The sequence below is a fragment of the Mastigoproctus giganteus genome, chromosome 14 (genome assembly GCF_048544385.1).
Source record: "Mastigoproctus giganteus isolate SK-2022 chromosome 14, ASM4854438v1, whole genome shotgun sequence".
NCBI classification, from domain to species: domain Eukaryota; kingdom Metazoa; phylum Arthropoda; class Arachnida; order Uropygi; family Thelyphonidae; genus Mastigoproctus; species Mastigoproctus giganteus.
The window spans coordinates 64,812,148-65,059,302 of record NC_143588.1 but is presented as its reverse complement, the minus strand read 5'-3'; the positions used below and the strand labels follow the sequence as shown (position 1 = coordinate 65,059,302).

Genomic DNA, 247,155 nt, shown 5'->3' with positions numbered 1-247,155 from the left:
GTATATTGAATTTCTTTTCCATATGATCCGAAGTGCATACATCGTATATCAGGGGATTACTGTGGTGCACAATCGGCTCAATACGCCTCCGCAAAAAAATGCAAACCCCCCATTTTGAACTAGCCACGAGAAACCCATACATCGTATATCAGGGGATTATTGTGGTGCACAATCGGCTCAATACGCCTCCGCAAAAAAAATGCAAACCCCCCATTGTTAACTAGCCACGAGAAACCCAGAAATAGAATACAGTATACGTAATTTACAGATACAAAGATTAGTTTAATCTTTGGTCGATTATCTGAACTAGAAATTTCACACTAAAGTGGCGTATCATTACCAGTGTGGACACTGGTGCAATTTATTTATTATTATTTTTTTTTATGTAGCTTTCTCATTTTTCTCTTTTCGTTTTGGCTTCCCTAGGCTGAAATCTCCTGGTGCAGCATCTTTGCATCAAGAGACCATCCCTGCACCATAGGATGATACACCGCTGGTTATTAAAGATTAAAGTTTGGTAAAATTTTAGTACCCGTTGTACTAACCGATTTTTGCTTGAATCCCTCCGGAAATCGCGTAAAAACCTAACTTTTTTTCACTAAACAAAACTCAAAGTCGATTAAAAACATGACCCCCTCTAATAAGTGTTTTTTTTTTTTTCCTTCTAATTACAACTATTTTTTTCAGTCCACGTCCTCCTGTAACCTTCTGCTCGTCACGTAGCGTAACACGAGGGGTACTAGATACTAAAATTCAGCCTAAAGTTTAATCAAAAAGATAATTTTAAATCAAGAGCCTACTCGTGGCTTGGTTCTTGATTTTGTGCGCTACCAATTGACAAATGAAGTATCTTGAACTTTTGTTAACTATTATGTAATGCTATGAATTAGCTCAAGTAAAATAGGAGTAGAGCTTTTAGCAAAAATAAATTTAGACAAATAGAATATAAATTTTATTTGTGAGATTCAGTGCACCCGTGCCAGTTGCACATGCCAATATTGGCTGTGGTCACATCCTCATTGCAAAAATGTTCAAAGTTATAAAAAGCTTTTGTATTCAATAGTTTGTGTGTCCATTTTTGAAAACCTATTTTTCTGAATAATAATTTTATCCAGAAAGGTCGAACTTCTGACAACTCATATACACTGAGTAGCCATTTTATTAGATACTCCTACATAATAGCGAGTGGGCCCCCTCTCAAGCCTTCAGAATAGTGTGGATTCATCGTGGCATACACCCAACGGTGTTGAAAGCTTGAGCCACAGCGATGTTCGTCCATGCTAATTCAGTTGCATCGTACACTTGTTGCAAATTAGATAGTTGAGTAGCTCTACTCCAAAGGGCTCGTTCCACCTCATCCCACAGGTGCTCACTTTGAATTCAGATGTGGTGGCTGGGGAGTTCATCGCAGTAAGCTGAATCCGCTCTCATGTTCCTGGAACCAGCTCTGTACAGTTCTGGCCTTGTCACATACCACAACGTCCTCTTGGAACTGAAACCGGGAAAGTTGCGTTTTTGTGGTGTACAGTTTCCAAAATGTACACCACAAAAATACTTCCCTGCCGCCACCACCACCAGCCTGCATTGTTGAGACCTGATAGGATGAATTCATGGACTCCTGCTGTTTACGCCATGTTCTGGTTCTTCCATCGGCTTAAAATAGGAGCGTTAAAATGGTAGCATTACGCAAAATGCCCAGCGTTAGTGTTCCTAAGCCCACCTTAACTTTCTTGGTTTTTTTTTTTTTTTTTTTTTGTTGTTGACAGGAGTGATTCCGATTCGATCTTTGGCTGCGATATCCCATCCGTGACCAGATTCAACGAATTGGGCGTTCTGAAATGCCTCTTTAGTTACCACTTTGGTACTGGGTTGTTAATTGATTTATACTGAGTAGCCATTTTATTTAAAAAAAAACCTTGCTGTTATCGTGCACAATATCAGCCTCCCGTTGAACTCTTACATCAACGAGCTGTTTCCGACCACAGGATTGATGGCTGGATGTTATTTAATTATTGGACCAATACCGATACAGCCATATGTGAATGCCCTAGTAAGGTAGTTTCTAGGATACTCATAGCGGTACGTCTGGTGCCGACTACCATGCCATGTTTAAAGTCACTTAACTCTTTCTTAAATATTTCATCTGAGTCTGTAGTTAGCCGATTTAAGGAGGAGAGAGTAGGTCATCCCTCGTAAGTTATTCGGTTTTTCAGTCCCCATAATGATATGAGCCCTCCATTTCATGATATGGAGGGCCCATAATGATATGAGCCCTCCATATCATGAAAAGGATAGTTTTACCTAATAATTAGCATTAGCATTAGTAGAGGCATATGATGCAAGAAAGCAAGCTTATTCAGCATCAGCCAAAAAAAAAAAAAAAAAAAAAAAAAAACACACCACTCCCATTTCACCCCTCCGTTCGCTCGAAATACCTGTCCAGCTGAGCCTTAAATTTGTTTAGGCTATCAACTTCAACAACAAGTAATGGAAGTCGGTTCCACCAACCAACCACCCGCTGGCCAAAGGCAAATTTCCGCACATCTATCCGACACCCGTCCTTCCTCAATTTGAATTTATGCCCTCTCAGGTGATTATTTCTAAGCAAGAGGAAGAATCCCATCAGCATTGAGCATGCTTAAACCATTCAAGGCTTTATACACCTCTATCAGATCACCTCGCTGGTGCCTAGTCTCCAGACTGTAATTTGCAAAACTTAAGCCTTTCTTCGTAAGAGCAACCCTTTGTTCCATTCACTAATCTTGTTGCCCTTCTCTGTACCCGTTCCAGCAGCTCTACATCCTTCTTGAAATGAGGCCTCCAGACCTGTATACAGTACTCAAGATGTGGCCTGACCATTGCCTTATAAAGGGAATAATCTCCTTATCCCTGCTAGAAAAATTCCTGCATATCATTGACAAGACACCATGAGCTACTCTTGCAGCTCGTCTGCACTGCTCAGAGAACTTCATATCTGCCTGCACAATTACCCCCAGGTCCTTTTCATTCTCCACCACTGTCAGTGTAGTACCGCAGAGTTGATACGTTGCTCTGGGGTTACTGTTTCCCATATGTAGTACTTTACATTTGTCAATGTTAAACTTTATTTGCCACCTCTCAGCTCATCTGTTCAACCTTTCCAGATCCTGTTGCAGCAGCATAGCGTCAGTGGTGTCCTTAACAACCCTGCCAACCTTTGTATCATCTGCAAACTTGGACATTAAACTTGATATCCCATCATCAATATCATTCATAAACACCGAAAACAACAACGGACCCAACACTGAACCCTGAGAAACTCCACTAATAACATTAGTCCACGATGAGCAGTGTCAATTGATTACCACTCTCTGTCTTCTCCCCTCAACCATCCCTTTATCCCTAGCAGCAATTTGCCTCCAATGCCACACTGCTCCAATTTGTGCAGCAGTCTTCCATGTGCAACAGTATCAAAAGCCTTTCTAAGATCCAAATATATAATGTCAAAGTTATTCCCTGCATCCAGTTCTTTTGTGACTGCATCATAGTATCCAATCAAATTGGTCAGGCAAGACCTGCCCTTAACAAAACCATGCTGCGTCTGAGCTATAACTGAATTCTTGTCTAGATGATCCTGCAGTGCTTCTTTAACCAGTGCCTCCATTAATTTACCTGGAACAGAAGTTAAACTAACAGGTCTATAATTACTTGTGTCAGCCTTTGATCCTCCTTTGTGAATTGGGGTTACATTTGCACATCTCCAGTCTATGAGTACCTCCCCTGAGTCCAAAGAAGCTCTCATAATTATGGCTAGGGGTTTGCTTACTTCCTTTGCTGCCTCCTTTAATATAACTGGATAGATCCCATCCACCCCAGGTGCCTTTTTTATGTTTATCCTCAACAACCTCTCCTCCACTTTCCTCTCAGTTATTACAAAATCATCCAGCTCACTGCCAATGTTTACTTTACATACATCATTCTCCTTCCTGAATAACTCCTCATGCGTGAATGTAGATGCAAAATACTCATTTAGATTGTTAGCCACCTGAGCAGGATCCTCAACTGTTGAACCATCAATATCCAGTGGACCAATCTGATTCATCCCTTTCCTTCTTGAGTTTAAATAGGTAAAGAACTCTTTTCTGTTTTTCTTTGCATCCTTTGCCAAGGATTTTTCGTAGTTTGCCTTTGCCTGCCTAATCTCCTTTGTGACTTGGTTACAGACCAACTTATATCTATCATAGGCTTCCATGTCACCCATTAATTTGTATGTATCCCATGCATTTTTCTTCTCTGCCACATGTCTCATTAGTTCATCTGACAACCATTTAGGCCTAACCCTTGAACAATATTTCTTAGTTGGCTATAATGTGGCTACTCAGTTCATAAATATCGACTGTTGAAAATAGGTTCAGTTTTATTATTTTGAAATCGTAGTTTTTTTGCTACAGTATGCTTTACTTATTATTAAACAATATTGTTTACTAGTCTTTTATTGTTTACTTTAACTATTAATCCTGTTTATTATTGACTTGTTATCGTTTGTTTGAGCTAAAAATAGCGAACATAAATTAATATAAAACTATGATTTCAATGAAACTATGGTTTCAATATACAGTGAAACCCCAAAAGTCTCTAAATTTTGAATAAAATAAATTGCAAAAATCTGTTGCATGCTCATATATAATGTCCATCCGTTATAATAATAATAATCTTTATTGGAATCAGAGTAGAATTCAGCGGTTTCCAACCTTTTTTGACTCGCAAACCCCTTTCAATGTAATATTTTTTATCGCGAACCCCTTTCAACATAATATTTTTAAATCGAACCACTATATTCTCTGAAATGTATAATATTTCTGAATTTTTATTATAAAATATTTCCAGTACTACGTTTTTATAAGCGACATTGCATAATAATAAAAATTATTATTAAGTATTATTTATACTTTGTAAAGCAGTTATTAATAAGTCCAAAGTAGATTTCGAACACGCTAAGAGTAGAAAACTTGCTTTTAGTCCAAATGGTAGCTGAGCATTCTGGTCTCTTGCCAAAGCTGTTGGCCACAAATTTTGCCCATCTCTGTTCCCACCTCTGACAAAACCAGAAGATGGTTACATCAGCAAAGATAAAGCTGACCTTCTAGCATCCTATTTTTCTTCCAACTCATGTATTGATGATCTTGGCAAATCTCCTAAAACCATTCCCATCACACTCCATTCAATGCCCCTCTGACCTCTGACAAAACCAGAAGCTGGTTCTGTTGCCACATCAGCCAAAGATAAAGCTGACCTGCTAGCATCATATTTTTCTTCCAACTCGTATATTGATGAACTTGGTAAATCACCTCAAACCATTCCCAGCACACTCCATTCAATGCCTCCTGTGGGCTTCCGTCAATAGGATGTCAGAAGGATTTTGATAAATCTGATGCTAAGAAAACTCCAGGTCCTGATGGTATTTCTCCACTTGTTCTCTAAACATGAGCCCCTGAGCTTACTCCCGTTTTGTGTCGTCTTTTTTTCACTTTCTTATTCCAAAGGTGTTTTTTCTTCTGCTTGTAAATTTGCTCATATCCAGCCAGTTCCTAAAAAGGGTGACAAATCCCTTCCATTCAATTATCGTCCCATTGCGATTACTTCTACTCTCCAAAGTAATGGAGAAATAAATTAACCGCCAACTCTTAAAACTATGGAAATATTTCATATGATCAAGGATCGCCAGTATGGATTCCTTCAGTGTCGTTCCTCTGGTGATATTCTGGCTTATGTTGCCAATCTATAGACAAATTCAATGGAAAAGTTTGGTGAAACTCAAACCATTTCTCTTGACGTTTTAAAGGCTTTTGGTCGTGTTTGGCATAAAGGTCTTCTAAACAAGCTTCCATCTTATGGTTTTCAACTGTTTTTTATAATTGGTTGTCCAGTTTTCTCTCTGATCGCTCACTGAGGGTGATGGTGGATGGCTCTCTGTCGTCTAACTTGTCCACTAATGCTGGTGCTCCCCAAGGTTCAGTTCTTTCTCCCACTCTTTTCCTCTTAAAAATTAATGACCTTCTTCCATTGACCGGAAATCCTATCCATAGTTTTGCTGACAATAGCACATTGCATTCCACCTTCCAGTTCGAGAAACCTTGCCCTGCTCAAACAGCTCCAACTTCTCGAGTATCTACTGCCAAATCCTTAAATGCTGATCTCCAGTGGAGCAAAGATAACTTAATTTCAATCCTTCCAAAACTCAGTCCTGTCTTATATCTCTCAAAAAGGATTCTTCTGCTCCTATGCTTATCTTCGATGACGCTCCGATTTCTAGGCAAGATCTTGGGGATTAACCTGATTTCTAATCTCTCTTGGCATAAAGCACATTACAAATATTGCTTCCTCTGCATCTAATAAACTGGGTTTTCTCTTTCGCTCTCGGCGTTACTTTTCTTCCAAACAATTGTTGATTCTTTAGAAATCGCAAATCCTCCCTGCCATGGAATATTGTTCCCACATATGGGGTGGTGCCCCCAAAACCTCTCTCAGGCTTCTTGATTCCATTCAGAAGAGGGCAGTTAGGTTAATTGATGTCTCATCTCTAACAGTCTCTCTGTCTCATGGACTTTCTGTTTCTGTTGCATGCTTTTTTTCTATAGATACTTGCGTGGCACTGCTCTTCTGAATTGGCTTCTATAATTCCTGCTCTCTCTCTTTTAAAGCAGTCCGAACACGTGCAGCAAACAGTCAACATCATTTTGCTGTTCAAGTTCAAACGCACAGAACCAACTTGTCTTCTTCCTCATTTATTCATTCAACTTCTGTTTTCTGGAACCACCTTCCTTCATACGTATTTCCTGAAAATTACAATCTACAGAAGTTCAAGTTTAATGCCAACAAGTATTTTCTTTCAACTTTTCAACCCATTCACGATACTAATTACTACAGATTCTAAAAAAAAAAAAAAAAAAAAAAAAAAAAGTACCTATACTTAACAATGATCCTTGAGAATGAAAAAAAATTTAGTATGGAAAACATATTTATTTAACATGATATACTGTAAGATAGTAAACTAATTACTGTATAAGGAATTATGGGAGATATTGTTTCTTTATTTGGCAACTTTTACTTTTTATTTTATTTTATTTTGTTTATTATTAGTTTTATTGTAGTTTACAATAATATATCTATGTGAATCTAAGCAGACGCCATTACAGAATTTTTATTGCGAACCCAACCCCCTGGAACACTTTCGCGAACCCCCAGGAGTTCGCGAACCACCGGTCGGGAACCACTGGAACAGATTAATGAAAATATATACATATATATATATATATATAATAATAATAATAATAATAATAATAATAAGGAATGCAGTTAATGTAGCATGCTTAAATATGAATGTTACATAGTGTACACTAGGGCCCGGCAAACTATGGCCCGAGTGCAAAATTCGGTCCTTTGCCTGTTTTTGTACGGCCAGCGAACTAAGGATGGGTTTTACATTTTTAAATGGCTAGAAAAAAAAATCAAAAGAAGAATAATATTTCGTGACAACTTTATGAAATTCAAATTTCAGTGTCTATGAATAAAGTTTTATTGGCACACAAGCCACGCTCATTCGTTTACGTACTGTCTATGATTGTTTTCGTGCTACAACGGCAAAGTTGAGTAAATAAATAAATTTTCTGTTTATACTCCGGGACGACCAAAAGGTCATAGGAGTTCACAAGAGAGACAGAATACAAGAAACAGCACCGTATTCAACAGTCACGGGCTTGAACCTCGATCACTCAAAGCACGTGTACTTATGCGCGCGCGCATAAGTACACGTGCTTTGAGTACTTATGTACCCGCGCGCCTGACCACTAGGCTACACGGCCTATTTGCTACAGAGACCGTATGTGGCGCTCTCATCGCTTCGCAGTGCTATTGGGCGCACTATTTTTGCAGTGACGCAGTGATAACTTGACAGCGTTTCAAATTGAACATTTGCAATCGATTTTGATGATAGGGAACACTGACTTTAAACCCCAATTAAGCGAAATATTTTCCCCCCAAAAAAAACGAATTCCATCCTTCTCATTAGTAGATCTGTATTCCAAAATATTGTACTCAATTATTATAGTTATATTTTGAATTTCGTCAATAAAAAAATTGTGGAAATTTGTTTTCTCTCTTATTAAGTATCTACATAATATCCTCGATTTTTCCTCTTGGCTCCAAAGCCTAAAATATTTATTATCTGGCACTTTACAGAAAAAGTTTGACGACCCCTGGTCACACTTTTCCGTTTCTTTTCCGTTCCAGTAAGCAATAAAAACGTGCTTTGCACTTGGAAAGCAACTTCCTCAGAATTTAATAAGCGCGGCGTGCGCAGTTATGCAGCAACAAGCATCTGCACTGTTATAACTAATGTTGGTTACTGATCTGAAAAAGTAAAAACAAAAACGCGTCAAATTTCGCTTTATTGACGCACTTCAAACAGTCTCCTAGTCGAGTAAGCTTGTTTCCATTACTCTGAAGAAGGAAAACGTAATTACACCTGTCGAATTGCACAACACGGGTAAAATGATACCTATCAGTTCTTCGACAGAATAGCGAAAACTATGGATATTTGCACTCAAACTGACAAATTATAATTTGGTTTTCAACAAATCATAATCATAATATATTATATTAATGAAATTGATAATTATGTTAATTAAAGTTTATTTATTTACATACTAATTAGATTCCCATATCTAATCTCCGTTTGTGCCGTTTTGATTTTATATGCTCTATCCTATATTCGTTTTATAGTGTAGATTGCCTAATTATAGGATCTTATATTCCTTTGGGCAAAGTTATTTTAAATAATTAACAAAATACATTATTGCTGAAGTTTAAATTACCCTCTGTAGTGAAAAAAAATTATACGCAATAATCAGTTTAATTATGGGTCTACAAAGCTTTAGTAACAAAACAAAAAAAACCTAAATTTTAAAATTAATTCTGTTATGTTCATTGTGAATCTGAATAAATTATTTTTTTCAGCTCATCTCGGTTTTGAGTTAAAAAAACAAAAACAAAAAAAAAACAAAAAAAACCAGGATAATTTATTTCCATAGTAACGTTGGAAAGTAAACATCGTTTACTGAATGTACCGGTATATGAAACAGGAGTAGAAGGGATGACTCCCAATTATGAATCATTGTTATAAAAATCTGGCGAAGTTAGTCTTCATGTGATCTGTGCCCATTTGAGCCCGGTTATATGTTTTTATTATAAAGTGATTTCCAAACAATCGATCCTGAAACTACTCATAGCTGACATGCTGGATACGCGATTATATAATAGGCGATTATTGTACAGATTAAGGCTTTTTTTTTTTTTTTTTTTTTTTGACTAAAGCCTCAAACTATGTGGAAGTTTCACTAGCGGACAGCCTAGTGCCATTGCAACATACACTGTGCTGCCACTTTATTAGGTACACCTACCTAGTAGCGTGCTGAGCCTCCTTTAGCCTTCAAAAGAGCCTGAACTCGTCTAGGCATGGATTGAACAAGATGCTGAAAACGTTGTGCAGGAATGGAGTACCGCACAGACACGAGTGTGTCACGAAATTCCTTGAGATTCGACGGAGATGTAGGCCTCCAGCGAACAGCCCTTTCTAGTTCGTCCAAAAGATGTTAAATAGGATTGAGATCCGTGGACTGAGCGGGCCACTGTAGCAAAGAAAAGTCATTGTCATGTTCCTGGAACCATTCCATAGTGATTCGGGCTTTGTGCACTGGCGCATTATCCTTCTGGAAGTAACCATCTGACATACGACATACCCGATATTCTTCCTGATGAGGTAGAACATGCATTGAAGAAAATGAAGAATCGGAAAGCCCCGGGGGAAGATGAAGTTACTGTAGAGTTGTTAAAATTGGGAGGAAGAGACATAACACAAAAACTGGCAAGGCTCTTCACAAAGTGCATTAGAAAAGGTGTGATGCCTAAGCAGTGGAATAATGCAATCATAGTTTTGCTGCATAAGAAAGGAGATAAATCAGAAATTGGAAATTATAGACCAATTAGCTTGTTATCCCATATCTACAAGTTGTTCACAAGGGTCATTACTAACAGATTAGAAAGAATACTTGATGAGAATCAACCGAAAGAGCAAGCTGGCTTTAGGACAGGATTCTCAACTATGGATCACCTTCACGTAATATCACAGCTAATGGAGAAAGCAAATGAATATAAAACACCATTATGCCTGGCATTTGTGAATTATGAAAAGGCATTTGACTCCATACAGCATAAGGCAATGTTTCGGGCACTGGAAAGACAAGGCATAGATACTCCATATATTATGATTTTGAAGAAAATATATGAGAGTGCTACATCCTTTATTAGACTAGACAAAGACAGTAGCAAATTTAAAATCGAGAAAGGAGTTCGACAAGGAGACACAATATCTCCGAAGCTGTTTACTGCTGCCCTTGAGGAAGCTTTCAGAAGATTAGACTGGTCGCAGAAAGGAGTCAATGTGAACGGAGAGTACCTAAACCATTTACGATTTGCAGATGACATTGTGGTCATAAGCCACGATCCCAAAGAATTAGAGGAAAATCTTAATCAGTTATGCACAGTTAGTAAGGATTTTGGACTAAAGATGAATATGGCTAAAACAAAAGTAATGATGAACAAGTATTCCCACGGAAAGGGAAATAATGATTGAAGGAGCAGTAATTGAAAAGGTGGAGTCATATACTTATCTGGGACAAGTTATTAGCTGTAATAATGATAAATGGCTGGAAGTCAAGAGAAGAATAAATTTTGGATGGATAGCATTCAGGAAATATAGTCACATACTGAAGAGCAATATCCCAGTTTGTCTGAAACGTAAAATAATGAATCAATGTATACTCCCCACCATGACTTATGGAAGTGAAACTTGGGCACTCACCAAAAGAATGGAAGAGACGCTGAGAACTACACAGCGAATAATGGAACGAATCATATTGGGAATCAGACTGTTAGATAAGAAGAGAAACACATGGATTAGGCAGCAAACTCGAGTAAAGGACATTCTTATCAGAACTAAAATGGTCTTGGGCAGGACACATAGCTCGAAGACATGATGACAGATGGACTAAGAAAATAACAGAATGGTACCCAAGAGGAGCTAGAAGAAAACCTGGAAGACAAAGGCGGAGATGGATAGATGAAATTCATGAGTTTTCGAGTAGTAAATGGATGGCCAGTGCTCAAAACAGAAGGAACTGGAAAGTTGCTGGAGTGGCCTTCATCCTGCAGTGGATTGAAAATGGCTGATGATGATGATGATGATGATGAACGGATGTGATCAGCAACGATGCTTAGGTATAATGTGGCATTCAGACATGAATCTGTGGGTACCAATGGACCCAACGTGTGCCAAAAAAACATTCTCCACACCATAACACTGCCCCCACCACCTTGCACAGTAGTCGTCAGACATGGCGGGTCCATGGATTCATGTTGTTTCCGCAAATTCTGAGCCTTCCATCAACATGATGCACCAGGAACTTCAATTCGTCAGACCAAGCAACTGTTTTCCAATCATCGATAATCCAGTGCTGGTGTTTCTGTGCCCACAGGAGGCGTGCTCTCTTGTTCTTCATTGATAACAAAGGTATGCGATGTGGCCGTCGGCTGTTTTAGCCCATTCGCGACAAAGTGCGACTAGTGGTCCGTTGAGATATTTTGTTCTGCGCACCAAGGTTGTATTCTGACGTGATGTGCGACCCATCTGTTTGCTTGCACGATTCTAGCCATCCTCCTCTGACCTCTCTCATCAGCAAGCGATTTGCTTCCACAGGAGTGCCGTTGAGAGGATGTTTTCTGTTCGTTGCACCATTCTCGATACACCCTTGAAACGGTGGTGCTTGAAAAGTTCAGGAGAACTGCCGTTTCAGAGATGCTTTGTCCAGCACGTCTTGCACCTACTACCATGCCACATTCGAAGTCCATTAGATCACTCCTTTTTCCCATTCTTGCTACGGTTTGTACGCTTAACTGATACTAGAAAGGTTGTTCTGCTGCATTTATATCGACAACTGTGGTCATGTGACCTGCAACGTTGTGGGACAAACCATTTGTGTGCACAGCAGGGGTGTACCTAATAAAGTGGCAGCACAGTGTATTTGTAGATAGTAAACTACCGAAGTAGATAAATTGGCATCATTTTAATTATATCTCATATTGTGAAAACCTTTACAACGAATTGCCATGATATATTGCACTATCTCGAATAAGTAACCGTGCAGTGGTTTTCAACCGGGATGCCGTGTGATTTCGGTTTAAGTTTCTTAAAGATAATATTATTATTTTATTGTATTTATTTATTTATATTTTTTAAATTTATACATTTATTTCATTATAAAAAGGTGTATGGTATCCATTGTACCGTATCTTTTTAATTTTTTGGTGATCTATAATTGATCTTTATTTAGCACCTCTATATAAAGAATGAAATTATTATATAGGTATATATTAAAAGGTCGAAAACCACTGTGTTAGGTATTTCTTTTGGCCTAGAAGTGCCGTGAAAAAATTACTGGGACACTAAGGACGCCGTGAACCGAGAAAGTTTGGGAACCTATGAAGTAACGCTTCACCAATGGAGAAGACTAATGTTACATGTTCTCGGCGGATACTACCACTCAGACGGCACCATTTTGAAATATGGTATGGGATAAAGTTCTCTGTTATCCTCATACTATTCCTATTAGACTTAGAAAAGAGATAAAGATGTAGGAAGGTGATAGTAGGAGAGGTAGAGGAAGGAAATGCCGTAGAAGGAAGAAAGGGACAGTTGCTCCTTCAACTCACACTCAAAGCTCATATATTCCTGGAATAGGCAACGCTTCCCCAGTAGAAAAGACTGTTGTTACCTATTCTCAGAAACTCCGTGAATATCAGGCTACCCCCGGCGACCGTTTCAAGGCTATTGGCCTATCATCAGTGGATGGGCAGGTACTCAGACGGCACCGTTTCAAAGCTCGTTGGCCGCTCCTCTCTAGGTACCCTGGAGTTGCAATAGTGACCACCGAGTTATGATGTATACCTCAACAATATGAGAGATGCCTGATGGTGTGCACTAGTACAAATGTATAGACTAAGGCAATTTTTTTGTGTGGTTATTAGTCTGGGTGGTGGTATCCGCCGAGATTAAGTAACAGTAGTCGTCTCCATTAGTGAAGCGTTATTTGTTCGAGGTAGTGCATTATCATGGCAACTCGATGTCAAGGTTTTCACAATATGAAATATAATTAAAATGATGTCAGTTTATCTACTTCGGTAGTTCACTACGTACAAATATAATACAATGGCATTAACCCATCCGCGATTATTGTACTGAAAACGAAGTTGCATGGTGCTGCCATCTCTCAGCCTCAAAATAAAATTTATTTTGAGGCTCAAATTTTATTTTATGTCCGGAAAGAGCCTAAATTGCTTGTTCTTTCCCAATATTCCTTTTATTATGCATTTATTTTTTTCTTGAAAAATGTATTTCCTTTAACGACACGTTCATGTTAATTAAACAATAGCTATTATTTTAGTAGAAACAACCACAGAAACTGCCTGTCTATTCCTCTAAATGCGGAGGCAGTTAGTGGTTTGGGCTGTTTATAATTTTGGCTGATGTAAAGTCGTGAAGCGTTAGTGCATCGATGACAATTGCGTGCACGAATTTCTATAATGGCAGTTAACTCACATTCTTAGATCCAGAGATCTAAGAACACTGCGTTTGAGAAAACAGGCAATGTTCCTTTATTTATAGGAGACATATAGATAGCTGCAGAAATAAAATAAATTTTTAAAATTGTTTTCTACATTTGATTTATTTCAACCTTGCTGAATGGTTAAAATATCCTTCATAGGCCCACATGAGTTTGTATGCGACCCTTCCACAGTATTTGATTCATTTCACATTACCCCACATCTAAGAATTTAGAAAGTGCAAGTGATAAACGGTATCTTCTAGTGTTGCTTGAAGTGGATTGTTGATGACAATATAATTAAATATTCTTTGATTCTTCTAAGTGTTTCACACGACACATACGCATTATAGATATGCTGAATTACTTGACATGCAAATATATGGATGTCCATTTGTGTGGCATTATTTTTTATTAACTTGGGTGACCCTTCCAATATAGTATTACGAATATCAATATTGTACATGCAAGATCACGTCTTAAGTTTCAGAATGAGTATCTAGTCTACTCACTTCCCAAAAAGGGACGTTCTCACCGCACTTGGGTTATCTCATCACGTCCTGAAGAAGTATCAACAAAAGTTGAAACATCAGAGTGGCTTGTGAACTCTCTGATATATATTCTTATAATTTTAAACTGCTATTCGACTTATGCTTTTTATTATCACGTATAATTTTTATTTTATTTTTTATCAATGAAGGTTTTATTTTGTTGGATTTATTTTAGGCAAAGACGTTTAGTAATGAAGTATTATTTAGTTGGAAAATAATTTCACCTACTAATTTCATCTTGTATAGTTGTATTCCATTTTTTAATCAGAGTTTTCAAAGATAGGGCGGTGAAGGAAGAAAAGAAGACAGAACAGAACTGGAGCTTCAAAATATTCATTCAACACATTCAGAATAGCAATGTAAATGTTATTTAAAGTTTATTTTTAGCACTTTACACACACACTTCGTCTTCAGGTTAGAAGTTAAGTTCATGTAGTCTGTTTTACATCATTCAGTAGGTAGTAACAACGCTATTTATCCATTCTAAGAAACTGGAGACTTGTGTATAAACACCAGGACTTCCAGCACGGGCACAACCAGCTCCCCAAGAAACAATGCCAATTAAAACAGCTTGACCATTAATGCGTTGGATCAGTGGTCCTCCAGAGTCACCCTAAAAATAAATAAAAATAAATAAATCTGTATGCTATAAATAAACATAACTCAGTAATTAATATCGAATAATGAAGGATAACTCAGTTGCGTACAAATATTAGTTTTCCTTCCTCGCTCACTTTCCTTTCTGAATTTAAATAAAAACAAAATATAAATAAAAGCTATCAACCTGCGAGAGAAACTAGCACGTGCTTAACGACTTGCGCATGGTTAGAATTCATAGTTTACGGTCAAGTTACATCTGACCCAAAATGTATTTCGCATGCGCTAGCACTGCTAACCTGCTCATGTAATTTATAGAGGAATATGGACTGGATTACAAAGTATGTATTTACATGTTATGCTTCGGCATTATCTGTAAACAGAATACGTAATTTTCCTATGCTGTTACCCTTTCCTTAAAGGCTGGAACCACCTGTTTTCTTATGATGTTCTTCCCCTCCCTCAGAAAAAGAAAAATACATATGCATAAGGCGATCCTCCCTTGGATAATTGACGTTTTAAAATACATTTTTGTCCCTTTCGCAGTTGTCATTCTGTGAGAATGTACATGTATCCCATCCTCGTCACTGATTCTCTTTCAAAAACAGTCTTATATAATTGTAGCATTATACGAATCTTGACAAACCGAGGTCCCCATCCTACTCGAATTATCCCACCCGTGATCTGGCTAGAGGTTGCATTTTGTTTAGCTTCTGCTTGTAACTTGTAAACAGTATTATTTTATTATTACTTTAGTCATAGAATAGATATATTTTACAGTATTTGTTTTACCCACCAACTATTCCTAAAACTCGGATCATAAAGAGGAATTATTTTTGTTATGCTCTTCCACGTGATCTGTTATTACGCTAACTAAATAAGAAAATTAAATAATATAAATTAAATTAAATTAAATCAATTAAATTAAAAGAACAAAAATATTTTGTGCTTTTAATTTTGTCGAGCAGTGTACCACACATCGGCATACATTGCTGTGGTCTATAGGAGGCCTCACGTGCATTCTTGCTAAGAGCGCAAAAATGAAATAAATTTTAGGTTGTAAGGGACGCGATATAAACTGTTTGCCGCAGGCTAAATTTGACAGTACCGCACGGAGCTACAGTAGACATTTTTGCTATCGGAATACTAGTCTTTTAGTATAGTACTGTACACTGCCCTACCATTAATATCCGGACACCCCTCCATGGATGGGGAAATAGATCCTATGCATGCAACACGTCATATAATCTACTATAAATATGCACACTGGGTTTCGAACGGCAATTGCAAAAGTGGGCATGCAAGATGACACGTTCAACAGAATTACCTCAGCAGTTCAACAGAATTGATCACCTCAACAAATGCTAGACGTCGATTAACATGTTGTAAGGAGCAAGAAACCTGGACTGTAGAGGTGCGGGAAACAGTCCCATGGACAGACGAGTCGAGGTTCGCACTCTACCAGTCTGATGGCCGTTCCTGGGTGTGGCGAATGCCAGGGGAACATTTCCTTCCTGATTGTATCCTCCCAACAATGAAGTTTGGTGGAGGCAGTGTCATGGTAGGGAGCTCCTTTCATGGTTGGCTTGGGCCCATTAGTCGTTATCGACAAAACCATTAATGCTGTGCAATACCAGGGCAATCTGGACAATTATGCACTTCCAACATTATGGTAATACTTCGGGGAAGCCCCATACCTGTATCAGCAAGACAATGCCCCATGCCATACTGCTCGGGTCGTAACAGAGTGGTTTGAGGACATGAGTGTGGAAAAGTTGGATTGGCCAGCCCAGAGTGCTGATCTGAACCCTATCGAGCATCTTTGGGATGTATTGGATGGTCGGATACGTGCACGTCGAGATCGCTCAAAGAACAAGGCCGAACTAGTGGCTGCGTTAAATCCCGAGTGGAGGAACATATCACCTGACATTTGTAAAAAGCTGGTTGAGAGTATGCCGCGAAGATTGAAGGCCGTCATAAAAGCAAAAGGTTTCAGCACAAAATATTGAATGACACAATAAAAGCTCTTTTTTTTGTCTAAAAGCAGGTGTCCGGTATTAATGGTAGGGCAGTGTATTTTGGCTATAGTACTGTTATCTAAAAGACTCGATAAAATGCTAATATATTTTGTGTATGCAGTCTGGTGGGGATATATTTAAAAAAGTTCTTTGTCCTTGCTAGGTGATAAAACATGAGAACTGAATGCCAGACTGAGAATACAAGAAGTAACCAGAAAGGTAATTTCAACGAAATTTTAATATTGTGCTTACATGATTTTCGTTAGGTAAATTAAACATAAGCAAATTTATTGAAAATTTACGTCATAACTGGTATCGTAAATTCGAAGTTTCGTTGTATTTGTTTTTATTTTTGTAAAAAAATGATAATGTAATTAAATTAACATGTCAAATATAAACTTTTTTTTAAAATTTCCTTTACCAAATTTTTCAAGCTAATCCTGAAAATGTAGGCAAAGTTATCGTGTGAAGTAAAGCAAGAAGAAGTAAAGCAAACATTTTTAGTTATCCCCGAGCAAGTAACTAATATACCCACGGTATACGCTGCCCTACCGTTAATATCCGGACACCTGCATATCTACAAATAACATTTATTTACAGGAAAACTACTAATCTGTGCTGAAACTTTTTAGGATTTATGACAGCCTCTACTCACCGTGGAACACTCCCCACTAGTTTTTTTTTTTTTTTTTTTTAAGTTGTCCTGTGATATTTTCCGCCATTCGGCCTTCAAAGGGACGACCAGTTCAGCTCTGTATTTTGGGCAGTCTCTCCTCAAACGCACCCGACAACCCAATTCATCCCAGAAGTTTACTATAGAATTGAGGTCAAGGTTCTCAGCGGGCAGCAGTTCAGATTTTCGACACTCATATCCTCAAACAAAGTCCGTCACAATGCGAACAATATGACATTGAGTGTTGTCCTGCTCATAAGGTGTTGGCCTTCTCCGACGTGCTGCCAAAACGTAGGTAACGCGTTATTGCCCAAGACGTCTAGATAGACGTCAGAATTCGTTGTTTCGTCCAAAACAATCAATAGTCCTATGCCGAATCATGATAAGCAGCCACAGACCATCACACCACTTCCGCCAAACTTCATTTTCAGGACGATACAGTCCGGCAGCTAACTTTCTCTGGGCATCCACCACACCCACATACGATTGGACTGGCTGACCATGTACCGTAACACGTCACCTCAAAACCCAGCTTTCCATTGGTTTACGATCCAAGAACGGAGGACCTTATACCAAGCTAGACAGCGTCTGGCAATAGTCGGTGTGATTAGTGGCTTGTGGACGTATGCACGGCCATGGTAACCCATATCATTAAGAGTCCTGCGCACTGTGCTGGTGGCACTGACATGTACAAATTGTCTCACTGAGAGTCGGCATTTAGGCTCTCCTATCACGTTCCGTCAGCACAGAGGTTTTCTCAGTCGTTTCATGACGGTGTTAGCACCAGTTCGCTCTCATTTGCAGATCACATCACCAATAGTTGACTTAGGGATCTTTAGTGCCATTGAAATGTCACGTAGAGAACAATTGCTTATGTGGCACCCTATTATCAGCCCTGGTAGTCTGTTAACTCCGCCAATTGTGGCATCTTGCATGCACAACATATACTGTCTCCTCGAAGGCCTATGAGGATATTTATAGTTGTCTTACACTTGGTACTTGGGTAGGACGTGACCAACTATCAACAGATGGTGTCCGGATATTAATGGTAGGACGGTGTATTATGTTTGTAGATTACGTGTGTTTTCTAGTTAGATTGTCTGTTTGCTGGACTAAATAATCTGAATTTCCGGGAAGAAAGTTTGCAAGTACGAACAGGAAAGGATATTTTTATGAATATATATTACCTGACAGGAATCTTTTCCTCCATTTTGATATCCAGCGCATATTACCGAGTCTGTAATTATCCTCCCATATGATCTTTTACATTCATTTGTAGTAATGATAGGGACATCAACAGCTTGAAGAACAGCAGAATTGCTCCCACCTAGAGAATTTTTAAAGATTTTTATGATTCTGTTCTATACTATAAAAAAGAGAATAACATTTTTCACATTTGTAGTTTACAAGATGAGTACAGACTGGTGATAAATATGAGCTCTTTTTATACACAATAACTTGTAAGAGTTAATAAGATCGCCATGAAAATAAATTTGTGCGTTGGCATATGTTGATGTGATGCATGCTTTTTTTTTTTTTCTTTTTGAACAAGTAGTTTATTTATTTTGCTTAGTTATTTTTTCTTTTTTTTTTTCATAGAAAATTCGGTGTTGAAGCCCACTATTAGTAAATATGTGGCAAGCGAAGACATTAATTAGAATGGCATTAATTGGAATGGGTCCTTAAATATTGCGATTAATCAATTATAACTTGCTCTCAGAAAACGAGGTTCTACTTTTGAGACTCAAATCAACCCAAGGATGGGCTAATGGGCTAAAATTCACATTTATTATGAAAAGAATTTAGATTTTGTTTTTTTCTGTTACTTGATAATTAAAGCTTAATGATTCCCGGAACGCAACTTAAAATCATCCCCTCTTAGAAAATCCTATGATCACCTCTGAATCAACCTATTGATTAATTAATTCTATCCGCGACAGTAGTAAAGTTTATAATTCAGTTTATGACATTATAACGCAAATAAAAAGAAGTTCTATGGATAGTGATATTTGGAAAATAACAATCAGATTCGAGATACGAAATAAAAAGATTAGAAATATGATTGGTAGTCTCACAGTAGAAATTCATGGGTCCGACAGTTTGCAAGTTTAATGGAAAAACATACCTTCTGAAGTTGCTCCCCATCCTGTAACTGTCGCATAACCAGAACTCTGACGATGTCTTTCCGGTAGACAGATGCTATTGATATAACCATTGGAATCTGCCATACTAATGGGCGTTGAGAGTTTTACAAGGGCAATATCGTTTGCTAAAGTGTCCGAATTGAATCCTTTATGGAAAATTATCTTCGAAACCTAGAAACAAACAAAAGTCTTTATAAAATATTTAACTATTTGTTTCATTAAAATTCATTCATTATTTTCAACACTATCGTGAGGAACGTTATTCTGCAAATATTCGGGAAATTGTAAACAAATACATTTACGTTTATTATGATTGAAGACGAAACATACTCTATTTAATCTAATTAGTTTTACTGAAAAAGCACATCCTGGTAACTATACCGCCCTACCAAAAGTCAAAGAACACTCCTCTAATTGCAGAAAATTGCACATGACTACGAAATTTTGGCAAATAAAAGTAATTCTCAGTTAGCCCGAATTCATTTCAAATGTGTATTCCAAACGATGGAAAAAGCTAACCGTTTTATAGAAGAACGATAGTTGGATGCCATGAGGAGAAAATGTGTATGCATCGGATGAACATATTTGGGTATGGAGGATGTGGAGAATGCCAGTTAATCTACTTGGGCGTGTTGTCACAACTATGAGTTGGGAGAAGGAAGTGTGATGGTCTTGGGGAGAAGGAAATGGCGCTGGTGCATAAGTACACGTGCCTTGAGTGACCGGGGTTCAAGCTCGTGACTACTGAATACGGTGCTGTTTCTTGTATTCTATCTATCTTGTGAACTCCTCTGACCGTTTTGTCGTCCCGGAGTATAAACAGAATATTTATTTATTTATTTAAATGTGATAGTCTGGGGGAGAAGGAACATTTCTCATGATATGGACTACATTTACTAGCTGCAGTAAATGAAACCATGAGCGCTGCATCTTGTATATGTCCTCGACAATTCAGTGTGTCCTAAATTTTGGCAATTTTGGGGAAACGCCACTTACACCGTCCAACCTGACACAGCTTCCCACCTGATAGCGCTACACGTTGCAAAGCAAGGATTTTGAACGCCTCGTTTGAAGAGAATAACATCGTAACATTGTAGTAACCAGCACAGAACTCGCCCTCAACCCATTTGGATATCTTTGGGAAGAACTGAAACGCAGGATCAGGACAAGGCGAAGACAGTTCTGTCTTTTAGTGGGGCTCGCAAATGTTTTGGAGAAGAAGTAGTCACGAAACTACTATAATCACCTCCACGAGGTGCTTGAGAAGTGAGGAGACGCGATGGCTGATTCCGTATGATTGTTAAAGATCATGTGGGGGCCGTTCTCAATCTGGCGAGGGCCCAGAATTTATAGTGTCGCTGCTGCGGCTTATGAGTTTCCCCCTTTGTGTCTCCCCCCCCCCTTCTTTTTTCTCTTCCTCTTCCTTGAGGTGGGATTTGCTGGTGCCCGGGGTTGGCGCTCCTGGGCACGAGACTGCCATCCGCTTGTCACACACTCGGCCAATGTTTTTTTTTTTTTTTTTGCTGGCCTCTTTATTTTATTTTACGTTTTCTTTTTTGAGGTTCTGCCTGGCTTTAGGCTCCCTAGGTATGAAATAGCTGGTATCCATTTTATTTATTTTTATTTCTTTTATTTTTTATTTTTTTATCATATTTTAAATTAATTATTTCATTTTATTACTATGTTTTTTTAATGATCCCAAAGTCGCTTTGGGCATTCCGTATATTATTGTTAGGGCTCACAACGATTCACGCTTAGTTGTGTACTGCCTCCTCGTGGTGTAGATGGACGCTGGGCAGGCTTTCCAGGTGATCGCCTTCCTGGTGACAAAGTGGCCAGAAACAACAGAACGACATACATACATACTGCACATATTTCTGGCCTTTTACAGAGATCTGTAATCATCACAATGTACCACTGTGATGATTACAGATCAATGGACGCTGCTCTTCGTGGACTAATGTTATTAGTGGAGTTCCTCAGGGTTCGGTGGTGTTGGGTCCACTGTTGTTTTGTATATTTATCGATATTGATGAAGGTTTATCAGGCTTAGTGTCGAAGTTTGCAGATGATACAAAGGTTGGCAGAGTTATTAATGACAGTAATGGCAGTGTGCTACTGCAACAGGATCTAGAAAATTTGGGCAGATGGGCTGAGAAGTGGCAACTGAAGTTTAACATTGACAAATGCAAAGTACTGCATATAGGTAGAAGTAACCTCAGAGGAACGTACCAACTGTGTTGTACTACACTTAGGGTGGTAGAAAATAAATGAAAAAGACCTGGGAGTAATTGTGCAGTCAGATATGAAGTTCTCTGAGCAATGCAGACAGGCTGCGAGAGCAGGTCATAGGGTTTTGTCAATGATATAGTGGAATTTTGCTAGTAGGGAAAATAAGGTGATTATCCCTTTGTATAAGGCAATGGTCAGGCCACGCCTTGAGTAGGCCTGACCAATTAGGCCTCCAGACCTGCGTACAGGTCTGGAGGCCTAATTTTAGGAAGGATGTATATTTGCTTGAGAGTGTACAGAGAAGGGCAACAAGATTGGTGAGGGGAATGAAGGGATCCTTTTACCAAGAGAGGATTAAATTCTTCAAATTGCAGCGGCTGGAGACTAGGCACCTGCGAGGTGATCTGATTGAGGTGTATAAGGCCTTTAATGGGTTAAGCACGCTGAATTCTGATGGGATTCTTCCGCTTGCTCAGATTACGAACCTAAGGGGGCATAAATTCAAATTGAGGAAAGACAGTTGTAGAATAGATGTGCGGAAATTTGCCTTTAGCCAGCGGGTGGTTAATTGCTGGAACAAACTTCCATCTCGTTGTGGAATTTGATAGTTTAAATAAATTCAAACAGGAACTGGACAAACTTTTAGAGGGAATGGTTTTGTGAATATATATATATATATATATATATATTGGCTGATGCTGCATAAGCTCATACGCTTGCTTTCTTGCATCACATGCCTCTATTACTATTACCAAGGAGGAGTTAAACTGACGTTCTGGTGCCGCCGTACATAAGGTACTATACATGTCTACATGTGGCTTATGGGTTTTTCAAAATATATATCCAAGAATCACCACTTAATTCCCTTCCTAATTATATTAAGTTTTAAATATTCGCCCATACGGTTTTTAAAGCATATTTATGGTTTTAAAAATCAATTAAGACAGTCATTACTTACCCTGTGCTTTGAGGTGCTGGCCGAGTTCTTATTTTGGTTATGTAAACCAAGAACAACTTCATAGTTTGATGCAGAACCTCTGGACACATACAAAAGAAAGATCATTTATTACTTTTTAGAACCTAATCAGTTTACTGATAATAACAATTCATAATTTGAAATGCCCTTTCAATGTAAGTAATTCTTTTTTGATGGTTTGGTCTATTAAATATTGATTTGACTACAGTTTGATGACTGCTTAGAAAAGAACTTGCTCAGTATGAAAGTCACTCATGAGACGATGCCATATCAGAATTTTAAGGATTCTATAGTAATACCACGTGAAGCGTTTCCATATTTGCATGTATACAGAATCCAAAGCAAATATTCTAAGCCAGATTATTCGCACCTACTTGAGCATTTCCTTTTATTTAAGCCACGGCCTCGGGGTTCTTTTCTAAGCTCTCAAGATACCAGAGTAATAAAGTTTACCTATTTAAATTCCAATTAAATAAAACTAAACAGGAATTTAACTGAATGATGAATAATAATTTCGCAGTGACTCGAGTCAGTTTCCTGCGATTACTCGATTGAGTTGACTCTGCCAAATGACTTGTTTTGCCTATCAAAAATACTCTAGTCCATTGTAATATAATAGATTGCACTGCGTCTTATCTGCGTATGCACTGTAAGTAGCTTTCATTTAAACCTCGTTCAAAGTTTTCATAATAAAATGTTTACCAGCCTGTTATACACGTAATTAATAATTTAATATAAGGAGAAAGCAAGAGCGATTGAATTTTTAACGTATTTGGCAAATAAGTTCATGCATAACAAGTTTGAATGAATTTTTTAATGCAGTCTTGTAAGAACAAATGACTACGTAGCTGGCTTTTCTTTACTTTTTTAATTTACGAAGAAATATAGTTCATATGTATTTCTTATATTTGAATATCGATATAACAATATTTTTTTCTTGGAACAGGTTGGTCTACGTAATTGTTCATTATTATGTTAATGAACTGACAGACACTTCACTATTATATCACATGGTAGATTAAGTAATTTAGTATTGAAAAGGCCTGAAGACGGGAAACAGTGGATTCCCGAAACGTAGCCATAAATAGTTTGTGTTTGCATTGAGATAGTTCAATTCCTTAAAAAATTATATCATTTCGATAATAAATTATTTAATCTACCACGGTATAATATAATAGTGTAGTGTCTAAAATTGATTAACATAATATTTTATCCATAAACTTTCCGTGTTTACTCTGATTCATAGTAATTATTTTTTTCACTTACCCCTGAATACAATGAGCTGCTGTAATAACCCACATTTCATTTAGTAGTGAAGCACCACATATATGGCCAAAACTTAGTCCGAAAATTCGTCTGCGAAACGATACCTGTCAAAGAAAATGAAAACAAGAAAGTAATCAGAGCCTGGACTGAATAATTAATTGTAAACAACAGACATATACAGGTTGTGGCTATTAAATAACGAGACTGTTGCAATAAAATAAATGTAATGAAATATTTTGTACCTTACAAAGTTATCCCCATCAAAATAATTGTCTTGGCTTTGCACATAATGTCCGTGCGTTTCTTTCAAGTACGGAAACATTTCTGGAGGTCATCTGTAAGACCTTTTAACACTTCGGTCTTTTTTTTTCTGAATATCTTTAATGGATCTGGCCATTAAGCTGGCGAATAGAGAGTGCGTTGTGTGTTGGAGCATAGTATTGATAAAGCATCTAACCATCCTTCCATAATTCGGATTTCTTCCTTCAATTTTTTCACGCAGCCTTGTCCGAACTTCAATGTAGTATGTTTGACAGTCTGATTTGATGGGACATACTCAGCCATAATAATTTCTTTAATATCGAAGAAAACAGACATGGTTTTCATTTTTGATTTTGACGTTCTTGCTTTTTTGTTCTGTGGGATTGTTTTATCTCCCATTGCATTGACTGCCTTTTTAGTTTCTGGGTCCTATTGGAACTTTCATCCGGATCTTACCGCCAACTTTCATCACAAGTAATTACGGTACTCAGAAAGACTAGATCTTCAGTTTTTTTGTTTTTTTTAACAGCTTTACAAACTTGAAGTCTTCTCATTGTTTGATCTTCATTCAAAATTTTTGGCACCATCTGGGCACACACTTTTCTCATGCCTAAATTTTCAGTTAAATTTCGTCTCTTTCTTTGACCATGTTGAGTTCTGATGCAACCGTTTTAATGCTTAAATGACGATCACTTCCTTAGAAGTTGTCGTCATTTAAGCATCACTTTCATGTCCTTACCCAGTCCACATTTTCCGTCAGTTTTCATGGATACTGAACAGCCTGGATCATTCATCATTTTGCAAATTCTCTCTTCTTTCTAAAAATCTTTTATGCCATCCAAACATGCGAGCTCTTAACATAGTATCTTTCCCATAAGTTTGACGTAACAACTCAAAACTTTCAGTTGGTGTTTTCTTTAGTTTTGTTAAAAATTTGAGGTTGATTTGTTGTTCGATTCTTTTTGTCTGTCCTTTTTTTCTGGTAAACTGCAAAGCGAATGAGCGTGTTGTAATGTGACTTGGCAGACAACTAGGAACGCTGTGCCTTTGTTTCACAGGTGGCGCTTTGTGTGTAATGGCTGCGCGTGCAGTCTCACTATTTAATAGCCACACCTTGTACAAAGGGAAAAAAACAATGCTGATTTATACATCGTCTGTTAATGCGGAACGATAATCAGGGACGGATTTATACTCCAGGCCATCGTCAGGCATATGATCAATCGTCTATTCGAATAATACAGTGATGAGCACGCACATAAATTCCACTCAAAACTAAAAATGTTAACTTAAGAAAATACTATTTCCAAAAAAAATTAAACAACAAAATAACTTTCTGTAAAGAATAACTTCCTTTAATTTGATTATCAGTTTTTTTACGAAACAAAAAATAATAATTTAAAACAGTAATTGGGCAATCTCCCGATCAGTGTGGCCCTCCGGAATCATTGGAAGGCAATTTTAATTTATATGTAGGAATATTTTTCAGAAAATAAAATTGGTAAATATTTGGGATGTATTATATGGAAAAATATTAATGAATCAAATAATATATATAACCAAAAGTGTAAAATTTAAAAATTACAAAAAAAAAAAAAAAAGTAAAACAGGCCGTAACTAAAAAAGAATGCTCTCCACTGTTCGAAAACACGAACAGTATCGGTTTTAGTTCTGGAAGGAAAAGGCCAGTAGATTTAGCAGAAATCTCGAGTACTTTCTTTCTGGCTAAAGCACGTAAGGTACTTTATTAGAAAGATAATACACGTGGAGATTATAGGATTGGCATCGTTCCCTAATAGTTCTCTTGAATATGGGTCGCATTCAATTAAAATAGAGGAAATGCGGCTTCAGAAAGAGACTGAAAATATTTGTCAGGAAAGATAAGTCAACAGAAGGAGGAATAAGTTACTAGTGTCTTCCTAGTGCTGACTTTGTTAATTTAAAATCGATACTATACATGCAATTTGAATTGAACTTATTTAACCTTCATGACTACAAGACATGGCACTTTTAAGGGTAAGTTAAAGGAATTTACAAACAGAAGAGGACCAATGTTTTTGTTAACAAGTTTATTCCGGCATTCACATATTACTACAATGTCCAATTTATAGTTTTCACTCTGTTTGTTTGTTATTTTAGGAGCATTAGCAACTAAGGCCATATTGCTCCGGGATATGCGGTGGTCATTCCCTGACCTTCCCGCATCCTCCGTATTTAGTGGTGACGGGCTCGAACCCAGGTCTAAACAAGAAGCGTGGCTACGGAGGCGCCTAGTTTTCACTCTGTGTGTTATGCTGTTTATATTGCTGATACAGTATTTAACGCAAAATCAAATTCAAACGTGCTTCAAAACGTTTAGCCAACGATAACAGAATTCTTGAGATATGTTGCGTCTTTATAGGATTCTTCAGTCGTTACGGAAACTCTTCGACATAACCAACAATTCATTTTAACACCTTTCCATGGCGTAGATGCATGTATAAATCCATTTTTTTTTTAAATATATGTAACCCTCCATCTCTTCTTGGTTAAGGCCCATCAATTGAGAGCCATTTCTACGAAGAACCAGTGAAGCCTCAGTAAAGAGAACTGAATTGTCATTACCTCAATAAATATGATTTACAGATTCTTGTAAAACTGAATACTTGTATCAAAGTTTTCTAAACCCAATGGCTATCTTGGATTATAAAATGTCTTCTCGTTCATGGTCGGGATGGGTTGATTCGCTAAAGTAGGTCAGGTTGAAGATGCAACTTTCGCTTGTTACAGAAGTGTATAGCTGTAGATTTTTGGTAGGACATTCGGGTATCCGTTCTGCCATCACAGCTGTACATTATTTATTTATTTATTTATTTCAGTATATTATATAGTTTTCTTATTTTAGCAAGTGATAGGTTCGTTACTCGCATAAAGAAAGAAGAAAATCCTGCTGACACTGAAATGCGAAATCTTTTATAGCTACCCATCTAACACGTTTTTATCAACAAGCATAGTCTAAAAAAAAAAAAAAAAAAACACTAAGCTTCTACTAAACAAGTGTGATCTCAATATAGGATAACAATTAATTAATTCAATGTGCCTTACCTGCCAAGGAAACTCTCCGTGCAAAGCGTTCCTTCCACCCACAATTCTGTCTCCTTCATAATAGACTTTGCTACTCCCACAAGTATTTAGGCGTTTCTCCTGAATCTCTGCACCCAGAATGCCTGAAATTTTAAATGTTACAATAAATGTCATACACTCATTGAGTTATTTCGATTTCTAAACCTGCATTTCACTGTCAAATCCCAACCGTTTCTCTACCTCCCCACCATTCCAATGGATATAATAAACTTAATTCCTTTTTCGTTTAAGATATTCAAGATATTGCAGGATATCACATTTTTAAAATTTTTTATGGTACTTCACAATCCCCACGTTGGGAAGTCACAAAACGACTGGTTGAGAACTACTGCTCTATTGGAATGTAATGTAAATTTTTTTTTTTTTACTTGCTGGTTCACCATTTTATTTTCAGAGTTTATCGCCTTACCATGTAATAGGTGAATAAGAGAACATTGATTTAAATTGGAAATGGATAATTGCGGAAGATTTGTCTTTTGCCAAAGAATAACTTAATAAAGAAAATAAGCGAGTGAAGGTGACGTATTAAGTACGTTTTGTTGCCCTATTTTTTTTTTTTTTTTTTGGCTGATCGTCGACTACTTGCTTTCTATGTTGCTTAAAAGACTGAAAAGCGTTAAGATAGTTTTCCTAATATCAACGTAACGTAAGAAATAGGAAGATTGCGGGCGGTGTTTGATTAGTTTGCACTTAGAATTATCAGACGCCAGCTTTAACGAAGGACTTCAGAAGCTCTGCCTAGCCTATGATAATGAAGAATAATGTTACTTTTATTGATAGAGACGCCAGTCCTTTTTCTTGAAGTAGTGGCATGTGATGCAAGAAAGCAAGCTTATGTTGCACCAGCCAAAAAAAAAAAAAAAAAAGTTCACACATCCATTCCATGGACGGGACATAGTTCCTACGATCGACTGCTCAATAAATTGCTACATTAACTGCACTGTATTGAATTGGACTTATTGATCCTACATTTCCAGCATCAAATGGACCTAGACTTGCATCTAGAATACTCAATCTGACCTTCAGACGGAGTATGCACCAAAAACGGCAAGCAGCCCTCTATACATTATCCTATGGACCCTAAAATATGATTTAACTGGGCGGGTCCCAGTTCCAATGAGCGACCTCCAAATTGGTAGCAAAACTTAGCGCACACAGACATCAGAGAAGAGGAGTTAAATCCTAGAAGAGACTCAATCCTACTGGTCTATACCAAATGCCACATGGACAAATCGCAGTCTCTGCACGCAACGCCGTATTGGCGACCTGAGCCAGCTCTCTTGTCTGGCTCACCTTTCCACCCCTCCCCGGCGGGTGGGGAAGTGTGACGGTTCCACCGTCCCCACCATGCGCCACCCCTATTCTTCTCTGGTGGGGCATGGGCATGCCCCACTGTAAACTGGAGCTGTCTTCTCTGTCGACTCCATGTCTCTGCCTTTCCCCCAGTCTTCAATCTACTCCCCCCACTCTACCTGCACGCAAGCGAATGCCCCACACAATCTAAATTAAACTATCTAAAATCACCCTCGTCCACTACTTTCGGCCTCAGATTCCTAGCGCCTCCCTTCCACTCGAGCGCATAGAGTGTATATATATATATATTTTTTTTTTTTTTTATTATTATTATTTTTTTTTTTTAAGGTCCTAGCCACTGAAATCTCAGGAAAGTGGCAGGACCTGCCAGGGTAAATCTTAGTCTACTGGCGTTTCCTGGTCTGCCTCCACGGGGCGAAAGTGGGGCAACGTTGGGCCTCAGTAGGGGTCCAGCGGCTAAATGACCAGATGAACAACGGTACACGACCATACACATGTACAATATCCATATACTGTACTTTTGAATCTCTGGCATTTCCAGTAAACTGGCACACCCATCACAATGCAAGCAACGCGGAGATGGGGGAAACCCCTGGTGCCGCTTGACACTAAACACACTTTACACTTTACATCCATTCCCTCTAAAAGTTTGTCCAGTTCCTCCTTGTAGGTGAAGAGTGTTGAACATTATCCATACGAAGAGCAGCTAAGATATGATCTGTAAAACATAGGAACTAGACATCACTATTTCACTGTTAGTGTACGGCTCAAAACCGGTTGAACTTTCTAACGAAAAAGAAATAATCACAAATCGAACACTTCGCTTCGGTTTCATTCTGTCCTTCAGAAAAACAAGAAGGCTTTGCTTCCATATTATCGGGAAACTTTCACTTTCGCATGTACAGTGAAATTCCAACTATCCGGTTTTACACAACATAACTAATTTTATTCATAGCAAAAGGCTTTAAAAAATATTGTCCCTAAAGATTTATGTTGATGACTAAACACTTATTAATCTCTAAATAAGGTAAAACAACTCACCACTGCTCAGGCTTCCACAGAACAGAATGAAAAATAATAAATAGTTCATCTTGAAGTCGTTTTATTACGAGGCAAGTCTCTTGCTAAAAAAATAACACTTCATGAATGTATCACACAGAACGAGAAACTACCTTTTATAGTCGAACCACATATGATCGTTGACACTTGAGGCCAATTTTTTTTACCTTCATCGGTTGCGAAAATGAACTTCAGTGCCATAAATTGGATTAAGTATTCTTCCTGCTAAGAGTGAACTTATCACTTTTTTTAGTAATTTATGATTTACTTGTATACCGAAGGATTTTAATATTTAACTTTACTGAAGATAAAAATTGTTACTTAAACAGAAAGTCGGAAAATTTTCTGCATCATAAATATTAGAGACTTATTTTTGTCTTTTTTTGAGCAACAACAAATCAAGATTATGCTGTTTGATCGACACGTTCGGTTTAAGATCTTTGTTCTTTGACAATTTCAGTAGTCGAAATAGAAGAAGTGAACAAAACTGTAAATTTTAATACAAATTTTACTAGCTGTAATGTAACAGGAAATATTTAAGATCACAATTTCTTCACCTTCAATTTTTGGCGTGTAAAGAATTTTTCAAAAAAAAAAAAAAAAAAAAAAAGAACAAAGAAAGTAAAGCGTCCCAGTTGTACATGCAATTTTCTACAATAAACCATTGATATACATACATTATTCATCGACAGGCCATAACCATTCGTATAATTTTCATCATAAGTATTTAAGGTTTTTCATTTTCAATGGTTACAGTTACCACAAAGTATCTTTAACTCTCAGCTCTATCTTTTTCGTATTTTTGTCTAATGAAGCACTAGAGAATTAGTCTTGCCTAGTTCCACAATTGGATATGGCATTAAAAGTTCCTTGTATTACATTCAGAACATATTAACTGTTCCAAGAATTTCGAAGCTCTGTTTACCAAAGTGGACGCAAATGTGAATATCAACGAGTTAGGGTCTGGCAACGATCCGGCTTTCAAGATTTGATTGTGAGTGCATGCAGATTTCGAGTTAAGATTTGTGTAGAATAATGAACATTTAGTGGAAAAACAAATGAACCCGTATTATTGTCATTAATCTGCTTAAAGTGGTTGTCATACGTCAGGAGAGTTTTTAAAAGTTTCAGCCGTTGGTTATTAGTTATCATTTTGCGTACTGGGTATTTAATCATTAAAAGCACGCCCAAAGCATACAAAACCATACAAGAGGTGATTGTTTGGTTTATTGTACAGAAGATTTAAAGTAGTGAGTTGCAGAATTTGGTAAGATCCACTTGGAGAATAAAAGATAATGGGCAGAAAGAGAGATTAAATCAACTCCATCCTTGGAGCTGATTTAATTTAATCAACTCCATCCTTGGAACTGATTTAATCCAACAACATCTTTGAGGGAAATTCGGAGGTTCTAACAACAACTGCGCGCCTAATCTCCTCATGGATACCAAGAGCACATTGTCATTGGTAACACTAGCTTGTGTATATGAAGATTGTGCTTATATATATAAAAAGATAAATTTGGCCTGTGTATAAAATTGGATTACTGATCATATAATTAACAAAATACGGAGTGTCAATAAAAGTTCTTATTTTTTCATGGAACTGCTCAAAAACCTTTGTACAGTATTTATGAAAGTGCACGTATTTCAAGCCTCTGAAGCAATAGAACGCACATTGTATCCGTTATACATTCTGTCACTTATTTTATATTATTATTATTTTATTTTTTTTATATCAGCTGTGAGTGCGCTAAATCAGTGACTAAGAGGCCACAGGGTCAAGGTGTAAGTACTGTGCTTCTTGTTTTTTTGTCCAGTAGAAATTTGATGCAAAAGGGTGTGGATTTTCAGATTATGTGTAGAGAAACTAAAATCCTTTGAAGTGGCAGTAAATCGTTCGTGCATTCTGTGATTGGCTATTTTTTTTTTTTTTTTCCTAAAATAAAAAGACAACACTTTAGAAAGAAAAATCATGCAACGCGGTTCCGAGACCGGCTAATATGGCCACAGTACGAACAACGGTGACAAAAGTTTGTCATGTCCCGACGAGAAATACACTGTACCTTCTATAGTCCGAGGCAAAGGGAACAAACCGGGTTCAATGATAATACAGATTATAAGGAATGATAAAATAAATGTGTATTTTTTATTCATTATTAAAATTAGTGAACGCATTGCAGTGCATTTCAGGCACGTCCTATTTAATTAGTAAGTTCTTTGAATTTTTTCATTTTTTTGAATGAGTAATTAAATAATAATTAATTAGCAATATATAAAAAGTAATTTTTTTTATTTCGCTTTCATCAATCTATCATTATAACATAATTAGTTGGAAAAGCGACATTACGTGGCTATTCTGATTAAGGGAATCTACTATGAGAGGATAGTATTAAGCAGGTTTATTGAAAATATAGTTAAAATGAACACACTTCAATAGAAATACTTAAATAGTTTGGCAACGTTTAGTGATGTTACTATCCAGGAGTCTGTCCATCATGCCTGACGACGAAAAACAGTGACTTCTGGAAATATTGCCAAACTGTTCAAGTGTTTCTATTGAGGAGTATTCAATTTAATTGCAACATTTTCATTCAAGCAGCTTTATCTTTCGTGTTTTAAATTAATGTTTTTACCTTAGTCCATTCCCATATTCTATATAGGTTCTGAAATTTTGAAGGGGATCGACGTTGCTGTTCCAAATTTGTAGCTGTTTTTTTTTTTTTTTTTTTTTCTGTGTATGGGTGACGTTGGCTTATGGAATCAGAATTAGGACTAAACTCTCAGAAAATAAAATAAATATAGGCGGAAAATTTCATGTCCATATGAACCGTATTAATGTCCTGACATACTTTCACTTATTCATCGATATATATTTAAAAAAAATGTCAGATTTCTATTTGTCCGATTTTAATGAAATTTGAGATAGCCCAAAAACTTTTCTGAAGGAGTCAAATCTAAAATTTGATGAAAATTATGTTCTTTGAAATCTAGTTGTTATATGTAGAACGGACCGAAGAACACACTGAAGCTATGCAAAATTCCTTTAAACTAATGAAATAAAAGATAATATAATTATGTAATCTTTACTATAAGGCCATTTTTTTTTTTTTTACCGATAGTGGCTTATGCAGCATCCGTTTGGTTTAGGAGGGCAAGTGGGATTAGAATTAGGAATAAAGTTAATTCTGTACAAAGATCCGTGCTGCTAACTATTTTAAGAGTGTGCAAAACAGTATCCACAAATGCGTTGTAAGTCATTGCCGGTACCTTACCTTTAGATTTGTTTATCGTATATAGGGCATTTAGTTATTTTTTAAGAAGAAGTAAACAGATCACATTTATGGGTATAACAAGTAACATTTTGGTTGGTAGAAAACGGAGGAAAAAAATATATTGTTAAAATCACATGAAATATGGCAAGACCGATGGAATACAAATGATACTGGAGCAGTCACCAGGTTGTTCATTCCAGATGTAGGATTTCATGTGGGTAAAAGTAATAAATGGTTTTATCCAACAATGGAAACCTCGTACTTGCTTACGGGTCATGGTTCGTTAAAATCCAAATTGTGTGACTTAAGGCTTGGAAACAGATCCCCTGTGTTCTTGTCGGTCTCCAGAAACTTGGGAGCACGTCTTGTATGACTGCTTGTTTTATGAGGAATACAGGCGTATTTTGAGATCTAATTTGTTTGAATTAAGCAGGGGTGCTGAAACACAATGGCTCTCTAGTTTTGACAATTTTGCTTTATTTCAGGATTATTGTAGGAGAGTATTCCATAAACGGAAATAATTGTCTGTATTAATTCATGTTTAAATTTAGAGTTTCATGATACTGTATATATGTATATATATATATATATATATATTTTTTTTTTTTATATATATATTATTTATTTATTTTTTCTCCCCTCAGACTGATTGGGTGTCTGTCTGGGGGGGGGGGATTTTTTGTGCCCCCGCAGATTGATGACTGACTCTCTGGGAATAGGATAATTTTTGTTGTTTTGTGTTGTGTTTAACGGATTCGCACGAGTCTTTATATTCTTAAGTATCAGGAAGATAATACTGATATGATTTGCACTCTTGCGGGTATGTATGTTCCCCCCCCCCTTACTTGCACGAGTGTTTTTTTTTTTTTTTTTCGCAGGCATCGGGCAGATTTTGCTGATACGGGATATCGATCTTGCGGGTTTGTTAAACACTTTTTTTTTTTTTGCTGGCTCCTTAGGTGTGGGCAGCCTGGGAGCGGGATTGCAGGCACCCATCAGTCTTGCACTACTACTGATGGGTGCGGGATTATGTGCTTACAGCATAGAGAGTTTAGTAAACCCAGTCTCGGCTTCGCATGCCAGGAAGGGGCCCCCACATAGGGGATGCCCTTGTGGCGTCTTCTCCCTGGTGGCTAAGTGGCCTGCCAAAAACATGAACATTACACTACACTTACACTAACACACTTATATGTGGAAGTTCCACTCGAATACACAGGATACAAGGTGGAGATGGGTATTAGCCTGGGTGCCGCCGAAGACAAGTTCACATACGATACGATAAGATATGATACATCACCATATGGAGGTAACCCGGTGTAGAGTGGAGATAAAGTCTCTGGCTAGAACGAACCCGAACGACGCCTGAGCTTGCCAGGGGTCCCCCTAAGAAAGTTGGAAAGCGTGTTCATGTAATACTGTGCACATATTTATCAGATGACTATCTAGATAGTTATTTATTTGGCTGTTACTTAATCTTAAATAATTATTTGAGATAACACTAAGAGAAAATAGAATAATGGCTTATCGGATTTTAATAGTGTAGGGTCCTTTTGGCCTTAAATGCAGTGTATAGCCTTTGGGAACACCAATATGGGATACATATCGATAGAATTATTTTTCTCCATACCAAGGCTACACACATAATTTCAGTAACAGGGACATTAATCTGTTAAAAAGCTCAAGTTCTTGTATCATAAATTTGTATCAGTGTTGAAGGAGATAGCGAAGATTTCATAAAATGTTTTTATCATTACTGTTCAATATTATTTATTATATTAATATTATCATTAATATCATTCCGTGTGCTGTCTTTTTTTTTTTCATTCTATTAAATTTATGCCATTACTTACAGCCGAAAAAAAAGTATGATATATACAAATTCCAGACAGTGAGGGCACTTTTTTTGCTTAACCTAGCTAAACCGAACTAAGATCTCTCTCTCTCTCTTTCTCTCTCCCTACTAGAGTGATTACAGAAAATCGATTACAATAAGGAGCTTTGCCTGTATATCTGTCAGGCTGTAAGCACTAAGGCCGATGACACTAAAATAGATCGAAAAAACTAAAATTTACTTCTGTTGCAACTAAATTGAACAAACTAAACAATACATTTTTATCCTAAAGTAGTTTTATTAGGAAACATTTTAAGCTCTCCTAAAATATATTACATTATATAAGTATTAATTACATCATATGTAAGTATTAAAATGTAAATTTTTCAATAATATGGTACAGGGCGGTTTAAAAACGAATAACTTAAAACTATAGATGATATCGAAAAGCGGTTTTTTGTGCCCACATATATTGTAATCAGTATATGAGATTTTTTTAAACAATAAAAAAATTGTTAAAAATATGGCCACCGGGGACGCAAATAGATAAATTTAGAAAACACACAGGTAAAATTTTCACCAATTTTTATTGATGATCAGTCTCCACATGTCTACCGTTATTTATAAATAACACATTGTGTTCTCCAATGCGTTTGGGTTACCAATCAACATCGGCAAATTAAGAAACAGTAGTAATAATGAAAAAAAAATAATAAATAAAAATAATAATCGAATGACATGCCCCCGAGGCTGCTGGTATATATATCTAAAGATAGTGCATGTAGATGCTGCAATTTTAAGTATAGTATATTAATTATTTGATGTGGAGAAAGGGTTAGCAGGATTGATTCCACGAATGTTAACCAATGACCAGCAAGCTTACTGTACAACGACATCAAAACACCTTTTATATATATTTAGGCAGAATCCTGAGATTTTCACTTCCAGCTGTGATTCTGAGTCATTTTTATCCCAAGTCAGAGCGTGACCTGGAAACACCACGTCCAGCATCAAAGAAATTCCATGTTGCCTGGACAGTAAACAAAGTGATGATATCTATTTATGGATGCTCAGGATTTCTCATTTCAGGTAATTTCTTATTAACTTTGGCATGTTGCCACAATCGCAGGCCAATACTAGCAAAATTAATACTGAAACTGTTTGAAGCCATCAAACTAAAAATCGAGAGGTAAGTGTCATCATAATGTATTTTTCCACTTCTAAAATTCACCACGAACATGCGCATGCACACACATATCCATACAAGACTATTGTTGCAACGTCTTTGGTTATTTTTTCAATGTTTTGTCCCCCATCCCCAACTTTTCTAGAACTACTTTCCTAGTGGTTTCTTCTTTCTAAATCTTATAAAAAATGCTTTCACGGGCAAAGAGTAACAAGGGATGTGTGCTATAAGAGATCAGATTGCAGAGCGCTGGTAAGACTCAAAACGCTTTTCTATTGTTGTTTACACGTCATAGAATGTTTTCACATCACTCATAAACTTCTTTAACACCAAAGGCGAAACTGCAAGGTTGCTGAGTGTTCCTGGACACACCCTGGAAACGGTCGATCACGGTGCATAAATATAAAACCATAACAATTTTCTGGAGACAGTATCCGAAATCTCATTAATTATTTATCTTATTTAGTTTTTTAAATTTACTTCAAATTTTTATGAACCAACGTAAGCTGTTTAAAAAAAAAAAATTTAAACAATTCTATAACCAAGATATTTCATTTAAGAGATACACTTGTCAAAAATTGTGATAAGATGACACTGTGAAAGTTGTTAGTGATATGACTATTTTTAGAAGTTTGAAATATATCAGTCTATGAATCATGGATGTTCGATTATGTGCTGTGCTGCGAAAATGATGTGCTGCATTCATTCTACGCAAAAACTAGTCAGTTACTTAAAGCCAACATATAAGAACAAAACAACAACAACTGATGGGCATTTTGGGATAACCGATACTGCTACTTTAGCAGTTTGAATCAATTCTAACATGTTGCCAATGATAAATTAATACTTTCAGTTTAGGTTGCATGAATCACCCTTTATGGTATTTTATAGGGCAAACACGTAGAAAAATATCGCTTGCTTGCTGACAACCAGCACCAATAACTGCATATATGGAGTTTTAGGCACCTGCGCTGGAACCAAAGTGAACAAAACTTCCTCTGTATTTCTTATATCTTAAAGTTTGCTGTAATCCTTTGTATTAATGTGAAATGGTTCCTTTGATTTTTTATTATTGTTCTATTTTTCGTTTATTCTATGAATGCATTAAAATAAACAAATACATAGTTAAAATATTGATGGCGGCGATTGATATAAGTTGGTGAGTAAAAGACGAAGTTGTCTATATATGTAAAACGTGTATTAAGAGACAGATATTTATTTATTTATTATTATTTATTTATTTTTTTTTGTAGATGGTAGATTTGGAGGTCTTTGGGCTGTGAAGCTAACTGGAATACTAGATGACCGTTTCCTCTCTGCTGATGACTGTTGATGGAATGTATCATGAGGTAAGCGTTCCTGCCATATTATGGAAGATTTTTCTATTAATTAATTAGCATCTTCTTCTGCCAGCTTTTCTTCCACTCTGAGTTATTAGCCTTCACGGGTAGCACAGTTGGTAGAATCGCCGTCCTCCGTACATCGGATGGAAAAGACCTGAGTTCGAATCCTGTCGAGGACGTGAGGAATTTTTATGCACCTTTTTCACGACGTGGCCGAATTAGTCGGTCTCAGGCAAAGGTAGCAATGTTTTATATTCCGGAAACTGGGGTTTTCATCTAGCAAAGCAAATCGAATACAGAACACATGCATGTTAGAGATATAATATATACAACGCAACATGGCCTAAGTCGCTGATGCGCCTACAACAAACATACAAACTGAGTTTTTATGATCCTAATATCTTTAATCCTTTGAAAGGTAAGGTAGGGTATTGCAACCATCTGTTAACATATGAATCTAGAAGAGGTGCCTTTAGCGTACGAGATCACTAATTTATTTATTGAAAAAATTGAAAACAATCCTGTAAAGTAAGAAATGGATTCAAATCAGAAACGATTTCATTAACAGTCCCTAGAAGTTAAGTCACATATGTCGAGCAGGTTTAGTATTTTAGAAATAATAGTTTTCAATTTGCACAACCCATGATATCATATTTAATTATTTCATATTTCCTAATAGAGAACATACTCATCTAACAATGTGTATTATATCCATAAATTGCACGTGCCATCTGGTCGGGTTGCCTTCTTTTTGGTGGACGAAAAATCCAGGATTTCGGGAGAAAAAATCCTTCCTCTCCTTGCTTGAGATCGACTAACACAGCTAAGGCGTAAAAAAGACCAATAAGAGTTCCTTACATTATTGACGAGATTCGAACCCACACCTTTTCGACACGGGGAGGTACAGTGACCATAACCCTTATGCTACCCGCAAAGACGAATTGAACACGATATAAAGAGGAGATACAATGTAGGAGCCATAGAATAATATTCCACTCTCATTTAAAAATGTGGAAAGTATGAATGATAGAACACTGCTCCCCACAAATTCTAAGTAAAAAAAAATCATTGAATGGCAGTTATCGCTATTTCAAATATAGGCAAAATAATAATAGATATTATATACTCAAGAGTAAAAGACTGAAACAGAGTAATTAAAAATAGACTAAGGTAAATAAAAGGGAAAAAATTTGGGTTGCGTGATCACCGTATGTTTCTGCCGAAGTCTTACAGCATCGTAAGCGGAATTTTTTGGGTTTTAGTCTGAAAAAGCGCGTATTTACCCCAAGGAAGCGACTTGATGGCAGCAGCAGCAGCAGCAGCTACAAATATAGAAATAGGAGGAAGATCGTTATTGGCCCGTGCGTTATACCGATTGGCTATGACCTTTCTGTTTTGAATGCGCACTGATCTTCGTTAGGATGATGAGGGATTGAATGTCAATGGACGGAACTTAGTTTGGTTGGCTGGCTGCTAGCTATCTGAAGTATCTTGAATTCTTTGAGACCTCCTGGTGTAGGAAAAAAGTAAGTCTGGACATGCCCTCGTGGGTAGCACAGTTGGTAGGATTGTCGTCCTCTCCACTCCGAGTAAAAACCTGAGTTCGAAACCCGTCTATGACGGGAAGCGTTCTGATGGGCCTTTTTCGCAATGTGGTGAGTTACTCGGTCTCAAGCGATGTTTTTCGACCAGCAAACAGGAAAATCGACCTGAGAACAGGCAATTTACAGACAATATACACGGAGCATTAAGGCCTTAGTCGGTGATGCATCTCATGACCCGGCAACAACAAGTCTGGTCATGAGAGGATATGATGCAATTGGGATATTTGGAGAGTAGGTTGTGAGATTTCTTCTGGAACGGCATATGAAGTTGAGGAAGAGCGCAAACCAGTAGGGGAAACAATGAATTTATCAACGTTTCTGTTGATGTTAACACCTAGACTGTTGGATGGCCCAGGTCAGGTCTTTAGCAACTCTAGGAATTTCTAGAAACAGTTATTACCACAGAAAGTTCCTAACAGGCTTGACCATCCAACATAGTCCAGGTGTCAACGTTAACCGAAACACTGACAGATACACCGAAGATGAGGAACTTAGAATTCCATACAAAACACGAACTTTTACATTTACCATAGCACTAGTATTAGTAGAGGCATATGATGCAAGAAAGCAAGCTTATAGAGCATCAGCAAAAAAAAAAAAAAAAAAACCCTTCCCATTTCACCTATCCATTCGTTTTGTCTAGTTCTGCTTTGAATTTATTTAAGCTATTAACTTCCACCAAGACAAATGGAAGTTTGTTCCAGCAATCAACTACCCACTGGCTAAAAGAAAATTTCGCCACATCTATTCGACAACTGTCTCCCCAATTTCAGTTTATTCTCCCTCAGGTTTGTAATTTGAGCAAGAGGATCAATCCCATCAGCATTGAAGGCATCAACATATACTGACATTCTGGTTATGCGCGATTCAATCTTAATCTAAGAATATAATTTCTTAAATATCTTTTGATTATTGTTGTTACTATTCATGAATTCATAATAAATATTAACTCAGGCTGGCGAATGCGATATTATAGTAAGCCAAAAGGAAGTGATAACATGTGGTGACGGTCCTTTTTTTTTTCTAGTATGCATCATGTCGAAACGGAACAAAGGACCTTTAGGTTGACATGGACCTGAAGCTATTATCATACATTTGTCTGCATCAGAAATATTTTCTGAAAAATTTGCACGGTCTGTTGGATATTGTTGCGAAATAACTGAGGTATCTAATCTTGAACCTTCGTAAACAAATGAGTTTGTTTCTGGACTTACTGCTTCATTTTCCATAATTTGATGGTCTTGATCGTCATTTGTTCTTGCCAGATCCAATGAAGCAGAGCGATCTTAACTCAGTTCAGCTCGTACATTACGTGGATTGGCTTGCGGTTGTCGTTGGAAAAAATGATCAATCTTCTGCATTTTGTTTAATTTTTCGGTGGTTTCCTTTACCTTTTTTCGTTTTTGTGCACCGCTAAGGTGTTTATATACATGGCCAGACATCTGAAATTTATGGGGTAAAGTAAAAAAAAATGAACATTAGATTTTTTAAGTAGGTATATGAAGCTTAATGCTTAAATTGATTAAAATGGCCGGTTGCACCAATGTAACTTAAATTTTAAGTGTTCCTTAAATTGACAATATCGTATCGAAACGAAATGGCAAATAAGTTATTGAGTGTTGCGTCAAAATTTTGATGTGCAGTGTTTTGTTTAAATCTAGCTTAAAATTTAAGTCTCATTAAGTCTCATAAAAATAATAACTTAACCTGTTAAGCGTGAGGTGTTTCGAAAACAGCTTCAAAAGGGTGAATAATAATAATCGAAATCATATAAGATAAGATTCAATAGCGTCACTAAAGTCTATTTGGTTTAAAGTGCAGCGTAGCTTGGTATAGGGTGCAAATTTGACGGCTTGTGATTGATGCAGACGCGAGACACATGCAGACTGTCCAAATGTTTATATTTATGTTAACCATTATTAACACTGATCACTCCGACTTACGTCCTACGCTTACTGCACATGATTTATGGTTATGACGTATTGATCTTCTTTCCTGAATACGAGTATAATGTATCGCCATTTTTAACCTTAAAATGTTCCTGAGTAAATCGGTCTTGCCAAGCACCCCCCCCCACCTTAAGCACTCTTAAACCAAATGGAGTTTAGCTGTCTTTTGTTCACCCAAGGAATACACCAAAGGCCAAAGGTGATCTCATGTCGCATACCAAAGTGATACATAACAAAGTTTCGCTAGGCGATAACATACCCTTTAAATACCTTTCCTATTTGTTTTCCACACACAAACACATAACTAAGGAAGTCACAAATTAATATGAAAACAATTAAATAAAATTAGCCAAAGACGCTGGGCCCCCTAAAGGGCCATTTAGCTACGCCACTGATTTAAACGCTGTTTTGAAGGAGCAAGTGTTGGATAAAACTGGTGTTGTGTATTGGGCGCTAGTGTAAATGATATGAAGAACATTGGGCGGTTTTGGAGTGGTTACAATATAATCCGCTAGTGGCGTGCTGCAGCGTTTTGTGAATGTTTGGTCTGTAACTATAGTCGTATGGGAAAGGTGCTTTGACAGAACGTCACTGTGCGCGGTACGAGACAGGTTTACCTTGAAATTGTATTTTGCAACACGTTGGATGGCGTGGTTGTGTGTGATGTGCTATTATTATTTGAATGTCTGCTTGCTGTACAGACTTTTGTTATCTTAGTATTACAGAACCTATATTTAGTGATGAACTTATCGATAAACGGTAAAAGGCTAAAAGAGTGTCGTTATTTAACGAACTGAATGTTAGCTATACACAATATAAATTGTGCTTTGAGAAGCGAATTAAAATCAAAAATTAACTTATGTAATTTGATTTGATTTTTGTGGATACTTCATCTGTAAACTTGATGTACGTCCCAGCTGAATATAGCCGTGGGCTTCACTAAATATGACATCCATTCTTCCTTTCACGCTACCTGTGGTGAAACGACTTCTCGGCTGGAAGAAGGGTGAAGGTGAGGATAAGTGGAGTGAAAAGGCTGTGAAAAGTTTAGTGAAGAAACTGAAAAAGACCGGTGGGCTGGATGAGTTAGAAACAGCTATCTCTTCTCAAGATTCAAGTACAAAGTGCATTACCATCCCGAGGTAGGTAGGCCCTTCTGGTGCTTTTAATTATAACAACATCCATTCAGTAGTATCCACAAGAAAATATTAAATTATACCTAAGCATGAGCATCAGCGGGAGTAACAAGAGGGGAACTGCACCCTCTTTGAATTTTACACATTGATTCTTACCGTTTAATGAACTGTCGACTAATAGACACTGGACTTGAACATATTACTGATTCCCCATCTCTAGAAAAATACCTGGTGACGTTAATGTATCCAAAGGCATTTTATGCTGAGCATGGTGTAATACTCATATGCCCACACCACTTATTTTGATTTTTAAAGTTAACCATTTATGCAATAACTATTTCGTTTGTCTGTTGCATTAAACCCTGCAGGTCTTTTTTAAATTTATTCGATTTTCCCCCCTGTAAATATCGTGTAACTTTTTCCTTGTTTTGGAAACTGTCTTAATCGTTAGTTTTTATAATAAACCTGCCCCGCTTATTTTACCTGCATATAAAATATTTCTAATCGGCCAGAATTTCGTTAAGGAAACTGTTTGTTTATTTGGTGCTTTCTAGTTTGAAGAGCATTGCCTGATGTAATTTTCTTTAGTGATAATCCGTAGGATGAACCAAGTTGCTCTCTAACTTTATCTACCCTTATCCCAGGTTCTATCTTGTGGTCCGGACTATCTTGTGGTGCAGCGTTGCTAGATAACCATATTATAATCTGTTTTCTTTTTAAAAGTATTTTACATTTTTCAATGGCGTTTGCAGTTTTAATTTTTTTTTTTATAACAAAAGGTAGGAATCAGCCATGTGCCTAGCTCCCCAATACTTTGCACACAGCATCAGGGAACACTGATAGCTGTAGACTGAAATCGTTTTTGTTACTTTATGTAGTCATTTCAGGTGGTAGATGACTTTCATCAACCGGTGAAATACCACCACTTTGCTTATTGGAGGCTTGAAGTGGTGAAACCCATGTTTAGTCTCTAGAGCAAAGTTTCCGGCATCCCCCTCCCCCCATACTTCTCCTTCAACCCATGCACGGTACTAAGTACTATAGGTTTTGATACCTTTCGTGTTTGGGGTTTTCATAAAAAAAAAAAAAAAAAAAAAATGTGTTCTCTTGAGAGCTATTTGTGTATTTAATGAGGTATGCACTGTATACTTTTATTGCTTTAGCCCGTTAAAATTCCTCAGCAGAGTAAATTTGGGACCTTTGCCTGTCATTTTCTTCTTTGAGATGTGTTTTTTTTTTTGTTGTTTTCACATTTTAGTATTTTTAAAATATTTTTTTTAAGGTAAGTAGCACATCCAGGAATTTCATTTTCATTTTTTTGAGTGATGTAGGGAAGGTGGAGCAAGTTTCTTAACTGTAAGGTGTAATGAAAATTTTACTTGTGCATCTTCCTTCTTAATGTATACTTACTGTATATATGGTAATTTTTGGGGGTGAGATAGCTTATGGGGATCCCCCCATCTTCCCTTTGTATACCAGTGTCACTGAGTTAATTCTTAGTGTGTGTGTAAGACGTTTCGCAGTGGTCAAAATGGAAAATTTGACAAACTGAAATGCTTGTTAATAAGATATCTTAATTTTAATAATCAAGTATGTATGTGATGTTACCAGTGTTTGTGATGAACCAGAAACATGTTCTGTTGTGCTTCAGTTTATTATGAACCCTGGTGTTTCTAAACTACACTGATAAAATTATAGGGATTCTACATGCAAAAAAAAAAAAAAAAAAAAAAAAAAAAGGACAAATGTTTGCATAACCATGAGTCCAGTTCTGACAGTTGTGGAGTACTTTTTGAATTAAAAAAAATTGGCTCTGGAGTTTTTAATAGCCAGAAATAAAGAAATAAAAAAAAATATGAAAGAAGTACTAAGTTTATGCTTAATATTTTTATTATTTTTGACCATTCAAAACTCCATAGTAATTTTTTTTTTTTTTTTTTTTTTTTTAAATTCAAATAACCAGAGTTCTGTGACTGTTCAGAATCAGACCCATGTTTAAATTAATATTTTTGTTCTAGTCCATAAAACTGTTCCTATAATTTTGTCTGTATAATTCCTGAGATGTCCACACTTCATTTATTTATTACATTGGTGGTGATTGGTAACAATATCACATTTATTTTAATAAAATTATATCACAGTTCACTTTCTTTGGATCTGCTTTTACCATTTTCATTTGCCAAAAATTTTACCTTTGCTTATCAATTTTTAGGAACATTCACATATATTGCATATATATATAGCCGACCGGGCTAGCCGAGTGGGTAAAGTACCTGCCCGGCAACCCAAAGGTCGCGGGTTCGATTCCCGCCTCGGGCTTGGATCAAAGTACTGCAAAAACCTTGGGAGGTGCAATATGGCCACAGAAGCCGATGCGCCAATAACTACCAAATCAAAAAAAAAAAAAAAAAATATTGCATATATCGCCTCTTACCTTCACTGTCTGTCTGTCTGTCTGCATGTAGTAACCTGAGTTCCATTGGATAGGTTTTCATGAAATTTTATATTTGGTTCTTGTAGAAAGATTAGTAATTATTTCTTTTATTTTTCTCTCTCTCTCTCTCTCTCTTTTTTTTTTTTTTTTTTTTTTATACATAGGTTGTATATAAAAAAAATGTTTGTTGCCATTGGAGAAATTAATGGGCAATGTGGTGAATGTGCGTAAAAGAAATATTCTCTGTCCATGCATGTGAAATGGTTGCTTTTTGATTAGCTAGTTTTTTGTTATCAGTTTACTAAATATATAAATCATAGAATTATTATTAGTTACTCATTAATTGCAATAGAAAGGTGAAATATGCATTAGATGTTAATTGTTGTTAAATCTAGGAGGAAATAAGTAAAGTGCATTACAGAACTGATGACCACTTACTGTGATCTGAGGAATGTGTTGCTGTTTGTTTAATTTATTAAATCACAAGGAGATTCGTGAATTGTCAAATTTTCAATGTTTATTAAAAATAAAGGAAGAAATAAGTAAAGTATTACAAAACAGAGTGAATATTACATTTAAGTGTGTGCATTGAAGTGAAAATAATTAGTTTTATATATTAGTTAATCAATTAGAAATTAATTGGCAACAAGATACTTTTACTTTTCATTTCTATTAATCATAGCAAAAGAAAAAAAATTCAGTTAATTTAAGAATAAAAATTGAAAAATGCCTGAGATGTTATGCACTGTGTGTTGTGTTGTGTTACTTAATTTGTTAAATATTGCTATTTCTAGATTGGTGTTTCTTATACAGACTAAAAGAATTGCATTTGATTTTGTTTTAAAAATCTAATCTGTTTAAATCAGTGATAGACCTACTATTGGGTTCCCTGACTCTTTGAGGCACCTCAGTAGCCAGGTGGGCAGGAGCAGCAGTGCGTAGCACACGCTTCTTGATTAGATCGGGGTTCGAGCCCGTGCCCACCAAATACGGAGGATGCGGAAAGGTCAGGGAATGACCACCGCATATTCCCGGAGCAATATGGCCTTAGTTGCTAATGCTCCTAAAAACCAAATAACAAACAAACCGGCCGACCGGGCTAGCCGAGTGGGTAAAGTACCTGCCCGGCAACCCAGAGGTCGCGGGTTCGATTCCCGCCTCGGGCTTGGATCAAAGTACTGCAAAAACCTTGGGAGGTGCAATATGGCCACAGAAGCCGATGCGCCAACAACTACCAAATCAAAAAAAAAAAAAAAAAAAAAAAAAACAAACAAACCCTGACTCTTTGGGCCTCCGAATACACCAAGTTCTCCTGAGAAATGGCAGACTTGGTGATATGGCAGTTTCGCCACTGGTTTAAGTTTATTAATTGTAGAGTACCAAGTGTTATAGCCTCTCTAGTGATAACCGGATCTTTCTTCAAAAGTACTAATTGCCAATCCCACATAATTATTCTGTACTTGGTCTCAAATTCTAGAGTTTACCTTTATTATAGTATCCTTTCAACCTTTATTATTCATCACAGTGCATTTAATAAAGGTGTTCTAATGATCTTTTCTAGCTATAGAAACTGCTAACAGGTGTTGCACCATGACTCTCATTATAGCTTTTGCAAATTTCACAATTTTGATAATTTTCGAGTTATGTCCATTACTTTCAAAAGTTGTTCCCTTTATGATTCCTTAGTGATTGCTCTTTTGCATCTTAAATGATAAATATGCTAGTATTAGAACAGGGATTCCCAAGTGTGTCCACATAGGGCCATATATTTTCTGATTATTTTTATTGCCTTCAGACCAGTAGATCTTAATCTGTTATAGGTAATATTAAAGCTTATGATTTTTTAAACTAAAATATAATTATGATTTAAAGGAAATTAAAAACTCTGTTATTTACACCACGTGATAGAGTATTAAATGTTTATTTAAGTGAATTGCGTCAACTTGTATTAAGTGTAAGTGTTTCGCAGCATTTTGAGGTTCTACTGAACCCTGTCATCAGGCCTACATTACAAAAATTTATATTTTTTTTATTTTAAATTCTTTTTTTCCTTTATAATTTAGATAAAGTGTTCTAGTGTTACAGTTTATACAAAGTAGAATTTTTAGATGTAGTATGCAACTCTTAAGTAAATATCAAAAAAAGGTAAGCTTGTGATCAGTAGCAAAACTAGAAATCTTCATTAGAGGATAGGATTAATTGGTATGTTGTGCGGAAGCTTAATCCTCCCTTTTGTTTATCATTCACTGCTTGTTATTGTGTGTGTATGTAGGAGGGGAGAGTAAGTATTCATACAAGTAAAGGACAAAGAAAATGTATACTTAAATATTTTACATTAGAAAAATACTGCTTTCTCCTCAATTTATGAAATGAAATCCCCTAAACGAGTTGAAACACTTTAATATTCAACAGAGATTTCTTCAACTTTTAATAGAGAAATTGGGGCAAAAGCTTAAGAGGTATTGTAAATTACAACTAGGTGAACAGAATGGTTTAGAGCAGGAAATCATTATCCCCACATAACTAATAGTTAGTCATGGAGACTATAAATACTTGATTTCCTAAATTGTGCATTGATAATATTCAGAATCAGATCAAAATAAATAATTAAACAAGTAATTCACCTGAATTTTTTTTTTTACTTATCTGTTTTATAAATTGCATGTTTTAATTACTTTTAAATCATATGTTGCTATGACATTATAATGGGTTCTTCAAATCCTGGCAAAAATATCCAAAGTTAACTCTGTTGGCAGGCATGCAAAAATTCATAAATGCATGGGAGTCATTTTGACTGTTCAGTGACTTGCAATTGTTCAGTTGGTAGTGAATGAGAGAGCAAGTTTGTATATTTCCTTGAGGTAACGTTGCTCAAAAAAATTATTTATTTTTAAGTGTGTTAGCATATGCACCTATTGTCTTTACCATGTCCATCCACATTTTATAACTCTACTCCTAGCAGATGGATATTCAAAAATTTTATATTTGGCTCTTTTAGAAAAATTTGTTGAGCCATCCCAAACTTCATTAAAATTGGACCAATAGAAATCTTGCAGGTATTTCTTTGTTCATCTGGAATGTGATAACTTGACTCCTAATGAATGGATTTTTGTGAAATTTTATATTTGACTCTTTTAGAAAGATTTATCAAGTCTTTCCAAATTTCATTAAAATCGTACCAATAGAAATCTGAAATAATAATAATTATTTTTTTTTATACATATCACATAGGCTATCCATTATACCATATCTTTAGCTGAAGCACTGGATATATTTGTTGCTGTGCACTGATTGGAGGACTGAATGGGTAATGTGTCAGATGTGCAGAAATGAAATGTTCTTGGTTTGTGAATAAGTCTTTTTTTTTTTTTTGTTATAAATCGTTAATTATTACTATTTGCTAAAAGTGTTTGGAATGTAATGCACTGCATGCATTAACTAGCTTATTTAAATAGCCCAGTATGTCCTAACCTTTTGTTTCTAAACATTGGTTCAGAAACAAAATGTTAGGACTGATACTAGGAGCAGATGTTGCATAGCAGCAACTGGGGCAGTTGCCCACAATCCTAGACTTCACAGGGCCTGTATTTCACCTGACATTATAATTCAGAAATGTATATAATAAGTTTATCAAAGAACCTTGTGTGCTACTGGCCAGGAGTAAAATTATTGCTTATCTGTATTATATTAAAATTAAAAGAATATTAAAATTTTAATCATTGTACTATTAATGTTTACCAGCACAGTTTCAAAAATATTTTCTTACCAAATTAAAGATGTGTAGTGGCTAGTTTTAGTGTAATGTGATTATTGGCAATACCTTTTGCTGGAATGCATTACTTATAAAAACTTCTTCTTTGTCAATATTTTTGGTGTAGATTTTAATTGGAGGTCTGCTTTGTTTTGTTATATATTTTCATACAAAGTTGACAGTGAGCAAACTCCATTAATTAAACAAATATGTTCCAGTCTAATGGCTGACGCTGATTTCCTGATTGCCATTGCAAATGCTAAATGACTTGTGGGGGAATGGAAGGAGCATGTGCGTGTGTGTTATGGGGGTTTAAGGGATAATAAGCTGCTGAGGCTATAGTGTGCCATGGAAGGAGCCTTTATGGGCTGTCTTCACACCACAGTTTCTGTTCAGTAACAGAGACCATAGAATAAACACAACCTATGAACAAAAATACATTTTCGGGCATTAATAGTGGACCCAATTGTTGCCTGAATGTAGGAATTACTCATCCCCATTGCTCTTCCAGGAGTATAGTGGTTTTGTCACCTTAGACTTCTTTGAAGAGGTCTGGGTTCAAATACAATTAGAAACAGGGGGAATTCTTTAAGGCCTCTTTGTAGTTAGCTGATCTTTAGATTTCTGGCAAAGGGAGCAAGGTTTCCTCCATGTTTTATTTCAGGTTTTTTGCATTGTGCAATATGCCCTTATATGCCAATGTACTATATAAATCATAATAGCAATAATAATAATATCACCCATCCATTATGTGCTCATACAAGGTGTTGCCAATAATCAGATTAAAACTTAAATATATACTCGGTATTGCTAATTATTTCCATGGAAACTAAACATCATTACAGAAATATATTTACTTTGACAAAACTACTTTTGCAGCACATGCAAAAGCCATACCTGCAAACTTAACAGTTCTAAGATCCTCTAGGTCTTGCAGGATCATTCCTGGAAAGTTCCTAGAAGCCCAGACCATCCAACACAGACCATATGTCACCATCAAGAGAAATATTGGCAAATTCACCTCTCCCCATCTCCAGAGTCATTTCTTTCAGCACAAGGAGATTCCCAAGAATCCAAAACAGACTTTCCAGATAGCTAGCAGCCAGCCATCAAAACCAATCTCCATCCATTAATGATTAATACCCTGTCATCCTATGAAGATCATTGTTTGTTTAAAACAGACAAGCCAGAGCCACTCAGCATAATGCATCTTTTTCTCAAGTCATTGATGGTGATCACAGTTGTCTGACTGGAAAATAGTGACTGTTGAGAGTATTCAGTTCCCAGAGACATCTGGCTATTCAGTGATGCTATACAAAACTAAGATCATTGTGAGAATCAGCATACCCAAATTCATAAAGAAACTGAAGAAATGCCAATAAACAGAACCTTTTTGAAAATTTGTTGCATAGTATAGTTTATAATTTTATTAATAAAAAAAAATGCCCACTTTGTCTTAAGTTATTTTCACTCAGGACCCCACAGAAACCCTCATCTGACTTCTCAGTAATGTTACAGTGCAAACAGAAAGGCAGTTAAGTACATTAACTGCTTTACTGTTTGCTTGTATTTTGCTTGGGACAAATCAGAGTTCAAAATATCTAATCAACATTGATTGGTGAAGTATCATTTTTTATGCTAGGTCAGACTTGTAATCAGAAATGTTTGAGACAGCTGTTTGTTCTTCCTCTATCTCCAAAAAAACATCAACCAACCAATTCCCCTATCTCACTATACAGACTAATTTTTACTTTCCTTGTAATACACAGGTGATTTAAGTGTACACATTTACCGACACTGACACACATGATCCTTGAATGGTGTCATGGCAATGCAGGGGCTGTGCAACAGCAAGCACAGAAGTAAAGCACAACATACTTTCAAACCTACATGTTTGGAATCTTCCATACATCCATGTTTGGATGTATGTTGACACCATGTCATCATACATCCAAACATGTATACTAGTCTGAATGTGGATCATTAACTATTAGAGAGAGAGAGAGAGAGAGAGAGAGAGAGTGAGAGAGTGTGTGTGTGTGTGTCACTTCAGCAACTGTCAATCATGGGCATTTTCATATGTACCCAGAATGTAGCAAGCAATGGAGAATTGTGAATTGCATGCCAAGTGGTATGGTACATATTAAAGTATCCCAATCTTGTGTGTTGTTAATTTAATCCAAGAACCTCCTTATCCATTTATGGGTAAATTCCACTGTCTGGCCATTCAAATATTGTCTAAATAAAGTTACAAAGTTTTTTTTTTTTTTTTTTATGATGATATATGTAGCTATTTTTCTCCAGAATAAAAGTGATCTAGTTAAACTACCACTTAGAATGAATGAATTTTTTCCCCCAAATCTTTTTTTCAGCTCTTTCATTCTCTGGTGATGAAAGAGTAGCCATCCCGGAAACAAGAGATTTTTTTTACAACAAATTCTTCCATCTGTAAAAATACTTGGAAGAACAGCCAAGTACTTCCCTGAAAATGTTTGTATGAATTTTTGTAAATTGTGTACAAAGTGAAAGTACCTGAAATTTGATTATCAACTACAAAGTTAACAGTTTTAGTTGGGTTCCATGTGCTGCCCATAGTCTGAATTTGGTTGGATCAGCTACTATGGAATGATGCTTTATAATAGTAAGCTTTTTTGGATTTTTGCAGTCACTTTAAATGCTCTTTTCAGCTTCACTTCAGATGAGGTCTAATTTGAAAGGAATGCAAAGGAAAATGCCTATGTTGTACAAATCATATCAGGTACAGGATCTTCAACAGAAAGTAAAGGATCCTTTATTTGAACTGTTCCGAAGTTTGTTGAACTTTGATTAACATTGCTGAAAGTAATCAACCGCAGCTGTTTGTGAAGTAAAATCACTAATTTAGAAGTGTAATCTAGTTGAGACAGTGTTATCATTTGGAATGGTGTACTCCAAAATATTAATATTGCAAATAAAGTTCTGCAGGAGGGATTACACTGAGTTGTGAATTTGTATGATCTTTCAGTAAACTTCTGTGATACCTGCAGGAAATTTTATGCTTATTAATTTATGGGAAGCTGTTGACCTCTTCTTCACAATTGGTCCAATTCACATTTCTTAGAAAAATGTGAATTCGGAGCAATTTTCAAGAACCAGAGGATGTTTCTGTCCATTGATGAAAACTAATTCAAACATCAATAGATTACAACAGTGGTGTCCTTTTTATATAGACTATATCTGTTTGCTCTGATTGTTTAGGTTCTCACCCCAGGAAGATCGATATGGCAATCTCAGCCCTTTTTTTTTTACTAAAGTAGTTACAATGCATTTCGTTGAGATTTTAATAATTTACATCTCACCTTTTATAGTATCTCTTTTTTATCTTTATTTAATATTATCCATATAATGCAAGGAAGCCACAAGCTTGTTGCTTCACCAGCCAAAACAATAAAAAAAGTAGATAAGAAAATAGACAAATTATGCACTTCCCTCCTTATGTAGGTAACTATCCAGTTGACCTTTGAATTTCTTCAAATTATCAGCCTCATCTACTTGCAGAGGCAACATGTAACAGTAATTAACAACTCTCTAGCTAAAATAAAAATCTTCTGTAATCTAGTCTAAACCACTGTAATTTGAATTTTTGGCCCCTAGTTCTGGAATTTTTTTTATAACAGTGAATTTATTTCATTGTTATAAAAAATTCTTTTTATTTCACTTTCATTCATTTTACTCACCTTAAAGACCCCAACCTTGTCCCTTCTAAGGTGCCAGGTTGTTAAGCTCTGTAGCTCACATAATTGAAGTCTTTCCTTATATGGTTATTATTATTATTAGCCATATGGTACAAGAAGCCTGAGGCTTATGCTGCACCAGCCAAAAAAAAAAAAAAAAAAAAATCCCAAGTTACCCCCTGTGAGAGAGAGAGAGAGAGAGAGAGAAAGAAAGTAGAAAGGCATTAGTAGAGGCATATGATGCAAGAAAGCAAGCTTATTCAGCATCAGCCAAAAAAAAAAAAAAAAAAAATACACACCACTCCCATTTCACCCCTCCATTTGTTCGAAATACCTGTCCAGTTGAGCTTTAAATTTGTTTAGGCTATCAACTTCAACAACAGGTGATGGAAGTCGGTTCCACCAACCAACCACCCGCTGGCCAAAGGCAAATTTCCGCACATCTATCCGACATCCGTCCTTCCTCAATTTGAATTTATGCCCTCTGAGGTGATTATTCTGAGCAAGATGAAGAATCCCACTGGCATTGAGCATGCTCAAACCATTCAAAGCCTTATACACCTCTATCAGATCACCTCGCCGGTGCCTAGTCTCCAGACTCTGTAATTTGCAGAACTTAAGCCTTTCTTCGTAAGAGCAACCCTTCGTTCCGTTCACTAACCTTGTTGCCCTTCTCTGTACACGTTCCAGCAGCTCTACATCCTTCTTGAAATGAGGCCTCCAGACCTGTATACAGTACTCAAGATGTGGCCTAACCATTGCCTTATACAAGGGAATAATCACCTCCTTATCCCTGCTAGAAAAATTCCTGTATATCATTGACAAGACACAATGAGCTACTCTTGCAGCTCGTCTGCACTGCTCCGAGAACTTCATATCTGCCTGCACAATTACCCCCAGGTCCTTTTCATTCTCCACCACTGTCAGTGTAGTACCGCAGAGTTGATACGTTGCTCTGGGGTTACTGTTTCCCATATGTAGTACTTTACATTTGTCAATGTTAAACTTCATTTGCCACCTCTCAGCCCATCTGTTCAACCTTTCCAGATCCTGTTGCAGCAGCATAGCGTCAGTAGTGTCCTTAACAACCCTGCCAACCTTTGTATCATCTGCAAACTTGGACATTAAACGATATCCCATCATCAATATCATTCATAAACACCGAAAACAACAACGGACCCAACACTGAACCCTGAGGAACTCCACTAATAACATTAGTCCACGTTGAGCAGTGTCCATTGATTACCACTCTCTGTCTTCTGCCACTCAACCATCCCCTTATCCATAGCAGCAATTTGCCTCCAATGCCACACTGCTCCAATTTGTGCAGCAGTCTTCCATGTGCAACAGTATCAAAAGCCTTTCTAAGATCCAAATATATAATATCAAAGTTATTCCCTGCATCCAGTTCTTTTGTGACTACATCATAGTATCCAATCAAATTGGTCAGGCAAGACCTGCCCTTAACAAAACCATGCTGCGTCTGAGCTATAACTGAATTCTTGTCTAGATGATCCTGCAGTGCATCTTTAACCAGTGCCTCCATTAATTTACCTGGAACAGAAGTTAAACTAACAGGTCTATAATTACTTGTGTCAGCCTTTGATCCTCCTTTGTGAATTGGGGTTACATTTGCACATCTCCAGTCTATGGGTACCTCCCCTGAGTCCAAAGAAGCTCTCATAATTATGGCTAGGGGTTTGCTTACTTCCTTTGCTGCCTCCTTTAATATAACTGGATAGATCCCATCCACCCCAGGTGCCTTTTTTATGTTTATCCTCAACAATCTCTCCTCCACTTTCCTCTCAGTTATTACAAAATCATCCAGCTCACTGCCAATGTTTACTTTACCTACATCATTCTCCTTCCTGAATAACTCCTCATGCGTGAATGTAGATGCAAAATACTCGTTTAGATTGTTAGCCACCTGAGCAGGATCCTCAACTGTTGAACCATCAATATCCAGTGGACCAATCTGATTCACCCCTTTCCTTCTTGAGTTTAAATATGTAAAGAACTCTTTTCTGTTTTTCTTTGCATCCTTTGCCAAGGATTTTTCGTAGTCTGCCTTTGCCTGCCTAATCTCTTTTGTGACTTGGTTACAGACCAACTTATATCTATCATAGGCTTCCAGGTCACCCATTAATTTGTATGTATCCCATGCATTTTTCTTCTCTGCCACATGTCTCATTAGTTCATCTGACAACCATTTAGGCCTAAACCTTGAACAATATTTCTTAGTTGGTATGTAAAGCCTGGTAGCCTCCAAGATTAGTTCCTTGAATGCTTCCCATTTTGAGTTTGCTGTTGGTAACATCATCAGTTGGTCCCACTGTATAGAATTTAAATACTGTCTCAGACCATCATAGTCGCCTTTACGAAAACAAAACCCCTTCCCTTTACCTCTGATGGTAGTTACCTCCTTGAGTAAATCCCACTTCAACACACTGTGATCACTGCCACCTAGTTGTTCATTTATCTGCAGATTCTTAATGCATGAAGAATCACTACTGATAATCAGATCAAGAGTATTGCTCCCTCTTGTTGCCTCACGAACATGCTGATGTAGAAAACAATCATCCAATAAATCCACAAATATCTTGCTAGTGTGCGAGTGACCAACCCACAAATTCCAGTCAATATCTGGGAAATTAAAATCCCCCATTATAAGACTCTCTGATTTACTGGCCCACTCTATTTCCCTGTACAATATCTTATTATACTCATCAGAGTCATTAGGCCTATAGCACACTCCTACTCTCAATTTTGATTTCCCTATGCTTATGTCACACCAAACTGACTCGACACTGCCCTGTCCATCGATGTCGACTGGCTTCACTTCCTTGGACTTTGTGTTTCTTAACTAATAGCATAACCCCTCCTGTCCTGTCTGTCCTTTCTATACACATTGTATTCCCCAAATTCCAGTTCCGCCTTACTTATATCTGTGTGACACCACGTCTCTGATATCCGAACAATATCCGCCTTTGATGTTTTGAGCAATTCCTCAAATTCATCAAATTTATTTACCAAACTCCTAGCATTGGTGTACATGCAGGTATACATGCACCTGTTTCTATTCTTAGCTACCCTAACACAACCCATGTGTTTACTTGTACCGCAATGACTCCCAGCAGTCTCTGATATATCCTGCATCTTGTTTTTCAGGCTTCTGCTCATTTCAATAGAAGCAGTGCAAGAATCACTTCCACCTCTGCCAGTGGCTACTGTTAATCTATTAGTCCTTGTATCCCCCCCCAACTAGCAGTTTTCCGACCCACCTAACACTGCCTCAATAGCATCAGCAAAAATTCTTGCACCCTTTCTATTTAAGTGTATCCCATCCCTGTAGAAGCAATCTCTCCTGTTAACAAGTACAGTCCAGGCTGAAAAAAATTCTACCCCTTGAGCCTTGCACAATCCCTCCAGGGCCGAATTGATTGACAAGGCTCTCATCATATACTCCCTCCTATCGTGTCTGGGCAGAATTGCAGACACTTTCAAATTCAACCCTAATTCATGGCTTTTTTTCAACAGTGACCTGTACTTGCTAAGTAATTCCGCCGGTCTCCTACTCTTAATATCATTAGTGCCAACGTGTACAACTATATCACCTTTTGTGCCCTTAAAAGATGATATCCGCTCTACAACGTCATCAACCTTTGCCCTTGGCAGACATACCCTGGTCCTATTCCACCTATCCTTTTTACAAAGCATGTTCCCCGTTTCCCTGACAATAGAGTCACCAACAACTACTAGTTCCTGTGGCATCACCAAGAAAGAGAAGAATGATGATATCCAGCTCAGGACCCTGGGTTTGCCAAGCCCATACTCACCAGATGTGAGCCCCCGGGGATCGATTATCCCATTGCCAATCTCCCCATGCAAGTTGCTCATCTTTGGACCCTTTCAAGAAGCTCAGTGTCTTTGTTTAGATGAGATCTCCATACCTGGACACTGTATTCCAAGTGCAGTCTTATAATTGCCCTATGCAGTGGGAGTATGACCTTCCCATTTGTAGAGGCTATTGTAAGATAAATCATCAATAGGATACCATGCACTCTTCAGGTCACCTGTTTACACTGCTCAGAGAACTTCATATCTACCCATATCATAATTCCCAGATTCTTTTCTTCCTCTAGTGTTTTTAATACAACCTCGCAAAGTGTATAAGTTATTTTGGGGTTACTGTTCCCCACATGTAAGATCTTTTATTTAGTATTTTGTATAATATATAGATTGGTATAGATTTTTTTTATTTAGTATCGTATATGCTGATATTATAATTTAATTTAATAATTATTAAATCACTAAACTGTAATTACACCATACTTGCTTAAAAGATTTGATGTTTTAGCAGTCATAAGAAAAGCTATAAACAGCATTTTAGCATTGAATATATTAAGAAAATAAGGCAGCAAATGAGCTCTCTGCTGTTAGACAAGTCTGCAAATTTCCATATTATTATAAGTTTTTAAGAGATAAATATTTTATTTCTTTTTAAGAACTCCATAATAAACTCCATAATAACAAATGCAAAATTGCATTTGTTATTATGGAGTTCTTACTCCTTATTTTCCAATCAGATGCATATTAAAATATCTAATACTTACAATTGCTTTGCATCTGTTGATATGATAATATTCTTCCACACAAAAGGGAAAAGAATGAGAGCAAGGCTTACACAAACAGTGTTGTAAAATATCACATAAGGATATTAGTTAAAATAAATGTAAAATGGGTTTTATCCAACAGCATTTGTATAAGCTTGTCATTTATTCAGATAGAACAATAGGTGTGTAAATTGCACTTGCAAAATATCAAATTAGTAAAGCATTGAAAATAATCTAAGCACTAAAATGATTTCTAATTATTCAGAAAAGTTCAGAGTAATCTTGTCATTACTGGCCAGTTGAATTTTTATGGAAATCAATCTTCTGGAAGGTGTATCATTGCTATTGAACATTGTTGCCATTGTTATTTATTATGTTGATGAACTTGTATCTTGTAATTATAGGTAGATTATTAAAATATTGGTAAAAATGGAGTTCATCTTATTTTTGTACATTCATAATTACAGATTGCCATTCCACTTGTAAGAAAGCTTGCTTCTATTAGCATTATGTAAAAAAAAAAAAAAAGCCTCTTTAGAGTCGTAATAACATATGCAACTCTTGCTAATTCACTTAATTGAATCATCAAGTCTTATAGCTGTGTGTTAAAAATTTCCATGACTAAAATATATTTTAAATTAGAATTTCTTCTCAAGTAGAACCTAGTTATCAGTGGGGTGTTAGTTTTTTAAATTTCACAAAACAACAACAAAAAAAACTAACTTACCACAAACTTAATAATTTGCAATTACCAGATATTGTTAACATTTAAAAGTTTTCTATGATGGTATACCAACTTTGATACTCATCAACCATATGGGAAAAATTGAGATTCAGCCCTCGTTATGGGACAGAGTAATTCTTTATAAAAGACCTTTGACCTTTTATCACTTGCAGCTGTAGCTAACTCTCAGGAGGGGAAGATGGGTTTAGAGCAGTGTTACTCAATTGGGGGCAAAAATTGATTTTTGGGGGGACAAAAAATCATGGGTATTACAATGGTTTGTGGCCCTCCAAAGTTCAACTCTACCCAACGACACCTTGTTCCTTAATTTTAATTTCTCTCATTGGGTTTTCTTTTCCTCTGAGACAACTGATTTATAAAGTATAGGTATATTATATTAGGAGTGAGTGAGAAATTTTGATAAAAGGAAGATAGTGGCATGATTTAATTCAACCACCTTTGCTTTTAATAGGCATTAAATGCCTAAGTGCTTTCAGAGGTAATGTCACCACAATCTTTGGCGTTTATGCCTTTCTGGCAGCTGTGACCTTGGTGGTGGCATGGTGGGCATGGCATGGTTTATTTATTTATTTGTTGGTTTCATTAGTTAATGTATGAGGCATGGATGGGATGAGGAAATGTTTCTGTCTATTGTTTCTATTTTCTAAGAAATTGCTGGCAAAGAGTGGGGATAAGGAATTCTTCACATATATAAATGTATGATCAGATCAGACCCTTATGTAATGGATGTGGGATTGTATTAAATACCCTAGCTGAAGTTGCTGATGAACTCAACAGTTACTTTGCATTGATGTTTACAGAAGAAAAACCCTTTGTGTCAATGAGAAATTATGGGAGTGAAGTTGAAAAAAATGTAATTAATGATGTTGAAATTTCACATGTTTATTTAATGAAAATAACTTTCAAGCCTATAGGCCAGTAAGGCTGCTGGGGTTGATGGTATATACCCTATAATCTTAAGGGAGGTGGCAAGTGAGTGCATTGAACCATTGAGGCTAATTATACGAGCATCACTGGACTCGGGAGTGATTCCGTTGGATTTGAAAAGTGCCACTGTATCTCTCAAGACATAAGGGCGGTTCTACGAGTGAAGTGGGAAATTACCGGCCAGTTAGTCTAAACTTCAGTAGCAGGGAAAATCATGGATACAGTGATTGAGGCTGGAATTCAGGATCATTTAGATAGAAATGGAATTCTGAAGGATACTCAGCATGGTTTTGTAAAGGGAAAATCATGTTTAACTAATCTGGTTAGTTATTTTGAGAGGGTCACTCAAGAGCTGGACTTGGAGAATAATTTTGATATAGTTAATTTGGATTTCTGCAAAGCATTTGACTTGGTCCCATGTGAGCAGTTACTTTATAAGCTGGAACAGATTGGAATCACAGGGAAATTCCTTAGATGGATAGCAGGATGGCTTCATGGCAGGAGGCAGAGGGTTGTGATAAATGGTTATTCCTCAGATTGGGTTGACATAAGAAGTGGGGTTCCCCAAGGATCTGTATTAGGACCACTGTTGTGTTTGATTTTCATAAATGACATTGATGAAGCCATAGAGGGTGTGAAGTCTAAATTTTCAGATGATGTAAAGATAGACTTCAGGGATGGTCAGAAATATGGCAGCTATGCTTTAATCCAGCAAAGTGTAAAGTATTACACCTGGGAAACAGTAACCCCAGAATAACTTATACACTTGGTGGAGTTGAACTAAAGCCGTTAGTGGAGGAAAGGAACTTGGTATTACGATATGGCCAGACATGAAGTTCTCTGAGCATTGTAGACTGGTTGCAAGGAAGGCCCATGGTGTTCTATCAATGATTTATCGAACAATTGCTGTTAGAGATAAGGACATCATAATCCCATTATATAAGGCTATTGTTAGACCACACTTGGAATACTGTGTTCAAGTATGGAGACCATACCTAAAGAAAGACATTGTTCTTCTTGAAAGGGTCCAAAGATGGGTAATTTGCCTGGTGAGATCGGCAAAAGGGCATCTATATGATGAAGACTTTGGATATGTAGGTTGCAGAGCTTGGAAACTAGGCACCTTAGAGGAGACTTGATTGAGGTGTTAAAGGCTCTGAGGGGCATAAGCAAAATGAATGATTTATAAATAATTTATAAAGAATGAGGATGAAATTTTCATGGTTATAAATGATTCTAGAACTAGGGGCCATAACTCAAGTTACAGGGGAGATGATTGGATTGCAGGAAGTTTTATTTTAGCCAGTGAGTTATAAATTATTGGAATAAGTTACCTACATTGGTGGTAGAGGCTGACAATTTGGGGAAATTCAGAAGTCAGATGGATAGTTACCTATGGGAGGAGGGAAATGTATAGGTTGTCTCTTTCCTTTTCTCTTATTAATTTCTTTTAAAAAATTTTCTTATTATTATTTTATTTTTATTCTTATTTATTTTATTTTATTTTATTTTATTTATTGTTTTATTTTGTTTTTTTGGCTGGTGCTGCATAAGCCATAGGCTTTTTTGCACCATGTGGCCATTGCTAATACTAAGTGAAAATTAGTATTAATTTATTGTTTCCTTGTGGAAGTTGTTTATTTTTGACCACAGTGCTTTTGTGAGTGACACGGGCTATGAGAGTTAAATAAAAATAGTTTATATTTTATTATTTAATTCTTTGTACTTATTCAACCTATGATCGATGATCAATCATGTCAAGTGCTGAAAAGAAAGTGTTGACAGTATCTGGATGAATATCTAGCTTATGGTTTTATTAAAAGCCTATTTGACTCAAGACAGCCCATGTGTCTTATGTGTAATAGTTCTTTTTAAATGAGGCTATGAAACCAACAAGACGTTTAGATCACTTAAAACGGAAACATTCTGATAAAGTTGATAAGCATATCGATTATTTTAAAAATTTAAACAGAATTTTGAGCAACGTAACACTGTTACTTCTTTATTTAAGAAGACAATAGAATGATCATACCTTATGAAATTGCAGAAATCATTGCAAAAACTGGTAGTGCTCATACAGTTGCTGAGACATATGACACGCATTAGAGACTGTAATTTCGACAGCGATGCATCAAAATCCTTCCAGTATTTTAAGAGCATTGCTGTTGAGCAACAATTTGAAGATGAATCCATGAGATGTCAGTTAACATTGAAGAGCAGCTAATTGACAACTGAAGAATGAGAAAATTTTCTATTCAGATTGATGAATCCACAGTTACTGACAATAAGGTGCTTCTATTGGCATTTGTTCGTTATTTCAATGATGATTGCAAATTGAAAGAAGAGATGTTTGTAAAATGTATAGAATCTGACTGCACTGTAGCATCCATTTTTGCTGCTGTAAAAACATAGTTTAGCATTAGCATTAGCATTAGTAGAGGCATTTGATGCAAGAAAGCAAGCTTATGCAGCATCAGCCAAAAAAAAAAAAAAAAAAAACCCACTTCCACTTCACCCCTCTGTTCGTTCAAAATACCAGTCCAGCTGAGCCTTAAACTTATTTAGGCTATCAACCTCCACCACAAGGGATGGAAGTCTGTTCCACCAACCAACCACCCGCTGGCTAAAGGCAAATTTCCGCACGTCTATCCTACATCTGTCTTTCCTCAATTTGAATTTATGCCCTCTCAGGTGATTTTTCTGAGCTAGAGGAAGAATTCCATCAGCATTGAGCATGCTTAAACCATTCAAGGCTTTATACACCTCTATCAGATCACCTCGCTGGTGCCTAGTCTCCAGACACTGTAATTTGCAAAACTTAAGCCTTTCTTCGTAAGAGCACCCCTTTGTTCCATCACTAATCTTGTTGCCTTTCTCTGTACTCGTTCCAGCAGCTCTACATCCTTCTTGAAATGAGGCCTCCAGACCTGTATACAGTACTCTAGGTGTGGCCTGACCATCGCCTTATACAATGGAATAATCACCTCCTTATCCCTGCAGGAAAAATTCCTGTATATCATTGACAATACTCCATGAGCTACTCTTGCAGCCCTTCTGCACTGCTCAGAGAACTTCATATCTGCCTGCACAACCACCCCCAAGTCCCTTTCATTCTCTACCACTGTCAGTGTAGTACCACAGAGTTGATACGTTGCTCTGGGGTTGCTGTTTCCCATGTGTAGTACTTTACATTTATCAATGTTAAACTTCATTTGCCACCTCTCAGCCCATCTGCTCAACCTTTCCAGATCCTGTTGCAGCAGCATAGTGTCAGTAGTGTCCTTGACAACTCTGCCAACCTTTGTATCGTCTGCAAACTTGGACATTAGTTTGTTGAAAAACAAGTACCATTGGAAAATTTGATATCTTGTGCCACACTGATGGTGCTACCTTCCATGGTTGGAAGACATAAAGGTTTTATAGCTCACCTAAAAGAAGTATATCCCAAATTTCTTGCAATATACTGCATTGTGCACCGACATCATGTGGTAGCAAAAAATATTAGTCCAGTTCTTTGTCAATTTCTCAGTATAGTTATTAAAATCATCAATAAAATAAAGTCACATAGTAAATATGATTGCCTTAAAAAAATTTTTTTGTTGGTAATGAAGAACAGTATGTGGGGCTTCTTTTACATACAGAAATCAGATGGTTTTCTAAAGAAAACTGTCTAACAAGATTTGTAAACCTTTTTGATACAATAATTAGTTTTTTTAAAAGTGAAGGAGACAGATTTAGCAAAGGCGATAAGCAAACACAAAAACAACATACTATATGGCTTGGATTTTTCGAAAACTTAATGAAGTATCATTTCAAGGGAAATTAATTGCGGTGATAGACTGCAAACATGTATTAAAAGCCTTCAGTGAAAAAACTGGAAATATTTGAAAGAAATTTAATGAGAAAACAATATCATGGCAGGCAAGAGTTAGCTGAAATCAATGAATCTCTCACTGAGAATGATCTTAAGAATTATTCAGATCATTTGTGTTGTTTAATTAAAAGGTGAAATGAAAAATAGATTTTCAGATTTATTTTCTTTTGAAGTGAAGCCATGGATGTTAGATCCAATTGGATGCGATGCCAGGTCTGCTTGTGAAGAAATTCAAGAACTCATTGAATTAAATATAACGAAGAATGCAAATATAAATTCAAAAAACGTGGAATGGCTGAGTTGTGGGGATCAAAAACCAACTAAACTTCTTTATCGAACAATGTGGTCTGAAATGGCCAAAGTACTTTTTTGTTTTCCAGTGTCTTATATGGTTGAAAGTGGTTTCAGTTCAGTAAATTAAATATTAACAAAGGAAAGAAACAGAATTGATATATATGTTCAAGAGGAGACATTAGAATTAAACTTACTAACATCATATTGAACTTTTAGCTAAGAAGCATCGGGCTCAGGGACTCCATTGAATTAAAAGAGTAAATATAGAGTATTTTTTTTGTTTAAAATTTCGTGGGGGGTGATTAGGAAAAAAATTGTCTAAAAAAGCCATTTAGGGAGCGATAATTAAAAAAAAAGTTTAGAAGCACTGGTTTAGAGTGCTTCTAAACCAGTGCTTTGTATTTACTTACAAAAGAATTTGTAAGTAAATAGAAGTGCAGTCATAGTACACATGCTCATTGTAGCAATGTACATAAGTTTGCAAAATAATACTTATCTTAAATATCAGTTGTATTTTTTCCTAAATATCAGTTATATTTTTATGAAAATAAAAATATATTTTGATGTGTGATGTAATTTGTATAATTCAAACTTCTAGTTAAGTTAATTATCACTCTTACGTTGCATCATACAGTAAAAAATTATATTATTAGCTATAAGCATTTTTTTTTTTTTTTTAAACCCCTGGTGGTTGGGGACTTGTATCATGGGAGAAGCAATATATTCCACACAGAGAAGGGGAACAAATTACATTTTTGGGTGGGATACCGAGACTCAAAAAGGTTTGGCATTTATCTTAATCTGACCAATGCAGATCTGAAACTAATTGACCATAAAATATGATAAATTAAAATAATAAAACAAATATTTGTTAATACATAATACAATACCTTGGTGATCACCAATTCTAAGCTGCAAATGCACCATAAAAAACAAAATCAATCAATCAGCCAACCGAGCAAGGTAACTTTTTCCACAGTTTCTCTATTAAAATTCAAGAAATCGTTTATATATAGTCAAAATGTCCCTGAGTTAATATCTTATGATTTCATGTGGCTGCCTATGGGCTAAGAGTTTCAAAAATAGCAGTGAAACTATCATTTGTTCAGTTTTCTTACCAAAAATTTTTTTATATAAAAACACACAAAAAAAAATTATAGCTACAGTAATCTATATATAGTATAGTGACTTTTTAGCAACTGAATTCAAGCTGTTTGCACTGCTTTAGCAGTATGTCATTCTCTTTATACGAGAATTCTTTTGTGCCATTTATCAGATCAAATTTGATTTAATTAAAATAGAGAAGTTTTGCATTTTAGAATTTGAGGATACCTGAATAATATAATTTTACCAAATTTTAAATACTGTATCCAGAATAATTAGCTCTTGTTGTGTTTATTCCATTGTAAAAGCTAACATTTTAGCTTTTGCATAAGGATTCCAGTTACTGGCTTGTATTAAGCCATTTCCATCCATTTTTCCATAGTTAATTCATTGTGCAGTCCAGGTGAATAGAGCACTCTTTTATAGTAAGGTCAGCTAGTCCAAAATGTGTATTTACCAAGCTAGTTATTAGAATCTGAGTTTCCAGATTAAAATTTGAAAATAAGTGGTATATAGAGAAAAAATTAAGAATTATATGGAAGGTAAAAATTAGCTGTTTTCATGTGAGAAAATTTAGAACCTTCAAAATGACTATATTTTAAAATAGATTAGTGTTTTACAAATTTTCTGTACCAAATGAAACTGCAAAGGATGGTTTTTTACTAGCATTTAAAATACAGTACTTTCATTCCTGGGTAAGCATACTTTTAAATGAAAAAATAGTTGTACTTTAAAAATCAGTAATAAGAGTCTAACACCAAGATTTTTATCCAATCCTTTTTTGAAATTGGTGTTCAAACTTTACGTTATAGCTCCATTTTCATAATAACAAATTGGGGCTGCCCAGGTGTAAGCCCACCAGATGGTTATGTGTGGCTAAGGGCAATTCACTGCATTGTATTATATGCATATGTTGTATTATCAGAAGTATTGGAACACTGCAGGATAATTACATAATATGTAAAATATAAACTATGCTAATGATATAGTGGGCTTGTGCATAGGTATAAAATGAAGAATGCTTCTCATTTAGTTTCTACCAAAAAACCACCTGGAGAAAAGCTCAAAGTTTGAATTGAAAAATTGTTGGGGGCCATGTTGTATGACTTGGTATTAGACCAATTTTGAAGGCTCTGAAGCTTTCACAGATACTGTATGGAATGCCATGGAAATGGGTGAAAGATTTGGGAATTGAATGGGGCAGTGGCAGATTGTATTTTGATGGAGTCCTCCGGATGGTCAAATGGGTTGACAAAAAGAAAAAAAAAAAAAAAGGATTGCCAGTAGCAATAGCAGCAAGATCACTCAGAAGGGCTGGGGACATACAGAAGACACTTGTTGTGATTACTATACATAGGGTAATGCAGTAGGATTGTTTCTTGGCTAAGTTGTTTTGCAAAAAACTGATGATTGCAATAGTTTCTGGTTACAATGGTGAGGTGTTTGGTGGTAGTGATTGTCGTTGGCTTTACAGTATGCAGCATTTTAGGCCATATTGTGCTAGTTGTATTATATATGTGCAAGGGTGTGTTCCTGAGTTTATTTTCATGTTGTGGAGGCTACATCAAAGAAGTAGAGATATATTTTCTGGAGTTGTGAACCTTTGTGTATGTTGTTTCAAATTTAATGAACAATCCAGGTCTAGCAACAGCCAGGTAAATGCTTCCATTTGTCCCAATCATTAAATAGTGATGGAAGTGTGATGTTGTGGGGAATACTTTACACGGTGTTTGGTGTTGGACTACTTATTTTTGTAGATGGTATAATGTATAGATTATCCCATCATGATATTTAGATAATGCCATTTGTCTTTAGCTGATAGCTAATTAGAAAGGGCTATGAATGTTTTATTTAACAAAACATACACAACAGCCACCCAATTACAGTATATGTAGAACAAATAATAATAGAAATTTATAATAAATAACAGTGATGAATAAATTAGTATAATTAATTGACTAGGATGGAATTAAAATAATAAATAATAAAATTGAAAAAAAAATTAAACAAATTAGATAAGAGAGAGTATATAGATGCTGGCTAGAGTTCAGAGGGATTCAACTATATTAACAATGCACCTACAGACTTCCTGCATGTCTCTAAAGAAGTCGGTATTATGTTCATTAGCAAGTGAAAATAGTCTGTTTACTGGATTGAATTTGCCAGTTTCACTATTGCAAAGCTTGACATGAAAAGTACTCCTGATTTTCCTGGAAGCAACATGGTAGTTGAAGAATTGTTTTTAGTTAGGAACCTCAGTGCTCAGAAAGCACCTTGTGGAGTAATCTGAGATCTTTGGATGTATAATGGTAAAAATTTAAAGTAGGTACAGAGAAGCTTATAGAATTCAAAGTGATAAAAAAAAAAAAAAAAGAGGATTTCTGGTTGTTAGGTATCTGAAGTTCCATTGTACTGCTTCAAGTTTTTTTGGTAGACCTTGTAGTGCCAAGTTCCAGATAGAGGTGTAGTTAGGTTGGGATAGAACAGTAGCTTTGTAGAGAAGGACAGGATGTTTAAACTCTTTAGAATGATACATATTTGTCCTGCAAATTTCATTTTAATGAAATTTGCTGGAGCCCAAGAAGGCTATACTAAGATACTTTCTTAGTATAGTCTGAGTCCGTGGGGACTCAGGGGAAGTCCCCACGGACTGGAGATGTGCAAACGTATCCCCAATTCATAAAGGGGGATCTAAGGATGACAGAAGTGATTACAGACCAGTTAGTTTAGCTTCTCTTCTGGCGAAAATAATGGAGTCGCTGGTTAAAGATGCATTGCAGGATCATTTAGACAAGACTTCAGTAATAAATCAGACAGCATGGGTTTGTTAAGGGAAAGTCTTGTCTGACAAATTTGATTGGATACTATGATGTGGTTACAAAGAAACTGAATGCAAAAAATAATTTTGATATCATATACTTGGATTTCAGGAAAGATTTTGACACTGTTGTGCATGGAAGACTGCTGTACAAATTGGAGCAGGAATGGTATTAAGGGTAAGTTGCTACAATGAATAAAAGGGTGGTTGAGTGGAAGAAGACAGAGTGGTAATCAATGGATACTGCTCTTTGTGGACTAATGTTATTAGCAGAGTCCCCCGGGGTTCGGTGTTGGAGCCCACTGTTTTGTATATTTATCAATGATATTGATGGAGGTAAAGGGTCAACTGCAGCTATTATCAGCCCACTGCAGGATGGAAGCCTCCTTAACAATTCATGCTGAGGGAAATGGACCATAATCTGCCATGCTGGTCCAGTGCGGGTTGGCAGATCAACTGTATTTAGCAGTCAGGGGCTTGAACCCTGGTCTACTCAAAGAGCGTGTACTACTGCACTCCTGCTCCTGACCACTCAGCTATGGAGGCATCTAGACACTAGAGGTCCCAACATGTGCCAGTTGAACACACCCCAGACCATTACCAACTGTCCACCTGCCTGAATAGTTCCTTGTTGACATGACTGGTGCTTAGCTTTGTGCAGTTTCTGCCAGATATGCACACTGCCATGTCTGCTCAAAATAACTGGAAATGGGACTCATCGGATTAGGATCCAAGGTCCAGTGTCAATGCTCTTTTGCCCAGTTCAGGCATAGAGTTCTGCGTTGTGGTGTTAGCAGTGGGACTCTGGTGGGTCAGTGGCTCCCATAACCTATTGTGGCTAATGATCACCCGATGGTCTTGGTGGAGACATTTCTGGCACCTCCCTTGTTGAAGTTGGCAGTGATTTGTGCCACTGTCGCTCTCCAGTTGGCTGAAACATTACGAGACAGATGTCGATGACCACATTCATCCACCACATTCCTCCATGACGAGATGTTATTCTGGAAATGGCATATTCCCGATATACTCTGGATATTGTCGAACGGGGATAGTGCAATTTCTGGAACACCACGATAGAGTGACCCATGCGTCTGTCACCCACTATCATCCCTCTTTAAAAGTTGTTTAACTCACAACATTTATCCATACTGACATTGAATTACTCTCTATGTGGATGCAGTGTACCTATATACCTGCCAAGCAGTGGGTTCATCCACTGGTGAGAGGGATGACAGCATTTGCGTTGCCTAGGAACCAGGTGTCCCATGAAATCTGTCCAGTCAGTGTAGTCTGTTTGACATGGGTGGAGGCAAGTAGACCAGTGACATGAGGAATTTTTATGGGCCTTTCATGTGGCTTACTTATCTCAGGCGAGGGTAGTCTGGTTTTCCCCCCCGAAACTCTGTTTTTTTTTTGTTTAGAAAAAAGGAAATTGACAACAGAACACAATTTACAGACATATGGCTCAATATGGCCTAAATTGCTGATGCACCTAAAACTGTACTATAACCAAACTTTGGTACTAGAGCTTATTTGAATTTCAGTAAATTGTTGGTACTTGTACAGTTGCAGATGTACAGTAATAGTAGGAGATGATACCCTGTTTATGTTAAGTCAAAGAGATTTCTTTTAGTTGTCATCATGGGTCTTAAATCTGGAAGGTCCCTTTCTGGTCCATTTAACTAACATCAGTTTGAAGTTTTCCTTGTGGCCAGGACTTCTGATCCAAAACAATTCCCTGTTTGTGTTGGGCAAGTTCTGATGAAGGATGTACAAAGCAGGCTACTGGGTTTTGATGGCATGTACTGAAAAACAGTGTTGATTTTCAAAAAGATTTTTTTTTTTTTTTGTATTCTCTGCCTTTGTTATAAGCCCAGTCTAGAGGAAAATTCTAGTCCTGGTGGAAACTGCAGTGATATATTTGGTTTTTAGTAGCTGTGCTTATGAAGAGGTGCAGTTGGTGCATGATTGTGCTTGTGGTGTTAACGAGGAGCATTGCCAGACTGTAGAGTTGAGGAAGATGGATTTCACGGGGCAACTACAACGGTAAGTTGCTACATGGCCGATTAGGTGTGGATTCAAAACAGACCAGTTTCTTGGAGGTGTTTTTGCTAGGATTGGATACTGCTTGTGCATAGGTGAGAACATCTGCTAAAGTTAATGGTGACTCTAGAGTTACAGTTGCCAAGGCAGAGATTAGTTTCATTTACTTTCTATCAGACTGGAATTTCTACAGTGATCTGCTATAGAGAGAGAGTGCAAGCTGTGGCATATCCAGCCTGAATGCAATCAGATTAGAGAGTTCATTCCACCATTTGTGGATTTGAAGGTGCTATGATGGGAAAATTGAGGGAAGTTTCAACAAGTGTTACTCTAGTGCTGGAATTAGAGCTGCTATAGTCTGGATGTTTTCTGGTGGCAGCTGGATTCAGCAATGATAATTGTTACGTGCATACTTTTTAAGAATGTGAGACTATTTTGAGTCCTTTTATGGAAGAGGATCGATGACTAATTGTGTGGGGAACTTTACTTCTAGATGGAGTGTCTGGATGTGGTCCTTTACATCAGAGCTCTGTACTTTAAGATAGATTCCCAGTAGAGAGATATCAGATCTCTAATAGTTGGTCTGGTGTTGAGTTGAGTTGAAATGAGGTGTTGTCTGGATTATACCTGCTTGTAGGCTGCTCATGCTTGTTGTGATTATAATATCAGTTAAATCTTTGACAGAAAGTGAGAAACGAGACCACATATTGTAAATTTCTATTGGTAAATTTCCATTCCTAGTAGAAGCTTTGCTGGTGAGGATTGCTGAAAATGAATTGTTCCCAGTAGGGACCACAGCATCATTGTGGTTCTGCAGTTTGTAGAAGTGGCAATGTATCCAAGAACTAGACTGAGAGAGAGCTTTGTTATGAAGTGTTCAATTTGAGTATGAGAATCATTTGATGGTTGAGGATGACAGGAGGTGCCACGTTGAATTAAAGAAGCAGTGGTAAGATCTGGATGTAGGGAGTTACTTTTTGACATTTTTATTGCTGTTACAAAAATCACAAAACCAAGACTGTTCTCTGCTTAGTTTTGAGGTTTATGCTTATACAAATATTACAGAAATGTTTTGGAACTTAAGGTTTGTGATAATACAAGAATGAGACTTGCAGATACAGCACTGATAGTGCTTTATGTTCACATTTACCATTATCTTCTATATTCATAATGGTGGTGAGAAAGTATATTGTTATCAAGATGCCATTTGAATTGAATAATTTTGGGCACAGATGGTACCATAGTAGTGACTGTTTGAGGAGTAATGACTGTTTGTTTGCCTATAGCTGGATAAGTGGAGTGATGATAGCTGAGAAGGAAGACGGTCACTTGATTTTGTTATATAGATGACTGTAACTATAATATGAGTTAAGGCCTTGCGAGTAACACTGGTTATAATTATCTTACTCCTCACACTGGGTCGAAAAGGCCTGGATTCGAATCCCAGCAATCATGCGAGGAGTTTATGGGTTTCTTCATTCCGTGGTTGAGTTAGTTGATCTCAGGTGAGGATAGCAAGGGTTTTTCGCCCAGAAAGGCAGGCAAACTGCAGTGAACTCACAATTATGGACATAGACTTGAGTGGATGAGTTCTCGGGTAGCCTTAAATATGCCATTTTAAAATGAGTGTTTGGAAACGAGTTACGATTGCAATTAGGGCGGTCTGATTTAAATACAAAGAAAGTATTCAAATGTCAAAGATTTAAAAGTATCTTATTATTTAGCGATTAGCTTAGTCTCTCATTCAATGAAGCAAGTAGAGAGGTGTTTGATATTGATACCTCAAAGAAAATTAAAAAGAGGACAAGACTACAGCTGCATGCAGTCAAGAATTGGCAGTTTTGTTTTGTTTTTGCACCTAAGGCTATGTGGTAAAAATCCTGATGTTTTCTGAGAAGGGTCTGTGCAACTCATCCAAGACCAACCAACTCGGCCGTGGTAAAAAGAAAAAAAAAAAAAAAAAACCCCTGTCATAATGAGAAGTAAACCCAGCCCCTTTTCTACACGTTGTGGAAGAATAGCAATTATAACTAGTCTGCTACTGGTGAGAGTCTGGAGGGATCTGTAAAATCAAACGTCGAGAGAAACTTCACAGGCTGCAACAAAATTTCCTAAGTGAAGAATAACAAAATAATGCTGGTGAATTGTGCAAATTTTCTACTAAATTGCAGAGCTGCTGACAGCCGTTTTGGCTTTAGTCTAGTCTGGCTCTGAGTTGTTCATTCCAACTTTTCAATGTTATTCTCCACAATCTAGTCCTACATGGCATGGAGCATTATCACGCTGATACTGATTATACTCACGATAATGGTCTTCAAGTGTCAATTTTCGAGTAGAAGACCCCCAGTTGTGAGAATGAATGGGTCGAGCCTAAAATCGGCAAGGCAATTAAAATATCTAGGCATTGTTTGACGGATCTTTGACTTTCAACTCACATGTTACTTATCTATCAGAAAAGGTGAGGAAATTTATTGGGATGATTACTCGAATGACTTGAGTTGACTGGGGAATAAAATTTAAGATGCTGAACTTGCTATATGAATGTGTATTTATCCCCATGGTAATGTATGGTGCACCAACTTGGTTGGAGCGTGTAAGTGGAAAAGTATTTACTAGAAAGCTCAGTTCCATTCAAAGAGTAATGCTCCTTAGGATGTGCATGGCATGCAGAACTGTGTCGACCCCAGCTTTGCAGGCCGTGACTGGAAAATTGCATTGATCTGCATTGGTCATGGCATTCCCTGTTCTTTTCAGATTATACAGGTGGACATCTTGGCAGATCCCAGGAAGGAAAGGACAAGAATCTGGGATGTTTTGGAGTGTTTGTGATAAAGGACAGATTATACAAAAAATTTTCCCAGATTTAAGAAATGCAGCCTCGATAAAATTCAGATGGTTTGCTCCAAACTTACAAGCTGTGTTCTTATTGACTGGGCATGGTTCGATTAATGCAAAGTTGCACGATTTAGGAATTACTGAAAGATCTAGTTTACATTGTGGTGAAAGAGAATCATGGGAACATATTTTGTACAACTGCGAGGAGTACAGAGATCTACGAATTGAATTGGTATCTCGAGTTAGTAATCTCGATCTTATGGCAGAAGGCTGCGAGACAATTCTAGTTGATAAACAGGAGAACTTCTTGGCTTTCCAAGCCTTTGCAACTGCAGTATTTCTTATGCGGAAGACTCTTCTGCATCTGGTAGCCTTGGATATGTAATGTGGTATGGTGTATGCCGAATTACCTAAAGTTCTGTGAAATCGTGGAGGCTTGAGTCTGCTATATCCACTGCAACTCCAGCCCCTTGTGCTGGCATTTCTGCTCTCGGCAGCTGCTGGCTTTCCAACAGACTGAACAGATGTAGCTCTTTCCAATGAAGTTTGGAATTTGTCTGAAATTTAATTTGATTTGATTATTTTCAGTTTGTTCATATCAATCTTTTTTGGCCATGGCAGGTTTTTTCCCTCCCTGTACTTGGGCAAACAGGAGAGGGAGTATATAAGAGTACTGCTAAATTATATGTAACTGACAGCGGGGTTGCCATTGGTTGGCTGGGACCGCTTTAAGTAATAAATATCAATGTACTCACGTCTATAGTACTACCACAGTGTAGGTAATGCATAGTTGTCCAAAATGGTTTTGGGCACCATGGTTTGAGGCACTGCCACAAATGGACAAAGTCTGAAGCAGCTGAAACACCCCACACCATCAGAACAATTCCGCGAAACATCATGGTCGATATAATACACTCAGACAGGAAGCATTTACTGGGCAGTTTGCACACTCAAACACCCATAGGAACGGAATACTGTTTAACAAGATTTATCACTCTAGCACCTTCTGCCACTGTTAGTCTATGAACTTCTGGAATGACGCCACTATAGACACCATTTTGCAGGTGACAATGTTATTGAGCCTATTTGCAGCTGCTTTACCTTTTGAACCCAACAGCACCGCCATAGATTGTTGACACGATTGTGCCACTCCTTGGGGTGACCCTTGATGTTTTACACAGATGATGTGAGGTACAAACTATTCTCTTTATGATTCATTAAACATGCCAATAATTTTTGGAGACTGCCCAGACCTTTTTTGTTGAGGTATCTTTTACAGTCTTTCGTCTTTGAATAACATTTGCTAAGTTGGATCTTGAAAAGTTCAGTTAAGTTGTAACCACAGAGAATATACTCCGTGTGCAACTTAACAAGTGGCACGTAACTGTCGTCCCATGTTGTGAAAGTCAGTTCTGATTCACGACCCATACTGGCTTCTAATTTATTGCTGCTACACAATCGCCCTATGAGATATATTTTGGCATGGAAGACTGCTGACACAGTACATAGTATTCCTGGAGTGCTGTGAAAATACTTCTTGTTGTGTGGTGTAACATGTATAAAATAGTGTCGCACATCATGCAACAGAACAGAAAAATATGGGACAAGAATAGACTACCAAAAAATTAAGGGAAAAATTTACTGTGTCATTTTCATCAGGGGATTATATACTCGGACTACACACATGGGGATGCATAAGTTCAAATTGAGAAAGGATGGTTGCAGGATAGATGCATGGAGGTTTGCCTTCAGCCAGCAGGTGTTTGATTGTTGGAACAAATTTCCGTCTACTATGGAAGTGAGTAGTTTGAATAAATTCGCAAGGAATGGACAAGTGATATGGGATTTTCTTTTTCGGCTGATGCTTTACCATTATTGTAAAAAAAAAAAAAAAAAACCAAGACTTTTTAATAAACAAGTTAATAAGGCAAAGGTGATCTTTTGCTCTGGGGACAGCACTGATCCATCCTGAAATGCTTTTAACTGGTTCATTTTATCAGGCAACAGAAATTTGATGCATTGTCACCAGTTTAGCTGTAGAAGGATATATTGACTATTCCCCGATCCAGCATTGCATTTCACTTCAAAGGTATGTAATTTAATGCTGGACTAGCCAGGCGAGTTATTGCAATTTGTTTTTCCTCAAACCAGGCTTTTCCACTGCATGGATTGTATTGTTGTGCTGACACAGAGGGCTTATTTTCGTAAACTTTGGTAGTCATAGAATTGTCCAAGTTATGTGTATAACTTAGCATTAATGGTTTTGGCACTAAAGCCATCAAAGTTTGCTCTACAGTAGATAAAATTCTCTAAGCATTATTCATATCCATATGCAATCATTTAATCTGAAGGCTGTAATGGGGCTTGTTCGTATGTAGGAACTGTTCCTACAGTGGAAAATTAATGCAGGTTTGTGAACAGCAGCTCCACCATGAAAACCATGCCATGCAGCTTCCGACTGACCGGTTTCAATTGCAGTGAATCCTGAGAGCAGCTGGAGCGCCACTGTAACGTACTTTTTTTCAAGCATCAGCGATTCCTATTCCTATCTGTGTTTTTACCACCTACGTGACCATCGCCTTCGTGGGTTTTCTGAAGTTCAGCTATGAGTTAGTGAGATCGCGATCTTTCATGGTTAACTGTCTCAATTACGGTGAAATTACTTGTTCGATAACTTACAGGCACCTTTCACTATTCTGAAGATTGTATAACTGCACTATTGGTCTGCGCGAGTAAGCACAGTGGCATCGTCACTGCCTTTCCCACACCTGGTGGAAAAGGCCCGCGATTCGAATCCCGTCAATGACGCGAAGAACTTTTATGGGCTTTTTTACTCCGTGGCTGAGTTAGTCGGTCTCAGGCGTAGGTAGCAAGGTTCCCTCCCCCGGAAACTGGCGTTTTTTCGTCCAGCAAAACAGGCAAATAGACGAGAGAACACGAGCAATTAACGAACACTTGGGTAGTTGAGTTGATTTTCCAGGTGACCCTAGTGTGACACTTAACTCCACTATTGACTGCCATGAAACTTGGAGATTCACGGGATAGAAAATTCCTAGGAATTCTCCCAGAATTAAACCGACTCGAAAGTAAAGTAAAGCCATTATCAACCCACTGCAGGATGGAAGCCTCCTCAACAATTCATGCTGAGGGAAAATGGACCATAATTTGCCACGCTGGTCCAGTGCGGGTTGGCAGATCGACCGTATTCAGCAGTCATGGGCTTGAACCCCGGTCTACTCAAAGAGCGTGTGTTACTGCACTCCCGCTCCTGCCCACTCGGCTACTCGTATTCCTTACTAATTAGTATAATGCAATCTAATTAGATTGCATTATAGTAAAGAAACACTTTCTTTTCAACGTTTATTTTGTTAACTTGTTGAATCTGGCATCATATTTCTACTATCTGGCATCTTATTCTTGTTAATGAAGAATAAGATCTTTGTCAAGCAGCGAATCACATTAAAATAAATCCAAATCAATCCGGAAAAAAGTAGTTCGTTATTTTTGGATTGTCCAATTTCATTAATTTTACTTGTTCTGAGTACTATGTACTCTTATAAAAATTGTATAAGGGATTACAAATAAACTTATTTTCTCTTGGATTTCAGTACCATTTCGTCTTATCCTTTCATTATTTGCTTGTTCGTAATTTGATTTATTGTTTATTTAATTATTTATTATTTTATTCCTACTATCTATCTTAACCCCTATTGCTATGTTAAGGCGTGATTTGAATGTCAGGTGCATTTAATTTTATGCAAAATGACATCATGATGTGGTTAGCTAATAAGGATTAAAATAAACTGGGCGGATGAACGTGAGGTTGTAGAAAGGAAATGGTAAACGTGGAATATAATTATTAAGAAAATGCCATTTAATACTGCAATTATGCATCAACTTGTCAGATCAGACATCTAGTAAGCAAGAGATGCGATGAAATATAACTGTCTATGTTTATATTTTATATAATAGAAATATTTCTAATATATGTTATAATGCAGTTACAAAATGATAAGACCACTCCCTTTAGTTGTACAGGGAAGATGTCAGTTTGGAAGCACTCCAAAGCGGCCATGGCTGTATACTTTAACAATATAAACTATTGCAACGCCCCAATAATACTACAATACAAGGTTTGGTCGAAAAGTTCGGTGAATATTGAATGATAAATGTTTGCGTTAATATTCTTCAATATAACCTTCTGAAACCATACACTTGCTTCGTCGTCTGCCACTAATCAAACATTTTTGTGTCTTTTACGAATGCTTTTTATGCTCCGTCGTGTTTGCTTGGATTTCCTTGAACTGCTCAAATCATTTTCCCTTCATGTCTGTTTTAATTTTGAGAAAGTCTCATGGTACGAAATCTAATTTGGGTATGGTGGAAATGTTTTTATAGGTCACTGTGTCCATCTTTGTGTCTGATACAAATGTTTTTATAGGTCACTGTGTCCATCTTTGTGTCTGATACAAAGGTGGGCACGGCGGTTAATGACAGTAATCGGGGTATATTTACTCCAACAAACCTGGTTAAATTAGCTATCCGGGTTTATTGGAGCTGGTAAGCAAGTAGTTGATTCTGCTCTTCACAGTGACACGAGGCGGAGTTGAACAGACTTTCTAGGTGTTGCCCTTTACAAAAACACATGCCCACTTATAGGAAAACGGCGAAGCTTGTTGCTGTTTATTGCGATGATGAATTCATTTGATGGAATATACATCACTGTTACACCAGGCACTGTGATTTCTGTAATGGGTTGAGTATTTGAATACAGATATTACTTAGAAACGTTTTTCCTTCCTCAGATAACGATGATTGTGAATGCTACAGAACAGAGAGCTTAATATAGGGTGATGATTCATGTCTCAAACCCGATTTTTTGTTTATTTCCGCTTGGCAAAGCTTTTTTGTAAAAGGCATTTATCAACCCAAATTGAATACAGTGAACACAACGTATACAGAAAGAATAGACAGGACAAGTAAGTGGGGGAAGGAAGTATTGACTAATTCATGCTCGTGTTCGAACTAATTTGGAAGAAAGAACTAATTGGAGATTATAATGTAGAAGAATAGTGCCCGTGTAAATATCTATAGAAAGACATGTAGAAGAAACTGGATGTCTGTGTGACAGAAAGTGGAGATGGGTCATAAATTAACCTGGCTGTTCACTTCTGGATAGAGTAACAGCTCAAAGTTTTGGGAGCATCATCACAGATATGGGAAGGATGTTTTATGGTAGGGTGGATTTGTAATTTGTACCTAGTAGCTGTTTCGAAGCAAACTAACAAAAGAGCGATAGAAGAAATGTAGTTTTATTTATGAAGAGGAACTGATATTTATGATATGCTTATTCCAAGAAAAGTTAGTTATCCAATTAAACATATGGAACTTAGTTCCATCTTACCATATTACATATGGTAAGACGGAATTAAGTTCCATACGACACTAGTCTTGTCTTCCTTAGTCAAGGACTGAGCTCTAGAAAGATTGGAGTTTTCTTCTCCCTCACTGGAGGCATTTAGACATCAGCATTTAAGGTACAAGATGAAAGAACACTGCTTTAGGAAAGTGCAGCATTAGTTGTGAAGACACTACGCCATTTACCATACCCTAAGTTGAGCGATCAGAAAGAAAACTGGCTGGAAAGTTGAATAAAACAGAAGTTATACCATAAGATGGAAGCACCTTTATGCAAAAAAATCAGTTAGTTATCCAAAATTTCTGGGATCACTATATGCCCTTGTTGTTTCTCAAGGTCAGTTTTACATAGCATTCGAAAACACATTATAACCGTTACAACCTGATCCAGGGTTATAGTGGATGGTGTACGCCGTATACCGTCTGAATTTTTTTAGGTGAATAGCGTATACCTTCTGGTTTTCTATTCTATGCGACCGAAGCGAATTCGATTAATAATCCTGATATGCACAGTATACTCTGCTTTTCGTAACATTCATAGAGTATACTTTCTGCCAATTTTACGACTGCAGCACTGGTTGCAACCTTAGTGTCATAAATGGAATTTTATTTGTTTAAAAATTTGGCCATTTAGTTACCGTGCGTGAACGCCAAATTGTCAGTCTAAGTATGCATAGGTTTCTGAAATATTTTTGGCATTGTATTGTATTGTATTTCTACCTAAATTGCATGGTCCAGTCCTTCAGTCAGAATATCCTTCTCATGAATTTAAAACTTTTCCGTCCAGTGTTTTGTGGAAAAGATTTTGGCTGCTGAGAATATAAAAGGAATTGGTAAAGAATGCATTATACATACATTAACACGCCACTGGCGTATCAGCTACCAAAAGACAGTTTACAACTGCGCCTATCATTGGGCAACTGTCTCGCGGCATTCTTGTTATATTTCACCTTTTTTTTTTTTTTTTTGGCCTCAGCGTAATCCAGAGTACGCCGTTCTAAATTTGTCATTTATTGGCACGTAATCTTGGCTTTGCTTCTTTCTAATATTCTTTTTCTTCGCGAGGAGTGTTTCCATTTACAATGGGTTTCCTCAGCTTACAAGTTATTTTTTGGTAGGAATTTTTTCCCGCCATAAAATACGGTTCAAGGTGTCTTGGTCGGTTAAGCCTCGGACTGTCATGTACTCCATCCATCCATGCCCTCCTAGGTCTTCCTCTTCTCCTTCTTCCAGGAGGTATCCATTCCAGGATAGCTTTTGGATATCTGGTTTCTTGCATTCGTTTTACTTGTCCATACCATATTAAACGCTTTTCTTTGATAGTATCAATAATATTTTTTTTCACTTACATTTTCTCTCTTATGTCTTCATTCCGTTTTCTCTCTTCTAGAAATTCTTGCTGAGCGTCTCCAAAAATTCATTTCTGTGGAGAGCAGTTTGTTTTCCACTCGCCTATTCAACGTCCATGTTTCCACTCCATACAATAGAAGACTTTGTACAATCGTTTGAAATATAAGTTTTTGTTTTATTTAGGATATTTTTGCTCCACACAACAGAATTTAACATGCCGATAGCCTTTCTGCCATCTGCAGTTCTCTTATTGATCTCTGCTTGGGATGATCCATCACTTTGTAAGATTGATCCCAAATATTTGAATTTATCGACTTTTTTTGATTTTTAAAACCTGCAATATTTAGAATGTGTCCTGATCCTGAAGACAACATTTCAGCCTTGCTAAAATTGATTTTTAGACCCCATCGTTTATATTCCTTAAACAATTGACGGCGTGTATAGTCTGCATCTTCTAAGTCTTGTACTATCACCACCTGATCGTCTGCAAAAAAGTAAATTGTGAATATAGGTGTTCTTATTAATCGGCAATTCCATTTTATTGCATTTTTTTTTTTTTTTTTTTTTTTTGCCAGGGTCTTAGGCAGATGCCAATATAAATTTTGAAACGTGTTGGTGACATGCAACAGCCTTGTAATAAGCCTTTTGAAGTGTGGAATTCAGGTGACAAAGCTGATCTCACTTTAATTCTGCGTCTATTTTTCCTGTAAATTCCCTTAATAATGTTAATCAGTTGTCCATCAATATTTGCCTCTTTCAGTGCTTCCCATTTTCTTGGAACACTGTCATATGCCTTTTCAAGGTCAATGATAATCATAAAGATTTCTTTTCCTTTTGATTGGCATTTTTAAAGGATCTATCGTACTGTTAAGATATGGTCTATACACGATCTCCCGGCTGAGAAACCACTTTGTTCTTCTGACACTTCGATTCGGGTTTCTAAATGGTTCCTGATCCATTTTTCAAGAATCTTTAACAGCGGGTTCAGGACGCATATTTCTCTGTAATTTGAACAGCTTTTCTGATCGCCCTTCTTATAAATTGATGTAATATATCCTGTTGTCATTTCTTTCGGTATTTCTTCTCCTCTCAGTATACCATTTAACAGTTTTTGTATCTGCACAGCCACTCCTCTTCCTCCGTATTTCAGAAGTTCCATATAAACTCCTCCTGGTCTAGGTGATTTGCCATTCCTTCCTTTAGCAAGAGTTCCATTTCCCTAACAGAGACTTTTAAGCCCGGGTCTTCTACACCAAAATCCTCCACCGTCTTGAACCCTTCTCGGTCTTCTTTTAAGTCTTTCATAGTACTTCATCCTGTCTTTCAAAAGTATTAATTGTAAACCAGCGTTGTGTTTATTCTGTTTTCTGAAGTCTTTAAGGATCTTCCACGATTCCGCTGATCGCTTGAAGCCCAAATTGTTATTAATAGTCACGCATTTCCTTTTCCATTCTTCATTTTTCGCTTCTACTACCAACCGATTGGTTATTTTCTTCTTTTCAACATAAATGTTCCTATATGCATCATTCCTATCACCCAGCCATTTCTGATATGTAAGTTTCTTTTCCTCTACAGCAGCTCTTAATTTCTCTGTAATGCAGGTCTTTTTTGGTCCTTGGTTCTTCTTTTTGCCTAGGATTTCATGGGTTATATTTTTTTTACAATATTTTTTAAATATTCGTAGATTTCTTCAGTATTACCTTTTATCTCTATGTTAATAGCAGCATCCGATCTCTGGGTGAAGTTGTTTCTAATGCTGTCATCCTGAAGTAGTTCAAGGTTAAATTGATACACTTGTAGCATTTCTCTTTCCCTGCATTGTTGGTTGTCCACGCTTATTTTCTTAATCCATTTCCACCTCAGCGTTGTGTTAACAAGAAAATGGTCAGATCCACATTCGGCTCCTCTATAAACTCTGACATCTTTCAATACATATGTACCTGAATGTTTTGAAATAATGTAATCTATAACTGATCTAATTTGTCTTGTCTTCTGTGACCAAGTATATTTATGGATATCCTTGTTTTGGAAAAATGTGTTTATTCTCAAGTCGAACTGTTCACAAAGATTGAATAGTCTATCTCCATTGTTGTTCCTCTCTTTCTCTCCAAATCTTCCAATAACTTTGCTGTTTTGTTCAGTTCCTACTCTTGCATTGAAATCTCCCATTAAAAATATCTCTTTGTTCTTAGGTATTTTTTATATTAGTTCTCTCAGATCCTCTTTCTAATATGTTCAAAAAGTTTTTAGGTGCATGTTCCTTCCACCTTAATTTTTTTTCCACACTTCATCTCGGTTTAACTACCTTCTTCGTTTTATAACTTTTTTTTTTCTTTTCCATCCTGCCTCCCTCCTTTTTTATTTAATAAATAATATATATATATATATATATACTCTCAGGATATACGCAATGATGATTGACAGTTTTATGTACTTATTTTTGAATTACAAAAAAAAGGAGGGGATATTGATAAAATTTATCCAGATGAAAAGCAACAGTTTGATTCACCTGCTTTTAATTTCACTTTTCTGTGTGAAAATTAGAAATGAATAATGCAGAATTCGACGAACTTTCTACTCATTTACATTCTGATCAAACTAGCCATTGCCATTCCACGTTTTCAGCTGTGACAGTAGCAGACGAAGTCAATAAACCGCCCCGACATTCGATCCACGCTGCGTCTAGCCCTCGCTGACATCTCTCCGAGAATAGCTCTTCTTATTCGCAACATGCAAGTTCAGGTGTCCTGCTGTGGGGGAAAAAAAGTATAGGTCTGTGGCTCTGTACGTTAAAATTAAATCATTTATTTGAACGTAGGTTGAAGACATCTGCATGTTTCCAATAATCCATAAGAATTGCTGTTTTTGAAAGGTGATTATAGTCAGGTAGCGAAATATGTAATAACAACAGTAAACATAAGCAACTGTTTACATAAACAAAAAAAAAAAAAAGTCTAATTATAAAATTATTTTACGTCCACAGTATTCGTCGTTTAACCAACAGAATGAAACAAGATGTTACTCCAGAAATACTGCAAATTTTTAGCGCAGTATTGAAATATAAACTGTATTGGGATCTAATAATTCATAGTATGTGGGAACTCTTAACGAAATAATTACAGATTACAGTAGACGATCAAATTTTTCTCAAGGAGTGGAGTTTGCTGGCCAATTTTACGTGAAATTTCACTTCATATTGGGTTCCCGAATGGGCAACCTGAACTTTTAATTGCTAAGGAAATTTTAAACTCGTCTTTCTTCCTGAGGAATTTCTTTCAATTGTCATTGGAGACGAATCTTTGGCTCTTCACCAGAATCCTGAGAGATGTGTGCAATGAATAAATTTTTACTTGAACCCATCAAAGAAACGCGTCAGGAAAGGGTTTTTTTTTTTTTTTTTTTTGTAAACCACACTGCCACCCGATGTCTAGGTTTTGCGAAATTAAACTGCAGTAATGCTGCATCGACGATTGAAGACATGGATTCTCAGATCCTAGTACTCTGGTTATTTCAGTTTGCCCCTCCCTCCCACAGGCTACGTTTCTCAAGAGCGATGCTGATATGAAATTGTTGAGATCAGAAACTTGAAGGCCTAATTTCAAAATTTCGTACTTTAATTTGGTAATTTGGAAAAGATTCTTAACCCTAAAATCAAATCAGAATAAGAGCAGTGCCATACACGTATTATGACATTGAGGTCATTTTTAAAGACACGTCAATTCATTGATCACAGAGACTATAATTCCCGTAATGTTCTTTTTAGAAATTCGAACATGATCTTTCCACTTTGGTATAGGTATATTCTTAGACGATTTTAAGGTGCAGATGATTTCAAAAGATAATTAAAATCGACCGAAAAAAAAAATATATATATATTTGGAGCGCTATAAGCGCTACCCTTTTTTTTCCCCTCCTTCCATTCCCCATAGCTTTGGAATGAATGCATTTTTAGTAGCGGATAAGGAATGGCTGCCAAAATATGAAAGATGTCCATACAGGTTTCTTTCATTCCCATCTGGATTTCTTTCCTGAAAACTTAGCAGATGTCAGTGATGAACAAGGGGAGCGCTTCCACCAGGACATATCTGAAATGGAAAAACGATACCAAGGTCGTGGTATCTCTGCCATGATGGGAGATTACTGTTTGTTCCTTAAACAGCAAAGCAATCTGGAGTATAAAAGGAAATCATTGAGTGGGAAACATGTCTAAGTAACATATATTGTGTGTAATAATTACAACCATGTATGCTGATATTGTATAAAATCAAGGAATTTAACAAATTCGTATATCTTTTGAGGTAGACGTGACAGAAGTAAAAGATTGATATTTTCATAATCAGGTCATTAATCAGGATATTTTCATAATCAGGACATAAAATTTGTCGGGTAGTGCAATAGGAGCAGTCAAGTAAATTGTTTCACTGTGAAAACATTATGGCAGTAATGAGTACACTGTGGAGGGCTTCTGAGAAGGTAAAGATAATGTACACGAGAGCGTCCAATGGGTACTCTTAATTTACATTGTTGCTATGTTTTTTTCCATTGTGAGTAATAGGCTTTTCGTGTAATGATTTTGCATTCTTGAACAGGAACCTTCATGTCAATGACATTTGAAAATATTGGTTGTTTTCTGCCTGATCTGCGTTTTTCATTTAGAGTATTGCAGAATGAGTTTGGATTCATCCAAATACTACTGTGTATTGTTTGTCTTGTAACGGATCAGTTCGAATCAGATTTCTTTCAGCAGGAGATGGTAATTATGTTTAATTCTGCATTCAGTTGATAGAGCTTAAAGAATCAGTTAGATTAGTGATTTTCAACCTTTTTTTAATAACGGCACCCCTAAGTAATTTATTTTATTTTGTGGCGCCTCTACTCAATTTTCTTCCCGTTAGATCCGATTCTCTCTTTGTGTGTATATATGTGTATATATATATATATATATATATATATATATATATATATATATGCATGTTATAATATAAAAATTTACACTGTTTTTAACTCATTCATATTATATTTTATATGATAGTTGTTACAATAATATAGCTATAAACAAAATTACAATTCATAATACAAATTATAGAGGTACTTATTTAACATCAATTATAGATCACCACAAAATTAAAAAGATACCGTACACCTTTTTATAATTAAATAAATATATAAATTAAAAAATTAGTTTAAGTAACTTAAACCCAAATTACGTGGCACCCTTGGAATGTTGTTGCGGCACCCTGGTTGAAATCCACTAAGTTAGATGGTATGCCGTGTAGCTGGTCGGAGAATCTTAGTGCTTAAGAGATAGGTGGATGGCAAAAGTTTATACAGAGAAATTGCTGAACTCTGGGAAGTAGGAACAGTGAAAACAGGTATCAGCGTTTATCTGATTATATTGAGCATAACTTTGGGTATGAATAGCATGAAGTTGTCTTATTTCCAAATAATGTCCACCCACTGATTGAAATAACTATCCCAATTATAGTAAATAGCACAATTAACTATCACCACTGTAGCGGACGGAGGGTTACGGAGGTCCTCATCGTGATAGATTTTTTCGATATGTAAATTCCAATCTGAAGATCTCATGGAATCTGATGCTAGCAGGTTTATTGAAAAGAGATTTATATTGTATATATTGTGCCCGTCCATTGAGACTGGACTAGGTATGGCCAAAAAGTTGGCAGGATCCAAACTTTGAATGCTATAGGTTACTAAAAAAATTTTCTTTCTGAGGTGTAATGGTGGCTCGTGGGTTTCTATATATAAGCTGTATATCAACTGGGGAAATTCTAAAAGGTCCTAATGGGATTCTGAGTGTGTTATGTTGGACAGGTTCAAGCCACGGTAAGACACTGTTCCTGGCAGAGTCATAGACTAGACAGCTGTAGTCCAGACGCGATCTGATTAAAGCTCGATAGAGATTGAGAAAGCTAGCACGATTAGCACTCCAGTTTTTTCCAGATATTGCCCTGAGTGTTCATATTTTCTAAGCAGTTGGTTCGAATTTGCTTTATATGTACTTGGAAGTGTTTTTTTTTTTTATCTAATATTAATCTAGTGAGGCACATGATACATGAAACTCCTGATACGGTCCTGTGAACATAACACTGAATCCGGACGTGCATTTCATTTTCTTAATAGAAAATGTCTTTTGTTTTGAATAGGTAATAGCCATTGTAGTTTGTCCATGCACCAATTCTGTTGATTGTGATTTGCAGTTGGCTTTCTATATATGACGTGTATTGAGAGTAACATGATATTGTTAGATTGTCTGGTTTGCACTGAATTCCGAAATTGATTAATTGGTTGATTAAGTCTGAGGGCAAAAGGATTGGGATTTAGTGTCGATCTCTCTGGTACTCCTACCGCGTATAATGCTTGGAGAGAATATTTTAATAGAGTATTAGGAAGGAATGATTTTCTAGAAAGTTTTTAACAAAGAGGGGAAAATTTGACTGTTAGCTTATGATCCCAAAGGATTCCATAAGCCAAGTAGTATTGAATGTTTTTCTATATCCAAACTCACCATAGCCATATGCACCGATGAGCCAAAACACTATGACCACCTACTTAATATGATGTTGGTCCTCCACGTGCAGCCAACACAGCTCGTACCCGGTGAGGCATGGACGCCTAAATGTGTCTTGTGGTATCTGGTACCAACACGTAACTAGCAGATCCTTTAACTCCCATAAGTTCCGTGGTTGAGACGCCGCAGATCGGAGTTGCTGTTCCAACACAAACCACAGATCATCGATGGGATTGATTTATGGTGAATTTGGAGGCCAGGGCAATAGCTGGAAGTCTTCCTCGTGTTCCGCGAAACGGTCTTGAACAATCCGGGCAGTATGGCATGACGCATTATCCTGCTGAAAGACGGCACAATCAGAGGGGAAGACCGTTGACAAGAAAGGGTGTACCTGGTCAGCAATGATGTTTAGGTAAAGTGTATTTAGGGTCAGACGGCACCAGCGGTTTCCCACATTTCCGCGTAGTTTACATTGTGTGGTGATATAGTTCACTGTAAAGGCCAGAGATTTAAGTGTATGGATTTTGAGGTGTGTGGTGTCATGTACAGTCGTTCTTCTGGCCATTTAGTCCCCAGACCTCTGCTGAGGGCCGCATTGCTCCACTTTAGCCCTGTGGAGATAGACCAGGTTCACCGGTATTTTTAAATAAGTACTATAAGTACTCTGGCAGGTCTTGCCACCTAATTTCCTGAGATTTCAGTGGCTAGGACCTTTAAAAAAAATAATAAATGTATATATCGCACCCGTTGGTATGTTGTGCACTGGCATGCAGATAGAGAGGGGAGAAGACTGAAGACTTGGGGGGAAAAGGTAGGAAGAACTGGGGTCAATAGAGAAGACGACTCAGGTAGATATCAGTGGGGCATACCATGCCCCACTGGAAAAGAGGAGGGCCGCGAGGGGGAGACAGGAAGGCCATTCTCCCCACCCACCAGGTAGGGGAGAATAGTGAGCTCAGTAAGGGAGCCCGCTCAGATCGCCAGTAAGGCTCTGCAGCAGTTTATTTGCTGTTTGTCTCGTCATTGGTGTTGCTGTCCCTGCAGGTTCTGACTCTAAAGTTGTTGTATCCGTGCGTGTGCCATTTGCGGGATGGTGTCTCTCAGTGGTGACTTGCTCGACTGCGTTGCCAGCGGCGTCTAGTTTCCACTCTTTGTCTGGTAGGCGAGCTGTCACACGCAGTTTCTGCAGGTTCGATTTTTACCTAGCAGTACCGTCTTGGGTGGTTTTCACTTCCAGGTCCATATGCAGAGTGCCTCTGTGTGTTGCACTCGATGGATTTGTCTGATCCGAGTGAGAGGCTTCTGCCTCGGAGTTTGAGTAATGAGGTGCAGTTTCTTCCAGGTAGTTAAGTTTTTTTTTTTTTTTTTTTTTGTCTGAAAGTTTATGTAGGCAAGAGCGTTCTTTGGACTGGTGAGTCAGCAGTGTTTCTCTGCTTATGGTTAGAGAAGGTTCTTCTTCGGCCGAAGAGGTCCTGCGCATATTTAGTTAGCACCTTGTAGCTATACTCCTCCTCTAGTACATGATGCTCCTGGTTTTGTAATACGTATTGTGTTTCTGTGATTAGGCAACATCGTAGATTCTCGTATAATTCACAGTGGTGCATAAGATGCTCCCACGTTTCTGTATGTCTGCAATGGCAAAGAGATGCATTACTAAGTCTAAAGGCATTCAATTTTTGTCGAATGGCACCGTGGCCAGTGAGCAGATAGGTGGTTAATAATCCTGGTGATAGCCAGTGTGGGTATTTTGGATAGAGGGCGAGTACCTGAGGTATGAATTTCTGAGTTATTGTGCCCTTCTGAGAGTTTCCTCAGCGTGTTTGCCAGGTTTTCTGTAGGAGTAGGGTAAGCCTCTTCTTCTCTGCTTTGATGTCATTTCTTGGATCCGTTGTAAAATCATGGCAGGTGTGAAATCATGACAGTTTTACCCTTGGAAAGGTGGTGGAGGAGACCACAGCGAACTATTTCCAAGTCCAAGGGGAGGGCACCCACGAGAACTTGGAGTGCATGGGTGCTGACTGTATTGTATGCTCTGGAGATGGGGAGCAGAATGTGGCGCTGTGTTGTGTCGAGCCTTTGTTAGTTGCAGTAATTGCTCTGTGGTACCATACTCAGCCGCATACATGATGGTTGGTAGGAAGACAGCTTTGTGGTAAAGGGCGAGGGTTTTCTTTCTTAGGCCCCAGTCTTTGCGAGTAACTCTGGCAATAAGGGAGGAGTACCTTCTGATTTTGTTGTGTAGGTAACTGATATGAGGACTGAAGGATAATTGTCCGTCCAAGATGATGCCAAGGTGTTTCAGTTCAGTTGTTAGCTTGATTGTGGTCCCATGCACTTTGATTTGGGGAGGTCTCCTAATGTCTAGGGTCCCTTGAAGTAATATTGAGCATATCTTTGTTGATATAAGTTATTTTGGTCGGCTCATTCTTGCAGGGTGGCTAGTGCCCAGTTTCCAGTGGTTTCTAGTTGAGCTCTGGTGTCTTCAGCTAGCATCAGAATCAGGTCATCCGCATATGCTTGGGACTTGGTATGTTCAAGGTTTAGATTCAGGAAGCCGTCCAGGACCACATTCCAGAGAAGTGGGCATAGGACGGAGCCCTGTGGGCATTCTCTGTGTGCAGGTCTGGTTATGGAGCAGTACAGGGCTGTGACTGTGACAGATCTGTTTGTGAGGTAGTTACTGGTGCACTTGTAGAGGTTGGTTGGCAGGTTAGCCTCTCGGAGTCTGCCGAGGACGCTTGGCCACCAGAGGGTGTCAAACGCCCCGGCAAAATTGACTGCAATGACGAGGAAAATACTTCCTATTTGTTGTTGTGGCAGCTCTGGTGATGTTCTCTAGGGCACCTACAGCTAAGCATCCTCCTTCTGAAGCCGAACTGGTTCTTATATTGTAGACCTGAGTTTATGTAGTGTTGCTCGATTCTGTTTTGCAAGAGCTGATCTAGGAGTTTGCTTAGCACTGTTAAGAGTGCTATGGGTCAGTAGGACCACGGGAGGTCCTGTGGCTTATTTCGACAAGTCAGAGCTCTGCCACCCTCCAAGTGAGGGGGAAGTATCCTTCTTTTAGGCATTTATTGTATAGGCCCAGCAATTTGTCTGGGATGGTTTCAACTGTCTTTTTAATGATTTCAGGGTCTAGGATGTCTGCATCTGGGGATTTTTTGTTCTGCAGTCTTGTAGCCACGTTATCCAGCTTGTTTCTTGTAAACAGTTCCTCTTCATGCGTTGTGGTGTAGATACAGTTTTGGTGGCACAGCAGCAGTTGTTCTGGAGTGGTTGGGTCTAGGTGTCCTGGGAAGATAATATCCAAGATATTATTTGTGGATTCTTGCCATGTCTTTGTGTAATCTCCTTGCGGTTTTTTGGTTGCAGGGATGGCTTCACCTCTTGGGAGTTTGTTCGTCATTACACGATAAACCACTCCCCAAGGATTGTCGTTTCTCGATCATGTTTTCGCTCACGGATCTTGGCGGTATATCTGTTTCTGGCTGTGCGATATTGTTGTTCTCGCATCTCTTCCACTTCAGCAGCAGGCCAGTTTTTCCTGGTACACCGGAAATTTTTTTCTTGCGATGTTGGCCTCCCGTCTTAGTTGTTGGAGCTCCGGAGACCACCAAGGGATGGCTCCTGGTGACGGTTTTTTCCGTTTGATTGCTTTGTTGGCTGCTTCGGTGATTAATTTTGTTATTTCCATTTGATGCTGGTCCAAGTTTAATCTTTCTGTGTCAAGTGCGAAGGCAGTTGTCCGCAGTGTTTCTTGGAAGAGGGGCCAGTCCGCCATTCTGTTAGCAGATCTGTTCTGTTTTTGTTGCTTGGGTATTGTTGTTCTGGTTATTGTGCAGTTTAGCTGGAACATGATAGTTCTATGGTCTGAGGTTGTCCAGTTTATAGTATGGTCTGCAATGGATCTAGTCGCTAGGCTAATGTCTATTGTGGCCTCCCACATTGTATTGGAGAAGGTCGGTAGGTTGTTAGGTGGGTTTAGAATTGTATATCAGCTGTTTGCAAGGAACTGTTTGAGCCGTTGTCCATTGTTTACGCCACGTCTCCCTGGAGTTTTGCTGTACCAAACTGGTGAACAGCAGTTAACATCTGCACCTATGATTATTCTTGCAGTTGCGAGGTTAGTGTGTATGCTCTGCAGGTAGATTATGGTTGGTTAGATGTAATTCCCCTGGTCTGCTGTAGAGCGAGATCGCGTAGAATTCCCCCTAGGGCACACACACGGCTCGGGGTAGGCAGTGATTTGTTAGCTTGGTTACAGTGTAGTTGGGGTTTCTGATTAGGATTGCTGCACAGGGAGTTTCCCCCATCTATTTGAAGAACTTTGTAATTCAGTGGATATCCCCTGACCTCTTTACAATGGGTATAGGGCTCCTGTATGAGCATAATATCAAGATTTTCCTCATCAGCTTTCTTTGTAAGCTGTGTGGCGACTGCCTTTGACCTATGAGCATTCAGCTGTGCGAATTGTACCCTATCGTTGTTATATTGCTTATGGCATGCTGCCATAATCTAGTCTGTGTTGATATATCCTCTTTGCCTTGTTGTAGACAGGACATTTGTTATCTCCGATTGAGTGGTCCGCCTGTAGCTGTTGCGACTTGCAGTTCGCACAGGTCGGAAGTTGCTCTTTTTTTGGGACAATCTTTGTATTCATGGCCCTTTTCGCCACAATAGCCACATGTGTGCATACGGTTTGGGCATAGGTATGTGTTATGTGTCCGAAACGGCCACATCTTAAACATTTGGGGGAGGTCACGTGCTGGTTCTAACGGTGATTGCCCCAGTTTATGAATACTCTGTTTTGTTGATTTTGGTTCCCCATGCAGCCGGCGAGAGCTCTGCCACCCAGTTTGTGGCTCTGCCAGGTCTGGACTTCGTCTAGTATCTTGGTGTTATTAGCATCACTGGGTCTGCTCCTGGATGATCTTGTTGTAAGTTTCTTGCATAAAGTTCTTCTTGTAGTGTCTCTGGTGTCAGATCTTTATCTGTGTTGTAGATGATTATGCTGGGTCCTCTCTTTTTTGGGGGTGCAGCTTCCAGTCCAAGGGTTGGTATCTTAGGGTTTTCTATTATCCTTTGAGCGTCTTCTTTGGTTTGGGTTTCTATAATTACGCCCGTGTTCCTTATTTTCCGTATGGATTTGATTCTTGTTGTCTTGAAGTCATCTGCCAGTTTTGTAATTACTGTATTTTTTACAGCTTCACTTGTGGCATGTTCTGCCGCTGATGTTGGTCGAAGAATGACCAAGTGTGGAGTGGGCAGAAGCGTTTTATGCTTGGTAACGGTTGGAGTTGGTATTGCTTTGGTTCCTTTGTGTTTGTCCTCAGCACTTCAGAGTAAGTCGGGGCGCCCTGTGGCATTTGTCTTGCCCCACATTCCATGTGATATTTCTCCCCTCGTTTTTCACATCTGTATCATGAAGAATTGCCTCCATCTTGTGAAAGATGGTGACAACTGCGATCTCAGGGCAGTGGATATCCTTTCGGGATTCTCCTTGAAGATGGTTTCGAGGGCCGTTTACAGAAAGAGGGTTTTCTCATATAAGGAGCCCTGAGGTATGTTATGGGCCAGGGATGGTTCTTGTTGTTTGTTATCATTTTTTTTTTTTTTTTTTTTTTGCGATGCAGTAGCTTCCAGCTGTTCCTTTGTTTCAGCCCCAGATCGTGTTTCCTGTTCCGATTCGGGAACCACTCGCTTGCGGGTTTTCCACTTGGTTAAGGGGGTCTCAGGTCTAGTGTCCTCTATTTCCTCTGGTTGGTCAATAGTGACGGGGTCGTCATTTTGTGTCTCAGTCAGGGGATCTTTATGCTTATCTAATTTCCCCTCCATTTCCGTCGATTCCGGATAACCGGGACTGTTCAGTTAATCGGGTTCACAAAGTTGGGATCAGATAGTTTTCTTAAAATGCTGGTGGGTGATGCCATCCAGAAGTTTGTGGGTGTATCTGGAGGTACACAGTGGGCTCTGGTTTTTTGGTGGGTGTTCCCACTTACAGTAGGGGGGGGGGGATAAGCACCTACACACAAACGTTCTCCTATAGAGATGGAATTACTTTCCCTTTTAGTTTTCAGGGGTGCTGAAAACACTGGTAATGTCGAATTTACTCAAAGTACAATAGTTAATGGGGTCAGCCACATCCATGATTGTCTATGGACACGGGGGAAAGTGCACTGGGCACATGGTAATATAGGTTCTGCATTGTTTTGAAATAACACAAGGTGGTGGGGCACGCTTGCAGCCCAGGGTAACACTATTGCGGGAGTCCTCCCTAGTCAACAACCAAATTTGAACGTGGCAGCCGCGTTATATCAGAGCACTCTCCATTACCTCATTGTGAGCAGCATGATGACCTGTCTCACAACAAAGGAAATAGATCGAGAACGTAAAAATCTGGTTAAATATCCCTAGAAAGTTAAAAAGATCTCACCTAATGAATCCACTGTAGGTTATTTTTTAACTGGAACCAAAAAGTTTTTAACTGAGGTAGAGTTGAAACACATTTTGTGCAGAAATCACAGAGTAATAAACAACACATCAGAGCGGTAAGGCAGCCATATTGGCGATCGTGATGATGTTTAGGTAAAGTGCATTGATGTCTAGTGGCAACAGGGGTTTCCTCCATCTCCGCGTTGCTTTCATTGTAGGTGTAGCAGTTCACTGGGAAGGCCAGAGATTTAAAAGTGTGTGGATTTGTATATGTGTTTTGATGTTTAGGTAGGTGGTAGATGTCCGAGTGCCTGGCACATGGATGACTGGGCATCCCAGCAGAACATTGCTCAAAGCATGACACCATTGCCGACCGGGCTAGCCAAGTGGGTAAAGTGCCTGCCTGGCAACCCAAAGGTCGCGGGTTCGAATCCCACCTCGGGCTTAGATCAGAGTAAAATGCAAAAACTTTGGGAGGTGCATTATGGCCACAGAAGCCGATGCGCCAACAACTAACACTGGCATTGGACCAGACGACCTTCCAATCACTCAAGGTCCAGTTTCGATGCTCGCTTGCCCATTGTAGGTGCTTTCGCCAATGAACCGTGGTTAGCATGGGCATCCGGAGTGGCCTGTGGCTATGCAGCCCCATTTTCAGCAGGGTTCGATGTACTATGTGTTGTGACACTTTACTCCCGTCACCAGCATTCCAATTAATCGGCGAGTTGCGTCACAGTCGCCCTTCTGTTGCCACGTACCAACCGGGAGAGCCTTCACTCACCTCGAGCATCGATGAGCCATGGTCGTCTAACACCTTGCCGGCGGTTCGTGGGTTTCTCCTCCTCGGACCACTTTCGGTAGGTACTAACCACGGCTGACCGTGAGCATCCCACCAGTCGTGCCGTTTCGGATATGCCCTGACCCAGTCGTTTGGCCATTACAATTTGGCCTTTGTCAAACTCACTTAAGTTCGCTGCCTTTCCCATCTGAAGAACAAGAGTAACACATTAACGGAGCTCAGTAGCATATGTTTTTTATACTGTGTCCCCACCCGCGCACGCACCGTAGTTCGCCTGCAGTTGCTTAGATTTGTATAACGACTCGCTGGTCATAATGTTTTGGCTCATCGATATGTGTGTGTGTATGTATATATATATATATATATATATATATATATATATATATATACTATCATTGAATTATATTTATAATGAAATGAAATAATTAAATAAATCCTTAAGCATTCATTAGAGGCAGCAACATGCAATTCCCCCATATGAAGCTGAAATACATCCAATATTTTAAATAAAATAAAATAATTTATATCTATTCTTTTTTTCGTTCGATTGTTTATTTGGGTTATTTTTATGTTAATTTTCGCTCTACAGTTTTTGCCATACTACTGGCTTATGTTTTATTTTATTTAATTTAAAATATTGGATATATATATATATGTGTGTGTGTATATTATTTATTTATTTATTTATTTATTTATAATGTGTGTGTATATCATTTATTTATTTATTTATTTATAATGAATTCATTGTGGATATTACATTCCACTCTGATCATAAAGTCAAGTGAGGATTTGTGCTTGAAAGCCAAATTAACTGGCGTGTAGCAAATTTTGGTTATCTGAAACAAAGTTAAGCGATTATGAATCATCCTTTCAAGAATTTTCCCAAGACAGCTGGAAAGTGATATCGGGTGATAATTTCGGTGATTCGAAGGGTTTTTCTGTGTTTTTAAAAAGGCTACAATTATTGAATGGTTCCAAGAACTCAAACATTTTCTTGGAAAAATAGGGTTGTAGTTTAGTACGCCTTTCAAGTCTGCTTCGTTGAAGTGTCATAGCATTGAGTTGAAATCCCATCCGGACCAGCTGCACAATCACGAGTTTTGGCTATATACTGTTTCAGTTCTGATAACCCAAAGGGCTGGTTATAGAGGAAGAATGTATGGAAATTAATTTTATATTGCTGAGCAAGAGGTTTACTTTTCTTAAACGTTGAGCTGTATGTTACCGCTGCTGCTACCTGAGTAAATATTTTTCGTAGGATGTTCGTAATATCTTGTGGAGAGGAGAAGTCACCCATTCCAATTGATGAGCTGGTGGAAACTTGCCATTGAGCAGTCTGATCTTCCTAATTAGTCTGATGTCAGTGTCTTTGTTGACCGAAGAAGCGGATCTGATCCAAGAATATTTCTTAGCTTTTTTGATAATTTGTTGGGCTTTTGCTGTAAGTTGTTTATAGATTGAGGTTGACAGTGGTAGTAACTTATTTGCGGAATCGGTTCCATGCTTTGTTTTTCTCCTTAGCTTTGTACATTCTTGATTCCAGCAGTAATTAGTCTGATTTTGGCATGCTGATATTTGTGGAATCTGTTATTTTCTCTCTTATGTAATCAGTTACTGCATCACTCGTTTAGGACTGGATAAAATTCTGATTTAATTTCATATGGAAACTAAAGATTGACTAGAGATAAACTTTATGCCACTTCCTGCAAGGTTATCAGTGTTTTGCTATTAGTAATTTTCAGATTTTTGCGAAATGATCACTGTTTGGTGGAGACATAAACTTACCATTCGAAGTTTGTGCATAGCGAGAGAGAGAAGGAGAGAAAATAGAGAAGTCAATTGCTGAGATGACCCACTAGGTAGGTGTAAGTATCTGCTGCTGCCTGTACGAGCAAGGTGAGGTGGTGGACGTCTAATAACGTTTTCCTCGTTCGGATATTTCAGAAGAATCCTACAAAGAGTGGTAAACACTTAAGTCCTCTAATAGGAAAACTGGGAATAGTAATTGTCTCAGAAAAGCATCGAAGACCTTTATGGGCATAGAGGTATTCGGTGGAAGATAAATTGAAACCAATTATAGTTATTCTAACGACAATACGTACTGTAACTGCTTCCATCGAGGTATGTAAAAATTATTTTAGATGGAAAGTTGGCTTGTGTGAATAGCATAGTGGTTATAACCATCATCCCCCTTCATGCTGGGCGGAAACGGCCCGGGTTCGAATCCTGGAATTGACGTGAAGAACTTTGCTGTTTTTTTTTTTTTTTTTTTTCAATTCGTGACTGAGTTAGTCTGTCTGAGGCGTGGCCAGCAAGTTTTTGAAGTGAAACTTCTTTATGTCCGCCTCAAGCAGTTTTTACATGGGAGTAACTTGTGTCTGTGGATTGACAAAAATCGCAACGAAAATGCGACACGTAATGACGCAATCAGAAATGACGTCGCGGCGGCACATGAAAATGGGTACCTATGCAGCACGGCCCCAGTGTAACTCGCACGCGTGTTTACGTTTTAAATCGCTATATCTCAGCTTCTACCAGTCCGATTTTAAAAATTTAAAAACCAAAACATTTCTTTCGTCCTTCTCTACCGTATTTCAAAAAAAATTTCGACGGAAAAAAATTTGTAATTGAACATGCCGAAGACTTCGGCATGTTCAATTACAGCGCCTTACAGTGGAGCGTTGTAAGGCGTATAGAGCACGTATACGTGCAATGCGACCACCGAATCCACCTGCACTTAAGTACAAAGGAGATATCTGTAAAAACTTTGTAATAAACTTGCAAAACAATTGTAAAATATTAAACCATTGAAATAAAGAAATAAATAAAAAAACACGTATGTACCCTGTACGCACGAAAGATGTTTCTTTTTATGTGAAAACGTCTTTGACGAAAATCAGAACCGTTTTGAAATCGAACAGCTAGAACCGAGATTATGAACGATGTAACATTTTATGCTCACGGCCGCTATTTACTCTACCGAATCAATGTTTGGAAGAGGTAAGCGAAATCCAAGACAACAGCCTAATTACTCATTTGATTGTAGCCATTTGGCGACTAGTAGGATTGCAACAATACAAGTATTTGTATTGTTGCAATCCGCATTTTCGTTACATTCCATTGTTAGGTGCTGCTATAGATGTTTGCACATCAATAATTTTCTGATTAATGCCCCACTGCTATAGCTGAGTGTTCAACGATGCCCAAGTCAAATGCAGAGTGTTGTAAAGAGTATCGAGCAAGCCAACATAAGAACGGAGGTAGCAATGAGTGCGCGAGAACGAAAACGACAAACAGAAAATCAAACGTTGGATTTAGCCGTGCCTCAACCAGCAATGTCGCTCCATCTAACAGTGATGTACTAAACTATTATTTTTTGGCCACCCGAATAATTAAATTCATCTGCTGTGCTGTGTGTCTTATGTCTGTTAATTGCGTGTGTTCTTTGTCTGTTTTGCTGGACGAAAAATCCCAGTTTTTTTGGGGGGAAAACCTTGCTATCTATGCCTGAAGCCGATGAACTCAGCCACGGAGTGAAAAAAGCCCATTAAAGTTCCTCGCGTCATTGACGGGATTCAAACCCAGAACTTTTCCACCTGGTGTGGAGAGGATGATGACGATACCATTGTGCTACCGCGCAGACTAACAATGATGCACCAGAAGTGAGTATTATTTACGTACAACGGAACATTTCTCCAATTGTGGAGCAGATGAGGTTAAATGATCAAGCTCCTTTTCCCTACGCCGACTACTGTTTACTTCGAGAGTTTGAAAGGATATATATGAAAAATGATTTCTGTTCTGTATGCTACATTAGCGATCGTCTATGGTTTGAAAACGACACAAAGAAACCAGCTGCTAAAGATACACCATTGATACGCACTACATTTCCCGTTGTTGACGTCGACGGGATCCTTATGTGTAATAGCTATAGGGATCACTTAAGAACAACGATGTTATTGCCCAACGGCCAAGTGATACAACGGTTGACTATATTTCTCCTAACAGTGACATACAAGATATAATTGACTTCATTCATTTCGTTTTGTTGCCGTACTCGTACCGACATACCCATAATCATAAGCTGCATATCCTACCGGCCTACCCATGACCATGAGCGGCAATTTCAACGTTAACTTTGGATTGGAAGAAACTAAACCGTTAAATACTTTCCTGCAAGAAACGTTCGACCTAACTCTCAACCAGGGGCGGCTTGTTGGTAGGCACTGCAGAACTGCAGCATCCCCAGCTTTTAAATCTAAATATACAGTCAACGAAGTTATATGAAATTTTGTGAAGAACAGTGCAATGCAATGAATATTTTTATTAACACGTCCTGCATATAGTATACTCATTCCTGAAACCAAGGCAATTTAATGTAACTTTAAGAAGCAGCACCCCCATACATCGGAGTCAGGAGCCGCCACTACTCTCAACACTGATCCCCCAATTTCAGTTACAAGGTCGGGTACATCAATCGACGCTGTTTTTCCAGAGATATTTAGATACGTTGCAATCGCAAGTATACATCTCTTACTTTAAGATTATTCTAAAATATTCAAAATTTGTAACGTTTTCTATTTTCCGTTTCCTCAACAGCATGGTCTGATGATGGGTATTGGTAAGATACCCGAAACGTCAATTTAATGTAATGTAGGCGAACAGCCTAATAAACTGTATTATTAATTTCACGTGGTATAAGAATGGTATTAATATAATAATAACCTTAATGGGAAAACAACCACGTAAACTTCCTTCCTTAACGATCTTGGATCTCTTACTTTAGTTATCATAAATCCAATGTATCTTGTCTTCCAGCTTAAATTATGGAAATTTGTTAATGATCAAAAAATATTTACAATACAAAAGCTCTTTTATTTCGTAATTAATGTATACAAATCAAAATACCTAAAAGAAACGCGAAGTTTAGTAACCTTTACATAAATGACGTCATTTCCGTGTCGCATTTTCGTGACATTGGTTTTACTTCAGTCCGAAATTTAGTAGGTGTGGGCAAAGATGTTTTCACATCAATAAGCGTTTCAAAAGATTCTATAGAACAGGGGTTGTCAAACTGCGGCTCTTTAAACATGTAAACTGCGGCTCTTTAACTTTTAGCGCATATGAAGCAAAATTTGAAATTGAGTTAAAGGACTTAAAAATCAAGGACATATGGAGTGCAAGATTAAAACGCCTTAAAACCGAAATTTAGGATTTGGAGAGGCAAAAGGCTGCCCTTGCAATTCTACACAAATGGGCGGCGATAGATGAGTTGAAACAGCAAGATCAAATTGTGTTCGATGCGTGGAGTAGCCGGACACGTATATAAATTCGAAAATATTTGAGTTTGGACTTCTCTCGGTGTTTGGTTCGACGTATTTCTGCGGGCAAATATTTTCGAACATGAACTATATTAAAAATAAAGCGAGAAACCGTCTGAACAATGCGAGTCTGTCAGCATGTTTAAAGATGAACATTACGGCATACTTGCCTGATGTTGAGAGACTCGCCCAAGAAGTTCAGCAGCAAAAGTCACATTAATTCGTACCGCATTAGATGTTTGTTACGTTTTTTCAGTATTAATAAATAATATTTCAATATATATATATATATATATATTTTTTTTTTTTTTTTTTTTTTAAATAAAACACCTACCCACTCTTTTCCATTTCTTAAAAACCTCCCCGTCCTCCAAGCTTGAGCGGAGGTGCGGCTCTTCTGATTCTCTTTTTTTTTTTTTTTTTTTAATTAGATCAAAAATGACTCACTCAAAAAAAGGTTGCCGACCCCTGCTATAGAAGTTTCACCTAACTTCCGCTATGCGTTGCTCGGCACACAATTTTTTTTCTCAACCTTCCAGCATTCGCAAGGTTTAGCGTATACTGAATAGTTTTCTTTGCAGTTTGGACATTTCATTATTTCTTTTGGGCATTCTGTTTGATTATGCTCCTTGGATCCACATCTTGGACATTGGTACTACACGGCATGGTTTTTCAGAGACCGTATTTTTGGCATTTGTAGTATCTTAGTAGGTTAGGAAATAGCCGGCTTTCACTGAACTTGGGAGAGTTGAATTGTTGAAAGTAAGGATAACGCATTGTTTGGATACTAGAATGCCATCTTTATCAGAATGAGTTCAACTTGCATTACCTGCTGTTTTCTTAATTCTTGAACAAGTTCTTCCGTGACGTTCAAGCGGTCCCATTCAGTAACGACACCTTAGAGCTATTTAATGTCGCGTTCGGTGTAACTTGTATGTTTAATCTACCAAGAAGGACGAGAGTTTCAGAAATATTGCACCATGTTTCTTATTGAGTGTTTCCACCAAGAGTTCACCGGATTTAGTTGTTATTATTTTTGGTGAGTCTGCAGAATTCTCAAGGTATCGCTGAATAATAAATGGAGAGATTTTACTTAGTGGCTCGTTGGTGAGGGTATGAAATATGAAAAAGTTGGGTAAGTTTGATTGGCTTCCCATACTTTTCTCTCTTTGAACTGGTAGGTGAAAGGTCATTATAATCATTTGGATATATTTCTTTGAATAACAGGACTTAACTCCTGTGGAAAGCTTTGAAAGTCCACGTTTCTCCTTTAGATCTTTTCCTCCGGGTTTCAACTTCGTCACGTAACGTACTGTAATTACATATTTACTCGTTGACTTCATCGCCACTATCGGTCTGGATAATTTTTGCCATAATATGTTTTATTGGAACAGTTTGTAATGTGTTATGTAATAAATAAATAAATATACCCTACTGAGAAGTTGAAAAGTTGAACCAAGATTTGTCATATATCTGAAAGCAAATTACAGAAAGATAAAATAAAAGAAGACGTCGGTGCATTTTATTAAAATGGAGCACGTTGATGTAATTTGTTGAAAGTAAGTTCAAATGAACGAGAATAATAATTGGTCATGGGTCAGTCAGAAAGTTTATACAGATTTGTTCTTTTCAGTGGTGTAACTATATCATAAGATACACATAATACTGGAACCTGCTCAAGTGAACCTGAAAATAATATAATTTAAAATCTTATGAGGGCACAAAATTCGTAATTAGCCGCTGGTTTTCGCTATTTGTAACTTGCGTGCTTTCTGTGGTGGAGTTGCTGTTTACTGGACGAAAAACGTTTTTCCTCCTGGGAAAATCCTTATTTCCCGGAGGGAGAACCATTCTATCCTTGCTTGAGACCTGTGGGGGGTAGGGTATAATAAAGAATTCAATTTTTATTATATTTTATGTATTCCTTTCTTATTATTAATTATAATTTTCTGTAATCAATAAATCTCTTTAATCTTTCAGACCCACCTCTCTTAACTTTGTATTTCCCCGTTTATTTTCCCCCTAATTTACACCCTCCCACATTAACACCTGACTTGTATATTCCACAGAAGATCACAGATTCTGGGGGAATAGAAGTTCGTGCATGTCTCCTCTGGGCTGGCTGAGTATTCAGAATGACTCATACTACACTTGATAAACATATACAATATTGTTTATTCACAGTATATACATTAAAAGAATATATCATACATCATCGTTTGGGGATTATGTTAATTAATAGCATTATATGTGTGCTAAGATGTATAGTTAATCACAATTCATATATCATGTGTCTTTTCTTCTTCTGGTTTAGTTTACATCTTATAACATTCTCTTGTCTTCTAACAATTTAAACTTCCCAACTGGGATTACAGCAGTGACCATAACACCTATATGTGTATTTTCCTACATTTATAAATCCCCTCTATAAACTTTCTATAATTATCCCTTCCAAAATAATTACATGTGCATAGAACATAATCTCAACTTAAAACACACTAGTCTCGAGTACATACATCTAAATCTTCCTTGCTTAATAAACTTATCTTTGTGATGAAGTACATATCTTATGAACTTTTTCCTTCCTTTTATGCTAAACAATACCAAATCTACTATCAACTAAATAAAGACATTTCCTAAAGTCCTTTCCCTCAATTCAAGCTTAAAACTATTATCTGGTACTTACATAACATCTTAGGGGATCACTCTTTACACAACCTTTTCTCAGGTCAGGGGCGGCCATCATCATCAATATAGGGCATCGTCAAACTCCTACTGGAATTAATCATCGGCTAAGGAACTGCTGCTCATCTACAGGAATTTTCCTTCGTTCAGGAACTCACTCTCTCACCATAAATGGGTTGCTCTGGCCCGCTTTGGGCGTCTGATCATCTCGACGATCTGGGGTGCATAATAAAATTATCAGGACTCTCCTTACTACTCTATCGAGAAGCCAGACTGTACAACTCTTCCTTATCTTTCTATACCGAGACTTTTCGATCCTTATCACTCAGCTCCAGCATATGTGTTTCCATCTTTAATTGGGCATCTCCTTCCTATTTCTACGTTGCGGCTGACCTCTCCCAGAACTTGCCTAACGAATTGTCTTTGCGACAAGCTGCTTCAATTTCCACTACCACATTCCAGCGATTCTCCCGGCACTTCTCGGGATTTCTTTCCGGCCGCATATCACTCAGGCACACCCACAGGAACTCTTCAACTTCCAAAAACTCCCAAACTGTCAAAAACTGGCACTCTCACTCCTGTTCCATCTCCTTTTGTTTCAGCCACCCCTTCTATTCTGATCCAATCGCAGTTCTTCTTCATCATCTCTATATTCTCATTTGCTCCCTCCCACTTCCTCCGTTTTGTTGGCCCTTCCCTTTCCTGGGGAAACATCCGAGTTCTGGAAATTTCTAGAAGCTTCGATAAACTTCCGGAAGTCTAGAAATTTCTAGATATTTCCTTGTGATCATTCCTTTTTCACTTACCGCTATTAGTCCACTCTGTTTTTTCTCTACCGCTCCTTGAAATCAGTAAGTGCTCAAGGAGTCGGTTTGTTTTATCCCAGCAGCTAGCCATTTCCATATGGTGTATGCCGCAACCAGGGTCCCTCCACCCGCTTAGTCTTTAAAACTCTTCCTCTCCACAAGGGGGAGTCGGTTCCCTTGTTCTTTTCTTCCAAAGAGCTGCCCACTTTCTGTTTATAGCGACTTGAACTGGCCTTATGGTGCTCCCATTGTACTTTTGTGCCCTGTCCAGCTACCCCCCCCCCCGTTGTTACCCTAATCCTCCCCTACTTAACTGTAGGGTATAGAGCGATCGGAATCTAAGCTGAAAATCATCCTGTGTAAATAATATTATTTAATATATACATATATTTTCTTGTTATGTTATAATATTTATTTCATAACATTCCTTAGGATAAGTGTAAGAATTTGGTTCTTACAGATCTACTAACTCAGCAACGTCGAGTTAGTTGGTCTCAGTAATTACGGTCCTCCTCCTCCTAAGGGAGGACCGTGATTACTGGGTAGAAAAGACCTGGGTTCGAATCCCATCAATGATATGAAGAATTTTTATGGATCCTTTTCCAACCTGGCTAAGTTAGTCAGACTTAGGCGAGGGTAGAATGGTTTTTCGTCCAAGAAACAGCAAGTTGATACAGAACACGCGCAATTTACAGACATAATATATACAGCTCGGTGTGGCTTAGGTTGCTAATACCCCTAAATCCTACAACAAAAAAAAAAAAACATCCTCTAATTTTGTTGCTGTTTTCTATACCCGCTCCAACACTTCCATATCCTTCTTAAAATGATGCTTCCAGACCTTTAATCAGTACTTAAGATGCAACCTAAACCATTGCTTTTATACAAAAGAATAATTACATCCCTGTCGCAGGCAAAGCTCCTGAATATCATTGACAGAATCCTATGATCTGCCCCAGCAACCTGTCTGCACTGTTCAGAGAACTTCATGTCTGACTGTACAAGTACCCCTAGGTCTGTTTCATTCTGCACAATACCCTCGAAAGTTTTACCACCCAGTTGGTATGTTATGCTGCAATTTGTCAACCGTAAACCTCAGTTGTCACTTCTTAATCCATCTGCCTAATTTTTCTAGCTACTTTTTTTTCAATTTTTTTTCCACTAAATATTTCAGGCGCGTTCGATCTTGTTGTAATAGTAGTTTGCTTACTGTCATTAGCCATCCTGTTAGCATTTGTATAATCTGCAGACTTTGACATTAAGCTTGATATGACTTCATGATTATCGTTAATGAATATTGAAAACAGTAAGGTGCCTAACACTGAACCCTAGAGGACTCCACTAATAATACTAAACCAAGAGCAGTATCCATTACCTTCAGTCACTCAGCTGTCCCTTTATCCATATCTGTTACTTGTCCCTAATGCCACACTGCTCAAATTTATACAGCAGTCTTTTATGTGGGACAGTGCTAACAGTTTTACTGAAAACTAAGGATATTGTGTCAAACTTATTTTTGTATTATTTATTTATTAATTTTTTTCCATCCAGTTTCTTTGTTGCGTCTTATTAGTTAATCAGTAATTGCATTCCTTGCATACTTCTATAGTTTTGCAAGGCTGCCTCGTGGACCATAGCGTTTAATATCCCGTAAGATACGATGATGGAGTCTGCTGTAAAATTTTGAAAACTTACCAAGTTTATTGCATTATATAGCAATGTTGGTGCATCCATCCGAGGCGCTTCCGTAGCCAGGTGGGCAGGAGGAGCAGTGCGTATCACACGCTTCTTGATTAGACCGGGGTTCGAGCCCGTGACCACCAAATACGGAGGATGCGGCAAGGTCAGGGAATGACCACCGCATATCCCCGGAGCAATATGACCTTAGTTGCTAATGCTCCTAAAAAACCAAATAACAAACAAACAAGCATCCGTCCGATTTGAGATTTTTATCCAAACCCGACTAACCACGTTTGGAGTTACCGTTGTTATAACTACGATAAATCTTTCTCTGAGATGGAGGTTTTTTTTTTTTTTACTCTTTTCTCACTTGAGATTTCAGGCGCATTTGCAAATGCCCTAATCGCCTGTTATCTACGCAGTGTTTTTCACCAGTGCTCAGCGAGTACGCATCACTTAAATTCTCTGCTGATTAATTTATTTTTACACAAGTGTTGAAATTTTAATAGGAGTGTGATCTTATTTACTTTTTCTTTTTACCCTTTTTACGCTAATGTAATACAGTGTATTTGTATAGAGCAAAATGTCAGAAAATACATTTGTTTTGGTATTCTATCTAAATTAGGTAATACTTTGTAGTGCTCCACGGTTTACTAAACGTTGAGTTGGTCTACACCATGTTCAACCATACCTTAGATAGCAGCTCAACTACTAGGAGATTGATTTTTGCCCTCCCCGATATCACATTTGATGTACATTGTAATTGCCGTCCTCGCACACTGGGTTGAAAAGACAGCAATTCGAATCCCGTCAATGACGCGAGCAATTTTTATGGGCGTTTTTTACAACGTAGCTGAGTTTGTCGTTCTCAGGCGAGGGTAGTGTGGGTTTTTCGTCCAGCAAAACAGCAAATCGACCACAGAACGCACACAATTGCAGACATAATATATTGACAACTTGTAGTCACAGCTTTTTTTTTTTTTTTTTTTATATATATATTTGAGTCTTTTAGAAAGATTTGAGTCATTCTAGATTTTATTAAAATCGGACCAATAAAAATTTTATTTATTTTTTTTTTTTTTTTGTATCTAAATAGAGGCAAGTGGTTTAGATTTGGTCATTGACCGTTAAGGAAAAGGAGACATCAAATTTTCAGATATCTCGATTCCATGCCCTCCCTCACCCAAAACGGTCGGCACCTAAATAACCGCGATAATGCAGAAAGGATCAGAATCGCTGCTTCTCACAAGGTTATGTGTATTAAGCAACAAAGGCTATGACGCAGTAGTATGCTACGTTAGTAAATTGCGTGTATCCCGTGGTCGATTTTCTTGGTTCCCCTCATGAAAAACACGAGTTAATAACTTTAACATTTGGGATACAATCTTGGAATGGGAGCACTGGTAATAAAAATCAGAACGTCTACTATCCTCATCTTCACTTGTAAATTACTCTAGAATCATTAATTTGCATAAAACACAAAAATTAGATAATTATGGGGGAAAACCCATTTTGTCATAATTCTATGGCAAAATTGGTTTTTATGTTAGATACTGTCTTTGTGACGATAGGATGATGGAGGTGATAGGGAAGAGGAAGAGAGGGAGACCTAAGCTGAGATGGAAGGACAAGGTGGCAGAGGATTTAAAAGAGAGAGGAATCCCAGGATAGGGAGGAATGGAGGAAAAGAATTACGGATAGAAACGCCGACCCCATATAAGGTTGGGAAGAAGGCGAAGATAAAGAAGAAGACTGTCTTTGTTATGATATACACAGGGTGTTCTAAAGTGCATTCAAAAAATTCTAGAACATATTCTGGTATCAAAAATAAGAAAAAATAATCATGTACACATGAGTCCGAATTTGAACAGTTACCAAGTTATGGCTGTTTGTTTAACTGGAGAAAATACCATTCAGTCCTCACCTGAGACCGACTGACGCAACCACATTGTGCAAAAAAAGCCCATAAAAATTCTTCACGTTATTGACGGAATTCGAACTCTGGCGGTTTCTACCTAGTGGAGAGGGCGGTGATTATATCCACAGTGTTACCTGCAAGGGCGCTTCTGACAAATTTCGAATATTTAAAGAATTTCTTAACAACAGGCTTTTTATAAACCATCTGGGATCTAACAGAAAATGTGAGTTCGTGACAAGACATTTCTCGTCCTATATCAAGTCGCAGATATCCCGCTGAAAGCTGTTTTTTTCCGACAAGTCAACATTCAGATGCTCAGGACAACAGATGTTGCCAACAACATCGGTTGTTGGCAATAGGCAGGCATGTCGTGCATCCTAATTAACTATGAAAAGAGGAACTACCTCTATGATGTCATGTAGAACACTTCAATGCTAATTCTCTCCGTAGTTGTAATGAGTGTAAAATTAATTTAAATGAATTCTTCCCACCTGAAAACAAAATTAATGATCCAATGCACCCGGAATCAAGGTCCAAGAATCCCAAACCCGACCCCAATGTGGTTTGATGTACATATTTGGGGTCGGGTTTGGTATTCTTGGACCTTGATTCCGGGTGCATTGGATCATTAATTTTGTCTTCGAGTGAGAAGAATTCATTTAAATTAATTTTACGCTCATTATAACTACGAAGAGAATTAGCATTGAAGTGTTCTACAGGACATCATAGAGGTAATTCCTCTTTCCATAGTTAATGAAATATAACGTAGAACTTATTAAGCCGGTGCAGCTCTGCCATATATTAATTACTTGCATACTAATATAATAGTTTCGTTACTTGTCATGGCGGAACTTGTTTTCGAATTCTGTCGTAGGCTGGCGGTAGGTCTCTTCAGTCGAGTCTATAATAATAATAAATAAAAAAAAAAAAAATCGTTTACACTTCGGAACAGCCACAATAGGGCCAGAGGAGTTCACATGATAAGAAAGCATACAAGAACAGCACCGTATTTAGGTCACTTGAGTTGGCGATGGTCGACTGAAAAGTGGGTTACACGCTTAACCCAAACTCGGTTTACGCGTGTAGCCCAAACCGAGTGATCAAACGAACAGCATTTCTGTACCCTCGCGTGTTTTCCTACTTGGTTACAGCCAATCTCAGGCGAAGGGAGTGTGGAACAACTCGTGGGTTTTTTTCCCGTCAGTCGATCTACATTTTTTAGGCTACATTACTTACCCGTGCACACACACTTGTACAGATAATAATATACTGGCTCAATATGCCTTAACATGATACGCCATAAAACCAACAACAAACAAACATACACAGGCCAACTCTTTTACTCAGACTGTTTCTTCTCGGCCCATGATATGTCCCGATGTTTCCATCTTTAAAGCTTTCATCTAACGATGAACCTTTCAAGATTGTATTGTGAGAATCGATTTCCGTTCTTCATCGTTCCAGACAGAAATAATCGACGCGATATAGTGATCTATAATCAATAACATTTATTAAAAAAAAAAAGAAAAGAAAATTGTGATTTCGGTTTATCATATTTCCACCAATAGGAATTGCAAGTTTGCTTGTAACCTTTTGGAGTTTGATTGACCATAAGGTAACGAACTGCAGTAGACCACTGTCACCACAACAACGCGAGAGAGAGAATTACTCCATAAGTGTGTTTTTCTTATCAATAATCGTTTCAGGTCTTCATCAGTATTCTTCGCCATGTGCATGTTTTAGAATCTACATTGGAATGACTTGTCATTCGGTCTTAGTATCCTGTGAAATAACTCCTCGGGACTCAGCACTCTGAGATAGGGCAATGGGATTCTTCCAGAACTGAGATATACAAGTGTCCGTAGATGTCACTGCCGTAGTGAGGTGTTGAACAAAAATTTTGTCTCGGTTTCTTTTGAAGCCGGATACTTCCACCACGTACATTGTACAGATGAATGCCGGTAATACACAAGGAATGTTTGTAAATAATAGATGATGTTGATAAATAAATTTATTTTGAGTGTTTTGTATTATCAAACTAATGCTGTAGTTTCCCACTGCCTTCTGTACCTTCTCTATACGCAGGGCTTCAGCCGCGTGTGTTCATTCTATTTGCAGGGTCTAAACACAACGCGGCTAATCGAACACGCGTGAGTTTTTTTAGATTTTTTTTATATAATAAAACGTAAATAACTCTCGTGAAAAAAAAAACTGCACTTCTGCTTGAGATCGATTATTATTTTAATTTAATTAATTAATTTATTTATTGCTATTAATTTAGCCACTGTTCCAAAATATAAAAATACCGGGTTTATTTCAGTGGATAAATTTAACCATCGTAAATATTCACGCAAATAGTAAACAGCCTGTCAGGACTAATATAAACATTTTAATCGAAATTTATAAATAGCTGTACCCCTCCAAGGTCGAGATTAACTTGAAGGTATTAAATGGGTGAAGTTTTGTTTTCTTTTCACGCGCATTTCGTAGCAATACCGTAGCGTCTATTAGTTTCGCAAAGTCTGTATACATAAACAGCGCCACCCTTATGAGGGGATTTTGATGACGTTTGGCCATAGTTTGAAAAATAACTCTCTAGTATGTGTTTACGAAACGCACCTATTTTTAATACGCAGTTTTCTTTTACATGCTTGTTACAAAGTTTATAAAGAGGTAACTTCCTGAGCTTCAGGGTAATGGAGAAATCCACCAACCGCCACAATTCTTGCATTATCTCGAAACTTTTCATCTGATTAGTGATCGCTTATATGGATTGCACCATTGCCGATTCACTAGTGATATCTTGACTTGCTCATCTGTGAACAAATTTCACGGGAAATTTGGAAAACCGCAAGCAGTTGCTCTCGACATTTCTCTGGTTATTATTATTATTTATTTTTTCTTGATTTCTCACAGTGTGTAATGGTGAATGGTTCTTGGGGTCCTAAGTATCCAACCACTGTTGAGCTACCCAAAGTTCTATCCTTCCAACTACTCTTTTACTACTGTACTTCAGTGATCATAAATTATGACCACCTACGTAATACCGCGGTGGGCAACCGTTCGCACGGATGACAGTCGCTATTCGCCTAGGCATTGACTCCACTAGATGGCTGAATAGTGCATTGTCGTCTTGGAAGATCCTGTTTCTGTCCAGGAAAAAATTCAATATGGTCTCCTAAGAGCTGCCGGTAGACCTCATCAGTGAAACTTTGATCTATACACGCCAGGGGTACTAGTTCTTGCCAGCAAAACATACCCCAATATTAAGCAACCACTGCCACCTGCCTGGATAGTGGTTACCACCCACGATGGGTGGTAACCACTATCCAGGCAACCAAACGAAGACGGTACCCATGGATGGATTCGTGCAGTCTTCGTTTGGTTGCTTGTGCTAATCAAACGAAGGCGTCCTTTGGCGTGTTGCACCAGATATTTGGACTCATTCGACCAGTACACGTTTCCAGGCGTTCAGTGTTAAACCAGCCTGTTGTTGACTCCACAGCATTTTCCATCGGCGATGAGGAGAGGGTGTTTCATAGGTCGTCTGCTGTGGAATTCTATACGTCTGTGTGCGGCACATCATTATTTCGGGATATTGTTCTTGCATTCCCCATTTGAACAGGGATTATTTCCTCACAGAGACAATAGGTGGAGATAGGCACCTAGGGGCCGCCATAAACAGGGAACATACATACATATTGCATTCCCCATATTGTGTTGCGATGTCAACTGTAGCATAGTGATCTGCCGTTGAGCCCGTACAGCGCGCTGCACCTTTCGCTCACATTCGTGGTGAGCGAAACCTTGTGTAATTCTTTACGGTTCTGTCGGCGGAGGTGGTGTGACCCATTCTACACCATTCTTTGTACACCAAAACCACAGTGAGCAACCGACAAGACGTGCCGTTTCCGATATGGATGCACGAGCGCCCACAGTTATGAAACCCGGTGATATCTTTACTACGTCCCATAACTGCTACTTTATCACTTTGATTTGCACGACCAGATGCAAATTATCGCTGCTCTAGTGTATGAAGCTGTTCTCCTTTTTATATTTCAAGCTGTTCGGCTTTTTATATTTCAAGCTGTGCGGCATAGTTCATTACTGATGGAGTGATCATAATTCAGTGATCACTGAATGTGTATTAATCACCTTTTCCTATTAATTGGAAATTCTGTACACAGTTTTGTTGATTATATTTCACTGTTCCCCTTTTCAGTTCGTCTACGCCTTCTCTACTCAATAGCTGCAACCTCTCGAATATCCACAACCAGTTTCGTAAATGTGTATAAAATCACGTAATTCTACAGGGGGTAGGGGGAGAATAAAACGAAGTTAATATCAATCCTTCTAAAACCTAATGATATCTTATTTCTCACAAAAAAAAAAAAAAAAAATCACTATTATTCCTATGCTTATCTTCAACATCAGATCACGAACGGAAGCGATTGAATCATTGGTTTTGAAGTTGTAGGGCGGCCAGAGAAAGGATCCTCTCCGACGGACAAGCAGCCCCATTTGAACTTTACGAACCGCTGAAAAGTCTTCAAACGACACCTAGTACTTCTTTCTCCTAAAGCTGTTTTTAACGTGTCTTGGTTTTCGGTTGCACTTTTCCTAATTTGAAACTAAATCTGATCCAAGTTAGCTATTTAGTTATATATATACATATGTCTGTACAATTATGTGTTTACTTGCCAATTTTATACTTTGTGTGGGTTGCAGTGGTCTAGGTTCTAATCCCGTCAAGGCCATATTCCGAAAGTATAAATGTACTGGCACAATCAATATGACTTAATGATGCTGATTCTCCATATAACAAGCAGCAACCCTCTGATTGAGATTTGCTAACTACAGCCGCGATTGAAGAGGCATCTAAAATTCCTTCAGTCTTTGTTAGTGCCTTACTGCACTGGAGATGAAATGCAACTTAGGTACTTGAGCATTAGTAGAGGCATACTATGCAAGAAAGCAAGCCTATGCAGCATCAGCCGAAAAAAAAACAAAAAAAACCCTCCTATTTTACCCCTCCATTCGTTCCAAATGCCTCTTCAGCTCAGCCTTAAATTTATTTAGGCTATTAGCTTCCACAACAAAAGATGGAAGCCTGTTCCACCAATCAACTACCCGCTGGCTAAAGGCAAAAATTCCGCACATCTATTCTACAACTATATTTCCTCAATTTGAAACTGTGCCCCCTCAGGTTCTTAGTCTGAGCAAGAGGAAGAATCCCATCAGCATTCAGTTCAGCTTTCTCCACTTATTTAATACCCTTTATATAAATAAGCAATTAATTAGGGAATGGTAAGGTTAGTTTTATTCCAGTTATGTTTGAGACACCACTCCTGAAACTAGAGTTCGCAGGGCACGAATGGAGGCGTGGGCACAGAAGTTTCTAAGCCGAATTTATCCACATAAGTTCAGATTTGGGGATTTTGTTAATTGTCCCATGGTTTAAATTTAATACTGTACTTAATTTTGCAACCTACATTTCAAGCAGCCTTTATTACTTAATTATACATATTCTCGAGAGGGAAATATTTTGGCTCCCCTTACGAGGAGGAAACTCTTTAATTGGGTACAAAACTATGATTTGATCTTGAATCGGTTCACTGACCTTATCACTTTGTTCACTCTTTTGAGGTTGACGCACCAACACGTCTGTAATATTTCGATTACCATTAATAGGGCCCTTTAAATGAAACATTTTATCTGTTATAACTTTATAATGTGACCTCGAGTTTGATTTGGGATTCGATTATTCCTTTCTTGGTTCCGTTGTGTCGTCTTATATTTGTAATCAGAACGCCCTAGGGTGATAAGAGGCAACTGTGTTTAAATTTATCACGCAATAAGACGACTAATCTGCTGTAAGGCACGTGGCTTATATGCACACATGACGGCGTTACTTTAAAGGCCAAAAATAATTGGTCCAAGTTCATGCCATTTTATTATTTCGCTTGTGGATTGATTGTCTGTTCATTTGATTGAGTCTTTTGGAGTTATTCATCTTCCCTCTTATCCGTTTGCCCTTGAACTGTAGGGTTCAAGACCTAGAGCGCAAGTGGAACTTAATAATAATCATTTTCGGTAAACATCCTATGAGGAAAAATATTGGAAGTATGCAACTTTTTCTGCTAATCCAAACATTCTACGAGGGTGATGTTTGTACTCTCATCCATTTCTGTTGAGTTATCTTTCTTTTCAAGCGGCTCTCTCCGTAGTACGATTCCCATCAAGGTATGCATTTCTTTTTATAGAAAGTAGTTTGTATTCTCTATGTTATTATTGTGATTATTATTACTATGTCTTGACTAATATTGAGACTTGCAGAATATGTAGTGGCGTAACTATCTTACTGAAAAATCCTGTAGTTCAGGAGACCCACTACTCAGGGTGGAGGGAGTTGCAAAAATCAAAGTTCTGCCTCTTAGGATAAGTACATAATATACATGACATAATAGGTGCACTGATAAAGTTTTGTGCTTGTCATTTGATCTTATGTTATTATTTTGTAACACGGGTAGTCTCGTAATGTACTGAAGTAGGCGTGCGAATACAGTTAAACAACGATTTCGCACATGTCATAGTTCATTCACACGCCTACCACATATCGGTAGCCAGATAATGCAATACTCTTACCAGCTCTCATACAAAAATGAATTTGCTGCCTAATAGTTGCTAATAATAACACAGAACAATCACCTATCCTATAGACGAGGTAAATCCTTGTACGATAGTCGTACGTGGAAAATATATTACGTTATCAAAAGTATTGGAACACTAAGAGAAAAAAACAACGGTATAAATAACAAATTTTAATACTCCATAGAATCTGCTTTGTCTATAACAACATGTAATCTTCCAAGAACCAATATATATATATATATATATATATGTGTGTGTGTAATAGCCATGCCGACGGAGATATTTTTCCCTTCCAGCAGAATGATTATAAATTTGGCAAGTGATGTTGGCCTGCATGTATAATCCCTCACATTCCTTTCTATTTCGTCAAACAGCGATTCTGATGGGATTAGAGACAGATCGCAACTCTGAGCAGGCCATTCCATCAATGGAACTTTTGTTCCATTGATGGATTGGCATTGATGATAGTGATAATTCCATTGATGATAGTGGAACAAAATTCTGTCTGCAGTGGAAGATCATTTGTTAACTGCATCATCTCTCATTCCGTATACCTTTCACTCACTTAATTTCGTGGTGCCAGCTGCTTGCGCAACAGTGTATTTCTTAGACAGACCAATTTTGTTGATGAGAAGTGGAACCGATGCGTGAATGACCTTCCCCCCCTCCCCAATTTCTTTCTGTTATAAATCAGTGTCAGTAACTAGGACCGCTTCAGCGATATCTTGGGTGTGTGGTTGGCTTTTGCTCTCTCCCCGTTCTTTTGTTATAACTGTTATAATCATTCAAGAACGATTTCCTCTACCTTCTGTGTTTATCTCGATTTCCTCCACCTTCTATGTTTATCTCAATTTCCTCCACCTTCTTTGGGCCGGTGATTCCATGCAGTTCCCTTTTGTACCCCTGCCCACAGCTCCAGTGGGTAGTATTTGGCTTATGTTGTCCCTCATTTTCTCCTTCTTCCTCTTGGATTTCTCCGTTGTATCAATGGCTATCCTCCACCTAACCTTTTTTTGATGTGAAAACATCTATAGCAGCACCAGACAATGCAATGTAACAGAAGTGTAACGGAAATGACGTCACATCCTAAATGACTAATGATTCTAGCCCCTTCGAGGGCAGGATTCACTGGTCTCCAGTTTATTAGAGACGGAATTTTCACCTGCTCAGATTCTACCCAGATTTGGGCTTCCTGGGTTCAGGAACTGCTGGCATCCACTGGTATTACACTTTCTCCAGTGGATGTGGATTCTTTATGGTCTTCACCGCTATACATGATTATAAAAGACTGCTGCACCCATACGACTTGCGCTTCTTACTATGAGTGCTGGTAATAATATATAGGCCGCCGTAGCCTAGTGGTCAGGCGCGCGGGTGCATAAGTACACGTGCCTTGAGTGACCGGGGTTCAAGCCCGTGACTACTGAATACGGTGCTGTTTCTTGTATTCTGTCTATCTTGTGAACTCCTCTGACCGTTTAGTCGTCCCGGAGTATAAACAGAAAATTTATTTTATTTATTTAGTTTAGTACGTGTATAGTTGGGCTCGCCTCTTCGTGGCGTGGACGGGTACCGGAAAGGATCTTTCCTGGTTATCGCTACTTCCTGGTAGCTAAGTGGCCAGAAACAACTAAACAACACACAGTACGCAAACATAGCACTGCACTCATTTCTGGGCATTGCACAGAGTTTGTATATCATTGCAGAGAACCATGGCGAAGATGAACTAACGTTTAGGAGTTACCTTACGTACGACACAAATGTCCAATTACGTGAACTCAGTCATTAACGTTGTTGCAGGTAAAGTAAGTAGCGGGCGTAAGCATAAATCGTCACAATCATACTTCCTGCAGTACTAACTGTAGGAAGTATGATTGTGACCTCCATATTGGGGGAAACCCTGGGGTTCTCTTCTCTTCATATGAATATTTGAATACTTGTGACCTCATACTAAGGAAGCATCATTGTGACATCACATTATCATCTACAAGCACACTACTACTGTGCTGCGAGTGCTGAAGCTCATCCTCGCTTTATTGCTCCTGTAGTGGAAAATATTACTCTTTGATCCTTAGCCGCATCCTCCCGTCTTAAAAATCAGATAATAGGAGAGCACGTTACTGCCCCTGCCCCGTGAAGGCGGATCTCTACTATCTAAACTTTCTCTCTTTTTTAAACTTAACTTAAAGCATTTGAATCTCAAAATCATCATGAACTCAATGCATTTACAACTCATTGAGACAATTCGTTTCTAACAAAAAAAACTATAAACTCTATAAAACTCACAATATTTTTGTATATTTTAAAATTTTATAATAATTTTGTATTTTTAAAATTTTACACTTTTTATATATATTTTTGTTTATCATAAAATTGACAACATAAAACTGTAAAGTTTAAAAACTCAAACTTCTAAAATATAAACTCGCGATTTATATACATATTTACAATTACCCTCCCTTCTCAAGTGAACGGCACTAGCGAAGTCCAGGAAGGAAATATATTTCTCTTTAGTTTGAAAAAGCTCATGGCAGCTATATGAGTCCATGCCAAGCCTTCCTACAAATTCTCTTCTTATATCATCATACCTTGGAGAATGTTCTCCATATTCTCGGTGCACCCACATCTACATAATTCATTAGACTCTACTCCAAGCTCTACCAGTCTTTTTCTAAGCCCATGCCCCGTCACCAGCATGGTCACAAACATGCCAAGACTAGGCCAATGTTTTATCTTCATCTTATTAACTGTGCCAACTCCAGAAATAAACTCGTGAGTGACACGGCTCAACTCAGAACTGTCCCCCCTTTGTGCCGTATGCCACATAATTCAACTTGTAACCTCTTTTTCTCCTCTAAATCTAACCTACTATACTGTCTTGTCATATCTGTACAAGACTTCACACCCATAATTTCAATACATAAGTTTTTCTTAGTGACATACTCTAAAGATTTCTTGGTAATTATTAAATCAATAGGTTCTTTGCTTGCAACAACTTTCAAGGCCTCGCTTGAGATGGTTGTACAGGCCTGCCGAGCACGGCAGATCTCTGCGCAGAAAGGAGACTCCTTTGAACATGGCTATTGTTTACTCTGTAACTCCACAAGCATATACCATGATCGGTATACAAACACATTTATATAGAATATTAAGGGATTTTCCCTTGATCCCCCAATCGATTCGCAGTACTTTCTTCAACTTCATATAAACCGATCTCATTTTATCCTTTATATACCGGGAGTGAGGCAAGAATGTCAACATTTCATCTACAATAACCCCCAGGTATCTGACCAAGGGGGCATATGATATGGGGCTTTTAAACAGCTTCACTGTTGAGTGTCTACTTTCACTCAGCTTACCTCTTAACATTACCATATGGGTCTTGCTATGTGCGATTTCCATTTTATGTTTCTCAATCCAGGTCTCCATCATTGACATAGCCATTCTAGATATTTCTTCAAACTGCTTCCTTGACCGCCCATCCACCAACGACATTAAGTCGTCAGCATAGGTGATCGGGTCGCAGCCTGCCCATGGTTTTTCCAATAATTCATCTATCACCATATTCCAACTATATATGGTCCAATGATGGATCCCTGGGGAGCTCCTCTCATCACTTTTTTCTTAATCTTAGTAAACTTTGTCACTATACTCACATATCTCTCCCTAAAATAACTATTCAAGATACCATACATCTGAATGGTACATCTCATCTCTCTTAAGCAAGCAAAGAAACTTTGCCACCGTAATCGATCAAACGCCCGCTTAAAGTCAATAAAGATACCCAGGATATAGTTCTCTAGAGTCCCCTGAACTTTCTGCACAACATCATGCACATCATCTTCAGTGGATCTATCACTCCTAAATCCATATTGCCTGGAGCTGCACATCTTTTTCTCTTCATAAACTTTATTAATTCTCATCATAATTAATCTTTCTAAACCTTTCCCAATACCAGTAACAGAGCAATGGGCCTATACAAAGAGAGATCTTTTACTTTTAGTTTTACTTCTGTGCCGGGTAAAATAATGGAGTCGCTGGTTAAAGATGCATTGCAGGATCATCTAGACAAGACTACAGCAATAATTCAGATACAGCATGGGTTTGTTAAGGGAAAGTCTTGTCTGACAAATTTAATAGGATGTTATGATGTGGTTACAAAGGAACTGGATGCAAAAAATAATTTTGATATCATATATTTGGATTTCAGGAAAGCTTTTGACACTGTTGCGCCTGGAAGACTATTGTACAAATTGGAGCAGAATGGTATTAAGGGTAAGTTGCTGCAATGGATAAAAGGATGGTTAAGTGCGAGAAGACAGAGGGTGGTAATCAATGGGTGCTGCTCTTCTTGGACTAATGTTATTAGTGGAGTCCCACAGGGTTCGGTGTTGGGTTCACTGTTGTTTTGTATATTTATCAATGATATTGATGAAGGTATATCAGGCTTAGTGTCGAAGTTTGCAGATGATACAAAGGTTGGCAAGGTTGTTAATGACAGTAATGGCAGTGTGCTACTGCAACAGGATCTAGATAATTTGGGCAGATGGGCTAAGAAGTGGCAACTGAAGTTTAACCTTGACAAATGCAAAGTACTGCATATGGGTAGAAGTAACCCCAGAGAAACGTACCAACTGTGTGGTACTACACTTAAGGTGGTAGAAAATGAAAAAGACCTGGGAGTAATTGTGCAGGCAGATATGAAGTTTTCTGAGCCATGCAGACAGGCTACCAGGGCAGGTCATGGGGTTTTGTCAATGATATATAGGAATTTTGCTAGCAAAGAAAAGGAGGTGATTATCCCTCTGTATAAGGCAATGGCCAGGCCACGCCTTGAGTACTGCGTACAGGTCTGGAGGCCTCATTTTAGGAAGGATGTAGATTTACTTGAGTGTGTACAGAGAAGGGCAACAAGATTGGTGAGGGGAATGAAGGGATCCTCTTATCAAGAGAGGCTTAAGTTCTGCAAATTGCAGTGGCTGGAGACTAGGCACCTGCGAGGTGATCTGATTGAGGTGTATAAGGCCTTGAATGGGTTGAGCACGCTGAATTCAAATTACGAAAGGACAGATGTAGGGTAGATGTGCGGAAATTTGCCTTTAGCCAGCGGGTGGTTAATTGCTGGAACAAACTTCCATCTGTCGTTGTGGAAGTTGATAGGTTGAATAAATTTAAGGAGGAACTGGACAGGCATTTGGAGGGAATGGTGTGATTTTTTTTTTTTTTTTTTTTTTTTTTTTTTTTGGCTGATGCTGTAAGCTCATACATTTGCTTTCTTGCATCACATGCCACTACTACTACTACATCCTTTTCAGGATTCTTGAGTAGAATCTTTACATACGATTCTTTCCAAAAACTTGGAAATACTCTTATCTTTCAAACATTTATTATATATGTACAGTAGCTCCTGCCCATGTTCTAACCAAATCTCTTTACAACTTCAGGATAAAATACCATCATTACCTGGTGCCTTCTTGTCCTTGGGTTTTTCTAGATCTACCTTTAACTCTTCCATTGTAAAGTTTGACTCATTTCCCTCTCCTTCATATTCAGAATTGAGTCGTCTAATTTTCCTTTGTTCTCCATTCTCAGTTCCTTTGCGATCTTCGAGAAACAAGGAGGAGATCACGCATCCATCGAGGACATCCAATCATAACTTCTAGTTCCACTATTCTGTACAGTATGATGCGATCTATCAACTTTAATTTTATCAAACAACATGTTCTATGGCATACTCCATACATCTTCGTCTTTTCATTCTCATATTGCTGCCAAGATAATTTTTTCTCATTTTGTATCATAACTGTATATTCACGTCTTAATTTTATATAATTTAACCTTACTTCATTTATTTCCTTTTCAATACCATTTTTTCTTAATCTTTGAAGCACCCTCCTAGAACGCATAACCCTCCTCTTCATCTCCGTCAGACGCGAATTCCACTAAGGTACAGAACGCTTGAAGTTCTGGCACTTCTTAGAGCTGGCAGAAGTCTTCATCAAAATATCAGATATGATCTCAGACCCTTCCTCTGCCAGGCTGCTGTCTAAATTTTTACGATTTAATGTCGGTAATCTTTCCACTTCCTCATCAAATCTATTCCAATTTACAGTCTTTACTGACAATCTCTCTCTCTCTCAGTTCAGTTCGTCCTCCACTATCCCAGACCTTTATTTCAAAATAAATGCCTAGACGATCGCTGGTAGTCCAGCCATCCTTAACATTCCAATCACTCACATTTCTCCATATTGACTCTGTAACAACAGTTATATCTATATTCGATTCTCCTTGTATAGTCGAAAAAGTAGAGGGCTGGTTTAGCCTATTTACAACGTTCCATCGCTTAGTCATAAACAACTCTTCTAGCATCTCTCCTCGACTATCAGTCTCGGTGCTACCCCATGAAGTGGAATCAGAATTTGTATCTATCCCAATCACTATTATTTTCCCTACTAGTTCAGAATAACGGCACCTGCCGGGATTCAAGGTGCCGTTATTTCGATTTTTCCGTTATATAGAAAGTTTTATTTTTCAAATATTTAATGCAGAAATAATGAGGCTAAATAAGATATAGAGAGATTAAGAATTCGATTTTATTAACTGCATATGAAAAAACATAAGCACGTTGACGATCAAATGTTATATTCTGCCATTAATACACTCCTGCTTACATCCAGTTTTATTTTCTTTATTATACGAAGCTTAGTCTGCGCTGGTAGTACAGTGGTATCGTCACCGTCCTCCCCACACCGGGTGGAAAAGGCCCAGGTTCGAATCCCGTCAATGACGCGATAATCTTTTATGGGCTTTTTTTCACTCCGTGGCTGAGTTAGTCTGTCTTAGGCGTAGATAGCATGGTTTATTCTTCAGAAACTGGGGATTTTCGTCCAGCAAAACAGGAAAATCGACCAGAGAACACACGCCATTTACAGGCACAATATACATGGGTATATGAATTAACATTCCGGGTGAACCTAATGTAATAGTTTGGATTATATCAAGTTTGTCACTAAGCTTTAATGTTGTTCTTCTCTGTATGAGGTTTATTAACTTTAGGAGCCATAGTGAGGGGTTTTTAATTTAAAATAAATGTAAAATAGCTGTATAATCCGTGATATCAGTACAGAATTCGCTTTCAAAATGGCAAACGTAAACAAATAGTAATCACGTGACTTGCCGTTTTCTTTTTCCGGCACTGCAAGACATCTGCACTGTATGTAAACATTCGATCTCAATGTTCCGTTCGCTCGAATATTCCGTTATTTGGGGAGCTGTTATTTCGACCGCCTACTGCAATTTATATATGGAATTATGTCATCTCTGAACTTACAGTAAAGACTTACAAAATCTATACTCCAATTTCACTATTAATTTCTACAAATACTCCATGGGAGTATGATAACTCATGGTCCCATGTGACTCAATTTGTGGTGACACTAACCTGTGTCACCACAAATTCTCTATTTCGAACAACAACAGCAGCCTAACAGGCGTCACCACTTTTGGCAATCTTATCGGTCACTCGATATCCTTTCACCTCTCCATTCACCACGTATGGCTGCTGCAGAAGGAGCAGGTCACCTCCAATTTCATCTAATAAGATAGTTGTCCATTCAACTGCACTAGCTTAAGCTGTTTTTTATTTCGCCATTCCTTCTATCCATAAGGTTTTGTTTTTATATTGAATATAGAACCTTTAATACTCTAAAAACTCTACTTCTAATTGAATGGTTGTGATCTATTCCCTTGCTGTTATAATTTACGCATATCGGATTTTCATTTCTTTTCCGATCATCTTTATAGATGTGCTCCACAGTGACCACACGTGGTTTTCCCCTTTCATTGATGAGCGACATGTCCGTATGCTAGACATTTAAAACATTTTGGTACGAGGACAGAGTCCTTCACCCTATAGGCGAACACTGACAGTATATTCTACCTCTTTGCATTAACAGATCTCTCACTCTTTTAGCTACTTCAGAAATCCAGTTATTCACATTTCTTGCACTAACTCTTGAAACACTGCATACTATCATACTTGCTTTAACATCTTGTTGTGTAAAACCATATTCCTGAAGATTTCATTCCCACATTTCCTTTAATAATCCTTCTTTCTCAATTTCCTTTTGAATTTCATATACTATACTATACGTTTTGGGTCAGGTTTATTTGGAGTTTCAATCCTCAGACCAACTTCCTTCAATTTCTCATTCTCCTGTAATTCCTTCAAGTTCTAGAAAAACTTCTCTGTGTCTTATTTTCCTTATCTTCTTAACTTTATTTTATTTTACTTTATTCATACGTGGTCTTATTTCTTCCTGTAATTTTTTTCTCAACCTCTTCGCTTGTCTTTATCTCATCCTCATCCTTAAGGCCACAACAGTATCTGTTTCTTGCTTCTTTTCAGTACCTATATGCATTTTCAAAATAGAGGCAAATTGTTGCTCCTGATCTTGAGCCAATGATTGAGGAGTCCTCATTAGTCCCCTAATGAGGACTCTTCAATCTGTAATTCTATATGTCAAAACCTTATTTTCTACATATAACTTAATGGCTTTGTCTTAAAGTGTGTCCCACATGTCCAATATACTATTCATGGCCGAGTGGGTCACCATATCCGCATCACAAAATAAGAATTTATGGAGATTGGTCCGAGTTTTTCTTATCACCATGAGCTCCTCCCACACACATTTTTCAATTCCAGTTCTCTCACTATCTTCTATGACCATTTTCGGTATAATTTCAACTTCAGGTTCATCTTTCCTTGGTCTCTTTTTTGCCCTAGTTCTTTTTCCATCTTTTACTCCTTGATTTTCTTTACCATCTTGTCCTTCTTTACTAACTTGACTTTGACTCTCATCTTTACCTCCTTCTTTACTACTCTGACCTTCACGAATTCTTCAACATGCACCACTACTTCCTTTAACTGGATTTCTTCCTCATATACTTCTTCCATTTCCACCTCTGTCAATGATCTATCTGTCCCTAATGAGGACTGCTCAACCCTTTCATCTGCCAGAGTGACAGACCTGAGATTAATCAAATCTACAAAGGGCACGGAAATTCTCGCTGACACTCCTTTCCAGGAGCTTTTAGTAAAACACTAAATATAATATAAAATTTCAAAACTATAAAACTTTAAAACCCACAAAATCACAAGTCCAGCCGAAGGTAAGTCCACCTTAGCTACTAGAATCACCTATTCACTTCTGTCTCTTGTCGTTTCGGTCACTTGTCGACTCCTCTTCGCCGACCTGGACAACCCATGTCGCTCACCGAAGGCCGCGGGGAGGCAGGAGTCTCGGCAAACTCTTTGACTGTCCCCTCTAAAAGTTCTTAGGGTCTCAAGCGCACACAAAAAAAGTCTAGAATATAAATCTCACTTTAAATAATATCGCTTTATATGTACCGAGTTCAACCAATAAACGATTTTCCCTGGGGCATTTTGACGTCACATTCATACTTCCTTATTATTGTGCCGATGTGGTCCCGATTCACAATCATATTATTCCACAAATGGATTTTGCTAACCTCTTCCAAGCCAAGGATGTTTTCACATAAAAACATCTTTCGTGTGTACAGGGTACACACGCTTTAATTTTTATTTTTTAAAATTTTAATTTTGTTCCTCCACTCTTTTCTGCTCTCCCAGTCCCATTCTTTAATTTCCTCTTTTCTATAGCAGCCCTCACTCCCTCCATCCATGTGTTTCTAGGTCTTCCTCCCTTTTTCTTTCTAGGGGATATCCATTCCATTGCTTTTTTAGGTAGCCTCTCTTCCTCCATTCTCATAACATGTCCATATCATACCATTCTAATAATGTTTTCTGTTCAATTCTGTCTATGATTTTTTTTTAAAGTCTATTGTTTTTCGTATCTCTTTCCAATTTAAATCTTCGGGCTGATCTCCAAAATCCATCTCGACCGCTAGTAATTTCATCTTTTGCCTTTCCTTTATAGTCAAAACCTCAGCTCCATATAGTAGGATATTCTGGAAAAGTGCGTTATATATTAATCGTTTGGTTTTTGGAAGAATATTATTGCTTCATATTACTGGATTCAACATTTCCAAGACCTTTCTTCCCTCATTAATTCTTCTTGCAATCACATCTTCAGATGAGCCGTCCATCTGCACAATAGCTCCTAGATATTTAAACTGCTTCACATTCTTTATCTATGTTCCATTTGTATTCAAAATGGCCCCTTTTGAACTCATATATTCCGTCTTATTGAAGTTTATTGTCAAACTCCGTATTTTATATTGTTCCACGTTTTTAGACACACCTCGTATGTGTAGAAAGCTTTCTACACATACGAGGTGTGTCTAAAAAAGTAATGACTGGTGCTATAAATTTTTTTATTAACAACTGAACTGCAGTCAACATTATCCCCTTCAAAGTAGTTCCCTTGGATGTAGTAGCAGTGGTGGATGTTTTCAACTGAAAGTGCCTTCAGCTGGTCTGTCAAGACCTTTTGGATGTTGGCCGCAGTTCCAAAATGACGACCTTTGAGGTGGAATTTGAGCTTGGGGAAAAGGAAGAAGTGACACAGATCAGGCGAGTATGGGTGGCTGAGGAACCACTGAAATACCCTTTTTGGTCAAAAATTCTGTCACGGAAATGGCAGTGTGACATGGAGCGTTGTCGTGATGCAGCATCCAAGAGTCCGCAATCTCCAGCCGGACACAATTAACCCCTTTTCTGAGTCGTTCAAGGACCTCACGATAGTACTGTTGATTAACTGTTTGTCCTTGAGGCACGAATTCCTTATGAACAACACTTTAACTATCGAAAAGAAAAAAACAAATTAGCATGGATTTGATTTTCGATTTGCTCATTCTTGCTTTTTTTGGGCGCGGTGAGTTGCTCGTGTGCCACTCCGAATATTGTCGTTTGGTTTCGGGATCGTACTCGAAATTCCACGCTTCATCACCTGTTATGACATGTTTGAAAAATTTTTCGTCATTTTCGATACGTTCAAGAAGTTCCAGGCACACATTCCTTCGGTGTTACTTTTGGTTCGTTGGTGAGGTTTTTAGGAACCAGCTTTGCACAAATTTTCCGCATGCCCAATTCCTCGGTCAAAATGTCGTGAACGGTTTGGTGATTCAAATTCAACTCACTACTGATCAATCTGACTGTCAAACGTCGATCAGAACTCACGAGAGCCCTCACTTTGGTCACATTTTCGTCCGTTTTTGACGTGTAAAGTCTTCCAGAACTGGGTTCCTCTTCTCACGGCCATACAAAAATGCTTTGTCACTTAAAACCTGTGCCCTCGATAGAGCATGCTCTCCATAAGCCCGTTTAATTTTTCGTAAGTTTCTGTTGCGTTTTCGTTAAGTTTGACTCAAAATTTGATCGCGCAACACTGCTCGAGATTTCGTTTTCCATTTTCCTAACTCATCACTACTATACACACTACACAACTCGCTGTCAAGTCAGACGTGTTAACGCTATCGAGTTAAAACTTGCACTGAACATCAAGTAAGAATGTATCGTCTCGGTTTCGAGTATCTGAGGCGTGGCTACAGTGTTGCCAGTTTTCGAGTCACGCGTTCAGTCTCATTACTTTTTAGACACACCTCGTATACACACCTGGTAATTTGCAAACAAAAGATTTGAGAGGTGAATGTTTTGATCCACACATAATCCCATTGAATTGCATCTTTGGAACCAAGCCTCCAGAGCCACTTCCAGGTACAACTTGAATAAGGTGGGGGATAACAAGCACCCCTGTAGCAAGCCTTTTGATGTTTTGAATTTCCTTGATATTTCTAACCCAACTTTAATGCAGAAAGTGTTATTTTTGTACATTTTTCTAATTATGTCGATCAGTGGTTGTCGTATTGACATTTTTTTCATGGCATTCTCCAGCATCTTGTGTTAATTTAAACATTAAGCACATATAAAGCTTCCTCGTGGGCAGCACAATTGGTATAATCACCATCCTCTCCACACCAGCTGGAAAAAATCTGAGTTCGAATTCCATCAATAATGCGAGAATTTTTATGGATTTTTTTCACAGCGTGGCTGAGTTAGGCGGTCTCAGGCGAGGGTGGCATGGTTTTTTTCCACCGTGAAACTCGGGTTTTTCGTACAAACAGCAAATTGACTGCAGAACACATGCAATTTACAGACATATTATGCGGCGCAATATGACCTGTTGCTGTGCTCCTAAAACCTACAACAACCAATCAACATATAAAGTTTACTTTTTTCCCCGCACCTGTAGTTAACTTTAAATCGTATTTCACGACACAGTTATGTACTTGAATCCACTGTTATATTTAGTGAAATATTTTATTTAATTTTTCTGACTTACATTAAATGCATTTTTATGTACCTTTTGTATTTAATTTAATAACTTTATGTGAGAATTTGTGTGGTAAAAGACAAATACAAAATTCAAACGTCACTAAGTTTCTATATTTGCATTTAGAAATCCGTCATCAGGTCATACTCGCTGTCAGAGGTTAAATTTTAAATCCTAGCCTACCTCTCCCAGATCGCGGAACCTCTACGTGATCTTGAACAACTGTGCCTAACCAGCTGTCGAGGTAGCAGACCTGACAGTATGGTAGTTTCGCCACTGTTCGCTGTGCAAGAGTGACGCGAGGATTTTTTTTTTTCTTTCACAGCGTGGTTGACTTAGTCGGTTTCAGGCGAGGGGTGCTTGGTTTTATCTCCCGATATCTCAGATTTTTCGTCGGCCAACAGGCAAATCGACCATAGAATACATGCGACACACTGACGCCTCATAGCCTTAGTTGCTTTGGCGCTTAACATTCTTTTTCTTCTTCCAGTCACATAGCTCCCTGAGGAGCTTTTGTGGCCACCAACAAATTCCGCCAAGTGCATCGATCGTGTGCTATACGAGAAGCATCGCAAAGTGTCATGCCTAGAAGTTCACTGATCCCATCCTTCCACCTAGTTGCAGGTTTCCTCTTCCCCTCGGTTTTTCCTTCCATTATATTCTTCAACAGAAAGTTTTCTTCTTAATATATGACCAAAAAACTTGAGTTTTTTTTTTTTTTTGTTGATGCTATAAGAAGAATTTCAGGCCTGCCAATTTTATTCAATACCCACTCATTTGTTCTTCGATCCAAGTAAGAAATATACAGTATTCTCCTGTAACACCACATTTCAAATGCCTCATTCTTCCTGTTAACTCTTTTCAGATTCCATCCTTCACATCCATAAGTGGCAACTGGAAAAATTAACGAATCAATGATTCTCAGTTTCGTCTTTAGGAGCAGATCATGATCTCTCCATAATTTTATCAGATCAACGACCAACGTTTTAGCAATTGCCTGTCGTCTTTTTACATCGTTTGAGCAGTCACTATTTTTATTTATTCTTGACCTTAAGTAATCAACTTCTTCAAATTCATCAACTTCTTCGATATCTTGCCCATTAACCTTCGTTTTACGGGAATCGAGATTATCACCAATCACCATAATTTTAGTTTTACACACATTCAGAAACTCCTTTTTTTCTTACTTGCTTCACATACTCTCCTCAGAGTTTCTTTAAGATGATCCTTAGAATTACAAATTAGCACAGTATCATGTGCATAACGAAGGTTGTTTATCTTCAGTCCTCCAATTTTGATGCCAGTCTCTAAATTTTCCAACGCTTCACGCATGATATCTTCGGCATAAAGATTAAAAAGGTGAGGTGACAAAATACAGCCCTGCCTGACACCGTTACCTATTGTGAGAAAGTCCGTGTTTCCCATGTTCGTTCTCACGGTTCCTTCCTGGTATAGTAGCGTAATCAGCTGAATTATGTGGATTGGGAAACCCATAATAGTAATCGTTTCCCTATAGTTTCTCATGTTGAACACAATCAAATGCTTTTGCATAATCTATAAAACACAAAACGACTGGAACATTGACATCCATCCAACCAAATAATGAAGGGTATATATAAAGTATTGATGAAGTGAAAAAAATTGCCAAAGAATTTGTTGTTGGACAGAGTTAACATAAAAATGCATATTAGAACATTTAAATGCACCACTACAGTCAGTTGGCAGAAGCCCCATGAAGAGGGAGGGAGTGCGAGTCAAAATATCCTAATGCTAAAATGGATAAAACTGCTTCAGCTATAAAGTATTAGAATGGCTAAATTATTCAAGGAACTTCCTTCCAACGATTCTGAATCCGAAATATACTCAGTTAAAATAAAAATTTAATGAAACTAAGACAGCAGATGAAAAATTACAAATCCTCATTGCATTGGCAAAAATTTGGAGTTTACCAAGACCAAGATCAGAATCATCTCTTCAGCTGATCGATGCTTCTGGATAGCCAAGTGGCCAGAACAATACAACTACAGAACACATAATACACACAAACCTTAGTTACTCACATATCTGGCCCTTTTGCAGTGGTACTGTTCTTCATAGAGATACGAGTTGGAGTTGAACTGACGTTCTAGGAACCACCATTTACAAAAACATATATGTCCACATATCGTTCACATTATTAGCTGTTTTGATGAGTTTATTTATAGTTACTGTAAAGTATTTGCGTAAGGTCTGTTCCGATAATCACATATTTTAGTTTGAAAAAATCGCTATGCAGTTAAGCGTTACGGTCTGTATATTGAATACTTCCATAACTGCCAGTTATTTACGCCTACACGGTCTATCACCATCGTTCACACTTCATAACATTACCCAAGAAAAAGTGTCAACTCGTTAACCCACAAACAGCAGTCGGACACACTGTCAAAAGAAGAAATGGTAAATGCTTCCGGAAAAATTATGCAACAGTCGTGAGTTTTAAATTATTGTATATAAATTTAAGCTACATTAAATTTTAAGTATAGAAACTGTACCGAATTATTCTGTGATATACACTAAAAGAAATGGAAACAGGAAGACCATGAAAGAACGACCCGATTTCGACCAAAATTTGTGATGATATTAAAAGAGATTATAGGAATAAAAGAGAAATTCGCGGAATTTGATTGAGCCTTAAAAAAGATATGACGTTGTAAACAAATTCTATAGCTCTAATTAATATTTTTTTTTCTTACAATTTTTCGAAAATTTTTGCTTTTTAAAATTTATTATATTCCTAGAATAATGCCAAGAATGAGACAAATTGCTCTGTATTTCCAGCTGACGAACTTCGAGAGAGGAAGGACAGTCAGTTTACAAGATCATAATGTTATTCTGCATTATTGGAATGAGCGAGAAGTGTTTACAGTTCAGCGATGTTGAACACAGTTGGAAGAGGAAGGCGTACATGTTTGAAGACCAAGCACAGGACCTATCAGAAGTACAAAAGCAGGACCCGCGTTTCCGAGGCATGTCTATTTTCGCGAACAGGTCAGCCACGTCTGAACAGATTAGGAGTGTTGTGCCCTACGTGATCTCCTCTCGCAATTTGAAATTGTTTGATTGAAGTGGGGGTCGACTGGAGGCTGCAATGACGTACGTAGTGTTTAATGATAAGAGCCGTTTGGTTTCGGTGTGAGTGATGGTCGAATGAGGTCAGGAGATGCTTGTAAAGTGGGTGGGGTAGACAGTGTGAGGGAGTGACATGCATCACAAGCGCCCAGTGTTATGATTTGGGGATCCATCCAGTATGACGTGAAAGCAACTCGTATTTGTGAAGGACGGTATTTCCATTCCATTTTCCATTAATTTAAACACAATTTTATATATATATTCATTTATTTGTAAAAGAATAAGAGAAGTTTACCTCAATATAATACGTAGAACACTTCCCTATGAATACTCTCCAGAAATTAAAACGAAAACAATTAAAAAATCGAAAATCTTACATTACAGTAAGAAATAATTAAAAATCAAATGAACACAATAAAAATCAATTGAACGCAATTAAAAATTAAGTCAAAAATTAATTTAACGAAAAAAAGAGGAAGGAAAATCATTTTGCAATTTTTTTCGTTAAATTAATTTGACTTAATTTTTAATTGCGTTCAATTGATTTTTATTGTGTTCATTTGATTTTTAATTATTTCTTACTGTAATGTAAGATTTTCGATTTTTAAATTGTTTTCGTTTTAATTTCTGGAGAGTATTCATAGGGAAGTGTTCTACGTACCATATTGAGGTAAACTTCTCTTATTCTTTTACAAATATTGATATCAACGTAGAACATATTGAGCATTATAGCTCTGGTTCATACATTCATTTATATACAAAACTTAGAATTTATATAGAATTCTATATATATTTACAGTCTCGTTATACATTTATATCATGTCATGTTACATGTGAACTCCTGGTGCATTGTTTGCGTGTCCTGATATCAAGGGTGGCTCCTAGGCAACCATCTCCACCTAGATCATCTTTTATGGCGTAGAACCTCGTTTTTATGCAACTTGTAAATCAGATTTAGAACTTGAATAATTTAGGATGAAATGGTTAGTTCTGAACCTGGGTAAGCAACATAATTTCATAGGGATGCTTTGCAGTATTGTTTATCGTGCGATTGAGAGTGAGTCATAAAGAGAGAGAGCAATCAGGAAACTGACCTGAACGTAGAATTTACATATAATTACCAGAAATATTTATACACTCTTCCTATTCTGTTTAAAATTCTGGAAATCAGCTGCAGAAAAAGATATCATTTGGTGGCCTGACCGATGACGCACATTATTTTCAACCTCTGTATCTTCAGAAATGGAATCGTAGTTTTCCTGCTTTTTATCTGAATTCAAACGTTTGCATCAAGGTAATACTATAATAAATCCAAATACAACAAAGCATAATATTATAAGAGCTTAAAATTATCTATTAAATATTGGTGTAGATACATCATAGATAGCTCTTAAACGAAATGATCGCATTATGAGATACAGTTGAAACGATGCCTTTAGACTACTATCATAGTTTTCGTTTAAGAGCTATCTATGGTGTATCTACACCAATATTTAATAGTATCAGGGTAATGAAAGCATCATCATCAAATATTTTAAGCAGAAAGGCAACAGTGACTGTAATGGCTTGTGGGTATTTTTAAAAGCCAGGAGATACTGTGAATGGTATATTATTATTGGCATATTATGCAAGGAAGCAAACTTATAAAGCATCAACCAAAAAAAAAAAAAAAAAAAAACATTCCCACATCGCTTGTGCACTCTCTAATAATTTGTCTAGTTCTTCCTTGAATTTATTCAAACTGCCTACCTCCACAACGCCAGATGGAAGTTTGTTCCAACAGCCAACCATCCACTGGCTGAAGGCAAACCAGTTCAAGAAAGTGCAGCCAGTCGAAATCGCTGGACAGTGCAGTGTCGAGTCGGTTTGGTGTGACATGGGCACTGGGGGATCAAAATTGAGAGTAGGAGTGTGTTATAGGCCTAATGACTCTGATGAGTATAATAAAAACTGTACAGGGAAATAGAGTGGGCCAGTAAATTAGTGTCTTATAATGGGGGATTTTAATTTCCCAGATATTGACTGGAATTTGTGGGTTAGTCATTCACACACTAGCAAGGCTTTTGTGGATTTATTGGATGATTGTTTTATACATCATCATGTTCAGGAGGCAACTAGAGGGAGTAATACTCTTGATCTGATTATCAGTAGTGATTCTTCATGCATTAAGAATCTGCAGATAAATGAACCACTAGGTGGCAGTGATCACAGTGTGCTGAAGTGGAATTTACTCAAAGAGGTAACTACCGTCAGGGGTAAAGAGAAGGGTTTTTGCTTTCGTAAAGGCGACTACGGAGGTGAGACAGTATTTAAATTCTATACGGCGGGACCAACAGATGATGTTACCAACAGCAAATTCAAAATGGGAGGCATTCAAAGAATTAATCTTCGAAGCTACTAAGCTTTACGTACCAACTAAGAAATATTGTTCAAGGTTTAGGCCTAAATGGATGTCAGATGAACTAATGAGACATGTGGCAGAGAAGAAAAATGCATGGGATATATATATATATATATATATATAAATTAATAGGTGACATGGAAGCTTATGATAGATATAAGCTGGTCTGTAACCAAGTCACAAGGAGATCAGACAGGCAAAGGCGGATTATGAGAAATCTTTACCAAAGGATGTAAAGAAAAACAGCAAAGAGATCTTTACCTATGTAAACTCTAGAAGGAAAGGGATGAATCAGATTGGTCCACTGGATATTGATGGTTCAACTGTTGATGATCCTGCTCAGGTGGCTAACAAACTAAATGAGTATTTTGCATCTACATTCACACATGAGGAGTTACTCAGCAAGGGAAATGCCAGAGGTGAATTAAACTCGAGCATTGAGCTAGATGATTTTGTAATAATTGAGAGGAAAGTGAAGGAGAAATTGTTGAAGATAAACATAAAAAAGGCACCAGGGATGGATGGGATCTATCCAGTTATATTAAAGGAGGCAGCAAAGGAAGTAAGCAAACCCTTAACCATAATTATGAGAGTTTCTTTGGACTCAGGCGATGTACCCATGGACTGGAGATGTGCAAATGTGACCCCAATTCACAAAGGAGGATCAAAGGGCGACACAAGTTGTTATTTGTTTTTTTTTTTTTTTGTGTTTTTTGAGCATTAGCAACTAAGGCCATATTGCTCTGGGGATATGCGGTGGTCATTTCCTGACCTTTTCGCATCCTTCGTATTTGGTGGTCACGGGCTCGAACCCCGGTCTGATCAAGAAGCCTGTGCTATGCACTGCTGCTCCTGCCCACCTGGCTACGGAGGCGCCTCGCGACACAAGTAATTATAGACCTGTTAGTTTAACTTATTTTCCAGGGAAATTAATTGAGGCACTGGTTAAAGAAACACTGCAAGATCATCTAGACAAGACTTCAGTTATAGCTCGGACACAGCATGGTTTTGTTAAGAGGAAGTCTTGTCTGACCAATTTTATTGGATACTATGATGTGGATGCAGGGAATAACTTTTATATCATATATTTGAATCTTAGAAAGGCTTTTGATACTGTTGCACATGGAAGACTGCTGCACAAATTGGAGCAGTTTGGCATTAGAGGCAAATTGCTGCTATGGATAAAGGGATGGTTGATTTGAAGAAGACAGAGCAGTAATCAATGGACACTGCTCTTCGTGGACTAATGTTATTAGAGGAGTCGCTCAGGGTTCAGTGTTGCGTCCATTGTTGTTTTCTGTATTTATAAATGATATTGATGATGGTATATCAGCTTAATGTCCAAGTTTGCAGACGATATGAAGGTTGGCAGGGTTGTTAAGGACACTACTGACGCTATGCCGCTGCAAGGATCTGGAAAGGTTGAGCAGATGGGCTGAGAGGTGTTAAATGAAGTTTAACCTTGACAAATGTAAAGTTCTACGTATGGGAAGCAGTAACCCCAGAGTAACGTATCAACTGTGTGGTACTACACTGACCGTGGTAGAGAATGAAAAGGATCTGGGGGTAATTGTGCAGGGAGATATGAAGTTTTCTGAGCAGTGCAGACGGTCTGCAAGAGTAGCTCATGGAGTATTGTCAGTGATATACAGTTATTTTTCTAGCAGGGACAAGGAGGTGATTATTCCCCTGTATAAGGCAATGGTCAGGCCACACCTTGAGTACTGTATACAAGTCTGGAGGCCTCATTTCAAAAAGGATGTAGAGCTGCTGGAACGAATACGGAGAAGGGTAACAAGATTAGTGAATGGAACATAGGGTTGCTCGTAGGAAGAAAGGGTTAAGTTTTGCAGATTACAGTGTCTGGAGACTAGGCACCTGCGAGGTGATGTGATTGAGGTGTATAAAGCCTTGAATGTTTTGAGCATGCTCAATGCTGATGGGATTCTTCCTCTTGCTCAGAATTATCACCTGAGAGGGCATAAATTCAAATTGAGGAAAGACAGTTGTAGGATAGACGTGCAGAAGTTTGCCTTTAACCAGCGGATAGTTGATTGGTGGAATAGACTTCCATCTTTTGTTGTGGAAGTTGATAGCCTAAATAAATTTCTGTCTGAGCTGGACAGTTATTTGGAACGAACGGAGGGGTGAAATGGGAGCGGTTTTTTTTTTTTTTTTTTTTTGGCTGATGCTGAATAAGCTTTCTTTCTTGTATCTTATGCCTCTACTAATGTTAATATTACATACTTCTGAAAAAACTTCGATTGAATTCATAGAAATCGGCCTGGACTGTCGAAACGTGAAGTACTACTGTTGCATGACAACAAACGGCTCATTCAATGATTAGCAATTTGTGCTGGGAACTTTCTAATTACGTTGCCCTTGTGATATTCATTTGTTTGGTCCGTTTCAACTGCCCTCGCAGTAGCATAGTAGCTGACCTAACCGTTTCAAATAATAGCTCGATGACAAGTGTTTTTCTGACGATGTACTTGTGCTACTTACTGATTAATCATCATGTCGCAGTTGAAGAAAAAAAAATTACTTATCATTGGAGGTTGGGCAGTGTCGGATTAAGGCACAGACTAGCAGGGCCCTTGCACCAAATTTTACAAATCATGAAAAAAAAAAAAAAAATATATATATATATGTATCCTTAATAAAGGGGCACCGAAAAATCTTTCTGCCCGGGGCGCGAAAATACCTTGGTGCGGCACTGAGGGAGAGAGGGAGGGGTCGAGATTATATCCTCTAGGTGAGACTGCCACTGCTCGCTTTAATCCCTCTACAAAACAGTTTAACTGATCTTAAAACCAAACTGATTTCGTATCATTTGTGTTAAAAACATTTTAGTACATTCCTTTTTTTTTTTTTTATGAGGCATATAATTTGTCATTTAATTAAGGAAAGAAGAAATATCATATGCCGCGTCATGCGACCTTGAAAGGCTTTTTTTTTTTTTTTTTTTTTTAATATGTATGTTTTGGTCCTGTGTACACTTACGTCATCTCCGTACACCATGTTTTAATTACTCTGTTCGTTACTCATCACCCGCCCTTCCATTCCCAAAATACCGCCTACTTTCATTCTCCATGCAACCATGACCTCACGTCACAATGAAAAAATAACTATAATTAGTTTCTGCATATACAATCAATAAACAGAGCAAATATCCAGGCAAGTTGTATTCCTTGACGCGCATGATGCAAACCAGTGTTTTGAAAAGCACCATATGTGTTCCACTGTTCAAGGACACTGGAAAGGATTTGTTCTGGATGAATGAGTCGAAAACATTCTGTGAAATACTGTGCATGATCCAAGTCTGACGTAATTTGTTAAAATTATAGCACGATAATACGTTGTATTACACATTTGATTTCTTTCTTCAGTATTTTTGATTGTGTTTACTGGAATGTTAGCTATACTGTGCATCAGATGGTCCAAGACTGCATGTCGGAAATTAATTTCACTATTGATAGCTAGCCAGAAGCGTTGAACGAAGACATTTTTTAACAGACCCCTTGTTTTTTTCTCAACTTTATTGACTACATGCTTGTTTGTGCTAGGTAAACAAACAAGTGCTCTTCTCTCCTATATTTTTTGGTTTATTCCTTAAATATTGTGAAGATGGAAGCTTGTGCAACTCTTTACAATTGACGTATATTTGTTCAATATTTTTAATATGTAGAAATATTTCGGATATATATATATATATATATATATATATATATATATATTTATCTATCATATATGATATATAAACTCATTTCGTGGTAAAGTGGATATTCTTAGAAACACTGAGTGACCAATTGTATTCTCATAAAGGAAGGTCATTTGGGGGGGGGGAGATTAATTACGAAATACATGTGTAATTGCCACAGTACGTACAACTGATCTGAGTGAGCCTGTTGCAGATATAATCGCAGTGTGCAATCGAATCCATTAACATTTTGTTGACAGTAATACCTCAAATGTCGTATAGCCAAACAAAGAGTGATGTGATCATAACCTCATCCCGTGTTCTCTGAGAAACGGATGTCAGGCCTTGTGACAGAACACTTGCCAATTCGTAGCATCTATGTTTCCCCTCCTTCCAGACTTACCGTGATGAATAACTAGACTTTGCGTCCTTCCGTCTGGGAAGCGGCTAGCCACCAGACGGATTATTCCATTGTGTTTGAAGGGGAGAATCAAAGAAAGGAAATTACCGCTTCCCCCTCAAGCTATGTGCAAGTTAGTATCCAAATTATTATTTTACGAAATTGTTGAAAAATTATTTTTGTTTTTATAGTGTTTCACTAGGTGTTAGGTGTTTTAAAATTTGGAAGATGGGTTTGATAAAATAAAATTAAATTCTTTGAATTTTCTTATTTGATTAACTGAAATGCGAGCTATGGAAAGACAGTCTCACATTCCAGTTAATTTTTTTTTTTTTTTTTTTTGTATAAATTAACGTAACTGAGGGTTTTATATATGTGTGTATTATATATATTTTTTTCTGGGAATGAATGATTTATTTTGAATTACTAACCAAAATGACGATTATTCACTTATTGTTGTATTGTTCGTTGCATTACTTCTTTCTCCAAAATTCCAGGAGCATCCATCAGAAATGTATACTCTTCCTTGCTTATGACATAAAATTATATTATGCCGATTTGTTTTCGTTTAGCGTGTGATATTGCAAGAGATGAGTGTGGCGTAACTTTCCGCACATAGAATATTTATTATTATTGTGCAATTTATTATTATGGTGCAAGGAAGCCTGGGGTTTATGCTGCACCAGTCAAAAAAAAATTCCCAGTTACCCTGAGAGAGAGAGAGAGAGAGAGAGAGAGAGAGAGAGAGAGAGAGAGAGAGAGAGAGGTAGAGGTAGAAGGGAATCACAAAGAAAGAGAAGAATGATGATATCCAGCTCAGGACCCTGGGTGTGCCAAGCCCATACTCACCACATGTGAGTCCCTGGGGTCTTGTATGAAGTCAGTACTTTAATGCAGAATGTTTACATCCTGATCCTTGAAAGCTGGCAAGTGACAATACAATATGTCCTTAAATTCCGACCTACCTGTCGAAAGCTTGTTCTTGAAACGTGACTCCTGAGATTGACATGAAAGTTGAAGAAAATAGGTCTCTTTCTCTAATGAATTACTGTCAGAGAAAAATTAATATATGATCAATGTCCTGTCTAGAAAACGGAAATTGGCCCTATTTTAAGCTAAAAGTCTCTACATCCATCCAAATTTGCTTGTTGCCTTAGATAAAACAGACATATTTTGTATTTTTATACAAATATATATTTTGGATAAAAGCACAATGTAAATTTGTAACTGTGTTCATTCTAATTATTCATTCACCTGTACCAAGTAAATGAATAGTTTTTGCTATAGTGTCTGTATATATAACATAACAATATATATATATATATATATATATATACACAAAATATATATCGGTGCTAGTAATAACCAAAGTATTAAAAAAATGTTCAACATCACTGGTGTATGTGTGTATATGTGTACAAGGTGTGTACAGAAAATTGTGAGACATATTCTAGAGTCCAAAAAAAAAAAAAATAAAAAAAAGAAATCATAAACATGTTACTGATGGTGAAAGGTTACAGAGCTGTGGATGTTTCAAATTTAAAAAATGGTTGTGGAGTCTTGGTTGATAAAATAAATAAGAATAAATAAACACATGACTAGTAAAATGTTTATTCCTACTAAGGTACATGTCTGCTTATTCTTATTTATTATTTTAATATTTTTTACCATTTGCAAACTCCATAGTCATTATGCTTTTGAATGAGCTCTTTTTTTCATCAGATGTACCCATTAACCCCAGGGGCTCACATCTGGTGAGTATGGGCTTAGGATCCAGGATCCTAAGCTGGATATCACCATTCTTCTCTTTCTTGGTGATTCCCTTCTATTTCTGATTTTCTCTCTCTGTCTCTCACACACGTGCGCACACACACACAGGGTAACTCTGGAATTTTTTTTTTTTTGGCTGGTGCAGCATAAGCCTCAGACTTCCTTGTACCATATGGCTAATAATGAAATAATAATAAGTGAATTATTCATAAAATTATACTACAATAATCACTTCAGGCTATTTTTAAACAAACAGCCATAGCTTGGTAACTGTTCAAATTTGGACTCAGGTTTACATGATTATTTTTTCTTATTTTTGATACAGCATATGTTCTAGAATTTTTTGAATGCACTTTAGAACACCCTGTATATATTGTCACAAAGACAGTATCTAACATAAAAACCAATTTTGCCATAGAATTATGACAAAATGGGTTTTTACCCATAATTATCTAATTTTTATGTTTTATACAAATTAATGATTCTAGAGTAAATTTATAAGTTAAGATGGGGATGGTAGATGTTCTGATTTTTATTACCAGTGCTCCCATTCCAAGATTGTATCCCAAATGTTAAAGTTATTAATTTGTATTTGTTCTCCCCCTTCGAGTTGAGATGTTGGTATAATGGTATTGCTGTATAGCAGGTATATCTACAACATGGTTTGTGGTCAGCATAACAAATCTCTGTTATTGTATTTTACATGTTTGTTTGCTCATATTTCTTATGCAGGAAAAAGCCTGCATCTCACATATGAAAAAGTATTTTATTTTTAGACAACTAATTCAGTTGTTACTAAATGTATGAATGCCCAGTGATAACTCAATGAACAAACTTGAGTCGAAGATATTTTTTATTTAGTTTTATCGATAACAGTACAGCATTAAAAATTTTGAAGAGAAGAAATGTTTAGATAGGCAATATTGTTAAACTTACCCTCTTGTTTAACTATTATTTTAACTCTTGTGTAACATAGTTTTTTTTTTTTTTGTTGTTGTTGTTGTTTTTTGGCATTTGGTGACTCCTGATAACATGAAAGTTGAAGTAAACAGTTCTATCTCAAAGTGAATTACTATTGAAGAAAAATTAGTATGTTGGCTAATGTCCTACAAGAAAACACACACACACATGCTTCCTCAAAAGTATTTGAACTATTCCCCTTCCCCCGAAGGTTTTTTTTTTTTTTTTTAGGAGCATTAGCAACTAAGGTCATATTGCTCCGGTATATGCGGTGGTCATTCCCTGACCTTTCCGCATCCTCCGTATTTGGTGGTGACGGGCTCGAACCCCGGTCTAATCAAGAAGCGTGTGCTACGCACTGCTGCTCCTTTCCACCTGGCTACGGAGGCGCCACCCCCGAAGGTATTGAATATTACAAGTTGAGCATATGCAGATCAAGAACGGACATGAAAGTGAGCAGGAAACGTCAGAGATACTATCAAGGCAATCAGAGAGGGGACCATGAGGGTCTCAAGTTTAAAAGGGAATTAAAATAATTTATTCATAAGATTCTTTGGTAGTGCATGTACATAGACAAAAAAAGGCTAGGAAAAACTGCCAAATAAAAAGTACATTTAAATTATGTCTTGCTTTTCTGTTCACTATATTGTCTTTGTTTATCTTAATTTTTGTTTTGCGGGTGCCTCCGTAGCCAGGTGGGCAGGAGCAGCAGTGCGTAGCACACGCTTCTTGATCAGACCAGGGTTCGAGCCCGTGACCACCAAATACAGAGGATGCAGAAAGGTCAGGAAATGACTACCACATATCCCCGGAGCAATATGGCCTTAGTTGCTAATGCTCCTAAAAACCAAAAAAAAAAAAAAAAAAAAAAATCTTAATTTTTGTATTATGGCTAAAGGCTTCAAAAGCTTGAGGCTGCTGGACCTCAAAATTCCTGGATATCAGTAATAGCCAGTTTGAGTTGTAAGTACTGTACATAGTTCCCAAAGAGGTCGCAAAGCAGACTACTGAAGCCTTTCAAATTTAATACTAACTAATGTTTAAAGTGACCAAATTTTCCATAACCAAACAATTTTGAAGAGAAAAATCAAGACCTCATAAAAAGTGGCAAGCCAAAAAAGAAACAAAAATGGAAAAAAAGGAAAAGAAAGAAAGAAATAGTTAAAAGACAAAACATTGCAATTTTGTTTATTGAATGAAAACTGTATTGTAACTGGAAAAATCTATAATATTTGGAATACAAATTATTTTAATGACACTTGAGCTTGTTGTGTATTTGGTCTCTGCAAGTGTGTGGTTACAGGCTAATTTACATGTTCTGCAGGCTGATAAACAGAGAATAACTTACCAGGAAACCCTACTTCCTTGACCTGAAAATCAGCTACTACAGCCTTTATCAAAGAGGTCTTCAGAAATTCAGACCAGACTTCTCCAAATGAGGGGCAGCCAGCAGTGTATAATGTTGACTAAACTGCCACAGATAACAATTACCTGAAGGAGAGTCACAGTTATAAGTGTACTTTATATTAGGTAGAATTATACAAGTTTAGCAATTTCTGATTTTATATCAACCAACCGCCATGAGCATTAGAAAATTTCATTTCACACTCTGCTTCATGTTTAGTTTTATTTATTCTGCTTTCCAGAGGCCACAAATGATAATAATTTAGAGCTCCTTTTAATTTTTATAACTTCACTCACTTTTAAGTTAAAAAGCTTAGCCAAACTAGTGACTACTAACCATGAGAAAGGGGAGGGGAGTCACGGCGTGGCACAAAGTAGCAGACAAAATTCACTGAGTAGTTATTCTTTCCTTCTATTTAAATTATTCATTGCAAAACTACATTTTATTATATACTTACAGGTAATAAAGATTTTAAAAATCTACCAAAATGTTATAAAGGTACATACAAGTACTATCTGATATAGCCATTTGCAACAATTAGCTGCAGATTGTCATTTCAAGTTCTTATATCATCATATGGCAGAAGTGGTACAAATATGATGTTTTACTTAGGCTTTTGAGACACAAAAAATTTGTTTTAAAGCTGGTACCATCCTAGTCAAGCCAGATGTGTGGTCACTCTACCAGTCTTGTTTAAAAAGATAGAAGACTAAGAAGAGTTAAACTATAATCTAGTAGGCTTAAACACATTGTCATTCAGGCATCAACTGTCCATGAGGAGTTGTTACAGGCTTCATCAAGCAGTGCATGTCTGTTGGAAGTTGTGCAAGCATGGGCTTTCAGAGAACTGCAGTTTGTAAGCCACACCTAATATCAGTGAACACCAAATATAGCAGAACATCAGAAAGAGGTTTAGAGTGAAGAATCACAATACACTATGCTTCAGAGGAAGAGTAGGAGAAGGCATCTTGGTGTGGGGGTTGTTTCTTCTGATTAATACTGGAATTGTTGGTAATATAGCCGTAGCCGAGTGGGCAAGAGCGGGAGTGCAGTAGCACACGCTCTTTGAGTAGACCGGGGTTCAAGCCCCTGACTGCTGAATACGGTCAATCTGCCAACCCGCACTGGACCAGCGTGGCAGATTATGGTCCATTTCCCTCAGCATGAATTGTTGAGGAGGCTTCCATCCTGCAGTGGGTTGATAATGGCTGCACTTTACTTTTTTTTTTTTTATAGCCCATACTTTATACTGATATTTGACAACGCTATGAACCACACTTGTCAAATCCTGTGGAGCAGTGCCTTTCATATTCCAACATAAATAATGCTCTGTCCCATAAAACCAAATTTGTGCACCTGGTTTAAGAAAACCTAGATTTCACAATTGGCATGGCCATAATGATCTGAATTGTAGATTGCCACGTGAATGAGCTGAAATTCTGAAATTATCAGTTGCTACACTAACCTTATCAGTATGGTGATTTGTAACTGTATTGTAGTGGTAGTAGGGAATGGCACCAAATTTCAGCTGGCTATTATATTGAGCTGGTTGAAAGTCTTCTGCCATAGAGCAATAATGTCATTCTGAACAAAGATGGGTCTACATGTTATTAATTTTTTTAATAAAAATCTACTTTCTTGAACATTACTAGTGTCTGGATGGTTTTGAGAAGATAGTGTGTGTATTTTTTTTTTCATAAATTTAAATTATATAATGTAAATTTAATATTTCCATTAATAAGTTTTATTACTATTATGCTGGTTTGAATTAATTTTTAATTAAAGTTCAAAATTTTTAATTGAGTGTTAAATTTTTGATAGGTCACTGGATGGTCGTCTTCAAGTATCCCATCGCAAAGGACTTCCCCATGTAATCTACTGCCGACTTTGGCGTTGGCCAGATCTTCAAAGTCATCACGAATTAAAAGCTATCGACTGTTGTGAATTTGCATTCAATCTTAAAAGAGACGAAGTCTGTGTTAATCCTTACCATTATCAGAGGATTGAATCACCTGGTATGTCCAGCTTTTCTTGTTATGTTTTGTAGAATAGTAAACGTTTTTCTTGAATTTTGCATTAAATATTTTTACTGTTATAAAATGGAAATTTTTCAAGTTAATAGTAAAAATTAATTTAGCATTATAATTCTTGATAAATTCCCTGTAAGAAAAGTTAAGAGGATAAAAAGCATTTAATATGGTTAACATGGGACTGATTTTTTTATTATCTTTTTTTTCAGAGAGGTTCTCATTCTAATTTGTTTTAAAAATATTCTGAAATTTCTGAATAATGAATTCCTATATAGGTTCTAATCTTTTCTATCTCTATCCACTCTGAAAAACTAGATTGGATTTTTATTCTACAGCAGATTTCACACTTTCCTTTAATCTTTTATTCAGATTTTTTGATCTTTCAAAACAGAATTAACTTGATTTATTTGTTGTATATGCAAGTCATCTATGCAAAAGTCATAGTTGTTTTTGGATTATTTTAATGTTGAGAAAACAAATACAGGTACTTTGTTATGAAGCTGATACTGTATAGTCCTGCTTAATTTTTGCTGTCAAATGCTAACCATAATAATACCAAACTTCTTTTTATTTTAAAAAGAAGTTTCAAAATATCTTTTACTAATCTTAATAAGTTAAGTTGGTTTAATCATTTCTGTTTCTTGTATTCTCTATTTGCAGAGGCTTGGTAAGAGCAGTGGTTGTTGTTGTTGTTTGGTTTTTAGGAGCATTAGCAACTAAGGCCATATTGCTCCGGGAATATGCGGTGGTCATTCCCTGACCTTTCCGCATCCTCCGTATTCGGTGGTGACGGGCTCAAACCCCGGTCTAATCAAGAAGCGTGTGCTACGCACTGCTGCTCCTTCCCACCTGGCTATGGAGGCGCCTAAGAGCAGTGGTACTTTGTGTGGTAAAGAGATGCTGCATGTGCTTAATGCTTTGAATTTTTTCAGGAAATGTTCTCTTCAAGCTGCATTTTCATTTTTTGAGTGTAATGGTTTTTCTTGACAAATAATAGAATTAACTCATCAGACAATAACATTTATTCATCATATTAGAATGTTAAATAATTAACTGAAGCATGTTAGTTTAGGAATTTAGAATTACTTCCATAGTTCCTTCATGACTGAATCGTTTTACAACAAGTTGCAGAGAAGAGACTCATAATATGAGATGCTGTATAATGATGATTTTTATGCAGACTTTGTTTTCTTTCATTTATATTACAACATAAAGCAGTATGCTATTGAATTGCTAAAGTGATAGTTATGTATAAATAAATAAATGTTCTTTTTTATACTCTGGCATCAGTCAGTGTAATTTATGGTAAGTCATGATTACAAGCGTTACTAATATTTAGCAGTCACATGACTTGAATCATGGTCCGCTCAAAGAGTGTGTGCTTCTGCATTCATGCTCTTTTCCATAGCTTGATGTTTTTCTCTAAAATTTCACCCAGTTAACATTAAAAATGAATCACTCACGATACAGTTATAGAGGAATTAATTGTACCATTATATAAAAAGGGAAATTTTTTTTATGAAAACCCCAAACGCAAAAGGTATCAAAACCTATAGTACTTAGTACCGTGCATGGGTTGAAGGAGAAGTATGGGGGGAGGGGGATGCTGGAAACTTTGCTCTAGAGACTAAACATGGGTTTCACCACTTCAAGCCTCCAGTAAGCAAAGTGGTGGTATTTCACTGGTTGATGAAAGTCATCTACCACCTTATAAAGCTGACTGCAGAAATTACACAGAAATCTTACTTCTTAGTATTCCAGGTAAAATCTTTGCAAGTATCTTAGATAATAGGTTGAGAAGTATAGTGAAATGTAGTCTTGAATAAGAGCAGTAATATTTTAGGGTAAACAGAGGATACCAGTATCAAATATTCGCATTAAGACATATTATAGAAAACTCATGGAATATAACAAAAATCTGTATTTAGGACTTGTTGATCTTGAAAAAGAAGCTGACAAAGTACTCACAAATGTGCTTTTTCAAATTTTAGAAAAATGTGGCATCAATGATAATCTTTTAAGGAGAATAAAACATTGGTATAAAAATGGCAAATTTGCACTAAGAATTGAAGAATGCACTGGAAAATGGTTTAAGGTTAATCTTAAGAGTGAGTCTGGGCTGCACTGTATCATCATTTGTTTTTATAATTTTCATAGAGTATTTAATAAATATGCAGGGTTGGCATTTATTCATCAAAACAGGTTAAGAGTATAATATTAGTTTAACCCTTTCTAAACGTAATACCTTTTGAACTGCATGTTACATTACAAAATGAAATAATTAAGTATTTGAAGATATTTAAACACAATATACAGGTCTCTGTTGTTGCCTTCCATAAGTATTTATAAAATAAATAAATAAAAAAAAAACAAACTAAAAAGACTTATCATAACAGTCACATCACAACAACAACAAATTCATAACACTTACATTCAGTGGTTATTTGCACTAGGCATATCAAAGTAAACCATTTTTCATTTAAATGAAAAAACAGTTTACTTTTAAATGTCTAGTGAAATATCCACTGAATGATGAAATGCAGCCATATGATTCACTCTAAACTGATTGAATAATATCCTAGGTATGCCAAACCTCAATGAATGAGTGTCCTGTCCCATTAATTGAGATGTTTATTTCTTTGTTTTTAATTTAAATATTACTTACTTTTATGCTCCATATGAAAGCATTTAAGAAATTATTCTGTGAGTGAGATTGCTTTTTTCTAATATAATTGGAAAAACCAATTTTCATAACACAGTGTAAGTCTGTAATCTTTCTTACTCACTAAAATAGCTATTATATTTTAACATTTTTATTGTATTAGATATGCCTTATGATATTTCCACATACATGCTCTGTATTAGACTTCTTGTGATATTAAATTAGACTTTTGTTTCTGTCATGTAATTTGTAAGTACTTACTCAGATGTTTCTCTATTTAGTAATAGGAAAATCAGGAGTTATAGGTCCATTATTATTAATTACATGACCTATAAATTCTAAGTCATGTGATTTGAGTACTGTGAATTACCTTGATTGTGTACCTTGCTGGGGATAGCTGGTACACAGAGGTAGCTAGAGTGGGGTTTGAATGGTACCAAGAATGGTACAACTAGAAAACATCCAGCAGTCCTATGGACAGAGATAGTTTGTTGATGTGAGAGGCAAATGTAGGATGAAAATAATTCTGCAGTGTACAAATGGACTACATATTGGTCAATTGAGTGCAGTATAACAGTAGTGGCAAGGAGCCATACCCTGCTACAGATGGGGTATAATAGCAAATAAAAAGAAATGAATCCTAGTTCCAGCTATTCCTATGCTGACAGCAGAATCAGGGTTTTGTGACATTAGTGTGAATTAATTGAACCATTGTGCCAGGTGTAAATGCTGCAGTTATATATTCTGTTGTCTTTTTCATGGGAACACGTTAGGTCATCTAATACCAAAGCCACTTGAACATGGTTGCCAACCAGGTTCTGGTAGCTGACAATATAGAGTGGATCAGACATTCTTAAATATCTTAATAATATCTTCATTCTTTCATTTATCCATCAGTTACTTCCATTAGGATAATAATTAATGCCATGTGACAAGGTGTTAATCATTCAGAAATGGTTTCAGGAACACAAGGGTAATTTTACCCTATTTAATTGGCCTGTTCAGCTATCAAATCGCAACATAATTGGGCATCAGGCATCTGTAGGCCAAAGCAGAATGATCAACTCGTGGCAAGGAACTGCCAAAGGTCCAATCTGAGACAACTGAGGGATGTGATTGAGTCTGCATTGGCCAGCAGCCCTGTGGAATGATTTTAGCACCTTGTGGAACAAATGCCCCCAGTGATTTGTAGCTTTTGTTAAAGTTACTGCTAACTGCTATGAGGTCACTGACTTAATAAACTAGCCTCTCAGTGTATATTCCAACAGAAGTTATATTTAAAATTTAGTTAAGAGTAATTAAAATGTACAAAGGAGTAGCAAGGGAAGTAACAAACGTACAGCTGGTTCTTTACAAAAAAAAGTGAAAGGCATCATATGGATTAGAAGCTGTATTGAAAGTTAAGATTTTATAATACTTAATGCGATTCAAAATAAGTCAATCATCAATAGTATTAAAATATCTCTATAGCATCTTACAGATGTTACAGATTATTTTAATTCCTTCAAACAATTATGATTTTAGATAGTTTAAAGAGATCAACATCTAGAGACTGTTAAAAAATAATTGATAATTCAGATAGTTTGTTGTAGCAAATTGAGAAGAGAAAATCATCTTTGAGGGTCCTCAAGGGACAATAAAATTCAGAAGTGTCAAAAGCTACTATGAATCTGTAACTCACATAATTAATTTGTTATGAAAAATAGCGATACATTAAATTGTCTTCTCTGAAAGGGAAAGAGTTAAATACTGGTGCCATTGGCTGTAATCTGTATGTTAGATTCCTGAAACATAGATATCGCAGCAAATTTTTGAATTTTTTTTTCTCTAATTTTAATATTCTTTTCAGATGTATAAGGACTACATGGAGAAGAACAAACTGGAGAGTAGGGACAATATGCATTTTATGGATTTTTATAATAAATTTAATATTAAAATTCCTATAAGAAGGTCCAGTCTTTTAAATACATTAAATTGCAAGCCACTTATCTAATTTCTTCAAAAATGTATAAGCAATGAGACGTAGATATGCTAGAGCTGGCAACCTGTCCCTGATAAAACTTGCCTTTGTCCTTTCGAAGGGTTTGACAGTTGTTTCTGTACTATATTTTCTAAAATTTTTATAAAGTTATTGCTATTGAACTCCAGAGTAAAAAAAAATCCTATAAACTAAACTTTACAAGAAAGTTTTAAGATATTGGGAAAAAAAAATTCTGTTTATATTCCAACATGACCACTAGTCAGGGGGAGTTTATGATTAATCATTTTGACAAGGTGTTTGTTTTGATTGTGGTATCCAGGGATTCCCCTATAAGCCAATTTTGACAATGAATATAATCATTAACTGTATTTAGTAGTTGTAAAAGCTGGAACTACGCAACTGCTTCCAAAATAATAATTTTATACAACTGGCCAAAGCAGATATTAGGCCAAAATTAAGTTGATGTAAGCTTTAATAATTTTTGAAATATTGACTGAATAAACCTTATTGTAATAAAATTTTGATAATCACCATTTTTGCACATTCATTTAGCCCTTCCTCCCATTTTGGTACCACGACAATCAGGTGACATTCCTTCTGAACTGCCAACATTAGACGACTACATTAATTCAATATTTGATAGTGCAGATTTCCCTGCTGATTTAGAAAGCCAAACATCTCCTCTTACAGGTAAGAGTAGTACAGTTCTTTTCTTAGTCTGTATTTTAAACTGAATTGAAGTGATCAGTTTAGTTTTAAAGGATTTTAAATGGCAAGTGTTATTTAAATTATATGTATGGTCTACCCTATATTTTTAGGTTATAGGTTTTAGTTCACCTTTTATTCGACTTTAAATCCAGAATTTATAAAACATGCAAGGTGGTTATGGCTCAGTGTTTGTATATAGGCAGAGAATTCTGTACTTGTCATACATTTGAATCTGCATAATACTAATATATGTGATAATATATATGTAGCTGATTGTTAGTGTAAAATTCTTGTATTAACCCATATTGCATCCTAAATGTAAAATAGATAAAATTAAATTAAGGTTTGTTGAAACTGGTTTTTAATTTAAAAACTATATCTATATATAGTTTTTTTTTTTTTTTTTTTTTGATTTGGTAATTGTTGGCGCATCGGCTTCTGTGGTCATATTGCACCTCCCAAGGTTTTTGCAGTACTTTTCAAAGCCCGAGGCGGGAATCGAACCCGCGACCTTTGGGTTGCCAGGTCTATATATAGTATTACAGTTTTTAAGTTAGCTATTTCATATTTTCTACTTCCATAACAACCTTTAAAGCATATAATTTTTTTTTTAATTCACTAAGGTGGAAAATTTTGCTCTTTCTCTGTTTTTTTTTATACTGTTTACTTGTTTTCCTAAAATATTTTTGCTGAACCTGCTCAATGTTTTTTTTTTTTATCTAAGGTAATCATATGGCATACAGGTTTGTGGTGGGAAATTACCATAGACTTGGTCTTGCCAGAGCTAAAAACTATTCCTCTTTCCACCATAGCTTCCTGCCACACATTCAGATTATGTTGAAGATTTTCCTGCAACTTGGCTATCAGAGCCACATTAATCTCAGAGAAAACAAGCTTGGAGATGGAAATAGGCCTCATCATCCAATTTCCCAACTGGAAGGTCTGGGTATGTGCCTTGGTCCTTGAATGATGTCATCTATGATGATAAAGAAGAGATACAGGGAGATAATGTCTCCTTGCCTCACACCCAATGTTGTCAAGAATTCTTCTGACTTTACATTGCCAGTACTCGCACAGTTGCAATATCACTTATAGTAACTCCTAATGGTAGCTACTTAGCTTCTGCTAACATTTTTCTTCTCTGGCACTCTCCATAGCTCACGCCATGGAACCTTGTCAAATGCCTTTTTAAGGACTAGGTAGCAAAGAAGAGTCATACCTAGTGGATTTCTCAATAATCTGCTGGAGCATAAAGATAAGATCTTGTGTTTTCCTTCCCTGTCTGAACCTGCATTGGGCCTCCTCAAGCTATCCCTGCACATCTTTCCTGAGCCTCGTTTCTAGTATTCAAAAATACACTTTCCCTAGTACATAAGCAAGGAAATTTCTAAACTTAATACCTTTTGAACTGCAAGTTACTTTACAAAATGAAATAATTAAGTATTTGAAGATATTTAAACACAATATACAGGTCGCTGTTGTTGCCTTCCATAAGTATTCATAAAATAAATAAATAGAAAAAAAAACTAAAAAGACTGTTACCATAACAGTCATGTCACAACAACAACAAATTCATAACACTTACATTCAGTGGTTATTTGCACTAGGCATATCAAAGTAAACTGTTTTTCATTTAAATGAAAAAACAGTTTACTTTTAAATGTCTAGTGAAATATCCACTGATTGATGAAATGCAGCCATATGATTCACTATGACCAATATGTAGCCGATTTATACACTGCAGAATTCTTTTATCCTACATTTGCCTCTCGCATCAATGCCTTGCTGGTTACCCATATACTTCACTATATGGTTATAAGGTTCACTATACGGTTTTATATATTTTACTATATGGCTACCCATATACTTCACCATCTCAGGTGTTATGCTGTCATGTCTGGCTGCCTTTCCAGCTTTCGTCTTTCATACAGCCGTATCAATCTACCCAGATTGATATTGTTATCCCCACCACCTGCTGGGCCTCTTACTGTTTTAAATATTTATTTATTCTCTTACTGTTTTAAATATTTATTAATAATATTGATGAAGACATCATCAATCAAGTTTATTGTCTAAATTTGCAGATAGTACAAGGGTTGAAAGGTAGTTAATGATTATAATCAAGGCAATTTGCACAACTGAAGTGCAATACTACTGCAACATGACTTTGAAAAATTAAGCAGTTGAGCTGAGAAATGGCAGTTGAGGTTTAAAGTTGATAATTGTTAAGATACTGCATATGAGCAGCAGTAATCCCATCATAATGTAGGTGCTACCACACTGAAAGTGGTGAAGAATGAAAGAGAATGAAAGGTAATTGTATAGTACAATATGAAGTTTTCTGGGCAGTGCTGACAGGTTGCTAGGACAGCTCATAGAGTTATGTCAATGATATACAGAAATTTTGCTGACAAGTACAAGGAAGCGATTACCCCATTGTATAAGGCAGTACTCGAGCAACAGCTTGAGTACTGCATACAGATCTGCAATCTTCATTTTAAGAAAGATGTGGATCTCCTGGAAGGGCACAGAGAAGAGCAACCAGATTAATCAAGGACACAAAAGAGTACTCTTACCATGAAAGACTTCAGTTGTGCAAATTGTTGCACTCTTAAATTGAAAATGTTCAGCTGCAGGATAGATGTGTAAAATGCTTTCATCCAGAGCAAATTGATTGTTGGAACAAACTACCATCTGGTAGGTAGGTTTGAATAAATTTGAGGAAGAATTAGACAAATTACTAGAGGGATGGACAGATGAGGTGTGTAGTTTTTTGTTTTTTTTTTTTTGCTAATGCTGTATAAGCTTGTTTCCTTACATCATTTGCTATACTAATACCAATAGTAGTTAAAGCAAAAATATTGTTTTAGGCATATTCATAAATGTGTAAGTGTATTTTAGCTTTAGCATGCCCATCTGTCCGTTCATTTGTAACAAGTTTTCTTCCACTGAATGGAGTGCAGGTATGTATGTTTGTGTCAGACGGCACCTGGGATTTCTCCCATCTCCGCTGAATAGAGAGTGCAGTGGAAGAAAAAAAATTTCTAAAACATTCAAATATAAAATTTCGTGGCAATAAAATTTCTATGAAATTTTATATTCTGCTGTTTTAGCCATTACAAAATTTCATTAAAATTGGAAATTAGAAGCTCAAAGAAAGTTTAAATATATATCTTGAGTTATACATTTCAAACATCTCATGTTATATTTAATGGATTTTCATTAAATATTATAATTCATCTATTTGGAATATTACATAAAAATAATTAAATTAATCTAATTACAAAAAATTAATTTAAGGAAAAAAATTTGCTTAGAGAAATTAATCTCCTAACTTATTCACTACATATATGGTATCCATATGTCAGTTTGCTGAAAAATAATTTTCAGTTTAATTCTTGAGTCAATTTCATATCCCCATTACTTTATTAATGTTAATATTACATTTACATGATATTATTTTACATTTAATTGAATTATTCAACTTTTTTTTTGATAATTTATTTCTTGTTAATTGCATCTTTTCTCAGTAATCAAATATTCGGTTTATCCTCTATATTACTAATAAAGGAAGTCAGGATATATATATATACAAAGGGTACTAGGAAATTTTTGCAATACAGCTTTGTTTATTTAATTTTTTCAAAGTAATTTCCTCTACATTCAATACACCTCTCCATCCTCCGAAACCTATCTTTAAACCAGTTCTGCCAAGTTTCACTAGGGAGTAAAGCACACTCGTTGTCCCAAGCCCGTAGAAGGTCCTCATCACTGGAAAACTGCCTCCCTTTTAGTTTCATTTTCACATGCGGGAACAGTGCAAAGTCGCAGGGAGCAAGGTCTGGACTGTAGGGAGGGTGCTTGAGAAGTTTCAGTCCTGTCGTGGTCAAATATTCGGTGCAGGCTTTGGCGCGGTGAGCTGGAGCATTTTCGTGATGGAGGTACCAGGTGTCCATTCTTGACTTTGGCCGCAGGTTCTTCATAGATCCAATGACTTTAGGCAGGCATTGTTCAGTATACCACTTAGCTGTGACTGTCTTCTGCGTGTCCAAAACGACACGTTCCACAATTCCACTCGATTTGGAAAATACAGCTATCATTTTCTTCTTTACAGATCGGGATTTTCTGACAATTACGGGTATGTCGTCATCATCAAAGACCCAAACTTTGTTTTGAGCCTTGGTCGGCAGATCGTAATAGTACAGCCAAGTCTCGTCACCTGTCACGATGTTGTTCACATACCGAGATTGTCCCTTATCAAACTTTTTTAACATCTCCCGGCACCAAGTCACACGTCGTGTCATCTGCTCTTCAGTCAGTTGATGTGGCACCCAGAGAGAACAAAGTTTCTTCACGTGCAAATGATCTTGCAGAATCTAACGAATTGCTGGTGCATTTAGGCCCAAAGTATCCTCTATCTGTTGGTAGGTCACTCGCCTGTTTTCGTCAAGCACTTTCCTCACAGCAGTAACGTTTTCCTCCGTAACTGACGTTCGTGGCCTTCCCGGCCTCTCCGAATCCTCCAGAGTGAAATTTCCCCTTTGGAATTCTCTATACCACCTGAATATCGTTGTACAATGTGGACAATCATCATCTAGTGCAAGAGTCATTTCTTCTAAGCACTGGTCTATGGTTAAACCACGCACAAAATTATACCGCAAAACTGTCCTTATCTCATTTCGTGACCACGATGCCATCGCAAGCACTTTACACTCTCACTACTAATGAATAACTGAGCCCATCGACTTGGCGCGGCGGCTACTATGCACGTATGAACATGTCTCAACATGCAGCAACAAGCAGCTTCCTGTGATTCATTGTTGCGTCATATTGCAAAACTTTCCTAGTACCCTTTGTATATATCCCGAGTATGTATTTTCAGTATAGCAATTGCTTTTAGAAATAATATTTCCTATTTATTTATCCAGATATATCTGAGTACCATTCACAATTTATGTGTTTATCCAGATATATAGCTGGATAAACATGTAAATGGTGAAACCTCACTTTAACAGGCTATGTGGAGGTCAGGCCTATCTGCTAAATCTGACTGTTAAATTTGGAGGAAATACACAATCACTAGCTGCTAGAATACTATGAAAAAATGTTTTACTTGTATTATGAAATAAGATTCATAAAATGTTTTAACTGTATTTTACTCCATTTATTGTGTGTAGTAGGGGAGCTTAATTTTGTTGTGTTGTATAGTGGCAAGTTTTGAATATAGTTTGTTCAAAGTCTCAACTGCCCTCTAGTATTTGCTGAAGATTTAGATGACTCTGTACTAATGTCGATATGTTTGGCAGACTCATGGAACATAGTGGTAAGGAAAATCATGGCTCCCTGGTACCCTGCTTTATTGTGAAAATATTTTAATTGATGGTAAATACCATGAGACTGAGGCAGTTACATCACTATGTACTGTACCGATGAAAAGCCTTATTCAGTAGGCATTGTCTATTATTTCCAAAGTCCAATAGAGTGAAAAAATAAATATATATTCATTTATTGCAAATACAGCAGGCCCATCACAGCACATAGCTAGGGGCAAATAATACGATACAAAGGAAATAAAGTAAAATAATCAAATACATAGCAGATTTCATATAAACATTAACAATGTATAGGAATTATATTTATGAATTAATAAAAAAAATTGCAGAACAGCACATTTGGCTTTCAGTCGCAATTACTGGGTTGAAGACAGGCTGCTGTTTTTATTTCTCTTCATTTGGTTGGAAATCTGACTCCTGTAGGCTTCAGAGTGGAGCAACCTTTTGCACTCAATGTTGTGATGATTTATGAGGTGAAGGAAGGTTTATTGTGTGTGTGTGTGTGTGTGTGTGTGTGTGTGTGTGTGTGTGTGTGTGGGTAGTATGAATATATAGTAATCTGCCTATGTCCCTCTGTCTGGAATACTCTTTGAACTTAAATAACTGAAATACTAAACAAGCTTTTTGCTTTTGTTTAGCAGTAAAATTGAGAAAAGGGAAAGAAAAAAAAACAGTTTACAGTAAAATTTTCCCAACCAATTATCAAAATTTGTTATTTTTTTAACAGTTATGTAATGGAACTGTTTAGAAAAATATTCTCCATGAGTGTGCTAGAATAATTGCAATTTTGTAATTTTGTTTTTGCAATAATTTAATTTTTTTTTTAAAAGACAATATATAGTTATACATGCTAAAATTGTCAAATTGCATTTTTAGTCATTTTTTAAATATAGTTTATTACCCAAGTCCATCCCACTAATACCTTAGCTAGCAGCAAAGGGAACTAAGGGAGAGGTTTTGTAATTACTTTGATATTAACTTGACTTCTTCTCTGAAACAGTTTTTAGCATTAGCAAGGGCACATGATGCAAGAAAGCAAGCTTATATAGCATCAGCCAAAAAAAAAAAAAAAAAAAAAAAAATCCCTTATTTCACCCATCCCCTCGCTCCAAATGTTTTTCAAGTTCTGCCTTGCATCTATTTAAGCTATCAACTTCTACAACGGCAGATGGAAGTGTGTTTCAGCAATCAACCACACACTGGCTAAAGGCAAATTTCCGCACATCTATGCTACAACCATCTTTCCTCAATTTGAATTTATGCCCTCTCAGGTGATTATTCTGAGCAAGAGGAAGAATCTCATCAGCATTGAGCATGCTCAAACCATTCAAGACTTTATACACCTCGATCAGATCACCTCGCAGGTGCCTAGTCTCCAGACACTGTAATTTACAAAACTTAAGCCTTTCTTCGTAAGAGCAACCCTTTGTTCTGTTCACTAATCTTGTTGCCCTTCTCTGTACTCGTTCCAGCAGCTCTACATCCTTCTTGAAATGAGGCCTGCAGACCTGTATACAGTACTCAAGGTGTGGCCTGACCATTGCCTTATACAAGGGGATAATCACCTCCTTATCCCTGCTAGAAAAATTCCTGTATATCATTGACAAGACACCATGAGCTACTCTTGCAGACTGTCTGCACTGCTCAGAAAATTTCATATCTGCCTGCACAATTACCCCCAGGTCCTTTTCATTCTCAACCACTGTCAGTATGGTACTTTCAGACTATATAGTCACCTCACCCTTTCAAGTGCCAAACCAACCAGATAACCTCCCAACTTTTAGTAGTACCATGTGGGAGAGTGATATTGATGTTACTCTTGCCACCAATTCAATAGCTTATAAAATCACAGACTGGTGTGTCCAGCCAGCCTGGACCACATCAGATCACAGAGCCATTTCCTTCAAACTAACCTAGCAATTACAAACAACCCAACACTTCCTGTTGGGGCGCCTCCGTAGCCAGGTGGGAAGGAGCACCAGTGTGTAGCACACGCTTCTTGATTAGACCGGGGTTCGAGCCCGTCACCACCAAATACGGAGGATGCGGAAAGGTCAGGGAATGACCACCGCACATTCCCGGAGCAATATGGCCTTAGTTGCTAATGCTCCTAAAAACCAAATAACAACAACAACTTCCTGTTGGATATCAAAAGGTATAACCTTAAAAAGGCAAACTGGCAGATTTTTGCAGTACATACAGCAGCTGAGCTGCAAAAGCAGGAAAATGAGTGGTCTAGATCAGACAACTGTAGCCCGGACGAGCAAACACTGACTATGACAAACATTTTAACAAAAACAGCAACCTTGTCTATCCCATGGAAAAAACCTAGGAAGCAGACCCTGGTGGTGCCCCAAACTGACTATACTCAGAAGTAGGGTACACCAGGCGAGGAGACATTTTCAAAGAGCCAGAACATTTTGGCCACAAAATGAGGTGGATGCACTGAGAGATTCTTATAGAACTCTCAGGAATCAGTACACAGCCCTTGGCACCGCTGTAGCCAGGTGGGCAGGAGCAGCAGTGTGTAGCATATGCTTCTTGATTAGACCGGGGTTCGAGCCCATGATCACCAAATACGGAGGATGCAGAAAGGTCAGAGAATGACCACCGCATATTTCCGGAGCAATATGGCCTTAGTTGCTAATGCTCCTAAAAAAAAAAAAAAACAAATAAAATAAAATACAGCCCTCATAAGAGACAAGAAAAAGGAATGCTGGAGGCACTTGGTGGGAACTACTGGAAACAATAACCCTTGGGGAGTTGTCTACAGAATAGTGACCAACAAGCTGCCAAGAGTATGATTTTCCTAGAAACTACTGTCAAACCAGATGGAACCCCAACCCTGTGTTTGGTGGATTCTGTAAATAATATCCTAGACAGTATCATTCAGACTGAAACTGGGAATCATTCCCCCACCCCAGCTAGACATTATAAAAGAAAACACTGAATATGACAGTGCCAATATTGAACATCTGTTTACTATACAAGACTTAGAAATAGCACTATCTAAAACTAAAACAATAAATGCCCAAGTTTTGACCTCTTAGAGGTTGATATTATCAAAAAATTAGCCGAAATAGCACCAGATAAATTAATAGCACTATATAATAATTGTATGACAGAAGGTATATTCCCAAAAATATGGAAAAAAACAGTGTTAAGGTTAATTCTCAAAAACCCTGAAAAACTCCCTGCTGATCCCAAATCATGTAGACCAATAGCCCTACTCCCTGTACTAGGGAAAATATATGAAAGACTAATATATATAGAAGATTAGCTCAATATTACACAGAAGCAGGTTTACATTCCAACAATCAGTACGGTTTTAAGCAGGGCAATTCTATGGAGGATGCCATGCACCACCTACTGACAACAGTTAAAAACACAGAGTAGAAATATATGCTGGCAATCTCCATTGACTTTGCTGGGGCATTTGACTCACTCTGGTGGCCTAGTGACCTCTAGGAGACTTCGCCAGGCAAATGCCCCACAAAACCTCTATAAGGTAATAAACAGCTGCCTTACAGACAGAAGTGTCACAGTACGCACAAAGTTCCAGGAATTGACATTCCCTGTGAATAAAGGCTGCCCGCAGGGTTCAATCCTTGGCCCTTTCTTCTGGAACATTGTTATGGACGAACTTCTGTCCTTGGATCTGGGCCCCGTGGAAAGCCTGGCCTTTGCAGACGATATGATTTTCCTTGTAAAAGGAAACACGCAAGTGTTTGTAGAGCAAAGATTATCTAGCATTAGTAGAGGCATTTGATGCAAGAAATGCTGCCCTCTTGCAGCTGCAGGAGTTGGCACAAATGCACATACTCAAAATATTGCCTGAAAAAACCAAACAAATACTTCTAAAAGATAATATGGACATAAGGAGACGTCCACAAATCAAAATTAACACAACCACTATAAAAATGGTAACAGAACTAAAATATCTTGGAGTGGTCTTTGATTCAAAATTAACTTTTTACCCCCATTTGATTTACTTGGTGAAGAAAGTGAGAAATTATGCAGGTATGATTGCCAGGATCAGTCGAGCAGACTGGGGACTCAAAAGAAAGACCCTCGCAATCATATACTGTGCAATGTTCCTACCTGTTATCACCTTATGGAGCCGGTGCGTGGTTCACCCGCTCGGCCATAGTAAGAAATAGGAATAAATTAGAATCGATACAAGGGACAATACTACTCACTATTACCAGAGCATGTCACACAGTAAGGGACACCTGCACTACAGTTGGTGGCCTGGAGCTCTCCCACTTTACCTGGAAGTAGCCAAAAGAGGCTTATATTATAGATTTAAAAAGGGCATACCCACAGAATTTCTGGGGATAGCCCTTGATACAACTAACACATTCAATGATGAAAGTAAAAGAATAGCCACAAAGCTCCATGAGCTATGGCAAACAAAGTGGGAGCAGGAAACCAGAGGCCTGGTTACCAAACGGTTTCTGCCACGGGTGTCAATGGTTAGCCCAAAGCCACCTATGTGGTGTGTCCCTGGACTTTTTACAACATTTATATTGATAGGTCACGGCTCCCTAAAGGCAAAACTAACCTCCTGAGGTGCTGATTGATGACCTAAACTGCACCTGTGGTGAAAGTGAAGACTGGGCACACATTCTATATGAATGTATAATATATGACATCCCCAGAACTGAGCTAATAGCACAGATTGGCCCCCTTCCCAGGGGAGAAGAATATCTGTTCATCATAGAAGAGGAAAATTATAAAGCTTTTACATCTTTCACACAGAAAGTATTTGAAATGCACAGAACAATCCAAAGAATGGCAATTCAGCCCCCCAGCAATTAAACAATAATCAATAGTTAAAATTGCCCAAGTTTCCCACCACGCCCAGATGATGACTTAAAAACTGTCAGGATAGCAGTATTCTGTGCCCTGACAGAAACCTGACATGACAAAACTCCCCAGAACTACCCTGCCATGTGTAGGAACCTGGGCCACACACCAAATAAGTAACCATGTAGGGGAGGGAGATGTACAGGCAGCCAGGGAAGCAGATTAGCTGAAAAATATCAGTAAGCTAGTAGCAAAGGGATGCAATGTAGAATGAAAGATAGAATGAATAGGCTGGGCACTGAGTGAACTAGGAATTATGGTAAAAGGGAATAAATGGTAGTTTTGGTGAAAGAAAGAGTGATCTACCATGAGGGAAAGAGAGAGTGAATGGGAATGAGTGGAAGAGCAAATATAATTGGCCGAAAGAATACAAAGTTAAAAATAACTTACATTACTTTATATATACTATACTAACAAACATTTACTAACCACATAAACAATATCACTGCATTCTCCCCTGGCCTGCAAAAAAAAAAAAAAAAAAAAAACTTGCGGCTAAGCCTGCACTACAACTGAAGAATAACAGTAAGTTGAGGTGCCCAGAGAGTGCAGTGCAGAAAGTAAGAGTCGAATAAATGAGATGAGAGCTAGAACAATGAATAAAAGTGTAAGCATGTGAGAAAAAGAACACAAACCATAAATGATACAGTTAAGTACACTAACCCTAGTTTTAATTGGTATATAAATTTACACTACACATCATTGCATCTCCTCCTGAAAAAAAAAAAAAAAAAAAAAAAATATATATATATACTATCATTGAATTATATTAAATAAAGTTAAATTATAATAAAATGAATAAATAATTAAGCATTCATTAGAGGCAGCGACATGCAATTCCTCCATATGAAGCTGAAATACATCCATTATTTTAAATTAAATAAAACATAAGCCAGTAGTATGGCAAAAACTGTAGAGCGAAAATTAACATAAAATTAACATAAAAATAACCCAAATAAACAATCGAACGAAAAGAAAGAATAGATATAAATAGTAGCCCAGAAACCCTAATATAATTTCGATCTTTAAATCCAATTAACAAAAACTATACAAATTTTAGGATAATGCCAATTAGTTATTAATTTAGCGGTACCCTCCCGAGAGGTACCAGTTCCGAAAGACGTGAAATATTACCCAAAGAGGGTTTAAAGGAACTACCAAACGATAACAAAATCAAAATAAACTAAAATAAAATAGAATAGACTGACCATCATGCCCCATATCGACAGAGGACCACGAGGCCAATAATGGTCATGGAATCGCTGCATTTCAATCGTCATACAAAACATCGCAAAGGCGGAAATATCGAAGAACCAAACCACCCTTCCATTCTCTGATAGATCAACCAATGCAGAGGATTTGCATGGCGGTGGTCCTTATGCAGCGAAAATATTTTCGCTGCATAAGGACCACCATATAATTCAATGATAGTATATATAATTCAATGATAGTATATATTTCGGCTTCATATGGAGGAATTGCAAGTTGCTGCCTCTAATGAATGCTTAATTATTTTAATTTTTTATTATAATTTAATTTTCGTCAACATTTAATATAATTCAATAGTAATGGGTCGATATGCTAATTTAGCAACGCCTGTGCCACCATCTATTTTCTTTTTTTCTTCAATATAAGCTGATTCAGCTTACAGTATGTCAGTAGTGTGGCTCTGCTTTAGAGTGCTGTCTGTTCTATAGTTTATTTTCGCTGCATAAGGACCACCGCCATGCAAATCCTCTGCATTGGTTGATCTATCGGAGAATGGAAGGGTGGTTTGGTTCTTCGATATTTCCGCCTTTGCGATGTTTTGTATGACGATTGAAATGCAGCGATTCCATGACCATTATTGGCCTCGTGGTCCTCTGTCGATATGGGGCATGATGGTCAGTCTATTCTATTTTATTTTAGTTTATTTTGATTTTGTTATCGTTTGATAGTTCCTTTAACCCTCTTTGGGTGATATTTCACGTCTTTCGGAACTGGTACCTCTCGGGGGGGTACTGCTAAATTAATAACTAATTAGCATTATCCTAAAATTTGTATAGTTTTTGTTAATTGGATTTAAAGATCGAAATTATATTAGGGTTTCTGGGCTACTATTTATATCTATTCTTTCTTTTCGTTCGATTGTTTATTTGGGTTATTTTTATGTTAATTTTATGTTAATTTTAGCTCTACAGTTTTTGCCATACTACTGGCTTATGTTTTATTTTATTTAATTTAAAATAATGGATATATATATATAATATATATATATATATATATAATATATATATATATATATAAAACTTGGAAAAAAAAATTATAAAATAAGAAAAAAGTTAATAAAAAAAAAGAATGCAAGTAGAGTGAGAATGCAGATTATGAATGAAGTAAATGTGTGTCTCTCCCACCCCTTCGCCTGGTGGGTTCCCCACTGCCAGCTAACATATCCCACCCCCAGAGCAGGATGGGCAGCTTGACCTTCATACCGGTTTCAACACTGCTTGGACATGATAGTGACAAAAACATTCTGCGGCTTTGCTGCCTTTAAAACCTCATCCCCAGGCAGGGGAGGGAGGAGACAGGTCTCTGTCTCCTCTCCTCCCTGCCTACCCCTCCATACTTTGCCTGGTGTGGCTCGTCTCCACTGACCTCTCTGGGCATACCTATTCTATTCTCCCTATTCTTCAATCTGTTTCCCCCCCCCAGTCTTCAGTCTCCCCCCTCTCACACTAAACTGACCGAGTACACTCCTTAACAGTGCCACCAAATTCTAATCAATGTCTAAATTCTACCTGTTTCATGTAAATCTCTAAGACAACTAACAGTATTATCTTTCATCTAGCGTATAGCCTCACACGTCTAAATTTAATAACATCAAAATTTTGCCCGACCTATTAGGCCCTTAACACCTCTTTAGTGTTCAACACCAACCAGCGATTTCCTAACAGCAATCTCATTAAGCATTAATGTCAAATGCATAAATTTTTTTTTTTTTTTTTAGGTCCTAGCCACTGAAATCCCAGGAAACTAGGTGGCAGGATCTGCCAGAGCAATTTGTTGTGATACTGGATACACCTGGCTAGCCTCCACGTGGTGAGGTATGGGCAATGGTGTGTCTGGCGGCCAATAAGCCGGACAAACAATGGGCACAACATATCACACTGCACAACTGCACAGACATGGCCCACACACTTTCAAGTATCTGGCTGGACAATGTACTGTCCTCGATACAGCAAAACACACGCAGAGATGGGAGAAATCCCAGGTGCCGTCTGACACGAACATACCTTATACGTTGTCAGTGTGGTACCACAGAGTTGATAAGTTACTCTGGGATTACTGCTTCCCATATGTAGTACTTTACATTTGTCAATGTTAAACTTCATTTTCCACCTCTCAGCCCATCTGCTCAACTTTTCTAGATCCTGTTGCAGCAGTGTACTGTCATTAGTGTCATTAACAACCCTGCCAATCATCGTATCGTCTGCAAACTTGGACATTAAGCCTGATATACCATCATCAGTATCATTTATAAATACAGAAAAAACAACAATGGACCCAACACTGAACCATGAGGGACTCCACTAATAACATTAGTCCACGAAGAGCAGTGTCCATTGATTACCACTCTCTGTCTTCTCCCACTCAACCATCCCTTTATTCATAGCAGCAATTTGCCCTCCAATGCCACACTGCTCCAATTTGTGCAGCAATCTTCCATGTGCAACAGTATCAAAGGCCTTTCTAAGATCAAAATATATGATATCAAAGTTATTCTTTGCATCCAGTTCCTTTGTGACTACATCATAGTATCCAATCAAATTAATCAGACAAGACTTCCCCTTAACAAACCCATGCTGTGTCCGAGCTATAACTGAAGTCTTGTCTAGATGATCTTGCAATGCTTCTTTAACCAATGCCTCCATTAATTTCCCTGGAACAGAAGTTAAACTAACAAGTCTGTAATTACGTATGCCTCCCTTTGATCCTCCTTTGTGGGTTGGGGGTATTAGTATTTTTAGTATTTAGTATTAGTAACGGCCGCATGATGCAAGAAAGCCTATGGCTTATGCTGCACCAGCCAAAAAAAAAAAAAAAAAAAATCCGAACAAAACAATGATAAAAACAATAAAAAATAATAATAATTAATAAAAAAAAAAAAAAAAAAAAAGTATGGAAATTAAACCTATCATCCTATGCGCTTCCTTTACCCGAAAGTACTATCCAGATGACCTTTGAATTTCCCCAAACTGTCGGCCTCTACCACCCATGAAGGCAACTTATTCCAGTAATTTATAACTCGCTGGCTAAAATAAAACTTCCTGCAGTCCAATCTAAACATTTCCCCCCGTAACTTGAATTTATGTCCCCTAGTTCTAGCATCATTTATAATCTTGAAAATTTTGTCCTCATTCATTTTACTGATGCCTCTCAGAGCCTTAAACACCTCAATCAAATCTCCTCTAGGGTGTCTAGTTTCCAAACTCTGCAACCCACATATTCGAAGTCTTTCTTCATAAGTATGCCCTTTTGCCGATCTCACCAGGCGAGTTACCCTTCTTTGCACCCTTTCAAGAAGCTCGATGTCTTTCTTTAGGTGCGGTCTCCATACATGAATGAACACAGTATTCCAGGTGTGGTCTAACATAAGCCTTATAAAATGGGATTATCACGTCCCTATCTCTACTTGCAAAAGTTCGATAGATCATTGATAGGACACCATGGGCCTTCCTTGCAACCTGTTTACAATGCTCAGAGAATTTCATGTCTGACCGTATCGTAACACCCAAGTCCCTTTCCTCCAGTACTGGGTTTAGTTGAACTCCACCAAGTGATTAAGTTTTTTTGGGATTACTGTTTCCCAGGTGTAATACCTTACACTTTGTTGGATTAAAGCACAGCTGCCATTTTTCTGATCATTCCTGAAGTCTATCTAGGTCTCTCTGAAGAAGCTCAGCTTTACAGTGATCATTAACTACTCTACCAATTTTAACATCATCTGCAAATTTAGACATCACGCCCTCTATCCCTTCTATGTCTATGAAAATTAAAAACAACAGTGGTCCTAATACTGATTCTTGGGGAACCCCACTTCTTACATCAACCCAATCTGAGGAATAGCCATTTATCACAACCCTCTGCCTCCTGCCCTGAAGCCATCCTTCTATCCATCTAAGGATTTTCACAGTGATTCCAACCTGTTCCAGCTTATAAAGCAACCGCTCATGTGGGACTGAGTCAAAAGCTTTGCTGAAATCTAAATAAACAATGTCGAAATTATTCCCTAAATCCAGCTCATGAGTGACCCTTTTGAAATAGCGAACCAGATTTGTTAAACATGATTTTCCCTTTACAAAACCATGCTGAGTATCCTTGAGAATTTCAATTCGATCCAAATGATCCTGAATTCCACCCTTGATCATTGCCTCCATGATTTTCCCACTACTGAAGTCAGACTGACAGGTCGATAATTTCCAACTTCACTTTTAGAGCCTTTTAGTGTTTTGGAAAAGTATTGGAGAAATATTCACCATGAGTACACTTGTATATTATGTAAATGGTATTTTCATAAATCTGTATATAAGACAAGAAGGTTACATGCATTTAGAATTATTTACATTTGCCTTAGTGTACAGTTATGAGGTAGTATTAAAATGAAGGTGTTTCAAAATATCTGGAAATAAAAAATTATGTGAACATTAATAAAAAATTGTTTCATGTTAGGAAAGCAGTTGCTACCTACTTGCAGAAGTATATGAAGTTTACTTATCATCCTAATGTCAACTATTAGTTACTTAAAAAACTTAAGCTGCCACTTAAAATGAAATTTCATATTTTTTTGGGGTCTTTATAATAATTGTTTGATATAATATGTATTGTCCCTTATTCCTTCCAGTTCTGATTCTAATTCACTTTTCATTTTCTAACACATCAAGTTTCTTCAACAGAAACACCACCACCAGGCTACATGAGTGAAGACGGAGACAACCAAGAACAAAATGGAACAGATAACATGAGTAAGTTACCAGTTTTCTACTTAGATTAAGTATTAAATATTGATGAGCACAGAGTTATTATTGTAAAAAACAAAGCCTATGTTTGCTATTTCAGAAATAGAAAGAGTAAGTCTCAGTTACTGTTTTTTTTTTTTTTTTTTTTTTTTTTTTTTAAATGCCCTTTTATATGTAATTAGTCACATTAGGCTTGCTTATAAACAACATATGCAAGGGCTGTCATGTACATCAGATTTATATTATCTGAACTGTTACTGTGGTAAAGAACTTCAACTTCCTGAAATGCATACTGGCATATTAATGGAAGCTGGAACCCCATATGCCTATAGTAGAAAGTTTGAATATACTTAAAAATATGGCCGGAAGAAACTCTTATTTAGCTTAAATCTCTTGTTTATACTGCTGTACCATTAATATATGGATGCTTCTCTGTTGATGGCTTCCTGCCCAAGCACCAATGAGACACAATTATAATTGTGCTCATGGGAGAAAATGAGTAGCAAACATGCTAAAGAAATATAATGTATGTAGTAAAATTTCAGTATATCTTTCAATGAGAGAGAGAGAGAGAGAGAGAGAGAGAGAGAGAGAGAGAGAGAGAGAGAGAGAGAGAGAGAGAGAGAGAGAGAGAGAGAGATGATTTTGGTATTTTTGGGATCAGCAGATTAGCTTCCTTTAGAATCAACAACTTTTGCTCCAGAGGTATGTTTTTTTTTTTGTTTTTTTTTTTTGTTGTTGTTGCCTAGTGTTGAAGATTAGAATTTAAGGAATTGTGGTGGATATTTGAGAAGTTGAGGTGATTTGTAAACACCTCACAAGGTCTCTGTAATAAATGCCCCTGCAACTGTCTAGCCTATCTGAAGATAATCCACTAGCAACACTTCATCAGCATTCCAAAAAACCCATTGCTATAACCTTGGCAGCAAAGGGAATCAGCTTGGCTTTCTTTGGAAGGGGGAGAAGAGCTGTTTCCACTATTTGGACTGCTCCTTTGTCTCTGGATGAAAGTGATGGACCCACATCTCATCCATGGTCACAAACCTTGCAAGAAAAAGCAATGCAATTGTTCACTTGACAACTCTTGTGTGTTTTTGATCTGTTGTCAACAACTTTGTGACCCATTTTCATAGCAAAAACCTCTTGTTATTATGTGGTACACATGTTCAGATGAGATGCCTAAGTACTGATCTGTCACTCATTGACCATTTTTCACTAGATTATGCACACCGTCAACAACTTCTGGAGTGATGGGTGTTGCAGATCTTGCACAGCATAGGTCATCTTCTAGGCTCTCCTCCTCTCTTGTTTAAATTCTGCTGTCCACTTTTTAACCATTGAATAGGAAGGGACATCCCCCCCCCAGTGTTGTAACTTGATCCTCCTGAATTGCCTTTAGCATTATTCCCTTTTTTCCCCAAATATTTAACTGCATGGTGACTGATTTTTGTCCATCTCTCCTTATTCACATAACTTTGTTGACTTCAGGAAAAAAAGACTATTGAAACTGTATGAAACTTGGTGTGTTACTATATGAAATGATATATGTTAAGTACAGAATTTAACACTGTTATTTTGCTTAAAGTGAATGGCTTTCTTGGTGACATTAAGAGTGAAAATTATTTTGAACTAGTTGACAAAATGATTGAAAATTATGGAATAATGGGATTTGTAAAATAATAAGAGGAGTTTACCTCAATATACTCTGTCTCTACCACTCTCTGGCAGAGACAGAATAATGGGATGCAGAATGTCAATCAATCTAAGTTACTTGCACTCTTACCCAGATTTTTTAAGACCAAATCTGGGAGATCTGAACTGAAAAGCATGAAGAGAGAGATTCCACTAGAACATGTCAATAGAGAAGAGGTATCAAGGGAGAATTCAATGAAGCTATAAAAGATGACTGCATCTATTTCATTGTTCAGGATGATCATAGATCACAAAAGACAAAAGATGTTCAAATGTGCATTGCTTATTTTTATTAACCTGAGGAGGGTTTCTGTTTTTAATTTGTGATTTTTTTTTCTTGTTAATTTGTTCAAAGATTACTCTATTCTCTACAGAATTTAAGCATTGCTAATAAATCTGCTATAGCATTATGGCATATATACTTTTCTTTCATTTCTGAGCAACCATTCATTCATGCTGTGCAAAACCAAGTACCAAAAACCAAGTTCATATTCATAATAAACACCAAGAAATACAGATAAACAGAAACTTTTTAAAAAATTGCTACAGTGTTATAAGCAATGATACATTGTGGCTGATGCACCAAAAAAGTCTCTAGCGAATAACTAGTCAATTATAAGCAGTACTCTTACTTCAATCATTACCATTAATTTTATTTTCAACCTACCTCATGCCTGTTTCATTCAGAATGTTACCTGTATCATAAAATTCTTTTTATTGTGTTTTTTAAAAAAAAAATTTTTTTTTTTATGAAATTGGGCGAAGATGGTTTCTAATAATAAATCATTGATATACAGATAAATTAATTTTAACACACTGGTAATGTTAAAGGCAAAAAAACACAGATGATAGGAAGAAGGTGGTGCATGCTCTGAAAAGAATTGAACATGCTACAGATTTCTTAGTCTTTGAATGAGTATTTGCTATATGTTGAATGTTGCATGTATCAACACTTTTTCTTACCAACAATTCTAGCCTTCCCATCTTATTAGCTATCGCATCACATCATTGAACATACACAAAACTGTCAGTTAAATTTAAAAAAAAAAAAAGTGTTTATTATAAATAAACACATTATTTCTGTTGTTCTTTATCTAAAGGACAGAGTAATTTAGGATCAGTATTAAATCTAAATCCCCAACATTCCTGTGCATGTGATAACAAATTTGTATGAGGTAATTAAAGACCATGTATTTGCAAGTTGATAATCAATTTTAACTTCATCTAGATGTAATTCCAGTTTATTGAAGTTAATATTTGTTTTCAACTTTGTATTTTAATGTTCATTCTTAATGTGTTTTCACTGTTTCATAGTGAATAGTTAGTATATACACTAGAATCTGTTCTCTTTAGTATGAATTTTTCAGTGTAGTTTATTAATTTAAGTCTGTCAAACAATTTGTCATTTTGTTTGACTGCTAAGTTCTGTTGAGAGAATGAGTTTTGTTTTGACTGACTTTTGTTGCTGTTTTACAGCACAGTAAAGGAAATTGTTATTAATAGTAATGATTACTTTTTCTATTTTTGATATACATATTATTATTAGTTATAAGTTGCATTGATATATTGAATTAAGTATGCATAAATGGATGTGAAAATTACACTAAGTGCCAGTAACTAGAAGGGTGAGGAAAGTAGGAAAAGAAATGTAGTAGATTTGTGGAAGGTGAAATAATGTTAATATCCTAGAGGTTATGAGGAATTAAGAAAATTATGAGCTGAATTGCCAAGCAAATATAAAGTGGGGGAACTGTAAAGTAAAATTAGTACATCAAAATACTAATAAAATGAAAATGGTAAAGCTGTCATCTGATATGGGGGGAACATTTTTAGTAAATGGTCTAATATAAGTAATGCAAAAATGCTTGATCTGATGTCAGCTGAAATAAATATTGATGCATGATCAGGTATTTCATTTTTTTTCTTTTACCAACGCTAATTATAAATTATCTCCATGCACTTATATTCTAAATACAACTATAGAGGTCACTATTTTCCCGCTATTTTGAATTTCTTCACAGCTTACTATTAAGTCCGCTTCGCTGCTGTAAATTGCTTTATCATATAGATATATTGCTCATTTGGTTGAAGCCTGCATGCATTCATCTACTCTACTGAATTTGTTCTTTTTATCTCCCCACCTTTATTTTTCCTGCCAGCTAATTTCGCTTCGCATTTCTTGGAATACTCCAGGTATCGTACACTTTCACTGTCTTATCATACTTTCAGTTTTGTTTTAGATTCGTTTCTTGGCATGTTTCGACACACATTTTTCCTTTCAATACAAGCATTTGGTATTAGCTCCCTTTTATACTAACGCTTACAAATACCAGAGCCCTTACTATATAAGGTTGGGCTTCACAACCCCAGCAAGCTTAGTGTTATTTAATAACTTTTTGTATGCTGTTTATCTTTCTGCTGTCTAATTCTAAAGTCCTTCCCATTCGTTAAACTATTAGTGTAATACCACGGTGACATGAACGTTCCTACTAGCCTACTTCTATTGCTATTTTTCATCTTTATTTAAAATACTCCTTTTTCCCTTCCCCATCCTCAATTTAATACCTCACCCTTATACCATTTGCTTGTTCTAAATCTATTTTTAAAATACATTGATTTCCTATTTATACAAACTTAAATCCTACACTAAATTCTACATATTTATATTAAACATTGATATTAACCATTTTTATCCCAACTCGATACTTATTTTTACCTAAATAAATTACACTGCATTGGGGGACTGCCTTGTCCATACTGTATTAGAAAGTGCTAATTTCATTTTCATTCCTTTTTTTGCCTTTCACTTTTCTTCTACTACTATGGACAAGTATAGAAATGCAGTTCCTGATACATGGTCAGGTGTAGTCCCCTGTTGAAATACCTGATCATATATCAATATTTATTTCAGCTGACATCAGATCAAGCATTTTTGCATTATGTATATTAGACCATTTACTAAACATGTTTCTCCCCCATATCTGATTACAGCTTTACCATTTTCATTTTATTTTTATTTTATTTGCATTTTATTAGTATTTTGATGTACTAATTTTATTTTACAGTTCTCCCACTTTATATTGGCTTGGCAATTCAGCCCATAATTTTCTTAATTCCTCATAACCTCTAGGATATTAACATTCTTTCACCTTTCATTAATCTACTACACTTCTACTTTCCTCATCCTTCTAGTTACTGGCACTTCGTGTAACTTTCACATCTCTTTATGTATACTTAATTCAATATATTAATACAACTGATATATATGCTGTTGCATCCTTTAATGCTGCTTTGCACTTTTAGGTGCATCTGTTATACCTGATTTATTAATCTTGCATTCATTGAAACCATTTAATCAACTGTATACCTCTTTTCATATGTAACTCTTTAAACATTACCTTTAAGGGGTTACATTGAATACCCATTTATTATTACTTGCATATATATATTTTTTTATTTTATTTTTATTTTTATTTCAGACACAACCATCCTCTCATCTCCTAGTTCACCATTAGGTATGAAACTGAAGTAAATGTACTTTGTGCTTTTAAATGTAATAAGTTATAACCCATTTTTATAAGTGATGTACTTTTAATACTTTGTTTATGTACCACAAAGAGGTATGTGAATAATTTCATACTTCTCTAAATATAAAATAATGAATTTAAAACTTGGAATATTCACAATGTGAGTATTCTGAGTTTAAAATTAACTTCAATTTCATTCTTAAAACAGAAACCACAGTTTTAATAATGAAATTAAGTTATCTTGAAAGTGTAGTTATACTCTAAAACTAAATTTTTCAGGATTTGATTTTTAAGCAGCCCAATACAAATTTATTGGATTCTGTCATTCATAGAAATATATAGTATTTAAATATTGATATGACAGTAGGTGCAATTTCTTTATTACAATAATAGTATTACATTATACCATAATACATGTAATTAAAAATTTAAAAAGTGTAATTGACATTGACAGTAAATCAAATTACAGACAAATATAACATAAATATCACAATTTATACAGATGGCATTAACAACTTATCATAATTTTAAGAAAAATAATGTTAAGTAAATCTAAATAGAAAGTTACAGTGATATTAAAATTGTTCAAGTATAATGTCTATAAGACATAAATTTAATATTTCTAAAAAAAATTCATTAATTTGAATTCATTAATTAAAAATTCATTAACAAATTAAATATAAAAATAGCAAAATGCTTAAAGTGCGGTACTCACCTTGAATATAATCTGCAATAGTTTTATGAAAAGACTGATGGCTATATATTTAGCCATCAGTCTTTTCATAAAACTATTGCAGATTATATTCAAGGTGAGTACTGCACTTTAAGCATTTCGCTATTTTTATATTTAGTCTATTATCACGGTACTATAAGAATTCTATAACTTTATACTTAAAAAAATTAATTCATTTGTGATGGCATGAAGTCCTAACATGAGCATGAGGCAGAAAATCATACCATCTTAAAATGCTTAGTGTGGCAGTTATGAATGCTTACTGAATATTTTTACTCAGTTTTTATCACTTTGATTTTAAAGACCATAGTTAGTTTTTTTTTTATTCTTTAATTTTGTAATCTAAAATGCTCAAAAATGTTGGGTTTTTTTTTTTTTTTTATGGGTCACCCTTCAGAAGCTTGTGACACTAACAGATTTAAATTTTTATGAATGAAATTTTTTATTCACATTAATATTATTACTATAAAAAATTGTCACTTTCATAATTGTTAGAGTTAATTTTTAAAACACTATTTTTATTACTTTAAAACGCTATTTTTATTACTTTCCAATTGCTTTAATCACTCTCCTAAAATTATGAATTTCAAATTAAATAAGCAACTTACCAACTAACAGTCTTCTCTTACAGAAATCAAAAGGAAACTTTGCCAGGAAATGCCATCATTTTCAGATCACCACAAATTTTCTGGAAGTATTTACCATATTCAGTATTTTTAAAAAGCAACTGCATATTTTTATAGCATTCTTTCACATGAATAGCATATGACCTTTATCTGAAATCTTGCATCCTAAGTATAATACACATGCCTTCTTAATTTAATCCATAGAGTAATCACTTTTTTGATGTTAAGAGAATATGCAGTATGGTTGTTTCTAGTGAATTAATTAAATTCAACATTAATTAAATCACATGCTTTGTTTAACTGGTAACCAGTGTTACAAGTGTACAGGTTAAACAAATCATGTTTAATCTGTAACACTGATTAAACAAAAACTTTCTTTACCTCACATGTGTACTCACTTAGTGGCACAAAAAGTTACTGCATTTATAGCCTTAAAAATTGGCAAGAAATAATTCAGAATTCTTTACATTTTTGGTTCCACCTTTATTTTCACTCCATTATGAAAACAACTTAAAAAAGTTCATTTTTTTTATATTAAGAACATACATTTAAATTAAACACTCTCCATCACTTCAGTAATATTTTTTATCCTCTTTATTTTAACTCCCTTATTAATTTTGACAGTGAGAAAAATAGCACTGAAAAACCTCAGAGCTTCACCAATTGGACACTAACCAGACATCTTCCATGATGTGAAGCAAGAGAACCTAAGAACTGGATTTGTTGATATGAACATGTACCTCAATAATTGAATGCACGAAATGCATGCCAGTTTTAAATTCATTTTTTTCAGTACATGCATATAATTATCAAGAATAGGCTTAACTTGGTCCTGCATTTTCACTTTTTGTGTTATAACAAACAAAGATTTTTGGAATTTTTATTGGAAAAATTAAAGAAAGCACTTTCTTGTTGAAAGTTTCATCTGTGTGGACTGAGCAGATGAAAAATGCAGTATCACTGAAGGTTGTGCAGTCTCCAAGACCCACCCCCATGTGTCCAGATCAGGGTTAAGTGAATTTTATTGTGCAAAAAAAAAAAAAAAAAAGTATTTATGTAGAGCAGGGTTCCCAAACTTTTAGAGAAGCAGGCCACATATGAATTTTTGGAATATTTGGCAGGCCAGAGTATTTCTTAATTACTGAAAACTACATTCTCTGCATAACATTAAAGTTATGCAGAGAAACAAATTTTATACCTACCTATATCTACAGATTCAAAAATAAATCGATGGATAGGTAATATAAAATATAAGTTTGTTTATATCAAATTTTAATTATTACTTATTTATTATACTAATCACAAAAGTACAATCAGCAATACAACAAAAATTATAATTAATGCAATGAATGTGGTTATAGAGTGCAACTAAGTTTCTTAATATCGGGTTTTAAAGTACTAGTTCCAATTCTTAAAAGTCATGTAAATGCGGGTCAGTTAGATGCGATTGTATTTTTGATTTTACATATTTCATTTTTGAAAAGGTCTGCTCACACACACACACACACATATATATATATATATATATATATATATATATATATATATATATATATATACACACACTTCCGAAAATTGGTGTAACCTTTCTTGCAAAATTTTTAATTTTTGGATAATCTGACTCGGATAATGTTGAATAAAATTGAATTAGATTTTCATTTTTAAATATTGTATTCAGTGCATCCTTAGATTGAAAACCTACCAACTCTAATTGTAAATTCTCATCCACGTCGTTGACAGAAACGTCAAATGGATTCTGAAAAAGTTCAAACACCTTTGAATTATTTTTAAAATCAAAAAATTTATCCACAAAATTTTCTTGCAAGAAACTAATGTTTATAACAAAATTTTCAGTGGAAAAACTATAACTGGGCACATTTTTAGATAAATTATTGCAACATGGAAAATGTGAAAAATTATTCTGAAGTAGTTGACTTTTAAATAACTCCAATTTTGGTTCAAATGCTTTGACATTATAATACAATTCATTGGCAAGTTTGTCTCATCCTTGTAGTTTCATATTAAGAAAATTCAGGTGTTCACATATATCTGTTAAAAAGGTAAGGTTCCACAACTATTTTAGATCTGAAGTTCCGGAACAGGTTTCAATTTTTCATTCATAAATAGATCTATTTTGATCCTAAGTTCAAAAATCACTTGAACACGTTACTGCGACTCAACCATCATACTTCAGTGTAGTACAACAAATCACCGTATTCGGCCTCAGAGTTTCAAGAAAATTTTTGAATTGCTGCTGATTCAGACCAGTCTTATGGAAAAAAATATACTGTTGATATTACAGTTGACATGACTGAATATACTCCCAAAAAATTTCTGCACAAAGACTGCTGGTGAATTATACAATGAAATTGCATTGGCTTTTTAATATTTTTAGTCTCAAGATATTTATGAAGCTGATCCATGAACCCAATTTTAGTACTGGCCATATTTTTAGTGCCATCCATCATAACCACTGATAGCAAATCCCAATTCAGTTTGAGGCCATGAATTGCTTCTGACACATGCAAAAATCTATTTTCACTTGTTGTAATTTTCAGGAAATATGTATGAAGGGAGGTATCAAAATTGTTCTGGAAATTTGCTCATATCAGGGTTGGTGTGCAGGCTGGCAAGGGATCAGGAAATCCCTAATTACTGCCTCTAATGTTTATTGCTAATTAATGACAGGGTCAAGATTAATGGATTATTTTAACAATATTTCAAAGAATAGCTGTGAGTGGAAATAACAGAATTAATATCTGACAAGATTAAGCTGCGACACGGAGGCATTAACACTACACTGACAAATGTTAAAATAATCTGTAAAATGTGTTTTTCTTAAATTTTATTGTGATCTAATATAAACATAAATTTTTACAATCTAATTGAAATATCTGCAGGCTGGATAAAATTCTTTCGCAGGCCGTAGTTTGGGGACCCCCGATGTAGAGCAAGTTAAAATTCCAACATAATAGAACTACTTAATAATTAGGGACATTTATGAATTCCTTATTGAATCCTGTTATTAATATTAGTAGTTTCTGAAGATTGTAATTTTCAGGAAATATGTATGAAGGGAGGTGTCAAAATTGTTCCAGAATACAGAAGTTGAAGGAATAAATGAGGAAGAAGAAAAGTTGAACAGTAAAAGGATGCTGATTTGCTGTGGCCTGGAAGAGAGAGCAGGAATTATAGAAACCAACTCAGAAGAATAGTGCCCATGGAAGTATCTATAGAAAAGGCATGCAGAAGAAAGAGAATGTCTATGAGACAGAGTGGAGAGACTTTGTTAGAGATGAGTCATTAATTTACCTAACTGTCCTCTTTTGAATAGAGCCTAGAATCCTGAGAGAGGTTTTGGGGGGCACCATCCCAGATGTGGGAACAATATTCCATAGAAAGGGTGGATTTGAGATTTGCACAGAGTGAGCTGATGTTCGGAAGAAAAGTAATGCTGAGATTGAAAGAGAAAACCCAGTTTTTTAGATGCAGAAGAAGCAATATTTGTGATGTGCTTTTGCAAAGAGAGATTAGAAGTCAGAGTAATCTCTAACAGATATTTGTGATCTTGTCTAGAAATCTGAGTGTTATCAATAATCCTTTTTTTCAAAAGAATCCTTTTTGTGAAATATAAGACAGGACTGAGTTTTTTAGAAGGATTGAAATCAACTAGAAGGATTGAAATGGTCCATGAGGTTGTCACAGACATTCTCTCAGATATGCCAGACAAACTGCATTTGCTACCTGGGAGTCTAAAACGCTGATGAAACTGATATTCGGGTGACATTCAAGTCAAGTGGACCCAATTTTGGTGAAGTCCGGATGGTCTGTGACAGCCAAATCCTTTGCTTGCACCTTCACGATGGTGGGACTGTTAGTAATCATGGGTATAACCTCCATGCACAAGCACACTGTGGGTAACCACCCAGGCATGAGCCAACGTAAGCAGGGGTCGAGGTGTGACACCCACACCACATGGAGGAATGCCGCCCCTCTGTGTTACCAGGCAATACTAGGTGGTAGATGACTCTCATCAACCAGTGCAATACCACCACTTTGCTTATTGGAGGCTTGAAATGGTGGAACCCATGTTTAGTCTCCAGAGCTAAGTTCTGGTCAACCCTTCCCCATCTCTTCCATCATGCAGTATGACTGATGACTTTTGAGGTTATGATGAACATCAAGGCGAGATCCAATCTTCCTTACATTTGAGGGAACAGCTCTAAAACGGTGTTCGCAGGCCGGCCGCTAGTTAGTACACCAGACGAAACCTATTGGTAACTCTTTAGGAGGCTTCCGGATCAGCTAGTGTATAACCTTGCTACCTCTACTCTGCCACACAGTGACTGGAGGGAGTCCGAGTAGTGTGTTTGTGGGGGGCATTGGCGAAGCCACATATGTGAAGGATCTGGGTATATTCTTACCATGACGACATATCCAAAAATTTCATTACTTCATATAGGCCAACCAGGCTATCCGGGTGGGTAAAGTGCTCGCCTGGCAACCCAAAGGTCGCGGGTTCGATTCCCACCTTGAGCTTGGATCAAAGTACTGCAAAAAAATCTTGGGAGGTGCATTATGGCCACAGAAGCCTATGCGCCAACAACTACAAAAAAAAAAAAAAAAAAAAAAAAAAACTTCATATAGCATGTTCGCCCACTTTTTCTTACTATTGAATACACCATGAATTGTCAAACTAATAGAGTAAGCTTATCTGCGAAAAGATCTAAACCTCCCAAACACTTCCTAGTTCATTTCACAAATACATGTGGTCGCAATTCTAATCTCAACGATGTCCAGTTCCACTTGCAGTCTGCCAAACCCCATGTACTTTTTCTGACAGAATCTCAGTTATCAGTTGATTAAACTACTGCTCATATCTCAGATGCCCAAATTATTCGCTGTATGATTCCTTTTGCCTCAAAGGTGGTACTTGTGCATATGTCCATTCCGATATTCCCTGTCAGAGACTTGGTAATTTGGAATCTCCTCTTTTCGATCTTCTCTGGCTTAAAATCTCTCTACCTCATTGTGTCAAATTCATCTGTTGTCTCTACCGTTCTCCTAACTCCACTAATCACTTGGAGCTCTTTGACTTCCTCTCTTTGCAACTTGACTTTCTCCAGTCCAACTTTCCTAACAGTGAGGTAATTTTCCTTGGTGATTTTGATGTTCACAACTCCAGCTGGCTTCCGTTTTCTAGTCACACCGACCCAGCTGGTCGAGATGCTGAGGCTTTTGCAATTACTAATGACCTTGCACAGATTGTTCATTTACCTACAAGATTACCAAACAATCCTAATCATACAGCCAATACGCTTGATCTTTTTCTCACAAACAACCCTTCTAAGTACACGGTCGAAGTGAGAGGTCCTTTAGGCACTTCAGATCACAACTTGGTGATTGTCTCTTCTCCAATGGAGCCTTTATCTCATGGCTGTTCTCAACCTCATATTGTTTGGCATTACAAGAATGCAAAATGGGGTGACATGCGAGATTTCTTTTCTTTGGTTTCATTACTGTTTCAAAACTTCTGATATCAACGTTTGCTCAGATCGTGTCAGTGAAATTATTCTTGTAGGAATGGAATCCTTCATTCCACACACCAGTTTAAAATCTTGTCCTTTATCTAAACCTTGGTTTTCCAATAAATGTGGTAAGGCTGTTCAAGAGAAGAATGTTGCATATCATAATTGGCTTGTTTCCAATTCTTTAGTTTCATTTTCTGCCTACACTAAAGCTCGCAACAATTGTAAAGCAGTTATTAATCAGTCCAAACTAGAGTTTGAACAGGCTAAGAGTAGAAAACTTGCTTCTTGCCCTAATTGTAGCCGAGAATTCTGGTCTCTTGCCAAAGCTATTGGCCGCAACTTTTGCCCATCTCTGCTCCCACCTCTGTCCAAACCAGATGGTTCTGTTGTCACTTCAGCCAAGGATATCCATTCAATGCCTCCTATAGTCTTCTGTCAAAAGAATGTCAGAAGGATTTTGACGAATCTCGATGGTAAGAAAGCTCCAGGTCCTGATGGTATTTCTCCACTTGTTCTTAAAACCTGTGCTCCTGAACTTACTCCTGTTCTTTGCCGTCTGTTTTCACTTTCTTATTCCAAAGGTGTTTTTCCTTATGCTTGGAAATTTGCTCATATCCAGCCAGTTCCTAAAAAGGGTGACAAATCCCCCCCATCCAATTATCGTCCCATTGCAATTACTTCTACTCTTTCTAAAGTAATGAACCACCAACTCTTAAACTACCTAGAAACCTACCGTCTGGTCAATGATCGCCAGTATGGATTCCGCCAGTGTCGATCCACTGGTGATATTCTGGCTTATGTTACCCATTTATGGACAAATTCAATGGAAAAGTTCGGTGAAACACAAGCAGTTGCTCTTGACATCTCAAAGGCTTTCGATTGTGTTTGGCATAAAGGTCTTCTAAACAAGCTTCCATCTTATGGTTTTCCAACTGTTTTTTTTTTAATTGGTTATCCAGTTTTCTCTCTGATTGCTCACTGAGGGTGATGGTAGATGCCTCTCTCTCTCTTCTAACTTCTCCACTAATGCTGGTGTCCCCCACCCAAAGTTCAGTTCTTTCCCTCACTCTTTTCCTCTTGTATATTAATGAACTTCTTCCATTGACTGGAAATCCTATCCATAGCTTTGCTGATGATAGCACATTGTATTCCACTTTCCATTTTGAGAAACCTTGCCCTGCTCAATCAGCTTCAACTTCTTGAATATCCAATACCAATTCCTTAAATGCCAATCTTCAGGTAATTCTCCAGTGGGGTAAAGACAACTTAGTTGATTTCAATCCTTCTAAAACACAGTTTTGTCTTGAATCTCGTAAAAAAGGGTTCTTCTGCTCCTATGCTTATCTTTGGTGACACTCCAATTTCTAAGCAAAATGATATATCTCTTTTGGGATTACCCTGACTTCTAATCACTCTTGGCACAAGTGCATTAGAAATATTGCTTCCTCTGCATCTAAAAAATTTGGTTTTCTCTTTAGCTCTTGGCATTACTTTTCTTCCAAACAGCGTATCATCAGCGTATCATATAAATAATTTAATGTCTGTTGGGTATGGTTGTAATATATGATTTTCTACGGAGACTAGGTAAATTTCAGATGGGGGGGCTGAGATCCCTAATCCCATAGGTAGGCCATAGGTTTGCTGGTAAATCTGATTAAGAAATCGGAAGTATCTGGCATCTAATAGAAAGGTTGTGAGCTCTAGTATGCTATTAATTGAAAGGGAAGTGTGATTGGATAAGGTTTTGTCATCTGTTAAGAAATTACGTAAGTTTTGTAATGTTGACGGCAAATGTACATTAGTGTACAATGAGACTACATCAAAAGATGCTAGGATGTCATCATTAGTTATTGTGATAGAATTTATTTTTTCAAAGGTTTGGGAGGTATTGTTTACTTTAAATTTTGAAAATCTGGTGAGGGGGGAGATAATTTTGACCAGGAAGGAAGATAAATTATTTATACGATATGCTGACGATATTCTCTTAATAGGGCACAAATCCACAATAAATGATCTTTTCATGAAGGCGCCTCCGTAGCCAGGTGGGAAGGAGCAGCAGTGCGTAGCGCACGCTTCTTGATTAGACTGGGGTCCGAACCTGTCACCACCAAATACGGAGGATGCAGAAAGGTCAGGGAATGACCATCGCATATCCCGGAGCAATATAGCCTTAGTTGCTAATGCTCCTAAAAACCAAAATAATAACAACAATCTTTTCATTAAATTTAATTCCATGCATAATAGATTAAAATATACCCTGGAATTGGAAGAAAAGGGACAAATTAATTTCCTAAACCTTACTATATACAGAAGCGATAGAAAACTAAGAACAAGAATTTTCAGAAAAAATACTCACACGGGCAAATACTTACACTTTGAATCGCATCACCCCCTCAACACAAAAAAAGCAGTCCTTTATAATCAAATTTACAATGCTATAAAATACAGTTCCACACATTATGACCTTAATAATGAACTACAATATCTTACAAGTAAATTCATATCTAGGAAATATCCTATTCAATTAATCAAACAAACTATTATCACAGTCCAAAATAATATCAACAACCCACCCAAATGCATGTCCAATAATAATCCACGTATTATCCTCCCTTACCATAGTAATTTTGCCAACCAATTCTGCTGTTTATTCAAAAGTACTGATATCACCCTTACATTCTCATCTTACAATAAACTAAGTTCATTATTCAACTCATATAAAGATACACAAAATTACCACATTAGTGACATGAATAATATCATCTACTTAATAAAATGTCAAGATAACTGTAATGCTTGCTACATTGGTAGCACCACCACAAAATACAGTTCTACCAAAACATCAAATACACATGCGTACTACTACTACTACTACAATAGTTTTAGGATGGGACAGTCCAATACCGAATTAGCAACACATGTTCAATCCCACAACCACACCCCCTTAGTAGATTCAGCCATTTCTATTGTCAAATTAAATTCCAGCTTTAAAATTTTCCAGTATGAAGCCCTAGTTATAGAATGGTTTCGCTACCATTCCACTCTTCAAGTATTAAATTCCAAACTACCCTATAACATAACACCGGTCTGGAATCTCATGCACCTGAGATTTCCACGTGTATCCATGAGCATCACAGGAACTTAGTCTTCTTAAATACACGCATTTACTCTCATTCTACCATTGCCAACTGAAGATGTGTAAAACGAAAGCCACTTGTTATGGCTATTGGCCTTCTGTTTCCAACCGTATAACTTAAATCATTTCAAATTTCAACATTGATAACCAAGGACGAAGACATGCACTTCTACTTCCTTGCGCACATTTTAATTCTGTTTTTAAATCCTAACTCATTCATGCAAACTTAAATTTAAAATTATCATCCAATTTATTCCAACATCAATGCAGATTATAAAAAGGTGAGTATCATAATAAATTAAATTAAGCTACGCTATTATATTGTGTAAATTTACTTACTTAAATCTTCAGCCTTTCTATCACAAGTTAGAAAAAAATGCAACGGTGCTGGTCGACACTTTTCCTTGTTCTGAGAAACTTGAAATGTAGAATAATAGTACACAATGCTTGATAACAGCTGCAGAACTTTCTTTCTTTGCCGATAAAGGAAATGAAAATCTTTTTGATTTGCTAAATTCTTTTGTTTCATTTCTCATTCTCGTTTCCCAAGTTACTCCTTCAAGTAACTTTGCAACAAATTTTCCCACCACAAACCAAAACAGAACTGATACACATAAAAAAGTTATAAAATGTATTATTATTCATGGCCAAATTAAATTTAACGAAACTTCATGCTTTGCCTGGTCATTGTTTATTCCGCTCTCTGAACACCACGGGATAAATGCTAATTACAGGAATGGTTCCTCCCACTGATTCACTGGTCAGTTTCAGAATGTCAAACATGAGGAATTTAGATGTGTCGCTGGTTAGCATAGTAATAACTGATTCCTAATCCTTGTGGTTTATGGTAGGTGAGGTAATGCCGCTAGTTTTCAGTTTTTACGGTATTTGTTGCCCGTTCCATTTACCACCTGCGTGTTGATCACACATTTCCCGCACTTCTGAGTGGCCCTGCTTATATATATAAGTAAATTAATAAAAACGAAATGTAGTTATTGTGCAAGTGCCAACAGCACTTTTTCTTTTGTTTTGATAACATTGGGTTGAATTCCTCCATTTTTGTTGTTTTTTTTGTTGCTGCTTCAATTTTCTTCTTGCCAATTTTGTAATCACCTAATTTTCATATAATTGATTATGAAAATACCATAATCTGCTATTTCAATTTTAATTCTTGATTATGCCCATCACTAGTTTGAGCCATGATCCACTCTAATACATTCTGCATTCTCATGCTTGACCAAAAAAAAAATAAATAATAAGATAACTATTCTGCATGAAACAAAACCATGAGCTTCTAAAGAGATGTATTTCTTTCTTCACTGGTGAATCATTGATTTATAGAAGGGACTACTGATCCTTGAAGGTCGCAAATAAGGTTAATCAGATGATTACTAATACTGATCCTTGTGGTTTATGGTAGGTGAGGTAATGCCGCTAGTGCTGATATTTACACATGTAAATATCAGCAGAAAGAAGCAGGGGAAGGGTTAGGAGTAGTCAGTGTAATATTATAAATAAATAAATGAGTCTATTCTGGACAGCTGAGGAGGATCTAGAAGAGTTTACAACTTCACTGTAACTGTTTTATTGCAGTCAACATAACAGCACAGCAGCTAACAAAGGACTGTGCAGTTTTTGTGGCAGGGGTAGTCAGTGTCATATGATAAATAAATAAATAGTCTGTTTATATTCTGGACAGCTGAGGAGGATCCAGAGGAGTTTACAACTTCACTGTAACTGCTTTATTGCAGTCAACATAACAGCACAGCAGCTAACAAAGGACTGTGCAGTTTTTGTGGCAGCATATGGGCTTGACCTTGCAATATAAAATGTTTTCTGCACATATTACCCCAGGACCACAACAAGCCCAAGGTAACAGAGCTACATGGTAATTCACTGTAATCCTTTCTAGAAAAAGGTTCTTTTTATTTATTTATTCTTTTTTACACAGAAATAAAGGACAGCTCCAGTGAGACACGTAAGACTTCAATCAGATTTAGTAAACAGTAACCAGTTGTGACTAACCCTTTCCTGCAGCACGCTACAGTTCAGTTATGATTGAACTGTGCCATGCTACAGCAATTTGGAAGCACATTGTGTGCTACTTAGGGACATATCAGTGAGATACTAGAATCAGTACCTTTCCTCCTGTTACTGATCCATGCCACCAAATGCTTTTGCTAACTGTGTACACTTGTAATAAAAAAAATTTAAGAAATTTTATGTTTATAAAATAAATTTAACATAAGTTAATGAATAAATTTTTGTCTTTGTAGAATCAGTGATGAATAGCTTAGTAACACATTAATGCAGTAATGAGTTCATACTTCAGTTCATAGGTAACTGCTTTTTAGCATTAGGTTCCGATTGGGTTGAAATCTGGGTAGAATTTTTGGAAATAAAAAACTATATTCATTTCTGATTTTTTGTTATTTTTTTCTCACAACAATAGGTGTGCTAACAAGAGTGGTATGTAATACCCAAATACAGTTCAAGGTTTAGACCTAAATGGATGTCAGATGAACTATTGAGACACATGGCAGAGAAGAAAAATGCATAGGATGCATAAAAATTATCAGATGATACCGAAACCTATGGCAGATGTAAGCTAGTCTGCAATCAAGTTACAAAGGAGGTTAGGCAAGCCAAGGCAGATTATGAGAAGTCTCTGGCAAAGAATGCCAAGAAAAGCAGCAAAGATTTCTTTACTTATATTAACAGTAGAAGGAAGGCAAGGGGCTGAATCAATTGGTCTACTTGATATTGACAGTTTAACAAACTGAAAGAGTATTTTGTGTCTACCACACATGAGGAATTCTTTAGGGAGGGGGATACCAGAAGTTTATCAAATTCTAACAGGGAGCTAAACAATTTTCTAATAACTGAGAGGAAAATGGAAGAGGAATTGTTGAAATTGAACATAAAAAATGCACCTGGGGTGGATGGGTTTGATCCAGTTATATTAAGGGAAGCAACAAAGAAGGTAAGAAAACCCTTAGCCATAATTACGGGAGCATCTTTGAATTCAGGAGAGGTCCCTATGAATTGGAGATGTGCAAATGTATCCCCAATTCACAAGGCAGGGGGGATCAAAGGGTGACATGAGAACTTACAGAATTGTTAGCTTAACTACTGTTCCAGGGAAAATAATGGTCACTGGTTAAAGAAGTAATGCAGGACCATCTAGACAGGAGTGAAGTTATATCTCAGTTACATCATGGGTTTGTTAAGGGGAGATCTTGTCTGACCTTGATTGGGTACTGTGAAGCAGTGACAAAGGAACTGAATTCAAAAAATTATTTTGATATCATATACTTGGATTTCAGGAAGTTTTTTAATACTGTGGCACATAAAAGACTACTGTATAAATTGGAGCAGTGTAGCATTAAGAGCAAGTTACCACTATGGATAAAGGGATGACTGAGTTGGAGAAGACAGAGAGAAGTTATCAGTGGACTCTGCCTGTCATGGAGTAATGTTATTAGTGGAATCCCCCAGCATTCAGTGCTGGATCCATTGTTGTTTTCTATATTAAGTAATGATATTGATGAGGGTATTTCTGGCTTAATGTCTAAGTTTGCAGATGATACAAAGGTTGGCAAGGTGGTTAATGACAGTAATGAAGGTATGCAGCTTCAACAAGGTCTATAAAAATTAGGCATATTGGGCTGAGAAATAGCCCAGAGTAACATAGCAACTGTGTGGTATTACACTCAGGGTGGTAGAAAATGAAAAGGACCTGGGGATAAAGTTCTCTGAGCAGCACAGAGAGCTCCTGGGGTTTTATCAGCGATATACAGGAATTTGATAAGGAGGTGATTATACCATTGTATAAGGCAATGGTCATGTTACATCTTGAGTACTGCATATAGGCTTGGAGGCCTCATTTTTGGAAGGATGTAGAGCTGCTAGAATGGGCACAGAGAAGGGCAGTGAGATTGGTGAGGGGAATACAGGGGTGCTCTTATCAAGAAAGGCTTCAGTTCTGCAAATTGCAGCATCTGGAGACCAGGCAACTGTGAGGTGATCTGATTGAGGTTTTTAAGGCTTTGAATGGCTTGAGCAAACTCAGTGCTGATGGGATAAATTCAAATTGAGGTAGGATGGTTACATAAGTTTGCCTTCAGTCAGTGGATGGTTGGTTGTTGGAACATGCTTTCATCTGTTGTTGTGGAAGTGGATAATTTGAATAAATTCAAGGAAGAACTAGACAAACTATTGGAGGGGAATAGATAGGGGAAATGGGATTTTTTTTGGCTGATGGTGTATAAGTGTGCATCATTTGCCACTATCAGTGGTAATATTAATTTTGCTGGTCACTCCTGCAGTATGCAGCCTGAGCTTAAAAAAAAAAAAAAAAAAAAAAAAAAAAGACTTCATGCACCTAGTAAATGTTTGACCTATAAGATTCAGGCAACATTTTTCAGGAAAAGAAAAGTCTCTTATGGTATTTTACAATGTCCTTTTTTATTACAAATACAATAAAATCCTATTACAATGAACTTTCCAAGGGGCATGAATCATTTTGTTGTACTGAAATTTTGTTCTAACAAATGTCATTAAAGATTTTATCAAATGAATTGTTATTTGTTCAAATAAATTCTGCTGCTGCAAGTCTATAATATATAGAAGTAGTAATAATTTACACTTAATTTGACTTAAATATTCTCTTTAAAATCAATAATAAATAAATAAAATGACAATATACATATTAAAAAAATAAAAATATTTGTTTAGAGAGTATCTGTTTGAAAAGATATTTTATTTATAAGAAATATATCATATACATTTCTTATAAATAAAATATATTTTATTTTAATAAACCATACATTCAGAAATTCAGTTTATTAATTTTAATAAATCATACATTCAGAAATTAAGTACAGTGGATATAAGTTTTTGTTACTTCCGCATATCAGTACACATTTGTTTTAAATGTTTAACTTCCCTTTTGTTTTTTTTTATGCTGATTAACATAAAAATTCAATTTTAGTGTAATTGAAAATGTGTGGGTTTAGATTGCAGTAAGTTGAATTAGATTAATAATTCTAACACTTTAATTACAATTATTGCCCTTCTCCACCATGTGAAAAAAGCTTGGTTCAAATCCCATTTTGATGGAGGGAACTCTAATCAGCTTTTTTGACCTTTTTTTTAAGCAGTGTGATCAAGTTATCTGGTCTCCTGCAAAGTTTGCTCATTTTGTCTGGAAACTGGTTTTCTTTTGCCCAGTAAAACATGTAAAGTGACTAAAGAATATACACAAGTACAGATACAAATATACTGATTTTACATAGCCTTAATTTCTTTGGAATATTTTGCTACATTTTTTTTTTCCTTCTTCCAAATAAGTGAACTGCATATGGGAGTCTTTCCAAAACAGAATACTTGATTATCAAAACCCAGTGTCTCTTTTGTTGTGGTCTCCTATCTGCTTTTTTGTATGTTTTATTTAAATTTAGTGTTTTTTGTTTTATTTTTGTTATCTCTAAAAAGAAATAAAGCAAAAAAAAAAACCTATTACTATGTAAATTCATCATCATCATACATGATTTTTTTTTTTTTTTGGTACACTGTACTATTGAATATCACAGGAAAAAAAACGTAATCATTCAAAAAGGTGTAAAACAGAGTAGAATATAATACTGAATCCTTTCTTTCTTTTCCTTGATTTTTTTTTTATTTTTTAATTCATGCTAATCTCTCATACCTATTTTTACCATGTTTTTCTTTCCTTTTAAACCAATACATTTTATGCATAGGTGATATTGAAAATAGTTCATTGTACTAAATTTTTTTTGTCAAAACTATTTTGTTCAGACAAGATGCTCTAATATTAAAGGAATTTGGCTGGAACCTAGAAATCTTTTCATTATGGTGACATTTTTGTTAAAATTATAATGGTATCTGATGTGAAGAGATTTTACTGTCTCAGGGTTACAGGCAGCTGACTCCAATTAAAGTAATTTCCTTTGTTTAATAAAATCTATCTTTAATGAAGAGAAATCAATAAATTCATTCAATTAAATTTCAATTTTTTTTTGAAATTTAAAAATTTAGAAATTACTTCAAAAGTAAAAGATTAATAAAGAATAACTGAAAAATGTAATTTTTGACACTAGAAGTTTTTCAAAAGCTTTGTATAAAATAAACATAATATAACTTTTATACCAATGCTTAAAATTAAAACTCTAGCAAGGTAATTTTGCTTACTTAAGTCTTAAACTAATAACATCTAATATATATTCAATTTATTATTTTAAAATTTCTTTATTACAGACGTACAGCCAGTGACATACACAGAACCGGCATTTTGGTGCTCTATTTCTTATTATGAACTGAATACAAGGGTGGGAGAAACTTTTCATGCTTCACAGCCATCTCTTACAGTAGATGGTTTCACAGATCCCTCAAGTTCTGAGAGATTTTGTCTTGGCCTTTTGTCCAATGTGAATCGAAACCCGGTGGTTGAACAGACAAGAAGACACATTGGTAATTTTTTATTTTATTACCTTTCTTGTAATGTTTATCCTCAAAAGTTTTGATTTAGAATTCACTTCACATAGAAGGGCTGATCAGAAGTGCTAAAAACTTTGAATATAGCTTGAGAGGATGTCAAACAGAAATTTCATCTTCATGTCTGAAAATCACTGATTTGTTGTATATTAAATCAGTTCTTTTCAAACTTTTTTATTTTTTTATTTTTATTTCATTGTACATATATTTTTACATACTTTGGATAGCAGGTCAATTACTTGACCAAACTCTTAAAATATTTCTCATTGCCTAATTTACTGTTTCAAATGTGCAGTTACTACATTTTAAAGTGAATATTAGAAGACTATGTATACTTTATTCAGTAATCCCGGACTTTGAATATGCCTAGTTATTTATTAAAACATTTGTTGGCTTGATATGCATGGTGTGTTTCAGAAGTTTACTGTATGTATTGAATATATGTGTTTGTAATCTCCTGTGTTTGGCTGTCAGAGGATCATTACCTCAGCTAAATATGGCTACATGAGGATAGGTCCAGGAAATAAGGAGGATGTATTGCTCCTTCTCTCACCCCAGGTATGCAGCAGTTTTGAACATTTTGATGGTCTTTGGGGGAGCTGCATTGCTATGAGCCATATTCCAGTTTAGGTTGCTCTGATGTATTTAGAATTTGTCATGCTACCCTGTGTAATATTCACCATTAATGTTGTACCAAGTACCATAGACAGATCAGTTACAAGCACACAGTGAGTAAAGAGTATGACATGCATCACTATTAGAGTGAAACAAATTCAGAATTTCATACAGTGTACAGTGGATCTCTCTAGGTGTTCTTTTGAAGATGATGATGACACTCACACAGTTTTTCTTAACAACATAAGAAACTTTAACACTGTTCAAACATCCATACACATGAAACTTGCTTACACTTTCTACATTTTTCCTGTGCTGTTTGCACTGTTCTACAACAAGTCACAGGATACATTGACAGTTATGAACAAAACATGTACTAGTATTAGTAATGGCAAAGAATGCAAGGAAGGGTAAGGTTATACAGCATCAGCCAAAAAAATACCTTCCCACATTACCTGTTCATCCCATCCAATAGTTTGTGTAGCTCTTCCTTGAATCTATTCAAACTATCCACTTGTCATTAGCATTAGTAAGGCACATGATGCAAGAAAGCAAGCTTATATAGTATCAGCCAAAAAAAAAAAAAAAAAAGAAAAACGCCCTTCTCATTTCACCCATACACTCGCTCCAAATGTTTGTCTAGTTCTGCCTTGAATCTATTTAAGCTATAAACTTCTACAACGACAGATGGAAGCTTGTTCTAGCAGTCAACCACCTGCTGGCTAAAGGCAAACTTCCTCACATATATCCTGCAACTGTCTTTCCTCAATTTGAATTTATGCCCTCTCAGGCGATTATTCTGAGGAAGAATCCCATCTGTATTAAGCATTCTCAAACCATTCAAGGCTTTATACGCCTCATCAGATCACCTTGCAGTTTCCTAGTCTCCAGACACTGTAATTTTCAAAACTTAAGCCTTTCTGCATAAGAGCAATATTCACTAATCTTGTTGCTCTTCTTTGTACTCATTCTAGCAGCTCTACATCCTTCTTAAAATGAGTCCTCCAGACCTGTATACAGTACTCAAGGTGTGGCCTGACCATTGCCTTATACAAGATAATTGTCCACTTCCACAACAACAGATGGAAGCCAATCAACTACCCACTGTCTGAAGGCAAACTTCTGCACATCTATCATTTGAATTTATCTCCCTTGTGTGTGTAGGCTGAGCAAGAGGAAGAATGCATATCAGCATTGAGCTTGAACAGCTCAGTCAGATCAACTTGCAGGTGCCTATTCTCCTGATGGTACAGTTTGCAGAACTAAAGCCTCTCTTGGTAAAATCACCCTTTTGTTCCCCTCACCAATGTCATTGCCCTTCTCTGTACCCATTTCAGCAGGTCAGCATCCTAAAATGAAGCCTCCAGAATTGTATGGGGTCTTCAAGATGCAGCCTAAGCATTGCCTTATACAATGGGGTAATCACCTCCTTATTCCTGCTAGCAAAATTCCTGTATATCATTGACAAAATCCCATGATTTGGTCTGGCAGCCTGTCTGCACTGCTCAGAGAACTGCACAATTACCCTCCCAGGTCTTTTTCATTTTCCACTAGCCAGATTATTGTACCACACAGTTGGTATAATAATCTGGGATTATTGTAACCCATATGCAATACCTTGCATCATATCACAATAATAAACTCGTACACCAACCGTTTAAATTAAATTAAGAAAATTTTAATACTGTAAAATAAAATATAGTACAAACAATCTATTTGCAATAAATATAAAACCTAAATTGGATTAAAATAAATATATAAAACATTTAAAATATATGACAGAATAAAAGTGCTAAAACTGTAGCTTTCGGAAGCATCCGCTTCCTTTCTCAACAGTAAGTTAAAACTTACACAACACATCCTTAAATAGCAGGCTCACGGCACTTCCACGCGTGGTTCGACCGGCGCATGGGCAGAACTCCCTTCATGCGTATTAGAACCGGAAATGGCTCGGGAGCGAGGAAAGCAAAACCGTTCATCCGTATTGAGGACCACAGCCTCAAAGAGGGGATGCATATGCATACCTCTGTCTCTGTTAATAGTATTATTGTCTGATGAATAGATTTGCAAGCTCTCGAGCCACTTGCGGTTCCAGAACCCATGCGCCCGGTCAACGATGACTGCATCCTCTGGAGAGATCTGGTGCTGCTTCTCCCAAAAATGTTCAGCCACAGCAGACTTTCCATAATCTGCGGCTTTTATGGCATTCGTGTGCTCCTCCAGACGATCCTTAAATCGCCGCCTAGTTTCACCCACATAACACTCCCCACAATCCGGGCACTTAATCACGTATACGACCCCACTGCTAAAATCATTCGTTATAGGGTCCTTAACCTTGGACACCACTGTGTGCAACCTATGCCCTGGCAGCTGCACACAGCGTGTCTGACATTCACAAAGCACTCTTGTTATATGCTCAGTAAGGCCCGGATAGTAGGGAATGTATGTGGTGGCAACTGGCACAAACGGTTCACTCAGGCTTAAAACATCAGTGTTTAAAAAACCTGTGTCGGAGTCAATACACCCACTATAGTTCGACGCAAGCTATGCAACATAAGAACAGCATAATTATTAGATAGGGTAGAGTCCTACTGCAGTACCTCTGAGGATAGAGAAAAAGAATTTAGACGAGTCACAGCAGACCTTAAGAAATGTGGCTACCCCCAGAGGGTCATGGACAAATATATAATGGGGGTGGTGCCCAGGCAAAATGAACCGTTTGTGCCAGTTGCCACCACATACATTCCCTACTATCCGGGCCTTACTGAGCATATAACAAGAGTGCTTCGTGAATGTCAGACACGCTGTGTGCAGCTGCCAGGGCATAGGTTGCACACAGTGGTGTCCAAGGTTAAGGACCCTATAACGAATGATTTTAGCAGTGGGGGTCGTATACGTGATTAAGTGCCCGGATTGTGAAACTAGGCAGCGATTTAAGGATCGTCTGGAGGAGCACATGAATGCCATAAAAGCCGCAGATTATGGAAAGTCTGCTGTGGCTGAACATTTTTGGGAGAAGCAGCACCAGATCTCCCCAGAGGATGCGGTCATCATTGACCGGGCGCATGGGTTCTGGAACCGCAAGTGGCTCGAGAGCTTGCAAATCTGTTCATCAGACAATAATACTATTAACAGAGACAGAGGTATGCATATGCATCCCCTCTTTGAGGCTGTGGTCTTCAATACGGATGAACGGTTTTGCTTTCCTCGCTCCTGAGCCATTTCCGATTCTAATACGCATGAAGGGAGTTCTGCCCATGCGCCGGTCGAACCACGCGTGGAAGTGCCGTGAGCCTGCTATTTAAGGATGTGTTGTGTAAGTTTTAACTTACTGTTGAGAAAGGAAGCGGATGCTTCCGAAAGCTACAGTTTTAGCACTTTTATTCTATCATATATTTTAAATGTTTTATATATTTATTTTAATCCAATTTAGGTTTTATATTTATTGCAAATAGATTGTTTGTACTATATATTATTTTACAGTATTAAAATTTTCTTAATTTAATTTAAACGGTTGGTGTAAGAGTTTATTATTATGATATGAGTTTTCCCAACCTCAGAGGCCTATTTCAGGATGCAATACCTTGAATTTGTGAATGTTAAACTTCAACTCCAGTTCTCAGTCCATCTGCCTAATTTTATAGATGCTGTTGCAGTAGAATACATACCTTGATTACTGTCATTAACCATCCTGCGAACCTTTGCAATATCTGTAAAGACATTAAGCCTGATATACCTTCATCAATATCATTAATGCATATAGAAAACAACAAGCCCAGTACAGAACCATAGGGGCTCTGTACTGGGCTTATTGCTTTCTGTATTTTCTCTTTATCTTCTGAACTTGTTCAAGTTCAGAAGATAAAGTTTTAGTGTAGGGTATGGAAATATACCAAATTCATTCACAATTTACAAGTTATATCAGAAAAACAAGTGGCTGTTTGTTACTATAAATTTCAAATGCTTGCCAGAACTTCAATGATCTGGTGTTAAGTATGTATCCACACAGTATTGGCAAGACTTGGTATTTGCTTATATATGTCACTTAATTTCCCAATGACCAATTTTCCATTTATCTGTAAAATGCTTTTCTGATCACTTTGACATGACTTGTCTTTCAGTCATATGTTTAGGCCTGTGATGAGTAAGTTTGGTTAAGATATTCCCAAGAAATCCTGGGAGTAAGTTTAACAAATAAAATCATAAATCAAATGATTAATTGGGTGGCAATCATGTTGAAGTTGCCTGAGCTACCTTTGCAAAAGAAGTTTGCAAACCGAGCTGGGGAACAATTAAGTTACACATAAGCAAATTGCCTGCATAGTAGACTGGAGTTTCGAGTAAGATAAAAATTGCTTATCTCTTCAGATAGAATGTTCCTTATAGGTATAGTTGTGTATCTATAAGGTAATATTTCTCAATGGTTACTTCTGGTGGCCCATCTTTAAATGTACCAAAATATATGATACCCCCTCCCCTTTCTGGTTACAACAAATTTAATTCCATTCTTCATTTGAAACTGTTTTTTATTGTTTTAATTTATTATGATGCATTCGACCCCTTTAGGATATCCTTTGATATCCCTCTAGTTGAGAATCTCTGCTATAAGAATAAAGTATTCTTGTACAGAATTACCCTTTTGTCTAGATCATATATCAGCAAGCCATAACCTAATGTCAATGTGCTGGTATGGAGTTTTCCACTGGATTATGGGAAGTTTTTGTTTTAGCTAGTAAGTTGTTAATTGCTGGAATAAGTTTTTGCATGAGTAGTTGCGGTGTGAGTAGCTTGCATGAGTAGCTTGAGGAGATTCAGAGGTCAGCTGGATTAGTATCAACATGAGGATGAAACATGGATATTTATTTGTTATTTAGCAGATGCAGTAAAGGCCTAGAGCTCCCTTGTACCATATGACTAATTAGCATTAGTAGAGGCATATGATGCAAGAAAGCAAGCTTACACACCATCAGCCAAAAAAAAAAAAAAAAAAAGATTCCATTTCACCCTTACGTTTATCCAAATACCTGTCCAGCTCAGCCTTAAATCTATTTAGGCTATCAACTTCCACTACAAATGATGGAAGTCTGTTCCACCAGCCAACTACCCGCTGGCTAAAGGCAAACATCCACACATCTATCCTACAACTGTCTTTCCCAACTTGAATTTATGCCCTCTCAGGTGATTATTCTGAGCAAGAGGAAATATCCCATCAGCATTGAGCATCCTCAAACCATTCAAGTCTTTATACACCTCAATCAGATCACCTCGCAGGTGCCTAGTCTCCAGACACAGTAATTTGCAAAACTTAAGAAGCCTTTCTTCGTAAGATAAACACTTTGTTCCATTCACTAATCTTGTTGCCCTTCTCTGTACTTGTTTCAACAGCTCTACATCCTTCTTAAAATGAGGCCTCCAGACCTGTATACATTACTCAAGGTGTGGCCTGACCATTGCTAAGGGAATAATCACCTCCTTATCCCTGCTAGAAAAATTCCTGTATATCATTGACAAGACACCATGATGCTTCTTGCAGACTGTCTGCACTGCTCAGAAAACTTCATATCTGCCTGCACAATTACTCCCAAGGTCTTTTTCATTCTCTACCACTGTCAGTGTAGTACCACAGAGTTGATACGTAATTCTGGGGTTACTGCTTCCCATATGTAGTACTTTACATTTGTCAATGTTAAACTTCATTTACCACCTCTCAGCCCATCTGCTCTCATTTTCTAGATCCTGTTGCAGCAGCGTACTGTCATTAGTGTCCTTAACAACCCTGCCAACCTTCGTATCGTCTGCAAACGTGGACATTAAGCTTGATATACCATCATCAATATCATTTATAAATACAGAAAACAACAATGGACCCAACACTGAACCCTGATGGACTCCACTAATAACATTAGTCCATGATGAGCAGTGTCCATTGTTTAACACTCTGTCTTCTCCCACTCAACCATCCCTTTATCCATAGCAGCAATTTGCCTCCATTGCCACACTGCACCAATTTTTTCAGTAGTCTTCCATGTGCAATAGTATCAAAAGCCTTTCTAAGATCCAAATATATGATATCAAAGTTATTTCCTGCATGCAGTTCCTTTGTGACCACATCATAGTATCCAATCAAATTGGTCAGGCAAGACTTTCCCTTAATAAAACCATGCTGTGTCAGATCTATAACTGAAGTCTTGTCTAGATGATCCTGCAGTGCTTCTTTAACCAGTGCCTCCATTAAGTTTCCTGGAACAGAAGTTAAACTAACAGGTCTATAATTACTTGTGTCAGTCTTTGATCCTACTTTGTGAATTGGGGTCACATTTGCACATCTCCAGTCAATGGGTACCTCGCCTGAGTCCAAGGAAGCTCTCATAATTATGGCTAAGGGTTTGCTTACTTCCTTTGCTCCCTTCTTTAATATAACTGGATAGATCCCATCCACCCCTGGTACCTTTTTTATGTTTATCTTCAACAGTTTCTCCTCCACTTTCCTCTCAGTTATTACAAAATCATCTAGCTCACTGCCAGAGTTTAATTCACCTCTGGCATTCCCCTCCCTGAATAACTCCTCATGTGTGAATGTAGACGCAGAATACTCATTTAGTTTGTTAGCCACCTGAGCAGGATCATCAACAGTTGAACCATCAATATCCAGTGGACCAATCTGATTCATCCCTTTCCTTCTAGAGTTTACATAGGTAAAGAACTCTTTTCTGTTTTTCTTTGCATCCTTTGCCAAAGATTTCTCATAATCTGCCTTTGCCTCCCTAATCTCCTTTGTGACTTGATTACAGACCAGCTTATATCTATCATAGGCTTCCATGTCACCCATTAATTTATATGTATCCCATGCATTTTTCTTCTCTGCCATATGTCTCATTAGTTCATCTGACATCCATTTAGGCCTAAACCTTGAACAATATTTCTTAGTTGGTATGTAAATCCTAGTAGCTCTGTTTCTTTAAATACAACCCATTTTATGGTATTTTTCTTACTACCGGCTATTGATTCCTCTACTCTCAAGATTTTTATGCAGTTAATGCTCCTTAGTGAGAACCAGATCTAGAATATTAGAGCCCCTATACTGTCTTAATTTGCTGGGTGATAAAGTAGCACTCCTCCAGTTAGTTAAAACACTGTTATGTATTTCCTGTCCACATATTCCACTCTATAAGAGTTTGTTGAAATAGCTCACCCATTGACGAAACCTTTAAGAATTCTGATAAGATTTGACTCCAGACCTCTCCAATGAGTGAAAAGTGATGAACATTACACTGTCACAGAGGATGTTTGACATGTAGAGTGTGTTTAAAAAGTTAGATAATTGTACATCTACCCAAATAGGAATGCTCTCACCAAACTGATTTTTAAGGCCATTAATTACTATGGATTATAAAATTTTAAATATGTGCTGTGTCTATGGATGATGCAAGAAATATGTAAAGAAAGCTTGGTGCTAGTGTAATCAGAAAAGCTTAGCTTACGGTAATTTAATGATAAAATAATAAGGCATAGTTGGGCACTAAAATATGCCTGTATTATAGGAAAGCCCGGATAAAATGAAAGTTTTTTTTGTTTTTTTTTTCCCTTGGAGAAATATCAGATAATTTTATTGTCTGATTTCTGTTTTAAACAGAACATTATTTAATGTTAGATATTCAGTTTTATTAATTGTGAATGGAGCAACCTTTTATGAAAGTGGCTGGTTAGTTTAAAAACTTTCTTTTATATCACATTACGCTATATATGCTTACCTGTGTTTAAAAAAAAAAAAAAAAATGGATGTCCAGTTCTTATTTCAGTAAATTCAAGGGGGCTTAAATTCCAAATGTAAATAAGACTTGCTAGATAGCTGTGTTGAGAATTATTATGAAAAAAATTAAAATATAAATGAGACTAAAACCAGTTATTCAGAAAAAGCTAGTTGTAACATTTTACTCATTTTCTATGGACTTACTAGTTCCCAACAGGGCTAAGGTAAAGAAAGCCAACACGAGAACGATGAGAAACTTTGGATAACTTATGCAGAAAATTAGTTTCCCGACACCGGACTCCAGTGCTGCTCGCTCGGTAAGCAGGCGGTAGGTGTTATCGGTCTGGAGCTGAAATCGAGAAGGATATATATATTGATTGACAGGTAGGCGTGGCAAACGATGAAATGATTGGTGGTAGGTGCGACAGAGGACAAGCTACTATGTAGTCATTGGGTGGCATTATAATGTGTATTTATGAGTAAAGAACGGTGCATAATAGTTTTGTAATGAACGGCAAACAGGTAATAGTAGCGATGAATCTTTTAAAGATGGAAGAAATTTGTAAGGAAAATAAAACATTGGTTGATTTTTTGATGAAAACTAAATTAATAAAAGTTTCGTTCTGTTCATTTTTATGTTCTTTATTATGTTTTTTTCTCATTATTAAAAACAGATTTTTGGAGTTCATGAATGTTTTTACTATACTGTTGATTTAGGTTTGGTTACGAAAAAAGGAAAAGGTTTCTTTATTTCTTGTTATATTTCATAACCTGAACTTAAATGGTAGGTTAGGAAATAATAGAAACGGTTTCCTTATATTTAGTGACCTAACCTTAAACGTTAGGTTAGGAAATAATATAAGAAAAGAAAAAAAAAATTTTTTATATATATATAGTGAATAGCTGTTGAGGTGTTGATTGACGTTATGATACGTGTGTATCCGCACGAGTGTCTTTAAAAATAAAAGTACAATAATAAAAAAATAATATTTTGTTAATAAACAATTTATGTGCTAGTCCACATGATTCTAAAGAAAAAAGGTTAAGTAACCCCCTCCATTTTGGGAGGGGTTCAAGCTCTCATGGGTTTAAGTGGAGGTAACCTGACCTTTTTTTCACCATTATGGAAAGCATAATTAGGGCAAGTTACCATTAGTGCTTCTGAGTGGTACTAAAATGATACTAACCCGATGTTGTCGTGTGTTGTGTTCGCCCACCAATCAGCACATCGTTTGCCACACCTACCTGTCAATCAATATATCATTGTCGACTTTGCTCCAGACCGATAACACCTACCATCTGTTTACCGAGCGAGCAGCGCTAGAGTGCCGTATCGGGAAACTAATTTTCCGCATAAGTTATCCGATGTTTCTCGTCGTTCTTGTGTTAGCTTTCTTTACCTTCACCCTCAACAGTTTTGTTTAAGTCCTTTGTTGTATTTGTTTATTTATTTATTTTTATTATTTTTTTATTTTTGATAATTCCCAACAATTGTCCAGTAAATTAATATAATAGCAATTGAACATTGATCTGTCTTTGTAATCCACAGTTGAGCATACATAAATTAATGTCATTTTTAATGAATTTTTTGAACGAACTAATTGTTCATAGAAGTAGGTCCATATAACAAATAGTTTTTGTCTGTAGATATTAACTTTTAAGTTGAGTTAAATTGGACATAAACCATAAATTTGTGAATGGAAATTTATTAAATAATTGATTTTTAAAACATTTAATTTTCCAATAGTATGAAAATGCGAATAATTATTATTTTCTGGTGGCATTTCAGGCTGAGGCAATTCGAAAAGTATATCCGCAAGTAGTTTTTAAAGTAAGACATCTGGAAATAAAATATTTTTGCCAGTATATATTTTGTTTCCATGAAAAATAGAAAAACAAATTAATTTATAGAAAAACATTTAATAGATAAGTACTATGATGATGATTCAGCATTCAAATTTAAATTGTCATATGATCATGTCATGAGACTGAATTAAAACATAAAATAAAATTAAGAATTAGAATTGAATTCTAATTTCTAATGGCATCTAAGAGGAAAAATGCAGTACTTTATTTAATCAAAATAAAATATCACATACTGGCCATTCGGGTTGATATTTAAGTGCCATTTTATTAGTATATTTAGTTTTAAGCTAAACTTTGACATTTTATTTTACTCTTTTATCCTGAAAAAGTTTTTAACTAATTTGGTTGGTTTGCTTTTCATTCTTATTGCATATTCTGGTTTCCTCTTGTAATTCAACAAATGACAATTTAAATGCATGTGTGGATATTTTTTTTTTTTTTTTTTTCAGGACGTGGTGTCCGACTTTATTATATTGGTGGTGAAGTATTTGCTGAATGCCTTAGTGATAGCAGCATTTTTGTTCAGAGTCCTAACTGTAACCAAAGATATGGCTGGCACCCTGCAACAGTCTGCAAAATCCCACCTGGTATGTTGCAAACAGCTTAATAAGATTTTTTTTTTTTTTTTTTTTTAAGTCTCCTTTTTATTTGTTTAACTCTTAAATAGTTAATTATAATACAGTAGATGTCTGCTAACTTGCCATGCATAAGATCATCAGGTTCTGGTTAGAAAGATTTGCGATTTAAATAGGCAGTGCAAAAAAGCATAATACAGATATCTCTCACTAGTTGCAGATTTACACATTCCTTGTTTACCTTTTACTCTCCTGTTTTGCTGTTCACAAACAGGTTTGGCTTTTATTCACATTGGGTGCTACAGTGAATTATTTGATGAGTTTGGAGAATAAAAAAATATTTAAATATTATATAAACATATGTTAAATATTTATTTAATTATATTTATATTTAAATATATACTATTTAATGTATTTAGCTGTTTTGACCTTTACCCATTGAATGAAATTGAGATTTCACCTCGAGCCATAAAAGTTCTCAGCACACTCTGGCCACTTTAAAGTGAACTCACAGTAATGTTCAGTAGTACAGTTATTTTTGAATTAAGGTATTGTCATTGTAATTAATTTATGGCATGGGAAAGTTTGTTAAAGATCATGGGACTGTCATGTGGTATCTTGCTGTTCAAAAGGAAGATTAGTGGCTCACTAATAGTGAACTCAGAGTCTTGGTTCTGTAGTTCTTACATGAAATATTGAGATGATATAACACAGGCACCCACTAAACACCCCATACAACATTTAGATTGTTTTTATATAATATGTGTATTTACACCGATATTATATAGTAAATAACTTTAATACAGCAACTTTCATGCATTTTTACATGACTATAAAAAAAATAAATAAAATCGTAGATTGTTCGTTAATGTACAGTCTTATGCAGCTTATTCGTATGAAAAGATTTGCAAGTCAGATTGCTCATAACTTGGAAATGCAAGAATTGTAATTTCTAAATTATTACAAGATTTTTCCTATTACATTCTACTTCTTCCTGGATATTTCCATTTATCCTTTATATGTGAATCCACACTTCATTAGATGGATCTAGCATTAGCATTAGTAGAGGCATATGATGCAAGAAAGCAAGCTTATGCAGCATCAGCCAAAAAAAAAAAAAAACCCACTCCCATTTCACCACTCCATTTCTTCCAAATACCTGTCCAGCTCAGCCTTAAATTTATTTAGGCTATCAACTTCCACAACAAAAGATGGAAGTCTTCCACCAATCAACCACCTGCTGGCTAAAGGCAAACTTCCACACATCTATCCTACAGCTGTCTTTCCTCAATTTGAATTTATGCCTTCTCAGGTGATATTCTGAGAAAGGGGAAGAATCCTATCAGCATTGAGCATGCTCAAACCATTCAAGGCTTTATACACCTCAATCAGATCACCTCGCATGTGCTTAGTCTCCAGACACTGTAATCTGCAAAACTTAAGCCTTTCTTCGTAAGATAAACCCTTTGTTCCATTTACTAATCTTGTTGCCCTTCTCTGTACTCGTTTCAGCAGCTCTACATCCTTCTTAAAATGAGGCCTCCAGACCTGTATACAGTACTCAAGGTGTGGCCTGACCATTTCTTTCTACAAGAGGATAATCACCTCCTTATCTCTGCTAGAAAAATTCCTGTATATCATTGACAAGACACATTAGCTACTCTTGCAGACTGTCTGCACTGCTCAGAAAACTTCATATCTGCCTGCACAATTACCCCCAGGTCCTTTTCATTCTCTACCACTGTCAATGTAGTACCACAGAGTTCATACATTACTCTGGGGTTACTGCTTCCCATATGTAGTACTTCACATTTGTCAATGTTAAACTTCATTTGCCACCTTTCAGCCTATTTGCTCAACTTTTCTAGATCCTGTTGCAGCAGCGTACTGTCACTAGTGTCCTTAACAACCCTGCAGCCTTTGCATCGTCTGCAAACTTGGACAATAAGCCTGATATACCATCATCAATATCATTTATAAATACAGAAAACAACAATGAACCCAACACTGAACCCTAAGGGACTCCACTAATAACATTAGTCCACAAAGAGCAGTGTCCATTGATTACCACTCTGTCTTCTCCCACTCAACCATCCCTTTATCCATAGCAGCAATTTGCCTCCAGTGCCACACTGCTCCAATTTGTGCAGCAGTCTTCCTAGTCCAACAGTATCAAAAGCCTTTCTAAGATCCAAATATATGATATCAAAGTTATTACCTGCATCCTGTTCCTTTGTGATCACATCATAGTATCCAGTCAGATCTGTCAGACAAGACTTCCCCTTAACAAAACCATGCTGTGTCTGAGCTATAACTGAATTCTTGCCAAGATGATCCTACAGTGCTTCCATTAATTTCCCTGGAACAGAAGTTAAACTAACAGGTCTATAATTACTTGTGTTGTCCTTCGATCCTTCTTTGTGAATTGGGGTCACATTTGCACATCTCCAGTCCATGGATACCTCCCCCGAGTCCAAGGAAGCTCTCATATTTATGGCTAAGGGTTTTCTTACTTCCTTTGCTGCCTTCTTTAATATAACTGGATAGATCCCATCCACCCCAGGTGCCTTTCTTATGTTTATCTTCAACAATTTCTCCTCCATTTTGCTCTCAGTTATTAAAAATCGTCTAGCTCACTGCCAGAGTTTAATTCACCTCTGGCATTCCCCTCCCTGAACAGTTCCTCATGTGTGAATGTAGGTGCAAAATACTCATTTAGTTTATTAATCACCTGAGCTGGATCATCAACAGTTGAACCATCAATATCCAATAGACCAATCTGATTCATCCCCTTCCTTCTAGAATTTACATAAGTAAAGAACTCTTTGCTGTTTTTCTTTACATCCTTTGCCAAAGATTTCTTGTAAATCTGCCTTTGCCTGACTAACCACCTTTGTAACTTGGTTACAGACCAGCTTATATCTATCATAGGCTTCCGTGTCACCCATTAATTTATATGTATCCCATGCATTTTTCTTTTCTGCCACGTCTCATTAGTTCATCTGACATCCATTTAGGCCTAAACCTCAAACAATATTTCTTAGTTGGTATGAAAAGCCTAGTAACTTCAAAGATTAATTCTTTGAATGCTTCCCATTTTGAATTTGCTGTTGGTACCATCATCAGTTGGTCCCACTGTATAGAATTTAAATACTGTCTCAGACCTCCGTAGTGGCCTTTACGAAAGCAAAAACCCTTACCTTTACCTCTCATGGTAGCTACCTCTTTGAGTAAATCCCACTTCAGCACACTGTGATTACTGTCTAGTGGTTCTTTTATCTTCAGATTCTTAATGCATGAAGTATCACTATTGATAATCAGATCAAGAGTATTACTCCCTCTAGTTGCCTCCCGAACATGCTGATGTAGAAAACAATCATCCAATAAATCCACAAAAGCCTTGCTTGTGTGCGATCTATTTTGTTCTCCCTCTAAATTCACCATTTCAGCTTTTGATAACTTAAGCTATTAAAATAGAGCCATTTGAATGGCATTTTTGAGTCTCTCTCTTCTGAAATTTCTTCCAGCCATTATGTTTACTTCGTTTTGTGATAACTTTAAATTAGTAAGTAGACTTACTGTCTTCACTGTCATTTAAATTTTGCACTTCAGAAAATTTGTCACTCTTCTGTGTACTTTATTTATAGGCAGACTTTATTTTATTTCCTTAAAAAATTATGATTTTTGTTATTAAACTTTAAGTTGCCATATAGAGACATACCATCTCAGTTGGCTTTTTAAAGCTTTGTTTCCCCATTTAGTCAGTTGTCAAAAAAAATTTTGAAGAAATTGCTCAGTCACAATCGCCAAGCGATTGTAACTTAGCAATTTCTCTTTGTGCTTTCACTGTGACGTTTTGAAAGGTGAATTCTATGTTCTCTTTTATGTTCCTCTTGTTAAGAAATCCTTTTATTTAATAGTAGCTCTTGTATCAAAAGTACTGGTAGAGAGCAAGGAAGGAAAGTAGCCTTTCTTTATTTTTCATATCTAATAGTCTAACTCCTACTAATTTCACTTGGTCACTCCAGGCACTGCTCCTGCCTACCTGTGGCAGGAGCCGGTAACCTTGGCAGAAAAGTTCATCTGCCAGGGGCTGAAAGGAACCAACATGGAACAAAATATGTTTCCCTGCATTCTTAATAATGCATTCATTATCAGAACAGCCTCTTAGTAAGCTATCCCCCTATCTAATCCAAAAACACTTGGAAAGTATTGCAGGGTCTCCCAAGACGGTTAAGAGACTGCAATCAGGGGACTTACTTGTAGAAACTGTCAACCACAGGCATTCTGAAAAACTCTTAAAAGTGACAAACTTTGCTAAAATTCCAGTGAAGGAATTCCCCATGCAACCCTAAATACATCTAAGGGTGTTATATCTAGTTGGGACCTTTTGAATGTGACAGAAGAAGAAATTAAGGAAGAACTTCAGGAACAAAACGTAATTGCTGTCAAAAGAACTATGACTAAAAGGGACACTGTATAAAAAACACCTGATACTGAGTTCCATTAATCAGTGTTACTCTTGTTCTTCAGATGGGAAAGGCAGTGGACTTAAGTGAGTTTGACAAAGGCCAAATTGTAATGGCCAGACGACTGGGTCAGAGCATATCTGAAATGGAACGACTGGTGGGATGCTCACAGTCAGCCATGGTTAGTACCTACTGAAAGTGGTCCGAGGAGGGAAAATCCACGAACTGCTGGCGAGGTGTTGAATGACCATGGCTCATCGATGCTTGAAGTGAGCAAAGGCTCTCCCGGATGGTATGTGGCAACAGAAGGGCAACTGTGGTGCAACTCGCTGGTGATGGGAGTAATGTGTCACAACACACAGTACATTGAACCCTGCTGAAAATGGGCTACATAGCTGCAGGCCACTCCAAGTGCCCATGCTAACCATGGTTCACCAGTGACAGTGCCCTACAATGGGCACGCAAGCATCGAAACTGGACCTTTTAGTGATTGGAAGATGGTCGTCTGGTCCAATGAATCACATTTCCTGTTGCATCATATGGACGACCGGGTACGTGTGCATTGTTTACCTGGGGAAGTGATGACACCTGGATGCACTGTGGGACAAAAACAAGCCGGTGGTGGCGGTGTCATGCTTTGATTGATGTTCTGATGGGATACCCTGGGTCCAGTTATGCATATGCCTGGCACTCTGACATCTACCACCTACCTAAACATCATTGCTGACCAGGTACACCCTTTCATGGCAACGGTCTTCCCTTCTTGCGATGCCATCTTTCAGCAGGATAATGCGCCATCTCACACTGCCCAGATTGTTCGAGACTGGCTCACAGAACATGAGGAAGACTTCCAGGTATTGCTCTGACCTCCAAATTCCCCAGACATCAATCCCATCGAGCATCTGTGGTTTGTGTTGGAACAGCAACTCCGATCTGCGCTGCCTCAACCACGGACCTTACAGGAGTTAAAGGATCTGTTGGTTACATGTTGGTACCAGATACCACAAGACACATTTAGAAATCTTGTAGCATCCATGCCTCGCTGGGTACGAGCTGTTTTGGCTGCACGTGGAGGACCAACATCATATTAGGTAGGTGGTCATAATGTTTTGGCTCATCGGTGTATATACCTCAAAAAAATAACCTGCTTCTAGTAATCTTGAACCCACCCACACAATTAAGGTGCCCACAAAGATTAGCCACCAAACAGATGTCTAATCCTACAAATGTATTACACTCATCATTACTTTAAAAAATTAACACTTATCAGATGTATCCTTTTCCTTCACCAAATGATATATTATGATAGGTTTTCAAGCATGTTTGTTTTAAGGTTGTTCGAACTTGATCAAGTTAAACAATAATGAAATACCTAAATGTTTTTAGTTAAAAACAATGTTCTTATTAAGAGGCATGTGAGGAACTTACTAAGAAAGCATTTACATGTTTATTTTCCATTTATTTCAATGAATTGTAATGATACATATGCAGATTGGTAAATTCCAGGAGATGTGGGCCTCCCAGACAAGGTTTCTTGAAATTCAGGAGACGCCTATCTATATACATGAAATTCCAGAAGAGGTCGCAACCCTAACTGTTTAGCCTATGAAACAATTTGTATCTCACAATGGCAGCCGTTTGGTTCCTTTCATAAGTATCTCTAACTTTACGCCCTGCCATATTGGTTAATTAATTTTAATACATGTTATGAGCCTTTCATTATAGAGTTAACAATGGCAAGGAAGCAAGCTTATACAGCATCAGCCAAAAAAACTACCCCAACCTCATCTTTCCATCCCCTCTAGTAATATACCTAATTCTTCCTTAAATTTATTTAATTACCCATTTCCACAACACCAAATGGTAGCTTGTCCAATCACCCTTTTACAATTTAAGTTTATGTCCCCTTATGCACATTGTCTGAAAAAGAGTAAAGTTCAACATCAACATTTAGTTTACTTAATCCATTTAAAGCCTCAAACACTTCAGTCAGGTGTTCTTGCAGGTGGCTAGTTCCAATCATAATTTCCTAGTAAAAATGCCCTTTTTTATGTCCTTAATAATCTTGTTGCTCTTCTCTGCACCCGTTCCACCAGCTCCACCTTAAAATGAGGTTTCCAGATTTGTATGCAGTACTCAAGATGTTGCCTGACCATTGCCTCATACAACAGGACAACCACCTCTTATCCCTGCTGACTTTTTGATGATTTCATATGGTAGTGCTCACAATATTGTGAAAGATCACCTGAAAATGTCTTGAATCTGTGCCCAGTACATTCCACACAGTATGACTCCAAAACAAAAGCAAAGTGTAGACTTGTGCAAAGAAATGCTTGATTGTTTTGAAACACAGGGTCAAAACTTCTTAAATCAAATAGTGACTTGTGATGAAATTTGGATTTTTCACTATGATACAGAGACAAAACAACAGTCAAGTGAGCAGAAGCATTCTGATTTGCCAAGAACTAAAAAATTTTGAGCTTCTCATTCAGCTGACAAACAAATGGTTCTTGTGTTTTTTGACATAAAAGGCATTCTTGTTACACATTTTGTGCCTTGTGGAACAACTATGAATAAAGAAGCATACTCTGAGGTTCTCAGAGTCAAACTTTGCTGCACCATTCATGAGAAATGTCAAGAACTTTCCAGTGTGAAGTAGTTTTCCATCAAGACAATGCCAAGCTCCATACGGCTAATATTGTGCAGCCAGTGATCACTGCCATAGATGCTGAGGTTCTGCCACATCCCCCTTATTCACTGGACTTAGCCTCGTTTGATTTCTTACTGTTTCTACGTCTGAAGAAGGCTCTAAAAGGCAAGCATTCCGCATCCAACAACAATGCTTGCAGAGCCACAGTGGAAGCACTTCGCAGTCTTTCGAAAAATGTCTTACAAGAAGCATTTAATGCGTGGGTACAACAGTACTGAAAGTGTGTAAAATTCAAGGGAGTATTTTGAGAAGGAGAAATCCACAGAAGATTTACATGATGACAATTAAAATAAGATCTTGCACCAGTCCGTGAATTAAATGATCACCCCTCATAAGTACTAAAGGTGTGATTTTAATACTAAAGGTGAAATATTAACAAGTAAGAAATGTGTAATCAAATTAACAACTCTATGTAAATGAAATCACCATAATTTACCAGTTCTGCTGTCTGTAATGTCACTGAAGAAGTGGTACAGGAATTACCACAAAACATCTCAGAATAATTTGTAATTATTTAAGAAATTTAAGCCAGGTTATACTCCATGGAGGTTGAAATGCTCATTATTTTGCCAGTTTCCATTTCTTGTATAAGAAATACTGTTATTGTATAAAATTTTAATAAGTTATACTTTCAGAAATATGGTATAATATACATAATCAATTGTTACTTTGCACGCATTAATACACTGGTTTTTGTTTTTAATGTTTAACGTTTTTTGCAAATTAATAGGATTCAGCTTTAGTGCAGTTAAAAATTTGTCGATTCAGGTTGTACTAAGTTGAATTACATTACTAATTCCAAGGCTTTTTTTTTTATGAAAAACAAGAACCATTTTCTTTAATTTGAATGTTTTTTCTTTCTCACTGAGAGAAAAAAAAAACATATATAACTGTAAAAGTATGTAAATACACATTCTTGTTGTATAAGAAATGGGAGAGGGTGAAGGTGCTGCTTTACCATACCGAAGTGGATATGAGCATAATCATTGAAAAATGTGAAAACTTGGAGACTGAATTCTTTTGCTGCATCTTTAAAAACTTACGTTTTATTTCTCAAATGGAATCTTCCTAAAGAATCTTCCATGAATAACCCTGATATTTAAATATGAGGGTTATTCGTGTCATTCATAATTTTAATATGTTTAAATAAATACATTTTAGAGGACTCTGAAAATAATTCATTGTGCTAAATTTTTTTTTCAGAATTATTTCCCCACAAATGAGATTTATATAGTATTGCTAATAAAGAAAGTCTGCAGAGGACTGATAATAATTTCATTATAGTGAAATTTTCATTAAATAGATATTTGTTTTTTAATAATATTTTATTGTACTGTGATATTCTCCTAAACCAAATAAAGCTAGAAATTTAAAAGAAACATTGTGGTTTGCTGTTCTCAGTTGTGTGCCTGCAATTTGATAATGCTTGTCCTCACACCACTTATTCTTCTGTGAATCAGATACAGGAGTATGAGGTTTCACCCCCATCTTCCATATTAGCTGCACTTTTTGTTCCATGTGATTATAAACTTTTTTGATCATTGAAAGATGCAGTAATGTTCTCTTTAATGTCAGATGAAGTTAAAATTAAATACCATCTAGCATTATTGTAGTATTGGGTGAAATGTCAAATGTAATGGGGATTGCATGTCATTGAAGATTGACATGCATAGGTTTCTGGTTGTTTGTGAGAAAACTTTTAAACTTTTTGTGGTTTCATTTGAATGATCTTTGTATACATATGATACAATCTACTGATGTCATCTTTTTGAAGAACTCTGTAAAGTGCTTTTATAGAATCTCCCAAGAACCTATATCCTATGTTCTTTTTTAGGGAATACAGCATATAAGTTAACATTTTTTTTTTTTGTCATATTCATAGTAAATATTGCCTCTAACTTAAATAGAAAATATAGTTATTGGTTCTAAATCTTCCTTAATTATTCCATTTATGTTTTTCCTAGGTTGCAACCTAAAAATTTTTAACAATCAAGAGTTTGCTGCATTGCTTGCACAATCAGTGAGTCAAGGTTTTGAAGCAGTTTACCAGTTAACTCGTATGTGTACCATTAGAATGAGTTTTGTCAAGGGATGGGGAGCAGAATACAGGAGACAAACTGTTACATCAACACCTTGTTGGATTGAATTGCATCTGAATGGTCCATTGCAGTGGCTGGACAGAGTTCTTACACAAATGGGATCTCCCCGTATACCTTGTAGTTCTATGTCCTAAATAAATTTCTTTTCTTTTTAAATTAAGAGTCAACACATATTGGTGACTCTATAATATGTATATGATTAGTGATAGCTGAAAGCCAGTTGATCAATACCCAAAAATAATTGTTGAATTTTGTCGATAAGATAATTTTATCTTCATTTCTTTAGAATTTCATTTTCTCTTCTGTGTCACTTTGACACTTCTGTGTTAGAAATTAAACATATTGATATTTAAAAATATCAGGTTTTTAAAAAAAATTTGTACTTGATGGTGGTGTTTATTTTGAAATGATTTAAACAGCTATCACTTGTCATTTTAATGACTTTTTTAAACAACTTTATGCTTTTTTCAGTGGTGGAATAATACCATTACTGATCAGGGCTTTTTTTTTATTGTCCATTTCCATTTAAGAGGCCTGAGGTCATCAGAATGGGAAATTATAATTCTGCTCTGTGGGCAGTTGTGTGGAATTCAAGTAAAGCTTGAAAGTAAATGGATTACCATGCAAAATATTTACATTACATATTGTCTGTATGTAATACTTCTCACTTGTTTAACTTCACAGAATCTGAGATTTGTTTATTTTTACCTAAGCTTCTTTAATATTCTTGGCATTGCTGAATACTGTAAATTTTTGCTTTTGTGTTACAAGTGCTATTTTTATTTTAGAAATTTAGCAAATATAATCATTTCTGTATAGAGATATATTGTAAACAATGTTTAGAAAAGATTTAATTGTAAGTTAGCTAAAGCTTTAGAATCTTTAAGAGATTTTCTTGTTGATTCTTAGACAATTTTTAAAATTTAAGCATTTTATATATAGCTCGCTTTTATTACTTGTTAAATTTATTTTTCTCCCTTTTATTTTCTTCCTTCACTTAAATGAAAATTAAAAGAGAAAGCTTTATTGGATATGAAGAATATATTCTAATAGCTAATTTTATTGGAGGAGAAATAATATTTTGTGGTTTTTTTGTTGTTGTTGTTGATTTTCTTAGTATAGATTGTTGTCGATATCATGACTTTTCTGAGCATGCTTAAGCTTATTTTAAAATTATTTTGAAGCTTGGTAAAATGAGACTTTCAAAATGAAGTCTCATCCTTTTTTAATAATTTTGAGGAAAGTTTTTAAATAATTATTTTAATTACATCTAATAATGGTGTTAATTCATTTTTAAAATTATATAATTCCATATGAAATGGGGTGTTCAGTTTTTTCTAGCTTTTTTTTTTTTTTTTGTCACTAAATTTTTAAAAAAAATTTTAATTTATGTAAATTATATAAAGTAAATAATGTATTTAATTTTGCACATGGTATTCATTATTTGGAAGAAAAATTCAGTTTTGGTTTTGATTTATAATATGCATTTAATTAAGACCAAATTTAAAAGGATATAGCAGTCTTTGTGATGGTGAATATATTTTATAACATGACAGTTTGTGATAATCATTTTGATTAGAAATGGAGGAATCAGTAAGTGAGCTTATTTTAATTTATACAAAACTGTATTACTCAAGTTTAGTTATACTTTGATATGAAATGATTTTATTTTCTCTTTGATATAAATTTTGAACTGACAGCAGATTTTAAAATTTTTGAAAGTTAGCAATCTTTCCATTTATGACAATAATTAAGACTATTCCAAAATTGATTAATTGTTTAATATGTTAATAACCATAAAATGTATTTTTCAAGTCAGTTTTTCAAACCCTAAAGATGTGCTAATCCTCTTTTCAATATTTTTATTTTGATATATCTTACAAACAGATGTACATATATCGTTATGAGACAAGAATCACCTGCATCAGTTTCTTAATTTTATGTTTGAGGTCATATTTTTCCACTCTTCAAAGCAACTTAGTGAATCATATAAAAAATTTTCGTTATAAATCATTGCTCAAGTTCAGATGTATTTGCATGATAGTAGGGACATGTCACACATCTCACTCTGTGGAATGACATTTTCCGTAATGAACAGTTGAACTTCATATTTATAAAAGACTATTAACTAGGAAATTAAATTATAAAAAGCAAAATCATTCTTAATTTAATAATATTAATACAATATAATACTAAAATATAGTTTTTGATGCTATATTTTAGAGTTTAAATTTGTAAACAAAAAATATTTATCCTTATTTTAAGTATGGCAATTCACTTATTGATTAATCTGTCAGTTTAATTGGTTACCATTACATATTTAATATATCTAGAGCAGTGGCTATAGACCAGTGCAAGCATGTTGAATTATAATTGTAATATTGTAATAAAAAAGCTTTGCTAGCAAAACTTATTATTTTACTGCTCATAGTAGAAAATTTTGAAAATCCACTGGTCCATGATACATTTTGGATTTGAGAGCCACTGGTCTAAAATATTTATCAGAAAATTTAGTGGTGAATTGATAAGAAAATATAATTTTGTCCAATAGCTTTAAGACTTCCTCACCCGTAGAAATATATTGATTATTTTTCTTATTTTTATCAGTTTGCACATAATCCATTCAGATTTGGATTATATCTGTTGTGCCAAAATCTTGCAGGGCTTGAAAAAATGTGAAATTTTTCTCTATACTGTTTTTGAAGGTAAAGGGAAATACAAAGGAAGCTTTTGTTTAAAATACAACATTGCACTGTATAGAGTAAAATTTTTGTTATAAAAATGAGGTTATGATCCCTTTCTTGTTTACTGCGTGATGTGCATGCCCAGACATAGATCTTAACTTGGTTTATGTATTCAAAAATTAAATTTAAATTAAAAAAAAATAAAAATAAATGACAAATCCTGCAATTTTATGGTTATTCAAGAAAATTAGACAGGAACAGCAGAGTGGGGAGATTGGTGTATATGAAGGATTATATATACCGATAATAAATTGAGATGAAACAGGCCCTAAATAAGATTATGGGAAGAAAATTATAAAAAAGTAAATTTTTTTATGTATTTAATATATATTTTTAATTATCTCCTCCCAGTGTCTTATTAAAGAGTAATTTTTTAGACACTTAGAGCTTGTTTAATCTCATTTTATTGTTACAGTTTTTTGTGTCTGAGAAATACTCAGAGTTTATTTCTGAGTATATTCCATGGAGCAGATTCCCAGGGTTAGATCATGATTTGTTTGTGTCCTTAAGCTTTATGAATCATTCTTGGGTTTCAGCCTTTCAGATAGCTAGTCGACTTTCTATTGTTAATATTTTTGATTTTCTTAAGTAATTGTAAAATTGCAAAAATTGTCATTTATTTCTTACTTTAAATTGGTTCTTGAATCCATAAATCAGGTTGTGATCTATGTCTGAATTTCACCTTGCACATCGCCTTGAATACCACCTTGTGGCACTTTCATGGGTATCTACAATGCCCATGAAAGTTCCACAGAGTGTCTTACTTTATTTTTATAGCAAACCTTACTCTCTACAATACAATGTTATATTTTAAATTTAATATTTCCACTAGGTTTCTCCTCTCATATACACAATATATATACAGTATTGTTATGTTATTATTATCTTTGGGATGCTTAACCTGATGAGTCCTAGTTAAAATGCATATGAGCTATTTTACATACAGATACCATAAAAAAAAATTCATGCAAACTCTCATTAAATTGTGACTAAATTTAATATATGCTTTGAAATAGGTATATTCCAGAGACATTTCCTTGAAAACAAATAGGTCAGAAGAGTCTACAACTAATCATATTGAAAAAATACAATCATTATCATATTTAGTAGTCACACAGGCTCAAACTGTATGAGACACTGCTGCCAAATTGTTCAAATGTACACAAATACACATGAATCAGAGCTCATAAGCCTACCTGTCTATTGCTTTCTACTGTTTGCATTATCCTCATTTTACAACATCATTGACCTATGGAAAATAATGATTATTACAGGCAAAATACAAATAATATTAATGAAACAATATCACTGGTCAAAAATTTAACCATAGCTCATTGTTTCATATATCTAATAATTGATTGTCAGAAGCCAAAGAAAAAGAAAAAATGAGTGGATTTAAATGTTTTGAAGGTTAATATTAGAGATTTTTCTCTCTTTTTTTTTTTTTTTTTTTCCGATTTCATTTTAATTTTCTCCCAGAAGTATGCTTTTAATATTTTAAGCTCTTAACTCTGTTTAATGTGAAGAATAATTCCAGATGACAAGAATGTTCTTTTTTATTTTGTATTATTATGTTTATTCATTTGGCTCTGTGGAATTAAGGGACCAGAAAATTTTATAATAGGTTTCTCCATTTTAACAAACATATTTAAAGAATGCTTTTATTTCAAATTGTACCATTAAATGGAACTTGTTTTTCTATAAAATATGCATTATGTAATATTTGTATGTTAGGAAATCATTATGATAGTGGATCTATTTACATTTTTATAATTTTTATTTGTTGTTTTTTTAAGTGTATAAAATTTTGTATTATGCTGCTTTGCTTTAGAATGAATAGCTGTTAAGTTTTTAAAATAATTTTCATTTATTGACTTTTATTCACTAGGAAAAAATGACTCTTCAAATAAGTTTTCTTACCAGTTTGAGCAGTTTTGTTACTCAAACTGGAATTGTCTTCTACAGATTGTTTTGAATTTATATCTTCCATATAAATTTTGATGCATATTTATTGGCTTTTTGCCTCTTTCAGTTTTGCCTTACTAGAGTCAGTATCTTTTTGTGCCAAGCATTATTGAATTAACCACATTTTTTAAATGTATTAATATTGCTAAAATTTTAGGCTGTTTCCGGTTATGAAATTTCAGAAAAATAGAATTTCCTATTAGAATATATCCTAACTTATGAAAAATGTAATATGAATGTTCTTAAAGTGCTCTCTACGTATTGTAACTCATCATTGTGTATGGAGTGAACACTAAGGCAATGTGATATAGGAGAAGAATGTTGTGCCTTTACCTTTATAAAAGTAATGAGAATTAGCAAGATGCAGAAAATTCTACCATCAATTAAGATTTGCTACAAGTGCCAGTAATATGTGTAGTAAATTAAAGCAAGGCCTCTGTGCAGTGAAACTATACAGAGAGCTCATTCAAGAGCCTTCTATCTTTTGTGTTATTAAAACAAGTTAAATTTTAAATTTGGGTTTAGTAGTGATTTTCTTGAATGGTTCTAATTTATAAATGTCACAGTCATATTTCTTGTTGTAGATTTTTAACTATAACACCAAAGAAACTAGCACTCTCATGCTAATTGTAATAATATTTTTTTATTTACTATTCTTCTCTGAGTTTTGGGTTTATCTCTAGCCTTTACCAGATAAATCAGAAAAGAACAAATTTGCTTCTTGTATACACTTTCCTTTCATAATTCATGCTTATTGAGTCTTTATGGAGCAGACTGAAATAGTATGTTCTGTTGAAGATATGTAATGTCCTGTTGAAGTCAAAAGTGAATGGTTCATTACCAGTCATAATTATTCACATATAGCAAAATTTTCAAAATGAAAATGTTTGTTTGTGCAAAACTTATTGGAAAATTTTTGTTGGTCCCCTGCTCACTCCATCAGTTATTTCAGAGTTTCAGCCTACATAATATAATCAGCCAGTGAACTCATCCAGACATAGACAAATAAACATTTTCAAAATGAAAATGTTTGTTTACTCAAAACTTGAAAATGATTGTAATACGCCCGAGTGAAATTCATTTGTAAATTGCATGTGTTCTCTAGTCGGTTTGCCTATTTTTGCTGAATGAAAAAAAAAAAAAAAAAAAAAAAAAACAACATGGATTTCCAGGTGGGAATTGCTATCAGTTAGGCTGATACTTGACTAACTTGGCCACAGTATGAAAAAGGTCCATAAACGTTTCCCACATCACAGACAGGATTCAAATCCAGGACTTTTGCACATGGTGTGGAAGAATGGTGGTTATAACCACTGTGCTACCTACAAGAGTCAATATGCCAAATGGCAGAAACATGAGCTATAGTATGATAATGTAACTGAGCTAATAAATAAAGCACTAACTAAACTAAATTTGCATGGCATATGTAGCAAATTAAGGTTTTTAAAGTGTATTTTTAGGATTTAAAAAAAATTGTAATTTATAATACATTTAAGTTATAGTCTAAAAAACAGATTGTAAGAATGTGTAGAATAATCAGACTTTTTATATTATGGCATATAGAATAGTTTCGCATGACATTAGCAGAGATGGTACTCATTGGCCAAAACACTATTCTAAATGGTGAAGGAAATTTTTACACAGTAAAATCCCATTACACCAGCAGTTCCAAACCGGTAGTTTGCAGACCCCCTGGGGTTTGCAAAAGTGTTCCAGAGAGATCACACTAAAAATTCTGTAATGGTGCTGCTTAGATTTACATAGGTATATTTTGTAAACTACAAAATAGTTTAATATTAATTTATGTGGTTACGGTTCAAAATTTATATATAGTTGTGGTTTGGATCATGCACCCTTACATAGCAAGCATGTGTGATAGGATGTTAGTGGGAGGATTGGGTGTAAATGTGCCAATATGTATCCCACTGTTTGGCTGTGGTAAAAGGCTTATAAAAATTATAACTAATAATAAACAAAGATAAAATAAAATTAAATATAAAGTAAAGAATTGCTACCGAAAGAAATCATATCTCCCACAATTCCTTATAATTAGTTTTCTATCTTACAGTATATCGTGTTAAATAAATGTTTTCCATACTAAATTTTTTTTCATTCTCAAAGACCATTGTTATGTATAGGTACATAATAATAATTTTATATTATTCTGCAGTATCGCTTATAAAAATGTAGTACTGGAAATATTTTATAATAGATTCAGAACCATTATACGATGTCAGAGAATATAGGCTTAGTGAATCGCTATAAAAATATTATGTTGAAAGAAGTTCGCAAGTCAAAAAAGGTTAGGAACTTCTGCATTGCACCAAACTCGTTGGGGAAATAAAAATCATTTCATCGTGCTAAATTTTGTTTTTTTAATGAATATTACTGAAAATTATTTCAAATGAATCATTTTTATATATAAATTCTGTTGCTCTCTTCTAAGGTATATAATTAATGATTTATGTTTTTATTTTCCTCAATAATTAGTAAATAAATAAAATGACAAAATACGAGTACATTAAAAATAATTTTTTTTTCAGAGCATGTCATTTTGAAAGTATTTTTAAGAAATACCACACGTTCAGAAATATGGGATACATTAGACAACTTATTTTTTACATATTAATACATCAGTTTTGTTTTTAATATTTAATTTTTTCCCTAACGTTAATACGAAAATTCAGCTTTGTTGTAATCAAAAATGTGTGGGATACCACAGTGTTAAAGAAAATAGCAATCATTCAGAAGGGTGGAGAAATAATAAAAAAGGGTGTGATAGTAATTCTTTTACTGCATCTTTTAAAGTTTTAATTTTTTTTCTTCAAACAAATGTTTCCTTAGCATATTTACATTATTGATTACACACTGCCATCTATAATTTTCCAATAAAGTTTTTTTGCAAACATACATTTTTGGTATAGATGAACTTTGAGAATAATTCATTGTACTGAATTTTCATGATATTTCATTCAAACGAGTAAGGACCTAAAAATATTTTCTTTAACACAGTATTATTTGCAACAAGATTTTACTGTATAATATTCTTTTCTGGTTTTGGTAAAGGTTACAAAAATTGTAAAGGAAAATTGTAAAACATTATTACAAATTATGTCCAGTATTTTGAATTTTATATAAAGTAAGAATGGAATTTTTTCTTTCATTATTAAAATTTTCTTTCAAAATATTCATTGCATTTTCCTATAAATATGCATTGTTAGTGTTGAGCAGCTGTATTAATTGAAGTTAATGAAGTGTGTACTGCCTGTATTGTCCACATTAAAGCTATGGCTTTACATGCTCATATTATGTGATTAAGGTTTCAGCTTAAATATCTGAAGCCAATAATTAATTCATGAATGATGTGATTTTAAAACTGTTAGGTTGTTAAAATAATTTATACTACTTCAAATTACAATTAGTCTGTAATACAGTCTCTATACCCTTATGGAAATTGTCATTGATAAATCCCATTGTATCTATCATACTTTTTTGTCCTGTCCAGTACACATTTGTGTATAACTGTTTAATGTATGTTTGCTATTTTAGTAGTTTTCCATCAATATATCATCTTGGTTGTGTATATAACGGGTTGCAACAGTAATCTTGTGTTTCACAATTTATATGAGTTTTAAGTGAGGCTAATACCCAAAATTTTAATTAACGATCTTAATCTAGATTATCAACTAATTCTTAAATCTGCTTTTCAGTTGGCATACTGTGATACAGTGCATTACATTCTGCGAGTTAATTTAGCATAAACATTTCTGTTAAGGAAAGGCAATATGTGTACAATCTTTTATAGCTGAGATATTGGCTAGGTGTATCGTATCACATGAACAAGACTGAGAAGCACTGACCTAAATGGTAACAGTGTTTTACAGGTATAACAAGTTTGGAACCCCTTTTTGTGTGAGAGTAGTAAAACAAGCCGTGTATTGTTTGCTAAGCTTTATCTATAATGCTACCTGATAAGTGAATACTGCTTTACATTTTGTTTAATTACAAAATATAATTATTTCTCATACAGCATGCAGAAATGTTAGGGATATCAGCAGTTCTATGCAATACACATGAATAAAAAGGAAAGGGAAGAATGTAAATCACTAAGTGTTCCTTTGGCAGCATAAACATCACAAGTTAAATATTATAAAAATTCTTGCTACAAGAGACAGCATATAAAAATTTTAATAAAAGAACAAGTAGCAACTAAATACATAAAATTTATAAAATAAAATATACAGATAAAACTAAAAAAAATAGCAAAAAAAACTATTAAAATACAGTACATATACAGTATCTTTCAGAAACAGTGTTCCTTCATTGACTTAAAAGAATGGCATGGCATATATCACTTAACTAGAAGGGCAGACAAGAGACAAGAGTGTGGATCATGTGCATCTTGGAGGGGGGGGAGGAATAAGATAGGAAGCAATCATTGGTAGACTTCAAGCGAGCACAGCTTCATTAATCAAAATGGTGGTACTGCATATGCTCCCTCAGGCCATGTTGGAAAGAGGAGATAACCACTATTTTAATTAATGATTGGACTCACCACACATATATGGAGTGCTTCTAACCATGCCCAATGATGGAAATTATGGGGGTAGTCTAAAATTGTAATATCAGACTGAGGATTGAGGGTGATGTGCTGCTCATACCAATGACGTTCCACGATATTAGAACATGCAAAGTTGGCATCAGCAGTAGAGGCCAACTTTGCCCCCCCCCTCCCATGCTTCAGACATGATCAACAAGCCTCCTACCAGACTTATCAATGTCACAAACCCCAAAATCTAAACATTTAATTTGATAAAGAGAACCAGTTTGTAATAAAAAGGAATATCAGACTTTACTTTAGTAATTATAGATTGCAACCAGTATGGTAATTGTGCAAAACTTGGGCAAGGCAGTCTGAAATGCAGATGGTGGGAGATGTAGAAAAAAAATTTATTGGAGCAAGATGCATGACTAGAGGTAAAATACTTGCAGATGATTCAAATTTAACCAAAAACCCAAGGGGAATAACCTGCATTTGGCTGAGTTTGACCAATTCTGGCAACCTCAACAGCCCTTTAGGTGCCCTGGGGATGTGCTGACTTGTAAGTGACAAATTAACTTGCACTTCTCACGCCAGTAGCATTCTACTGTCATGAGACATTATTGGCATGATCAGTATATCAATCTCAAGTCCCACTCTAATATTGAGATTTCAGACTGTTCCCATTATTTCTGCCATTGCTCATGGTTAGAAGCAGCACTCCATACGTTTGAGAAAGGTCCATTATTAATCAAAATGGTGGTCCACTTACCAGTCCTGGACCAAGGTATTTTTGTGCTCCAGGCAGAAAGATTTTTCAGCACCCCCTTTATTAAGGAGATATATATTTTTTTCATGATTTGTAAAATTGGTGCCCCTTAATGAGTGGCACCCAGGGCAAGGGCCTTGCTAGCCTGTGCTTTAATCCGGCACTGCCACCTACACACCTATTATGGAGTCAGTAATCTTATGTTGTGATGAGTGATTTCTTATGACTCGGCCATTACATGACATTAGGCTCCCTTAGAGTCTAACAAATGACTCCCTTTATTTATTTACAGCATTATTTTTTTTTCTCTAGCTGCACATGATCCATACCAGTTTGTGTCTAGATGCACATTTGGTGTACATGTGTCTATCGTATGTGATTGTATGCAATGCCATTCTTCTGAGCTGATGAAGGAACATTCCATTCCAGTAGCTATGTATATTGTAGTGCTTTTATACTATTTTTTCTTAATTTTATCTATTTTAACTTATTTATTGTTTTATCTGTATTATCTTTATCAGTTTATTTTTACATGTTTAGTCACTACTTGTTCTTTTACTAAAATTTTTATTTGGTGCTTTGTTGTTCATCACGAGAACTTATATTATGTCTATTCCCAATGCTCAAAGCTTCTTTTCTAATCACAGGTAACTTTGGTTGACCTTCTGCTGCTAACATGGTATCTGACAGATGCCACTTTTTAAAATCTTTCCATTTTTTTAAAAAATTTGTAAATGAAATCAGATCTTCCTGTTTGCCTTTGCTCACCAACATTCTCTAACAGATTATATAGTATTTTTTGGATTCATTTCAATATAATATGAATTACATGACATTTAAATTTTTTGTTTGCCATTTAACGGACACCAAGTGAGCAAAAGCCTCTAACCTTTTTCTAGGCAAGCCCTATTCCCACATGGCATCTGTGAGATGACAGCAACAGGTGACTAATATTGCCATAATGCTTTGATTTAGCTGGGTAAACATGCAAAAATATAGACTTCATTAACTGACAAAAATACAGACATTACATTGTGTCTGCCAGATGCCAAGCAAGCATCTGTTTCAAACTGGGGAGGGGGGATCATTGACTTTGAAAATTATTAAAAAAAAAAGATAAAAACTTTATTATTATTGGTTTCTCTCTCTTTTTTTGATATTTTTTAATTGATTTTAGCAAATCATAGATAAAAGATCACTATTTTCAATTCAGTACTGGACTTTGTTTAATATCCCTAACCATATTTGCATATTGTATATACTCCCTGATGCCTAACTTTGCTATAGTAAGGTTATTTTTTACATATATAATCTCATTACAAATGTAATGACTACTTCGCTGTTTATATGATTATTTTTAAACACTTATTAAGTAAATTTACAAAAATTTATAAACTATTTTTTAGATGAAAGAAGTTTGAAATTAAACTATGTTAAAAACATTCAAAAACTCTGTTATAAACTGGTTTTCTTGTTCACAGAAAAACTTAAAAAGAATGCTTAACTGTCTAGCAGGTACTCAAAAGTCAATAGCAGTGGGATGATTTTTGTTCACCAATTAGTTTTTTTGTGGAAATAAAGGCCAAAACAATTTAAATTTGGAAACTTTAAAATTGTATTCTTAACTCTAACATGATATTCATATGAACAAAAAATATCATTAGAAAATTCGTTATCCAAAAAAATAATTTCCAACCAATTTATGGCCAAATCTTGGGATAATGAAACAGGTGGGGGAAAAAAGATGGCATTATTAATTATGTTTTGACAAACATAATTAATAATGCAGATCAGAAGTGAATATCATACCGGAGGAGTACTAAAATTCACACTGATGTAATGCTAATTAATATTTAAATCGTTTTACTGCTTTTAGTGTACAATGCATGCCTGCTGAAAGATTAAGAGCCAATTTAAAGAGAGACTCCATAATTGAATTGATGAGTTTCTACAAATTGGCTGAATTTCTTGATTCATGCAGTCAGGGAACATAATTTATAATACAGCTTTTAAATGTTTTTGATATAGTCTAATTGCATCTGCATATATTGTCCTTTAAAGCAACAGGTTAAGTTTGAAAGTCTTTATTTTATTTCAGAGAGACAAGAATGGCAATAACCATTTGATGTAAACTGTTAAAAATTGGTAATGACCATCAATATTAGTAATGATACATGTCTATCATTTTGGAAACATCAACTTCATATCAGGGTCTTGTATAGTTCATCAATAAAGAGAACTGAAAGTTAAGCTTAGTGTTCAGACTAAAACTTGTTTTTAAGATTTGATTCCATAGATAAAATTTTAAGTTAGTTTAAAAAACCTGTGATGAGGATTCTTAACCTGTTCAACCACATGACTTTGAGCTCAAAAGCCTTGAAAGCATCAACTTCATATTTGATTAAATTTATTATATTCTGTGAAAACTAATGCAAAGTTACTTTAACTTTGATGTAGAATAAGTCAAGGTTGTTTTGAGGAGATATGCCCATTGCCACAGTCAAAGCAACTTTCACTTATTTTTCTGAAGAGCTAGAAGATAACTTGAAAGTCTCTCAAAATTCAGTCCTAAATTTTATCTTATTATTGATATTTTGAATTTGCAATTCATTTACATTTATAACTGTAAGTTCTTTCCAACAGTTATAATTTTTTTTTCTCAAACAGTGCACTCCTTTACTTTCCCATTCCTATAGTGTAAGGGCAGGTTGTCGTGTAGTGCAGTTTTGCACTAATTTGTAAACACTATACAAATTATAATTTCTGTAGTTGTCCTGGCATCCCTCAGCAAAAAAAAACAGTTCATATGACTTGAATAATTTGAATTTCAATATTTTCAAATATTGTAATGCTGAATTTTGGATATACTTGTTATTGATATAGAGTTTATGTGCATCAGAAGTCCTGTACAGCTGTCTTGTGAAAATAAATGCTAAGAGACTTGTTTCTTAATTGTTTTTGAATGGGTATTTTACTAATATTTACTCATTTGTATATTGCTTTCTTATGAAATCCTTTTCGATTAGGTTGGCAAGCAGAAGGTATTAGATAATCAGTAATGACTTTTACTTGCCTGGTCTAAAGATCAAAGCTCAAATTTTACTGATGATCGTAAGAACATTATTAAAGAATTTTTCCCAGAACAAGTAACCAAATAACAAAAAAAAAAAAAACAAGCTTTAAATTGCATATAATTTATATATACCGTAATTCAAGATGCTCTATGGTTCTTGACCTTTCATATAGATCACTTTTACCAATTACTTTGTCAAAGAAACTGGGTCCCACCTTAATAAAAACAAGAAACCCATTTTTTACAAGAAAGTTACTTATGTATTTATAAGCATTCTTTTATTCATTTATGGTAAGTTTTAAGGGCATAAAAAATTGTATTATTGGAAATAAATTTTATTTTCTGTGCCTTTACAACACTAACAAAATTAATAATTCCATTATCATTGCAAGTTGCAATAATTCTGTTGAGTGTTAATTTTACTGCTATGGTAAGTGCAAAACACAAAGATAATAAATAAAAAAATTTAATGGTGTGCTATTTTGAATAAATTTTATTGTTATCAAAACAAACAAAAATAATAATTAGCATTAGTAGAGGCATTTGATGCAAGAAAGCAAGCTTATGCAGCATCAGCCAAAAAAAAAAAATTAATTAAATAAATAAAAAATAACCACTTCCACTTCACCCCTCTGTTCATTCAAAATACCTGTCCAGCTGAGCCTTAAATTTATTTAGGCTATCAACTTCAACGACAAGGGATGGAAGTCTGTTCCACCAACCAACCACCCACTGACTAAAGGCAAATTTCCGCACGTCTATCCTACATCTGTCTTTCCTCAATTTGAATTTATACCCTCTCAAGTGATTATTTTGAGCAAGAGGAAGAATCCCATCAGCATTGAGCATGCTCAAACCATTCAAGGCTTTATACACCTCAATCAGATCACCTCGCTGGTTCCTAGGCTCCAGACACTGTAATTTGCAAAACTTAAGCCTTTCTTCATAAGAGCACCCCTTTGTTCCATTCACTAATCTTGTTGCCCTTCTCTGTACTCGTTCCAGCAGCTCTACATCCTTCTTGAAATGACGCTTCCAGGCCTGTATACAGTACTCTACGTGTGGCCTCACCATTGCCTTATACAAGGGAATAATCACCTCCTTATCCCTGCTAGAAAAATTCCTATATATCATTGACAATACACCATGAGCTACTCTTGCAGCCAGTCTACACTGCTCAGAGAACTTCATATCTGCCTGAACAACCACCCCCAGGTCCCTTTCATTCTCTACCACTGTCAGTGTAGTACCACAGAGTTGATACGTTGCTCTGGGGTTGCTGTTTCCCATATGTAGTACTTTACATTTGTCAATGTTAAACTTCATTTGCCACCTCTCAGCCCATCTGTTCAACCTTGCCAGATCCTGTTGCAGCAGCATAGTGTCAGTAGTGACCTTGACAACCCTGCCAACCTTCGTATCGTCTGCAAACTTGGACATTAAGCTTGATATACCATCATCAATATCATTTATAAATACAGAAAACAATAATGGACCCAATACCGAACCCTGAGGGACTCCACTAATAACATTAGTCCACGATGAGCAGTGTCCGTTGATTACCACTCTGTCTTCTTCCCCTCAACCACCCCTTTATCCATAGCAGCAATCTGTCTCCAATGCCATACTGCTCCAATTTGTGCAGCAGTCTTCCATGTGCAACAGTATCAAAAGCCTTTCTAAGATCCAAGTATATAATATCAAAGTTATTCCCACATCCAGCTCCTTTGTGACCGCATCATAGTATCCAATCAAATTGGTCAGGCAAGACTTCCCCTTAACAAAACCATGCTGTGTCCGAGCTATAACTGAAGTCTTGTCTAGATGATCCTGCAGTGCTTCTTTAACCAGTGCCTCCATTAATTTTCCGGGAACAGAAGTTAAACTAACAGGTCTATAATTACTTGTGTCGCCCTTTGATCCTCCTTTGTGAATTGGGGTCACATTTGCACATCTCTAGTCCATGGGTACTTCCCCTGAGTCCAAGGAAGCTCTCATAATTATGGCTAAGGGTTTGCTTACTTCCTTTGCTGCCTCCTTTAATATAACTGGATAGATCCCATCCACCCCAGGTGCCTTTCTTGTGTTTTTCTTCAACAAATTCTCCTCCACTTTACTCTCAGTTATTACAAGATTTTTTAGCTTACTGCCAGAGTTGAATACACCTCTGGAATTCCCCTTGCTGAATAACTCCTCATGTGTGAATGTCGATGCAAAATATTAATTTAGTTTGTTAGCTACCTGAGCAGGATCATCAACAGTTTACCCATTGATATCAAGTGGACCAATCTGATTCATCCCCTTCCTTCTAGAGTTTACAAAAGTAAAGAACTCTTTGCTGTTTTTCTTTGCATCCCTTGCCAAAGATTTCTCGTAATATGCCTTCGCCTGCCTAGCCTCCTTTGTAACTTGGTTACAGATCAACTTGTATCTATCATAGGCTTCTCTGTCACGTGTTAATTTGTATGTATCCCATGCATTTTTCTTCTCTGCCATATGTCTCATTAGTTCATCTGACATCCATTTAGGCCTAAACCTCGAACAATATAGTTAGTATGTAAAGCCTAGTAGCTTCTAAGATAAGTTCTTTGAATGCTTCCCATTTTGAATTTGCTGTTGGTAACATCAGTTGGTCCCACCGTATAGAATTTAAATACTGTCTCAGTCCATCACAGTTGCCTTTACGAATGCAATAACCCTTCCCTTTACCCCTAATGGTAGTTACCTCTGAGTAAATCCCACTTCAGCACACTGTGATCACTGCCACCTAGTGGTTCATTTATCTGCAGATTTTTAATGCATGAAGAATCACTACTGATAATCAAATCAAGAGTATTAGTCCCTCTAGTTGCCTCCTGAACATGCTGATGTAGAAACCAATCGTCCAATAAATCCACAAAAGCCTTGCTAGTGTGTGAGTGACCATTCCCCAAATTCCAGTCAATATCCGGGAAATTAAAATCCCCCATTATAAGATTTACTCTCTGATTTACTGGCCCACTCTATTTTCCTGTACAGTTTCTTATACTCATTAGAGTCATTAGGCCTATAGCACACTCCTACTCTCAATTTTGATCTCCCAATGCTTATGTCACACCAAACTGAGTCGACACTGCACTGTCCAGCAATGTCGACTGGCTTCACTTCCTTGGATTTTGTGTTTTTCTTAACTAACCCTTCCTATCCTTTCTGTAGACATTGTACTCCCCAAATTCCAGTTCTGCATTCCTTATATCTATGTGACACCACGTCTCTGAAATCCCCACAATATCCGCCTTTGATGTTTTGAGCAATACCTCAAATTCATCAAATTTATATACTAAACGCCTAGCATTGGTGTACACGCAAGTATCCATGCACCTGTTCTTTTTCTTGGCTACCCTAACACAACCCATGTGTTTACTTGTACCCTAATGATTCCCAGCAGTCTCTGAAATATCCTGCATCTTATTTTCCAGGCTACTGCTCATTCCAATAGAAGCAGTGCAAGAATCACTTTCACCTCTGCCAGTGGCTACTGTTAATCTATTAGTCCTTGTATCCCCCGAATCTAGCAGTTTTCCGACCCACCTAACACCGCCTCGATAGCATCAGCAAGCATTCTTGCACCCTTTCTATTTAAGTGTATCCCATCCCTGTAAATTCGAATTTGGTGTTTCAGGAGCGGTATCAATACCTTTCGATGCATCTATGGCCATAGTGCGCGAAGATAGTAGGAAACTCTTTCAGCCAGGCGAGATGTTAATTACTGAAACAGGTTTCCATTCAATGAGTCGCAACTGACTGAACAAATTCAAGTGTCAACTGGACAGTTACATAAATGAGAGGGAAGTTTATAATTTCAAATTTTTTTACCTACTCCCCCCCCCCTTTTTTTTTGTTTGTTAATTGTAATTTCTTAAAGAAGCTCATTTGGCTTCGTGTTGTATTCAACCAAACATTTGAATTTTGCCCCCGTTGTTTTTTGTAATTAATCCGAAATGGCTGGAGGTTTCAACATGGATGAGTGATCAATATTAGAATAGGCATATCAACAATAAAATGTTTATATGCCACTAAATATCACTAGGATTTTAGGAGCATCAGCGACTAAGGTCATATTCCTGGTGTATACTGTGTAAATCGCCTGTGTTCTCTAGTCGAGTTTCTATTTACTGGATGAAAAACCAGAGTTTCCAAATCTCAGCCATCCTTGTGATAAAGGCCTATAAACATGCCCGATGTCATCGGCGGGATTCGAACTCAGGTCTTTTTGAATTATGGTTGACAAAAACACACTCTAATTAGGGGTATCCGTAATTGATTATAAGACCCGTATATTGCGTGTATACGGGTCTTATAATCACGTAAATTGCGTGTATTTTCTGGTCAATTTGCCTGTTTTGCTGGACGAAAAACCCCAGAAACTGGGGTTTTTCGTCCAGAAACTGGGGGTGAAACTATCTAATAGTGTTGAAAATTTTATTCTTTCGTTTACAATTCACGCACTTTGTGCGATCCTTCTTGTGCATGCAGTCTGCAATCTATGTGTATGTTCGCTGTATATGTCTGCATGTATATCCGCTGTTTGCACAGTGACCACAAGAATGATCGCACCAAGTGCGATCCTTCAAAACTGAAGTTTTTCGGCATAACCAGCAAAAACATTTGATGTAATGTACCATCGCTTTTTAAACGGCAGTACTTATGAGACATGAATTCCAGATATACCCGTCTTTCTGGAAAAGATTTAACTATGGAGTGAAACTAATAACCCAACTCACCTTGTTTCCTGAGCCAGGGCTAAAGCAAAAAGTTGTACCCTTGTTCACCTCCTCCTGTTCGAAACGATAATCTTTAAAATTCTTTATAAACTGGTCATCTAAGACAGTGCTTCTCAAACTATCTCTGGTGAAGGACAAGTTCGTTTTATTTTCAATGCGTCGAGTCTTGGACAACTTGGTACAGCTCAATAACTCGAATTTTAGTGTTTTTCTATATTCGCTTTATCTACCACTTCGGCCAGGTTTTCTTGCAATGGTGTGGCAGAAGTCTATCATTATTTACAACATTAACAGAAGAAGCTTGGCTGGCGTCAACATAGTCCTTTCACCAGCCTCCATTCCTGGAAAAAAACACCTGTTTAGGAACCAGGTTTTATGCCTTCCTGAGAAAAAGTTTGATCAAACTTTCCGAAGAATGTTGAGTCTGTCTAATATTGTTTTTGGTACTCACCAACTTTAGATTACATATTTTAGTGTTTGTGCAGGTGTAATTATAAGAAGACACAGTGACAACAAAATATTCAATAAAACCCACTTGCCATGAAAGAAAATACATATTTTTTTACAGGGCTTTATCATTATTAGCTGTGGATCATTTAGTATCCTAAACGATCCACAGCTGTCAGTCATTAGAGGTAATATATACCATTTTGTCAATAGATAACCTAACTGACATACTAACATGAAAAGAAACAGAAATACAATATGTGGCCCACTTAGCAGAGATGGGACTTTTCTGCATGCAATTTCTGAATATTAATTTTAGTTTTTCTGTCTGGCAAACTATCTACCAGGGCGCATAAAAAGATATCTAGAATATAAGTAATTTTGAGGGCGTTGATGTGATACCCGCATTGGTTTATGTCCAAACGAACTATACACAACTTTGTCACTGAGATAGTAACTCCACTTGTAACCCTACCCAAATGAGGATTTAAAACACATATTTTCTGTTTCCTCTATATACTTTCATGTCGTCAAACATAGAATTCAGGAGGCGTCAAAGCCAAGCTGGTGACTTCCAAATCGAAGTCCTGCCAATTTTTGGCGCCAAAACTCCCTACAACGAAGACGATGTAATGACGTAATAGTAATTTCCCATAGTGTTAACATATGTGTTCAAAGGATTATAGAGATGAGCAACCATGTTGTAATATGTCTTTTTTCACCATATAAAGTCTATGGAAAAAATCTCAAAGAAAATCACAATAGGACAACCCTCTCAACCAAACAGACAAAATTGACGAACCACTTGCCAACCAACAATTCATAGAAATGTGCTGGCACTTTTTTATAGATGGGGGTGGCCTAAAATAGAAATCCTTTGAGGAGCACAGATTCCAAGAACACAAAACCAAACGGGCGAATTCAGACTCTCCACTTTCTTAGGATAAACATTAACCTGGCAAAGGTCAAAGAATACATTGACTTAAACTCAATGTGTATTAGAAACATTAGGAAACTTTAAACTTCCCTGTCCACGTGGACTCGAAGAGTATGAAATAAACACCCTACCGTTACCTCACGGCCTCCATTTTGGACCCAACTGCAGCAACTTTCGCCTTCCTCTCTCTTCTGCGAGGGCATCACTGGAAAAAAACTTAACTGAATCCACCTGTTCAAAAGGCAGTTATCATTGCAACTGTAGCTTCTAGTTTTGAACCATCAAAGACTCCAAAAAGAAAACCCACCACAACCGTCCCCTGACTACCATCCGCATGAATATTACAAAAGCTCTCCGTCTTCTGCAAGTGTATCTCAACCTACCGTCTGCAAAAAGCCTCTTTTATACAAGACAACAATGGAGAAGAACCAATATTCCTTTTTGTTTACCATTGTTTTCTACTGTTATCACCAATTTCCTGACTTTCTACCACTTTAACAATATTATGATTTGTTTAAATAGCAAAGTATGATGCATTCTGACGTCACAAACACCCAAAAGACAGGAGAAAAACTCTTTCTCAGAGACAAAATAGGGTGGATATGGGAGGATCTTTAGAAGATCATAGCCGTGTTACTGAATTAGGTAATTACAGGGTGTCTGAAGAGTCTGGAACCAACGAGAAAAATATCACTTTCTCTACAGGTGAAAAATGACATTAACACTGGCTTAAAGGTTGGAGATAGTCCTTCTTAGTGGATGTACCCCAAGGGAAAGGCGGACGAGTTGTACGTATGTAGACATGTATAGTATCTTCTGTACAGCGGCTCTAGGAACATTAGTTCATCTCCGCCATGTTACTGTGTGATGTAACAAAACTCTGTATAATGGCCAGAATGGCCGATCTCCTGGAAAGCGGCCCGGTGCCCGTCTACACCATGAGGAGGTGAGTCACAACTAGATATGTCCCTAGCCAAGTGGAGATAGACCATTACAATCTTTGTCTGCCCTGAAGAGGGCGAAGTCTTGCACCCACTGGAGGTAGTGCTGTTACCAGTAGATGCCACCAAATTCCGTACCCGCAGCTACCCAAACTTACGGTTCCAGCATAGATAATAAATAAATAAATAAAATAATAATAAGAAAATAATAATAGATTAATAAAAAAGTGAATAAGAAAATTAAAGTAAAATAAAATAAAATATTAAAAATTTTGTAGAAAAAGTGGAAAAAATAAAAGAATATTTAAAAAAAAAGTAAAATAAATAAAATAAGATTAAAATACAAAGTAAATAAATAAATAAAATAAAATGGATTGTTTAAGATTGGACAAATCCCCCACTCATTGGAGGCAGTGTAATATCAGTGGGGTACCGGCAATCCCAGGTTGCCCAGGCCTGAGGGGAAATAAAATTTAAAAAATTGGATCAATGTAGGGCGGATCTTCAAAAAGATGACCTTCTAAGAGCTATTCAAGGTGACAATATTTTAACTTTGCAAGACCCTCTCACTGTTGAGGCTGACGATGTTATTGAAGGAGCTGGAGGCACCACAGGAGGTGGAGGTGAAACTGAAGCGGGATTGACCAACAGAAGTTTTCTTCTAGCAAATAATCAGAAGCAAATTGTTGTAGGATTCCAAAGTGAGAGGCAGATTCTATTAGACGTTTTTCGTTGTCAGGTGAGAAGGTGTTTATACGGTCTTGTAGGTTCCGTCGGTCAGCGTAAAAAGGGCAGTGAAAGAGCTGGAGACAAAGGCAAGAATCGGTATTGCTTATTCTGAACTGAAAGAGTGGAGTTGAAAGGGCCATGTCCGATTATGATAAATGATGTGTAGCGATTTGGAGAGAACCATAGGAAATTTTTCTTGTTGGCTATAAAGGAGAAGTCTCGTATACATTTATATGTAGTTCTGCATTTACCCTGCCTTTAGGGGTTGTATCCCTAAGATCTTGCCAAATTTTTATTAAAACAGACCAATTCCGTGTTTTTTCAGCTTTGATGTCTGCAAGGCTATCATTCTGTAATCCGTAGAATTCCATGTTTGATGGTTTTGAGAGTAACAGAAGGCACGATGTAAAATGCGAGTCCAGAGGTAGTATTCCAGCCCAATTCTTTGTGAAGGTGTTCATCATACAGATATAATTAGATGATGCGTTATTCATACTACCTGAGTAGAAGAAATTGTGTATGGGCAGTACCCATGCATGAACCAAATTCTTCATATTCAGGAGACTGTTTACAAGAAAAACTTTAGTAGTACCTAAAGGCAAGAAGAGCTCCTGTAGATTTATGGAATATACCCAATAATTTTGAGGTAGGTGGCCACCGAATGTATTCGAAAATTGAGATTAATTATGAGGGCGCTTTGGACTAGAGACCAAATTTTGTTGAGTGGTATCGGATTCAATAATCAATGTCTGTACCGCAACCAGAGGAATGAATACTGACGAAAAGTTTTCCAATAAATTCATTTTATTAAATAGGATAATACTATAAACTCAAGGGTTTTATTCTACAAATCACACAAACTGACCAAAGCACGACAAATGGCCATGGTCGTATTTTGCTTCGGTTTATATCCTAACTTGAAAGAGATTTGAGTTTTCCGCAAGCCATTACCTGACCATAATATCCAGCGATTTCTCAGTGGTCATTGTACGTGATAAACATTGATTGCCCAAAAATAAATGTCTGGAGAAAACAAAGATCGCAAAGGTTAATCTATAGTAAACAACGATTCTGCAAACACCGTTGTCCATAGGAATTATCGATATCGCAAAGATCAAGGTCATTCGAAATTCAATGATAAATTTTGCATTTAGAAAGATCAGATTATGTAATAAACATCGATTATGGAAAGATTAATGAGCACAACGGTCAATGTATATTCTAAATAGAGATTTCACAAAGATTTCTCTGGACGATAAACAACGAAATCTCACAGATCAACCTACATGGTAAATATCTATTTCTCAGATATCAATATACATACGGTGTACATCGATTTTGCAAAACTCAATGAGCTTAAGGAACACCGTGTTCTCTACCTCTCAAGGATCAATGTGTGCATACACATCGAGTTAAACTCAGTTGTGTAATTTAAACATTAATTGCTTGTTGAAGTATCAACGATGCTTTAGACTTCCCTGGCCACGGAGATTCGAAGAGTATGAAATAAAGACCCTACCATTAAGATCCTCTCACGAGTTCCATTTTAGGCCAAACAGTCAATGTATATTCTAAACAGAGATTTCACAAAGATTTCTCTGTAAGAAAAAACAAATCAACCTGTTTAAAAGGCAGTTAACAGCAACTGTAGCTTCTACATTAAAACCATCAAAGACTACAGAGAAAAGACCCACCACAACCGTCCCCTGACTACCATCCGCAGGAATATTACAATAGAATACTCCTCCATTAAAGACTACAGAGAAACAACCCACCACAACCGTCCCCTGGCTACCATCCGCATGAATATTACAAAAGCTCTCTGTCTTCTGCAAATGTATCTCAACCTGACATCAGCAAAAGGCTTCTTTTATACAAGATAACAATGACGAAGAACCACTGTTCCTTCTCGTTTACCATTCTTTACCATTGTAATTAGTAATTTCCTCCCTGGTTGTCATTTTAACAATGGAATAATTGTTGATATATCCGAGTATTTCTGTCCTAATGAACCATTCTGATGTCACAAACACACAGAAGGTAGCAGAAAATTCCTCAAAGACCAAAGAGATAAAATTAAACGCAGGCAGAATTAAAGGTGATTTTTGCACTGCTTTTATTGAACTAACAGCGTGGAAAGCAGGGTGCCGGATGTTTTAAGGACTGGTGGGAGTCATCGTAGAACAAGTTAACGCATGGGCTGTGTTAGGGTAGTTAAGAGTAAGAACAGGTGCACGGATATTTGCATGTACACCATTGCTAGGAGTATAGTAAATAAATTTGATGAATTTGAAGTGTTGGTCAAGACATCGAAGGCAGATATTGTTGGGACATCAGAGACATTATGTCGCACAGATATAAGGAATGCAGAACTGGAATTTGGGGAGTACAATGTGTACAGAAAGGATAGACAGAATAGGAAAGAAGGAGGGGTAATGCTGTTAGTTAAGAAACTCTTCAAATCTTAGGAATTTCACCAGTTGACTTAGAGGGTCGTGCAATGTTGAGTCAGTTTGGTCCGACATAAACACCGGGAAAAGAAAAATGAAGGTAGGAGTGCGTTATGGGCCTAATATCCGTAACAATATCACACAATCACAGTGTCTCATAATGAAGGATTTCAACTTTTCAGACGTTGAAATCTTGAAAGTTCAAATTCATGGGTTCTATCAGTCCCACACCAAGACTCTTCTCTATTGTTGGATGACTATTCTCTACGACTTTATGTTAGAGAGGAAACAAAAGGGTGGGAGTAATTCTCTTCAACTGATTATCAGAAGACCAGTTTGGCGACCTGTACAATGTTGAGTCAATTTTGTGTGACATAATCATTGGGAAAACAAAATAAATAATCTTTATTAGTCCTACCGTAGTAAATAAAGTGTAAATGCCAGGGAATTTACATATAAAACAATATAAACAAATATAAAATCTAGATTCTGACAGTTAACATGGAATAACTCAGAATAACAACTACTGAATTCACTATAGACACTTGTTCACATAAGCACACCACTGAGTACACACACACACACTTCAAAAACGCGAACAACTGTTAGGCGAGAGTAGCCACAGTGGACCACACCGCGGTTTTGTTTCTGTACTTCGAATCCTCCATCAGCCGTTCTAGGTCAATTCCAATTTGAGATAACCAGCAGATTGATTCCAACGCCTTGGCTGGTACGAACCTCTCAGCCATTTTCAGTCTGTTTCCTTTCATCCTCAGGAATTTGGTACCTCTTAAGACAGATGGTGGGATGAACCACTCACAACTCTGTCAGAAGGACGGTAAGGATATCCCGCCCGTCATCATTTCAATTGAAGTTAGTTTGCAGGCAATGATGTCTGGCAAAGGCTGTAGTTTCAGTTGTTCTGCAAGGTTTGTAGTCCTTAATTCATTGGAAAGATGGTGCTTAGAATCAGCAGCCAGAATTCAGTCCCATGTATTCTCTTAATATGGGTAGGAGTTGCGGAATCCCACAATTCAGCACCGTACAATATGGCAGAATACACTGTTGTTCTCATGTATAGTGCGGTTTTCGCAGATTGTCTCACGTGCAAAAGGAGCTGCTTGGATGTCCAACATAGATAGTTCATTCTATTTACAAGTAAGTCAATATGCGAGGTGAACAGTTTGATGTCAAAAATTGTCCACAGATCCTATGAGTGGTGACAATTGGAACTGGCATTCCATTTATTTTTGAATATATGAGAGTTAGTGATTTTTTTGAGAAAATATACCATCATTATAGTCTTTTGCGGATTTAGGACCAAGCAAATTTTATCTAAGTATATGAATAGCTCCATAAGCTTATGATTGATCTGGACACACACTGCACTATTAGATAAAAAAGGTTGGATGGTCATTAAGATTTTAATTTCATCTGTGTACGTGTATACATCATCCCTGCTCTCGCAGGACGGGATGATCATTGCACTAAAGAGGAGTCCGGATAAGATGCCACCCTGTAGAACTCCTGTATGGATTAATCGTTGGAGGATCAGACTGACTGTCTGGAAGCAAATGGAATGGCAAGTTTGAAGGGACTGCAGGAACTTCAGCAGGTTTCCTTTTATTCGGTAGGCAGGAATCTGCATCAGCGCTCCTTTTGTGATAAGAACAGACTCCAGCTCATTATGAAACAACGGAACCCATTCAAACTCTATGACCTGCATAATTTCTCACTTTCTTCGCCAAGTAGATCAAATGGGGGTAAAAAGTTAATTTTGAATCAAAGACCACTCCAAGATATTTTAGTTCTGTTACCATTTTTATAGTGGTTGTGTTAATTTTGATTTGTGGACGTCTTCTTATGTCCAAATTGCCTTTTAGAAGTATTTGTTTGGTTTTTTCAGGCGATATTTTGAGCATGTGCATTTGTGCCCACTCCCGCAGCTGCAAGAGGGCGGCATTTGATTTTTGCTCTACAACCACTCGTGAGTTACCTTTTACAAGGAAAATCATGCCATCTGCAAAGGCCAGGCTTTCCATGGGGCCCAGATCCAAGGCCAGAAATTCGTCCAGAACAATGTTTTATTCACTGGGCGTGTCAATTCCTGGAACCTTGTGTGTACTGAGACACTTCTGTCTGTAAGGTAGCTGTTTATTTTATAGAGGTTTTGTGGGGCATTTGGCTGGCAGAGTCTCCTAAGGTCACTAGGCCACCAGAGTGAGTCAAATGCCCCAGAGCAAAGTCAAATTTGATTTCTGCGAAAGCCGGCCCCTTTCGCAGAAATCAAATAAGATATCTCAGGGAAATCAATATGTATACGTTTTTAATGCAGTTTGAATGTACAAAAAATAACTATTATAATATCGCTCAAAACAGTCTGTTTCATCATGATGTTTAGCAATCCACCATGTCCAATTTATAAGAGCAGGAGGAACTCCATAATGCGGTAAACACACTTGGCTCGCCACACAACAAGTTGTCCCAAGCTCTAAGAGCATATATTATAAATATTCTTAATATCAAAATTATTAACACTAAGGAACAACGTATATTGCCACTTCATCCGTCGTTGGTGAATGGTAACAAGTTCGATATCCACTGTTCGTATCCTAAGTATGGGCATGAATATTGGGGAAATTTTTTAAAATACAATATCCGAAAATTATTTTCTTATCAATTTTATTAAATATCAATCCTGTAAACTCTAGGTTTTCATCCTGGAACCAACGTGAACCGCGGAAAATTCTAAGGAGCCTCATGGTCCTATTCACTTTGGCGCTGTTTCTAATTGATTATTCTCTTTTGTCAGGATTGGTAGTTCCAGAAGCTCTACTTGACCACCGACCAGCTTGGAGTAATCAAAAGTGTCTGTAGGCGTGAAACATCGATTTCGCACATCTCAATGTTCATAATGAACATCGAATTTGTAAAGATTAGTGCGAAATGATGTATCAGAAAAGATAATATCTGATAAGGGCACAAAAGTTAATATCGGTGTGCATGTTGCCACTAATGGTATTAGGAGATCCGTGGACGTATTTAACAAGTGCAGGACAAAGTTTAAAAATGTAGCGAGTTAGGGATAAATTTGAAAGTGTTTGCGTTCTGTGAGGAAACTCGAAAGTCCTTGCAGGTGGGCCCAAAATGGTGGCCGTGATGAAATGGTAATGGGGGAGTTTTTATTTTATACTCTTCAACGATACGAGGAGTAAATGATGAGGGACCTTTCAGTCAGTTCAGTTAAAATCATTAATAGATTAATTGGGCGGGCTAAAAATCATTAATTGTTCTTTTTTTTGGCCGTATTTATTAAAATATATACTTTTTAATATTGATGCTCTCGGAGGAGAACTTCAAAGAATTCAAATTATGTATTTAAGTTGCTGTACTGAGTCGTAATGTATATAATATTCATAACTTTTTGGGCCATTTAGTTAATTTATTTGACTACATGGTTATCCCATAACATCGCAGAGTTTGACAAAATTTCGAGATTGGCTAATTTACCTTAGGTTTTCTTCTTGGATGGAGAACAGGCTTTTAACAGCTATATCTCAGATTAAGAAATAAGCTCAGGACCAATTTTGATATAACACAATTTTTTTTCCTCAAGTTGGGTAGCCAGGGGACAACTTTTCCAATCGGCATTGCACTTTCTCCGATGGACGTGTTCCTCAGTACAGAAATGCATTAGATAGTAGAATCATGCTCTCATCTATGTGCCTACTTGTAGGCACGTACAGAAGGGCGTGGTGTTGATGGACACTGGGCAGGCTTTTCAGGTGATCGTCTTCCTGGTGACAAAATGGGCAGAACCAACACAACAACAAGCACACCGCACAAACATAACACCACACACACACTGCTGACCTTTTAGAGTTCTGTATTCATCAGATTGTACCAAGGCGGAGTTGAACTCACGTTCAGGTGCCGTCCAAGATACCATACATGTCTTTATACATACATGCCTCTCGCTATTTAGAACACGTGCTTAATATATTGTGTTCAAAGAATGTGTTTAGAACATCTGATATTAAGGAAAAGTCTAATTTATGGTTCGATTATTAGACGCTCTTATAATTAACCACAACTTAATAGTAATAAACACACTTCATGTATTTAAGATCTTAATCTGGTCATTCTGGGGATACTAATATCGATATTACTGTATTTAACCATGCATTTTCAGCACATATTAAGGATTGGAACGTAATTTAAACCTGGACATCAAGTGACACAGAGTTATATGATGTTCTCCTTGTTTATGAAACAATTTTGTATGCTCAGCTGATAAGGTTGAACTGGAGAGCATTCCGAAGTCTATATCTGCAGAGTATCCAGGTGTGCTTTTTAAGTCCTTGACGGTTACTCTACCACTAAACTTGCTCGGGCAGTTCAAAAGCCTTTAATAAAGACTTTGTATAAGGCATCAAAAAAAGAATAGGATCGCAACTTGCCCTTGGTGATCCCAAAATCTTATTCATCTCAGAAGACTTGTATATTGTGCTCGCAGAAAATCGTAAAGGCAATCGCAATTGGCCTGCTGAAGAGGTTGCCACTGGTAGAAGAGAATCTTGGATAAACTTTGACAGCGCTGTCGTAATAAAAACCAATGGGGATTACTATATAAGAACTCCAGGAACAAGGTTTATACTCCTGACATTTCTGGCAGAGTAATTGAAAATTCTGTAGAGGCTCTTGATTTGGAAGACACTCTAAATACTATTCGGAAAGACTATTTCTATCTGACAATTTTGACACTTACTCTTAGATTCACACACTGGTTCGAATAAAGCATGGATGCACCTCATTTTTTCGCTGGAGGAACACTTAATTATGTTGCTAGCAAGGTAAATAGGAAAAAAATGACCAGAATTAAATCTGATATCATCTTCAGGTTCAAAACATTAAGACCGAAGGTATCATTGCTTTTATTTAATGTCTCTCGCATGGAGACTGATTAGCCTGCATTGTAAAGGATAATCAGTAAGCCAAATAAGTCAGTTTTGAACAGAAAGTATACAGACCAACTGCTCCATTAGCCAACCTAAGAAAAAATCCTGGGGCTCCATATAATGACAATTTCACTGTTAACCATGATGGAAACACATAATTTAATGTCACTGAAGCAACACCTCAAGCAATCCTGAAAAAATGCGTGGCTGAATTTGTGTAATCATCTAAATATATCTCGGCTATGTTCATTGAATTCAAGGCTGATTTTTACTCACTGTGGTGGGAAAGCGCCCCGGAAACACAGACATCAAATCCCCTCGACAATTATATTGCCTTTTTGGAAGCCATTGTAATGACCAAAAGGTTATAGTAAAATCAGAACACAAGCAAGCATCTAGACAGATTGCCCCCAGGGATCTATCCTTGGCCTCCAAATTCGAAAACACCAATGTTATACTATAGCAAAGCATTTTGAATCAGTCGCTTAAGAGAGGTTACTGTATATGCTGGAACATATGTTTGGATTTCTGGAAAGTTTCTAAGTTAAAATCTAAGGAAGTTTTAGAAAAGTTATTTACCAGCGTTGTTCAATTAAAACACTTTTAGATGCTCAACACTTTTCAGCTGAGTGGGTAAAAAAAGGTGTGAACGCTTAAACCAACAGGTTAATATTCTAGTTCATAAGAGCTTCTTCGTTATGATTTTGTGCGTAATTTGGCGTATTATATTTCAAACTGACGATGCGTCCAGATTGATCAGACTCCATTAAATGGGATTAGTGAACTGAAACTTTGAACCGCCTGCGCCTCAGTATCAACGCAAGCCAACCGAAACAGCTGGAAGAGGTATCATCCTACTTCATCATAATATCCGCCAAGGAGTGCTTCGTTTGGGGGTAACTGCCGAACCCCAAACCCCAAAAAGACTCTGATGAAATAAAAAATATTTGGGAATTTTTTGCTTGCTTTACGAAAAATCCAAGTTTTCGGCAAGCAATTTAATAAGTAATTTCTTACTTATTAACTGGGCCATGTCAGGAAAAAAGCCCATAAAAATTCCTCCCATCATTAACAGGATTCGAACCAGTGAATTTTTGGGGAGGATATTACCACTGTAACGTATTACACATAGCTGTATTTTACAAGCAAACCTCAATTCAATGTACACTGCTCATCGTGGACTAATGTTATTGGTGGAATCCCCATGGTTCGGTGTTGAGGCCATTGTTTTCTATATTTACAATAGTATTGATGAAGGCGCAACGAATTTAATGTCCAAGTAACAGTAACCCCAGAGTAACATACCAACTGTGCGGTACTACACTGAGGTTGGTAGAGTGAAAAGGACCTGTGGGTAATTGTGCAGTCAGATGCGAAATTTGAAATTTTGGGAGCAGTGCAGAGAGGCAGTCAGAGCAGATCATGGGGTCTTGACAATGATATACAGAAATTTTTCTAGCATGGAAAAGGAGGTGATTATCCCTTTGTATAAAGCAGTGGTCAGACCACAGCTTGAGTGCTGCGTACCGGTCTGGAGGCGGCCTCGTTTTAGGAAGAATATAGAGTTGCCAGAACGAGTACAGAGAAGGGCAACAAGATTGGTGAGAGGACCAAAAGATCCTCTTACCAAGAAAGCTTAAGTTCTGCAAATTGCAGCGTCTGGAACCTAGACACTTGCGAGGTGATCTGATTGAGGTTTATAAGGCCTTGAATGGGTTTAGCAAGCTCAGTGCTGATGGGATTCTTCCTCTTGTTCGGATTACGCACTTGAGGGGGCATCAATTCAAACTGAGAAAAGACAGTTGTAGATGTGCGTAAGTTTGCCTTTATCCAGCGGGTGGTTAATTGCTGAAACAAACTTCCATCTTACATTGTGGAAGTTGACAGCTTAAATAAATTCACGGAAGAATTGGACAGACTGCAGCGAATGGATGGGTGAAGCGAGGTTTTGTTTTGTTTTGGCTATATAAGCAAGCTTTCTTGCGTCATCTTGCTACTAATACTAATTCCAAACAAAGAATTAAAGGATCAGTCGGGATGAGTTATCGGAGCAAGAGGCTACAAAAAAAAAAAAAAAATATGGTAGGCTCATAGAGATGTCTTCATGCAAATTAATTTATTAATGTTTCTTTTTTCAGAGAACTGCGAAAATATGCGCTGATTTTTTTTTCTCACTAATTTAAATCGTAATTAGCTTTATAAACTCTAATTTAGATTGGAAGAAAATCCCCTGGACTTACTTAGAATCACTAGGAGAAGACGTTGACAAAAGACGAATGTTCTCTCCTAGCTTCGGAGAAATCTCCGAAGAACATCTGATCAAAATGTGACTTCTTAAATGGCTACTTAGAGTCTAATCTACCACTGCAGGAAACAAGAACACAAATGTCAAACCCGTTGCAAACCTTGACATTAAAATTATTCAAAGCATGTAGATTACAATGGTCAAAGACGTTTATTGAATCATCTCGTTGTTTATTTTCGCAGGCATCAAAGAGCACGAGAAGTCAATATATAATGTCTGTAAATTCCATACTTGGTTTGCATGATTCAGTTTCCTGAAAGGGAGAAAAATTGCTCTTCTCGGTAGAGACCGAATAATCCAACGATTGAATAAAAACATCATTGATTTTTCCCCATTCCAATAAGAATCAGACCCTTTCTTGTATAGCGATTACAGTCACTACACCAATGGCTCGTCCCCCATTTGTCTCGAAGAATCGGAGTCCTATGGTTGAGGTATGGTCAATTTAGATCACTTGGTAACTGCTCGAAATTCTCGCAGACCACCAAGAATTAATAGTTTCCCAAGTCAAGTAAAACAGATTCCACTACGATTACTTATACTCAAATAGAATTATGCGAGTGTTAATCAGTCAAAAGAAATCTTCATGTGAGTTAGCCTACAAATTAAGGATATTTATGGGATTTAGTAATGACTCGCGAATCTTTCCTCAAGTGAAATGGGTTATGTGATGTGAATAATGTACTGTATCTGATTAGTAGCACGTTTCTATTATGATTTGATGTGAAATCGAATAACGTCTAAACCCTGGTTGAGAGTACCAGTTAGTACAATTCCCATTTACTACCAAATCTTCCCGAACGTCCAAGCATTCGAAGTATACACAATAAATTATTGATTGCCACAGCTTAAATTATCGTTAAAACATATGCTGATAGGGAAAAATATAATCTATTCGGTGTGGAAAGCTCTAGGCTCAATTTCCATCGATTCGTTTTGAAAGGTTTACCTGACATTAAGCAGGCTGAGGTGGCCAACAGATCACAAACCCCAACCCTTAACACACACGTAGTTTACTGACATTGTTTATTAATATATCAATGAGTATATCCTTATCCCGACTCCTTGTTAGAATACATATAATGAAATCAATATACGCCACCAATGGTGCTAACAATAAATCCCATCCCACCCACCAACACAAAAAAGTAAACATAAGTGACTATCCATTTCCCACTGGAAACTAAGCAGTAGGAAATGGAACTGTCATTTTCCGAATAATACCAAACCGACCACCAGAACAAAGGTGTTATATCGACATCTCCGTGAATCACCAAATGAATGGCGAGGTCCATGGCAAACCAACATCCTTCATCCGACAGCCATACTACGAATCTAGATGCCTTCTCCCGACCGCCGTCCCCCGCCGTGAATTAAACTCTTCGGACTTCGTACAGTCTCCTTTCTCCTGAATCTGATCGGGATATTGATATCTTCAGAAAATGCTGTGAATGGATGATCCAACCACAGCAACGGTGATCCCAGCCTTGATGAATTTTGGAACCACCAAGGATGTCCTTCTAAGGCCAATCACTCCAAACGTGGATGTCAGTCTCATCTGGATGCATACCCTTCTCCAAAATCACCAACGCTTTCATCTGTGACAAATCAGCAGAGCAATTGTAGTAGTAATGGCCACCCAATCACCATGACGAGTCCAGAGGCCATGATACGACATCGTCACTTAGATCACAGTCCACTATGTAGAAAGACCACCACCCTCAGCTCTCATGTAGCCTGGCATCCATCTTAGCCACACTTCCCTCTAGCAGGAGTTATTTTTATAGCAGGACAACAATTGATCGACAATAAACGCAACAAGAATATTTCAACACCAGCTCCAATTGCTTTAAAACAATGAGTGACGTAAGAATGATAAAATCATTGTTGACCTATTTATTGTGAAGATTTATATTATTCCCATACTGTTATTTGCCAAATCATGAATCTGCTGTACATCATCAGTAGCTGACGATGTACAGTACACCCAAATTTCCACACTGGATATCACTGTTTGTATCATACAATAAAATAATTCCATTTTTCTTCAAATCTTGTTTGTCCGTGCTCTTTTAAGAGAAACGTACCAACTGTGTGGTACTACACTCAGAGTAAGAGACCTGGGGGTAATTGTGCAGTCAGTTATGTAATTCTCTAGACAGTGCAGACATGCTGCCTGGACAGCTCACGGGGTTTTGTCAACGATGTACAGAAACTTTGCTAGCAGGGATAAGCAGGCGTTTGACCCTTTATGGGCAGACCACATCTTGAGTACTGCCCACAGGTGTGGAGGCCTCATTTTAGGAAGGATGTAAAGCAGCTGTAACGAGTCCAGAGAAGGGCAATGAGATTGGTGAGGGGAACAAACGGAAGTAGTCTAATGCAGTCAAAGGCAGCAAACGCTAAACCTATGCAGAGCGTGGACAATAAAGTGAGAAAAAAATGAGGAAGATAGAGAGTGATACAAGGGGGATAGAAGGTGACAAAAAAGTATAAGAAATGAATAATTAGAAAATAGACAAAATAAGGATGTTGCCGCAACTTACTAAACCGGTAAGTTAGTTTTCTCCGTCCGTTATTCTCCCTTCAGACGAATGAGCAGAGCTATTCTTGCGAAGAAGTATAACAAGATCATCTGCAGACAAATATGTAAAACCAAAGTGTTTTTAGTGCTTAAAATTCATTATGCATTCCTGGTTACGCCAATTCCTGATCGTCAGGCTGTGATCATAAATCAACGTTTGTCTCGCCTCAACTTGATAACATCCAGTTGAGGTCATTGGTGAAAGATACCCACAAGGTCATAGGTTATACTTAGGTCCGATTCAGCTCTTTTTTTTCTTTCTTTCGGTTTTCTGCTAGACAGAGGGGAACTGTACGTCAGTTGCTATGTTATGCAGCGTGGTTTGGTCTTAAATTCCACTTGAAAAAGCAAGCAGTGCGGTTCATGAAAAATTATGATCATTCTTTATGGAACAGCCATCGTATTTTGTATTCACACATTGCGTGTTCTATGGTTGGTTTCTATTTACTGACTTTATCAATGGATTGCCCTTAGTACAATAGCTTACGCTGGAGTAGCGTGCAATATTGTGTAGTATCAAGTAAAAGTATCGGGTGACTCTATTGTGATATTCATGGCATTTTAACGAAATAGGTGTATAAAATTTGCGTGCATTTGCTGAGTGTAATAAATGTTGTGCATGTCACTCAGTTTATTTACTGACTGTCATATATTTATCAAACACGGTAAACAAACCAAATGTCACGAGGTCCACGTCCTTACTGGCAAATATAAGTTGGGACACAAGGTCATAACAAATTTTTTAATACCCCTAGTTTAGCATATACAAGGATTCTGCATTACAGCTTTGATGCTCATAAACTCAGGTTGGGGGAGTGGAGGTTGGTGACGTACTTCATAATTTCAGAGAGATGGAATTAATAAAGTGGTTTCCAGCATAACACCTTGATATGAAAGACACTTCAAAAATCAGTCGTACTCAGACAAATATTACTGTGACAACATTTTGCTGCCTTTTGATTTATTTGTGCGTTTTAGGGTTCAGGAAGAGGGAGGGAGGGATTCGGTTATCAACTTAGTGCACGTATGAAGCAGCAGATCGCTGAAGATACCGAATGCAAAGAACGATTAGCTTTGACAAGCGAGTTATGTACGATTCGGTAGCAGGTGATCGTTCACCAAACCTCCTCACAGAAGCGGCTGCACATTGGGTTGACCTGAAGTCCAATTTAAATCTACCTTACGTCATCGGAACCTGCATCAGCATACGAGGACGTCACATTTAATGTCGAGGATTGTTAATGATAGCTTAATCCATGGTTTTATAGCTCGAGCCTTGAGGACTGCCTTGGGCGAACCTGTTATAATTTGGCGGGACTTCTCTCTAGGCAACGGTGTTCCGTGTGTCCGACAGGTGTACGTTGCTATTTTTCGTTTCACAAACAGGAAGTGCTGACCATGGATAATTAATCTTCGCCACTAACATTAAAGTTTGTCACGTCACAGAAGAGCGCACGTGATGGGAACTCTGCAGATTTCTTCGTTTCCAGAAGACCCCACTCTGAAAGTTTGTCAAGTGAACTAATTTTAGCACCCAACGAAGAAAAACTCCAGTGGATATCGACTGCGTTGGATGAAATTATTTCTTAACATGTGTTAACTGCAGAGGCACCTGTTCGCTATTAAATAACCATTGATTATGAAAGAGATTCAATGCATTTAGTGTGGAAGTTAAAGAACATCCGTGTTAGTGGAGATACTAGAAACGATGAAATATAATTAATAACAGCGCAAGGAAGCCTCATGTCTTTAAGAGACTGGCCAAAAAAAAAATAGAAAAGAAAAGAAATCAGAATAAAAGGGAGAAAGTAGATAAAAATTTGACATTATGCACGTCCTTCTCATGCAGTGCTTGTTAATGATCTCTCTTTTGCCCATTTCAAGATTCCAGTTGCCCGTTGTTGAACCCTTTATTTAAAGCTCAATGTCTTTTTTTCACACTTGGAAACAGTTTCAAATGCGTCTTAACCTGCCTTCCTTAGAATTTTAACTTAGAATCTTTCCAGAAATTCGAACATGTTCATCATATACAATAACCTCTCATGAGGACCTGAATTAAAATGCTTTGCTTTGTATAACCTCTGTGTTTTCCAAAGGTACTGATAGCCACTGTTGATACACCAAATTCGGAGGCCAGGATAGATCCTTGGGAGCAACCTGGATGAATCTTTCTAGATACTTTCTTCTGTTTGGATTTTACTATAAATTTTTGGTCATTACAATAGCTTCCAAAAAGAAAATACAATTGTTGAGGGGATTTGGCATGTCCGTCTTTGGGGGCACTTTCCCACCAAAGTGAGCAAAACGCACATTTGAATTCAATAAATATAGTGAGGACTGTGTATATATTAAGTGCAGTAGCATTATTATTAAAGGCTTTTGAACTGTCCGAGCAAGCTGAGTGAGTGGTAGATGTAACTGTCAAGGATTCCAAAAGCACACTAGGACATAATCTGCAGATATAGACGTGGGAATGCTCTTCTATCAATGTACAGAAATATATGAAGAATCACATCAATTCAGCATACAAAATTGATTCTCGGTCCAGTGCTTCACTCGATCGAGAATCAAGGAGAATGAAAAGATTATATAACTCTGTGGTCACTTGATGCCCAGTTTTAAATTACGTTCCAATCCTTAAGATGTGCTGAAAATGCATGATTAAATACAGTAATATTGATATTAGTATCTCCAAAATGGCTGGAGTAAGACCTTAAGTACGTGAAGTCTGTTTATTGCTATTAAGTTGTGACTAATTATAAGATCGTCAAACAATTTAACTACTGCTTCGCGGAGGGTCTATTAAAGCATTGACCATAAATTAGACTTTGTCTTAACATCAGATGCTATAAGCACATTCTTTGAACCCAATATTTTAAGCACTTGTTCTAAATAGCGAGAGGCATGTATGTATAAAGACATGTACGGTATTTTATGTTGGACGGCACCTGAACATCAGTTCAACTCCACCTTGGTACACTCTGATGAATACAGAACTCTCAAAGGACAACAATTTGTGTGCTGTTATGTTTGTGCAGTGTGTTTGTTGTTGCGTTGGTTCTGGCCATTTTGTCACCAGAAAGGCGATCACCTGAAAAGAATGCCAAGTGGTCCATCTAAACCACGGGGAGTAGGGCCATAACTATGCAAATATCGCGGTCTGACTTACTGATTGAACAACGACGCACTTCATCGCATTCATCGTGAAATAGGTGGGTATATGGGATGTGTTAGGGTAACTAGGAATAGGCATAGAAGCATGTATGCTTGCAGGTATACCAATGCTAGAAGTATAGTAAATAAATTTGATGAATTTGAAGTGTTGGTCAAGACATCAAAGGCAGATATTGTTGGGATATCACAGACATGGTGTCACACAGATATAAGGAATGCTGAACTGGAATTTGGGGAGAACAATGTGTACAGAAAGTATAGACAGGATAGGAAGGGAGGAGGGGTTATGCTATTAGTTAAGAAACACATAAATTCCAAGGAAGTGAAGCCAGTCGACATCGCTGGACAGTGCAGTGTCGAGTCAGTTTGGTGTGACATAAGCATTGGGAGATCAAAATTGAGAGTAGGAGTGTGCTATAAGCCTAATGACTCTAATGAGTATAATAAGAAACTGTACGGGGAAATAGAGTGGGCCAGTAAATCAGAGAGTCTTATAATGGGGGATTTTAATTTCCCAGATATTGACTGGAACTTGTGGGTTTGTCGCTCACACACAAGTCAGACTTTTGTGGATTTATTGGATGATTGTTTTCTGCAGCGGCATGTTCGAGAGGCTACCAGAGAAACTCATACTCTTGATCTGGTTATCAGCAGTGATCATTCGTGTATTAAGAATTTGCAGATAAAGGAACCACTAGGTGGCAGTGATCACAGTGTACTGATGTGGGATTTATTTAAAGATTTAATTACCATCAGGGGTAAAGGAAAGGTTTTTGCTTCCGTAAAGGCCAGTACAGTGGTCTCCGACAGTTTTTAAATTCTGTACAGTGGGATAAACTGACGATGTTACCAACAGTAAATTCTAAGTGGGAAGCATTCAAGGAATTAATCGTGGAAGCTACTAAAAGTTTCATACCTATTAAGAAATATTGTTCAAGGTTTAGGCCTAAATGGTTGTCAAATGAACTAATGAGACTCGTAACAGAGAAGAAAAATGCATGGGATGCATATAAATTATCAAGTGACTCAGAAGCCTATGGCAGATATAAGCTAGTCTGTAATCAGGTCACAAAGGAGGTTAGGCAGGCGAAGGCAGATTACGAGAAATCCTTGACAAAAGATGCTAAGAAAAGCAGCAAGGATTTCTTTACTTATATAAACTCTAAAAGGAAGGGGATGAATCTGATTGGTCCACTTGACATCGATGGTTCGACTGTTGATGATCCTGCTCAGATAGCAAACAAACTGAATGAGTATTTTGCATCTACATTCACACGTGAGGAATTAGTAATGTTTGAAAATGACAGAAGGTTATCAAATTGTAGCAAGATACTTAATGATTTTGTAATAGCTGAAAGCAAAGTGGAGGAGAAATTGTTGAAGTTAAACATAAGAAAAGCACCTGGGGTGGATGGGATCTATCCAGTTATATTAAATTAGGCGGCAAAGGAAGTAAGCAAACCCTTAGCCATAATTATGAGAGCATCCTTGGACACAGGGAAGGTTCCCACTGACTAGAGATGTGCAAATGTGTCCCCAATTCACAAAGGGGGATCGAAGGGTGACACGAGTAATTACAGACCAGTTAGTTTAACTTCTGTTCATGGAGTCACTGGTTAAAGATGCATTGCAGGATCATCTAGACAAGACTGCAGCAATAATTCGGACACAGCATGGGTTTGTAAACGGAAAGTCTTGTCTAACAAATTTGATAGGATATTATGATGTGGTTACAAAGGAACTGGATGTAAGAAATATTTTGATATCATATATTTGGATTTCAGGAAAGCTTTTGATACTGTTGCGCATGGAAGACTATTGTACAAATTGGAGCAGAATGGTATTAAGGATAAGTTGCTACAATGGATAAAAGGATGGTTGAGTGGGAGAAGACAGAGGGTGGTAATTAATGGGTGCTGCTGTTCGCAGACCAGTGTTATTAGTGGAGTCCCACAGGGTTCGGTGTTGGGTCCACTCTTGTTTTGTATTGATGAAGGTATATCAGGCTTAATGTCGAAGTTTGCAGATGATACAAAGGTTGGCAGGGTTGTCAATGACGGTCATGGCAGTGTGCTACTGCAACAGGATCTAGATAATTTGGGCAGATGGGCTAAGAAGTGGCAACTGAAGTTTAACCTTGACAAATGCGAAGTACTGCATATGGGTAGAAGTAACCCCAGAAAAACGTACCAACTGTGTGTTACTATACTTAAGGTGGTAGAAAATGAAAAAGACCTGGGAGTAATTGTACAGTCAGATATGAAGTTTTCTGAGCAATACAGACAGGCTGCCAGGGCAGGTTATGGGGTTTTGTCAATGATATATAGGAATTTTGCTAGCAGGGAAAAGGAGGTGATGGTCCCTCTATATAAGGCAATGGTGAGGCCCCGCCTTGAGTACTGCGTACAGGTCTGGAGGCCTCATTTTAGGAAGGATGTAGATCTGTTTGAGCACGTACAGAGAAGGGCAACAAGATTAGTGAGGGCAATGAAGGGATCCTCTTACCAAGAGAGGCTTAAATTCTAAAAATTGCATTGGCTGGAGACTAGGCACCTGCGCAGTGATCTGGTTGAAGTGTATAAGGCCTTGAATGGGTTGAGTAGGCTGAATTCTGATTCTGGATTCTTCCACTTGTTCAGATTACCAACCTGAGTGGGCATAAATTCAAATTAAGGAAAGATAGGTAGATTTGCCTTTAGCCAGCGGGTCGTTAATTGCTGGAACAAACTTCCATCTGTCATTGTGGAAGTTGATAGATTAAATAAATTTAAGGAGGAACTGGACAGGCATTTAAAGGGAATGGTGTGATTTGATTTTTTTTTTTTTTTTTTTGGCTGATGCTGCATAAGCTAATACACTTCAATGTGTATTAGCTTATGTTAATAATTTTGATATTCAGTATATTTATGATATATGCACTTAGAGCTTTGGACAACTTGTTGTATGGCCAGTCAAATGTGTTTACGCCATTATGGACTTCAGCTTGCTCTTATAGATTGGAAATGGTGGATTGCTAAAGGTCATGATGAAACAGCCTGTTTAGAGCCCAAATGATGGGTAGTTTTTGTACATCCAAACTGAATCAAAAACGAATACATGTTGATTTCTGTGTGATATCTGATATGATTTCTGCGAAAGGGGCGCGCTTCAACTTAAATATACGGCTCTGCATGCATGGACCTTAACATATGGATCTTAATGGGATGCATGTACATATAAGATTACGAGATTCACGTACATTTAAGCCATCCACACCCCTGTTCTGCACCCGTCCTTTCCTCAATTTGAATTGATGCCCCTCCCCTCGTAGACTGGGAAAGTGGAAGAATCCTAACGTCAATGAGTTTCCTCAATCCATTCAACACGTCAAATATCGCAAACAGTTCACCTCTCCTCACAGGTTCCTATTCTCCAGACGATGAAATTTGCTGAATCCAACCAAAAATGGAGTGCTCTTACCAAATAAGAGTATTCCATTGTTCCCCTCTCCCAATCTCTTTACCTTATCTGAACTTGTTCCAGCAGCTTTACGTCCTACATAAAATGAAGCTTACAGGCCTATATAAAGTACTAAAGATATGAACTGACCATTCACTTACAGAAAGGAAGAATCACCTCCTTATCCCTGGTAGAAAAATTCCTGTATTCCTTTGACTTGTCGTATTATGGTCTGAGATGGAAATGCGCCATAATAAAACCCAACGAATCAACGTAATGTGAAAAACCCATGAGTTTTCCTTGCAGCCTGCCAAGTGGATAGAGACACAACAACTGAACATAAAATTGACGCAACCCAGACTTACACAATCCATTCACACTTCCATGGGTCTCAAATTTATACAGAAGTTTTCCATGCATCTGAGTTTTTGTGTGTTTGTTCAGAAAGCAGTGGAAATCACCGGCACCTTCACAAAACACTATGCCACTATGTTCTGGCAGCCTGTCTGCACTGCTTATTGCACTTCATATTTGACTGCACATTATCCCCAGGTCTTTTTCACTTTCCACTTCCCTGAGTGTAGTATCACACAGTTGTTACGTTTCTGTGGGGTTACAGCTACCAATAGCAGTACTTTGCATTTGACAATGTTAAACTCTAGTTGCCATTTCTGAGCCCATCTTCGTGAACATTCTAGATCCTGTTGCATTAAAATATCATTTCTTTAATTAATCACCCAACTACTTTTGTATCTGGCGACTTGCCAGGCTGTTCAACCTGCAAATTATAAGTGATATGCCATCCATATCACTTATAAATATAGGAATCAACACATGGGGCCAAACACCGAACCGTGAAGGAGTCCTCTAAGGACTCCTTCACGGTTCGGTGAATGCACTGTGGTAATCAAAGGACAGTGTCCTTTGATTACCACTCTGGTTTCTCTAACTCAACCATCCCTTTTTCCATAGCAGCAACTTGCCCTTAGTGCCACACTGCTAAAGTTTCTACAGAAGTCTTTTATATGCAAGGGTATTAAAAGCTTTCCTGAAATCCAATTATATGATACCAAAATTATTTTTTGCATCCAGTTCATTTGTGACATCATAGTATCCAATCAAACCGGTCTGAGAAGACTTCCCCTTAACACACCCATGCTGAGGCTGAATTATTGCTGCTTCTTTAACCAATGACTCTATTATTTTCCTGAGAGCAGAAGTTAAACAGGTCTACAATTACTTGTGCCACCGTTTGATCCCCATTTGCCAATTCGGGATACATTTGCACGTCAAGGAGGTCCACTGGGACCTCCGTCGAAACCAAAACTGCTATCACGATTCTAATGGCTATGGGTTTGCTTACTTCTTTCGCTGCAACTCGTAATATAGTTGGTGAGATCCATCTGTTCCAGCTGTCATTCTTATGTTTACCTTCAACAAGTTCTCTTTCATTTTTCTCACAGTAATTAAAATATTTAGCTCCCTGTTACAGTTTTATAAACGTCTGGCATTCACTCCCATAAAGAATTTTTCAAAGGAGAGGGAAGCTGCAAAATGCTTAGTCGGCTTGTCAGCAAACTGATCGGCATCATGTACAGTAGAAACATCGATATCAAGTGGACCGATTTGGTTCATCACTTTCCTTCTAGAAATCAGAAAAGAAGTCTTGGGTGTTTGTCTTTCATCCTTTGCCAAATATTTCTTGTAATTTACCTTCGCCTGCTTAAATTCCACTGTGACTTGATTGCAGACTAATTTAGGCTTACCATAGGCCTCTGTATCCCCCAATAATTTAGGTGCATCCCATGAATTTTTCTTGTATCACGAGTCTCATTAGTTCATATAATTTCTATTTTGGGCTAAGCCTTGAACAGTGCTTCTTAATTAATATGAAAAGACTATTAGCTTCCATGATTAATTACTTGAATGCTTCCCATTTAGATCTCATTCATGGTAACATCATCAGTTGTTGACACTGTATCGAATTTAAAAATTGTGTGAAACCACGGTAGTCACCTTCACGAAAACAGAAACTCTTCCCTTTACACCAGAGGGCAGTTACATCTTTAAGGAAGCCCTACATGAATGCACTGTGATCGCAACCACCCAATGAGACTTTTACCTGAAGATTCATAATTCAGGAAGACTCACTGCTCATAATCGATCAAGAGTATTCTTCTTCTTGTTTCCTTTGTAACATACTGCTGTAGCAAACAGTCATCCAAGAAACCTAGAAAAGTTTTGTCACCATCGTTTTGGTGAGATCAATCTTTATAAGAAACATTCGGTTCAGATATCGATTTCCTTATTCAATGAAATCAAAAAGAAATCAATGTTTATCATGGCCATTGATTTTCGAGAAATCCATGTTTATTATGCACATTGATATTTGCACATACGTATTAAATACATTTAATGCATCAATTCTGCCTTCCCAGAAGCAAAATGTTTTATGCTTAGGCCAAAGTAATTGGTGGTCAGTTGTTGGATAATGAGGCTTCCAATCGTGACAAAAAGTCTAATATTTAGAATAAGCACCAAATTAAATAAGACCATGAGTTGATTTGGAGAGTTATTGTTTCGGGGATTAAAAACTGGAATTTATAGGTTTATTACATTCAATAAACCCTCAACCGCTAAGTTAACAGAAAACTTTGACCGCTACCCTTGTATTATCTCAACACATGGATGTAATTCGAGTAATTTTTTCAGGTAAACCCAAACCGGCTTCTTTGACCTAGAGAAAACAGCATTTCCTGCTTCCGAAACCAATCTGGTTGTGATCCAGTTACCCCCCCCCCCCCCCAAATTTAGATCACGTGAAACAAGCCGAACCACTACCAACGCCAGAGTATTAATCACAGTGTGAGGTATTTGAGTTAAATCAAATGGCCAATCTGTGGTTTGGTCACCTCATAAAATATCTCTCTATTCCAATTTAATTGGTATATTACAGAAATGGAGGTACTGGGGATTGCACCCAGGGCCTTTCACATGCAAAGCGAACGCTTTACCACTGAGCTGCACCTCCTTCCTGTTATTTGTCTTTAGAGTAATAATGTTGACGTTTGAGGATGTTGAATAGTGCTGTACCAATTGGAGAAGTGTGGCATTAAGAACAGGTTACTAATCTGATTAAATGGATGATTGAATGGGAAAAAATATGTAGGTAACAGTGGACACTGCTCTTCGTGATGAGTACAATTTTTCTATTGGTCCCATTGAAGTGTGTACACAAAGCCTTTCTTAGTAAGACCAGTGTGGTCTTACTCAGAAAGGCTTCAGTTCAGTAATTTGCAGCGTCTGGAGACTAGCAATCTGCGAGGAGTTCTTAAATGTTGATGGTGTTCATTCTTCGTCTTGCTGATAATACTCATATTAAGGGGCATAAGGATGGTTGCAGGATAGTTGCACAAAATCTTTTCATTCAGAGAGTGACTGATTGCTAAAGAATTAAAGAAATTGTTGGAGGGTATTGCTAGGTGAAGTTTTTTTTTTTTTTTTTTTTTTTGCTGATCCTTTATAAGCTTTCTTGCATCATTTATCCCTCCTAATACTACACTCGTAATACTACATCACATAATTCATTATAGCTGCCAGTAACCAACGATTCGCTGGCTGGCTATAATGGCATGTTACGCAGACACTGTGAAGCTTTGCGTGAAAACGTCAATGACAAATAGCGAAGAAAACTGAGCAGAGGCGTCTTGTTCAACAGGACAACACACCTGCTCAGAAATCTGTCATTGCTATGGCGGCACTGACGAGTGCTCTTTGAAATCTTAGACCATTCCCATATTCATCAGATCTAGCACTATCGGATTTCCACCTATTCCCTAATTTGAAAAATATACCTGGCTGGCCTCCATTTTCTCACTGACAGTAACGCCACTGCTGCAGTGGATGAGTACCTGGAGACCCAAGAGAAAACTTTCTCCTTCGTACCTGGGATCAACGAACTGCAGCATCGGTGGCAAAAGCGCATTGATTTCAAAGGGGACTATGTTGAAAAGTATCATATTACCAGACTACTCAAATAAACCCTTCATACTCAGGCTAGGAACTTTTCAAACGCCCCTCGTATACCATTGAAGAAACCCCATGAGCTGTCCTATCAACCTATCTGCACTGTCTTGAGAACTCCATGTCTAACTGTACAATTACCCACAGGTCTTTTTGTTCTCCACTACCCTGAGTGGTTGTATCACATGATTTGTAAGTTATTCTGGGACTATTGCGACCAATTGTCACTTCTGAGCCATTCTGTGTATTTTTTTCTAAATATTGCTGCAGTAGCATTTCTTTATTACTGTCATTAACCACCCTGCCAACCTTTCTTTCATTTGTAAGCTTCGACATTAAGTCTTCAATAATATCACTAATATTGAAAACAACAATGGGCATATCACTGAATCCTGGAATATACCACTAATAACCTTAGTCCAAGATCCCCTAAATCCTAGGATTTAGCGAATTTCTGGGTTTTACAGTAACATCTCTCAAAAATTAAGGCCAATTAGAATTTCATAAAGCCGAAGGCATTTTGCGAACGCCCTCGCAGCAAAGGGACTTCGACTGACCTCAATTTTTTTTATCTAAATTGATGATCCGAAGAGTCCAAACTCGGAAAAGGTGAGTCTACCTATTTTGCCATTAAGGAACCGCGAATGTTTACGAGAGTAATCAGTTCTAATATGACAATGGTAACAACTCGAGTAGCCACCATCTACTGGTGGTTGCAATATGGTGGATAGAAATAAAAATACCTCTAACAGAATATCATAGGAAACGCATGCAACTTTGGTCTGAGTACGTCAGTAAACACAAGTTATATTGGTGAAGGGGTTTTTATTGCTTTTCATTTTCATTACTTGAAAGTAGACTAAA

At 36.8% G+C, this 247,155-nt stretch overlaps 2 protein-coding genes and 1 non-coding gene across 4 annotated transcripts; 1 reads left to right on the top strand and 2 right to left on the bottom strand.

Annotated features, from left to right (window-relative positions):
- Nucleotides 1-14,696: 14,696 nt before the first annotated feature.
- On the bottom strand, nt 14,697-41,163 carry LOC150075181 (trypsin-1-like). Its single transcript, XM_090388388.1, has 7 exons — nt 41,085-41,163; nt 27,494-27,615; nt 24,152-24,255; nt 22,868-22,946; nt 19,659-19,848; nt 18,721-18,860; nt 14,697-14,858 (listed from the first exon to the last, which is right to left on the bottom strand). Exons 1-7 carry the CDS (start codon nt 41,161-41,163, stop codon nt 14,697-14,699), a joined length of 876 nt encoding a protein of 291 aa, XP_090244514.1.
- Nucleotides 41,164-41,837: 674 nt separating this feature from the next.
- On the top strand, nt 41,838-202,585 carry LOC150075180 (SMAD family member 3-like). 2 transcript variants are annotated; one of them, XM_090388893.1, is made up of 9 exons: nt 41,838-42,232; nt 67,294-67,314; nt 138,849-139,042; nt 144,253-144,390; nt 160,544-160,612; nt 165,778-165,813; nt 182,131-182,343; nt 193,048-193,185; nt 202,317-202,585. In XM_090388893.1, the coding sequence occupies exons 1-9, from the start codon at nt 42,036-42,038 to the stop codon at nt 202,583-202,585; spliced, it is 1,275 nt and encodes a 424-aa protein (XP_090245019.1). In that variant the 5' UTR covers nt 41,838-42,035. The 2 variants fall into 2 exon arrangements, with proteins under 2 accessions (XP_090245019.1, XP_090245018.1); XM_090388892.1 differs by lacking the exon at nt 67,294-67,314.
- Nucleotides 202,586-245,227: 42,642 nt separating this feature from the next.
- Nucleotides 245,228-245,299, bottom strand: TRNAA-UGC (transfer RNA alanine (anticodon UGC)). Its single transcript has one exon. It is a non-coding gene; the product is annotated as a tRNA-Ala (tRNA).
- Nucleotides 245,300-247,155: the final 1,856 nt, after the last annotated feature.

Bases quoted from the DNA above. Each gene is read 5' to 3' on its own strand.
- LOC150075181 (XM_090388388.1), bottom strand. From the start codon at position 41,163: ATGGCGATACATTATACTCGTATTCAGGAAAGAAGATCAATACGTCAT. The intron at 27,616-41,084 runs GTAAGTCGGAGT...TTAAAATTTCAG, and splicing joins ATGTGCAGTAAGCGTAGGAC to GCATTCTGGGTGCAGAGATT. The intron at 19,849-22,867 runs GTAAGTAATGAC...GTTTGTTTCTAG, and splicing joins CCAGCACCTCAAAGCACAGG to GTTTCGAAGATAATTTTCCA.
- LOC150075180 (XM_090388893.1), top strand. From the start codon at position 42,036: ATGACATCCATTCTTCCTTTCACGCTACCTGTGGTGAAACGACTTCTC. The intron at 67,315-138,848 runs GTGGCTCCCATA...AATTTTTGATAG, and splicing joins AGTGGGACTCTGGTGGGTCA to GTCACTGGATGGTCGTCTTC. The intron at 165,814-182,130 runs GTATGAAACTGA...TCTTTATTACAG, and splicing joins ATCTCCTAGTTCACCATTAG to ACGTACAGCCAGTGACATAC.